Source organism: Ascaphus truei, chromosome 2, assembly GCF_040206685.1.
Source record: "Ascaphus truei isolate aAscTru1 chromosome 2, aAscTru1.hap1, whole genome shotgun sequence".
In the NCBI taxonomy this organism is placed as follows: Eukaryota; Metazoa; Chordata; class Amphibia; order Anura; family Ascaphidae; genus Ascaphus; species Ascaphus truei.
This window is the reverse complement of record NC_134484.1, coordinates 238,967,285-239,255,642: the sequence shown is the minus strand read 5'-3', so window position 1 is coordinate 239,255,642 and position 288,358 is coordinate 238,967,285. Positions and strand designations below refer to the sequence as shown.

The following is a 288,358-nucleotide window of genomic DNA, read 5'->3' as shown; positions in this document are numbered from 1 at the left end:
AAGGTTTGTTATATCCTGAGAAGAGTTTCCTTTTTTCTTTTTGTGGGAATACCAGTTGAAAAGATTTTTTTAGTTTCCTAAAGCAAATCCTCCACTGCACCCCCAATACAGATAGGAAAGCCTTATTGCATTCAAAAACATTTTTTGCTAAGGATAGAACTGTTGCTGTAGAGACCAGTGCACTTTTCTTTGAGGTTTTTGCAGTGCCTGGTTTAACCCCTGCTGATCCTCATATTCCCTTTTCCAAAGATCAGCTTGTATTTCCCTGCAGTACCTGGGGTCACCACTTCAGACTCTCAGAGAGCTATGCACTAAGAAGTGAGCTTTTGCGCCTGATTCGAAAAAATTTGCTCGGCCATTGCAAAGTGAAGCCAAACACGGGATTCATTACCAAGTTCAGTGCATTTTTGTCCGGTTGAGCAAAAATATGCCCGATCGCCCTAGCTTTTTTTTCCCGCCGCTATCGCGCTTGAACTTGTAAAGCGCAATAGCTGAAAGAAAAAAAAGCCGCCTGTAAGAACTGCATAGAGACGCTGCGTCTCCATGCATGGCTCTTACAGGCGATCGTGAAGCATAAATATGCATTTTAACACTAGTGTACATGTGCAGGAGGTCTCCTGAGCTGAAACGTATTGGTTTCAGTCTCGGAGACCCCTACTTCATGAGATACAGGCCCCGTTATGGGGTGTCGGTATTCCTTGTGCTTTTAAAGCTCTCGCGTCACGTGACCAGGGGATTTAAACCCTGCAGGGGGATAACGGCACCACATAACGGGGCCTGTATCTCATGAAGTAGGGGGTCCCCGAGGCTGAAACCAATGCGGTTCAGCTCAGGAGTACCCCTGCTCATCTACGCTAGTATCAAAACACACCTCACAATAAAAAAATATTAATTACCGTAGCGAATATCCGCTATGGTAATGAAGCTGCTTTGAATTACAGGTCCAGATATGGGGTGCCGGTATCCCATAATTTACATGTCACACGACACGTGACGTGGACACATATAAAATGGCGGCGACACTGGCATCCAATGCCCCATACTGGGCCTGTAACTCAGGAAGCAGGGGTCCTGAGCCAGAAATCAAAGCGGTTCAGCTCAGGAGACCTCCTGCTCCCGCACACTATTTTAAAAAAAAGACATTAAAGCAGCTTCATTAGCTTAGCGGCTAGCCGCCTAGGCAATGAAGGAGTTAAGGCACAATAGCATGTTTATTGGGGACAATTGCCCCCAATAAACACTGCAATACACAACAAGTTTAGTATTCAATGGAAAGGAAGCAGAGGGGAGTTGTTAGATGTAGGAGGAGAGCAGATAGCAGGACGTTACCTGTGGTTCAGGTGTAGCCCAGTGAGGGTAATCCATGAATTGCAGGCAGAGTGGCGTATTTGAACAGAGTGCCTATTGCAGGGAGATGCACACTCCCTGATGGTTAGTGTAACGTGCCGGTGAGAGGTGGAGCAGGCGCAACCCGGGGGGTCCCGTTACGCTGCCTGTTGCAGCTGCACGCATCTATGGACTGCTAGCGTGACGCGCAAAGGGGGTGTGGCCCAGGCGTGATACTGACAGTACCCCCCTCTTCAGTGGAGGCCTCAGGACTCCAGGATGGTTTTGAGGGATGCCTGTGATGAAAATCCCGGTTAAGCCTGGTGGCATGTACTTGCTCTTGAGGGATCCGCTCACGCTCCTCGGTTCCGAATCCGCTCCAATGCACCGGGTACTGGAGTTTCCCTCTTGATACCCTAGAGTCAATGATAGCCTGGACCTCGAACTTCTGTTGACCCTCTACTAGAACAGGTTGAGGTGTTATGTCCTGGACAGAAGATTGGGGGTCAGGGAAGAATGGTTTCAAGAGTGACACGTGAAATACAGATGGGATTTTCATCGTCGGAGGTAGCTTCAGTCGGTAGGTGACAGGGTTGACTTTTTCTAGGTTAAAAAACAGTCCGATGAATCTTAGTGTCCGTTTGGGCGAGGATACTTTAAGGCGAATGTTTCTTGTAGAAAGCCAGACCTTTTGTCCAGGAGTGTAAGTAGGGATCTCCCAGCGATGACGATCGGCTTATTTCTTATGTAGGAAAGCGGCATGCCTTAAATTACTTTGAATTTTCTCCCATGATGTCTGAAGGTATCGGAACCTGCTTTCCATGGCTGGAACCCCCGAAGTGGGAACTGAGGAGGGGAGGGTGGAGGGATGAAATCCGTAGTTGATGAATAAGTAGGATTGTTGAGTGGATTCGTTGCGCAAGTTATTGTGTGCGAATTCTGCCCATGGGAGCAGATCCGCCCAATTGTCCTGGGCGTCCGAGATAAAGCAGCGGATAAACTGCTCGAGTGACTGATTGGTCCTTTCAGTCTGCCCATTGGTCTGTGGGATATAGCATGAAGAAGGTAAAGTAGATGTCCCATGAGGTCCAAAAATGGAGCACAGCAATATCAGAGATTGGGGCCACAGACCAGCAAAAACATTAAAAATATATTTATTAAAGAACAAGTGAGGGGTACAGGGTAACTCTGACGCGTTTCGGGAACAAGTCCCTTTGTCAAAGAGTTAATGTGCGTCTGTGTATTCTCCCTGTTAAGTACGTGATCCCCCGCCCCCAACAATGACGTCACGCGGTCGAAATCTCGCGCGAGTAGCGCTGTTAGCATCTCCCATTGGTGAAGACAGATCTCCAATGAGGCGCCTTGCTGAAGCTCGCCTCTCGTGAGGGTTGGGAATATGGGGAGGCACATAAAGGGGAGTGTATCTAATACGTGCAGGACACAAAATGGGCAATTAAAACCGCCGTAAAAGCTGCTGAAAGACAATACAAAACAAGTTAAATAAAACACAGATTATAGCAATATAATAGCATAGGAGGAACAAGCCAACAGTAATACTTTATATATCTATTAAAAAGCATCTATTAAAAGTGGGCTTGGCTGAGTATAGATAGGGTAATGTACATTTATACATGCCATTGTGTTTAGAGTAAGAGATAGTAATATAGTAATGCAGTAATATAAAAGGCAAATAATGCCCTTTCTAAACTTCAAACATTAAGATAAATGATCGTCTAGACACATTAAATTACAGCTATATTAATATAGAGGAATAGCAAATAGATAGCATAAAATGGTCACTGCATAAGTGAAACATCAAAGAATATCAATGAACACCACCAGTGTTCAAAATATTACTGCATTACTATATTACTATCTCTTACTCTAAACATAATGGCATGTATAAATGTACATTACCCTATCTATACTCAGCCAAGCCCACTTTTAATAGATGCTTTTTAATAGATATATAAAGTATTACTGTTTGCTTGTTCCTCCTATGCTATTATATTGCTATAATCTGTGTTTTATTTAACTTGTTTTGTATTGTCTTTCAGCAGCTTTTACGGTGGTTTTAATTGCCCATTTTGTGTCCTGCACGTATTAGATACACTCCCCTTTATGTGCCTCCCCATATTCCCAACCCTCACGAGAGGCGAGCTTCAGCAAGGCGCCTCATTGGAGATCTGTCTTCACCAATGGGAGATGCTAACAGCGCTACTCGCGCGAGATTTCGACCGCGTGACGTCATAGTTGGGGGCGGGGGATCACGTACTTAACAGGGAGAATACACAGGCGCACATTAACTCTTTGACAAAGGGACTTGTTCCCGAAACGCGTCAGAGTTACCCTGTACCCCTCACTTGTTATTTAATAAATATATTTTTAACGTTTTTGCTGGTCTGTGGCCCCAATCTCTGATATTGCTCTGCTCCGTTTTTGGACCTCATGGGACATCTACTTTACCTACTTTGCTGGCGTGATGCACGCACCACCCTGGGATGAGCTGCTATACTGTGAGTACTTACCTGTTTACTCCAAGTGTCTTGTTATATATGCAGATTGTTTATTGAGAGGGTATTCATGACCATTATGGTACTGTATATATATAGGTCTGTCACCATCTCAGAGACATTTTTGCACTACTTTACTGACAGGAGTTCAAGACATACAGGTGTATATCAAGTCTCACATAGCTTTGATTATAGCTCACTCCCTATACGGGTAATTTCTTTTCTTTTTATGAACATCAACACACTCAGGCTATGGTGTGATTGAGCCCTGATTTTGGGACTGGTTCCCTTGAACTTTATAGCATGAAGAAAACTGTAGTTTGATGCCTAATTTTTTGCAGAAAGCCCTCCAGAATTTGGAGACGAACTGTGAGCCTCGGTCTGACACTATTGTTAACGGTGTCCCGTGAAGTCTGAAGACATCCTGTATGAATGTTTCAGACAGTCTGGCGGCACATGGTAGGCCCGGAGTGGGATGAAGTGTGCCTGCTTAGAGAAGCGGTCTACTACCACTAGAATAGTATCCATCCCTTTGGACTTCGGCAATTCCACAATGATGTCATTGACAAATGGGCTCAAGGGCGATCCGGAATAGGAAGGGGTTGTAAGAGACCTGGAGGTCTATTTCGGGGTGTCTTGTTCTGGGCGCAAGTGGCACAAGACGACACGAAGTTCCTGATGTCCTTGCGCATGCCCTCCAAGAGACCGATAGTCCTTCTAGTACTGGGATGACCCACCGTATTGGATGAGTGACCACATTCCATTACTCTTCTGTGGAAACTGGGTGGGGTGAAGAGGCCTCTGGTACCCTAAGGCCCTCTGGGATGTAGCTCTGGGCCCTTTTGATGTCTGGTAGGGCGTTGAAAGTGCTGGCTGAGAGTATGCAGGATGAGGGGATTATGGTCTCTAGGCGATCCTCTGATTTATTCTCCACTAGAAATTGCAGAAAGAGTGTGCCTGCTTTAAAAATTTTGGAACCGGGAAGATAAGATAAAGTTGAACCGAGTGAAGAACAAGGACCATTGTGCCTGTCATGACACGAAGCGCCGCACAATATATATATCTAATAGGTTCTTGTGGTCAGTATAGATGGTGATGGGAGTCTCTGTACCTCTGAGTAGGTGTCTCCTCTACTCCAACGCCACGAGTTCCCGATTCCCCATATTGTAATTCTTTTTGGTGGAGGAAATTTTTTAGGAAAAAAATGCACAGGGGTGAAGCCTGGATTGAAGGGTTTTTCTCTGAGAGATCACTGCTCATGCTCCGACATCCGAGGCGTCCACTTTGAGCGTGAAGGGCAATGCCGGATCTGGATGTACCAGTATGGGTGCGGAGATAAAGGCTTTCTTCAGTTTTTCAAAAGCTCTGATGCCGTCAGGAGACCACTGTGCTGGGTCAGCTCCCTTTTGGGGGTTAGGGCCATAATGGGTGCTACCACCAAAGAGAACCCATGGATAAACCTGCGGTAGTAGTTTGAGAACCCAAGGAATCTCTGCACAGCTTTGTGGGATAATGGCCGTGGCCAATCTATGATAGCTCTAACCTTGGCGGGATCAATAGAAAGACCTGTGTTGGATATGATGTATCCAAAGAAGGTAGTTGAGGTTTGGTGAAACTGGCATTTCTCCAGTTTGGCGAAAAGGTGGTTGGCTCTCAGTCTTTGGAGGACTTGCTTTACATGTTCCGTGTGTTCAGATGCATTTTTAGAAAATATTAAGATGTCATCCAAATATACGACCACGTGTTTGTCAAGTAAGTACCTGAAAATCTCGTTCACAAAATCCTGAAAGACTGCGGGTGCATTGCAGAGGACAAAGGCCATCACAAATATTCATAGTGGCCATCCTGAGTGTTGAAGGCCATCTTCCATTCAACCCCCTGACAGATTCTTATCCAGTTGTATGCCCCCCATAGGTCCAACTTGGTAAAGGTGGTGGCCCCTTGAAGTCTCTCGAAAAACTCAGAAATCAAGGGTAGTGGGTAGCAGTTTTTAACCGTTATTTTGCTGAGCCCCCGTTAGTCAATGCACAGTCTAAGGGACCCATCCTTCTTCTTTACGAAAATGTTTCCTGCACCTGTGGGTGAAGAAGATTTTTGGATGAAGCACGGTTGCAAATTCTCTTGAATGTACTGTCTCATAGCTCGGGTCTCTGGGAGGGAGAGAGGATAAGAACACCCCCTGGGGGGAACAGCGCCAGGCAGATGATCTATAGGACAGTCGTAGGGACGACTACCTGCCTTTTGTTGAAGATGTCCTGGAAGTCTTTGTAGACCTAAGGCAACTGATCCTATGACTCAGGTAGTAGTGTTCCCGCTAGACCTTTGGGAGAAGTCAGACACCTCCCGTGACAGTGAGTACTCCATCGGATCGGCAGGACTCCTGTCCAATCAATTTGAGGGTTGTGTAGCTGGAGCCACGTAGTCCTAGGATAACGTCCACGGAGCGGGTGTGAATGGCATCCAGTTGTATGCTCTCGGAATGGCCTCCATCGACCTGCATGGAAAGAGCTACAGTTTGTAGAAAAATCACGTCAGGTTGGAGTGGATGGCCGTCGATAGCTTTGAGACCCACGGGGCGATCCTTATATATTAGGGATATTTTGTTCCTCTCCACAAAGCATTGGTCTATGAAGTTGACCCCTGACCCAGAATCCAGAAAGATCCGAGTAGCAACTCAGAAGGTATCTCCGCACAGCACGACGGTAATGTAGAATGTAGACCCTGGATGAAAGTTTGGGAGGAGGAGACGTGATGGTTCCCAGTGTGGTCCTCCCGGCACTCACTTGGCAGTGGCATTTCTTGGCTTCATGGGGCAGTTGGCGACTAAATGCTCGCTGTTACCAAAGTATAAACAAAATCCAGAGTGGCATCTACACTGTCGTTCTCCAGTGGACAAACGTGTGGGGCCCAATTGCATGGGTTCGTCTGCGGAGGTAGATGGAAAATCGTCTGGGACACGTGTGTGAGGGGGTACTCCATTGGCGCCTTCCTCTCTCCATCCTTCTCTCTTGAAGACATTGGTCCATACGTATGCAGAGGGCGACCAGGCTTTCCAATCCCGTGGAAAGTTCTAGAGCCGCCAGTTCATCCTTGAGGTTTTTGGACAGTCCCTGCCAGAACGCCGCCATCAAGGCCTTGTCATTCCAGCCAGTCTTGCTGGCGCCGGTGCGAAACTTGAGGACAAAGTGGGCCATAGTACGATTCCCCTGTGAGATGTTAAGAAGAGTGGAGGCTGCGGTTTCCTTCCGTCCCGGCGTGTCAAAGACACTTTGGAAATCCGCGGTGAGTCGGTCGAAATCGGAGGTTGGATCTGGTCGTTGCTCCCAGTTAGATGAGGCCCAGGCCAGAGCATCGTCCGTCAATAGAGAGATTATATACGCCAACTTAGAATGTTGGGAAGTGAAATTGCCCCGGCATCATAGTGGGTAGCCTCCATAACGATTAGGGGTAGGCAAGCGTGACTCTGAAGTTGGGGTCAGGAGAGCGGCGACAGAAGCCGCAACCACGGGTGTGGCAGTGGTCGTGTCGAGGGCCTTGACCCGGTCATCTATTTCCCCTAGAGAACATTGGAACCCCTCCATACACTGATTATTCAGATTAAGACACCCATCTACCTGTCTAAACATGGTTCTGATCTCCTGTATTTGCCGACCCACCCCAGCGGGGTCCAGGTTTGTGTGGCTGAGCATAATGTCACGGATGCTCACTACAATCTGAAGTAGACTGCTGGGCTGAGGTGGGAATGTGTATAACCGCCCCCCTACAACCACGGGGCCAGGCCCGGATAGCAGAGTCAAGGAGGTATAGCCGGGTCAGGGTAGCAGAATGTACATAGGTCGTGGTACTTGTGTGGTCCGGGTTGGAGAGAGAAGAATAGTCGTAGTCCGTTAGCCGAGGCCGTGGAGAGGAGAGAGCGGGAATCCAAATACTTGCCGAAGTCCAGGAGTAGAGAAGAGGCAGGTCGAGGTACACGCAGGGGTCACAATGTCAGGATACAAGCAAGAACTCTGGCTGCAGTAAGCACGGTGCATAAACGATGGTTTATGCTCAGCAACAAGCAGAGGGCTGAATGGGTATAAGTAGGGAGAAGAGCCAATGGAAGGGAAGCAGAGGGGAGTGGTTAGATGTAGGAGGAGAGCTGATAGCAGGACGTTACCTGTGGTTCAGGTATAGCCCAGCTGAGGGTAATCCATAAATTGCCGGCAGAGCAGCGTGTTTGAACGGAGTGCCTGCTGTAGTGAGATGCGCCGTCGGGAGCCTGATGGTTGGCGTGAAACCCTGGTGTGAGGTGGAGCAGGTGAACCCGGGTGGTCCGGTTACACTGCCTGTTGTGGCTGCGCGTGTCTTCGAACTGCTGGCGTGACGCGCCAAGGGGGTGTGGCCCCAGGCGCGACCCTGACAACAAGTCGTCAAGCACCCAAGTTTCAAAATAAACAAGTCCACAGTCATTATATCCCTCAGGTCAGATCAACTTTTCTTTCTACTTTTGCTAAAAAGGATTTTTTTAGGTGCAGTAACTGTTCAGCCTGTAAATACATGCAGCAAACAGACACTTTCTCTAATTCCACAGGTACACGTAGCTTTAAAATATTCCCATGTCTGAACTGCAAATCTAAAGATGTCATTTATTACCTTACCTGCCCTTGTGGTTTGATCTATATAGGAATGACCACGAGGGAGGTTAGGTACAGAATTTTAGAACATACTCACAATATAAAAAATGCACAACATGACCTGGATGCGTTTAAAAGATAAGAAAAGTAGCTAGACAATTTTTGAAATATCATGGGTCAGAACCTGCTGTCTTATCGGCATTCGCGTTTGACAGGGTCTCTCTTGGAATTCGTGGAGAGGACCTCAAGAGATCACTGTTACAGAGGGAGTGCCAGTGGATAGTTCAGTTGGAGACCATGGTACCTCAAGGTCTCAATGATTATTTAGGTTTCACAATGTTTCTTTAAAAATGTAATATTGTTTTAATAAAGTTCATGATATATGTATATATTATTATATATATATTTCCCCCCTTTTTTTAATTGTTTATGTTTGATTCAATATCTCACCCTCTCTTTCCCTTTGTCTTTATTTATATTTCTAATAGTTCTTAAATATATCACCTAGTATCAACTGTCAGAGGTACTCGACAGTCTGGCGATACTGCTAATTGTTGAACTGTGACAACATGGCGACTGTACTACGACTCCAATGCTAGCAGCGAGATGACTGCGTTATGACTGTGGTACCACCTGGATGTCCCTTGACCGTACAGTGAAGCCTCTATAGTTACTACATGTGAGGATTGTCCGTCGGTCCTGCACCCGTGATGCCAGCCATGAAGGGACGGGTGATGCACTCCGCACTACCAGGCTGAGGGACACCGCACGCCCCGCGCTTAGGCTCTGTCCCAGGGATGCGTCCCGTGACGAAGCACCAAACGCATACCGCTCTGCCAGGCTGGGGGACACCGCATGGACCTTGCTCAGGCTTCGCCACCCTCAACGTCACAGGTGAGGTGCACCGCATGCAAACTACGCACAGGCGCTGCGCTACCTTGGGCACACGAGGGGCTAATTGCATCAGCAATTATTCCATACCTGCACTTCTTCTCGCCCCTGTTTACCAGTGGACTGAATATGTCTAGGGGCAGTTCTTGTTCATTACCCTGCAAACTGTGTACTCCCCTACCATTGGCTACCTGTCCTTTAAATGCACAGTCAGCCCTGCTGCAAACTGGCTGAGCATAAACCTCTGTTTGTGTACTAGTGTTTGCCTCAAACACCCTGCTGCCCTGTTGCTGTCTTGTCTTGCTTATCCTGTTCCTGTTTTGACATCGGCTTGTATCTGGACCTCCGCCTCTCTGACCATTGACCTCGGCGTGAATTTAGACTATAGACCTTCTATACACCTGGACCCTGGGACCACATAACAACTATCCGATCTCTCCAATCCTAGACCACGGCAAGTACCTCGACCATTCTGACTTCTCCTACCCTGATCCAGCTACACGACTACCACTCTGAACTCCGGACGTGGCTGCACAGGTAGGTCAATAGTTACCAACATCCCCACCTCAGCCTTGCGGTCCAGTCTTGTTTGTGGCGAGTACTCGTTACACTACACTACTACAATATGATGATCTGTTGTGATGTCTGCCATAATTGGATGTCCTGTGGTTTTGTAGTGAAAGATCTGAATTCTCATTACTTCACTATATTGGCTGCACCCATGGCGTTCCAATACAAATACTACTGTAGGGTTGACCAGGTCCTATCTACACATTAATACCGGGATTCTGGACAGAGCACACAAGTTGAGTAAAATAAATTGAAATTTATTTATTTTCAGACAAACACACAAATCTTCACAATATACACTTAATAAAACACTTACTGGGATGGGGAAACGAAATCAAATGTCCTTGGAACAAAACAAAGTCTATGGGCACCCCTGCATGCATGCAAGTGGGTGCATAAATTGATCAGAGTAACAGTTCCTGGCTAGGGGCACACGTTGCCACCCCTATATCTCCGCCAAAAGGACAAAGTTAATTCAGTCCTTACAGGGTTCGTTCGGGAACCCTTAGCTCTAACGAATTCCAGAAGAGTGTGCAAATCTTCGTTACAATGTTGGTTAACCCCTCACACTCTGGAACCGCTGACGCTAAACCGTGGACGTTTCTTGGTTAGATCTTAGAAGAATCAGGTGAATCTTCTAGGGACTGGCCAGCAGGCATTTTTATAGGGTTGAGGGTCCTATACCTAACATTTCTCCCACCTATCCCCGACTTGCCAGTACTTTGAAACAAGGGCAGAAGTTGCTTCCCGGTTTGCACGGAGCAGGCGATAACCTCACACCTGAACTCTTTAGCATATCGGGTCCAACCCCTTACCTGGCGACACTAAGTCTAGAGTTTGGCCACCAAGTGTGAAGTACCTATACTTTACTCCGGTATCTGGTACTTACACTATCCCGACCATCCTAACAACTAGGATCGCTGAGGCTTTTCAACTCCGAACTTCTCATAGACATTGAGGCACCAACTCTGCAGGGTGCTTCTGAAGTACGGAGATGAAAAATCCCTCAGCTCATTCACCCTTAACTTATTTGCATGCTAAAGGATTTATTCCAAGCCTGACAGAAAAAGTTTCCTGTCTGTACATTTAAAAACACCAGTACAATACAGTTTATTTAGAAAAGTATGTTCTGCTTATGCAACTATTATAAACCTTATATGTGTGTGTATGGTTTCTTTTTTCTTAGCTGCACTCCAAAAATTAGATTGCTAGCTCACTCCTAGCGCGAGTTAGCAACTTAATTGGACGGGCTGTGATGTGGTTTGCGGTTTAACCCAGTTCTCACGCCAATATACTTTCCCTCTTCAAGTTAAGGGGCTAACGAGACCGGTAGATTAATCTTGACAGAAAAGCACTTCAGCTAAACCACAAACCACATCCAATTGACCTTGCGTTTGAGAGGTCTAGGGCTTAGAAAGTGATCCCTATACTTCAAAGTGGCCACCCATACAGAGGCCCCTTCCCCTGTTCTCCTCCCCCGCCCTGCCCCTGATCTCCTCCCCCTCCTGCCCCCCAATTTCCTCCCCCCCCTACCCCCGATCCCCGCTTGAAGCCGGGGCAGGAGGTAGGCTGGGGGGGTCCCTGCTTGCTGCCCAGGGTGGAAGGTAGGCAGTGGCGGTGTCTGCCTCTGAAGGGGATGCGGCATCCGCTTGAGTGGGGGGGGGTGCTGCGGTGCTGTGGCGGTGTCCGCTTGGGGGGGTGTGCTGTGGTGCTGTGGCGGTGTCCGCTTGGGAGGGAGGTGCTGCGGTGCTGCAGAGGCGGTCACCGCTACAGCACCCCCACCCCCCTAGCAAGCGGATGCCGCCGTGTGGAGGGCCCTGCTGCTGTGCGGAGACCCCCGTTGCCATGTGCGACCCCCACGCCTTGCAGAGGCCCTCCTGCCGTGTGGAGGGCCCACTGTCATGCGGAGGCCCCACTGCTGCCATGTGCGACCCCCTGCCTTGTGGGTAAGTGTGTGTGAGTGACAGTGGGTGAGTGTGTGTGTGTTACAGTGTGAGATAGTGACTGTGTGTGTGTGACTGACTGAGTGACTGTGTGTGTGTGTGTCTGTGAGTGTGTGTCTGTGAGTGTCTGTGAGTGTCTGTGAGTGTGTGTCTGTGAGTGTGAGTGTGTGTGAGTGTCTGTGTGAGTGTCTGTTTGAGTGTGTGTGTGAGTGTGTGTGTGTGTGTGTGTCTGTGAGTGTGTGTGCATGTGTGTGTCTGTGAGTGAGTGAGTGTGTGTCTGTGAGTAAGTGTGTGTGTCTGTGAGTGAGTGTATGTGTCTGTGAGTGAGTGTGTGTGTCTGTGAGTGAGTGACTGTGTGTGTCTGTGAGTTTGTTACCCTCTCTCCCTGACACCTTCTCCCTGTCACCCTCTCCCTGTGACAACCTTACCCTCTCCCTGTGTCACCCTCTCCCTGTGTCACCCTCTCCCTGTGTCACCCTCACCCTTTCCCTGTCGCCCTCACCCTCTCCATGTCACCCTCATACTCTCCATGTCACCCTCTCCCTGTGTCAACCTCACCCTCTCCCTGTGTTACCCTCTCCCTGTGTCACCCTCTCCCTGTGTCACCCTCTCCCTGTGTCACCCTCTCCCTGTGTCACCCTCACCTGGTGTCACCCTCTCCCTGTGTCAGCCTCACCCTCTCCCTGTTTCACCCTCACCCTTTCCCTGTCGCCCTCACCCTCTCCCTGTCGCCCTCACCCTCTCCCTGTCACCCTCTCCCTGTGTCAACCTCACCCTCTCCCTGTGTCACCCTCTCCCTGTGTCACACTCTCCCTGTGTCACCCTCTCCCTGTGTCACCCTCACCCTCTCCCTGTGTCACCCTCACCCTTTCCCTGTTGCCCTCACCCTTTCCCTGTCACCCTCACCCTTTCCCTGTTGCCCTCACCCCTTCCCTGTCACCCTCACCCTCTCCCTGTCGCCCTCACCCCCTCCCTGTCGCCCTCACCCTATCCCTGTCGCCCTCACCCTCTCCCTGTCACCCTTTCCCTGTCGCCCTCACCCTTTCCCTGTCGCCCTCACCCTTTCCCTGTTGCCCTCACACTTTCCCTTTCGCCCTCACCCTTTCCCTTTCGCCCTCACCCTTTCCCTTTCATCCTCACCCTTTCCCTGTCACCCTCACCCTTTCCCTGTCGCCCTCACCCTCTCTCTGTCACCCTCACCCTCTCTCTGCCGCCCTCTCCCTGTCACCCTCTCCCTCTCTCTGTCGCCCTCTCTCTCTGTCGCTCTCTCTCTGTCTTTGTCTCTCATTCTCTCTCTCTGTGTGTGTTCTCTCTCTGTGTCTCTCTCATTCTCTCACTTTCTCTGTGTCTCTCTTTCTCTGTGTCTCTCTTTCTCTGTGTCTCTCTTTCTCTGTCTCTCTTTCTCTGTGTGTCTCTCTGTGTGTGTGTGTGTCTCTCTCTCTCTGTCTCTCTCTCTCTCTCTCTCTGTCTTTCTCTCTCTCTCTATGTGTGTGCCGCTATGTGTGTGTTTGTCTCTGTCTCTCTCTGTCTCTCTCTGTCTCTCTGTCTGTCTCTCTGTCTGTCTGTCTCTCTCTCACCCACTCTCTCTCTCTGTCTCTCTCTCTCACCCACACTCTCTCTCACACACTCTGGATCTCTTATTTACCTTATATATCTTAACTGTCCTATACCTACACCGAAATAACCTATACTGCTTTCTTCCAGATCTAACTTTCGAGCTTCACACAGAAGACATCGGAATCCCCCCTAAACCAGAAAAGGAACCCCTCCCCTCCAATGTATAACATTGAGGGAATGAGGGTACCTGGACATTGAGGGACTGCGGATCAGGTAAGATCCAGGTGGGATTGCTGCTTTAGATATTGTGACGCGGGGGCGTCCAGGAACTAGTTATGGGGTTCAGGAAACTAGTCATTCACATCTGGGTTTTTTTTCTAAATCCAACATTTACACACACACACCCACACACACCCACACACGTAACAAGGACTAATTGTAGTATAATGTAATACAATAAATAAACTAATGTCAAAAACAAATGTTGTTCTTACTAGGAATTTATTCATTTTTTTTAAAAAGCGGGTCTGGGGGCGTGACTAGGGGCGGGGCTGGGGGCGGGGCTAGGTGGAGAGTAGATTTTTTGTTTGGCGAGTAGATTTTTGGGTGATTTGTCGACCACTGTATATATATATATATATATATATATATATATATATATATATATATATATATATATATATTAGAAAAGAAAAAGAAGAGAGAAAGCACGCCCCATAGCGTAATACATTACATTTATTTGGGAAAGGCTGAAGGGGAGGAGCCTAAGGAGACGACATCATCACGGTTGTGCTAGAACAACGTGAGGTACACGCGATACCGGAATGGACTACCAGAGACTGTGTGCTGCTGATGTGTGGCCGGGTCGGGCACTTCTAATTTGATTTTAAACTCACGTTGTTTTGTGAGTATAATTCTGTTTTAGTTCTGGAGGCGTCATTAAAGTTTTAATATATTGCGCAATCCTCTGTTTCTCTTTATCCCTTGTTGGAGATTAAAATACAGTAGTTCTGGGACAGATTCAGGAGACATCTTTCCTGAGAAGGAAGTTCTTTTTGCATCCATCGAAATCGGGGACACCATGTGGTGTTCGTGTCACCCTGAAAACGCCTGGATCTAGAAGACCGCATATAGAGTTTCTCTCCACTGCATGCTGCCTACCTACCTATAGTAAGTGGGCATTTGTTTGAGTTTCATATGTGAGGACTTCACTGCTGAAAAACAATACTGCGCAATGTTTTGTCCCCGGTTTATGTCTCAATCTATAGGACAGTAATAGCTGTGAAGAGGAATATCTTCGCTGCGTGCTTTGAGAACTGAGTCCATTCTCTATTCGTTAACCACTCAAGTCTGGAAGAAAGGACTCTACTCACTTCAGTCATCCATATCCTTTTATAGACTACACATATTTATTTTGTTTAATTCACATAACTTATGTACACATGCGCCAGGTTTCATTTCTATATTTGTATTTTATGTTGTTTTTTGGGTACTTTTGAGATAGATCCCATAGTAGAATACCAGGCAGCTTTTTTTGTGCACTGCACTGTTTTAGCACATTGGTCTAGCGCTTGTTTTAGTATCCTTGTATTGCCCTCTATGTTAGTGGACTGAACTATCCGCAGCCATCCGTGAATGGTAGTTTCTATTTAAAGATACCTTAACTGTATTTTATCTACTACTGTTGATTCTGTGGGAAACTTGGTTTACCATTAGAGCTTCATTATAGCACCAGTAATATATTCATGCGCCAGTGTCTTCCCCTTCTTTATTAGCACTTTTTTGGGGGGGTGAGATTCCCCATTTCACCGGGCTGCAGAGTATTTTTATTTAATATAGTATTATATATATTTAGGACTTAGACATTTAGCGCCTTGATAATTTCTTTGTCTCACAACACAAAGTTACTCTGTCATAGCTAGGAATAAGTGCAAGGGAGGAACCAAGCACACCAACAGAAGATGCATAAAAAGGTTACTGCAAAAAGATCATTTATTGACTGTGATAGCCAAACCCATCCTACGTTTGACTATCACAGTCAATAAATTATCTATTTGCGGTAACATTTTTTTGCATCTTCTGTTGGTGTGCTCGGCTCCCCCTTTGCTTATTACGGTGTTTCATGACTAGGTTTTTGCCTGCAGCACCCATAATGTTTTGTACTATCTTTCTTTAGTCCCCACTATCTAGGGGCATCCCAATTTACCCTGTCATGATCCCTCTTTTTTTGCTTGTTATAGCCAGGAAGTAATGAGATACAAAAACATTAACAGAAGTTGTAATTCAATTCCCTATATTTTATATACAATATACAATCATGTTGATTCAAACCAGGTTTAACCACCTCAAAGGCAGTCATCACTTGGTCACTTCCTTTCCATGAAACACCAATGCATTGCAAGTATAGCCCGGTATCCCCTGGGCTACTAATGCCCCTACTTAACACGTAAGACCTGGTACTAGCGCAGGCAGTATTAGGGTTAAATCTATGCTCCTTACTGCTGTAACCAACTCCCTTGAGTGACAGGGGGTGGGCCTAAGGTCTGGGTACTTCCCTATCAGGGTCTCCGACCTAGGACCCTCCCCTGGGTAAAAAAGGGGCCAGCCTAAATTTAGTGGAGTGTTGGAAGTGTGGAGCCAGGGCTCTGGTTTACATTCCTTCCCCTCCCTCAGTGGAGCTGGATCTTCTACCCCATATTCCATCAGGGAGTATGGGAGTCAAGGATAAACCTTTGGGGCCTCAAGCCCTGGGGTTGAGTCGAGGAACCAAGAGAGTGTACATGTTGGTATACTGCTGTGATGTACTGATGGAAGAATAAAGAACTATGACTTGTTTTATACTCCTGCCTAAGGCTGCAGTTTCTTCAGGGAGGGAGTGTTTTCCACAGGGGACTGCACCTATTCCTATAGACCCTGTGGTAATGGAGGCACTGCAACACCAAGCAAAGAGCTGTCAAGATCCCTAAAAGCCTGTCCGGATTATCCCAACACCACCTGTGGATGCTCAGAGCCTCCTGTAACCAGACAGGTAGCACCAACACCAGGTAACTGCAGGAAATCTCCCTTACGGTTGGGAAGCATGGGTTACACAAGTCTGAATGCACTGAATGTCAATGGATAGTTTGCTGTCCTTGCTCACTGCCGCTATAAAGACTTGTATATAAAAAGTAGAAAAGAAAAGGAAAAAACAATACTACAGTATAATAAATGTAACCCAATAATCTTTTCAGATGCTGATCGTGCTTTTGGGGCAAATTTAAACGCCATTCCTTTTTGGCCTAGCTGGGGAAGAGATCAAAATTGTATACAAATGTATACTGTTGTATCATTTTATCAAATGCTAACTTTTTGGAAGCCATCCTTGCTCTCAAAGCTGAACTATTAATCATATAAAAAATTTACTTTCGGCTAAGATAAAATGCTTTTGTAAGGGACTTTTATGCTGTGAATGATGTTCTGTGTCTGAATGTTTATCACATCATGACACAAGATAGCTAAAATGACTGAATGTTTCTCCCGGTGGGGACAAAGAGATTGATGGTAACAGAAAATATATCTTTGATATGTGTTTACTTTGAACATGAATTTGTAATAAATGCTATTATGACTTCCGGATGATTGAATTCGTTCGCTGCAGAAGTGTCACTCACAGTCACATTAAGCAAGTTATTACAATGTGTGCAGCAAGAATCACTGTGACATCAGCATCAATCTGTATTCTAGTCAGAAAAATGACTTGATGTGCAGCATTTGAATGGGACACTAAAGCAACTTCTGTAAGGTATTGCCTTCAAGGTGACATTGAGAAATTCAACAATGCTCTTACAGTTTCCAAGTGACAACTCTTTTGTTTAAAGCCAAATTTCATTCTTTGCATCTGAGTTGATGGCTGTTAGGTTTTGATATTCTTATAGCACCAATACGAAAATCTGTCATGTGTATCTGAAGTACTCTAGGTGCTGTGCACAATGTATACTTTGTAGAATAGTGATGTTTCAAAAGAATGTTTCACAAATCTTAAGGGGTTATTCATTAAACAGTGATATTACCTATAGGGCACAATTGCATAGAAACTCCTATTGAAGTTAATAAGAGTTTATGTGCAATAGTTCCCTGATCGGCACTATCACAGTCTCATGACACATGCCTATTTTTAATACACTGTGTTATTTGCAGGGGTTTCCCATTATTTTTAAACTGGACGTCTCAAACATATTTTGCTTTGTATTTGGTACCCCATTCTTTATTTAGTATACAAAGGTTTTCCAAGATTTGGATATTAACTCCCTAAAAATCCATGTTAAAGCAATAATTACTCTATTAATCAAGTTTTTAATGTAGGTAAATGTTTTCTTTGTCTTGTCCCTATCTATCTATCTATCTATCTATCTATCTATCTATCTATCTATCTATCTATCTATCTATCTATTTATTATAGCACATCCACAGAGTGAACCCTGCTTTGTTTTTGTTTGTTTCTCTCTCTCTCTCATCTCTGTATTTCTGAGTATGTAACAGTGGCATACATTTTTGAGCTAATTTTCGCAAATAAATTTCCAGGGCCTCAAAAATAAAAAAAATACATTATTTCCATCGGGGTCCCTATGTCCTTGGCAGAGGATTTTAACTCTAATTTAAATAAAGAAGATTAGACCTCTCTGAATTTAAGAATTAATTGTGTCATCATATTTTTACAGGGGACCCATTTTAAGGTCCAGAACCCACCAAATACTTTTTTTTAGAAAACAGGGCGTGACCATACTAATCAGGAATGAGGATCCTTTCCAGACTCAAGGGGTTAAACAAGACACACAAGGTAGATTTTTGATTTTTCAATGCCTATTCTCAGGGGATAGGATCACATTGCTCAGTTTGTATGCCCCTAATGAGCAGTAATCAGAATTTATGAAAGAAACCTTGCCCTACAAAGTCATTGATAATTGAGGTTGAATTTAATTTGATGCCTAACCCAGGCTTGGACAAATCGAACATAACAGGTCAATCACATTCAGATTGTTTGAATAAAACAGCCACGAAATGTAGAGGTTTCATTAAAGAATTCTCCCAAATAGATTTGTGAAGATCAAAACACCAAGGCCAAAAAGATTACACACATTTCTCAACTCCACAAAACTCTTACTCTTGGATAGACCATATGTAGGAGGACATGTGCAGAGGTACACAATGGAGACTGTTTTACGGTGAAATTAAAACAAGGCTTTATTGTGCCTGTCGCTTTAAACACAGCAAAAATCAACATAAGAGAATAAGCCAAACAAAAAACCTATCTTTGCTTTGGAGACTATCTACATATGTATCTCAGCCCTCTCTGACTGGGTTGGTTAGCCTAGCTATTTACCTTAGCTAAGCTATTTACCAGCCCCAAATCATGGAGACATTTATCAATACTCATAGACATGGATAATAGTCTTATACGAAAAGTCTTATCTGTTAGCTGGTAGAGAGATGTCGATGTAAAGCACAGCCACGAATTCCAAATCAGCATGGGACCGGAACAAATGATACAGGTGAACACTCCAATCTTGCAACAGGTCAGGTTTATTGCATGGTGGTGCAGCAAAAATAGGACTACACGAACGCACCTACGCGTTTCATGCACAAGGCACTTTATCAAGGTGACAAATACATATAATGCTGCGTGATTTATACTCACCTAGACTCTGTCCCGCGCTGCTGGGTGTGACGTCATCATCCCGTGTCGCAACGGGTCGCGGTGACGTGGCGTCAGATTATCTGTTAGCTGGGCTGCTGTAGGGGAAGCTTCTCTGCTCTCTTAGAACCGCACCCTTGTGTGCACAGGAAATATCAGGCTCCAAGTTTAGAATCTTGTCCCCTTTGTCTTGTGGTCAGCTTGTCGCTCAAGACATCTGTCCTTCCTTGGTTCAGCCCAGTTGTGGACTAAAGAATCTCTGCTCTGTCTCCTAGTTCAGCTCAGGTGTGAGCTAAGGAGTCTCACTTCCTGTCTCAAAGGCAGGCTTTTTCTACCCCCTGCAATCAGCCAGGTGGTGTTAGTTAATTGCCTACCAGCAGTTAACCACCACACTGCTGGATTAGAGGCACATTTGTGAACGGGGATAAGTCCCCTGTTACATACCTCCCCTGTTTGTGGGAAGCTCGGGCTTACCACGGCCAAAGCCCATCCTTCCATTCTCATTCGAGATCTTTCTGTGACTTGAATGAGAGTGGATGGAGGAAGAGAACCCTCTGTCCCACTGGGATTGGAGCCATTTCTCCAGTTTATTTTTGTCTCCTCCCGAAGGTGCTTGAGATCAGCACTTCTCAGTCGCTCGAGGAGGACTTTTTCCAAGTAAAGTCTTTTTACCGAGTGCGCGGTCATGAGATTTCCGTTGCGTCGGGCACTCCTCTTTTTGTAGACAAATTGTATGGCAACAGTTGTAGAGCAGTTAGGACTAGCCCTTAGAGTTTTCCGCTCTTGAAGCGGTCTTTCTGCACCTCCTCCACACAACGGAGTCGCCAGTCCCAGCTTCTTTGGGACTGAGTTGCACCTCCACCTCCCTTTCCAGAGAACGTCCTATCTTTTCAGCTTCCTCAGCTAAGGATTCTTCTGGCTTTGATTCTGCACTCTTACCTCTGTTTGTTGCCTGTTGGGCAGCTGTAGGTTTGGCTAGTGCTTTCTTAGGTGGCTCAAACTTCGTAATCTTGTTTTGAAGGTTTGTGGAGTCCCCAACTCTCACTGTACCCTTGTCCTCACGGGCATTAGTTACTGTGGGATACCGGTGCTTGGGCAGAGCCAATACCTTTTTCCGTATTGGAGGAATCTGTAAGTTACTGGTCTGCAGAGTCTCAATCTGTTTGAGTGCGTCTTGCAAGTCTCTTCTCAGGGAATTTATCTGCGCACTTTGCTTTCTCTGAGTCTGTATCAGTGTCTCCTTCATATTCTGGAGCTCTGTAATTTTTGTCGTCAAGGTTGCCGCTGCGTCTGTTTTCTCCTTGGTGTACTGACTCAAGGGAATGGAACAGTCTCTCTGTCTCTCCAGCTCTTGCTCCAGTTTCTGAGCCTTCTCACGCTCCCTCTCATACAGAGTCACCTGGTATCAAAGCTCTGCTTCCAATGATGCTCTGAAGACATGCAGCGTGGCCTTTAGCTCCTCATACTGCTCTGTGGGGACGTACTAGATATTCAGACGTTCCTGCAGCGCTTGTACCTCTTTAGCAGCCTGCAGCTTTTCTTCCTGCAGCGTTTGCTGCTTCTCCTCAGCATACTGGAGGTGCGTACGCAGACCATGCAGTTGGTTCTCCAGTCGGTGCTCTGCTTCAAACTTTTCATCTTCCAAAAGTTTATTTATTTCTTTAAGCTCATGCAACTTTTCATTCTTTCCCTTGACGTGTTCTGTCAACTCAGAATTTTCTTTTTTTAATCTTAAATTTTCTCTTTTTTCAGTCTCTGTACTATTCAGGGCCTCCTTGCAGTCCACCTTCCATTTTTGCACATCTGCTTGGAGGCGGGCTGTCTCCTGGCATGAGACTTTCATCTCCAGGTTTAGGTTCTGAAGCTCCTTCTGAGAGACTTTGAGATCTAAGTTAAGATGTAGGATAGTTTTCTTTGAAATGTCCAGCTCCTCAGTGAGACTGTGAAGTTCCTTTCTGGAGACTTCCAGTTCTGTGCGGCAGCTCTTGATCTCATGATGTGAGGCATCCAGTGCTCTGCGGAGTGTATGAACCTCCTTCTGAGATACGTCTACCTCTGTCCGGACACTGTTGACCTCCTGTTGTGAGGCATTCAGCTCTATGCGAAGAGTGTGCATCTCTTGCTGGAAGACTGTCATCTGCTTCAGTGCCTCCTCATACTTCCACTTCAGCTTAGCCATCATTTTATCAGATTGGCTCTGCTTTTCATCCATGGCGGTAATTGTAGAGTTTGCAGTATCTAGCTCAGTCTTGAGATCGTCCAATTCTGTCCTGGCCAAAGAGTACATTGTGAGCACATCTTTCTGTAGCTTCACGTTATTTTCCCGTCGCCGATCACAGTCATGCCTGGCAACCTTCAGGGCATCCCCAGGGCTGGTCAAGGGATCGTCACTCACCGGTTCCGGCTCCGCTTCCCTGGGATGGTTGGTTGAGGGTTTGTCACTATTAGCACCGGACAGACACTTCTTTGGGGTACACGACTTCTGCCTCGGGCCCCCTGGAAATTCGGTCATCCGCGGGACGACTTCTCCATTTTCTCTAGGCAGCAGGGCATTTCGGACCCCCTTTTCCTCCGCAAGATCTGCAGATGTGTCTGTTCCTTCCACGGTAAGTGAAGAACCGCTTTTCTTTTTCTTTTTTCGCCTTTTTGTTTTGGATGACACCGTCCCCTCAGGGATACTGGGGTCTCCATCTTCATTTGAAATTTTAGCAGCGTCACTGGATCCACCTGGCTTTTCTTGGAACTGTAACAGCTGACGGAAATATTCGGTGATCCACTGCTCCCGCTCTTTCTCCTGCCGATCATATTTGTCATCATAGGGAGCGGTCTTTTCGGTTCGTACCGAGTTCAGGCACCTCCACCATTCTTGGGGTGTTTTGTGGGCGTGACTAGGTTTGGGTTCCCCATAAGAGATGTCTTCCTCCTCATCGGATTGGAAGGGCCACTCTTCCGTGGGGTAGGGTTCATTACAGGAATGCTGCATCTTGTCCTCCATTTTGGGGCTATCAGGTGTAATTTTCTTCCTGACCTCAGGAGGCGCTATTGCAGCTGTTGCCACTGTATTTGCTAGAACCCAAAATAGTTGTAGTCCTACAGGTGGGCATATTTTGCTTGTAGAGGTCATAGCTCTAACAGGCCTCTCTGTAGACTTTTCCTTCCCTTAGGTAAGTTTTACAACATTAGCATTACTGTGCATGCATTCATTCTCAACATCTGAATAAGGCCTGAAGGGACACAGCTCCGTGTGGTGGAGTTCTTTACACCAGGAACACATTTTCTTCCCTATTTTTACAGAGTCTGTATTTGACTTCTGCTTGGTGGCCATTTTAAATTCCCAGGGTTCTATTTCTTTAAATACCATGCTTGCTAGCTGCCCATTTTCTGACTTCAGCAAAGGCATTTGCTTTACACTATTTACTTGCTATGTCCAATCCCTCCGCTTCAGCAACAGAATTTGGTTTTCTGCTTGAGTTCAGTAATTTTCAGCCTCATCTTTGGGTATTATGGCATTCACTCTTCACACTTTGGTTGCCTGTTTTACTCCCAAGATACATAGGCAGACTTTTTTTTACTTGCAGAAAAAAAACATTCTTTGCAGAGGAATATTTCTTTCACTCCCGGCAGGGTGACTCAACACTCAGCAATTGGCTTTGGAATATCTTTTACACAGTTCAGCAATCCCTTTTTCACTGGTAGGGCAATTTTACACTCAGCATTTGTTTGCTGAAAATTCCCCTGCTTCAGCACAGTCTTGCATCAATTTTCACACTTTTCTGCATATACTCCATTCACAGCTGGTAGTCCTATGCGGTGTGGCAACCTTTATTTGCAGAATCAGTACCTCTCGTGGGTCACCATCTGTATTCACTGCTTCAGCGAAACATTTGAAAACAACAAACACCTATCCCTTTTAAGGGCTAACTCACTTCTTGAACCCTGACTACGGCTGGAAGGCAAAACCCCTATTTCAATGACCATATTACACTTTATTATGATAGGCAAATAAGGTTTACCTGCTTCAGCAGTCTCTCTCTCCTCTTGGGATTGGGAAAAAAAAGTCCATCTGTGGGTTTGTGAGTTTCAGTGCAGTGTAAATTTCCTGCCTGGGTGTGTCGCTTTAACTCTGATCTCTGCTGCATGTGATTGTTTGTAGGCAAAAAGCACAAAAAAAAAAAAAATTCCACAGGAGATCTCCGGAACTTTTAACTTCAAAGGCCACCTCTCATCCCAAACTTCTGACACCATATGTAGGAGGACATGTGCAGAGGTACACAATGGACACTGTTTTACGGTGAAATTAAAACAAGGCTTTATTGTGCCTGTCGCTTTAAACACAGCAAAAATCAACATAAGAGAATAAGCCAAACAAAAAAAACCTATCTCTGCTTTGGAGACTATCTACACATGTAGCTCAGCCCTATCTGACTGGGTTGGTTAGCTAAGCTATTTAACAGCCCCAAATCATGGAGACATTTATCAATACACATAGACATAGATAATAGTCTTATACGAAAAGTCTTATCTGTTAGCTGGGCTGCTGTAAGGGAAGCTTCTCTGCTCTCTTGGAACCGCACCCTTGTGTGCACAGGAATTGTCAGGCTCCAAGTTTAGAATCTTGTCCCCTTTGTCTTGTGGTCAGCTTGTCGCTCAAGACATCTGTCCTTCCTTGGTTCAGACCAGTTGTGGACTAAGGAATCTCTGCTCTGTCTCCTGGTTCAGCTCAGGTGTGAGCTAAGGAGTCTCACTTCCTGTCTCAAAGGCAGGCTTTTTCTACCACCTGCAATCAGCCAGGTGGTGTTAGTTAATTGCCTACCAGCAGTTAACCACCACACTGCTGGATTAGAGGCACATTTGTGAACAGGGATAAGTCCCCTGTTACACCATAACAAGCCTAATCATGTTACCTAAGCTAATGATCGATTTAGTACTCCCATGATCGATCAGCAAAGATCCTGCTTCCCAGGCTTCACTAAATGTCCACATTTCAGCTTCAATCAATATTTCAGTCAGTATATCACAGCAGCTGCAATGTATACTGATATTACTACTGTAACATTGCCTATTGTAATATTTACAACAATGTATCCCACACAGGAAAGTGTTAGAAAGATCTTACACTATTGCAGAGGTGTGCTAAAGCCTGCTATAGAAATTTAAGGATGCTCAGTATATTAAAACGCATTAAAAATGGCATTAAGGCAGGGTGTGGCTAGAGAGACCAAAGTGGCATCTTAGGGGAGAATACAGACTGCATAATAAAGCTTAAACGACCTTACAAAAACAGATACAAAAAAAAGTAAAATCTTTGAAGATGCCTTCTTCAAAAAAAAAGAATTCCGCAATGTCTCACTTTTTCAGAAGATCTAAATCAAAAGTCCCATATGCAAGACAAAAGGGTGCGAACACGCCATCTTCTTCTCCCAGATAATCACCAGAAAAATAGGAAACGAAGAGTGAAACCAAGGAATACGCCACTAAAGCTGACCTCATCACCTGCAACCAAAGAGAATATAAAACATATGCTGGCTGATATAAAGCAGATATTAAGAGCCGAAATAACTGAGATCAAAAGAGACGTCACTGAACTCGAAAAAGGAACGAAGACTACAATAGAGATTATGGGGCTTAACCCAAAAAGTGAATGGGCAGGAGGAGACAATGCACGAAAAGTTATGTCTAATTGAAGACTTCGATAACAGAGAACAACGCTCGACTATATACTGTACCTCAGGAGTCCAAGGGGCCTATTCACAAAGCAGTGATAAAATCAGTGCATTTGCGCCCGACAATGGGGAATATGTAGTAAGCGCTGGAAAAAAAAATCACTGGCTGTTTAAATGGCTAGTTTTGGCACCATTGCTATCACGATATTTATAAAGTCCAGAATACATGTGATAGCAACATTTGCAAAGCGGGAGAGTAGCCGGCGACGTGATGATCATTTCTCTGAAAAGGGCTCACCCGGCGAGTTCTTTCTGCTGCAGAGAGAGAGAGCTGCCTCTCCCTGCGCAATTCTCGCCAGAGATCAAAAATGTTTAATATAAAATGTACTATTAGTGTATTGTAGCAGGGGGTCTCCGGAGCAGAACCTTGTTGATTCGAGGTCCCGGGACCCCGTGCTTCACGAGATACATGCCTTGTTATGGGGTGCTAGTATCTCCTATGCATTTTATTCCCACTGTCACATGACACGGAACATGTAAATGCATAGGAGATACCGGCACCCCATAACGGGGCCTGTATCTCAGGAAGCAGGGGGTCTCCGGACGTCAAATCAACGAGGTTCTGCTCTGGAGACCCCCTGCTACAATACACTAGTATTAAAACCCAAATAAAAAAATGAACTAATTCGCTACCGTAGCAGCTATCTGCTATGGTAAGGAACCTGCTTTAATGTCTATTTTATTAATAGTGTGAGGGAGCAGGGGGTCTCCTGAGAAGAACTGCATTGATTTAAGCCTCGGGGACTCCCTGCTTCCTATAACTGTAACTGAAACTCGGAAAGCACACTATTAATAAAAAATGCATTAAAGCAGCTTCATTACTTTAGTGGATTGCCGCTAAGGCTCTGAAGGGGTTAAGTCACAATAGCAGGTTTATTGAGGGCAGAGGGGGTAAGTGAAGTGGGTACTTGGCCCTTCACTCACCCCATCTGCCCCCAATAAACATTACAATATGTACTAACCACCAATACACAACCCACCAACCCCCTGCGCCCCCACATAAAACCATTTTTTTTATACACAGGATTGATACCAGAGGTCAGCGGGGGTCCCCAGGTGGTCCCTGTGAGTATCCATGGGCCTCCAGGTGGTCCCTGTGGTGTCTGGGGGCCCTCGGGTGGTCCCTTCTGGTGTCTGGAGGTCCTCGGGTGGTCCCCGTGGGTGTATGGGAGCCCTCTGGTGCTCCCCACAGGTGTCTATGGGTCCTCAAGTGGTCCCTGTGGGTCCCTGCTGGCCAGCGGTACCAATCCTGTGCAAAAAAAAATGTGGAATACATTGCAATAAATACACACTGGCACATACTGACATCGGATCCGGACATTCAAGGGGCACTGTGTAGTTACCCATCGATGGTGAGCCGCAGGGCAAGGAACCTACGGGACTCTCTAGTACATAGCCACTATACTGAACCCCAAATTAGCAACTGGCTTACACCCAAACCACTTGGTACCTTCATGTGCCAGAGGTGCAAAGCCTGCAGAAACGTCCAGGTTACCAAGACTTTTTCCAACCATGACGACACTAAATCGTATAGCATATGAAAATGTATCAATTACGTCAGTGTAGGGGTCATCTACCTGGGGGTGTGCGTATGTGGCAAGAAGTACATGGGGAGACCAGAAGGGAATTCAAATTGAGGATTCTTGAACACCTGGGAACCATCAGGAACAAAAGTTATACCCCTGTGTCTAAGCATGTTAACATCTGCCAGAATGGAAACACTGACTCCATCAAGTTCATTGGCATTGACAAGTACTCACCTGGTATCTGGAAGGGTAACTGGGACATGGACCTCCTAAGGAAAGAAGCTAGGTGGATATACACCCAGAGGGCTGAATGAAGGGTTCATGTACTCACCCTTTATTTGACATCCCATGATCGTTTTGCTATGACCATGAACTTCCCCGTGAGCTAGGCTTCGTCCCCTCCTGTTTGCTTTCCAGTTCTGGATGAAGACATGACCCTAGAATCACTGTCTTTTATTTCTATTGTACCTTATTATTCATCAAATCATGTTTGTATATGTGTATATACCACACTACATCATTAAACCATCACTCACCCACACATCATCAGGGACCTGAAGTAGATCCCCAGTGCCAGCAATGTACATTCACAGTATCAGCAATTAGCCTGACGTCATAGCTTACACGCAATGTGTAATGTACATTCACAGCATCAACAATTAGCCTGGTATTCCACTAGCGCCTTTGGCACTTTTTCCACAACCTGTGAGGTACACTGGCGACACACTTTATTCGAGCTCGGCTAGTCCCACGAATTCGGGTATACCCGGGTGTATTGATGTTTGTGACTGTTTTCTGCCCGAGTGCATTGGGTTATTTTCCAGGCAGGGATTGAAGCATTTTATTCCCGCTGGCTGCAATACTGCACAGTATATATATATATACTGCATTACAATTCATGAATTTATGCCATCTGGTAGACACGCGAAGCATTGCAGCCTATTAAATCCTAATCATTATAATTTAACAGATCAGCCGCCCGTCAGCCAGGCATGAACCCAGGCTGGGAAGGCAAACGCAACGGGGCATGTCAGAGGTGAGGAGCGGCGCATTCCAGGTATCTTCCAGGTACATACTGGGTATTTGCTCGAATAAAGTGTGTCGGTGCAGTATACCAGCCCCCGATGCTTGCATCAGCTGTACTGACGTAGTGCACAGGGGGCGGTACAGAGTGTTTGGGACGAGATTTGCATTAAACGCAAGGGGTATAAAGGTACTCACCGAGATGATGGGTAACTCCCCCCTCACTTGCCTTGAGAAAGCGTTGTTACGCGAAATGCGCGTGTCGGCATACGGGTGCACGCGCAGGACTCAGACGCTCACACGCGAGTCAGCTGGCAGCACTGTCTATCAGCATCTGCAACGTGTTTCTTTCAAAGTGGCTCCTACATTGGATTACCCATAGGAGCTTTTTCCAGCAGTCTACTACTCATTCTGTCTACACTATGCAAGTTAGGTGTACATTTGTGCACCCTACTTATGTGATTTAACGATCTATCCTCTCACTAGCACTGACCCTTTATTGACCAGCCCTGATTAACAGAGCAGGTGTCGGGTCAGTGCTGTTTATTCTACTGTTACTACTAACTACTGAAGACTGTACTGTGTGAATCCCTCACACCACACAGATATATTCATTGTGGGGGTCGACAGGCAAATCATACACTGAGTTGTGCCTGTCTTTCTATCAGTGTAGCTAGTGCATGTATCAGTGCCATACATTTGCCTTAATTAATTTGGCTATGGATTAATTAGACCCTTACACACGCAGTTCTACCACACCTCGATCTGTCATATATATATCCAGGTAAACTGGGCTATATCTCTAGACCCTGATTCTCCATTTACACAAAATAGCAACGTGTACCTTCACCACTACTTCATCTACCTAGCCCATAACCAGCGTCACACCCGTCAAAAGTAATTATTTTGACTTTTTGGCAGACCTGACTAGGATCCTCCTCTGTGGTCTTTTGCTTTAGTGTGTTGTCAGGGTCTGTGCACTGTTATATATCACTACAGCTGAGTTTCATAACTCTGGTTAAGTTTACAGGTGGGTCATCCTACCCACCTGTCTTGACTGCGAGACACTCTTTAAGAGTGCCTCTGCTATCTATATTGTTGATCCAGAACATTTATATTACATGTTCATATGCTAGGATCTAAGCGTTTAATACTCGTTTTACTACCCATTATTTTAAGTGGTCTATTAAAGTTTGTTTTAAATTCTTCACATATCACCCTATAGATGTTTTGAGTGTCCAATCTAGGTTTCTTTTCTCTGTTTGCAACAAAATAACTATTATCCAGATATGAATAATAGCTAATTTGCCAGTTATAAAATCAAACACATAGAGAAAAGATGTCCCTAATGAATGCACTCCGTGTAGTGATAAATTGTTATTAAATTAAAACCCTGTTATATAGAATATATTAAAAATAAATTAAATTGGTATAATAGATCTATGGCCAATTTGTAGATAGACAATCAAAGATACATAAAAATAATAAGTAATATATACAGTTCAACTGCAATATATAATTGTTGGTATAGTCATCCCCACTATATTAGATAGGTGAACTTAGTATTAGAAACCAACAGTTTTATTTATAGAAACTCCACATTCACTGTTGAATATGGAGCACAAAAATTCCCATATATATATATGGCCAAGCAAAATGCCAAATGAGGGTACAGTCAAAAAAATAATTAATAAATTACTTTCAATAATGGGCACATACAAGTTTAAAAGCATGAAACCTATACATTGTCTTGATGCTCGAATAAGTGAAAGCCATAGGCTAAAGTATTAACTCGTAAGGGCAACAGTAGTAAGCAATATATTGTGATTTTGATTAATACGCGTGGCAATTTATTAACGCTAAAAATGTTATTACCACATTGTTAAACCACATAAAATAATATTCATAGCTTGCTTAGACCCCTCTATCCAGTGCCTGCTTTGAATTCACATACAAACAGACTGAGGTAAGATGTAAATAGATACAATAAGACACCAATATTAGCTGCTAAGGGTAATAATAATAAGCTGCATATGGTGGTTAATGATTGCAGCAATTAGTGGTGCTACACATGTAATTATCACATTATAATACCACAAAAATGATGTTCCTAGTTTGCTTAAACCTCTATTTCCAGAACCTAATAGGGTTCACATGCAAACAGCCCGGGGGAAGATGTAACTAAAAATGCCCCATACCAACAAAAAGGAACTCTGTGTGGTTCGGCTACTATATATAACCATTTACAACTAATTACAAGAAAATGTGTAACAAATATATAAGGAAAAGGCACACAAAATGTGTTGTTAACCTAGGGGCACGGCTCAAAGGCCGTATCCAGTTATAGCCCCCGTTTATGCTCCTGATACAAATTGTTTCTTTAGTAACGTTTTGGCACTGAAGCATTGTAACATAGCAACATTGTAATGGTTACATAGCACCTTCAACGCAGCAGTTAGTTCAAGCTGCCGCTTCCCTCAGGACACGAGAACGAGCATCATGACATCAGCGCGCACCACCGACGTACGTTTCGCGCCCGCGCTTTTTCATAGGTGGGAACCGCCCAGTCAGCGGTGAAGGTATTTATACACTTTTAAGCTCCAAAGTAACGAGGTGAATATTAACCCCTATAAATGCTGGTTCATAATGTAAAGGGTAGAGGCTGCAAATCTTAGTAAATAGCACACTCTAGTGATTTGTTTATAAGATTACTCTTACTTAGAGTGCTCATAGATATTAAGAAAAAACTTTATGAATTGACAAAGAGAGAGAAAATTCTTAAATGAGTTCTCAAAATCCATTACTGATGTTACAGAAGTCACATACAGATGCAGCGGCCGTTATTCGAACACTTCACGCGTTGTATACCTCGGAATACCCATGTCATGGAGCATGATTTCTTCCAACCTTACCGCCTTAAGACGCGTATTGACGATTGTTTTTCGAGTACAGAAAATGGCATTTTAGTGTTGTCTGCAATACCGTTGAGAAACTCAAGTGGGCGAACGCGAGTTGCTGTCTTAAAAATCTAATAGCAATTACAGTAACCTGTCTTTTATTGCCATACAGTACTTCATGTGTGTGTGTACTGTAATTGTAATTTTAATATTAATGTTACGAGTTCATACTGTATAGTGTACATGGGAGAGAAGTCTTTTCTGAGGCTCCATAGCCATACACAAATCCTCTAACTGTAGAAGATTAAAAATATGAGCACACTTTCCCCTGTGGGATAGGTGCTTCTGCCTGGTCAAAGAGGCGTCTGATCTCCCCCTCGGGTGGACGGAGATGTCTGTGGACAGGGATGCTGACGGGGACCAGGGATCGGAGACCGAGTTCGCCCTGACCCAGCCACAACATGGCTGCCAGCTCCAGCGGAGATAAGTAAGTGCGTCTTTAAGGCAGGAGGGCTCGTCCTGTCTCCAGTCCCCCTCACAGCTGTATCACCTAACCGCAACTCACTCCACCTCATTCAATGCGACACCCAGACAAAATTTTAAAAATATTTTTAAAAAAACGCTGAATGCCTGTTTTCTGCCTGAAGGATTGGTGTGAGTGGACCTGTCTCTTCACGGGCTGACCGATCGCAGAAGAGGAGCACCGGCTAAAAAGGGTCTTGCTCCGGTGTGAGAAACTGTGAGTGCCCATACAGCAGCATTTAAAGGCACAGACTCCCCAGGCTCTGGTGCGGGGGGGGGGGGGGGGGAAGGTCTGTAGGGCGATCTGGGGTCCACCCACCCAATTGGACCTCATCTTGTTCTTGCCCTAGGGGTTACCCTGAAAATACACAATACTGCCACTGTGCAGGGAAGCCCATAACCCCTGCAATCAGAGACATTTAAAGGTACAGTAGCCTTCAACATAACCTATTACTCTTGACATAGGAGAGAGTTGGGTGCATGAGCTACAGAAGTGCTCTGAAACACAAAGACATTAAAAAAATAAACAAAAAGAGCTTGATCCTACCTAAGGTGCTGCTGAAGTGGCCATACATGCTTTCTCCGTTGGGCAATAATCACATAACATCTAGCAATCCACCTGCAGAGAAAAGACACTGTAATCTGCAAGACTGAATAACTTTATATCATTCAAAATGTTCTAATAGGAAACTTCTGGTAATGTCAACGGTGATGGACGGTTAGGGAGGGCGCTTCCGAGACCCTCGTACATAAGCACCCGAAATAGGATTTTCTACCCCTCCAATGAGGACAAAAAACATCCGGCAGAACCATTAAAGACTCCCCAACATGGCTGGAAAAGCCCCTGATGCAAGATGTGTCCCGGTACTTTGGAGGACAACAATGCCCGTCAGGCCACAGCGGCGGATCCCAGGATGGCGCCGGCACAGCACATGGAGCCACTCCCAACAAAGAGCAGGGACGGATGGACACAAGCACCATGAAAGGCGAAGAAATACCGCGATCATATATAGAGGATATGCTTTCTAAGATGTGTGATAAAATGCACCAGTCATTTCAAGATGACTTAAGAGGCGCTTAGTGCTCTAGTGCTCTAGTGCTTAGGCGCTTAGGAGTGACTGAGCTAAAAGCAGAGATTAACTCCCTTGCTTACAGAACATCCGAGTTGGAAACAAAAATGGATGAAGCGCTTCAGCTACAGGGTACCGCGGACGACAAAATCCTAAGATTGGGTCAAGAAATAAGTTACCTTAAAGATAGCCTCGAGGACCAAGAGAAAAGGAACAGGAGGCAGAACCTGCAGATAAGAAATGTCCCAGAGTAAGTCACCACAGAGGCCATAAGGCTTTATCTACACAAGCTTCTAACCACAATTAGCCCTGAACTCAAGGAGAAGGACCTTGAAATTGACAATGCCCACTGGGCTCTGGACCAAGATCTGAAGACCCCAAACGCAGAAGAGACATCATCTTGAGGCTTCACAGTTATAGCACCAAAGAGAAGATTATAAATGCATGCAGAGAAAAGGGTTACATACTATTTGAAAATGAATCTCTGCAAGTATTCAATGATTTATCAAAGGTGACCATAATACTCAGACGAGAACTCAGACCCTTAACCCTCATACTAAAGGAGAATAATATGCAGTACAGATTGGGTTTTCCATTTAAACTCATTGTCACAAGAAATGGCAAGCATCACAGCATCAGATACCCAGTGGAGAGTGAACACTTCCTGAAATCTCTGGGCCTCCCTCCATCCCCCACGGGCCTCAGAGAGATTGGCGGACACTCTCAAAAAAACAGAGATAAGGTCTGATAATCATCCTGATGCAAATGTATTTAATGACCGATGTACCAACTAGAGCGAAACCTGAAGAAAACTAGCAGCATTACCATTTACCTACTCCTCTCCGACCTGGTCTCCCTGCTTGATGACCTATCCGAGCAGCAGACAGCATGGAGAGCTCTACTCATCTGTTGAGGATGAAGCTACAAGGACTCTGAGGATGCCATCACCCGAGGAACGGCCATCTTACCGTGAGACATGTTCAGAGTATACAGGTCCTGGCTCCTCCTCCTTGTCACAGATGACTATTCGATATGAGTAGCTGTGTTTGGTTCGAGCCACGGGTCCGGGGAGGCCTTCTTTTGAGTTGCCGGTAGATCTGAGCCGTCTTCTGTTGTTCCTCTGATTACTCTTTGCCATGTTTGCATCCGCCCCCTTTCCCACCTCCCAGTTAGTTGTCCAGTTGGGACAGCGCTCAGGTATTCCTGGGGTTCATGGGTTGGGGGGTGAGGGAGTTTTTGGAGAAGATCCTCCGATATGGTTTCCTCATGCCACCGATCCAGGACCTAGATGTTGTCAAGCAGCTGATGTCAAGCCGTTACCTTGGGATGGCCCAGGGTCTGTTCACGTTGCTATCCAGTGTATGAATCAAAGAGGAGGAGCTGCACAACATTCGGCTCCATGCTGTTCATGTTGGACAACGTTTAGTTAAAGTCTGGGTCATAGGAGATCAAAAGGGCTAAAGAGACTCCAGGGTTCTGGAGCCTTAAAGCCTGGCTTAACTGTATAATCCTTCTAAATTCGACAGGTTGAGTTGGTTATTTTTCTCATGCCCTTAATTTTGAGTTTATTATACTGAATAATGTTCCCTAACACTGACTGTTACCCACAAGTTGCTAAATATAGTTGTTAAATGAAGGCGATTATTGATAGAGCTCTAGTTCATGTTCTCTAGTTAGATATTTGCCAATAGGGTTATTGTTAAAAAGTGTTAATGCAAGCGGATCTTCCATTTCCCTGCCCCCCTCTGCTCCTCTCCACCTTCTCCTCCCCCCTCCCTCCCTTCCTCCCCCTCCTCCCTCCCTCTCTTCCCTCTCCCCACCTCCTCCTCTGCCCCACACCTTCCTTCTCCTCCCCCCCTCCACCTTCCCCCCTCCTACCCCCGGTTACCCCACGCACAGGCCAAAGGAAATGTTGCTATGCCACTACCCTGTATCTAAAGTTATCTGTAATGTAAAGAACAAGAGGTATTCAATGTACACGATGATATGTATGTCTATAGATTTCAAGGTACTGTTCGCAAAGTCTTATGCCTCAAGCCAGGCTCAAGATGTAACGCAGCGATTGTGCAAAATATGTAATTATGTAGCTAACCTTGACGGATGTCAGTGAGCCCCCACTGTTTTTCTAATCTTTTTACCTTCCTCCTCTTGTTCTTCTCCACCCTCCCGTTCTCTCCCCCCCATCCTCCTCCTCCCATCCTCCTTCCCCACCTCCTCCCCCTCCCTCCCCAATCTCCTCTCCCCGAGACCGCAAAAGCCCACAAGTATAAATGTGGGAAGACCCGAGATAATTTCAGAAAACTTCCCGTAAGATATAAAGACCCCTCCAGTGGGAGTGGAGCAGTCTCAGGCCCTCGATTTACTGAAATCAATTATGGCTAACTCCACCTCTATCAAAATTATCTCGTTAAATGTTAAAGGGCTCCAGACGAACAGGAAAAGAAGATTGGCGCTTCAAGAACTTAAGAGATCAAAAGGAGATATAGTGTTGCTACAAGAGACCCACTTTGGGGTCCGCGACCCCCCTAACACATTAAGGAATGTTTACCCCCCAAGCATTCTATTCTTCTTTCAGTAGCAAAAAAAGAGGGGTACCAATCTTAATCGGACAGGATGTTCCCTTCTGTGTGGAAAAGACAATCACCGACCCAGAGGAGAGATTCCTTGTAATCCATGGTTCTCTTTCAGGGGCGGCAGTTACGTTAATCAATCTCTACTCGCCAAACGAGAATCAGACATATTTTCTGAGATCAGTATTGGAAACGATTGAACCAAAATTTCTGGTCTCTCTCATAGTGGGAGGAGCTCGAAATATGGTCTACAACCCTGAGGTTGATAGATCCTCAGCCCCGGGTCAGTCTCACACGAGTCATATCCAGAAAACAGCAAAACAATTTAGAGATATAATTTAAAAAAATCCCTAACAGACGACTGGAGAGCGGAACATCAGGGCCAGAGGGACTATACCTTTTATTCCCCCCCATCAGACCTACTCAAGAATAGATTACTTATTCGTAACCATCAATATTCTCCAGGCTACCTTGTACGCAAATATCAGGCCCATCACGTGGTCAGACCACACTCCAATTGATCTCACTCTCACCCTCCCCTTTGCAAAAAATTATACATTCTGTTGGAGGCTGAACGACTCACTTCTGAACCACCCAGAAATAGAGAACAGAATAAAGCAGGCTCTAAGAGAATTTTTCAATATTAACAAGGACTCAGTTTCCTCCCCGGCGATGCTTTGGGAAGCCTATAAGGCCACAATCAGGGGTGATTATATTTCCATTGTATCCCATAGGAAAAAGCTAAGACAAAAGTATACAAGGAACTACTGCACCAACACACTTTATTCGAGCAAATACCCAGTATGTACCTGGCAGATACCTGGAATGCGCCGCTCCTCACCTCTGACAAGCCCCGTTGCATTTGCCTTCCCAGCCTGGGTTCATGCCTGGCTGACGGGCGGCTGATCTGTTAAATGATAATGATTAGGATTTAATAGGCTGCAATGCTTCGCGTGTCTACCAGATGGCATAAATTCATGAATTGTAATGCAGTATATATATATATACTGTGCAGTATTGCAGCCAGCGGGAATAAAATGCTTCAATCCCTGCCTGGAAAATAACCCAATATACTCGGGCAGAAAACAGTCACAAACCTCAATACACCCGGGTATACCTGAATTCGTGGGACTAGCCGAGCTCGAATAAAGTGTGTCGCCAGTGTACTGTAACTGGAATTTTTTTTAATCTGGAATAATACATAAAACTAATCCAATAAAGAAACTGTACAAATCCCTGATGGCGGCTAGATCAGAACTAAAGCAAATTAAATTAGAGGACGTTGAGAAGGCCCTGAAATGGACCAATCAACGATTCTATGACAAAGGAAACAAGGCTGGCAAACTATTAGCTAATAAAGGGGGGTGCGGGTGAGATCACAAATAACGGCAATTAAGGATAAAAAGGGCAATATTGTATACGACGAGAAGAGAATCACGCAAGAATTAACTAAATTCTATACAAAATTATATAACCTGAATTTCTCTAGAGGAGTACAAAACTCAGAGGCTATAACTAAGTACTTAGAAGACTGTCGTCACCCCCAAATTAACGAAGATGAATCGAAGGCTTTAAACAGAAAGATTACTCAAATTAGCTGAAGCAGTTAAAGCACTAAAAATATCTAAGTCTCCTGGCCCTGATGGATTCACCAACGTCTATTATAAAATAAATTCTAGCTATATTCTCCCCATTCCTACTGGACATGTATAACTCATTCTTAGAGGGGAAACCAATCCCCTCAACCATGTCAACAGCTAATCTGGCCATTATTCACAAAGAGGGTAAAGACCCTATGCAATGCGGTAGTGTGACGGTTCAGGGGATTCTTTCCCCTCCATATGTCCCTGACGTCCCACGTTTGCCTACCCTCTCTGATTCCTCCCCTGCTAGCCTCCCTTCCTCTACCCGCAGCTGTCCCTCTCCGGCAGCCTCTGATGCTATCCCGGCGCCAGCGCGCGCTCCCCGCAAGGCTCGCGCACCCGCTCGGTCTCCGGCGCCATGCTGTGGCGTTCCCTGATCACGGCCCCCCTGGGTCTCTACTCCTGTCGCCTTACCTCCGGTGGCTCTCCCCTCCGTTCCTCCCTCATCCTCAGTTGGTGTCCCCACGGCGCTTCGCGCGCCTCGTGTCGCAGCCTGTGTGCGCGCACTCTAAACTTACAGAGGCCGCACGCACAAGCGCCTCTTCGAGGGTTTCTCAGCCTTCTGGCTCCTCCTCTCATGCCCTGCAGGCTATTTCTCTCATTGGCTCACCTGTCTCCTCCTCTTCTCCTCCTCACCTATCCCTGCTGTCTCCCACTTCACCCTCTGCTCCTCCTCTCTTTCCTATTGGTGTTCCCTCCTTTATAACCCCTGTCTGTCCTTTCTTTCATTGCTCTGCATAGCTCTTGTTACCTCTGTGTGTTTAGTCCTATGCTTGGCTCTCCTCTGTGTTCCAGCTTTGTTCCTGCTCCTGCATACCTCTGGATTTCCCTGGTTTGACCTCTGCTCGTCCTGGACTACTCTGCTCTCTGTTGCCCTTGAACCCTGCTTACGAACTCTACCTTGCTGACCTCTGTGACCCCTGGACTTTGCTTACGAACTTTATGACTCTGACTTCTGGATCCCTGGACTCTGGCGCATGGACACCACTACTCTTACTCTAAACTAAAAAAGGCGTTGCAAGTATATCTAACCATCTCTCAATAGGCCCGGCAATGCCATACCACACTCCAGGCATGCCCTCACTGCTGTGGGTGCATGGTAATACCCTTCCCACCTCAGTACTGGGGACTGGCCAGGTCTGTGGGCATACAGGCGTGACAGGTAGCTATCGCCCGATCTCTCTTCTAAACAACAATCTGAAATTATACAGCAAAATCCTTGCGAACAGGCTAAATCCTATTTTGCCAAGATTGATCCACATAGACCAGGTGGGATTTGTGTCGGGTAGACAGGCTTCAGATAACACTCGAAAAATAATAAATATAGTGGACCATCTACATCTAATTTGAACCAGAGCTATTCTTCTAAATCTAGATGCAGAGAAGGCGTTTGATAGAATAGACTGGGTTTTTTTAGATACAACATTGCAGAAATTTGGATTTAAAGACGCGTTCCTGGAAGGAGTACGCGCATTATACCAAAACCCTACAGCTTTAGTTAAGCTACCAGGAAATGGGTTGGACCCAATAAAAATTAAGAATGGCACAAGACAGGGATACTTACTGACCCCACTTCTATTCACCATAATGATTGAACACTTAGCCACGAATATACGAACAAATGAAAATATACAGGGTATAGTAATTGGAAAAACAAGTTACAAAGTTTCTCTTTTTGCAGATGATATTATTTTAACACTAACGAACCCCCAGACTTCTCTACCCAATCTCCAAAAAGTCTTGTCGGATTTTGGGAAAATCTCAGGGTATAAAATCAATAATGATAAGTCAGAGGTCCTAAACCTAAATCTCCAAGACCCTGAGGTTAAACTGTTAAAAATTAATTTCAACTACAGATGGAGTTCCTCTCATATTAAGTATTTGGGAGTAAATATGACTAGGTACAACCATTCTTTAAATCAAAGCAACTACCCACCCCTATTCAATAAGATCAAAAAAGATTTGGCAGACTGGGAAGGACTCCAGGTGTCGTGGATCAGGAGAATAATGTCAGTCCAAATGAATATACTCCCAAGATTATTACTCCCAAGATCACTTCCAGACCCTCCTGGTCCGGATACCTGGATCTGAATTTAAAAAACCTACAAAATAAAATATTCCACTCCATTTGGCAGGGCAAAAGGCCCAGGACAGCCAGATCAGTTATGCTCACGTCAAAAATAAGGCTGCGCTTATAGTGCCGGCTACGGCCTCGGCCATCTTAACAACATTGGGGGCCCCCGGGCAAAGCAGTGCACTGGACCCTGCCTACACTGTCGCTCCCAGCCACCCACGCACTCACGAGCAGCAGCAGGCACCGGAAGTGCTGCATTGTGAGCGGTTGTGACGCGAGCCGGGGTGCCGGGTGGGCAGAAAGCGAGCGGAGCCGGGGTGCCAGGTGGGGGGAGAGCGAGCGGAGCCGGGTGGTGGGAGAGCGAGTAGGGTTGCCAGGTGGCTTGTCCAAAAATAGTGGACACAATGGTGAAAGGTTGTCATGCCTGTACGCCCACAGACCAAGCTAGACCCCAGTACTGAGGTGGGAACGGTAAGATACCACACACCCACAGTAGTGGGAGCAAGCCCGGAGTGTGGTATCATTTTGGTTCCGTCTGCCATTTTTTTTGCTATAACCACAATTAACCCCTCTCACTCCTAATGGTTCATGTCACATAACCTATTAATGGTATAAAAGTATATGTATTGTATATGTATATGTATTCATAGGATTTAACTACTCACATCATCAAGGTGTATTTTCGTTTCCATTCAATTTATAATAAATATTTTTTTTTTTTTTTTTTTTTTTTTCCCCTTTGTTTTTTTTTTTTTTTTTTTTATCACACTTGGATTTATTTAATAATCCATTTTACGGTGAGTGGTTTCAGGAACAGATCACCAGGCGCACTAATTTTTCTTTTGTGGTATAGCATTGCTGGGCCTGTTGGAAGAGTTGTTAGTGTATACTTGCAACACTTGGGGAATGTCCGTGAGAATAGTCGTGTCCGTTTGCCAATGTTCAGGGATCCAGAGGGTAGAGTCGTCAGAGGGCAAGCCAGGTCCTAGGAAGCCAGAGGTCAGCGGAGTCGTATGTGTAGCAGGGTTCAGAGGGATACCAGAGAGCAGTGTAGTCCAGGGTAAGCAGGGGTTAAAGCCAGGGATATCCAAAGTAACACAGGAGCACAGAGGGAGCACAGCATAGGTCAGGTACACACAGGGAAACAGGAACTATGCAGAGCGATGAAGAGGTGGACAGACAGGGATTATAAAGGAAGGTGCACCAATGACAGAGAGGGGAGGAGTAGAGAGAGAAGTGGGAGAAGCAGGAAATAGGTCAGGGGAAGAAGAGGAGGAGACAGAAGGGGCAGTCAGGGGAATGGCCTGTACAGCTTGAGAGGCGGAGACAGGGGGAACCTGATAAGAAGAGTCTGTTCGCGCGCCCCCTGTAAGCTGGGGATGCAACACAGGCGCGGCCCACACGGAGCAGGGGAAGACTGCAGGAGGGGGACGGAGCCAAGAGGAGGGAACGCACGCGAGGCCTGTGCCCGCGCGATGGCCAGCAAGGGCAGGGAGGAGCATGCACGTGCGTCCTCCGTAGGCTGAGGAGGTGCACGCACCGGACGCGTCACCAGGCGCATGGATAGCCGTGCCGTGGGCACAACGCGAGGAGGGGCAACGGGACGATGGCACCACAGGGGAAGGTAAAGGAGCTACCACGGGGGAGAGGGAGCGGGGAGGATCAAGGCAGGGATTAAGGGAGCGCCTGGATTTGCGGGACCTGGGGGGAATGCGCTGCGGCAAGGGGAGAGAGGTAGAAGGTGAAGGAGAGGAGAGGGAAGGCATAGAAAGGATGACAGGAGATGGGAGAGAGGGACAAGGAGAGGAAGGAATCTCCTTAGTCATCACAGTATCCCCCCCTTGAGGATCAATCTCCGAGTGATCCAACCACGGCTTAAGGGGGAATTTCTGGAGAAAGCAACCTTGGGGCGTGGACGTGATGTGCCGGTACCCAGGAACGTTCCTCAGGACCGTAGCCCTTCCAGTGCACTAAAAACCTGAAGTCCTTTTTTGGAGACACGAGAGTCGATGAGAGACTGTATTTCATACACCTGTTGACCCAAGGTGGACACAGGACTAGGTCTCCAAGAGGGATCCGGGAAATGAGGGCTGGACACAAATTCTTTAAGGAGGGAAACATGAAAGACAGATGGAATTTTCATTGAGGGGCTCGAGGTGATAGGCTACCGGATTAACCTTTTCAAGGATCTTAAAAGGTCCCAAGAATCTAGGGGACAGTTTGGGTGAAGGATACTTGAGCCTGATATTCTTGGATGACAGCCAGACCAGATCACCAGGCTTGAATGAAGGACCTTTTTGACGTGAGGATCAGCTTTGATCTTTTGCTTGGCCACCGCAGACCGTAAGGACTTGAGAATTTTCTTCCAGGATTCTTGCAAGTTGGTGATATGAGAGTTGGCTGCAGGAACTCCAGAAGGAGAAGGTGAGAGAGGGAGACTACTGGGATGAAACCCACAGTTGATGAAGAAAGGAGACTCCTGAGTGGACTCGTTCTTTAAGGAATTAATGGCAAATTCAGCCCATGGTAGAAGATCCACCCAATTATCTTGTGAGTCGGAAATGAAGCATCTCAGATACTGTTCGAGAGTTTGGTTCATCCTTTCAGTTTGACCGTTGGTTTGTGGATGATATCCTGAGGAGAACAAGAGGGAGATACCCAATATTTGAGAAAAAGCTCGCCAGAATTTCGAGATGAATTGGGACCTCCGGTCTGAGACGATAGAAATAGGAACGCCATGCAGCCTAAAGATCTCTTTGGAGAAGACATCCGCCAAGGTGGCCGAGTTGGGAAGACTCTTGAGGGGAATAAAGTGAGCCTGCTTTGAAAATCTATCCACTACGACCAAAATAGTGTTCATCCCTTTGGACACTGGCAGTTCAACGATAAAGTCCATCGAAATGTGTTTCCAGGGTTGTTCAGGGATGGGAAGGGGTAGCAGAAGTCCAGAAGGCTTATGATGGAGGGTTTTACTCTGGGCACAAACAGGACAGGCGGAAGTAAAATTGAGAATATCTTGATTCATCTTAGGCCACCAAAAAGTCCGTTTAATGAGATCGACTGTCCTCTTGAAGCCTGGATGACCAACTGCTCTGGAGGAATGACCCCAAAGTAGGACTTTATGGCGAAAACGTGGAACCGCGTAGAGACGTCCTTCTGGTACCCTGAACCTGCTGGGAATATGTGATTGTGCCTTGTGGATCTCGTCCAATACATTAAAGTTGTTAGCCGAGACTATGCAGTTGGCCGGGAGAATAGGTTCTGAGATTTCTTTAGCCTCGGTCTCAGAGGCAAACTGACGAGAAAGGGCATTCGCTTTAACATTTTTGGTACCAGGGATATAAGAGATGGTGTAGTTGAAGCAGGAAAAGAAGAGTGACCAGCAAGCCTGGCGGGAGCCCAAGCGACGAGCACCCTCAATATATAACAAATATTTGTGGTCAGTGAGAATGGCGATTGGTTCCTTGGAACCCTCTAAAAGATGTCTCCATTCCTGGAGAGCCAACTTAATGGCCAAAGGTTCACGATTACCGACATCATAATTCTTCTCTGCTGCTGAAAATTTCCGTGAAATAAAACCACAAGGATGGAGTTTCTCTTGGGGAGATGTCCTCTGGGACAGAACTGCGCCAGCAATTACGTCTGAGGCATCAACCTCCAAATTAAAGGGGAGGGAGGTATCCGGATGAAGCAGGATGGGGGCAGAGATGAATGCCTTCTTGAGATTCTCAAAGGCTGTGATGGCCTCTGGTGACCAGGATGAGACGTCGGCGCCCTTTTTGGTCAAGGCGGTGATGGGAAGGGCAATGGAAGAATTTTTTTTGATAAACTTCCTGTAATAATTAGCGAAGCCAAGAAAACGTTGCACAGCTTTGAGTGAATTAGGGAGTGGCCAATCGAGAACCGCCTTCAGCTTCTCTGGGTCCATGGAGAAACCTTGGCTGGAGATGATATAGCCTAGGAAGGCCGTGGAAGCCTGGTGAAATAAACACTTTTCCATCTTGGCGTAATGACGGTTAGAACACAGCCTGGAGAGCACAAGTTTGGTATGTTGAATGTGTTCCTCCAGATCTTTAGAAAAAATAAGGATGTCGTCTAGAAAGACAATGACAAAGGTACCCAAAACGTCACGGAAGATGTCGTTCATAAATTCCTGAAAGACGGCCGGGGCGTTACACAACCCAAAGGGCATAACATTCCCCTCGTCTCCCTCCCTTATGCGAATGAGATTATAGGCACCCCTTAAGTCAAGTTTTGAAAAAATAGAGGCCCCTTGGAGACGATCGAATAGTTCAGAAAGCGGATACCTGTTTTTCACCGTGATCTTATTGAGTCCACGGAAGTCTATGCAAGGCCTTATAGATCCATCCTTCTTCACAAAAAAAAAACCCAGCACGGGCAGGAGAGGTGGAGTTGCGGGTTTGCAGGTTTTCTTGAATATAAGTAGTCATGGCCTCGGTCTCCGGGATGGAGAGTGGGTAAGACTTAGATTTCGGCAGGACAGTCCCAAGGATGAGGTCGACCGGGCAATCATACGGGCGATGAGGAGGGAGGACCTCTGCTTGTACCTTGTTGAACAGGTCCAGGTACTCATGGTACAAGGCAGGCAGGGACGAACGGTCGGCAGGTACGGATTCCAGACCAGCAAGCACAACCACGGGAGGATCAGCTGGCGTAGTATCTGTGGATGAGGGCCACTGGATGGGCAAAGTACCGGACCAATCAATGCGCGGATTGTGGAGTTGAAGCCAAGGCAATACTAATATACTTTGTACTGAAGGAGACTGTAAAATGTCAAAGACAATTACCTCCTTGTGACCATCAGCCAGGGTCAAGGTAAGAGGAATAGACTCCCAGATGATGAAAGCCGGCTAGAGTGGTCGTCCGTCGATGGCCTCAAGGCCAACGGGGCTCTTCCTTCTGACCATGGGGATTTGATTCTCCTCTGCAAACTGCTGGTCCAGGAAATTACCGCCCGATCTGGAATCTATGAACGCTTCGACCTTTACGACAAGGTTGGGACCCTACAGTGTGGCTGGTAGCATCAGCTTCTTTGGGAGAGCTTTGGAAGGAGAGGGGTTAGGAGAGACAGTACCCAGTAGAAGCCCCTATACCTTTACTGGGTGTGCCCGTCCCGGCTTCAAGGGACAATTCTGGAGATAATGTTCCGAGGAAGCACAGTAGAGACACAGCCTGTTCTGGCGCCGCCGCGCTCTCTCGGTTGCCTGGAGTTGTTGACTGCCGACCTGCATAGGTTCCGAGGCCTACAGGGCCAGGAGAGGAGTAGCGACTGACCTGTGAGAAACAACAGAGGGAGAAGAACGGGAACAGTGCCTTTCGCGTCGTCGCTCTTGCGTGCGCAGATCCATGCGTACGCTCAGGGTGATGAGTTCCTCCAGGGATGTAGGTCAGGCGTGAGTAGCCAGATCGTCTTTCAACGTATCTGAGAGTCCGTGCCAAAACGCAGCTGTGAGCGCCTCATCATTCCATTGGACTTCGGCGGCCAGCGTACGGAACACGATGGCGTATTTGGCAGCTGAATTTCGACCCTGAGAGACATGGAAGAGAGAGAAGGCAGCTGTCTCGTGCTGTGCAGGGGTGTCAAACACAAGTTGGAATTCACGTCTGAATAAAGTATAATCTTGCGTTATTTCACTTCCACGCTCCCATAGGGGAGAGGCCCAGGCAAGGGAGTCTCCAGTGAGTAGGGCGTAAATATAAGAAATCTTAGCACGGCCAGTAGGAAACAGGGAGGGAGACATCTCAAACTGCACCTCACCCGCGGCAGTTGAGGGAATTCCCATCATAGCGATTTGGCGAGGGCACCCATGGGCTAGGGTTGGTGTAGGGAGTAGCCACAGGTGGCACTGAAGGCGAAGAGCCTTCTCGAAGGGCCACATTAGTTAATTGCTGGGAGATAGTGGACAGCTGAGTACTAACGAGTTGTAAAGTTTCCAGAGGAATAATTATTTCCACCACTGTACCCACCTCAGGGGTGCGTTTGTTGGGCTCTGCATAATGTCACGCCTGTATGCCCGCAGACCAAACTAGACACCAGTACTGAGGTGGGAACGGTAAGATACCACACACCCACAGCAGTGGGAGCAAGCCTGGAGTGTGGTATAGCGTTGCTGGGCCTGTTGGAAGAGTTGTTAGTGTATACTTGCAACACTTGGGGAATATCCGTGAGAATAGTCGTGTCCGTTTGCCAATATTCAGGGATCCAGAGGGTAGAGTCGTCAGAGGGCAAGCCAGGTCCTAGGAAGCCAAACGTCAGCGGAGTCTTATGTGTAGCAGGGTTCAGAGGGATACCAGAGAGCAGAGTAGTCCAGGGTAAGCAGAGGTCAAAGCCAGGGATATTCAAAGTAACACAGGAGCACAGAGGGAGCACAGCATAGGTCAGGTACACACAGGGAAACAGGAACTATGCAGAGCAAGGAAGAGGTGGACAGACAGGGATTATAAAGGAAGGTGCATCAATGACAGAGAGGGGAGGAGTAAAGAGAGAAGTGGGTCTATTTTGATCTGGTCTAAAACTGATTGGCCGGCAAAGCCGGCCAATTCAGTTGAACAGCAATTCTATTTGTTGCCAAGTAGAACAAAGAAAAACCAGTCAAACAAATATTCAAAAGAAGACCAACAAGTGCACTGTTGAAGTGCACTTAAAGCAGAAGGGTTAACTCTAAAGAACCTTTGATGGGGGATACCGAGCAGAGCACCCCGCCTAACGCCCACTGGGAGGCAAACTCTGAAACCGTCCCAATAGACTCGGCGTAAGAGTACTCTGCCCGAATACGGAGTGCACCAGCGCCCGGAACATGGCCACGATTTTTGTTGGGACCCCCCCCCCTCCAAAACCTGCTTCCTGGTTTTACAAATGGCTACCTTAGCCAATGCCAGGAGCAGGTTGACCAGGAGATCCCTAGGCTTATCGTTCCGGGACACTGGGCACCCAAAAATAAAAAGATGAGGGGAGAAGTGTAGCCAGAACTGCAGGAGAAGGCTCTTCAAGAAGGAAAAGAGGGGCTGCAGTCTGACGCAACTAAAATAAATGTGATATACGGACTCCCGCTCACCACAAAAGGGACAGGCGGCGGGGGAGTCCGTGAATTGTGCCAAGTACTCTCCTGTGCTCAGTGCACCATGGAGGACCCTCCAACTCAAATCCCCGGCAGAACGGGGAACCAAACCTGAATAGAGTTCCTTCCACTGGGGTCTCTCGCCCTCGTTCGCAGGAAATACCCACCTCCAGATAGTATCATGGCGGGTGACAAGGGCGAGGTAGTGCACTATATGGAGCACTAGAGAATACAGGACTTTCCTCGGCATGCTGCGGAAACATGCCGGGGACATATCCCCCAACCTGCTGAGGTTGGGGGAGAGAGGAGCCCGAGGGGATTGCCGTGGCTTTGGTTCCACGCAAAGATCCAGAGAGCTGAAGTTGATAGGTAGACAATGCTCTCCGGTCTGCAATACCCCCTCAATGAAGGTGCGTGAGTCGGGGTGGATGGCATCTTTAATCTCCCGGATCAAACGATGAGGGACGCGGGCAGTACGCAGACCCATACGGGGCGTGAGCACCTCTGCCCTAACCCAGTCTCGCCGCTCAAAGTCCAGGAGATCCCCGACTCTGGTCACCTGCACCAGGATTAGCCGGCGGCAAATAGAGGGTGAATCCAACATCCGAGCCCCCACTGCCAGATTATACAGCAGGGGCTCGGCGAGGAAATCAACCCCCACCGCCTGTTCCTTCCTGGTCACGGAGACCAGATTCCAGGCCTTAAGTAAGTCCCGGTAGTATGCCGGCAGGTCCGAGAGGTCTCTACCTAAACCCTTGGGCCAGATGATAAACAGTTGCCGGTCATACCTCATATTGCGCAGCTGGCGAAAGAAACTGGTTGCCAGCTGGCACCACTGCGGAGACGGTATCTCTGCAGGTATTGGAGGCGGAAAGTGTGTAACTGGGAGCGGACACACACCATTCACTGTCCACCCTACTCCAAAGGAAGGCACGCAACTCCCGCAGAGACCCAATGCTTCCCCATCCAGAGAAAATCCATCAACCTCCTCTGGATCTTGTTGATAAATTCGGGGGTTGGACCCTTGGCTATCAGCCGGTGCCATAGCTGACTGGCCACCAGCTGGTTGATTACCAGGGTTCCTCCCCTGAGGGAAAGCGTTCTCTACAGATACACCCAAGACCCCAGACGAGTAATGACTCGTTCCTCAAGATCACTGAAGTTTTCTGGGGCCGGGTTCTCCACAGCAGACAGGTAGACTCCCAGATATTTGAGAGTATCGCTCCCCCACAAGACATTACGAAACGTGGGGGGCAAAGAGTCCACCTGTAAGGGACCTACCAAAATTCCGGAGCACTTAGACCAGTTGATCCGAGCAGAAGAGGCCGCGATGTAGACCTCTTGGCACGCTTGCGCCCGCTCTAGATCATCTAGGTCCTGGGCCACGAGGAGCACGTCATCGGCATAAGCCGACAGGAATACCCGCATGACGGGCTTCCGCAGCACCAGCCCGGTGAGCCTCCTCCTCAGTAGGCAGAGGAAGGGCTCAATGGCCAGCGCGTACAGTTGCCCAGACAGGGGGCACCCTTGACGTACTCCCCGACCAAACACAAAAGGTGCCGTCAGGGACCAATTGATCTTCACCAGACACTCTGCAGAGGCGTACAGCATCTGGAGAAAGCCCACAAATTGTGGGCCGAAGCCAAACTCCCGCAGGGTCTGCATGAGGTAACGGTGATCCACCCTGTCAAACTCCTTCTCCTGATCTAGGGACAGGAGGGCGAGTGACAGACCAGTCCTCTGCGCGTGATGTAGCAGGTCCCGGACCAGAAAAATGTTGTCATGAATACTCCGGCCCGGGACAGTATAGGACTGGTCGGGGTGAATCACCTCTGCCAGCACTGACTTGAGCCTCAGCGAGAGCGCTTTGGCTACGATCTTATAGTCCGTGCTTAGCAGTGAGACCGGTCACCAGTTAGAGATCTGGCGGAGATCCCCCTTCTTCGGCAGCAAAGACAGTATTGCCCGCCGACACGAAAGGGGCATCTCACCGGTCTCCAGGAAATCGGCCAGGACCTCGGTGAAATCAGGTCCCAGCATCTCCCAGAAAAACCGGAAGACCTCCACAGTCAGCCTGTCTAGCCCCGGCGTTTTTCCGTTGGACATGAGACTGAGGGCTTCAGAGAGCTCGGCCAGTGTCAAAGGTAACTCAAGCCGCTCCCTTCCACCCTCGCCGACCATGGGAAGCCCCTCCCATAAGACCCTGCATGCGTCTGGCTGGATGGACTCCGGAGAGAAAAGGTCTACGTAGAATCTCCGGGTTCTGTCCCGGATGCTCTCCGGGTCAGTCAGAGGGGTACCGTCTTCTGCTAGCAAGCAGGTGATATGTTTACGGTTTCCCCTCTTTTTGTCCAGCGAATAGAAGAGGCGCGACCCGCAACCCATCTCCCGAAGGAAGTGGATGCGGGATCGCACATACGCCCCCCGAGCTCTCCGATCTTCTAAGTCCCGGAGAGCGCACTTCCTCTCCACGTACGCACACTGCAGTTATTGGTCTCCTGCCACAGACTGCCGCTTCTCGAGATCGAGCACCTCTTCCCTAAGGGCCTCGATCTCAGCATCGCGCCGCCTGCTGGCACCTTGGTGTACTCCTGACAAACGAGGCGCAGATGAACCTTGCCCACGTCCCACCACTGCTCTAACGTGGCAAAGTCTGATCTGCAACCTCTCCAGGCCATCCAAAAGTCTCGGACCGACATTGCAAACCCCTTGTCTTCCAACAACGTATTGTTGAAGTGCCAATAGGCGGCCGAGGGCGCTGCTGGTAGTAGCGCCACCGTCATGGACGCACAATCATGGTCTGAAAACGGCGCCAGCCTAATGGTACTGGACTGGGCTCGCGACAGGCTGTGGCTGGATATATACAGCCTGTCGATCCGGGACCAGGACATCCGTTCACCCCTAAACACCCTAACATGGGTGAACTCAGTGGATGCCTCGGGATGTTGTTCTCGCCAGACGTCTACCAAGGAGTAGCGGGTGATGACCTCCCGCAAGGCCGACGCAGAACACGGGTGTGGCTCCGGGCCATTCCGGTCTTTCAGAGCCTCGAGGGTGCAGTTGAAATCACCTCCGAGCACCACGTGTTCGTCCGCGTCCACTGTCTCCAGGTATTCAGACATTCTGATGAAGAACTGCCTTCTCAGGGGTCCGGTGGCAGGAGCATACACGTTCAAGAAATTAAACGTGTAGTCCTCGTGCCGGACCCTGAGATGCAACAGGCGACCTGGAACAACAGTTTTGGCAAGCAGTAGCTCTGGTTGAGAGGACTCAGAGAACAGTGTCACCACCCCACTAGATGACGAAGTGAGGTGGCTGAAGAAGACCTTGCATCGCCACTCCAGATGCCAGCTGGCTTCAGCCTCTGGAGTGGTATGGGTTTCCTGCAAGAAACTCACAGAATACTTTCCCTTCTGTAAAAAGGAGAGTACCTGGAACCTGCGAAACCCGTCCTTACAGCCATTCACGTTAAGTGTACCGATGCTCAAAGCCATTGGTAATCAGGAGTTTTGCTTTCCACAGGCGCTCAGGGAGCTACACCCCGAGAAGCCTTTATGTGGTCTCGCATCAATTTATGAAATTTCAGGACACGAAGATGGATAGGCCCAGAGATTTTGGCCTTGTGGTTAGCCCTGATGTATACTAAGAGAGAGTGGAGAATGACCGAGGCATCCTTCCACCTTCCAAGGGCCACCTGCACCTTTGTGGTTCCGTGTTTGCAGAGGGTATCCTCCAGGAAACCATCTAGCTTCTGGGCAGGGATAATGGGGGTCAAAGAGTCCACCGCCTCCGCGGTGCCAGAGGACTCCTCACTGAGCCCCAACTCCCCGAGCTCCTCTTGACTGAAAAATTGAAGACCCCCGCCCTTCTCTGCGGGGACCTTTCTCAGCCTTAAAGTGGGTCCCCTCCTCGGTGTTTCCACGAGGGGGTCCACTATATCCTCCACATCCAACCCCGGGGTGGGATGTTCAGGGGTAGCTGGTGGCGGTATGGCGGAGGTAGCGGTCTCCCTAGTGTCCTCGGGGGCCAACGAAGCACACAGTGCCCTCCTGGTCTCCTCTACTACCATGCGAACAAACGGGATGCCACGGGCGTTCGCATTAATCGCGGGAGGGCACTTTTCAGCAAGTACCTCATAGGGAGTGTCCAGCCCAGCAGTCGCCTCCAACAAAGTGCCTGACCAAAACTGCTCAGCAGGAGAGCTCACATCTGGCATCTCCCAGATGCAAAATGAAGTGCTCGCTAAAACACCCTCACCCACACCCGCCTCCCCCGCTCCATCCTCCAAACTCCCAACCACGGGGGAAAGCCCTAGCCCATCCCCTTCTTCCAGTGACACAAACCGGGGCTCAGCCTCAGGTGTGCCACCCGAAGGCGGCACAGCCGGAGGGGGATCCTGGCCGACCTCCAAGTTCCCGAAGACAACTGTGTCCGGCGCGGCAGATTCACCGAAACACAAGTCCCCGGGGGATGTTCTCCAACTGGGAGGGGTGTTGGAAGGCTCCCCAACGTCCATTTCTAGGAGCAAAGCATCATGTTGTTGAGCACTTTGATCTTCCACCCCAGGGACGCCGGGTACCTACTCCTGCATTCCCTCCAGATCTTCGAGGGGGGGGGGGGGGAACTGCATATTTATGGGGTCTGGCTTACACTGGCTAATCCTAACCTGTGGGCTGGACAGGGCCACCCTGTGCGGAATTGATGTTGCATTCCGCTTCGGAGACTTCTGAGGGTGAACGTAATACGGTTCACCCTCCTCGCCCTCCTCAATCACCCTCTTGTTCTTAGTTTTTGCTTTCCTCTTCCTGGGGATTGATTCCCCAAAAAAGGGTACCGCCACCTCCTCAGCGGGAGCCTCCCACCGATTCCCCGCACCATGTACGGTGCTTACATTAGGGGTTGGGTGCTCCTGGGGGGAGACAGCGACAACAGAGGGTGACTTCTTCAGGGTAACTCTTTTCTTCTCCCTCTTTTTCCTGGGGAGAAGTGCAGATGTCACCGCTCGAGATGGGGCAGCGACATCTCCTGCGGTCCCAGGGGGGACCTGGGCCACTGAGGGCTCAGCCGCGGTGGGCGCAGTGGTACAGGGTGTCTCCTCCCAGGGGGGGACAGTGACAACAGAGGGTGGTCACTCCAGGGCGACCCCCTCACCCTCTCTCCGCTCCCCGGGAGAGGTGCAGATGTCACTGCTCGAGACGGGGCAGCAACATCTCCTGCGGTCCCAGGGGGGACCTGGGCCCCCGAGGGCCCCGCCCCGGTGGGCGCAGCGGCACAGGGTGTCTCCTCCCGGGGGGGGGACAGCGACAACAGAGGGTGGCCACTCCAGGGCGACCCCCTCCCTCCGCTCCCTGGGGAGAGGTGCAGATGTCACTGCTCGAGATGGGGCAGCGACATCCCCTGCGGTCCCAGCTGTACCTGCCGCATAAATGAGAGCACATGCCTCAGCGCTCTATCCCTGCAGCCCAGCCGAATTTTTGTTATGGGAGATTTAATATCTCCCAGGGCTTGCAGGCGTGGGTGCATGAGGCTATCTGGGATGAAGGGGGGCACATTGGACAGGATCATTTTTGTGCCTAACCCCTCCATGGGCTCTATGCGGATGTAGGTCCCCCCTACATTGATGCCTTTCTGCACCAGGGTGTGGGTGGCAGCCAGCGTACAGAGGAAGAAAATGCCCCTCCCATACATCTTGCTGGCCACCACCACAGCAGAGGGACCCACAACGTCTGCCACATCCCTCACATAGATCTCCATGTTGAGGCCAGGTGACATTGGGCACCTCACCCCAAGCTTCCTGCTCACACCGGGCGTGGCCCCAGCGTTGTTGTTGCTGGGGTCAACGCCTGCAGCTGCCACCTGCGCCCATGTTGGAACTGGGACTGCAGGGGTTAAACTGACAACAGGAGCCGGGGGAGGTGTGGCCAGGGCACTGGATGTACCAGGCCTAGGACTGTGGTTAATGATCCTAGGGGCCCCAGTTTTTGGGGTCCGATGTCCAGGTGTGGCCCCTGTTGCTGCACTAGTCCTATTCCCCCCAGGCATGATAAAATAAGCCTCTAAGTAAGGGGCGGAAATAGTGCTTAGGGAGAGAGATGCAGAGAGGAAACTGTCCCTTTAAGAACCAATTAACTATCTCTGCACAGGGAGGGGAAGAAAAACAGCTTTTTAAAACCTTCTGTAATCTTACCTTTTCCTCCCTTATTATTAACTCTCTCTCTTACAAGAAACCACACTACAATATTGAAGGTCTTAAAGTAAGACACAGAGCTCCCAAAAATGCAAATGACAAAAGGAAATCAGGCTTAAATTAAGGTGAAATTAGAAGAAAAAGAAACAACCAGGGGTGGGTCAGGTGAGAGGGGTTGAGACTACAGTTTCCAGCCAGCCACAGTGTAGCTTTGCTTGGTTGAATCACTGCAGCCTCTGGGTGAAAACCAAAAACGGTTTTTAAACCTGAAAAAGCACCCAAAACTCTCTTAAAAACTCACAGTATACTCACAGTATACTCCCCCACAGATCCACAGCAAAATATAACAAATAAAGAAAGAATAAAGCTGATTCCTTACCAAATGCCTGGGAGCTCTTCACATACGCTTCTGAGTGAGAAGCAGGAGATAGGTCAGGGGGAGAAGAGGAGGAGACAGAAGGGGCAGTAATGGGAATGGCCTGTACAGCTTGGGAGGCGAGACAGGGGGAACCTGATAAGAAGAGTCTGTGCACAGGTTGCAACACAGGCGCGGCCCGCACGGAGCAGGGGAAGACTGCAGGAGGGGGATGGAGCCAAGAGCAGGGGAACGCACGCGAGGCCTGTGCCCGCGCGATGGCCAGCAAGGGCAGGAAGGAGCATGCACGCGCGTCCTCCATAAACTGAGGAGGTGCACGCACCGGACGCGTCACCAGGCGCGCAGAACCCCGCGCCGCGGGCACAACGCGAGGAGGAGGCAATGGGACGGATGGCACCACAGGGGAAGGTAAAGGATTTACCGCGGGGAAGAGGGAGCGGGGAGGATCAAGGCAGGGGTTAAGGGAGCACGTGGGTTTGCGGGACCTGTGGGGAACGCGCTGCAGCAAGGGGAGAGAGGTAGAAGGTGAAGGAGAGGAGTGGGAAGGCGTAGAAAGGATGACAGGAGATGGGAGAGAGGGACAAGGAGAGGAAGGAATCTCCTGAGTCGTCACAAAGGTGCGACGCACGCGAGAATCGTTGCTGGGGAAGAATGTTATATATAAATGACCTGAACAAATAGTGATGCTGCACATCTCAAAAATAGAAAACACATTCAATTACCGGTGCTCCAATGTTTGCACGAAAGCCTGCGATCAGTCCAAGACAGATGAATGAAGGAACAAAGGGCACTGCGGATTTGAGCAAAATAAACTCATTTATTGAGCCAACACGACGTTTCGACCTTAGTGGTCTTTTGCCATTGTCACTTGAAAAAGACCACTAAGGTCGAAACGTCGTGTTGGCTCAATAAATGAGTTTATTTTGCTCAAATCCGCAGTGCCCTTTGTTCCTTCATTCATATATAAATGACCTGACATGTCATTTGTTCTAAATTTCACTCCAAGTTTTCACCAATTTGCACCAATTTATATTCTATTTCATAAAAAATCTGTTGAGGAGTCTTGGGAGGGAGCGCCCTTCCGAGGATTGTTTTAGGAAATAGAATATGAAATAGTGCAAATTGGTGCATGCTTGGAGTGAAATTTAGAACAAATGACGTAATGGTCAGATCATTTATAAATAACTGACCTGCAGTCATACTGTACATGGCGAGCAATACTGATCTTACTGCTCCTCCCACAAATTCCAAGATTGTTGCACCCCTCCTCATCCTCTCTCTCCCCCCCTTGTCCACTCCCTCCCCTTGTCCTCTCACTCCCCCCTTGTCCTCTCAACCCCTCCCTTCATCCTTTCTCATCCCCATCCCCCATCCCTTCATCCTCTCTCACCCCCTCCCTTCTTCCTCTGTTACCCCCCATCCCTTCATCCTCTCACCCCCCCCCCTCTCTGTCATTATCAGTACAGTAGCTTTCAAATTTCGACTTCAAAATCCAGCTTTAAATTGCATATTAAATCATGCCATTGAATAAGTAACCTGCTCTGCCTTCTTGGGGATGATCTGTAAGTAAGAAGGGTGCTGCAGAGATTGCAATGCTGCTGTGATGAGAGATGAGTTATGGAGCCTTTCTGAGAATTTACAATGGTTATTTTTAATAGATCTTGAAAATGGGAAGACTGTTAGTATAGGAAATGAAAAGTAAGGGGTGAGTGAGCAATTAAACAAAATTGCCAGTACTGTATGTAGTGTCTGTCACCACACACACACACACACACACACACACACACACACACACACACACACACACACACACACACACACACACACACACACACACACACACACACACACACACACACACACACACACTGAGACATATACACATACACACACACACTCACTGAGACATATACACATACACACACACACACACACTGAGACATATACACATACACACACACACACACACTGAGACATACACACACACAAACACACACTGAGACATACACACACACACACACACACACACTGAGACATACACACACACACACACTGAGACATACACACACACACACACTGAGACATTCACTCACTCACACACTCACTCAAACACACACACACACTGAGGCACACACATATAGGCAGGACGCAGGACACGGACAGAAAGAAAGACACACACATACACTCACACACAGATGCATACACACACACACAGATATACACACACACAGATAGACAGACACACATATACAGACAGGACACAGATAGACAGACACACACACACAGGCAGGACACACTGAGATACACACACATACACCCACATACACTCACACACATACACCCACATACACTCACACACAGATACTCACACACTCACATATACAGACTGGACACAGATAGACAGACACACACAGACAAGACACAGATAGACAGACACACTGAGACACACAGGCAGGACACTGAGACATACAAACAGGCAGGACACAGATAGACAGACACACACAGGCAGGACACTGAGACACAAAGACACAGATAGACAGACACACACAGATACACAGACACAGCATCACCTCTCTGCTGCATGCTTTTCTCCGCTCTTTGGCCCCACCCCAGGCTCCTGCTACCTCCCGATTGGCTGAATTACCCTGCAGCAACCAATCAGAAGCTGCCCAGCCCCCTAGCAGCAGCAGCCCTGCTCTATCCCATCTCCAGTATTATCTGTCATATACCAGACACCTGGCAACCCAAAGTAAGAGCAAGCAGGGGAGCCGGGCGGGGGGAGAGCATTGGTGGGCACGCATGGGCCCGGCGCGTGGGGCCTCCCTATGCTGTGGGGCCCCCGGGCAACTGACTATCGTGCCCATACGTTAAGACGGCCCTGGCTACGGCTACAGATGACGTCTCCCGTCTCCACAGCCCAAGCAAAAGTTGTAATTTGAGTTTGGGAGACGTCTCTTGCTACAAGGGGAGTGACGGAAGACAGAGGGGGCGGGGACAAGAGCAAGGGGGAAGGCTGAAATGGAGAGAAGTTGTCATTTCTATTTGTATGCTGAATTTACAATACTTTTACTTTAAATTACGGGAGAATTTACTATTTTAAAGTTGTTCATATAGTGTGTTTCACTTGACAGACACACAGACACACACACACACACACACACACACACACAAATCAGGGCCGCCAACAGAAATCATGGGGTCCAGGACAAATGAAAGGAGTGCCTCCCCAACCCATAGCGCACCTACCACGGGAAAACAAATTTTAGCGCACAACTTTTACTCAACCCCCAATACATATAAAAACACCCCCAATAATAAAACGCTGCACCCGGTGCCGGGTCTCTCAGCAGCGCCGGAAGTCAGCTGGGTTAAGCTTCCGGCACGCCGGCGTGAGAGGAAGGCCCGGCGCGCACGAGCAGCCATTATGGGACTGAGAGGTGCCTGCAGCGGGGCGGGGCAGGGCCGGCAGCAACTGCTGTGACCTGCAGCTGGGCCCCTGCCACCGCCAGCCCCCCAACCGCCAGCCACTGCCTCCCCACCTCCACACCGCTCCCCCCCACCACCACATCGCCCCCCCTGCAGCCACCGGCATACCGCCCCCCCCTGCAGCCACCGGCACATCAACCCCCCTCCCCCACCCTGCAGCCACCGGCCCGACCTGAGATAATCCCCAAGGTAAGGCTGATTTTTATATGTACAGTATTGAGGGTGTATTTTATATATGTATTGGGGGGTTAAAAAAAAGTTGCGCACTAAAATGATTTCTATTGGCGACCCTGATCACACACACACACTCTCACACACTCTCACACACTCTCAAACTCTCACACACACTCTCTCTCTCACTCACACATACTCTCACTCACACACAATCACACACACACAATCCCCCCTCCCACACACACAATCACACAATCCCACACACACAATCCCACACACAATCCCACACACACACACAATCCCACACACACACACAATCCCACACACACACACACAATACCCCTGCCCCCCACACACACACACAATCACACATCCCACCTCTCCCTGCACTCACACACAAACACAGTCCCCCTCTCCCTGCATCAGAAGCTATCTGATTGGTTACAGCCTGTCACATGATGAGAAGGTCTCCGTAAAAATCAAATTCTACTGACTACAGAGATTCACGTCGCTCCGTCGCCGTCGGGCCTACTATAAGCGCATGCTACAGATTCAATGCATTTGTTTTGAAGCAACGTAGCGTCACTGTCGCCATCGTCGGCACTATAAGCGCAGCCGAAGAGGGAGTATGGGTGTCCCGAATATCACAAAGTACTACCAGGCAGCTCAAATACAGCAGGTGGTGATCTGGAGTGCTGACCCAACCCAATATTGTTGGTTAGCCATTGAAACTCAGTATGCCAGAATGTCCTCTCTGCCGATGTCAATTGAACGAAAGATGAAGAAACAAAGTCTCTGGGTTACAATCCTTTTGGTTAGGGCGCAACTTGCCTGCCCGATATTTCCACCAAATGTAAAAAGTTTGTTCTGGTTCGTTGGGGTTCGTTCTGAGATCCCCAGCACTAACGAATTCCTGAAGTAGGGGTAAATCCTTGGTTACGATGTTTTAACCCCTTGCATTCCGGAACCACTGCCGCTGTACTTGGATGGAATCTTGAACCACTCTTGGATAAGTCATGAATCACCCAGGGACTGGGGCTGCAGGCATTTTTATAGGGCTAAGGGTCCTATACATAACATCTGCATCCAATCCCTTCCGTAGGAACACTTTTTCCCTCTATCCCAGACTTGCCAGTAGTTCATAGCATGGGCAGAAGTGGCCTCCTGGTTTGCATAGAGCATGTGCTAACCTCACACTTGAGCTCTTTAGCATATCAGGTCTACCCCCTTTACCTGGCGACAGCAAGTCTGGGATCTGGCCACAAGGTGTGAACAGCCCATATGTTGGACCGGTCCCTGGTACTTCACACTTTCCTGGCTGTCTTAACACCTTGGGTCTCTGAGGCTTTTCAACCTCGGAATTCTCATATACATTGAGGCATTCACTTCTCTGGGGGCCCTTTGAAGTGCGGAGATGATTGGCTAGTAAACGCATTTAAGGGATTACATCCAATTTCAGGGAATCACAGACCCCTGACGAAGCTAACCAATGACACACCACTGCGTTGAGTCCGGATTCCTGACAAACTTGGAGAGGAGGTGCCCGAGGACTGATGTCATTGCATGCGGACGTCAACCACGTGTGGCACAGAACGCAGAAGTGCAAGACCAGGTGAACATCACAGGGAGCCGCAAGTGCACCGTCTCTCCTGCAGGAGCTCCACAACCAGCGGTTTATGAACCTCAATCACCGGACACTAATTCACGTTTTTTTGTATAATGCCCTTGCATGCAGCTTCCCTGTTGCCATGGCCTATCTTTGTTTCATTTAGAATATACTTTCATCTACTACATAACTTCTGTCTATGTCTCCTTGTTTTTCGGCTGCAAGATTATTTTACACTCGTGGGCTTCATATTCTAGCTCATTGGCCAAGAGACTACCTGTGGGACTCGATGTATGTGTGCCCTGTTGGTTTGCTAGCGTTCAACCATTAGGAGCTGTGTCTATAGTCCCTACCCATAAGACAGGATTGCACTATTTGTGGGTTTCTTTCTTTTTTTTATTTTCTTATGCTTACACGGTTCTCTGCACTCCCTGATTTTCTACTTCCATAGTGACATGCATGCGCAGAAATATTGTGACACGCATGCTGTATGTGTTTCAACAAGTCTCCATAGCAAGATGCATGCGCAGCACACTACTACTGTATGTGCGATTATCAATAATGAATATTGTCTTTTTCCTTACAGGGTAAGACATCCAAGAGCCAGTCAGTTCAATTAAAAATGGTACATTTGTAAATTTGGAAGAAGAGACTTTGTATTTTTGAATTATTCATTTTTATTTTATTATCGTGTGCAACTAAATAATTTCATTCGCGTAAAATACTTTTTGTTGTGTTTGTAACACGTACCTCACCACAAACGAGGCGTGACCGCGGGGCTGAGGTAGGAATTGGTGTAGAACGCCGACCACAACTGCGAGGGCGCGTCTAGAGTGTAGGATGGTCTGGCAAGCCGGGTCGGGGTTATAGAGGACAGCGTAAACGTGGTACTTGTCGGGCATAGGAGCGGAGAGTAGCGAATCATTGGGGTACATAGCCGGGGTCAGGATTGGAGAGAGTAGAGTCGTCGTAAAGTCAGAGTTAGCGTAGGAGAGTGTGAGCTCTTCCAGCAGCAGCAGGAAAAAATCGTGGAGCACAACCAAGGAATGAAGCAGGGTAGACGTGGTGTGGTGACTTCAGAACATTTTATTCAAACAGACAGGTGTAGCTGGTGGATCATCTGACGCGTTTCAGCCCTAGGGCCTTTGTCAAAGAATGATCCATCAGCTTGAAAAATACATAGATATAGGCAGGATTAACACAGAGCACCTGCACCAGATAGAAATCAGGTGAGGTGGGTAATCAACCTAATGCCCATGTAATGGGAACATAAAAACCGTTTAAAAACAGTGCCAGCAATGTATCATGCAGATCATAATCACATAGGGTTAACCATTTAAAGCCATATCAGTTTTTCAACAATAGACATAAATATGATTCAATGTCAATATCATGTATACATGTGGTAATTGCTTGGTCACAATAAAATACAAAATGGATTAAAACAACAGCCGTCTGTATTGAAACAATGTTATTCAGTATATTATGTATAACATACAGTATAAAGATCTCTGTTCAACGTGATAATAAATGGACAGTAACACGACTATAACAACTTGTTGAGAACTTGTTAATAATGGAGAAGGATATCCGAACAATGTAATGAGGGCAAGTGTAGGGGTAGGATGCCCTCATTACATTGCCCTCATCACACTTGCCCTCATTACACTGCCTGAAACGCGTCAGCTACACCTGTCTGTTTGAATAAAATTTTCTGAAGTCACCACACCACGTCTACCCTGCTTCATTCCTTGGTTGTGCTCCACGATTTTTTCCTGCTGCTGCTGGAAGAGCTCACATACTGTTGTTTGTTGGAGGCACACCGGTAACTGCTGCACACGGAGGGGAGCCCCGCGGGTCACATGACCGCCTCGCACCATACGGCTGACACGCCAGAGGCAGCGGTTCATCATTGAGACCAGAGACCAGCAGCTCAGCTGAGCAACGGAGTTCAATGGTCCCCACCTAACGACACAAGAGAAGCACACCGCCGGTCGCACGACCGCCCCACGTGACGCTGAGTCACGAGAGGGTTGGCGGTGCAACTACACAGTCACGGAGGACCTCAGCAAGGCATAATTTCTCCCCAAACCGTGAGTGCTTGCAACACTTGGTGCCCTGAGCAGGGCCAGTTGCTTTTTCTATGGTCACAGGTTACATACTTATTCATTACTTGCAGCGGTTACTATACTGACTTTGATGCACCTGATAGGATAATTCATTATCCAGCTCCAACAGCGTAGGAGAGAGCAGGATCGTCGTATTCCAAAGCCAGGGTCAGTGCAGGAGAGTATCACAAAGTCCAAGGTCCAAAGCAGGGTCAGGCAGCAAGGTAAGAGGCAGGTACTGGATGCAGTGACATGCATCGTCACAAACCAAGGTTATGTCCGGCAAGGAAGGAAGTGCAGACAGGGTATAATAAGGGCCTCCCTCCAATGGGAGGCAACCAGGAAGTGGTGGCGCCCTCACTGATAGGCTGCTGGATCGCGCAGATGCGTCCAATTGTGCAGCCGATTAGGAGTGGGGGTGGGACCACTAGAGAGCACGCGCGCCCCGTGCATAATACTGGCGACATGATTGCGCGCCACTCGTGCACGCCACGGCACCCGCGTCAGTGCGTGGGTGGAGACCGGAGGCAGGACCCGAGGAGGGACGGGAGGACCGTGCGTGTCCGCTGTGTCACATACCTATGTCGTCAGAGCGGGGGCGGAGTCGGGTGGCGGAGACCACAGGACGCCGGGGAGTGTGTGCACAATGCATGCGTCACGCGTCATTGCCATTGGGAGGGGAACGCATCCTGGGGACAGGAACCACGGAGACAAACGGAGCCTGCGCGCCGAGCATTCGAACCACCACTGAAATGCCCTCTTTAAGTGACTCTAGATCCTGACAGACAGGTGAGAGTTAAGGGGACAGAACCGCCGGAATGGCGAATCCTCACAGTATTCATGTTTTACTCTTTAAATTTCAATTAAATACACTTTAAGTGCATACAGTACTAAACATTTGTGTGATATCGTATCGTCCGCACATGAACAGGAATAAGTGACAAGCTGCATTGCAATTAGATTTTTAAGACACAATAACTCGCGGTCGCCGATTTGCATTTCTGGCAGGTATTGCAGACAACGCTAAATTAAATTTCTGCCCTCTTTCAAACTACGGTCAAATTACGGCTAAATTGTATGAAAATTAAAGAATTTTCATGGCCCGGATAAGTGCGGATGAGGATGCCGCTCGGAAAACATGTGCGGCAAGCGGTCGAGAACCCGTAGTTACACAATTTATCAGGGCACTGTATAGCAATTCTACCACCAAAGTTAAAGTTAATGGGTAACTATCAGATATATTTTACATACAAAATTGTACTAGGTAGAGGTGCCCCTATACCTTATTCGCAATGTTGGTAGAACCACTAGCCTAAACCATAAGCACAAACCCTGATATCTCAGCAGTGGAAATAGGCGGGAGAGAACATAAGATAGCCATGTATGCGGACAACATACTGTTACTAGTCACAAAGCCAGCAATATCATTACCAAATATTATGAAAACACTTGACGAATATGGAATAGTTTTAAATTTCAAAATGAATAAAAGAAAAACAGGTATTAAATGTAAGCCTCAAAGAGCCCTTAGCTTCGCAGATGAGAATGAATTTCCCATTCGAGTGGACAAGTGGATCTATTAAATACTAAGGGATACACATCCCACCAAAAGTGGAAGACCTATTCCAATCTAACTATATCCAGTCTGAGAAGACAGTAAATAAGGAATTAATAGCATGGAACTCACAGATTATATCCTGGATAGTATTGATCATTTGTAGCAAGATGAACATCCTACCCAGAATATTATACATATTCCAGACAGTACCCAAGAGTTTCATAATAGCCCTCCAAATAAAAATGTATGTGGACATATAAAAAACACAGAATAAGGATTAACACACTGCATAGGCGTAGAAAAAAAAGGAAGGATTGGATTTACCTTAACTTCTATAACTATTACCTGGTCACACAAGTTAACTCTATATTGAATTGAAAATACTGTACAGATTCAGGAAACAAATGATGGGTAAATGTAGATGAAACATACTGTGCAAACATAAAGATACCATAGCAGGGGTACCCTGGCTAGATAAAATCCACAGAAGAAGGCATTTATAGAACACCCCATCATAGCCACAACCCTCACAGCATGGGACAAATATCTGCAAAAGAACAAATAACAAACATTTTTCAGATTTTATGTTTTTATACAACCTTAGGACAATTCAATATTTTAAGGAGAGATGTCATCTCCCCAATGCCGCAGAATGGTAGTTTACGCAAATGGCTCATTTACAAACACTTCAAAACATAAAGAAATTGTCTACAGGAAGATGTCAGTTTAAAACATTTTTTTTTTAACTGGGACCAAGAGGTCATAATGTATCATACATATATGGATATCTAATGAAAGGGATAGAGATAAAACCAGCATTTGCAATTGCATGGGAGAAAGAACTAAATATGGATTCCAAAAAATTAAAATATGGATTGATGCCACAACCTCCTCGAAATCAATAAATATCGTGGAACACACATACAGAATAAAATATAATACAGGTGTTTGAATACGCCTACAAGGCTAAACATGTGCTACCCAGCAGTCTCAGCCCTAAGCTGCAGGGAATGCGGAGAAAGGGGAACAATGCTCCATGTATCGTGGCGCTGCGCTGTACTAAAGTCCTAAATACAATTCCCCATGACCCAAGTATAACATTTCTTAACAGGGAAGGAATCCAAGGATTTAGAATGAGGCATTAAATTAGCATTACATTTGTTGATTGCACCATGATGTTCCATAGCAGCTAAATGGAAGCAGACCAGTGCTCCATGGAGTATTGGAAAAATAGAATTTGTGGAGTGGCAGGAATGGAGAGATTTATGCATATAATTAGAGAATCTACTGATACATTTGAGGAGATATGGAACCAATGGTTCACTATAATGGAAGTAGGTACAGTGGCGGCCGCCTTTACTCTAGTTCGGCCGTATCGGCGCAACTTTGAAAACCGTGGGCAGCCGCGGGCAGATGCAGAATTTGTTCCGGTATTTTAGGCGCCGCGAGCGCCTTTTCCTAGTCCATTGTATTAGCGCTGTCTCGCCATTAATGCGGCATGAACGCGGTAGTGCGTGACGTTCGGAAAAAATCCCCAAAAGATTTCGGAGATGTAGGAGAATAAAAGGGGCCGCAACAGTAGTTAGCAACAATAATATAAGATATAAGATTGTTGTCGCAAATAATGTGGGAGAAGGAGCGGCTCAGTGAGTAAAGACACTGATTGGCACCGAGTTTGAACCTGGCTCAATTCCCTGTGACCTTGGGCAAGTCACTTTATCTTCCTGTGCCTCAGGCACCAAAAATATAGATTGTAAGCTCTATGGGGCAGGGACCTGTGACTGCAAAATGTCTCTGTAAAGCGCCACGTAAAACTAGCAGCGCTATACAAGAACAAACTATTATTATTATTAATGTACACAGGCACACAGCAGAGGTCAAAGAAGAATGAGATACAGGGACAAGACTGAGATGACAGATATAAACCCAGAATTATCATTTTGGTTCAATTATTATTTATCATAGATGACATAAATTAACATATTTATTTATTCTTGTTATTAGTCTTGCGTTATAACCCCAAAATGTGCTTTCTGTATGTATATATCATGTTTGAAGATGAGTAAACATGGAAAACGTGTTAAAATGACACAGGAAAAAAAAGAAAATTAAAGTTAATAAATTAAATTAATAAATTAAAAATGATTAACAAATAAGAAAGATTGTAAGCTAAAATAAATGTATGTAATGTATTATGATTACTCGCATACTAATGTGAACTATGTCTTTAAGCTTGTGAATAATAAAGAATGTTCCCATAAAAATGGCATTAAGAGTTGGGGAAAAAATGCAGTAAGTATCATCTAGTACTACTGTACAAAACTGATTTATTAAAAAGAAACATATGTAGGATATTGCTTGGATTGCTCCTTAAAGGAATAGTATGGCTTAGTAAATATGGACCATTGCCAAATAAGCAGCAATCCCGTCAAGCTAACTCCTATTTTGTTATATTAATGGAGGTTCTGTGAAGCTGAACCGCGTTAATTTCTGTTCCGGTGACATCATGTTTCCAAAGACACTCACCAGAGTAGTTACCAGTAACAGGTATATAAAGGCCATCCAATTGAGGCCACAACAAACTCAACTCAAAAAGGCTGCCAATAGGAAACTTCTTTACTGGGACCAAATCCGTTTTCCAGGAGACAGACGTAGGTTATGGAAGTGACATCAGTGCTGGCAAGCGAGGCCGTTGGGCCGCACAAGCGCAGAAGCGGACCTTCCAACATTTACCTCACCAACAGTTTGGTCGTCTGCAGCAACAAACACAAGCGCTGAGGCTGGTGAATGCGCGCAGGAGGAGAATGGTGGTGCCAGTGCATGCACCGAGTAGGTCAATCACAGGGAGAGCCATCCCCCTCAATGCATGTGCAGAAGCTGTAGCTGCAGCCAGTGCATGCGCAGCAGCCGGAACGTGCATGTGCAGTAGCCATCGGCTCGGCGCTCATGCGCAGTAGCTGCCGGCTTTGCGAACATGCGCAGTAGAGCCACTCCCCTCAACACATGGGCAGACGTTGCACATCTGCCGAAGAATACTCCGGCTGGTGCACATGCGCATAGGTCTTGGCGCGCATGCGCAGAGTCCTCTAGAGCTTGGCAGCACGACGCGCATGGGCAGCAGCAGCACCAGAGGAGAAGAGGACACGGAGCCAAGACCACCCACCCCCATTCCCCCTGTGTCATACACAGACACACACTGTCACACACACACATACTGATACATACTGATACACACACATTGTCACACACAAGGAATTCACAGCTAGTGCAAATAGCTAATACAGGGGGAAGTTAAATTTTTTTGCGGTTTATCAATTAAATTGTATTTTGATTTTTAATTAAAAACATCACCAACACAAATACCATTTCTGTGACAAAACAATGCCAAAAGATAAAGAAGTTTCACTTAAAATATGCGTGCTCGGCACACACACAGTTTGTTTCCTCTGGAGGGACAATTAACATGAAAATGAACACATAGTGGGACAATGCCCTCATACCATCACACTTCCGCAATGGAGTTACATAGAAACCACTGCTGTATTATGGATCAGTGGCATGTGACCATTTAACATTTCCAGGGTGACAGTTTTCATATAATTTTCTCCAGATTTTAAAATGTTTTCCATCAATACATCAGATACCAACTACATCATAAAAATAACAAAACAAGTTTTTTTTTCCTACAAGAAAAAAGAATTGCTGCTTTCAAAATTATGATACAGTGAAAACGATATCAAAAGCCTTCCAATTTGCCCTTTTAATTATTATTTTTTATTTCTAATTTTCATTTGAGCAGCATTGTACAACACATTGCTAATCATTTTAATTATATTATATTATTTTAGTTTACATTATTAAATTTACTTTTAGAAAATGTAATGTCATTTTCATAATGCTTTTGTTAATAAGTAGCAAATGTGAAAATTACAACTATGCCACCAATCACTTCTCAAAATTGTAAAATTATGTATTGAACCATTTAGTATGTATATGACTATAATTTAACACACACACACACACACACACACACACACACACACACACACACACACACACACACACACACACACACACACACACACACACACACACACACATATATATGGGACTATGTCATATGGTTTTGAAGCAAAAGGTGGCACTGTGTGTTCATTTGCATGTCATTTCCCAGAATCCCCTGCTGCAGTGGAAGCACTGTGTGCTGGGTGATAATGGTGAAAGGTGGGGTTGCAGACCTGTCTAAGACATGCAAATGAGCACACAGTAATATTTCCATTTGCTATATACTTTACTGTGGAGGGTTTTTGTCACATTTTTTGCCTAACACAACTTTACTAACTATATATACGTATATATATATATATATATATATATATATATATATATATACGTATATTTATATATATATATGTAAGAGTATCCGTAGTCGGTATGGAAGCATAGGTCCGGGTTGGCGGCAGAGGTGCAAAGTCAAGGAGGCAAGGAGAGATCGGGGTCACAGTCTAGGGTCAGCAACAGGAATTCAAAATAAGCAAGAGGATAAGGTGTAACTGCAAATACTGACAGGAGCTGCAAACACACAGAACTATGCCTGGCGACTCACTATGGTAACTGCAGCCTTATAAAGAAGGCAGCCAGTACCCAAAATGGCCACAGAGAGCAGAAAGGGCAGGAGAGACAGAAAACCTGGACCAAAGTGAAAACCCGGCACGGATCAAGCAGAATCCTTACAGTATCATGTTACAGGCTTTAAAAAAAATTAAGGATGTGACGTCATCTCCAAGTGAAGTATGTCACATCCTTAAAGCCACATGGTTGCCATCACATGGAACTAAAGCAATGAGATTGAAGACAATCCCATTGATTCCTGTACCATGTGACATGTTCCATTTTTTTTACAAAGGATGTGACACCACTTTAAGGGTATGAAATAAATTTTGTGATATATTTTTATAATTTATTGTCTCTTTTGTGTCTCATTCGAACTGATGGTTACATTAGTTCCTATTATGGATATTCATTATATTAATTGTGATTTATGCACAGTGTTGTGTAATTCTTTATTAACCCCCGGTGCGCTGTGTGCATTCTCCTTCTTATTATTACTAAGAATAACACAACATATCCCAGTATAATTCAGCATATCACAGAATTTTTATAGGAGTCAGAAGCTACTGTGATATATTCCAAGATATCTCTCAGAAAATAACAATTATGTTGACTACATCTGTATATTGGGGTTTCTCATAAAGCCTCTTGTACTGGGTTTTCATAAACCATAGGAGAAGGGGCATCAGGGCTGAGGAGTTTGACCTTGGTAGTTTTTTTTGTAAATGTTCAAAGAGAAAATAGATGATATTTACTAAGTAGTGCTAGAGATGGGCGGAGCAGTCCAAGTCTGTTCCCCTCACCAAAATCCATCGAGAGGGAGAGGAGAAAGAGAGAATGTCCTGAAAAAGGAGCACACCTGTGGTACCCTGAGAGATATGCTAATGCATATGCAAAGTATATTATAATGAGACCCATCCCACACTTCCTAAAAGGATTTCCATACCATCTATATAGAGTTGATAAGCCAGATGATAAGACACCAACCTAATGATTAGAATAGTGTACAACTCAACAGGTCTAGAACCCATAACCACTGGTTTTCTTGGCCACAGCTCTAGCAGTGTGAGCTAAACTCAGAGCTTGGCAGTGCCATCTGTGAAGTTGCACCAAGCACTGCTGTTACATACTGTAGACCCCGTACTCTGCCCCATAACATTAAAACTGATTACCATGGGAGAGCGTGGGGCCTCTGTAACTCTGTCTTACCTTCTCTCTTACTTCTCTCCTGCATCTTCTGATTATGACAACACATCGCCATGACAACGCGGCATGAAATGACACTGCAGCATCACATGTGGCGTGTTGCCCTGATAACACGATGTCACATGATACCACAATGTCACAACATAGCAGAGATGAGGAACCGGAGGATATGCCAGAAAAGGTAAAATACCCTGCGCCCTCCCCCAGCACTGAGCCCCGCCAAATTCTAAGCCAGTCCTGGTTAAACCAGCTGATGGATAGCTGCCTACTATGTATACTGCCTACTAATAGCATACCTCCAAGGGATATCTATTTAATTTATTGTAACCTTGAAAGGACTTCAAGGACAAAGTAATAATATCTACTGCGAGTTATGAGAAACTGAGACCAGTTGAAATTAAATAAAACACAGGTTTTCTGACACACAAGTAGAATCAAGGTGAAGTACAGCAAATAAATAAATGCAGAGAGCAAGACATATAAGAAAGTGAGCTTATAACTTGAGTTAGTACTTTTAATCTTATAAAGGATAACGACAGTGGGCCATATCTACTAAGCAGTGTTCTGCCATAAGGCACCTTTGGTGCTCGAATACATTACACCCAGTGGTGAAAGTAGATTTTCATTCTTACACGTACTCACCAAGGCATTTAAAACATTAGAGGAGGGGACTGGGGTGTCTCTGGGTGCTCTCCCGGAAAAAGGGAGAGGCTAAACATAAATAATTCCTAAACACTTCCACAATTCTTCATAGTAGACGTGATCTTGTTTCTTTTCGCTGCTCAATAATTAATGACTTCCCACAATACACACACGATAATTACCCTCCCACAATAATACACCCAACCATACACACAAAAATGTCCCCTCTCTATACACACACAAACAATTCACATACAATAATACCACACACACACACACACACACACACACACACACACACACACACACTAGACACACACACTAGACACACACACTAGACACACATTAATACCCACCCACAATAAGGAAACAAAAGTGGAGTTGATCAACCATAATCTATAGTGATTATATACAGTAGTGGGTGCAAAACTGTGAATATGGTTTCAATGTGAAAGGGGTGAAGAGTTGGAGATACTCTTCAAAGAAATTCACTTGTGCACACCACTAAAGATTAAACTTAACATTTAATTTTTTTTTTTTTGCTGAGGGATGCAGCTCAGCTATTCCTGGTAGGTCTAACAGATGATTAGTATACCTTCATATGCGGTTAGCAGCATTAGTATCTCTCCCAGCCAGGTACTTCAGGTGTGCTTCTTTTTCAGCACAGGCATGTCTCTCTAATTTATTTGGGTGGACATTTGAGGGGATATATATACAACTGGAGACACTAATAAATTTGAAAATCTTCTCTCTTGCGCGCCCTCGCCCCAATACCTTTTTCAGACTGACCAATGGAATTGGCGGATTAAAATCTCTATTTAGTACAGTAAATACAGGTCAATTGGTATGCAGGCTAACGACGCTTTGGCCAAAAGGTTTTACTAAAAAAACAAGTAATTACTATTATTATTCAAGTATTTAAACTTTATACTCATTACCATATATGTTTTGTCAATTTGATGTAGCATTGGGCACCTCTGTTGTCTGTTGTATATATTTGCCACGCTCAGTAGTACTCATTTTGGCATAAATATATATTCATGATGTGGTGGATGTAGGAGTTTGAGCTACCTGGGAATATGTGTGTTAAGCACTATATACAGTACATGGATGATGCTATATAAACATAGTTTCGAATTAGAAGGGAACTAAAAAATGTTGTTGCTTTTTTAATCTAGGGTGCCATCTGGTGGATAAAGCAGTAATGTATTTGTCTACATTTGTTTCTATAATGTTTTTAACATGGCCAATAAAAAAATATCTCAATTGCAGTATTAATCTAAAATGGTGGTGTGTATTGGAAATTATGTTAGCATTTCTTATAACTTTGATCATCCAAAATCAAATGTTCTTCATGCTACAGATAACAGCTGTGGAAACCAATTACAAAATTGTTTTCTATAGGTGGTAGCACAATTAGCACCCTTATATATAGGATGTATAGCAACCATGCAGCAATAGCGCCCGTGACGAAGAGGAGAAGCTCTGTTTCTGCAAAGGTTGCCTGTGTCTGGACATTACTGAGAAACACTCTGAGCATACGGAGATCCTGCACGACTGGCCTGGATGGGGGGTGAGTATCTGACGAAGTCCAACCCCCGATTGATGACGCACACGCTGACGTCACGAATCACGAGTCACGTGACGCGGATGCACGCCACTGATAGAGTGGAGGACAACAGAGAAATACAGTGAGCACCATGCAGACAAACGAGTGGACCACGACTGTTCTGGTGGTGATTGTAACCCAGCCTATCACATACTGAAGTGCCTTATAACAATTTACCTATGTAAGTGTTTATAACCGTTATCTTTTTTATATAAACTGACCATACTACACCATGGGTTTTTGCGCTTTTTTCTTTTTGTCTTTTTTAATCTAGGGTGCCATCTGATGGATAAAGCAGTAATGTATTTGTCTACATCTGTTTCTAAAATGTTTTTGACATGGACAATAAAAAAATATCTCAATTGCAGGGTTAATCTGAAATGGTGGTGTGTATTGGAAATTATGTTAGCATTTTGTGTATTGGTGTGTATTGGAAATTATGTTAGCATTTCTTATAACTTTGATAATCCAAAATCAATTTTTCTTCATTATCCTCTAGCAATAAGATTAAGTCAGATAATGCTTCAATTTCATTGGATGATCACTTATTTGTATCATTAGATGATGTGTTAAATAGTTTCTTGAGTAGTAATTTATGAACATATAAATATGTATCATTAATACATTTAAACAGCCCTGTAGGGGCAAAGGTCAAACAACATTTGAGTACCGACCATAAGTAAGTTGATGTGAAAGATAAATTTATCACATTTAGTGCCGATATTGCCTCTGTGTATACGTACATCTGAGGTCTTTTTCCGAGTCTGTAATTGTGGAGATGGTCATCTCTGTTGTAGCTGTCTGTATCCCCAACTTCCTCGATCTTGCATCTACCAACCCCCTACTTGAGTGTGCCTTCTTGTCCTATGTCGGATACGTCTGAAGACGTTTTTTGTAAAAAAAATAATAATTGTTTCGAATGGCATATACAACGTTTTACAATGCAACCCTATGGGCCGTTTTTCGACGCTGGAATGCGTTATCCAATGCCTGAATGCGTTATCCAACGCTCACCGACACTGATTAACATGGGACTCACTTTACAACGGTTTCACTATCCAACGCTACTTCCAGAATGGCTCCTTTGGATAACCGCGAACTGCCTATATCAGATGATTCACCATTTGTAGAAAGATTTGATAGTTATATTGTCTTTCTCTGCTTATCAGTTTATGTAGTGCAGTATCTTTTAATTATCTACGCCCTGAATTATTATACAATTAATTGATGGTTCTCATATGTAAACATGCTTTACAATTCCCACGTGGAAAAGGTTCCTGAATAGGGTAATTTCATCTACGTGTTTTTACATAATGACTTGAAACCATTATTCTCTGACATTTCTGTGTCTTCTAAAGGCCATTTGAACATTAGACCCAATGTATATCTTTAGGTCCTCATCAGTTTGAAGAATATAGCAATTATTCTTAAAAATACGTTTTAACGATTCCCAATTTGGGCTTTATATCTGAAAATATCTCAATTTTGTTATTTTATTTTGTAACTAACGAACTATCTCTATAGACATGTTTGGCTCTGCTGAGTAGAGATGGGCGGACTAGTCCAAATCCATTTCCCGGGCTTTCCATTCAAAATCCATTACGCATTTTAAAATCCACAGACGGATTGTTCCAACTTCAATCCACACGGATTATTTAAAATCCCCCTATGTGGTTTATGTGGGTTGTGTGGTTTAAAAATAACCCCTTGTTGGGTTTAACGGAAAACCATTCTGCAGATTGTGTTTATTTCTAATCCGTCATTGCATTGTAATAAAAAGTATGATGGATGAATTCACCATAGGAAATTTTTCAAAACCGATGACGGATTAATGCGTCATTAAAAATCACAACTTGAGCAAAATTATGCAACGTGACATGGTCACACTCACTTATTTACACAACAATTTGAGAGAGGAGAGGTTAAGAGCCTGCATCGAGAGGGTGAGAGGGACAGAGATACAGACAGAGACACGCAGAACACACAGAAAACACAAAATACACCATTTATTTTTCTTTTTTTCCTATTCTTTTTTATTAATATTCTTTTTTTGTTTTTTTAGTTTGTTCCATTTGTTTTATTTATTTTATGTCTTTTTATTATGTGTGGTAGCAGTGGCAGCCGCTGCTGGAGGGTCATCGCCAACAACTGTTTTACTGTATGCTCAGTTGGAATTGCAGGCGGAAGAGCCTTAGCAGTGGTTGATGTACCAGCGAATAAACAATTGGGGGTGCTCCACCTAGTGACACTTCAATATATTCCTAAACACATCCTGAGGTAGGATAAGGAGTGGGTATAAATGACCTGTGAGTATATGGATATACAGTCCTCCAAAAGCTCAGCAATGACAGTCAATAATAAAGATCTTACCCACTCCTATGACATCCATGGATGGAGATGAGGCATGCCAGCCATGAAGAAAGATCCAGAAGCAGTAGAATAGCAGCAAATGGCGCACAGCCAGGGAAACAGGGAGCCAGGTGTGGAGATAGGCCCTTTATCAAGGAGATACTCCAGGTCCGAAACGCGTAGGAGGTGTTTGTGTCCCCATGGGGGGTTTTATTCTTCCAGTTATGTGCTGAATTAAAGGACGTTTTTATCTCCACACTTGGCTCCCTGTTTCCCTGGCTGTGCGCCATTTGCTGCTATTCTACTGTTGATGTACCAGCAACTGTACCTGCTGGTACCAGGCAACGGAGTAGTCCTAGTACTAGGCCTGCTTTAACCCCAATTGTGAGCTTGCCTGACAACCCGTCTGCTCCTGCACCTGTTCAGCCTGTGTCATAGTTATCCAGTTGTTGTACAAAGTAGCCCTGATTTAGAGGAAGCAGGCATGAACAGTTAGCTGAGGAGCAGATACAGCCAGACATGTTGTGTGCACTTGTATGCCAGGATGGTGTCAGGCTTGCTGAAGCAGGGTCCTGTTCTAATCTGTCGTGGACCACTGCAATAGGGTGGATCCGTTGTTAGGTAGTGAGACAGAGAATGTATGAATGAAGAGACAGTATCCGGTGCCACAGCAAACAGCAAATCTGACGTCAGTTCTGAGGATTGTACAAAAGAAGCTTTATTGAAATAGACACACACTTGTAAAACAGCAGGCTGCAGCACAGCCTCCTTCTCTACGCGTTTCACGCTATACTAGCGCTTCGTCTGGGAGTGAGGAGAGTGACTGCAAGCCCAACCTTTAAAGCACAAAGTCCGCGAACAAGGGCTTATTTAAAACTGTTTCAGCTGTGGACCACCAACATGTATACGTCGGTGATCAAATAATTAACATATGATGACCACCTATAATTTGTATGTGTATGGTTCAAGACCAAATTTAGTATTACACATATTAAATCAAAGAACATGCATGCTATACATAAAGTCTCTAAATGGTGACCTCTGCTGAAAACCATATATAATAAAAAGATAAAATGATGCAACACTAAGGAGCAAATGGGAACATGGAACTTAGTCTTTGACTAAATGTACTCAAATAATTAAATGGTAACATATTGTACAAGACTCATAAAGAATCATGAAACCCTGGAACAAAAGAAAAGAGAAACAGGAGGGATGAAAATGGGAAAAGGGGTGGGGGGGAAGAGGATAGAAGAAGTGATGAAAGCAAGAGAAAACAATGATCATGACCCCCTAGAATTATGTGTAAGTACACAAAATGCAGAGTATGTATAATAGTAGGGTATATGCAGTCATAGGAAACATCTTAAATCCCAATCAATGTTCAGTCCATTGGGTTGCAACGTATTGAGAGTAAAGATCCAGTGTGCTTCTCTTTGGTGGAGGGTTTTAACCCTATCTCCACCCCGTATAGATAAAACAATTTGTTATATTGCAACACACTGGAATGACCCTGCAGAGCCCAAAGGACATGAATTGAAATGTTTGGACACCGGATGTAGGTCCAGGGTAGGAAGGGAGCGATGGTTTCAGGAACACCCCAGAATGTGTCACTATCACTGTTGTTTAGCGCCGCTCCACGTCACTTTGGTTCACGTTTGGACACCGGATGTAAAATATCTTGATTACGGATCAATCTAAGGTGCTCTAAGATCCTAATCTTGAGCATCCGACTAGTTAAACCGACGTACTGTTTAGTACATCGGCAAGTCAATAGATATATCACGAAATCAGATTGACATGAGATATAGGATTGGATCTTAAATCTGCATGTCCCATCTGAATTGAAGAAGTGTGTAGCTTTCAACATATTCGGACAGATTTTACATCGTCCACATCTATATGAACCATTAACTTGGGAAAAAACGACCTGGTAGATTTGATGGGTTTGAGCATACTAGGAGACAATTATTACCCAATGTAGGGGCCTTACGAAACACAAATCGTGGACCTGTACTCACAACCTTAGACATAAGGGGATCTAATATCAAGGTGCCCCAATGTTTGTTAATGATGGATTTAATAGCTGGGGCCTGGACATCTGATTTATCGGCTGGTCTTGGTTATTTTGGGGTCATAGCAATCAGGGAATTTCTTTCCGTATGTAAAGCTATTTCAAAAGCCCTAGTGAGATCTTCCTGTAGATAGCCTCTGGCCAAAAATCGTTCTTTCATGTCTTCCGCACTATGAACAAAGTCCTCCACGGAGGAACAGTTCCGTCGTAATCGCAGGAACTGCCCCCGTGGGATACATCTGACCAGGGGGCGGGAATGACAACTGTCAGCATGTAGTAGGGTATTCCTAGCATTTTCTTTACGGAATATATCCGATTGAATACATTTACAATTATCGACATATAGTTTAAGATCTAAAAAATGTATCTTATTCATATGATAATTGTGTGTGAATTTCAAGTTAAGTTGGTTATCTGACAGATAGTCAAAAAATTTGAGCAACTCGACCTCCCCACCACTCCAAACCATCAACAAGTCATCAATATAGCGTTTGTAAAACGCTATATTGTGTCCAAAGGGATTATTATCTCCAAATATGTGGGACGCCTCCCACAACCCATGATGAGATTGGCGTAGGATGGGACAAAAGATGTCCCCATAGCGGTCCCACGTGTCTGGAGATAAAATTGCTGATTGAATGTGAAATAATTGTGAGTGAGAGAAAAGCGGATACTGTCCAGAATAAATGTGATATGTGCGGGAGATAAAGTGGATTGTGATTGCAGAAAAAACCTGGTGGCTGTGATGCCGTGCTCATGTTGAATGATGTTGTAGAGAGAGGCTACATCTAAGGTAACCCATAGATAAGATGTGTGCCATGTGAAAGGTGCAAGGAGTGATAAAATGTGCTTGGTGTCCATAACATAAGAAGGTAAAATGTGCACAAGTGGTTGAAGAAAGTGATCTATGTATTGTGAAAGATGTTCACACAGGGAACCAATGCTGGAAATAATGGATCTACCTGGGGGTGTGGTGAGTGTCTTGTGAATTTTGGGGAGGTGATAAAAAATGGGTATGATGGGATCTGGAGTGATGAGAAAGTCCCTTTCGGTGGAAGAGAGGACATGTAGCATCTCCCCCTCAACCAAAAGTTCACCAAATTCCCTTTGAAATTGCCAAGATGCTGTATGCTTCTACATCTCCCAGCTGTCTCAGAGCCTCTAAGATATAATAATCTCTATCTCAGACAACTGTAGCACCCCCCTTGTCTGCCTTTTTTTATAACAATCTGACTGTTCAATGACAATGCTTTAATGGTCTCTCTCTGTGAGACCGTAAGATTATCCTGCTTATGCCCATGAAACACAGTATCCCTCACTTTGATGACTCTAGCCAGGAGTAAAAGATCATGTTCCACTGCCTTTTGGAAAGGATCAATAAATTGTCCCTTCATATATGAGGGGTTAAACTTTGATTTACGAGGCTCACTTTGCCAGATGCACGCCAGGGGAAGCACTACCATGGAGCAACAAGACCCAAGACGGAAGAGCTGACAGGGCTAAGATTATCTTTCTATACCCCTGAGCCCCGACTATCATACTGTAGTGGTCTCCCTATGCTCCGTTTGCCTCCCTTTCAGCTACTCGCACAATTAAGTGTTTAATTTACACAGTGGGATGCCTGAGCGCATGACAGTTACATACCCCCAGTGAGACAGAGAAACCTGCTTGCATTTCCTAATACAGCACTGAGGAGGTTAATTGTCAAGCAGTGTGTCTTAATTGATCTCACCTGCCTCATTAGGCCTTCAAAAGCCTGCTTGACAGGAGTCTCAGGGATCTCTGTTCAGGGGAGGTAATCACCCTGGACCGCTCTAGAGATCACACTGCCACCTGCATAGTGGACCTTCTCACCACCTACCCCAGCAAGGAGGAAGCCGGGGACCTTAAGGTAAAGACTTGCATATTACCAAGTTTTATATATTTGTTGTGGGTAAGGCACTTAGCCCCCCAACCTGTAGACAGGAACTATGCTGTCAAGTCAGAGCTTCCCATTGGAAGTAGGTTGTTTTTGTTTTCCTGTAACTGTGTTTTGCTGGTGAAAGCTATTTTATCATTTAAACGTTGTGGCGAAAAAAGGTCTGTTTTTATTTCCCCTTAAAAATGTCTCCTGTGCTGAAAACGTATGTACACATCACCTACATATGGTGCTAGAAGTGGGATGAGAGGTGGATCTTGAATTTCAAAGTGGCCGCCGAAGTCCATCAGGGAATTATTTTTGTGCTTTTGTTTGCAACATTTCATGCAATTGCTTGAGCAACAGGATTAAAGGATTAAAAATCTCTCAGAGATTTAGTGTCTCAGTACAGAGCTGGATGTCTCTCAAAACGAGGTTCACTGTCTCAGTACTGATCTTGAAGTCTCTCAGGGTTTCACACTCTCAGCATAGAGCTAGAAGTCTCGCGCCAAGAGATCCAGAGTGTGTAAATGGAAGGATTACCACAAAAAGATTCTTGGTGTTATAGAGACTGTCAAGAAAGAGAACAGAAACCTAATAGAGAAGGTTTCATATCTGACTGATCAAGTCAGTGAAGGTAAGGAAAAGCTTCACGAAGAAAAAGGTGAAGAAACAAGTTCAACAAGACAAGTTGGAAGTGCAGATACTGATGCAGCTACAAGTATCCGAACACTTGCCTGGGAAAATCTGGGGCAATACCCCAGTCATGCCCCCAGTAATGTTGCAACATTTCTGTGACATTTCTGCAGACAGACTAATGGCCCATCGGATTAACACAGTGGGGGTCCCCGGCAGTCCCGTTCAAACTGAATGGCACTAAACTGTACAGTAGTTTGCCCTCGTATTGCAGCTAACTATATCACCTTAGTTGGTCATATTTTAATGCTGTGATTTAACATTAACCAGGGATACACTCTAGATAATACATATACTTATATACTCGTCAATGAATGGGACTGCCAGGACCCCTGTTGTGTTAATCCGATGGGCCATTAGTCTGTTTGCAGAAATGTCACAGAAATGTTGCAACATTACTGGGAGATTGCCCCAGATTTTCAAAGGCAAGTGTTCGGATACTTGTTCCTACTATCTATCTGTAGCACTAAAAGAAGCAGTGTGCCTGTAAGAGACATATGTACAACCAGTGAGACATTTTTTGTGACATAAACCATGGCTTTTTTTCAGCCGTAGTTTTAAACAATACATCTTTAAGAAAGTAATCAAATAAACAAATATCCTGTCTCTTTGTAAGGGCTCAGTGAAGAGTTGTGCTGTCTTGCGCTTAGGTGTGCACTCACTCAGGTTAGGTAGAGTAGAAGTGGATCAGGGGGAGGAAATGTAGAGGTCAGTCAGGGAGCTATATGGGGTCTTGGAGGATATAATAAAAGTACTAACCTCCTATAAAAGACCCACTAAGTGTAGCTAGAGTCATGTTAAGTTCAGGAAATCGGGTGAAGATCCGTTGGGAGCTACAGATGCAGCGGCCATTATTCGAACACATCACGCGTTGTATACCTCGGAATACCCACGTCATGGCGTGGGATTTCTTCAAACCGTACCGCCCCTTCCCGCCTTAAGACGCGAGTGCAGAAAATGGCATTTTAGTGTTAAACAGTGTTAAACACTAAAATTGACACCGTTGCACAGTGCTGTACACATTACAATTCATTCATTTAATTGCACACAAAGAAAAAGAATCCATGAAAATCAAACAAAGCAACAGCGATAAACACGTGTGCCTGGGGTGATTGGCCGCATTAATGCCGCGTGGAGTACAGCAGCGCACACGAAAACGGCTCCGTGATTTGTTCGAATAACAGCCGCAGCATCTGTATGTGGGGTAATGGAGGTAGGGAAAATCTTCTTACCTCATAATGCAGACCCACTTGTATGGCTTAAGTCCCACTGGCTACGGTTATCCAAACTGCTCTGCGGTAGTGTGGAATCCTCATCCCCCCTCCGTGTGCCGCCGAATCCAGGAAGAAGCAGTGAATCTGCGACAGGAGATCCAGGGCACTCACGGAAAAAAATCAGGGAGACAGGGAACCCAGGTATAGAAACATAGTGAAGGCTTTATTATAACATTAAGAAAGTGACAGTCTCAAAGAGAATGTGTCCTCCCACGCGTTTCACCTAACAGTTGCGCTTTCAAAGCAAACGCAAAAGCATTTCCAAACGCAAACGACCTCTCTGCTGGAAAGGGAGTCATGCACTTGCGGAAAAACCAATGATGGATAAAAAAAACCCTGTAGTCCGTGGTCCCCTGGTACTTAAGGAGCTTCAAAGCGGTGCTACTATAGAAGAGATATCCCACCAAACATTACAGGACTTTCCGACACATTGAACAAGTAGACATGAATGATAAATGAATGCTTCAAGAAATAAAGGCCCATGACTAAAAGTCTACCGACTGCAAAGAAAGATGCCATGAGAGTCAATCAGAGTTACTAAACTCCGTCATGGTTGAGCTGCCGAGATTAATGATGCTGATCTAGATGCAGATGGTCACTGTAGTTTCAGGGAAGATAAGACTGCTCGATGCATGAAAAAAACTCGTTGCCAAACGAGTAAAAGAAGACTTGGTGATTCTAAAAGGAGCTTGAGTGAGAAGTCTTCTACCGTGTTGAGGAAGCTAAGCATATTATGGAAAAGATGTGCTTTGAAAAAGTTATCCATGAGTGATTAAAGCATGCTCAAGTAAAGCGTCTACTGGAAGAGACACTGCTTATGTGCACAGGTGACACGGACTACAATCAGCTTAACTCTCCCAGCCAATTCATCGCGAACTGGGGTTAACGCTCAAGGGAGTTATAAGGTCATAGGCCACTATCAATAAAATGTAGTCAAGGCAAAAAATAAATAAATAAATAAAACATATATATATAAATATATATATATATATATATATATATATATATATATATATATATATATAAACACACAAAAAAGACAGAAATCCCAAATAAAGCACTCTGATCAAGGAAAAGTATGAATTTTAGTACAAAAGGGTTTATTAATCATGGACCAGAAAAACACATGAAACACAGTAAAAAAGACATACATATAAAAACAATACCAGACGGGGAAGACACAGTCAAAACTCCAATCCTAAACAAATGCTAAATGTACAGAACCTCTAAAATGGATGCCCAGATGACAGAGAAAAAGGGGGCAGAGGAGGAGGATCTAAGCAAAGACAGAGGGAATCAGAAGATCCCACTGAATTTGATGACCGGCCGGTCCCCAAATATAACCAAGAAAGGGTAACAGGTATTTCAAACATCAGCTGGAAAACATATGTTATAATATAAATATATATGTGCCAGCAAAGAAAACCTAATATGAAGACATTCTTAAATAAAAATTATTTAGATTTGACCCTGTATATTGATTGTGAGATGAACATCCAGACTCATATTTTTCGCAAAAAGAATTCCAGGAATATGCTTCTCAATGCACGTAGTTGCCATCCCCGTTCATTGATTAGGAATATTCCTGGATCTCAATTCATGAGATTAAAAAGACTTTGTTCAACTAATGATATTTTTCTGTCAAGATCAAAGGAAATGTTTGACAGATTTGTAACCAGGGGCTATTCTATTAAAGACATAGAGGTTGCCTTTGCAAGAGCTGACTCTATGGACAGAGACACCTTGATTCAAAGAACGGGTTTGAAATCTACTGTATCCAATAAGATATCTTCTAATACTACACAAAGTCCATTCTTTGTGACTACCTACAGTTCGCAATCATCATCAATTTCTAAGATTATATCTAAACATTGGCACACTCTTCTCCTTGACGAAGATATTGGTCCTTCACTGTCAAGTGGCCCTAGATTTACCTTCCGCAAGGCTAAAACTTTAGCCTCCCATCTTTCACCTAGTTTATTTGATTCTAGTTTACGTACTCCTACTATTAGTACTATACCTAAAGGTTTTTATTGTTGTGCGAATTGCTCTATGTGTCAATATGCATTGCCTGCAAAATGTATTACTTACTCTAATGGTCAAAAAGTTTCATATTAAGAATTTTCTAAATTGTAACACAACTTTTGTTGTATATGTTCTCTCATGTGCATGCGGCCACAGATATGTGGGACGCACTATTAGACCTCTAAGGGTCCGTATAGCTGAACATACTCGTTTGATTAAGAGGAAAGATTTAGTCCACCCGGTATCCAGACATTTCTCACAGTGCCCTAGGGGGGGTATTGATAACTTCTCCTTTTCAGCCATTGAACATGTACCCCGTCATCCCAGGGTAGGCAATAGGGAGAATCGATTAAATCAGAAAGAAATGTATTGGATATATACTCTCAATACTCTCCATCCCCTTGGAATAAATTCTGACTGGGAGTTGAAACATTTTCTTTAGTCACAAGGGCATGGAGAGCATTGTACAGTTTGATCATTGCATCTTGCATAATTTTAACTTATATTTTATCTTGCATTCATACGACAAGTTTATTGAACAAGTTTCCTATATGGTATATTCTAATAGTTCTTACTATTCTATCTGTCTTTTTTTACCTTCCATTGGTTATTGTCTTCTAGGATTGTTCTCTTCCATGTATTTCTTTATATATATTTTCTATTATTGTGCTTGACATCATGTTCTTTGTTTTTAATTTATATTTTTTATTTTGTTTGTCTATTATATGGTTAATTATATACGTGTTGTTTGTTGTATATCAGACATGATGGTGTTAATATGTTTCAATCCATGTTTTCATTGTTGTCTGCTGTGTCTGATTTAGAGGTGTCCAATCAGATTCTACTTGCATCTATATTAGACATGTCTGCTATCTGAACCATGTACTCTTTGATAAAATCCCATGTAGGGATGAAATGCGTCAGAGTGGTTTTACCATGATGTCCAGCCGCTTTTTGTAAAAAAGAATATTTTTATTTTACAAGCTTGTGTTGGTACTAGGAGTAGTGACCATTCGTTCTTTTTTACTTCTACTCCTTTTTTGTTATGGAGCACACAGCAGTCTCTATTGCCACAGGTGTGTATCATTGATAGAGGCGGTATCTAGCTGATCTGCACGCCGGAAACCCACTGCATGCGGTTTCCCAGGTCACAGCACAGCTGATTGCCTTCTGGAGGTAGCCCCAGGACGATCGATGGGCTTGCGCTCCGCCTTTGGGATCCCAGTACAGCACAGCCGGTCAGTCCTGTGACACGGCCTCTACATCATCTTATTGGTCACAGCACGGCTGGTTGCCTTCTGGATGTAGCCCTGTGACGATCAACGGGCTTGAGCGCTCTGCCTTCGGGACCCCAGTTCAGCACGGCCGGTGATTCCTGTGACGCAGCTCCCACGTCATCTACATCGGCGAGCTGAGGGATTGGCGTGCACGCCAGGCAGCAGAGCAGTTGTGGTTCTACGTCTGCAGCTCCAGCAGGAGCACCCTGTCTTTCCGGTCTTCAATAGCTGGGAACCCCCGTACCATATACAGGTTGGAGGGGTTGTGCTTCACTGCATATCACGGCTGAGAAGGTGGCAGGGTTACCAGTCGGGTCAGGTTAGCATTATTGGGACTATCATTGAGATTCAGTTGGTGGGGCTGTGGTCTCATCATTCTGTACCTCTGGTCCACATTTGCTTTTTAACCCCCGACTGGTGTGTTTATACCTCTACACCACTTCGGATATCATTATATCTTTAACATTTATTATTCTACACCTGCATCGAGACATTTCCTAGTTACTCCTGGACAGTGATTACATTTAACTACATATATGATTTGCAGCATTGGAACATTGGAGTTCACTCTCCACTTTTTCTAGCATTTTTTATTGTGGCTGCAGTGTGTGTGTGTGTTGTGCTGTTGTATGTGTAGCAGCAGTTTGTGTGTAGAGCTGATGTGTTTGTGTGTGTCTGTGTGTGTGTGTATAGAGCGCCAGTGTGTGTGTGTCAGTGTCAGCAGCAGTGTTTATGGGTGTAGCATGTGTGTAGCAGCAGAGTTTGTGTGTGTAGAGCTGCTGTGTTGTGTGTGTAGAGGTGCTGTGTTGTGTGTGTAGAGGTGCTGTGTTGTGAGTGTAGAGGAGGTACTGTGTTGTGTGTCTGTGTGGTGTGCTTGTGTGTGTAGAGCTGCTGTGTGTGTGTGGTGTGCTGTTGTGTGTAGCAGCAGTTTGTGTGTATGTATGTACACAGAGGGGGCGGCAGTGTGTGGATATAGATGGCTGCAGTGTAAGCGTATATAGAGGTAGTTTCATGTATTTACCATTTTATTTTAATAAAAAAATCTATTTAACTATACATAAGTGTCTATTATTTATGAAATAAGCCTAGATTTAGCCTATAATAGTAATAATCCCCTCAGAACAGGGCATTACTGGCCAATAATGCCCTGGCTGGGTTAAAGTCCCTCGGCTTCGCCTCGGGCCTTCAACTCTTCCAGCCAGGGCATTATTGGTCAGTATTGCCCTGTTCTGAGGGGATTATTACTTAATTAAAATACACAATCGTACCACAAATTATATTTCCCATAACATTATATCAATTTTATGGCCTAAACATTTTGAATGGAGGATTACATTGTATCTAAGTTTGATTTAATACTAAACACAAGGGGACAGGATTATGAGTTGGAGGCTTATAACTTCATTTCTGAAGTTTTGTCACGTTTGAAGGAAACCTGTTATATCCCTGTAATATAGTTATATGTACTTATAACTGTGTTTAATTCAGTTCCAGAAGGGCTGGTTAGACATTATGCTTTGCAGGTACTGCTGGCACTGAGTAATATTACATGTGACACTGCAGTACAGGCAGGTAACATAATGAGAAATACTTTTGTCTTGAGTGATTAGATTTGGAAAGACATAGTGATGTATATTGTGGATACAGTCATTGAGAAATGAATTGAAAATCCACTGACAAAAGAAACATTTTCCTTATGCACAGCAATTGTCTAGAGATTCATATCTTCCAAGATTACCAAAATTATATTGTGCCCGACATCAAATTGTAATAAATACATGCTTGTAAATAATGTCTGTAGTCAGACATGCATATTAATGTGATTCTTTGCTTACACAAATAAAATATTGATTTGAAGTGGAAAATGATGTTGCCTGTACACGATCAAATAATATTCAATTATCTAGTTCTTACTTTCGTACAAAAACACAGCTACATTTGAATTACTGTATATCTCTGTGCCACTGCTAGGGGGTAGTTCAATGCATGTTTATTCACATTTATATAATATATTTAAAACACTGAATACCATACTATCAAATCACCCATTTAATATAAATGTAGCATGAAAAAAACTAAACGTATTAATATCTACACGTACTATACCTTTACCCTGCCATAACTGCCGCCCCCCCACACCATAGCTCATATATTATCTAAGAATTTTGTAAGAACACTAAACATTGCCACAAAATAAGACACCATCTTAATATCTGAGACCTCTTCATTTCAGAACAAATAAATCTATGCCTTTATATGAAATGAAAAAAAGTATTAGATTAGATAGTGATTAGAAAACTGGAGTTAGAATTAAGGACATACTTTTTATTTACATCTACTGCACCCAACAAAACCACTAAAGGATCCAACTGGAGGCTAAAACTAGTAATTTCCTAAAACTTGTATTGTCTTTTATTTTGCAGTTGTTTTTTTTTAGGTTGGCCATTCATTGCCTTTGTGGCAATTCATGCACATATTGTGGGCATAGTTTACCACAGTGACAATCAATGGATTTATTGGCTGCTGTGTAATGTACTGTTATGTAAATGTTATTTTATTGTGTATTTTCAAAGCAAATGGGCAAATGTGCTATTAGCCATTTTTTGCCACTTCTAGTGCTTTTACCCATTTGTATGTGTGGTGATGGGGGCAGAAGGGGTGGGGGTAGTTGCCCTGGGGAGGGTAGTTAGACCTCCCGGGTCGGTAGCGGGTGGGGTTAACCCTGAGGCTACTAACTACTAAGGTAATTAAGGGGTTAGTGTCCAGTAGTTCGTTTTATTTTATTTTCATTTAGAATTTTACCTAACAAATCATCTTATAATATTCAATCACACAGTTAATATAAATAGCATATTTTACAACAAAATTAAGTGGGTATTAATTTCTGGTTGACCAGCACCCAAAATCCAAGGTAACCACACATTCTGAAAATTTACGCAGGTGTCGTTATTAAGACAAACCAATTTTTCCATGCAGCAAATCTGCCAGACTTTATTTTTAACTTTAGGGATTGAGGGAATAGTTGTTTGTTTCCATACTGCCGCTAGTTCACATCTTGCGGCTGAAGAAATGTGGCACAGTAATTTATTCTCATGTCTCGTGAGGAGGTAATATGGTTTGTTTAATAGAAATAACCAGGGATCCATTGGTAGGTCCAATCCGAAAAACCTTTGTGACCACATTTTGATTTCCAGCCAATAAGCTGATATAAATGGGCAACCACAGCACATATGTATAAATGTGGCTTGTACTCCACATCCCTTCGGACATATTGTTGGGTACTCTGGGATGAATTTAGCTAGTCTCGTGGGGGTTAAGTACCACCTCATTATGACTTTATAGGCATTTTCTCTGATTGTGATACACATTGAGGATGTAGCAACCATCTGAAAAATATCATTCCAGTCTTCCATGTCTAGTTCCTCCCCCAGATCATCCTCCCATTGTAGCATATATTTCAGTTTTTGATTCATATGAGGAGGAGGGCTAACAAAGTACCCATACAGGTTAGATATCAGTCCAGATGTGTTACTATCTGCTAGACAAAGTGACTCAAATCTAGTTAGCAAATCGAGGGGTCGGATTTTGTTATAAAAGGCCTTCAATTGAAGGTATAGCCTTCTTTCTAGATACATAATATCCCAAAGGAATATCCCAGATATTTTTCCTAGATACATTATATCCCAAAGGAATTAATATAGATTGGAATTGAAACATTTTCTTGTTTGAGTTCTCAATCTCCTCTGGTGTTTGGATTTTTGAATATGTTTGTTCAAGGTATCAGATACTTTTTTCATGCACCAAGATGGGTTCTACATTCATACAAAGTTTATTTACATTATATTTGGTTTTGACAGATTATATATATATATATATATATATATATATACTTTATTTATCAAGACACAATGTTTCTTAACTACAACAGGTTGATGGTTATATACAAGTGACTATATCAATATGTTATAGTGATTTACAGATTTTATGCAATGTTTACTTATGTTCTAGAATCCATGATATACCAATTATGATGTAAGTTAATTACATATGAATGAATATATCAACTACGGTACATTATATATTGATTGATAATCATGTTTAAATATTATTATTATTATTATTGTGTTCCATCATGTATTTTTTATTATTAATAGATGAGACATATAGAGAAGTTACAATTGAATATACATTGTGATATTAGGTAATATAAATGCATTTATATACAATACTGATTAAGTTTAGGTATTTTTGGCTGAAATATAGAAACATTTTGTATGACTTTAATAGATTCATACAGATTTAAAATATGATTCATGGCAGTCTATGCAGATAGACTGAGTTTTTTGATTGTTTTGATCATTTTTATTATTTTTTCACTGTTTGTGTAAATATTTGTCTATAGGGAGATATTATCTCTTTATATTTTCACTTAAATGTTTTGCCTGTGTTTGTTGACTGATCACTTTCCTGTAGACTACTCCCCTTCATTTACATACCAACATCTGATAGAGATTGCAATCACTGTTGTGATTGGAAGATATCTGAATGAATGATTAGGGAGATGCTACAAGAAGGTCATTCAATACATACCTGTTACTCTTTGATAAAGCACCCTGCGTGTGAAACGCGTTAGAGTGACTGAATCAGTTTTTTCTGTCCATGTTTTTATATGAATAAATCCTTCTGAATTACTCATCTCACGACTGACGCTGTGCACCGGTTTTTGTTCCCCCTTGGGGAGTTACTGCATCCTTACAGGATTCATTCGGGAATCCTTAGCTCAAACGAATTCTGGAAGAGGGGCACGATCCTTGGTTACAATGTTATTAACCCCTCACACTTCAGAACCGCCAACGCTGTAACTTGGGGTCTTGGTGAAATCTCAGATGAATCTAACTAGGACTGGGCTGCAGGCATTTTTATAGGGTTAAGGGTCCTATCTCTAACATACCCAGCCAATCCTCCCGTGGGAACAACTTTCCCCACCTATCCCAGACTTGCCAGAAGCTCACAAAAAGGGCAGAAGTTGCTTCCCGGTTTGCTTAGAGCATGTGCTAACTTGACCCCTAAGATGCTTAGCATACCGGGTCCAACCCCTTACCTGGTGACAATAAGTCTGGGTTTTGGCTACCAAATGTTGATAACCCATACTTCGCACCGATATCTGGTACTTTGCAATAATCCGGCCGCCCTAACACCTAGGGTCTCTGAGGCTTTTCAACTCCGGACTTCTCTAGACACTGGGGCACATCTCAGCAGGGTGCCCATTGAAGTATGGAAATGAAAAATTCCTCAGCTCATTCATCCTTAACATGTTAATGGATTCATTGCCGGGCTGACAGGAAAGGGTTCCTGCCTTTACATTTTAAAACATAACTAAAACACATTTATTTTTATATCTACTTTCTGTATGTGTAGCAGACATAAAAACAACATGTAGGTGAATGTTACATTCTCAACTATCTGTATTCCAAAAATTAGAGTACTAGCTCCTTACTAACAAAAGTTAGCTACTTAATTGAATAGTCTCTGTGATGTTGTTTGCGGCTTGAGCTATGGCATACAATGTATCACTGCTTGCCGGAATCGGTAACTGCAGAAGCACTCCACCACTTGACCTTAATTGATTAACGAGACCGCAGGATACATTGTTGTATTCTGCCACTTCAACTAGACCGCAAACCACTTATCCACTTGAGTTTGTGGTTGAGACTTCTCCGGAGGGTTTTGCGGTTTAGGAAGTGATACAGAGCTTCAATGGAGCCACTTACCACAGACGCACATATTCAATTAACGCTTGGCACAGCGCTAGAAGCTCCCCCTTGTGTTGCGAATACAGTTTGCACATTCAACATACATTCATAGGTCTGCAGCTATTTTTTGAACTGCATAACAGGGACATTACAGATTATAGTGGTGACCAACAATTAACCCCTTCATCCCCAACAAGGTTTAGGGGTAACCAGCCGGGCATAAGACCTTTATTATTGGCCTGGTTTACCCTTTCACCACCACAAACATTTTTACCAAAAAATGATTACACATCATCAGTACACATCTGAACAGATTTACCAAAGAAAATTATTGTAATGAAAGGCAATAGGATTTTTTGCATTTATTAATCTGGTGCAGTTTTTTTAACCCCTGTATCCTTTTTATTAGAATGTATAAGATATATAATTTATACTGTATCTAAAATTAGCAGCTGAAACATTCAGGGCCTGAATGCGTCAGCATTTTGTTCTAAACAACAAGATCCAGACTTCAAAAACAATTCACGAACATAGACATTTTTATCCTCCACGAAACATGGACCAAATCGGAGGGAATGTCTCTCATACCTATGGGTTATAGGCAGCTCCTAGTACAAGCCCCCAAACACAAAAGTTTGAAATGAGGCCGCCATTCAGGAGGAATCATAATATGGTACAAGGAGCTTAAAAGCCAAATAAACCCAATAAAAAGAGGAGATACCCACATGTGGCTACAAATAAAAGGTTCCATGTTCACCCATCAATATGACACATACCTATGTGCAGCATACATCCCCCTCCCCAATCCCAGACTCCCCATACTACAAACCAGACATCTTTGAGATCCTCCAGACAGAGGCAATCCACTTTCAGACCCTTGGTAAAGTGCTGTTATGCAGGGGCGCCATCAGGGGGGGATAGAAGGTACTGGCGTCCCGGGCCCCGTGACTCGGGGGCCTGGCCACCCGGGCCCCCTGCACGGCAATGCCCGTCTTAAAAAAAAAAAAGTGTAAAAAAAAATAAACTCCCCGTGCGCAGTGCTGACAAATCCGGCTTTCCAGTCGCCCCTGGCAACCAGATTGTACCCGCTGATGATCCCTACAATTTCCCTGCTGGAAACCCCCTCCCACCCCCCTACCTGATTGGCTGGCGCGTTGCCAGGACTTTTTTTTTTGCCTCGCAGCCAGGCTCTGAACTGTGAAGCCGCCATTTCTTCAATCCAGCACAGAGCAGGTAAGCAATGTCCCATGCCTCTCCCCTGGCCCCTCCACTGGTCTCCTCTGGCCCCCCACGTCCTCCCCTAGACCCCCCACTTGTCCCTTCCACTGCCCCCCACGCCCTTCTCTGGCCCCTCCACGGCCTCCCCATGTCTCCTCTGGTCCCCCCACGGCCTCCCCTGGACCTCTTCTGGCCCCCACGGCCTCCCCTTGTTCTCCTCTGGCCCCCCATGCACTCCATCACCCACCCTGTCTTCCTCTCTCTGTCACCCTGTGTCTCTCTCTGTCACACACTCTCTGTGTCTCGCTCTCTCTGTATCTCACACACACTCTCCGTCACACACACACACTGTCTGTACCACTCTCTGGATATCTCATTTACCCTATATATCTTAACTGTCCTATACCTACACCGAAATAACCTATACCGCTTTCTTCCAGATCTAACTCTCAAGCTTCACACGGGAGACATCAGATTACCCCCTAACCCAGAAGACAGGTAGGGAGTACATCCCCTCCAATGTATAACATTGCGGGAATGAGGGACATTGAGGGACTGCGGATCAGGCGGGATTGCTGCCTTAGAAAATTGTGCATCGGGGGCATCTAGACACTGGTTAAGGGTTTCAGGAAATTTATCATTCACATCTGTTTTTTATTCTAGATTAGTGAGTTCATCCAACATACACACACACATCAAGCACTGTCCGTGTGCATGCGCAGGTCTCGGCGCGCATGCGCAGGGTGTCTGGCCTGCAGGGGTGAGATGAGTGGCGTCCAACGTGTGACGGAGGGGAAGCGCCGTGGCAAGCACGCGCCCGCCAACCCAGCTCCCCCTGCGCCAGCCTCCTGCCTGGCCCCAGTCGTTAAGGTAAGCTGTTATCTTCTTGTAGTGAAGTGTTTACCAAATGTTATTCATTATCTTATTGATGTGTGGGGTTGGACCTATATATGTATTGGGGTGGTGGGGGTGTATTTTTATATGTATTGTGGGGGTGTAATAAACAGATTGCATTGTAATGTTTTTTTTCCGTATTACAATAAGAACAGTTAAGTAAAAGTTGCGCGCTTAAAAATGTTTTTTCATGGTAGGTGCGCTATGGGTTGTTCATTAGTCCTGGGCCCCATGATTTCTGTTGGTGGCCCTGCTGTTATGTGGAGGCTAGAACAGGCAGAGAACAGGACTACATATCTACAGATGGAAATAACTACATCTTTGGAAATGACACTTGCTGTCATAGCTCTGACACACAACAAAGAACCAGCTACGACAGTGCAATAAACAAGAATGGTAAAGAGCTCCTAAACCTGTGTCGCGGTATGGGACTGTACATTATCAATGGACGGACAAGGGGAGACTTTTTGGGCAGATACACATACAGCTCTGTGCTGGGCAGCAGCGTAGTGGATTACACATTCACTGACATTGACCCACAAGCCCTCAGTGCTTTCATAGTCACACAAGCATAACGCCTATCAGACCACAATCAAACCCTGCTCTTTATTAAGAGACCAGACAAACTAAGCACAACACCAAAAAAACCTTTCCAACCTTCATAGCCTGAAAGCCACCTACAAATGGACAAAACAGAGCCTTGCGACATACACAGAAACAATCACAGAAGTCAGAAACCTACTCCAAAGCTTCCAGAACACAAACTACGAGCACAACAAACACGGAGTAAACTTAGCAGTAAAAAATCTCAACAAAATATTCCATCTAATAGCAAGAAAATCAAACCTGAAAAAAAACTTGCCCTAACAGACCACCAACAAACGAGAAAATCAAAGAAAAATGGTTTGATAAGGAATGCCAAGTGAAATAGGAAGGAAGAGCCTGGGCACTACGGATTTCTGCTTGTGAAAAAAAGAATTTATTAAGCCAGTATATCATACTGGCTTAATAAATTCTTTTTTTCACAAGCAGAAATCCGTAGTGCCCAGGCTCTTCCTTCCTATTTCACTTGGAATACCACCCAGAGATTCCTGAACCAGGAGCACCGGTATTTATCATTATTTTCTTTGTTGGGGAGTGCAGCATTCATCTTCCCTTTTGATAAGGAATAATTAAACCCTTTGAAAAGGCCTACACACAAAGCAAAATATAACTTTCGCTAGCGGCGGCGGGTGACGTCACCCGTCCCGGGCACTATATGTGCGGCCTTATATTGTAAGCTTTTTGGGGCAGGGTATCCCTTTGCCTTATGTTGTAATTTTCATACAGTAAGTGGCAGGACCCAACCATGAAATGGTCCATATATCCACATAAGATGGCTATGTGGTAGGCGTTCCTACAGCTACAGTTGCATGCCCTCTTCTATTATCCAATAATAATTGTGGTGCAAATGGTTGATTTGAGGTTTGTTATGAATGATGCTGCATTTGTGGTTCTGTTTTCAGTCGTCTCTATGTATAACAGAGGTGGGTACCTTTACTGATCTTTTGGTTCTTGAAAGGGTTTTGGTTTTGCCAGAACTCAATCTTAAAAAAAACCACAACCTCTCTTTGGTTTTGACTTGAATTTCACTCGGATTCAAAGATATATTCTGGACTTATGAATAAAACTCTGGATGGGCATAGTCCCATTTTGTTATTTCAAGCCTCTTGGTGAATCTTGTTCAGATGAGAACCAAAAACAAATAAAATAATTACGAACATGTATATAATTAAAAAGTAATTATTAAACTCTAGAATTGTTGACAACATATAAACACATACAAATATTTATTAATAACGACGTACCTTGGGTGCTCATTCCTAAAGGCTTATTGATTAGGCGTCAATAAAGTAACAGTTTAAAAGCAGCAGCAACAACATTCTGCTTAAATATGCAGACAAGGGTTGGGTGAGAAGTTGAGAGCAGGAAACTAGCGAAAATGTAGGATAGCGCGAATGGCCTAATACATTCTCTTCATTTTAGGAAAGTAGGATTTTCGTACACAACTTTTGGAAACGTTTCTGCCACATATAAGATTTACAAAACACAAAACCCCAGCAACCTCTTTTTGGGAACCCCTGAGCCCCCACAAATATATATATATATTTATATATATATATATAAGTGTCAAAAAGGAGTGCTATTGAGCATGGCATATGTATACAACAGACATCTGTTGTGTACATATAAGATTTAGGAATAACGGGAGGGTGCTAATTCGATAGAACACCAATTCCTTTAAAAACAAAAAGTGGAAGTTTGATTTCTAAATGTAAAAGAAGTAGTACTCACGTTACATTTAAAACATTGCTTGAGAGCATATAGTAAGGGTTAATTGAACCATGGCCAATTCATAAAAGCAGTGGTAATAGATGGTTGGGAGTTTTAAAGCTCAACATAGTAATAATTTTGCTGCATTAGACTAAGATGACAACAGAGCAATGTACAGTACTTGTGTACACTTATCAACACCTTGACCACTCCAAAGAGCTTACAATTACCCTAGAGTCTAATTTACACTATGAAATGTTGTCTTGACAAGTTATTTATTAAGGCTTTAATAAGACTAACTTCTAAACAGTCACATACACGCACCATTTGGATAATCTTTGAATAGATGTATTTTTATTTGGTTCACAAATTAAAGCATATTTTCATTTTGGTGCTCTGGTTCATATCATTACAAAGGCAGATATAATACCTAATGCTGGACATAACCAATTAGACCAGGGGTGCTCAACTCCAGTCCTCAAGCCCTCCCTCCAACAGGTCAGGTTTTCAGGATATCCCTGCTTCAGCACAGGTGGCTCAATTAGTCCCTGCTTCACCACAGGTGGTGCAGTCTCCAACTGAGCTTCTGATTGAGCCACCTGTGCTGAAGCAGGGATATCCTGAAATTTTTACCTGCTGGGGGGCTTGAGGATTGGAGTTGAGCCCCCCTGAGTTAGACATTGCTTGGCTGCTGGGCATGTCAGTTAATACTGAGGCAACAGTTTTATCTTCAATACTGGAGGGGAATACCCTATATATCACTGACACACCATACAAATTTGCCTGTAACAACAAATACAATTAATACAATAAAGTTGTACAAAACTGAGTGACAGACATATTAAAAAATATATATACTGTATATCAAATAAGGGATTTGCATTTCAAAAATGCTTAAAGTGCTATTGAGTTTACCATGGAAAGTTAAGCTTTTTTTGTTGTTTGCAAAAAGTAGTAAATGCATTTGTTTTAATTTTATGTTATGATCTGGTTTTAGTCTTTTTTTTTTTTAAGTGTCTATTGAAATGTATATTGTTAGTAGGTACAAATGCTGTTGTCATTCACCAGATGAACACATAGAAAACATTAGCTGAAAAAGGATAAATCTTCGTGTGTCAGTGGTGTAAAACAAAGAAAGGCAAAAAAGCATTAAGTAGTCAGTCTGCCCCACTTATTACAGTCTTCACCCCAGTGTAAAGATTTGTTCCTTCAATATATTTTTGGCCTTCATAACAATAACGTTGATAAATAAAACAGCAAGCAGCTGTGAAAAGCACTGTGCATGTTTTTCTCTTCGGTGTAAGGCTTGCAGATGTTCTGCTTAGTTTTGCTTTCAAGTTTGCATAAAAAGTATTTCTCGCTGTAGAAGGCCTGAGGGCACAGTCACTGCAGTACAGGCCATGAAGGTATCTAAAGGCCACCACGCGTACTAAGGTCAATGCAGGTGAAACAAAGAGTTCTATGTCATGTAAACTCTGTGTCTTTGTCCTGGTCACTCGGCTGTAGACTTCATCTCTTGAAGATTCTCCCCAAAGGGCCTGTAAAATAATATGTTTAATTAGATGGAGAGTGTTACCTTGTTCACCAATCTGCTTTGTTGTTCAAGGTGCTTAAATGTGCCATTCTATCAAGGACCAGAGTCAACTAATTGAAGCAATAATAAATTAAATCTTAGTGATTTATTGATTTTTTTATCAGATGAGTAGAACTGTTGAAACTGATCTTTTGAAAAGTTTAAAAAGTTTTTCTCACAGTTGGGATTCAAACAAAAAGAGAACATCATGTTTCTCCCATCCACATGATAATGTAATAAGACACTTTCCAGCATTCAGTGGAATGTCTTACAGCAATGGAAGGTGTCTTTTGGCTTATCACTTAGTAAATCAGGCTCCATACTGTACTGATGCAGCGGCCATTATTCGAACACATCTCGGCGCCGATTTTGAGTTCTCTGCTGTTCCCCATGCAGCAAGAACGTGGCCAATCGCCCCAGGCACCCGCGCTTATCGCGGATGTTTTGTTTGAATTTCATGGATTCTGTTTCTTCGTTTGCAATAAAATGGATGAATTGTAATGTGTACAGTACTGTGCTACTATACTACTGTGTCACTGTGCCACTGTGCTACTGTGTCACTATACTACTGTGTCACTGTGCTACTGTGTCACTGTGCTACTGTGTCACTGTGCTACTGTGTCACTGTGCTACTGTGTCACTGTGCTAATGTGATACTGTGTCACTGTGTCACTATACTACTGTGTCACTATACTACTGTGTCACTGTGCTACTGTGTCACTGTGCTACTGTGTCACTGTGCTACTGTGTCACTGTGCTAATGTGATACTGTGTCAATTTCATGTTTTTAATAGCCAGAACACTAAAATTTGTTTTTCTGCTCTCGCCGCGCTCGCATCTTAGTGCGGGAAGGCTGGAATTCATCCCGCGGTTTCAAATCGGGATTCCGATGTACATGACGCGTGAAGTGTTCGAATAACGGCCGCTGCATCAGTATCTCCAATTGTTCAGGATGTCATACACATCTCCAACACAGTTATGTGTTGTGTTGGGTTATACTGTAGATAGCAGGGAAGGCATAGTTTCTATGTTACAGCAGAAAAGTTAAACATGGAAAAAAAATCAACATATTGCATGGCAATGGCGCCTTTCTCTGAAAATACAGACTACTGTAAAGGAATTTTTAAGTGGCAATCCAGTTTGCAGCTCTCTTGTTTTGATAGATGCAGCAGTTGGTTAGCTTTAAGGGAATGTAATTACCTAAGCTGTCGATTGATCGGCAAAGATCCTGCTTCCCAGGGTTCACTCTAGGATTGCCTATTTCAAAAGAAGATGTGCTGTGTCTTCGTAAATAGTTGCTACAGCAACTTAAGGAAGCTTAATACATTAAAACTCATTAAAAAGGGCATAAAGAGAGTGGAATAAAAAAAATGCAGAAAGTATTATTTAATACTACACAACTGATTTATTTAAAAATATATATACATAGAGTTGTAAATGTTCAGTATTGCTGCGTTAAATGTTAGGCGATTATATTAAAAGAAAAATGAGCACGCTTATAGCACTAAAAAAAATATTTCTAATCCCATTAAGGTCTAAATTAGAAATGATTAGTTAGAAAAACGGTTTTTAGATTTATTTCTGTGCATTACTTTCGAAAACTGATAAAGTAAAAAGAACATAGCTGAAAAGTAAAGGGACCATTAGCTTACTGATGTGTCTGTAATGGCCACGGTGTCGTTGAAGGAGTGGGTAGTGCAGAAGTCGGACTCGCCAACATTGCGCTGAAGATGTTGGAGGCAACTACAAGTATGCAGAGAAGAATGGGTCCTATGATGGCTCCTTCTAGTCCTAGGTAATATGCTCCTCCAGCTACTGCAAGACCTGTGAGATATGGGTGACCACCTCTATAATGAAATCAGAGAGAGATTTTGATTAAGAAGATCACTAGCTCAGTGGCATTGTTTTTCACCTTCCCTGCCTCAGGGGCATTGCAACAACTTTTTTCCAGAAATATTCACATTTCTCCCCAGACTTTAAATAACAAATAGATGTAGCGCTCGACATGTACTATAAGATATATATATACACATACATACATACATACACACAGCTAAAGCTTACAACGCGGTTTGAGCGTGGCTCCCATTTTTATAGCCAAGGAGTAGTAGAAGCTGAAGATCTCCTACGTCTCCATTTTGCTTGATTATGGGATCATGCTGCCGGCCCTCCTCCTCCTTTCGCCTTCCTCCCTCCCCCTGCTGGAGACGGCTTTGAGAACCTTTCCATATTGTTTCTCATAGACAGCCATGCTCACATGTTAAAGCATTTTATACACTTATGATTTTATATCTTATCAGCGATGAAGATTAAAATGTGTTTGGAAGTATGACATAACTTCTCTTCAGATTGCTTGAAAATTGTGTAGTACTTATTTAAAGCCAGTTAACATCATGCATGGATATTTAAACGTGTTGTAAGTTCCAGAGAGGATTAGAGGAGGATCAAGCTGTGCAAAGGTAGTGATAGCATCTGAACTTTCCAAGTGGCCGCTAAGCCTGGCTTCCTCCATACTGGGGTTTGGGGCCCCAGTTATACACTGAAGGATGTGGGAGAGGCTGCTAGATACCGAAAGGAAGAGAGTGGGGGAGTCAATCAGCTCTCAGGAAAGGCTACTTTGAAAACTTTACCTATGAGGGCCAACAGAGAGTAAGTATTTTCTCAAGTGACACACACACACTAGTGTCAGCAGCTGGGACTCCAGCCATGTGTCAGTGACCACAGCAGCTCCCGGTTCCCTTTTCTCTCTATTCAGCTCCCAGTCCCTCCTTTGCTTTTCTCCTGTCCTCTTACCTGGGTGTGCAGACCGGGCAGGCTCTCCGGCGTCCCTGAAAAGTTTGTCAGTGAGAGGGAGTTGAGGAGAAGCTGCTGTGTGGGGTGATCAGTGGCCAGGGAAATGTGAGTAAAATAGACCTGAAGAGGGGAGGCTGCAGCCCTGAGCCGCGCACACTACCCTTACTACTAGCACAGCCTGCAGATCTCTGACTGCTGGGGATACTGGGGGATGGTGGAGAGACAGACAGGGACAGCAGGAGAGAGGCAGCACAGAGCTATCCCAGCTCTTCCCCACCGGCAGACGCCGAACCCCTGATCACAGCGGCCATTTTTTTCGCGATCCTCGTTATAACGCGGTCGCATTATGTGGACCCAGAACACCGCGTTATAACGGGGTTCAGTTGTATATTTTTATTGGATGTAGCATTGGCAGCTTCTCTGTGTTTTGTTTTGTGTGTGTGTGTGTGTGTGTGTGGGTGTGTGTATATATATATATATATATATATATATACAGTGCTCGACAAACCCGGTCGCCCACTCGCCAGGTGCGAACGGAAATTGGCCCGTGGCCAGCTACTTTTTCCCCCTGCTCTGCGCAAATTTTAAAAAAATTAAAAAAAAAAAATAACAAAAAAAATATCCTCCTGGCTGATTGGCCAATTGGTCGTGACGCGGAATGGAGCCCTTCTCTGCAGGGGTAATGGCTTCTCCTCGCGCGCGCGGTCCGTCTCTGTCTCCTGCCCGCGCTTCCCTCCTCATCCCCTCCAGTCTCCGCTCCTGTCGGGCAAGAGATGACAGCAGGGGATTTCTCCCCCCATCTCCCCCCCCCCCCCTCTGCCCCGCTTGCCCTCCGGTTCTGCTCCTGTCCCTGTGGCTGCTCGCGCGGGGAAGGAGATGACAGCGGGCGATGTTCCCCCGTCCCGGTTGCCCTACGGTCCCCGCTTTCCCCCAGTGCCAGTGGCTGCTCCCGATGCCAGCAGGGGTGTTCCCCTCGGTCCCCGTGGCTGTCGCCGCTTCCCCACCCCCCCACAAATTTAAAAAAATAAATAAATAACAAAACAAAATATTTTCCTGGCTGATTGGCCGTGACGCGGTCGTGACGCGGAATGGAGCCCTTCTCTGCAGGGGTAAGTAATGGCTGCTCCTCGCGTGCGCGGTCCCTGTCTCCTGCTCGCGCTTCCCTTCTCATCCCCTCAGTCTCCGCTCCTGTCCCTGTGGCTGCTCGCGCGGGGCAGGAGATGACGGCAGGGGATTTCCCCCCCACCCACTCCCCCGTCCCGCTTGCCCTCCGGTTCCGCTCCTGTCCCCGTGGCTGCTCGCGTGGGGCAGGAGATGACAGCGGGGAATGTCCCCCCCCCCCCCTCCCCCCACCAAACCTGCTTCCCCTTTGGTCTCCGCTCCTGTCCCCGTGGCTGCTCGCGCGGGGCAGGGGATTTCCCCCCCCTGTCCCGCTTGCCCTCCGGTTCCACAGAGTGTGTGTGTATGAGAGTGTGTGTGTGTGTGTGTGTGTATGTATGAGAGAGAGTGGTGTATGTGTGTATGTATGAGAGAGAGTGGTGTGTGTGTGTGTGTGTGTGTGTGTGTGTGTGTGTGTGTGTGTGTGTGTGTGTGTGTAAGAGAGAGAGAGAGAACGTGTAGGACACCAAAGGTACCCCCCACCCCACCCAGTCAGTCATCCCCCCACCCCACCCAGTCAGTCATCCCCCCACCCCACCCAGTCAGTCATCCCCCCATCCCACCCAGTCAGTCATCCCCCCATCCCACCCAGTCAGTCATCCCCCCACCCCACCCAGTCAGTCATACTCCCCCCCACCCAGTCAGTCATACCCCCCCAGTCAGTCATACCCCCCCACCCAGTAAGTCATACCCCCCCACCCAGTAAGTCATACCCCCCCCCACCCAGTCAGTCATACCCCCTCAGTCAGTCATACCCCCCACCCAGTCAGTCATACCCCCCACCCCACCCAGTCAGTCATACTCCCCCCCACCCAGTCAGTCATACCCCCCCCACCCAGTCAGTCATACTCCCCCCCACCCAGTCAGTCATACTCCCCCCCACCCAGTCAGTCATACCCCCCCACCCAGTAAGTCATACCCCCCCCCACCCAGTCAGTCATACCCCCTCAGTCAGTCATACCCCCCACCCAGTCAGTCATACCCCCCACCCCACCCAGTCAGTCATACTCCCCCCCACCCAGTCAGTCATACCCCCCCCACCCAGTCAGTCATACTCCCCCCCACCCAGTCAGTCATACTCCCCCCACCCAGTCAGTCATACCCCCCCACCCAGTAAGTCATACCCCCCCCCACCCAGTCAGTCATACCCCCCCCCACCCAGTCAGTCATACCCCCTCAGTCAGTCATACCCCCTCAGTCAGTCATACCCCCCACCCAGTCAGTCATACCCCCCCACCCAGTCAGTCATAACCCCCCCACCCAGTCAGTCATAACCCCCCCACCCAGTCAGTCATAACCCCCCCACCCAGTCAGTCATACCCCGCCCACCCAGTCAATCATACCCCCCCCACCAAGTCAAACATACCCCCCCACCCAGTCAGTCATACCCCCCCAGTCAGTCATACCCCCCCACCCAGTAAGTCATACCCCCCCCCACCCAGTCAGTCATATCCCCTCAGTCAGTCATACCCCAAACCCAGTCAGTCATACCCCCCACCCAGTCATACCCCCCCCCACCCAGTCATACCCCCTCCACCCAGTCAGTCATACACCCCCACCCAGTCAGTCAGTCATACCCCCCCCACCCAGTCAGTCACCCCCCACCCAGTCAGTCATCCCACCCCCCTGCCCAGTCACCCCACCCCCCTGCCCAGTCACCCCACCCCCCTGCCCAGTCACCCCACCCAGTCAGACAGTCAGTAATCCCCACCCAGTCAGTCAGTAATCCCCACCCAATCACCCACCCAGTCACCCCACTCAATCACCCACCCAGTCACCCCACCCAATCACCCACCCAGTCACCCCACCCAGTCACCCCATCACCCTACCCAGTCACCCCATCACCCCACCCAGTCTCCCATCACCCCACCCAGTCACCCCATCCCCCCACAGTCACCCTCTCTCCGTCTCTCACCCTCTCTCTCTCCCTCTGTCTCTCCCTCTCACCCTCTCTCTCACCCTCTCTCGGTCTCTCTCTCACCCTCTCTCGGTCTCTCTCTCACCCTCTCTCCGTCCTCTCTCACCCTCTCTCCATCTCTCTCTCACCCTCTCTCCGTCTCTCTCTCACCCTCTCACCCTCTCTCTCACCCTCTCTCCGTCTCTCACTCACCCTCTCTCCGTCTCTCTCTCACCCTCTCTCTCTCTCTCTGTCTCACCCTCTCTCTGTCTCACCCTCTCTCTGTCTCAAAATCTGGATCTGGATATTTTATTTACCCTGTATATCTTAACTGCCCTATACTACACCGAAATAACCTATACTGCTTTCTTCCAGATCTGACTCAAGCTTCACACAGAAGACATTGGAATCCCCCGTAACCCAGAAGACAGGTAGGGAACACATCCCCTCCAATGTATAACATTGTGGGAATGAGGTACCTGGACATTGAGGGTCTGCGGATCAGGTAAGATCCCAGGTGGGATTGCTGCTTTAAACATTCTGAAGCGGGGGCATCCAGGCACTAGTTAAGGGGTGCAGGAAACTAGTCATTCACATCTGGCTTATTTTTCTAGATTCGACATTTATACACACACATACACACACACAAAACAAGGACTAATTGTAGTATAATGTAATACAATAAATAAACTTATGTCAAAAACGAATGTTCTTACTAGAAATTTATTAAATTTATTTAATTTATGGGTTTTTTTAAATGCGGGGCTGGGGGCGGGATTAGAGGCGGGGTTGGGGGCGGGACTAGAGGCGGGACTAGGTGGCGAGTAGATTTTTTGGTTCGGCGAGTAGATTTTTGGGTGATTTGTCAAGCACTGTATATATATATATATATATATATATATATATATAATAGCAGCAGGCACTTTTAAGGCTTCAGAAAGGCAGGTGCTTGTTCAATAGAGATCAATAGTGAACCAGATGTCCCACTAGGAGACAAGAACAGCACTCAAGGTATGATGCAAAAATTGTATTGAAACAACAAAACAGGCACCTGTTTTGTTGTTTCAATACAATTTTTGCATCATACCTTGAGTGCTGTTCTTGTCTCCTAGTGGGACATCTGGTTAACTATATATATATATATATATATATATATATATATATATATATATATATATATATATATATATATATATAGTGACACTGTGTGCTCATTTCCATGTCATTTCCCAGAATCCCTTGCTGCAGTGGAAGTGCTGTATGCTGGGTGATAATGGGGAAAGGCGGGGTTGCAGACCTGCCTAAGACATGCAGATGAGCATACAGTTGTATTTGTATATATATATTTTATTTATTTTTTTTCTTTACAAATTTATCATGGGATTCAAGTGTTGGTACTGAATTTTCCAAAATCACACCAGAGAGAACAATGAAGTCCACTGTATCTAAATAAGATGACATAGTGTCACTGTGACGGTAGAGGGTAGCTGGCTGCCCCTAAAACCGTGCCAGGTCTTGGGTCTAGTAATGCACTCTGATATGTTTCCCTATATTTCTGTTCCCATGTTACTGTCCCTATAAGCCTCATAGCTAGGGATGCCATGTGTGGTTAGGTCCCCTGGTAGGAGATAGCTGCAGAACCAGGACTTTGGGAACAGGAGTTTAAGGGTGGATATTGGGGGGGCAACTAGACTTAAAAAGTGTATTAAATGTTTCTGACCGGAGTAGCCGGTAGTACTGGTATTTTACCCGCAAATTGCATATGATTTGCGGGGACCCATCTGTAGATGAAGAGAGGGTATGTGTATGGAAGTCCCATGCAAAGTATAGAAAAAAAACCTGACCTGTTTGGGCTTTACCTGTTCTTCCTTGCCCCAGAAACATAAAACTTCAGGAATGCAAGTTTTAGGTGGGATATTTGGGTCAAAATGTATTTATCTTGTTTGCAGGAGTTTGGGGGACAAAGTTACCGGTAGTCCCATAATTCTCCCTGACGTGCAGGCATGATTTGCGGGTACGCAAGGTGAAATAAGCCGGGGCTACAGTGTCCCCCAGAATCCTGGTTTTCGATCCCAAGTATCCCAGTCCCATTTCCCTCACAGTTATAAGGTTCCCCAAGACATATACTTTATTAAAACATGGTTTATGTTTGTGCATACTGTATAAATGTCTATACAGTCAGCCCTGGCATCTACGTAGGTGCCGGGATGTCTACATCGGAGAAAGGATGTCCAGAGGTGACAAACCTGTGTGGTGAGAGGGGTAGGGCGATTTCCCAGGTCCGGAGTACAATGGGCACCCTGTGGAGACACATTTTGATACTGCCAGACCTGGTGGAGCCTGCCCAGCGGGTGGCAAAGGGTTAACTGGGGGAAGACGCCGCTCGGAGGCGCATTTCCCATTGACTAATTGATATTTCCCGCTCACCTGGCTTTTCTAGCCGGCTTGGCACGCCTCCGCCTCTGACGTCAGCCAAGAGACGAGCCCCTGTTTCTATTGGCTAGTGGGAGGGAATTCCCACGCTCTGATTGGTCGCTCCTCCTACTTCCATGGTTAAGATAGAACAGCGGAGGGTATGTAAGGAGATGGCCGAGACAGAGAAAGACCATCTTGAGGCTTGAGTCGGTGAAGCGCGGGCGGGATTTTTAAAGTTGCTCTGTAACGAATATCAGAACAGCCAGCATCATTTCTGAAGCTAGGAAAGACTAAGGCTGCGCTTATAGTCCTGGCAACAGCGACAGCCGCAAACCAAGTACTAGCAGTCTGTCGCGGGTGCCCAGAGTTAGCGCGACCGCAACGGCGCTGGGCAGTGACGTTACGGTCACGATCCCTGAAGTCAAACAAATTAGTTTTTTCAGCGATCGCAGCGTGATGTCAGCGGCACATGAGCAGTTCAGCCAATGAGGGCGAACCACTCACAGTCATGCCTCCACCATGCCCCCGTCACCCTCTGTACAGACGCTTGCATTATAGCTATAGCTGACGTCATGCGGTCGCGTTGCCAGGACTATAAGTGAAGCCTGCATCAGACGCCAAGTCCAAGTTCTGAAAATAGAACGTAGCGGTCGCGGCAAAGGTTTTTAGCCGAAGAGAGGACCAGGAAGCAGGGAGGGATTTCCCGGCCAGTGTAAGACTTCCGAAGCAGGCGCCCTGCACCTATTTGAGGCTAGTTTTCTACACCAGACCACCAGTAAGTGTGTATTCTGTCGGTATTTTGTATATTCATTGTGTGTACGCGGGTTTACCCGAATAAACTACATTTTATTCCACGACCTTGTTTTGCCTACTGAATGATCCAGGTTAAAAGGTGTTAAAAGCGCGGGTCTCCTCTGACAGTCACTAAGATGTCACTATTTAAAATTATCCCACCATTACAGTAGTAATTTCTCTTTTGGTCGGTGCAGGTGTTTTCTCTATACATTATCTAAATCTGATTTCTCATACAAGCTCAAGAGGAAATAAAAAAAACTGCTGGCTATGGTTTGAGATGTTCCCTTTTTACGGATTGACTGCAAGGGGCAAATACTATTTTTCAACCGGACTTCCCTGGTGAATTTCACTTGAATTGGGTGGTACAGTAACTAGCGATATGGAAGCAGTGATTGTGTGTAAGTGGAGATATGACATAGGAGCAGTTAGATAAAGCGGTCAGGCACTGCCATTCACTACACTTACTCCTTCCTCTACGGTCTCTTATGCTTCCCAACATCCCACTTAGACTGTAAACTCTCCGGGGACATTAAAATTCTATGTATTTGAATGTGTATATTTTAAAAGCACTGCACAAATTGTTGCCGCTATATAAATATACAGACACACTGTATATACATACAAACAAACAAGAGCAGGCTGCAATAGAAAAACACACAATGGAAACTTTGTTGGGACATTTGTGAACAAATTTTTCCCCTCAAAAAAGTTTAATGTTTTGCTTAATCTGTGAGATTAGAGCATCAGCAGACATGTATTAAATATGACAGGTTAAGATGATATAGACTGTAGGAAATCCTGTTTCATTGTATTCAGTAATTGTGTGTTTTCCCCCCAGGAATTATATTTTTTAGGTGGCCTTGAACAGAACTGCATTGAATGTTTGCGAAGTACTGTACACCAACATATTTTTTTTATAAACTATGTCAAAATGGTAGAGCAGATTTTGGGTATTAAGCTAGTCTCTGAGCTAGTCATCGGAAACACAAGAAAGAACACACTAATAACAATACAAATAATAGAAAAACCGAAATATCATTAGGAAATGTGTAGAAGAATATTGTAGTACACTGTATTTTATTCCTGAAGAGAATGTTCCAGAATATTGTAATACATTGTATTTTATTTCTGAAGAGAATGCTCAGGTGCCGACACTGTCAGACTGGTTTTGTGTACTCTGACTCATTAAGCTCTATATGGACTGGATGATAAGTATTTTATTCTGATATTCTAGCAGGCTGTAATGTATACCTGGACCATATCTTCTGAATGCTGAAGGCTCAGATTCACAGTAAGCACAGAAAATCAGAATACTATGAATTATGTGAGATTATGACAGTAAAAGGCATTACACAAAACAATAACTTGTATACATACTGTACAATTATATATACAATAACATTCTATCAAAATTTCTATGGCCAACCTATTTCAATATACAAGATTCTACTTCACAGCTGGATTTTCAAGTCTCGATTTCCCACTGGCTATTGTGAACCAGAAAACATTGTAGTTAGAGGGGACTGAAACTGGACTGAAGTATCAATGACAGAGTTAGGTTGGCAATACTGTTTATTTTCTTTTATCTTTAAATGGTTTGGTTCCTTAAACTGAATAAAACAATCAAATATTTTAGTCTGAAATTAGGATACATGGTAAATTAGCTACGGTATTTCCAATAAACTAATTCATATAAAAAGGGCATAGTTAAAATAAACGTTATCAGCACGTTGGTCATACCAACAGCTCCCACTTCTTGTTCAAAAAATAAATACCACTATGTTGTTTTTGCCCATCAACAAAGAAGAAATGAAATTGAGGGAAAAGGGCAAGAAAAGGGGATTATTTGAAAGCATTCAATAGCATCATGCAATAACTTAAGTAAGCCTCAAATTTACTTTAATACATAATCATAACAATTTTAAACGAAAAGGATGGATTCTGCAGTTATGAACATAATAATAAAGGATAATATGCCTCTGCCTCACATTTGGTCAAAAGAGTAAATTTACCATTATGCTTAACTAAACTAATCTAAATTCATTGGGGTCTATGTATTAAGGCAATTGGGGAGCAAAATTGGATCACTGTGTCATTTTCGTTTTTTCACATCTTTCTGTCAAATGTATTATACAGTAGGTCTTTATTTTCGCCCCATGTGCCTTATTTTTTGGACGTAGATTATAGGAGAAAAACTATGCCAGGTACAAGGGATGTCAACTTTCTGCAGCAGGTGTGAGAAAGTGTCTCTACACCGAAAAATGGAGAAGTTTGTTAAAAAAATAACCCCAAAGACTAAGCACACTGAAGAATCCTTGTGATCCTAGTCTAATTTCTCAGTGTAGTTAGGCAACTCACCCGGATATATCAGAGTAGATTGCTGTATCCACAAAGTACGTTGGCAATAAATGACACATAAGGAGCAACACAGCTTTACAGCTTTCCCCTTGGGCAAACCACAGGTCCAGCACTGCAGGTAAGGCTGCCCAGTATGTCCCCAGGAACGGCACTGCTCCAAGAGTCGCTGCCAATGCTAAGAAGAAATAGGAAATAGTAGAAAACATAACAAGAATCCTAATTAGAAATGTTTTCTTGATGCATTACAAAAACAGTTGTATTGCATCATCTAAATATACACACAAACGTACATACATGTATTTATTAAAACGCCTACATACAGTAGATAAAAAAAACATACACACACATCTTACCAGAAGGTATAAAGACAATGTTTATCCCAAAGATTGTATGAGTGAGCCAAGTATATAGTCCATAGAAGCCAGCCATTTTTAGGGAAGCATCAAAAACACCCCTAAAATAATGAAGAACAGGTATCTAAATAATTTGGATGCCACCTGCAAAAGCCAGTACAGAACATTTTCATTTAAGCAGAGGTTGTCTAAGAAAGCTTGTGAAAATATAGAGTTCACCAATGCACAATGGAAGCACAAAACATATCCGGGTTGTAAACTGGTTGTCACGGTAGACCAGGTCATTTAACTCATGTATATTTAAGGGATTAGTCACAAGGCAAAACAAGGCAGAAAAATAAAATTAGGTTTATTTGGATAAAGACCTCGGAACACAGATAAATACAAAATACAGAGAATATACAAACTTACTTTGGGTCTGGGGGTGAAATCTAGTCTTTCCTAGTTCCAGGGCGCCTGCTTCATAAAAAGGCGTTACCCTGTCCGCTCCAGTTGGTTCCACATGCTGGCTGGGCTTCTCCATGCTTCTCTGGGGGGGGGGGGGGTGTATAACTCTTTCACCCAGAAGCACCTTTGAGAAGCCCACCAGCAGCTCCTTGTCTCTTCAAATCTCCAACAAAAAAAGAGAACCATCTGCTACATTGGACTCCTTTATATAGGGCTTGCTGCTTAACTAACATTGAAAGGGCTGGGAGCCAATTAGAGCATGGATTGTGGTTGTGAATTCAATGAGAGAAGGGGAAAATCAAAAACTTGCCAATGAAAATCGCGCCTATGAGTTTGAAACCCAGAAACCATTTTCTTGGCTAGCTCCATACCCACTGTGGTCCCGACATCTCTTGGTCTAGATGAAACAAAGGCTTTCTCTGAAGATAGCAAGTCCATAGCCCTCCACCCTCACCATGTGCCACACACCTGCATGTCTTTTGCAATTAACACAGGGAAACCTTGCCACACGGTACTCCAATTTGGCAGGAACCAATATTTCACGTGCCTTATTGCTATAGCACCTTTAAAACTGAGTTTCTGGCCTCCCGATCTTTGAGAGCTCCCCCCCCCCCCCCGGATAATTCACACAGGTGAAAAGTTCCGATAGCGCATACTGTGATTCCCTGTGCTGGGGACCGCTATAGTATTGCGGCAGCTTATCAAACGGAGGTCCTGGTTTCTTGAAGGTCAAGAGCTCCTCCTTGGACACTACCTGCACATACTGTACTTATTTTGGACATTAATGCACCCCTGGACCGTACATCAGGGCGTAGCTTAATCTGCTTGGGTGGAGGGGTCCATGTCATAGCTCCATTAGCAGGGGAGTCCGGCCTTTTAGGTCCCATAAAGCCCCCTTTGGACACTACACCCATGGGCTCTCTGATCATAGCATAATAGGAGAGCACCTCCTTCTCTCACTGCAAAAGCCTGTCCTGATAGCTGATCACAGCAGCGCCTCCAAATGTAACCCATGTTCCCCCATCCTAAGGGAGAATCACCGCTGTTACCTGGTGTTGGTGCTACCTGTATAGCTCACAGGAGGCTCTGAGCATCCACCGGTGTTGTTTGGGGATAATCAGGACATGCTTTAGGTATCCTGACAGCTCTTTGCTCAGTGTTGCAGCAACTCCATTTCCACAGGGCCTATAGGAATAGGTGCAGTCCCCTGTGGAAAACACTCCCTCCCTGAGGAAACTGCAGCTTCAGGCAGGAGTATAAAAACAGGAACAGTTCTTTATTGCAGCAAGTACAGCAGTACATAGCATACCTCACATGCACTCTCTTTACTTTGGTCCCTAGACCCAACCCAGGGCTTGAGGCCCCAAAGGTCTATCCCTGACTCCCACACTCCCTGGTGGACTATGGGGTAGTTGATCCCACTCCCCTGAGGGACGGGAAGGAAGGTGAACCAGAGCCCTGGCTTTACACTTCCAACCCTGCACATAAAAGCTACATTTAGACTGCCTTTTTGTTACCAGTGGAAGGTAACAGGTCTGAGCCCCTGATAGGGCAGTACTCAGGCCTTAGGCCCACCCCCTGTCACTCAAGGGAGTTGTTTACTACAGCAAGGGCAGATTTAACCCTAACACTGCCTTCGCTGGTACCATGACTTATGTGCTAGGCAGAGGAATTCAGTAGCCAGAGGTTACATGGCTACATGTACATTAAATATCCCAAAACAGTTTGCAACTCATTATGCTTATTTTTTGTTTGTTTGTTTTCAGTGACTTCTACTCGTGATTTGTAAACAAGAAGTTGCTACTTGTCCAATTACATCATATATATTAAAGAGCCACAAACATGTACCATTCTAGTAAGAGTGGGCTTCTCCCTAATTGCGCTCTGCTTTATGGGAAAGCAAATATTTAGCTTCAATAAATCAACATTTTTGATCTGTGCAATAAAAAGCTACTAGCCACAGCTGATCAGCAACTAATTAGGAAAAAAATTATCCAGTGGTAAAATAACATATCATCAATTAAAAACAGGGTGTTATTTTTCTACAGTCCCTTACAGAAACTCTGATAGCAGCACCCTCTCCGGTAGTCTAGTCTATACTATTTAAAAGTGTATGCCCCAATTCCTTCACACATACATACAGACAGTACATACATACATATATATATATATATATATATATATATATATATATATATATATATATATACATACACATATACATACATACATATAAAAATATATATATATATACATACATAGAAAAGAGACATGTATACACACACATACACACACAACTGTATATATTTTTTTCCCCCCATTCATTGTAAATTAAATGCAAAAACATTTCTTAGTAAGTGCTATGATCTTGCTTATTTTTTGAATTTTGTGTGACCTTTTTGGATGTGAAGATGAAAAGTAATTATCTGCGAACGAGTGCTTCAAACACTATTTTTGGACAAAGATCTGAAGGTATCAAAGGCTTGTAGCATTTTTGGGCTTGGTGTTTGCTGGTATTTGGTGGTATTAACATTGCCTCTCTGTTTACACACAAGAAGTAACTTAATTAAATAAATTATTTCAACAATATATATATGATCTGATCTACTGGCCAAAGTTAAGCTTTTCGAAAGTGTAAATTCTAAAATATATCTGTTGTTTTCTTTTTCTTATCGTTAAACAGGCAGTTCCACTTGGCACACAAAAATGCAAAATGTCATTGTTAAAAAATGTAATCGCTCTGAAAGTGAAAACATCCCTTTCTTTTGTTAAATACATATTTCATTTTTTTTTATTATCAGAAATAAGCCATATCTTATCAGACACTACTGGGCCTATGTACAAAGCGTCGCAAATGGATTTTTTGGCGTAAAATGTAGGACATTTTAAATGTAATTGGGCTTGTGCGTGCCTATGTACTAACCTTATTTTTGTCAATGAGTGTCAACATTTTTTTTTTAAGTTAAATATTTTGGCGCACAGAAATAGATTGATTGTACTCTGGCCACAGATGTTGCACAGATGTTAATGGTATATATCATTGTAAAATTGTGTGCGCAACATAAAAAAATGTAGAGCGTCAATATCGCACGTTCAACATATCTTATTAGTGCAGAACAAAGTTGCTATGTATTAACCAAAACGTATTTGATGCAGCGCAGGTTTCATTTTATTGGTAAGCAAAATGTATTATTTTCACAGTATGCCGATTATAGATAACATTACACTAATAAGTTATATTTAAAGGTAATGGAAAGGGAGGATACCTGGCGCTGAAAAAGACACTTAGTCCATGCAGTATACAGTTCTTATAATGTCCAATTCCTTGATGCGGGATGATGACAATTATCTTGACCAGTCTGCTTCTCAATGATCCCCCTATTGTGGGTTAGAAAAATCCCAACATAGCGCAGTATGCCTGGACTGGAAGGTCTGAACTGAACTTGACACCGAATGTCTACTTACAAGATGTTTCTTGTGAACTGTGATTGAGAGAATCTGTGATTTAACCTCTTCTTCTCTTCGGCTGTCACAAATCCCACGAGCAGTTGTTCAATCTCCTTCACCTTAGATTTTCTCAGATGACCGGTGACATATGACCCAGAAGAGGAGAGAGTACAGCAGAGATAGTGCAGATGGTACAACAATTTTATTAAAAAATGACTTCCGGCGCTGGTCCTGCTGACGTCACACATTTGTGCGTCGCCTTCGTGACTGGAGACTCCTCTGTCGGCGGATCCTATAACTCCTCCCCCCTAACGCGTTTCGTGACGCGGGGACGTCACTTTCTCAAAGGAACCCGCCACGAGCAGCAGCAGGAGCTAGCACGGGAGCTTACACCCCGGAGCCCACTGCAGAGGGTCGGTACTAATGCTCAGGTGGTTGTGGCACTAAGGGGACTCAATTTCAAGTAGCATTCACATGTGAGTGTTATTTTGGCTATTGTAGCCATTTTTTAATAAGATTGTAAGTAGACATTCTGTGTCAAGTTCAGTTCAGACCTTCCAGTCCAGGCATACTGCGCTATGTTGTGCTTTTTCTAACCCACAATAGGGAGATCATTGAGAAGCAGAGTGGTCAAGATAATTGTCATCATCCCGCATCAAGGAATTGGACATTATAAGAACTGTATACTGCATGGACTAAGTGTCTTTTTCAGCGCCAGGTATCCTCCCTTTCCATTACCTTTAGCCGTACACAAGTTGTGGAGATAACTTGTATTGTGGGAAACCTTGGTAGCTCCAATTCACAATATTATCACTAATTGTTTAATTGTATGTATTAACACTGTATTAGTTTAACACACTTATAGGTTAAGCGCTGACAGGTTCAGGGTGTTTTAGTTAGCTTTTTCACTTATAATAAGTTATATTTACTAAAACTAGCCATTAATACAAAAATACATTCTATTCTGTTTCATTTAAATTGTATCAATCATGTAAACATCACGTAATGTGTAAAAACTCATTTCATGCAATGAACTATGTGTCAGCACATTTTATGAAGCTTTATACTACTCTTTAGCACTAAAATTTAGACGCACTGTAAAAAAATGGAATGTGATCGTAGTACGTTCCACCTAAGGCTGCGCTTATAATCCCGGCGACGCTGACGTCACGCTACGGTCACTGAAAAAAATCTAAGTGAATTGACTTCCAGCGATTGCGACCAATCCATTGCGCCACTCCTACTATAAGCGCACGCAACGGTTGCATTAAATTTGTTTTGACGTGACGTCGTCATGACTAAGCGCAGCCTAAGGCCGAGCTCATGGTGGCGGCGCTAGCGTGCGCGACAACACGAGTGCTCATGCAGCCCCAGCGATGTGTGCAGTAGGCTGCAGGAGATTGGGGAGGCGATCCAGGGCATGGCGAACGCATCACGGAGCTGGTTCGTCCTCATTGGCTGAATCAGCTCATGTGACGCCGACGTCATGCGACTGCAGCCCGAAATCACAGATTTACTTGTCGAGCCAAAATATAGCAGCGTCGACGTGCTACAGCGCTGCGGGCACTTGAGGAACTACAATAGGAAATCAGGTAAGAGTCCCAGAAGTGCAAGTGCGCACACGTAGCGACGCCGCCACCATGAGCGCGGCCTTCGGCCAGATCAACAAGGCTCTATTATCTCAGTGCTCATAAGATAGGCCCACTGTTAACTAAAGCATTAACGGATATTATTTTCCCTAAGGTTAGCACATAGCCACAAAGCTAATTATATGCAAAAAATGACAGTCACTTAGGGGCCCCCACAAATTCAGGGGGCATCATTTCTCTCCCATTCCAGCTTCAGGCCCGCAAAACAAACCAGCCTGCCAATGGATAATTGTTGCCGTCTGGTCAAACCACATTCTGTGACCTGACCGCAGAGAACAGAATTTTGAACTCTCTCTCTCCTGCTAGCTGAATTTATTTTAAAACATACAATCAATAAAAGGTATGTTTTAAGTATATCAAAAGCTGAAATGATATACTGTTGTGATAATGGTATTACACCATGAACAGCACTCTAAAGGAGTGTACTGAAGTAAAAAGGGCTTGCTTTTTCTTTCAGCTCTATTTTTCTTTGTGAGCTTTGAAGATACCGGTTAGCACTTAACAAGGCTTTAACTTAGGTTAATGTATCATTAAGTCAATAACAGAGCTCTGTGGATCTGAGCCTTAGTGTCCTCTATTCTAAACTGTTTTGTTAATGATGGCATCGTGATTCCTTTTTAACGAGACAATAAGCAAGAACCGGTGTAGAACCATCTGACCTCCAGGTAAAGATTAGAACTTTAAAAAATATATAAAACAAATATCATTGCCATGAGTACACTTTGCTTCTAGGTTGGCCTGTACCGTTAATACTTACAAAAGTTTGAAACAACTAATTAGGTGCTGCAAAGAAATTAAAGTTCTAAGTCACAGCAAGGCCCATGTGCATGCACTCATGTGAAAATATCGCACACACTAAATTGCACTGTGACAACATGCAACTTAGTAATGTGCAATATCCCCACCCGAGCAAGCGGAATGGGAATGTCAGGATACAGGCATGGAGCATTCAGGAAGAAAACAACATGCTATAAGGGAAAGGAAAAGATGGTTTGTGCAAAGATGCGCATGCTTGTAGGCTTAGAGATTTGGATATTCAGCAATAGATTCTGCACGTTTTCAGAAAACAGGACTGACATGCAAGTCCTTGTAGCGAATTCAAAAAGATAAAAGTATTGCTGCTGCTCAGATTTAAGAGAACCAAGAATCGTTAAATATCATTACATCTGCGTGACATAAATATTTTCAACTTGCTTATACTCTTGATTTGCCCGTCTGGAGGCCGTCAGGTACAATTATAATGTATGACCGCATTTGTTTTCATGAGTAGTTATTCTTTAGGCATACCCCATAAAATATTTTCATGTTAATTGCTGGGACTTTGAAGGTTAAAGCAGAAATCCTTCCTACTTGTTTCTTTCTTTTTATACCCCTTTCTTTACAAGATGGAGCTGAACCTTTCAGTTCTTACTGGTATCTCTGCCTAATCGAGGGGACACACAATGGGCATTAAATCTTCAGCGTCATGTGGGCCAATAGGAAGGCGCAATGTCATTCATGGCTGCTTCCTATTGGACAGCCATTTAAAACCCCCTTAGAAGCCAAGAGGGTTGCTGCTTTAAAATGGCATTTGCAGTCGAAAGCAATAGGTGCATCTGAGGACATCATCATCCTAAAATGATGAGTTTTAAAGCACGACCCACATACTATTTAAATTATGTTATGTTTGGACCTATACGCTTCCATGACATGAAAACAGACACTAGGGACCAACGATCAACGATCTGGATAGAGTTTGATCCCAAAAAATTCCTGAAACACATCTACCCCAAGCTTTGTTTAGGGAAAGACACAGTTCTGGAAATATGCTGATGTTACTGCATCTCAGAGAACTGTAGAAGGCAGCTAATAAAACATGAAAGCAACAGTATTATACTCCCAGATATTGAAACCCAATATGCTTTCATCGGTGTGTCTTAAAGCAGGAGTTCAAGCAATATCCTACAAGTGTTTTTTCCCCCCCCAATAAATCAGTTCTGTACTATGAGAAAATACTTGTAGCAATTAAAAAAAAAAAAAAAAATGTTGTAAAGACATTTTTAATGTTTCGTACCCCTTCTGATAGGCTCTGGCTCTTGAGCCCCGCCCTCTCTCTAGCAGTGAACCAATTGTATCTAGTAACTGCCCAGTCAATCATATTCTAGGAACTAAATTGCCCAAAATGCTGTGTAAGAACTGAATTAAATAACCCTGAGCAAGCGATCTATTACAGTCGATTACAGGAGAATGGATCGATCTGCAGCTTAGCTAATCACTTGTCCGTGTGCAGATTGTATTGATGCACATATTGAATGGGAAAAATATATATATTTTTTCTTTAAACGGCAGCTTGAACTGCAGCTATCATAGGGCTCACAGGTCAACAAACATCTAAACAAAATAAATGTTAAAGGCAAAACAATTAAATGTTTGCGGAAAAGGGCAGGTACTGAAGAAACAAGCCAGGGTAGGTAGTCCATTGGATTTTTTCCCATTACTATTGCAATAAGTTCTAAAGAAAATATCAGCAACTTGTACCTCTTGGCAGGTTTTTATTTTCAGTCATCTGACAATTTAGGCAACGTATATACTTTGGGGTTTTATTAAATAGGGATGACTTCTATCAGCACTTCCTACTGTACATAACATGCTAATGTTTGCAGAGCAAAACAGAGACAAGAAATCCTTTTACATTGCTGAGGAAACACACATTTATAATGTCTCGACCTAGCTTCAATTTAGCATTCAAAACATCGTTTTTGAGATTGATAAAGATGTGCATATCCTATGCACAAATCCTTTTATCATAAGACTATGCAAGAGTTAAAACTAAAATAGTGTAAGCATTGTAGAGTGAATATTAATTAGTATTTCCCCTCATCAAAAACCTCTCACAGCAACACTAAATATAAGCAAACATACCTTATTGCTTCCTCTACTGACTGACCAATTATATTGGAGGAAGGACCTGGCTGAGAGAGTGGGGTCAGGCTTAATACCCATTTTACTGGCTTGTAGTGTTCACCACTAGAGCTTAGCAGATAAAACAACGTGGTCAGGAAAATCACCTGTAAAACAAACCACAATATATTTGTCACTGAATAAAAAGAAAACAATTGTGCTCAGTATTCAAGAAATGTGAACAACTACAAATAAATTCTATAATAGGAGTTTTGGATTTGCTGAAAGTGATCAAACACGCAGCAAAAAACCTAGTTAGGTTAAGCAATACAGTACTAATTATATATTTTACATAAGGTTGAAATTAATTGGAAAAAATTCTATGCACTCGTGAGATTAGGTGAACAATGTTGCATTTCTTGAAGAAACAGGAATACGATGTTAAGGCAATGAACCCTGGGCAGAAATGTTGGACTCTTGATGAATAAAGATATGAAATCTTATTCATGTAATCCCACTGGAGTGCCAGGGTCTTCTCAATTAATTTAAACTATTGTGAGGAATCGGGGAGTGCGTCCCTTGCGGCGCGTTCCCTCCTCGCCTATCTATAGTGCGGCAGCTGCCAAAGATTCGCCCCCCGCTGATGTGCGCATCACCGTTCCTGTTACAGAGCGTGCGCGCACCTGCTCTTTCTATGCACGGTCACTGAGCATGGCTTCGCCCCCTCGGGACGCGCCACGCCTCCGCTGTTGCGCGGTGCACGCGCATGGCGGAGTGCAATGAGCCCCAGCTATGTGTCAAGCTTTGCTATGAGCCTTGTCTCCTGCAGCCTATTCTGGCATCTGCGGAGGTCCCGCCTCCGCTCCCTCCCCTACTGGTTCCTGTCTCCTATATAAGACTGCCTCTTCCTGGCATACCTTGCTGAACATAGACTTTGTGTGGCCTTGTGTGTGCCTGGCTTGTCCAGCCCTGTCTTGCTTTGTTTTCTACAGTTACCTCCCGTGTACCGACCTGGCTTTGGATTTGGATTCTCTCTGGCTCGTGACCCCTGGCTTATGGAATAACCTCTCGTGCACCGACCTGGCTTTGCATTTGGATTCTCTCTGGTTCTTTACCCCTGGCTTACGGATAACGACTACGTGTACCTCTCCTACCCTTGGAACCTGGCGAGTATTGGATTTACCCTTTTTCTTCATACCCAGACCCAGCAACGCTACAAACCACCTACTGGGCCCGCCTTCGCTACTGTGGGTGTGTGGCACTGTCCTTCCCACCACAGTGCCGGGGTCAGGTCTTGTCTGTGGGCTCGCACAAGCGTGACAACTATCTTGTTAGCATCCTCCATGCCAGTCTGTGAAAGGTACCCACTTTCACTCAACTTTTCCAAAGTTAATGCCTCATCTTTCTATTTTTTATATGTACATTATACAGTATATATAGTACAATGTACTGCATAAATAAAACACTACAATACATAGAAGAGAATGCAAACTTCCTCACTAAAAATACTTTACAGCAATTCCATCGTAAACCTTAATTCACAAAATTGTTTTTTTATAGTCATTGTGAACGACTTGTACAGGGAACATAGGAGACTATAAGTGAAAGGGTTAATCCCCTTTCACTTTAAGAGACTAAGGAAACTACACCCAAGTCTCAGGTTCTGGCCAAAATGCAGGGATTGTTCCCAATTAACTCATGATTAGGACTTAGGGTTAAAAAGGGAGCCAGCAGACCAGTAGGCAGAGAGATTTACAACCTGCTAGAGAGCAGGTTCCCAGATGGTTTATCTGGTGAAAAGCTGAAACTTCACCCTGCACCAGAGCTGAAGACATTTCATATGTTTGGCAGTTATGCTATTTTTGTTTGGTTGTATTGCAACCTACTATTCTGACCGTCTGAGAAATAAATTATTTTCTTACACAGAAGTGGATAGCGCCTCCAGTTGTTAGCATAAGTAACACCTTTGAAAGATCACCAGCATGGAAATTATTATTTTTTTTTTTTGTAAGAGGCTCGCTGAAAACAGCAACAGCAGCAGCAGCAGCAGCAGCAGCAGCGACAAGAACCATTTTTTCCTGCAGCTAGCTGCACAGCAACAAGGAATGATACAGCAGATGGGAGCTGCATTAACACACCGGGTTCAGATTCCAGCACCCCACAACTGTAACGTCAGTGACTCGGGATTTGTTGTTAAGTGGACCAAGACTGGACCCGACGATGATCTGGAGGCATTCCTTGTCATTTTTGAGCATGTGGCTACCGACACCCGGTGGCCTCAGGAGGAATGGACAGTGAACGAGTGAAGCACCAGCAGCTTAACCGGGCCCTTGACAATATTGCAGCTTTAGACTATACCAGAGTAAAGGCTGTGTAGGATCGACAGGGGGTTAACAAAGAAACGTACCGACTCCAGTTCCGAGGTTAGAGGGTTCTAAACGGTACATGACCCTACACACTAGTCCAACATCTGCCTGACCTTTGTTGGCAGTGGCTAATATAGAGGGTCTAATAGTGGCATATAGCAAGGAGTCAATGGGTGGGCTTTCCAGGGCATCCAAGTTGAAATCTCAGCTAGCGTCAAAGCGGAAGAGCAAAGGAAATCCCAATGTTTTTCGGGTAATGTGCTCGGTCAGATGGCTCGATGGTGTTGTGAAATGCACCCAGCCAGAACAAATTTCCTAGTACCCCTAAACATAGAAGGAACTGAGGTAAAGAGTTTGGTGGATTTGGGGTGTAGTCAAACATTAGAGTGGGAAGAATTAGTTACTGCAGAAAAACTTAAAAGGCAAAGGCCTGATATACAGTTTGGTCCAGAAATAAATGGACACTGATACAAATTTTGTTATTTCGGCTGTGCACCAAAATAAATTCAAGTTACAGTTAAATAATGAATACGGGCTTAAAGTGCAGTCTATTAGCTTTATTTTGAGGGTAGTCACATCCAAATTGGAGGAAGGATTTAAGAATTACATCTCTTTAATATGTAGCTCCCTCTTTTTCAAGGGACAAAAAGTAATTGGACAATTGACTCAAAAGCTGTTTCATGGACAGGTGTGGGCTATTCCTTCGTTATTTCATCATCAACTAAGCAGGTAAAGGTCCGGAGTTGATTCCAGGTGTGGCATTTGCATTTGGAAGCTGTTGCTGTGAACCCACAACATGCGGTCAAAGGAGCTCTCAATGCAAGTGAAACAGAGCATCCTTAGCCTGCAAAAAGAAAATCAATCAGAGCGATAGCAGGAACATTAGGAGTGGCAAAATCAACAGTTTGGTACATTCTGAGAAGAAAATAACGCATTGGTGAGCTCTGCAACACAAAAAGGCCTGGACGTCCTCGGAAGACAACAGTGGATGATCGTAGAATCCTTTCTATGGTAAAGAAAAACCCCTTCACAACATCCAGCCAAGTGAAGAACACTCTCCAGGAGGTAGGCATATCATTATCCAAGTCTACCATAAAGAGAAGACTTCACGAGAGCAAATACAGAGCATTCACCACAAGGTGCAAACCATCCATAAGCCTCAAGAATAGAAAGGCCAGAATAGATTTTGTCAAACAATATCTTAAAAAACCCAGCCCAGTTCTGGAACAGCATTCCTTGGACAGATGAAACCAAGATCAACCTGTACCAGAATGATGGGAGGAAAAAAGTATGGAGAAGGCTTGGAACGGCTCATGATCCAAAGCATACAGTACCACATCATCTGTAAAACACGGTGGAGGCAGTGTGATGGCATGGGCATGCATGGCTTCCAATGGCACTGGGTCACTAGTGTTTATTGATGATGTGACAGAAGACAGAAGCAGCCGGATGAATTCTGAAGTGTATAGAATATATTGTCTGCTCAGATGCAGCCAAATTCAGTGAAGTTGATTGGACGGTGCTTCACTTTACAGATGGACAATGACAAAAAACATACTGCGAAAGCAACCCAGGAGTTTTTTTAAGGCAAAGAAGTGGAATATTCTGCAATGGCCGAGTCAATCACCTGATCTCAACCCGATCGAGCATGCATTTCACTTGCTGAAGACAAAACTTAAGGCAGAAAGACACACGAACAAACAACAACTGAAGACAGCTGCAGTAAAGGCCTGGCAAAGCATCACAAATGAGGAAACCCAGCGTTTGGTGATGTCCATGCATTCCAGACTTCAAGCAGTCATTGCCTGCAAAGGATTCTCGACAAAGTATTACAAATGAACATTTTATTTATGATTGTGTTAATTTGTCCAATTACATTTGAGCCCCTGAAATAAGGGGACTGTGTATGAAAATGGTTGCAATTCCTAAACGTTTCATACGATATTTTTGTTCAACCCCTTGAATTAAAGCTGAAAGTATGCACTTCTATTGCATCTCGGTTGTTTCATTTGAAATCCATTGTGGTGGTGTACAGAGCCAAAATTATGAAAACTGTGTCAGTGTCCAATTATTTTCGGACACAACTGTATAAAGAATATATACACAGCGATATTAAATGGTACCCAAGTGCTTACAGTAACACTGACTGGGGGCCAGCGTTCGCGGTCTATGCTGATGGGTGTCGGCAGAGAACTTCCATATCCATTGAGTTGTGATTCGGAATTTTTTAATGAGTTGTTAACAAAAGTTTGCAGGTTATCAGTATATACATAGTAGATTATGCTACCAGTTACCCAGAAGCTATTCCTTTGAGAACGACCTTTGCTAAGGTTATAGCAACAGAACCGATTAACTTATTTTTCAGGGTTGAGTTTGTTGAAATGTTAATAGATCAATGGACAAATGTTATGTCCAGATTCATGAAGGAGGTCTGTAGCCTATTAAAGTTGAAGTTGGTACAAACCTCTGTTTATCATCCCCAAACATATGGGCTCATTGAGCAGTTCAATAAAACCTGTAAATATGTTAAAGAAGTTTATCTTCACTGATACACGCATTGGGATAAACTGCATCCACCACTGCTCTGTACTATGGGGGAAGTTCCCAAGTCTTCCACAGGGTTTTAACCTTTTGAATTACTCTATGAAAGACAACAAAGAGGATTCTTGGATTTAGTAAAGGAAATGTGGGAAGAGCAAATCCAAGTGGCAGATAATATAGTACAAAATGTGTTTAACCTAAAGAAAAATAGTTAAATCGTTTACAGAAGAAAACCCACAGGAAGCACAGGAGCTGAATTATAATAAATAGAATTTCAGCGAGGAGACTGGGATATTGCTCCTTCTTACAAATCAAAATTATTGGCAAAATGGCAAGGTCCCTTTTGAAATAACCCAGAAAGAAGGGCCTTTATACTATGAAATATTTCAGCCAATGGAGAAAAAATAAATTAAAAAAAATTAAATAAAAAAACAAACAGATTTACACTATCATGTAAATCTTTTGAAGTTCTGGAACGCCCAAGAAAACATGTTTATTTCAGTAGGAAATAAGATAGATTTGGGGCCACAGGCAGAAATTATACAACAAATGGAGAGTGTCCACCTAAGGAGAATCTCTACTTAGACCAGAAAATACAGGCACAAAATATAGTTAAATGATTTTCTGATTAATTCTGTCCATTGCCAGACAAAACACATCTTATTGCACACCATGTTGAAACTGAACCAGGTAAGAAAGTGAAACAAAGATCTTATCTAAAATTGGGTGTTATAGAAAGGTCACAGACCTGATGGGTCTACAAGATTTTGTATCGATTTTAGAAAAGTAAATACAATTTCTAAATTCTATGCATATCCCATGTCTAGGGTAGATTAATTATTGGAGAGGTTAGCGAAGGCAAAATATATCACAACATTGGATTTAACTAAGGGATATTGGCAGATTCCTTTAACAAAAAGTCACAGGAAAAACTGCATTTGCCACTTCCTTTGATTTGTTTCACTTTCGGACCATGCCTTTTGGATTACACGGTGCTCCTCATATCTTCTAGAGGCTTATGGATCAGATGTTATTAACCCATAACAAGAACGCTGCAGCCTACCTGTCATATATATATATATATATTGCAAAGAGTCAACATGGTTGCACCCTCATCGGATTTATGCAGTTCTGTGCACGGTAAAGGGGTAAATGAAGTATCTGATCATAAACGTAATCACAGTGCCGGCTGTGACGGCAGGGGTAGCTGGCTGACCGAATAAAGAGAAACCCCAGCTAGTTGCCCCTAAAAACCGTATAAATTGGCTGGCTAAGTAATGTAGATTTCAGCACAATGTATGTAATGTCTGGGGAAGTACAGGGAAGGTGGGCTAGCTGTGTGTAATTCTAAGTCATTTCTTTTACATAAATACCTTATGTCTGTATTTATTCCTGTGTTCGCAATTCCCCATAGCTTAGATACTTAGTATTGTGTGGTGATGAAATTAACATGTCAGCCCTGCAAATGCAAATTATGTTATGTGCTTGTTCTTATCATTTCTATGGAGGGAGTTTCTGTAATCCATTCAGCTGAGCGGTTCCAAAGGTAGGGGACTAGTTAATAGAATCAGTAACCAGGCACTATTTCTCTAGGCTGGCTGCACTTACTCAATGTTAAAGGATAGCCACCAAGGGATATATAAGGGACACTGCTGATCAGAGCACTGAAACCAACTCAACTGTGGCAAGTAACACAGATCAAGAAGCTTCCTAAAGAGTGCGACAATACACTCAACAAGAGAACTTGGAGTAATGAGGCTCAAGCCTCGGTATCCAATATCACCACTGACAGATTTAATCTGTCAGTCAGAACAGAACGGTCAGAGCACTAGTCCATCTGAGAGACACTCTGGGAAGGAGTGTGGGGTTTGACTGTGACCAGCTGGAGATGCATGTCAGAGTAGCTGCTGTGTGTTTAGCACTCCAATATCCTGAAGCAGAGAAGCAGACAGGTAAACCCATTTGAAGCGGGTCCCTGCACCTAGTGAGACTAGATACTTCCCCTCATGTCCCCAGTTTGGTAAGTGTATGTTATATTGTGTATTTTTTGGTTTACCCAGAATAAACTCTGTTTGTTAAATGACGTTGTCCTGTACTTAGTGATAGTGAACCCAGAAGGTTTCACAGGAAACGCCAACACAGCTGTCAGGGTCATGAAGCTACGTCCCTGACTACCAAGCAAACATCATAACAACAGACCATCTCACCGTGGATATCTTATAAGTTCTATGTGGTCTATTGAAATTAAATGTAAAGTGAAAAAAATTAATGATATATTCAGCACTCTACAGTACAAAATCTTGATCAAACTTTTTATTCACCACATATGGCAATCACAGATAAAGCACATAGTTCAACCCTCTTGGGAACGAATCCCCCGTCGCTGCGATTATGAAAACCGCTGAGCCGACAGCATTCCTAGCGACGGCCGTAGATAAGCGTCAAACCGTGCATGCCCTGAGGAGAAGTACCTGATAGGTTACACCTCCGTAATGTGTGATGACATCACGCATTAAGCACGTCCTAGACTGAAAGCAGCCCATCTGCTCTTAGTTAGATCGCGCATGCGGTCACCATAGTGATTAATGGTATACTCTATTCAGCGGAAAGTGCATCGCTGAACAGTGTTCCCACAGATTAAACCCCATGCAAACTCTAATATAGCCACAAATATCATTAATGCCCCAGTATAGGTGATCCCAGTCAATTGAGGATAAGGTAAATAAATAAATATATATATACTATATTATAAAAACAAACACCATTTACCTAAAAATAATAAAAGAAATATGAAATATATCCCACTTAAAATAAGGGGACAGAGGAGAATAGAAGGTACCAAACCCATCAATGCAATAAACCAACTTATCAATACATACATTTAGAAATTAGCATGGCCCAAAATACATATATGCATATACCATACTACTTAATTCCCAGAGAAAGCATACCTCCAAAAACAGTTTAAAATATAATGTCATTGTGAAGTCAGCAGAAAAATAACCAACATGTGCAGGGCGGGACCCTACGTCCCATTATCAATCACCAGGGGGGCAAACCCACCCATTGGCGGTATGTAAAGAGGGGCGAAGCATAATTTTAGCTATTCTGAAAATTCATAATCTAGGGGCAAAACATACTTTTCCATATGGATCACTACTATCTAGAAGTAATAGACCCTACAAACTGGTTAAATCATAATCCCAGTTGAGCCCCTGGGTGTGCATAGTCTCAAGCTCATGAATCCAGTAAGCTTCTTTCTTTTTAAGAATCCGACTCGTTTTCCCACTCGTCGTAATTTTGGGACATGATCAATCGCCTGAACACGCAAGTGGCTGATGACATGCCCAGCAAGTAGAAAGTGTACAGAGACCAGTTGGTCCTGTACCCTACACCTGATGGTTGATTTATGCTGACTCACTCTCAGTTTACGCATGGTTTCCTCCACATATGCCAGTCCACATGGTCTTTTAATGAGGTAAACCACATACTCCATATTGCATGTTGAATAGTGCTTCATCTGGTACTTGCGCTCAGTCTGTGGATGGGTAAACGTAGGGCCCTTCTGTATGTTCCCGCACTGAGCGCAGTATAAGCACGGGAAAGTACCTTTAGTGGGTGTACCTAGAAATCTTGTGATTGAGGGTTTGTTTGAACCCAAATCAGCCATTACTATGGAGTCCCTAATAATGCACGCTCTTCTGTATGACAGAAGTAGTGGAGCCTGTAACACTCATCCGTCTCTTTAAGATACAAATGTTTTTTAATAAGACGACTAATATCAACACTTGAAGTGCTGACAAACAGAATCCTTCCTTTGATGGTATCAGTAGTCCTGGGTTGGAGGAGTAATTTCCTATCCATAGTCAATACTGACTTTCTTTCTCCAACTCAAGACGTCGGATACCCCATGTGACAAATTTATTCACCATCTGTTGTAGAAGTCCTTCCACGTTCTTAAACTCACTTACGATACACTTTACTCTATAGAGTTGGCTCCTCGGTATGGAGCGTATGCTATGAGGAAAATGGAAGATCTCATGTCGAAGCAGTGTATTTTGATCCTTACTTTTAGAATACAGGTCGGTCTGCAGTTTGTCTCTGTAACGCTTGCGCTCACCACGAACAAGGCGGGACCCCGGTACTGAGGTGGGAGAGTATAGAACATGCTACCCACAGCAATGGAGGCAAGTCTGGAGAGTGGATAGCCAAGGTTTGCCGGGTCAGGGTTGGAGAGAGTAGAATAGTCTTGATACTTGCAGAGGTCAGAGGTTGGAGCCAGGAGTGTAGTCGGTAGCCGTGGTCAAGGAGTTGGAGCCAGTAAGAGTGTCGTCGTTCGTGTGCCGTGGTCAGGGATGGAGAGATGCGGAAGGTAAGAGGCAAGCCGGGGTCGATATCCAGAGAAGGGTCCAAAGTCTAGCCTGGTCGGTACACAGGAGATCAAACACAGAGACAGGCAAGGCAAAACAGCAGGAACAGGGACGTGGGAACAGCAAGGCTACAATGAACTATGCTCAGCCAAGGAAAGAGTGAGAGAGCTGAGCATATATGAGAATAGGTGGCCAATGGCACAGGGGGGTGGAGCGGAGGAGCGGCTACTGTGGAGACGGGATAGGCTGTGAGGTGCAGGAGACAGGTGGGAGAGATCAGGAGTGTTGACACGCAGCTGGAGAGCAGTGCATGCACGACACGTGTGTGCACCGCGCAGGGCGGCCACGCGTTGCAAGCGGGGGGCGGAGCCAATCTCTGTGGAAGAATTGAAAGCTCTCCATGGGCACACACGCTCTGTAAGCTGCACTGGAGTATGCAAAGCATCAGGTAAGGAGGAAGACCGCCGCAAGGAACGTGCTCCCCGATTCCTTACAGTACCCCCCCTTTGAGGAGCAGCCTCAGGATGACTCCAATATGGTTTGAGGGTTTTTTTAAGCATGAAACCGCCTTAGAAGACTGGGAGCGTGTACTTCATGGTAGTGTATACAGGACCTCTCTTCTGGTCCCTTCCAATGGACCAAATATTGAATAGCCCCTCTAGATCGTCTTGAGTCGATGATGGATTGTATCTCATACTCCTCTTGTCCTTGTACGATTACAGGCGGTGGTTTGGATGAAGAATCTGGAAATTGAGAACTTTGAAAAACAGGCTTCAATAGAGACACATGAAAAACTGAAGGTATCCTCATGGAAGGAGGAAGGTTAAGACCGTACGCTACCGGATTGACTCGCTCCAGGATCGGAAATGGACCCAAGAATCTTGGGGCCAATTTGAGTGTCGGTGTCTTAGGCCTGATATTTTTTAAAGAAAGCCACATTCTGTCTCCTGGTTTGAAGTTGGGTGCCTTGCGGCGATGACTATCAGCCTGTGATTTCTGTCCACGAGTTGCCTCCTCAAGAGTCTTTTGAATCCTCCTCCGTGATTCCTGTAAGGAATTTATTCTGTTGTCCGCTACTGGAACCCCTGAAGAAGAGGAAATGATGGGGAGCCGTGCCGGGTGAAAACCGCAATTGATAAAGAACGGGGATTCCCATGTAGATTCGTTCCTAAGGGAATTGTGGGCGAATTCTGCCCATGGAAGAAGATCTACCTAGTAATCTTGGGCGTCAGAAACGAAGCATCATAAGTACTGCTCCAAGGTCTGCTTAGTCCTTCGGTCTGTCCATTCGTCTGGAGATGATACCGAGGAAAAATGAAGAGAAATAGCCATTCTTTGGGCAAATGCACACTAGAATTTCGAGATAAATTGAGATCCACGATCGGACACTATGGGCAATGGTACCCCATGAATGCGAAAGATCTCCTTAATGAAGATATTCGCCAAGGTAGTGGAGTTGGGTAAGCCAATACTTTGTCGAGAATCCTTTGCAGGCAATGACTGCTTGAAGTATGGAACGCATGGACATCACCAACCACTGCATTTCCTCCTTTGTGATGCTTTGCCAGGCCTTTACTGCAGCTGTCTTCCGTTTTTGTTTGTTCGTGGGTCTTTTCTGCCTTAAGTTTTGTCTTCAGCAAGTGAAATGCATGCTCGATCGGGTTGAGATCAGGTGATTAACTCGGCCATTGCAGAATATTCCACTTCTTTGCCTTAAAAAACTCCTGGGTTGCTTTTGGGTCATTGTCCACCTGTAAAGTGAAGCGCCGTCCAATTATTTGCTCTCGTGAAGTCTTCTCTTTATGGTAGACTTGGAGAATAATATGCCTACCTCCTGGAGAGTGTTCTTCACTTGGCTGGATGTTGTGAAGGGGTTTTTCTTTACCATAGAAAGGATCCTACGATCATCCACCACTGTTGTCTTCCGAGGACGTCCAGGCCTTTTTGTGTTGCAGAGCTCACCAGTGCGTTCTTTTCTTCTCAGAATGTACAAAACTGTTGATTTGGCCACTCCTAATGTTCCTGCTATCTCTCTGATTGATTTTCTTCTTTTTTTTTGCAGCCTAAGGATGCCGTTTCACTTGCATTGAGAGCTCCTTTGACCGCATGTTGTGGGTTCACAGCAACAGCTTCCAAATGCGAATGTCACACCTGGAATCAACTCCAGACCTTTTACCTGCTTAATTGATGATGAAATAACGAAGGAATAGCCCACACCTGTCCATGAAACAGCTTTTGAGTCAATTGTCCAATTACTTTTTGTCCCTTAAAAAAGAGGGGACTACATATTAAAGAGATGTAATTCCTAAACCTTTCCTCCAATTTGGATGTGAATACTCTCAAATTAAACTGAACGTTAAGCCCATATTCATTATTTAACTGTAACTTGAATTTATTTTGGTACACAGCCAAAATAACAAAACTTGTATCAGTGTCCAATTATTTCCGGACCTAACTGTATGTATATATATGTATGTGTATATATATATATATATATTTATATATATATATATATATATATATATACACACACATACACACACACTATACACACACACACACACACACACACACACACACACACAGTATAACACTCTCCATCAGTAACAATTAAGTAAATGTTTAGGTCAGGAGAGGTTTTACCAAGCTTTGCCGAGGTCACAAAACCAGGGTACTCTGCTTTGGACAATCAGTAATCCACATCACTCCAAGCATCCGTTTGTACCCTTCTCTATATACTGTCCTTATAAATAGTACAAGAGTACCTCCATCTATAACGAGGCTATGTTTCCAATCTATTTATCATGGGATCTTAGGCCCATTATCATACTGTAAGTAGCAGTTTAGAAATAAATTATTAGTTAGGCTGGACAAAGCACAAGGAAATATATCTCTCTCACTGCAGAATTAGCTGCACTGAAAACATACCTGCACCATAAAGTACTGTGGTGTTGTTCCTATTTTATAGAATTTGGTCTGACAAAAGTAACTGAGCGGATATCTTGTAGAAGAGCTCTAGGATGCAGTGCTCCATTGTTTTTGTAATCAGCACTTCATTTAAAAAAATGAGCATGTTAAAGTACAAATGTAGCAGTTATTGCACCCGCTGGCGGAGAAATAGCGCAGTGGCCCAACCCCCTTCTCACAGACGACTGATTCAACACAATGGCCACTTCTCATGCTGCGGTGTTGTGTGTGTACTGCTGAAGAAGTGCCAGGGGTTGCCATAACTTTGGCTACATTTGTATGAAGAGCTTAAAATTATGACTAACATTGCCCAAATGTCTAAAGATTAATGTGCTTAGACTAGAAAACTGCGAGTCAAAAATACACTGCTGGAGCATTCCAATATTTACAGTGGCTTTCCTTTAAACCACTCCAAACCATAAATAACCTAACTATGGGGAAAGGATATATTACTTATGTTAGAAGACTGAAGGGGAAAAAAACAACATTGGAAAGCCTGGCAAGTATATGATTTGGAACTGCTTTTGGTACTCCAAAACCCACCTTGCAGAGAAAGGGTTAATACAAATATTCTGAAGCCAGGGTCACATGTGATGTGTGAATGGCCCCCTATAGCATTAACTCAGCCCCCATTCCGAACCACTCCAAGTCCTATAATATTTCCTTCACTTTATTGGAAAAGCAGCAGTAAATACAGGCTCTTATGGATGGTGTGTAGTAGTGATTTGTAGTTAGAAACAGGTAGAAAGAGATGGCCTTGCCATAGGAGAGTAACAGAGATGGGTGCTGTTCTCACTGTCTGCAGGGTGGAAAAGGAAGTGAGGAGCAATGTGAGTAAAGGAATAGTCTAGGGACAGACTATCTGTGAACAAAACAGGGGGGAGGGCAGACTAGCCCATTCTGGTAAGGATCTCAGAGGCTGCAGTAGCAACTCACTGATTACATGCCCGGAGGCAAGAAATGCAACATTGTTACATATCACACAGGCAGTGTGTGTGTGTGTGTGTGTGTGTGTGTGTGTGTGTGTGTGTGTGTGTGTGTGTGTGTGTGTGTGTGTGTGTGTGTGTGTGTGTGTGTGTGTGTGTGTGTGTGTGTGTGTGTGTGTGTGTGTGTGTGTGTGTGTGTGTGTGTGTGTGTGTGTGTGTGTGTGTGTGTGTGTAAACTCCATGCAGCTGAAAATAAGAACTGACAGGCAGAAGCTGCAAAGGAAAGAGGGGGGTGAAACAGGGATGTGATTCTTGTTCCATGACAACAAAACACGATTGCTTTGAAGAGTAATGCTACTTTGTGATGGGATTCAAATTGCTATTTGTAATACTAACTAACCTGTATTTGTTTAAATCAGTAATCCCCTCCGTTTTGCAGAATCACAACCTGAACCATGCTATTCCTAGCTCCCGGGTTATTGAGATATTTACCTTTTTATTTGCCAGTAAAATGAAAGTAAAATTACGCGGGAGTGAGGTTTCGAGGGCAGTCATAGTGATTTCCCACAAAGAACAAGAAATACCAGCACACAAAAGGGTAAAACATAGATCAGAAACTGGGAGAGATAAAATGTACACCACTGTACCATGTGACATGTATACAACGATTGAAATGTTCTCAATTAAAGACAAGCCGCACTCTACACAGAAAGCAGCCATTTTTTATTTGTGATGTCATTTATCATATGTCAAAGTCAGCTGCCTCGTAAAGAGTGTGGCGGGTCTTTAATGTGTGCAAATGAAGTGCTGCAGCTCCATGTTCCAGTTTTTCTGTTCAGGATTGAAAGTCTAGAAAATTATTTTTCCAAAAAAGGAGATGTTGAATTTAAATAAAACATAACATTCTAAGGAAAATAACAAAACAAATTAGAAATATTATAACTACTCTAAATAACAACTAATTATTACATTGCTATTAATTATCACTTTTTTTGCAGATTAAACTTTTTTTAAATGTCAATAATTTAAGAATTATTTAGATATGCTTTCTATTTGTTATCCACCTTCCTGCAGGATTACTAACACTACACAAATATTGTAGCTGTTTATCTGTGGTCTGATATAAAAGGTTTCTAGCACTAGAAATCTGATCATGCAGAAAAGGTTGCAGACAGGATGGAAAGAAAACAGGTCCATACATACCTGACCGAAATGAATTAAATCTAAACCTGCATGTAGCAGGTGGGCAAATAAGAATATTATGGGTTTTAGATTACACCATTTCCAAAGGGCCTTCTCTGCGGTTTACAAATGTGGCTCTCAGCCACTTTTGGACTAGAAGCTTTCTGTAATTACCTTCTAATAACTCAGAGTATGCGTAATTCTATTAGGAGACTTTCATCTCTGCACATTTTTCTCTCCTTACCACCTGCTGAATAAATACTGCCCATATGCCTCCATTTTCCACCGATTATTAGTATTTGTTTAACATTAAAACAGCAGAAGCTGCAGCGGGACTTGGGCAACATTTTTACAGTTTATGCATGTTGGGTTGAAAATATATATTCCGGGAAGAAACCACGGCACAGCACTGCTCTCCAAAAGAGATTTTGTGTAACTGCAGACTGAGTTCCTGCCATTTAAAAGTTTGTTTTAAAAAGTAGCAGCTGTCAACACAGAACTGAAATGGAAAACAAATGGAGGAAAGTGAAAAAAATAACTTCAATATGATTGTGACTGTAATTTATAATCAAACGCTAAAAAAAAATCCTGTGGTTTAGCCACCGAATGTTCTTTTTGGCTGGGAAGGCAGTGTGGAGAAAAATGTAGGCAGGAAAGGTAACAGCTCATAAATTCCACAGCTACAGGGACCAATGCTCACACAAGGATGGAGACGTTGTTCGTGTTCAGGGGAAATAGTTTCACCCCATTTCTGAAAAAATTATTCTAAGCCACAGTAATAACTAACAGAAAACTTCTTCTAATGTTCCTGGGATGGGCAAACTAGCCTCTTGACAGCAAACCAATGATGAACCGAAAAGAAAAAAAAATCTGTCAGCTGTAAAACCAATGTAAACAAACAGCACCAGGCTTATTACAGCAGAAATATCCAGTCGCTTTCAATTATATGTTTTTTTCTGTGATAAAACCGGTTGTATTTTTTAACCACTTCGTGCACCTGTTCTGCAAGTGAGATTTGGGCTGAACGAGTAATCTGAAAACTGCCATTGCAATGGGTGAACCCAGTTCAAATCCCAGTGTCAGCTTACCTTGTGACATTCGGCAAGTCACTTCTTTTCCATGTGCTTCCAGCATCAAGAGTTACATTGTAAGCTCTTTAGGACAGGAGGTAATTGTGCCTGGAAAAATTCTACGTGCGCTGCTTATATTGCCAGGGTTACATAGGAAAAGCGATTTCTGGCCTATGGAGTTACAGATGAGGCCCTTCAGTGCTCTTCTCGACGAGTCCAATGTGACCTTTTGCCCTTACACAGAAAAAGTCCTTAGGCGCTGAGACAGCATCACTGCTCCCCAGCGATCACTGTACACACTACATGAAAATGATTGTCACATACATAATCATCACAGCAATGACAATTTAAATATGGCTTGAGGTGATCTGCCACAACAATCCCTGCCCTTTGACAGCTGTTTGCAACTCATGGATACCAGATGTTTTTGTGTCTGATAAAGGAACTGCTTTTATCTCAGAAGCATTCTCAAATTTGTCAAAAAGAACTAATCATCATTTCAGCTGTCACCATTGCTCCTCACTGTCCTCAAGCAAATCGACAGTCTGAACAGATGTACAGAAAATCACAAAAGCTTTAAGTAGTAACAGTGAGGGCGCTTGGCCGACAAAGCTTGCCTCATGTCACTAGCACAGGGAACCAGATTGGTTACCACTACTGATTAAACTATTTCGGGAGTGTGCAAAGGTACATTCCTTTGCTATTTCAACATGTTACTCCATGTCCGACTATTGGAGTCAGTACAGCTGAGATGCTTATGGGACATCTTCTCAAGATCTGCGTTGGCTGTCTCAAACCAGATCGATCTGAAGACAAAACCAGAAATAGGCTCTAGATTTTTGCTCATCATCCTCATCCCTGTATTCCTTTGCTCCACAAGATCTTCTATTTCTGATAAGCTGTGGAGATGGATCAAATTTGTTTTCTCCCACAGACCCGTCTCCTATAAGGTGTAAGGTGTAAACCATAGCTGATCAAGACTTTCATTGCCATGTTAGCCAGTTACAAAGACGTTCTTCGACAAGTGTTACCACTTTTTAGAAGAGCCTCTGGGTAAGCCTCTTCTGAAGCCAACGGTTTATGCTTCGGTTTTGCTCACAGTTGCTGAAGCCCAAAATTCTCCAGAACCCCTTTCTGCATAGGAGGACAATCCTGTCTCAACAGAGGTTCCCTCCTCACAAAGAAATATATAGAGGGACCACAGCACAGTAGAAAGATCCACAAGTGAATGAACAATTATGTCAGCTAAACAGGCAGGGGTGTTGTCTACGCACGAAGAGTGAATGTGTACACACAAACACACACACTTTCAACCTTTTTTGGGTTAGGGAATCACAGAATTATATTTAGAAATTTAGGGGAATCCCAACCCTCGTCCCCACTCACACACTCTCCCACTTACACACACACACCTCTGCGCGAGTGCCCAATCCTCTCTCTGCCGCTCATTAGCCAGATGTTGCGTGACTTCCGGCGCAGGCAGGGAGAGGAAGTATACAGGGACCGGGCTGCTGAGCTCGGGAGCCACGGGTCACTGCAATGTGGAGATGCCGCTGGGCCTGGGACAACATGGGAGAGTGGTCCTGGCTGTGGTCCCACCTCGGTCGCAGAACCCCTGTTGAAAACAACTGTTTTAGAAACTTTCAAGCTCTGTCTTCCTTAACGTTTTGTCTAAATATATTTGTTGGTTCCTGCTAGTCAGTTAAGTTTGTATCAAGGTACTGCAGCTGAATAAAGTGTTCTGAGTTGCCACTCGAGATGGGTGAAATTGTCGCAGAAATTCGAATCCGCCACAAGTTGAAAGTTTCTTTCATCCTCAGACTTCCACGGGTTAGTTTCAAAAAGATACAGTAGATCCTGTTTTTTTTTCTATCCCTGAAAATTAATTTGTAAAAATCTGAATCCGTTTGCGGATTCCGAACCATGAAATATTGGTTTTGTTGGAAAGGAGAGACGTATTTCAGTTGAGACACAAGCACTCTATATTTACCATCCAACCTCACTCCAATTTAACGTATGGAGAGACACGTGTGTACAAAAAGGAGCACGCCTGATATACCTGGGAGATATGCTAATAGCTAGATTCAGCTACAGGTGTGAGCAGTGACTGTAGTGCTACCAAGCAGAGAAAGGCGGTTTTCTGAAAATCCGGCCAGAACATATCTGATGGTATCTGGTAACAGTATCTACTCAAATTTTGGGGGTTTAATGTGAACACCTACTTACACACATTAAGTATATAAAGATGTTGTGTGTGACAATGTTTCCCAAGATAACACTATATAAGCATTATAACTCAGAATATCATAGAGTTTCTGTAGGACTGAATGAGAGGGGGGTGCAAAATACCCCCACATACTCCCTCCAATCCCCCAGGGCGCATAATAAAGCCTGCTACAGCAGAACACAAGCATCACTTCCCAATGAACACAAAACTAACAGAAAATACATACCAATGATAACACAAAATTCAGAAGAGCGGTGCCACTGTAGAAGATAACTGTAAATAATGTAGTTACAGTGGTAAAAAGTAGGCTTAAATTACGACTCATCACGTTCCAAAGAGACTCGAGTATCTGGGAAAATGAAAAACAAAAATTGTCTTAGTTTGGCAAAATGTTTTTTTTTTTTTATATACAGTATGCGAGTAGATTTAACCCTTCATATTGGCATTTTATTGTAAAATCATGCAAAAATTTCAGGCATAAGCTGAAAGGGCTCCATGTTAAAGTGGATAATAAGCAAAAAAAGTGACACATTATGATTGCTCATTTGCATGCCACTACCTAGACGCCGCTGGCTGCACTGGAAGCACTGCAAGGTGTATGGGGTAAGGCAGGTTTGGGGACCTACCTGAGACATGACTGTGCTCATTTCATTAATGTACGCTGCACGTGGAGGATTTTTGATACTTTTTATATTTTTTTACTCACCATAACTTATTTACAAGCATTTAAACAATATTTGTCACTGATTTTTTATATGGGTGTATCCAGTTCGAGACCTAATGAAAGCCCCTTGTAAAAATCATCTCTCTGTTTTAGGCATCAAGGTAAAGAGCCAGTAAATTCTATGTTCGGAGCTGCATTAAGCATAAGTGTTATGTTAATAATTGAAAGTTTTAACTTTTTTGGTGCTGGAGAGGTTTGTGCTGTACAACAATACAATAAAAGGCATGCATGCAATATGGAATAAAAAACACTACAGGCATACCCCGCATTAACGTACGCAATGGGACCGGAGCATGTATGTAAAGCGAAAAGGTACTTAAAGTGAAGCACTACCTTTTCCCCACTAATTGATGCATGTGCTGTACTGCAATCGTCATAACTGATGTAAATAACGCATTTGTAACAGGCTCTATAGTCTCCCCACTTGCGCACAGCTTCGGTACAGGTAGGGAGCCGGTATTGCTGTTCAGGACGTGCTGACAGGCGCATGCGTGAGCTGCCGTTTGCCTATTGGGCGGTATGTACTTACTCGCGAGTGTACTTAAAGTGAGTGTACTTAAAGCGGGGTATGCCTGTATTACACAAACTACCATGTTAGAAGTAACACATTATTAACAGACTTACATTAATGGAGTAACATAATACAACTTTGGTAGAAGTCTACCACTTGTGAAAAATGAACAGACAATAAGAAATCTTCCACAACATTTACAACATACAGGCATTCTGACTAAGGGAGTTGTGTTTACTAATCTGCAGCAACCAGTTCACCATACAGTATATTTATCTCAAGAAACATGGGAGCCATACTGTCTTACCTAGCTATAAACATGTGATGCAAGTTCTAATATTGCACATCATTCCATACAAAAATGTGAGTTATATATTCTTTTCATTTAGTCATGTGAATATTATTCACATTTAAATAAAGGTCAGTATGGACAAGGAAAAATTCTATTATATATATATATATATATATATAGACATATATACACATATATATATATATATATATATATATATATATTTATATATATATATTATATATATATATATATATATATATATATATATATATATATATATATATATATATATATACACATACACACACAGACATTATATATATAGAAGCAATACGATACCGTTTGGAAACGAAATCAGCAGGCAGCACTCCAGAATTGAACAAACAAGTGTAACTAATCTAACCTTACTAAAAGTAAAGATTTGGCTGCTTTTTTATTTTTCTGGAAATTTATTTTCGAATTTGAAAAAAGAAACACAAAACCAACGTTTCGGTCCACGAATGGGACCACCTTGACAAAGGTCCCATTCGTGGACCGAAACGTTGGTTTAAGCCAGGGTTAAGCCTGTCATTGTGTGTGCGTCAGTCAGTCAGTGTGTGTGTGTGCGCGTGCGTCAGTGAGTCTGACGCAGAAACACAAACACACACACACAGACTGAGTGACGCACACACACACACACACACACTGTCAGTGTGTGCCTCAGTCAGTGTGTGTGTGCGCCAGTCAGTGTGTGTGTGTGTGTGCGCCAGTCAGTGTGTGTGTGTGCGGCAGTCAGTGTGTATGTGTGCGGCAGTCAGTGTGTGTGTGTGCGGCAGTCAGTGTGTATGTGTGCGGCAGTCAGTGTGTATGTGTGCGGCAGTCAGTGTGTGTGTGTGTGCGCCAGTCAGTGTGTGTGTGTGCGCCAGTCAGTGTGTCTGTGCGTGCGTCAGTCAGTGTGTGTGTGCGTGCGTCAGTCAGTGTGTGTGTGCGTGCGTCAGTCAGGGTGTGTGTGTGCGTGCGTCAGTCAGGGTGTGTGTGCGTCAGTCAGGGTGTGTGTGTGCGTCAGTCAGGGTGTGTGTGCGTGCGTCAGTCAGGGTGTGCGCGCGTGCGTCAGTCAGGGTGTGTGCGCGTGCGTCAGTCAGGGTTTGTGCGCGTGCGTCAGTCAGGGTTTGTGCGCGTGCGTCAGTCAGGGTGTGTGCGCGTGCGTCAGTCAGGGTGTGTGTGCGCGTGTGTCAGTCAGGGTGTGTGTACGCGTGCGTCAGTCAGGGTGTGTGTGCGCGTGCGTCAGTCAGGGTGTGTGTGTGCGTGTGTCAGTCAGGGTGTGTGTGCGTGAGTCAGTCAGGGTGTGTGTGCGTGCGTCAGTCAGGGTGTGTGCGTGCGTCAGTCAGGGTGTGTGCGTGCGTCAGTCAGGGTGTGTGTGCGTGTGTGTGCGTCAGTCAGTATGTGTGTCTCAGGTGTGTGCGTTAGTCAGGGTGTGTGTACGCGCGTCAGTCAATGTGTGTGCGCGGGCGCCATTCAGTGTGTGTCAGGCAGTCAGTGTGTGTGTGTGCCTCAGTCAGTGTGCGTCAGTCAGTGTTTGCGTGCGGCGGTGAGTGGGTGAGTGGGCGAGTGTCTGTGTGTGACTGTGTGTCAGTCAGTGTGTGACTGTGTGTCAGTCAGTGTGTGACTGTGTGTCAGTCAGTGTGTGTCAGTGTGTGACTGTGTGTCAGTCAGTGTGTGTCAGTCAGTGTCAGTCAGTGTGTCAGTCAGAGTGTGACTGTGTGTCACTCAGTGTGTGTCACTCAGTGTGTGACTGTGTGTGTGTGTGTGTGTCAGTGTGTGTGTGTACCTTCTTGCGCCAGCGGGGGGGGGGTTGTGTGTGTGTGTGGGGGGGGTTGTGTGTGTGTGGGGTTGCGTGGGGGGGGTGTGTGTGGAATGGGGGGGTTGTGTGGAGGGGGGGGGGTTGTGTGGCGGAGGGGAGGTTACCTCCTTGCGCCACCCGGTGCTCCCGGCCGCGGGAGGGGTTGTGTGTGGTGGGGGGGGGAAGGTTACCTCCTTGCGCCCCTGGTGCTCCCGGTTCGGCCGCGGGGGGGGGGGGGGGGTTGTGTGTGGTGGGGGGGGGGGGAGGTTACCTCCTTGCGCCCCTCGTGCTCCCGGCTCGGCCGCGGGGGGGTTGTGTGTGTGGGGGGGGAGGTTACCTCCTTGCGCCCCCGGTGCTCCCGGCTCGGCCGCGGGGGGGTTGTGTGTGTGGGGGGGGGGAGGTTACCTCCTTGCGCCCCCGGCCGCGGGGGGGTTAACTGCTTGCTGGCGCTCCCGGCGGTAAGACGGGGCCGCGATGAGAAGAGCTGAGTGAGGCGGCGTGTGAGAGGCGGCGGGAGTTTTGCTGGCGGTGTGTGAGAGGTGAGGTGGAGGAGGCTTGGCGCCGGGGAGGCTGAGGTTTGCGGTGAGGGGGGGCGGGGAGTTTGCGGTGAGGGGGGGCGGGGGGTTTGCGGTGAGGGGGGGCGGGGGGTTTGCGGTGCGGGGGGGATTTGCAGTGAGGGGGGGCGGGGAGTTTGTGGTGAGGGGGGGCGGGGCGTTTGCGGTGAGGGGGGGCGGGGGGTTTGCGGTGCGGGGGGTTTGCGGTGAGGGGGGCACACACACACGACGGGAGTGAGAGGGGGTGGAGAGTGGGACTGGCGCAGATCCGAGGAGAGTGAGTGAGTGAGTGTGTGTGTCTCTCCTTTGGCCCGTCACTCCGCCTCAGGCCAATGAGAGGTGTGCGCGGGCGGGCGGGCCAAGGGAGCAATCTCATTGGCCTGGCCCAAGGTCCAATGGGATTGCCGCTAGGGACACAGGGAGGGACACAGGGAGACACATACAGACATAGAAACATATGACTGTTTGAGAAATATATAGTAGATATATATATATATATATATATATATATATATACAGTGGTCGACAAATCACCAAAAAATCTACTCGCCACACAAAAAAATCTACTCGCCACCTAGTACCAAACGTGTGCTGCTTGGGCCAATAGGCGCTCGCCACGATGTTAAATCCACTCGCCCGGGGCGAGCAAATGTATAGGTTTGTCGAACACTGTATATATATATATATATATATATATATATACATATATATATATATATATATATATATATATAGCTTAACCCCGTTATAGCGCGGTCCGTGTAGGCCACCCACGACCACCGCGTTATAAACATTTTTTATGTGGTGGTACCGTGTTCGCTGGAGGGGGAAAGCTGAGAACTCTCCCAGCGTTCCCAGACCCGGTGGGGCAGCGGCAACAGCACAGCACTTACCCGGTATCTGGCAGCTCTTCTTCCTGTCTCTGCTTCCGTCTTGCGAGAGCAAGCTACCTTAAAGAGACAGTGTGTCTCTGTGTGTGTGTGTGTATTTGACTGTGTGAGACTATGTGTGTCAGTGTGTGTGTGTGTGCAGTGTGCTGTGTGTGCAGTGTGCAATGAGTGTGTGCAGTGTGTTGTGTGTGCAGTGTGCTGTGAGTGTATGCAGTGTGCTGTGAGTGTGTGCAGTGTGCTGTGAGTGTATGCAGTATGCTGTGAGTGTGTGCTATGAGTGTATGCAGTGTGCTGTGTGTGTGTGTCAGTGTGTGTGTGTGCAGTGTGCTGTGAGCGTGTGTGCAGCGTGCTGTGAGTGTGTGTGTGCAGTGTGCTATGCAGTGTGCTGTGAGTGTGTGCAGTGTGCTGTGAGTGTATGCAGTGTGCTATGAGTGTATGCAGTGTGCTGTGTGTGTGTGTCAGTGTGTGTGTGTGCAGTGTGCTGTGAGCGTGCTGCGAGTGTGTGTGTGCAGTGTGCTATGCAGTGTGCTGTGAGTGTGTGCAGTGTGCTGTGAGTGTGTGCAGTGTGCAGTGAGTGTGTGCAGTGTGCAGTGTGCAGTGAGTGTGTGCAGTGTGCTGTGAATGTATGCAGTGTGCAGTGAGTATGTGCAGTGTGCAGTGAGTATGTGCAGTGTGCTGTGAGTGTGTGCAGTGTGCTGTGAGTGTGTGCAGTGTTCTGTGAGTGTATGCAGTGTGCTGTGAGTGTATGCAGTGTGCTGTGAATGTATGCAGTGTGCAGTGAGTGTGTGCAGTGTGTAAATTCGGGGTCCACGCTCAAACCGCGTTATAAGCAGATCCGCGTTATAGCGGATCGCGCTATAACGGGGTTGAGCTGTATATATATATATATATATATATATATATATATATATATATATATATAATCAAAAAATAAATAGATGATACCGTTCTGTGGCTAACGAAATGCTTTTATTAAAAATAAAAGCATTTCGTTAGCCACAGAACGGTATCATCTATTTATTTTTTGATTATTGAAGCTCGGCTAACACGGTACTGATACCTCTACATGTATATATATATATATATAGTTAAGTTATGGTGAGTAAAAAAAGTGACAAAACCCTCCACAGCAAAGCATATAGCAAATGGAAATATAACTGTATGCTCATTTGCATGTCTTAGGCAGGTCTGCAACCCCACCTTTCACCATTATCACCCAGCACACAGCACTTCCACTGCAGCAAGGGATTCTGGGAAATGACATGCAAATGAGCACACAGTGCCACTAATGCATCTTAACCCTGGCTGTGCTTAAAGCTGTGACCATGCAGCTAGCTTAAGCCTATAGGGAACCATGTTTAAAATGGTTTTGAAGCAAAAAGTGGCACAGAATCCCTTGCTGCAGTGGAATACTGGCAATCAGCTGCAGACGGAGCCGTCACAGAATCTCTGCGTTCCACGTGGAGAGGAGCAAATCAGTATACCGAACAGCAGGAAGAAGAGGAACATGTGTCCTACATGCCTAAACTATTGGCTACATTAATTCAACCTACAGTTTCAAATTCATGCTCTCTATATATTTTATTATATTATAGTTAGTGCCTGTGTTTATTTTTCCTTTTTCCATATATTACTACTGTGTATAGTGCAAACACTGTGGCTGCAATCATCGTTACATTTTATTGCGTTTATGTGCGCACTTAGTTGATTTATAGTTTCTATATATATATATATATATATATATATATATCTATATAGATATATAGATATATATATATCTATATATAAATATATATATATATTTTTTTACGTGGAATGAAATATTTTGTAACATAAACAACACCTCAAAAAATGTTACAGGAATGAGCTATGGTAATATATGATCATTTTCAGGAAGAATTGGGTAAAATCTTGCACACCAAACCGCTAACGATAGCAAAGATACAAACAAAAGCCCAAACATATGTTTGTGAGCCTTTTCAGTGTTGGAATTGTATTTTTGGATTATGTGCATGTTTATGCCTGTAGCCTTACATTGCAAAATGAGGACATATTTGAGACGGAGATGCACATCTTAAAGAATCTGAGCTTGTAAACTAGTTGCACTAACAAACATATATAAATAAATGTAAACAAATTCATTTTAAAACGAATGTACAGTGTGCTCTGGTTATTTACAACTACAGTACTAATACAGAGTTAACTGTTTTTCATTTCTCTGGAGCGCAGATTTCATATGGGAAATTGGAGCCTGGCACTCACACAATGAATAAATAAAGCACCGGGACATGGAATGATGCCCCGAGATGACATGAAGCCAGAAATCACAGCTTCCCGCCAGCCACAGCAAGTCATCAAGCGTCATGAAAGACAGAAGTGAGCAAGGAAGGAGGCAGGTGTTTCCCATGGCTCAGGATAAACACTGATCTCATGGTTACAGGCAGGAAGGGAATTTGTAAGTTATCTGTACTCTGGACAAGGGAAAGGGAAGACAAATATATATATATATATATATATGTTTTGTGCTGGGGAAGCACAATTACAAAACATTCCATATTTGAAAACATTATGTACACATAAACTGTATGAACATGTGAGGGTGCTAAAAATAATACCAAAGAAAAACAAGATGGGAGAGCAACACCAGACTGAAGCAAGTGAAAAGCTATATTTACATTGCTCTCATCTTATGTACTGAAAAGTCAATTATTTTATCCCAAAAATAAAAGACCACAACACCCGGCATGAAAGGTGATTTTTGAAGTCTTTAACTACTATCCAATGCTTTAATCTTAAAGCGGCAATCCAAGCGGGCGTTTATTTTCCCATTTTTTCTCCATTGGATTGAAGCAGGGGGTCCTTGGAGCTGAACCCCATTAATTTCAGCTCCGGCTACCCCTGCTTCCGGAGATACTTGCCTCCGTAGTGTGTGCTGGTAGCCACTCTGCTTGGCTAGCAGGGATCATATAATGGCTGCTTTTCAAAGCTCCCATATCCTGCAGGCCAATAGGAAGGTGTGATGTCATCGGTGCGGCTTCCTATTGGACCACGTGTCGCAGGAGCTTTAAACTTTGCTGAGATGCCGGCATTCCCTTCAGAGGTATCTCGGGGTCCCCAGAGCGGAAATTTATGGGGATCTGCTCCAGAGACCCCCTGCTTAAATCCTATGTAAAAAATATGAAAAGAAAAAAAGTCTGCCTGGATTGCCCCTTTAAATGGCACAAATTCATATCTGCAGAGGCATTTTTAACCCTTTCAATTAAATATACTGGAAGTCATAGACTGTCTAAATTTTGAAGGTGTAATCTCTCTGATTATATTCAATAAAGACAGAAGGAAGCACAAGTTTCATAGCATAACTCTGTGTAAAATGGAATTTAATGTTAAAAAAAGGAGAGAAACACGGTCTGCACTCACAAGAAGGTGAAAAATAAAAGCATATCAGAGAAAATCTCTGTGCGGATGATGTCACCAGATTAGAGTCGGAGTCCAGAGCCATAGAGCTGGGCACTTGGGGACCGAATTGTGTAGTCCATCGGTTCCTGCCTCAGATGGCTCCACTTTACAATATGGAATCGTGGCTGTGCAGACGGCTCCCTTGGTCCTGCACCATGCAGTATGTATAGAACAGCTGAGCGTCCGTGATCAGCTGCTGGCATGCAGGGAAAAGCTCAGCTGTTCTTTTGAGTGCAGGTCCAATAGACCATGTTTCTCGCCTTTTTTTAACATTAAATTCAATTTTACACAGATTTATGCTATGGAGCTTGCGCTTCCTTCTGTCTTTCTGTAGATATCCTTGTGGTTGGCTATACCACTAAAGAAGCTGCTCCAAGAGACCTGCTTGTCTGAGACTGGATTTCTTTTTCCACTTACGACTTTCTGAAATTGGTTCGGACTATTACGGGGCACATTTATAATTGTTTCTTGTCTCTGGTATCTCAGTCATTCACAATTATTTGTATTTTATATAATCACTTAATGTATTCCATTCCACATTCTTGGTCACATACTGTATTATATTCACAGATATAATGTCACATACATTTAGTAACTACTTAGCGCTACTATTTGTGTTTTTTGTTCTCCATAGTCGTAAGTTCAAAAGTGAACCCTAAACCGAGAGATGTCCAGCGGACATCATTTTTTAAAATTTTATTTTAAGAATCAACAATTCTTTAAAATGAGACGCTTGGGACACTCTTATGCACCCAGCATATAGGATTTACCCAGAAGGCCCTTGTTTTGTAGTTAGGCTGTCTACGTTGTAATAGAGAATTACATTTTACTCAAGTATGAGATCATAGATCAATAAATGTTTTTTTTCCCCAAGAACATTAGGTTGTTGATCCCTTATTGTTTAAGCTTAGTTTTATATATCGAAAAAGTGACATTTGACACCGCTCAGAAAAGGTTGCACGGACTGCTGTTTTTTTTGCTGTTTTCTTTAAACGCATATGTTGCTGGTTGGAAGATGGTAATTTCGTCAATCTCCTCTTTTTTTGTGAAAAAAGGAGAACGAAAAAGTTTCACAGTCCACTTTGGCAATGTAGTGGTTAAGTATATCGCCAAGAATATCCTTGCATTAATGTATGTCCATTATTAATTTATTATATAGTTTTTGCATTTCCTTTAAAAAATGTTTTTATCTAAATAAATGTCACAAAGAAGCATGTTTTTAGTCTAGTTTGTAATTTTCCCAATACAATTCCATACAAAGTAAGCCAATATTGCATTAAAATATATACAGAGCCAACTTTTCTCATCCAATTATAGGTTATGTGCTCAATCCACAGAGACACCATAATGGCTTCAAAACAAGGTTACTCTTTTATTGAGCGTGTAATCTCTTTATTGAGCCAGGCTCTTTGAAGGATATATTTTATGGTGAGGGACCCTTTGATTGATCCCTGATCTATGCACAATTCTAATACACCTACTGCGTGTTTCCTTGACTATTAAGGCTATTTGAGGCATCTTTTGATTTGGTTTTGGGCATCGAAATTAGACTGCAAAGTTACCAAGAAAACACGGCAATATAAACTTTGCTATAAAAGTATTTGATTTATTTCATGCAAAGCAATGCACTGATAAAATATGCTAACCTTTTCACTGACCGAGATACCTTCCATGCATTTTCTTGCAATATGTTGCCCCCCTATACAGTAAAGGGTTAAACCACACTATTGGTCTTTCTTTGTTTCTCCTGACCATTTCCATACCATTGTAGGCTACATATATATTCTAACTTTAAAATGAGGTCAGGGATTTTATTTTTATTGTACTGCTACAGTACCTTTACAATGCTGTAGGTCGGGACATAAATGATCAGACAAATGGAATCAGTGTTGTAGAAAATTAACCTCTTCAGTGCTTGAAATACCATTTTCCTTTGTCGCTAAAGGTATTAAGCTTCAACCTCACAGTGCACACGATGTCATGCTGCTTCCTAGTAGTATTAAATTGTCGCTGGGGAACCTGTCGCAGCCATTAGATAAAGACGTGCCAATAAATGGTATGAGACTTGGCCATCTGTTCCTTGGAATAGTCATTGAATCTCCCAATTTTTTTACAAGTTGTCCCATGTAATATGTAAATGTCTCTATGAATTAAGGCAAATATAGTGCATTTCTGCATAAAACTTGCACCCGATGTATCAAAGAAATAAATAATCAATAACAATGTTTTTTATATACATCTTGACCAATGTTTTTGCCCCAGAATTGCATCACTTTTGCCTTGTTAAATATACCACAAGTATAGAGTATTTTAGCCATCTATAACCAACTATATAACAATTAATGTTACATTAAGGGTAAATTCTGTAAAACAGGCCTTCTAAAAACAAATATATAACTGTTTTTTTTTTTTTTAAATGTCAGATTACCTTATGTGATTGTGATCATTAAATAACAAAGTTTAAATAATACAGCTAGAAGATTACACATCTTCACAATGGTTAAAGACATAATTTGCCACGTGACAAATAGTGGTTTGTTCAACCATATGTATGTATCTTTATTTATATAGCACCATTAATGCACATAGTGCTTCACAGCAGTAATATAGTACATGTGACAATCATATAAATAATAAAATGTTACAAAGCACACATAATGGGAAGAAGCGCTTCAGAAATAAAAGTAACATTTAGGAAAAGGAGCCCCTGCTCCAAAGAGCTTACAAATCTGTGGTAAGTAGGAAGAACGTACAGAGACAGGAGGAAGATGTTCTGGAGTGTAAAAAAAAAAAAAGTTCCAAAATGTACTAGGTGAAACCAACTCTCAGAGCCTTCTCACTCGGCGTAGGTAAAGTGGGATATTAATGAAACCCAAACAAACAGTCTAAGGATGATGCTTTTTAATGTAGCCTCCTGATCAATAAGTGAACCCAATGTGGGGTAATGTGTTAATGATGTTTGTGTGAAAGCACAAAAGGCAGATAGGTCTCCACGGCTTCTAACCTGAATAACTGCAGGATGTTTGACATGAACCACTGAGCAAGAGGAATCCCTTACTGTTTAGCAAATGGAATGAGAAACTATCTGCTAAACCACACGGGACACAACTGATAACATGTGTGGTGCACAAGCATAAGTAGAATGCTTATTCAAGGTGATAAAAGTCCCGCTGGTAAAAGAAAAAAAAAGTCTGATGGTGCAGCCCCACAATACAGGATAACCACTCCTCCAATGACAGTACTTCAAAAGAAAGAAGAGGGGCGCAACATGGCATAAAATCTTTTATATATTCAGCAAAAAGAAACAAAATAAGAAATGCACTCACATGATGTAAAAAAGGTATGATGTTTAAAACTGCTGTTGGGCTAATCCGATTGGGGGGGATCCGTTTCCACTTGGCTGATGTTGGTTCCGCATGCAGGGCAGTGTGGGAGCTGATGTGTCTTGCCTGGTGTGACCAGTTCCGCAGAATTATTCGTCCCCTGGGGTTCCCCTCAGTGTCGCTGGGCAGTCTGGATGGTCTGCACAATGGCGTCCGCTCTATGCACCGGAAATGGCGTCCTCTATGTTGCGCACGATATGCGCGTAAGTGTGACATAAGCGTAGAATCCGATGGGCTGCAGCAGTGTAGACAAAGCTTATACTGTAGTCTGTGTTTGGCCGCACAAGTGTCTCCCGTGTCACAGGGATGGGTGTGCTAATGAGCACAATCCTTTGCGTTTCACCACGTTCCGTGCGTAGAGAGGACGTCATTTCCGGTGCGTAGAGAGGACGCCATTGTGCAGACCATCTTGACTGCACAGCGACACTGAGGGGAACCCCAGGGGATGAATACGTCTGCGGAACTGGGCACACCAGGCAAGACACATCAGCTCCCACACTGCCCTGCATGCGGAACCAACATCAGTCAAGTGGAAACGGATCCCCCCCAATCGGATTAATCGAACAGCAGTTTTAAACATCATACCTTTTTTTACATCATGTGAGTGCAATTCCTATTTTGTTTTTATTTGCCGTATAATAAAAGATTTTATGCAATGTTGCGCCCCTCTTCTTTCTTTTGAGGTAGTTCAACTATATGCATGATTAAGAGAAATTCAATGCATAGTAATAATCTACAGAGAAAATTAGTGTTAAGTATGATTAATCATCAAGTGAAATTCACTGCAAGAGTTTAAAAGGTGACACTCATTTGCATGTAATTTCCCAGAATCCCTAGCTGCAGTGGAAGCATGGTGATAAGTAGGGTAGCAGACATGTGAATGTGCTCACACGTGATATTTTTAGCTGCTGTATACTGGAAGAGTACACATCTAAAATCTACCGAAAAAAGGAGTGGTAGTGAATCGGTGACTCACCGAAAGAAATGTTTCAATGTTCTCGTGAACAAAGGAAGCAATATCTTGCCAATCCAAAATGTCTCCCGGCCAACTGTTCTGACGTTGTATGTTCATCTTCTGGCCCTTTTGCCTACCGGAATTAGTGACATTCTGTTAAAAAAACAAACAAAACAAAAAACACACTTGTTAATCATCTAAGCCAGAGAATGAGAACACAAGGTCCTACACAAGGTAGTGCATCACAATTGTATAGCTTCGAAGTAGAAGGTTGTTGAGGGATAGGGGAGCACAGAATGAAGAAAAGTATTCATATAGTAGACATTTTTAGGAGTCAAATGTATTCATTAACATTGAAGGGACCAAAATAGATATTACATCATGCTTTGATATAAATGTAAAAAGTTGGTAGTGTAAAAATTCCTAAATCAAGAAAATGACGTTTGTAACCTCTGGTCTTAGCACTGAAATACTGTTTTTTGAAAAATGCCGTTTGAGACAGGATCAAAGGGACGTAGAGGTAGTTACACATCCATTGGGTTACATTTTGCCGGATGATGCCAAAATCATTTTTAAAGTAGTTTGAATAATCTTGAGCGCTGCCTTGAAAATGTGTGTGGAGAATTGTAATTGTAACTTTTTCTGTTAATTTCCTAGTTGATTCCCTTACAGGGAGATTGATTATAAATCAGATTACTTTATCACGGGGGGCGGGGGGAACAGGGACAGAAACAACAATATAATCAATATTCCCCCTCCTAATATTCTAAAAACCTATTTGAAATACTTATCAGATTTCAATTGCTGTCTCTTGAGTGAGTCAATACTTTGCCACTGCAAGATCCTCGGACTGTTTAAAGGGTTTGTAAAAATAAATACATCAAATAAACATGCACAGAAACATGCATTACATGCACACTTTCTACCCTTTTGGTCCTCACACAACATAATGTTCCAGTACTTCTCACGTCTCCACACAACATGAGCAGTTCTGCATAGAACTATTTGTTTTATGGCCGAGTTACCTTGTTAACCCAGGAATGGTACAGTCTATCCCAGAGCTCCAGAACTTGCTTCTCAATAAGGGCTGTGTTGTTGACTTTCTCCCCTAAAATCTTATGCAGCTACAAAGAAAAAGTAGGAAGAGATGTCCGTTTAACTCCAGTGTGTGTACTTTTAAAGAGGCACCCCAGACAACACTTTTTTGTGTTTATTAATTGCAGGTGGAAATATTTTTCTGAAGCGAGTCTTTTTTTTCCTTTTTCTTTAAAAGGGGCACTCCTTGGGACATATTATGTTCTTTAAATAGGTTTGAAGCAGGGGTCTCTGCAACTGATTAAGTTAATTTCAGCTACGAGGACTCCCTGCCTTCCGGGAGACTTACCTCGGAAGAGGGTGCCAGTAGCAACCCAGACCTGCTAGTTGGGGCTATCAAAATGGTCGCTTTAAATGTCCCGCGTCATCCCTTTTGCGGCTTCGTATTGGCCTACGTTACATTTAAACTGCGCAGATATACCGACATCCCCTTCCAAGGGGAGTATCTCAGGAAGCAGGGAGTCCCCAGAGTTGAAATCAAAGCGGTTCACCTCTGGAGTCCTCATGCTTCCAACCTATTAAAAAGAAGGAAAGACATGTGTCTCCTACTTCAAACAAAAATTTCCACCCGCAATTAAAACAGTTCTCATACATGCTTTGTAACTTTTTGATTTGTGGAGAAATACTTTACAGTAGGTGGTGCAACCGCCACTGCAGTCTGTCTCCTGAGATTCCCCAGTAGCAGGAAATAAATACGCTTCAACTTTCCACATTCAAGGGATATTGACCCATATTTATTTTTATAGCTATTCCATAAGACACCTTCCAGCACCAGAAGATGTTGTATAATAGAGCACGTAAATACAGTCGGGAGCATGGTAAGAAAACCAACACCTGCTCTGATTGGTAACCAGAGAAAGGGTCTCAAAATGCTCAAGACTTCAAGGGTCTTTACATTTAACCAGTGCTAAGTAGCTATAGTGATGTAGTTTGGGTACTCTACTTAATGCAATCAGGCTGAGTAGATTAGACACATTACGTATTTGCCCTTATTTAATTGAGTTACTTTTTATCTTTTCTAACATTTTTGAAAAAAATGCACTCTACTGCTGAAGCCGGTGCTTTGGTGTCTCCTATACAGGCATCTTTTCCACATTGAGAGATGCATCTTCGATAACAGATAGCTTTTGTGACTGCAGTATTCAATAATTTGATAACACTTCACTAATTAAGCAATAATCTTTTTTTGTTTTTGATGTAATTAAAAAAACCACATTGTTTTCTAGGTTGCAATACGTTTTAAAGAGGCAGTTCAAGCAGCACTAAAAATGTAGTTAGTATTATTATATAATACTACAGAATTGATTAAAAAAAATAAAATAAAAAAAACCCACTGATGTAGCATATTGCATGGTTTGCTCCTTTAATAGAACATGAGGGTTTAATATAGATGTAGATACTAAGTGAGCTTTCAAGCCATCAAAAGTCTTTTCTTCAGATGCACAGTTAAAGTGCCAATGAAAGAAGAAATATTGTGGTCAAAGCAACAGACTCAGATTCCATACACAGTATTAGGCTGTGTCCATGGTGACTGCAGCCGTGCGGAGGCGCGTCAGGGGTCGGGCCAGTGACGTCATGGAGCTGGTTTGCCCTCATTGGGCGAACCGCTCACGTGACCGGCCCTGCGCTCCCGTGAGTGCTCAAACTAAAAATTTGATAAGACCTACGCTTCCGCACGCTTGCGGAAGTGTACGCGAGCCCCTGCTAAAGCCGCTCTCATTGCGGCTGCAGGGGCTCACTGCCGAGCGTAAGCGCGCCTAAGCACGGCTCAGCGCCTAAGCGCTGACCATGCCGAGGCCTTAGGGGTTATGGATCAAAGTGTCACAACTGCAAACAGAGGTCAAAACGGGAGAAATGGAACTGCAGCAAATTTATCATAGGATAAGTTACTATAGAAAGCTATTGGATGTATTGCTTTGAAACATTTGGTCTAGTTTTGCATCTGCAAGACTTTAATATATACAGGTGCGCCGACGGAGTATTCTAACACTTGCCTTAAACTTGCCTTGGAAAATCTGGGGCTATAACCAACAAGATCCAGGTACATGCTGCATACATGCTGCAAACATTTCAGTGACATTTCTGCAGAGACTAATGTCCGATCGGATTAACACAGCAGGGGTCCCTGGCAGTCCCATTCAGTTTGAATGGGTCTGCCAGGGACCCCCGCTGCTAATCCGATTGGCCATTAGTCTGTCTGCAGAAATGTTGCAGCATGTACCCAGCATGTACCTGGGTCTTGTTGGTGATTGCCCAATTGTTGGTTTTAGAATACTCGTCGGCACTACAGTAACCTCGTAGAGTGCACAGTGAGTCGCAGCACTTTTTTTCATCACTACATTTTATTATCTGTGAATAAAACAAGTAAAAGCAGCACAAAAAAAAAAGAAACCTATGTTCCAGTTTTACCTTGTTGGTAATCCATTCTCTGCCATATTGATATACATTGCTAGCAGCAGAGTTGAGGGCCTTTTGAACAACTTGAGCCTCAGGAAGCCAACTGCGTGAAGACGAAAATCACAACTTACAGTTTCACTAAATACCTTCTCTTTTCTCACAAGCAACATTTTTAGCATTTTAAGCACAAATAACATGACCGTGTGTACACCTACAAAAAAAAACAGGAAATATGTAAAGCGGTCAACCATTATATTATGCCCATGTAGATTTGTTTAAGATAGTTTGATTGTCAAGCAGGTACAATCTATTGAGCAGGGAGTATTAAAGTTACAATAAAAGCTGAACTACTTAGACGTCTCTACCATTTCTAATTGCTGTTTTAGTATTTTATGCTGTTAATTATGTACAGTAGCACCGACAGCCTATTGAAAGCACATGACGGAGAGTACTTGAGTGCTTGAGGCAGTGCAATAGACAGCTAACATACTGTACCAGCAGAATGAAAGTAGCACAGGTGACAGAAATGGAAGGCTAAAATGTCATGCTATGAAGCATTACAGTACATACACTGTGGAACATCTGCAATAGTCCTGTTCACCCATATAGGCCATAGCAACTGTGGCTCTCTGGATGGCAATTCCACAGGCAACCTATGTAAGCTTCATCTGCCCATTTTAGCAGAAACAGTGTCCGTTGTAGGAGGATCAGGTGCGTTTACTACAGAAATTGGCTTTGCCGCTGGCTTAGAATGGTGTCTGTTTCATATTCAACTTTGGAACTGTTGACAGCACTATAACTGCAGCTATAATTCCCATTAGTAGAACTAGTCTGATAGAACATATACAGTTATGCTGCGGAGGTCAGGATTGTAAACCGTTAAATAGGTAAAATCTCTACGTGATGGATGGCTATTAACAAATATATGGTATATAGGATGTATATGGAAATATTTGCCTGGAGAAGGCGTCTCCTAGTATCGTTATAACTTATACTGAAGACGTTTAGGATTCTTACTTTGCCCATTCTGGGTGCTTGGAAACGGTCTCATTAATCAGGTTGCTTGTGACTTCAATGATGTGTACACTCTCTTCGTGTACCTGTGTGAAAATTAGTGGAAAAATATCTTTACAGCTTGCAATACCACTACACCACAATAACAACCATTCTAGAGAGTATAAATGACTATCACAGTTATAAAATACTCCCTTACTGTGTTTTTAGTTTATGCAGCAGGGTATGGGGAAAAGTTGTGTACAGTATATGCCCTACCATTTTTCTTTACATCAAGATTTTTTTTTAAATTTATTGTAGAAACTATTTGAAGGTTTTTGTTAAACTTATTGAACTTCAGCAGTTTCTAGAAATTAAGCTGCTTGCGGACATGACAAAGACGTGATTAGGCTAAAAAGGCAATTTCTAAAAGAAAATCACATTTCAATCACCTAAATGTGACCGACGCTTTATAAAATCATATGTTTCCAGGGTTCTAGTTGATGTTATGTTTGTGAACTTCCATTAGTACAGAAAAATACAGGAACCCAAAGACTATAGTTGACACATTTGGAGCCTTCTTTATTTTAACCCACTATTTTGCCATGTTTTACTGTACCTTTGCTGTAAGGAGCAGGGCGAGCAGAAGTGTTCCAATGACTAGCAAACATATGATGAATATGCTGATTATTTTATCAAGCATTTTCTCCAGCCAAATGATCATCTGTGCCATTGAAAAAACAAACAAAAAAAACACAAAATATTAAAAAAAAAAAATTCAGTAGTTCAAATTAGGATTTCAAATGATTAATGATCTAGACAGCACATGATTAATAATCCAACAAGGAAACAAAGCAAAAACAAAACAAATGTTAAAATGTAGTATAAAGGCTCTTAATGCAAGTGTGTTAGCCCATTTACGTTTTTTCTTCATATGTTTGAGGGATATGTATTTATATAATTCAATGTTACCTATGTATCTGATTTATTACTTATTATGAATAATAATTACTTTTAGCATTTCTTTATGCAATTGGTGTCCTCCTCATTTCTTACATTTTTTTTTTTTTTTTTTTTAGTGATCAGGGATTTTATCATTTGCTCACTTGTATATATTCTGCATTATAACCTATATCTAATAAGCACTTGAAAGGACTGAAAGGTGTCTTCCTGAGCCAGGAGGTGCGTTATAGAATAGCACTGCTTAGTAAATATGGGCGTATTTGTTAGGTACCTCAAATAGTAAAGAAAGCCAAGGCTCACATGGGCTCTGAGGCTTTAGAGCAGGCAGGAAAATGGGCAGACTAGATGGGCCTAGTGGTTCATATCTGCCTTCGAAGTCTGTGCTTCTTATTCTAATGGGTCACTTTTTTTGTTGTGTAAATGGCAAAATAAGGCAAAAAGCATTTAAAAAAAAAAACTATTGTATTTAATTGTTTTAACCAATGGACACTGCACTAATTCATTTTCCAGCCAATGATATAGGCTGGGTAACTATCTGGCCAGTGTGTTTCAGCTTCTGGTAGACAAAGGTTAGAACAGCCTATAGCAAGTAAACATAAATAAAGTACATGTCACACAATAAATCATTAAAACATTAGCATGATGCTTCCCAAAATTCTGCTCATGGGATTCATCCACAGGATGGTTATTTACATTTCAACATAAACAGATCGTAAAGTAAGATTACTAAATAAAACTTCATTTTTTTTATATACTGATACATATCTATTGTCTGAGGAACTTTTATTATGATGACTAAAAAAATTAGGTCTAAACAGTATAAGGTTATTTTGTTGGGGGGGAAAAAAATACATAAAATCACTACCAAACAAATAACAAATGAAACATACTGTAGAATTAATTCATCAACGTATCTAGCACAGGTCCCAAAAGCCTCTGCAGACCGTTTTCTAGCATGTAGTATATCCAAAGCAGATTAGTTAGCCAAAAAGATATAAAATAACTATTTTTAAAATGTGTATATGTCACATTTGTATCAGATAGTTGATATGGGCTCTGGTATTTTTTTTGTATTGTTATATTGATCATTTGTGGGCCTGAACAAATTGTTTAATGGTCTTTATAAGGAAAAAGCAAGAGAATATTGAAATTATAGGGTGTCGACTGTCTGTCTAAGTACTGTACATTGTATTTAACCAGCAGATCAGGTACAGAAAAGCTGTAAATGAATAGATGGTGAAATACTGCCACCTGGTGACCAGTTCTATGAAAACAGTTTGATGCTCCAAATACTTTATACCCGTATACTGTACCAACCTTACCAGTATTAATTTGCTAATCTAAGACGTAGATGCACTAAGCTCCGTTAAATCAGGGAACATACTGTGACGTTACCTAAAACTGTGACGTTACCTAAAACTGTAACAGACATCACATTTCCGGAGTTAACGCCAAATCCACAAAGCCATTATAATTTAAAAAAAACAAACAATATAATGTCACGTTATTTAAGTAATAATCCCCTCAGAACTGTCCTGTTCTGAGGGGATTAGTACTATTATAAGCTAAATGTAGACTTTTATTAAAATAAAATGGTAAATACATTAAACCACCTATATATACACTTACACTGCAGCTATCTATATCCACATACTGCCGCTCCCTCTGTGTACACACACACACACACACACACACACACACACACACACAATACAGCAGCTACACACACACACACATACACACACACACACAAACTCTGCTGCTACACCCATAAACGCTGCTGACACACACACACACTGCTGCTGACATACTGACATTCATTCAGTCACACTTATCTGATTCAGACTCTCACATGAGACAGAGTGACAGTTAGTAGCCACATATTTGTATCGTCACATACACAGAGTCAATAGATGCAGTAAGACACTGTTTTCATGTATCCAATGAAGGCATATTTTGTGACTAGGTTCATTTATTCTGATTATGTGTCTATATACAAATAGACATCATATATTACTCTCAGCATATCTGAACCTAGTCACAAAATATGCCATCATTGGATACATGAAAACCGTGTCTTACTGCATCTACTGACTTTGTATGTGACGATACAATTATACAATTAAGCCACCGGGAGCAGAGACCCGCCCAACCCTGAAGAAGTTCCCAGCAGGAACGAAACGTACGTCGGATATGACGTCAGTGTGATGTCAGTAGCGCAACCGACAAGGTGTCCGGTCTATCTTAGCTAAGCACTAGAATACTTACAGCCAATAGCCAACTATGATGTGGGCCATACGTGGATCCCACTAGCAAGAGATAGGGGATATTTAGCAGTGTGCCTCCAGCTGTAGTGGTTTGCAATCCAGCAGACCATCGGTGTGTAAAATATCCAGCATCTCCTTCACCCGGGGGCTCATGAGGTAATATACAGCAGCCCTAGACACTTTGGTATTTAACACTACAAACAGCAGCATACCCCACATGTTGTCACAGAGCTCTGTGACAATTAAACCTTCACCATACTATTAGAGCCAAAGCAACAGCCTGATATGTGCGTGAATTACTTTGGTGAATCTATTTCAGCAGATGATTATAGACTGTCTGCATGATGTCTGTGGTTATTTACCCTGCATTGGGATAGCTGACCAAAATATGTGAACTAGTTTTGGTCTATCTATTGTAGCAGGTGACTATACTGTCTGCACGGTTAGAGTTCACTGGTATCTCTAATCTACCTGCTCAGATCATCTGGTCATTAGGTTTATTATATACCTAGTCGGTCAATATTACTTAATTGTCAAGTCATATTTCTGAGCACTCCGACGCTACCCATTGTCAGTAACTTACACTCACTTAACACCTACATATGGTGTAATGTAAGAGCAACCTTACCACAGTACTACATTTGGTGTAGGACTATTTAGGAGGCACAATTAGAAGAACTCATGCTACTATCTCCTTATCATTGATACTATATTCTTTGGCTGTCAAAGATTGGCGCTACCTTTGAGGTTTTAAGCAGTTTATGTTTTCTACCATCAATAACATTTTATTATTTTGATTTCTTAATATAAGCGAGTGCATCAATAGGGATTCCTCCACTGTTTCTCATATTTCTCCTATCCATCCCTGATAGCACCACTCTTAGTTTCTATCACTTATGTAAGCAGCTAAGCAGAGCCTTCCCAATATCTCTCCCCGCTACCCTCCCATATCAGACCTGGTCTAACGGTTACCATGGTAACCTCAGATACAAGATAAAAATAATGTTTTTTTGACACTATAATTTTTTTTTAAAAGTAGAGCAGCACATGCTCAGGGGGGAAGGGGGCGACTTGCTGCTTTAAATACACCAGTGTCGTTAATTCACTTTGGTCGTAGGTGGGTCTAGCCTTTAATACTTTTTATTAGTGACTGAGTAAATTGCACTCAAACCCGAACAGTTGTGGTTTTACGGTAAGTACACTGCCGTTCTGGGTCAGAAATTATTATACAATGCCTCCTAATTGAGATTAGATTGACATTGATGGGGGTCTTATTATGAAAGTTGAGAAGTTACACATGTGAGCTGACTTCCAGCAGTGCAAATAAAAAGACACCCTTCTACTGAAGCAGAGAGAGAAATGATCAACTTGGTGTTAAACAAAAAAAGGACAGAAACACTAAGACAGAAGATGCACAGTTCAATAAGCTGTTGCTTTACCTGCTCATTAAGCCAATGCCACATCTTTATGTAGGGAGGGAGGTGCAAAGGGAGAGAGGAGAAAAGAAAAAAAGGGGAGATAAGACAGTGGTGCATTAGTCAAGAATGCATTTACAGAATGGCAAGAACAAAGAGAGAGCAGACACAGAACTACTTCCAAAATAAAAAGAAGACAAACCACAGAAGAAAATATATAGCAAAAATCAACTATATATTATTTTTCTGTTTAGAATAGATTAGATGATTACAATTTTCTTTATAGTACAGCTGTAGCAAGATGTACTGTCCCCAGAGGCGTGGACGAAAAAGCAAAAAAACAGTGTCTGTTGCAATCGTGCTGCGGGGGTCCATGCTTCTGAATGGTACACCCCCCCACCCCACCGTTTTAATCCTTTGGTGCCGTGACCGGAAATGGCCACGGCAACGAAAACGGTACAATTTGCTCCATCTGTATATTTACACAATATGTATAACAATTGGTACCTGGCTCTTTGCAAAGCATTGTGGGGTTGTATAGATATAACTGGAGGCTATTTTAATCCATCAATGAGGTCATGTTCCGCAAGGCTTTGCAGCACAGAAATGTAAAATGGCACAAAGATACCAAAAACAGGGAGTGCAAAGTAGCAGTTTGAAAATGATACAGAACAAAGAAAACATTTATTTTCTTGGCGTCACATGTGCGTATTGTAAATTTAAAGAATACTAGTACTAGTAATAATAATAATAATATGTAGTCTAGAGGTAATTTCACTGATTTTCAAATAGGAGGACCTGCTTCAGCTACTAGTCACTTCATTCACCTGGATCTCACCTTCAAAGATAAGCATGTAAGCCGTACATGGCAGTGACTGGTGCCAGGATTCTTTGTAAGGTATTTATTATAAAGTATTGTTTATAAGGTATTCTTATAAATCATTTAATTTGTTTTACAGTATATTGGAATACAGACATTTTAGAAGTGACTTTGGTGAACAGAATTTAGGATTAAAAATACATTACCGTCTTTCCCTTTCATTAAGTTGCAATTTTTCCCATTTAAAAATAATATGTTTATTGAGAGAAAACAAAAACAAACGTACCTTTTAAAAAATTATTTTATTATTTTCCTTATACACTATATAATTAAGATTTTAAAAAAACGCTGCAAGCAGGCAAAGAAGTAAAGGAGCGAACGATCCCAATATTTGTGAAAAGCCAGGGGCTACTTAGTTTCTGCCACCAAATCATGAGACTTTGTCTTCTTCAGCAACCTAAATAACTATGACGCCATATGCTGTATATTGTTTGGCATGTATTAATTCACTGCATTTCATTTTAAAAACAAGGACAGTGATGTATCAAAGTCTCCCAACTGCAAAACATTACATCAGATTTAACAAAGAAATAAAAATCCCATTGGAGGTCTGTCTCTTGGATAAAATCTGTAGCAGATTATTCGCCAGAGTTTTTCAGATGGGAGGCTTTGATACATCACGCCAATTTTTTCTGAAACACTAAAGTTCAGCTACTGTAGACAATTATTTGCCACAACACAGACTGAAGCTAAATTGTGTTTTTGCCAAAAAGCTCTCTTATCGCCGACTTATCGGTGCTTACTGAATAGCAGTAGGCTTTTTTGGCGATAAGCTAGCGATAAGTGGCTTGTCGCTGCTTACTGCATGAGGCCCTCAGTGTTTATCTAAAAACTAAGATTGTACACTCCAGCAAGCAGGTTAGACCAGGATGCACAAAGTTTCTGAGCTGCGCCCGCCCACACCCCCTGCCTGGCAGCCTCAGCGCTCGCACACCCTCTCTCCTAGGACCCGTCGTCAAATGACACAGCGGGCCACGTGACGTCATCCCGCAGCGCCATTTGACGTGCGTTGCCATGGCGACGTTTCGCTGAAGAGCCGGCAGATAGCAGGTAAGAGAAGTTACAGAGGCCTCACCCCTCCCCCGGCATTTAATTTAAATGCCTTGGGGGAAAGCCCGGGGTCTCTGTAACCCCCGCACATCCCTTAGAAAATCTTGCGTCCCCCCAGTTTGTGCACCGCTGGGTTAGACTATACTTACTGTGGGGTAGGAAAATAAATAAATAATAATCAAAGAAAAGTATAAAGTTTTTAAAGTGTCAGCAGCTTTTACCAGTGTATTAAGAAAATTGTGATTCATGTAAGCAGTCAACCCATGAACCAGTTACCAATAGGATGATTCAGGTTTTCTACACAATAATCGGTCTACAAAGGCATTTAGAATTATAAAGATGTGAGCTGTTCTACTGGTCGTGCCAATATCAATCCACAATGCTATATGTGTAAGTGCATGTCATAAAAAGTTCACCAAATTCATTATTAATAATAATAATAATAATACATAAGTATGTCTCAATACAGAGTTTATATAATAGATAATGACACTGATGTTTGCCTTCCTCTGGATCAATATACTGTAAAATATAAATATAGGATAAGTAAATCTGTCGTCTAAATTTAGCGTAGGTTGAACTTCAACCTCATCTACTATGCAACTATGAAACTATATATTGCCTTGCATAAAGTTATTCTGTGTACACAAGTTGAAGATCCGAAAAGAATGGTTAACCCCTTTACTGAAAGTTGAGTAGCAGTCCAACAATGATTACCGTCAGCTAGGTGAGACAATGGAAATGGTTACATACCTTACTGTCCACTTTGAGAATGAACCTTCCCAGCCCTTTAATGGGTCTGGGAGCCAGGGCCTCCTGACGTTCTTTGACAAAGTCTTCCACGACTTTCCACCATGGGCCAAAACGATTCACCAAGAAGTCCACCACTCCAAAGTGGACCACAAGCTTTTTGATAGCAAAAACTGTAATGATTGGGAGAGGTAAATTACCACGACATATAGGTTCTCATAAATGATTAATATTTACAGAAATCAGTAGTATCAACATTTTTTCTTTTGCACAGCCAGAATAACCAACCCCACCCACACTGATGAGACCCATTATGCTCGAAACGGCTGGGTTTACTGGCTAGGCATCTTAACCCAGGCTGTGCTCAAAAGCTGTGAAATGCAGCAAGCATAAGCTTATAGGGGACCATGTTATATGGTTTAGAAGCAAAAGGTTGGCTCTGTGTGCTCATTTGCATGTCATTTCCCAGAGTCCCTTGCGGCAGTGGAAGCACTGTGTGCTGGATGATAATGGTGAAAGGCAGGGTTGCAGTCCTGTCTAAGACATGCAAATGCGCACACTAATATTTTCATTTGCTATATGCTTTACTGTGGAGGATATTTGTCACGTTTTTTACCCACCATAACGTGTGTGTGTGTGTGTGTGTGTGTGTGTGTGTGTGTGTGTGTGTGTGTGTGGTGTGTGTGTGTGGTGTGTGTGTGGTGTGTGTGTGGTGTGTATATATATATATATATATATATATAGCGAAGAATGACCTAGGCGCACATATGCAGGGGAAGAGAAGAAAAACAAGAGAGGGAAAATCATAGGGCAGTATATCAAAATAATCAGATATAAATTGGTGAGATATGCACTTACACTAGTATGATCATTTAAAGCCTTTAATCCACTTAGGGACTCTCGAACTCAGCTCCTGTAGTTCGTTTGTTTTCTTGGCTCCTGGGTCTTTGGAAGAGTTTGTCCTTATGGATCCCTGCAGCAATCGCGTTGTTTCTGTTTTAGCAGACTGTACCTTATTTTGGATCTCGTACAAGAGGATAGGTAGGGAATAAAAGGAGAAACATATGTGTAAAACCTTTTAATAAAACAACTAAAGATAAAAAAGAGGTTTTTAACTCACATTCTACGAGTTAAAAACGAGCCGTAGAGAGTGTTTAGCGAGTCTCTCACACTCGTGGTATAGAACGCCGACTTCCAGACCTCCTCACACCGGCGGGTGCTTCCGCATCAGGTGATCCGGCCCTGCACGGCTCTCGCGAGATTTCCCTCTGTGATGTTCAGTATTACACTGCCGATGCTCCGTTCAGCTCTCGCTTAGAACAGTCTCTCGGCGTCACTCACTGGCCAGAGTGATTGGAGCAGGGAGAGTGACGCCGAGAGACTGTTCTAAGCGAGAGCTGAACGGAGCATCGGCAGTGTAATACTGAACATCACAGAGGGAAATCTCGCGAGAGCCGTGCAGGGCCGGATCACCTGATGCGGAAGCACCCGCCGGTGTGAGGAGGTCTGGAAGTTGGCGTTCTATACCACGAGTGTGAGAGACTCGCTAAACACTCTCTACTGCCCGTTTTTAACTCGTAGAATGTGAGTTAAAAACCTCTTTTTTATCTTTAGTTGTTTTATTAAAAGGTTTTACACATATGTTTCTCCTTTTATTCCCTACCTATCCTCTTGTACGAGATCCAAAATAAGGTACAGTCTGCTAAAACAGAAACAACGCGATTGCTGCAGGGATCCATAAGGACAAACTCTTCCAAAGACCCAGGAGCCAAGAAAACAGACGAACTACAGGAGCTGAGTTCGAGAGTCCCTAAGTGGATTAAAGGCTTTAATTGATCATACTAGTGTAAGTGCATATCTCACCAATTTATATCTGATTATTTTGATATACTGCCCTATGATTTTCCCTCTCTTGTTTTTCTTCTCTTCCCCTGCATATGTGTGCCTAGGTCATTCTTCGCTATACATTCCCAGCGGCGTTGTGGAGCCGCAGACCTAATCTGGCTGCAAGTCTGTAGGGTTAGTAGATTGTAAGGGTATATATCTTTTTATTGACTGATTGGCTAGGAGTGTGGTTTTTTAATATATTTTAACCATACTTAACATATTGTTATATATTTGCGCTGTTGTCTCGTCTGTATATATATATATATATATATATATATATATATATATATATATATATATATATATATAAAAACACAGCTACAAGAATGAAATCCCTTACAGATAAACATGGAAGAAGAAATACTGTATATATGGCAAAAAGTTTCCTTTTCCTAGCTGCATATAGTGGAAAACGGATTAATTAAAGTTGCTTATGATGACCTGCAATAGGCACTGGCAGCAGTTGTATTATCCAGAGATTGAGCCAAATCTGCACAATAACGATAGCCCACACAAGGACCACAAAGTATATGTCACTGGTCTTCTTCTTTCCTAGGAACGCTCCAATGTCACTCCTTTGCCTAAGTGACATGGAAATGGGTGAGGAAAGAGGTGTAATGGTGGGATCATTGCCATCTTCCTCTTCTAAAGAAAAGAGAAGAAAACAACAAAGGGTTGGCTCATTTGTAATGATGAATAATTGTATAGTAAAATGGACATATTATTACAGAAATAGACCTAATAAAAGTCCAGTTTGGAGACTGAAACATTGCTTATTTTTTAGTTATGTAACCGTTGAAAGTACTGTAGTACTGTTGGGTGACAAACATTTTCACCACAATAACATATTAAGAAATTTATTGTGATAATTATATAATGGAGAAAGAAAGTTGGTGGTGATAGGGAGTGATCAACTAGAAAACATACTAATAAGTGTGTAATGGGGTATTCCCCCCCACCCAATCGCATATAGTGTGTGTGTGTGTGTGTGGGGAACCTAATGCTACCTGGTGTGGTGCGTTATACCTGTCAGGCTCACAGGAGGCCTGAGCCTCCGCTAGTGAGAGCCTGGGGTGAATCTCTGGAACGTTCTCGTCGGTCAGCGCCTCCAAATGTGTAGGATTCTATAGGAATGTAGAATGGGCCTAGCATAGGAACCCACCCAGAAACCACATACACCAGGGTTATGACTAAAAGGTTTACTGAACGAGCAAATAACACAATAACATCACATCATATTGTATAGCAACACAACACAGATTATCATACTTTCACAGTGCAACATCATCAGTATGCACAACGATATATATGCCACCCTCTGCCACTAGCTGGCAGCTATAACCTTGCCCCTAACTGGGCTATAACCTCCTTACATAGTATCCCCAAAGTCCTTGTACCCAAAGTCCCAAGAGTCCCACAAACCCACCCACGTGTGGAACAGCGCTGCCCACTAAGATGAAGTGTATAGGTAGTGCACTTGGTGACTTGGATAATACCTGCCCGGTGCTCCTGCTACCGGGTGCGCAGATGACCTTTGCTTGGAATGATCCAAGATGCCTCCGCCTCAACGGTGGGTGGCTCCCGCATGGAGTGATCCACCTTTATAATGTCTCTTATCTCTGCTAACGCAGAGGATGTTATACCTTCACAGCAATTTCCAGGATAGTCACGGTTCCTGGCTGGACCCTCACTTGTCTAGGTTCTACAGGACCCTGTCCCTAGTCTAAGTGCAGTCCCTGTAGTAACCACAAGCTGAGGTGAGTAGGGCCTAGCTGGGGGCTAAGGGGAGACTTCTGGCCTAGTGCAGGAGGCTACTTTCCTCCCTGCACAAAAACACCCTCCCCTCTCTGTGTCCCAGCTCCTAACTGACAATCCCTGTCTTCACACAACATTGTTGCAACTTTGCAGCATGAGAATCTGTCAGCCTTATTGGCTGTCTGGCTGCTTGTGACCAGGGTGAAAGTGCAGTCCCCAGAGGCTGCTGGGAACTGTAGTCCTTGGTGGCTCTCTTTAACATTGGGGCCTCGTGCGCGCTGTGTAATGGCCGCCGCCGCTAACTGCGCATGTGCGAACTGGGGGATGTCCCTGACTATGGAGCGCCTCTTCTCACTCCCTGTAATGGCTGCCATATCGCATCTGAGGCTATACTGCACGTGCGCGAACTTCCGCGTATGCGCAAACGCACACAAGATGGCGGCGCCCTGTAGCTGATGTCGCCGGGAGCCCCCGGTGACGCGATCACCCCTGCAACTGCCCTCACGCTGTCGCAGGTAGGAGAGAGAGAACCGAATGTCTGGGGAGCCAGAGGGGACCTGGCTACAAGTGAAATGTTCAATTTACATAGTAATAGGTGGGTGCAACTGTGAACTGAAAGTGAATCAGTAAATGGTTGAGCACACGGGGCAGAGAGAAATTCACTTGAATGCACACCACTAACAATTGAAGATATAACCTTTAATAGTAAAATTGCCCAGACGAAGCTCCATAACTGGAGGGAAACGTGCGTAGGGCACATAATGATGTCATCAGCTTCTGATATGGAGCTGTTTTACCCTTAGTGTTACAAGTGTTCAGTAGCCTGGAGCAGTATTAATCATTACATTTACCACATTAAATGATTTAGATGATTAATACAGGTGATTTCTAAGTTCATCAGAGCTATTTATGGGGAGGTATATGGGGCTGCATAAAGCATTTTGACTATATATATTTGCTTGTGGCAGAGGAGTCAGTTTTGACTTTTAGTCTGGACTTCATATTATATGGCACCACCCTTCAAAGCTCTGGTTCATTTCAGCCTTATAGAGTTGTGAGCCTAGGTTTACATTAGTTGTAATATTACATCTACCTATAGTTGGTTCACACTTTGTATATATGCACTTAGGCAGAAGATTTCTCTTGTCATTTTTTCCTGTAATTATCAAGGGGGGATAAGGTTTAATGTAATTTACTACCCAGCAACACCTATCTATATATATATTTCTCAAACCATTGTATGCGTGTCTGTTTGTCCTGTGTCTCCCTGTCCCTAAGGGCAATCGCATTGGACCTTTGGCCTGTCACTCCGCCTCAGGCCAATGAGATGGCTCCCTTGGCCCGCCCGCCCGCCCCCGCACACCTCTCATTGGCTGGTGTGGGCTCATTGGCCGGTGTGGGCTAACAGGTGTCTCACACACACCCCTGTGCCCCCCTCACCGCAACCCCCCCCTCACCGCAAACCCCCCATCCCCCCTCACCGCAAATCCCAGCCTCCCCGGCGCCAAGCCTCTCCACCTCACCTCTCTACACGCTGCCAGCAAAACTCACGCCGCCTCTCACACGCCGCCGCCTGCCCACTCGGCTCTTCTCCTCGGGGCTCCGTATTACCGCCGGGAGCGCCAGCAAGCAGGTTACATCCCCCCCGCGGCTGAGCCGGGAGCACCGTGTGGCGCAAGGAGGTAACCTCCTCCCCCCACAACTCCCCCCGCGGCCGGGAGCACCGGGTGGCGCAAGCAGGTACCACCACCATTCCCCCCTGCAGCAGGGCAGAGGAAAAAGCAGAGGGGGGGGGGGGGCACACAACAACAACAAACTGACTGACACACAAACTGCCTGTCTGAAACACACACAGACTGACTGACTGATACACACACACTGACTGACACACACACCACACACTGACTGAAACACCCACACCGACTGACACACCCACACCGACTGACACACCCACACACACTGACTGACACACCCACACCACACACTGACTGACGCGCGCACACTGACTGACGCGCGCACACACTGACTGACGCGCGCACACACTGACTGACGCGCGCACACACTGACTGACGCGCGCACACACACACTGACTGACGCGCGCACACACACTGACTGACGCGCGCACACAGAGTGCCTGAGACACACATACTGACTGACGCGCGCACACAGAGTGCCTGAGACACACATACTGACTGACGCACACTGACAGCCTGACACGGGCACACACACACACACACACACTGACTGACGCACACATACACTGCCTGCCACGCGCACACACTCACACACTGACTGGCGCGCGCACACACACTGACTAACGCACACACCTGAGACACACATACTGACTGACACACACACACACACACACAACCCCTTACTGACGCGCACACACACAGAGACTGCCTGCCACGCGCACGCACACACCCCATGACTGACGCACGCACACACACCCTGACTGACGCACGTACACACACTGAATAACGCACGCACACACACTGACTGACGTACGCACACACGGACTGATGCACGCACGAACACCCTGACAGCCGCACGCACACAACCCCTGACCGCCGCACGCACACACACCCTGACTGACGCACGCACACACACACACCCTGACTGACGCATACACACACACTGACTGACTGACTGACTGCCGTACGCACGCACACACCGACTGACTGACGCACACACAATGACTGACGTACACACTGCATGAAGCTGTAAAGGGGGGGGAGGGAGCTGTAAGGGAGGGAGGGGGACTGGATTGATGTGAACGGGGGACAAACAGAGAGGGGGGAGACAGGGGAAGAGAGAGAGGAGCGCAAACATTACATCCCGGGCAACGCCGGGTCTCTCAGCTAGTTGTAACTAAAGCAAGCACTGACTTTAGCACTTTGGTTTACTTTCTATCATTTAAATGACTAGGTATGTTACTGGAATCTGCTCTGGCTCTCTGATGGGTTCCCCATCATCATTACTGCATCATGCCATTTATTCCTTATCTCAGTAAAGTATAATTATTTCTGAGAGTATTAAAAGGAATTTCTCTTTTTGGTGTATTGTTTCACTTTCGGCGGTTTGATATTTTAATCACTGTTACATTCACAATTAGTAATATATGTTTTAAGTAAAATACTATTAAAGGTTATATCTTAAATTGTTAGTGGTGTGCATTCAAGTGAATTTCTCTCTGAGCACACTGCCTTGTGTGCTCATCCATTTACTGATAATTATATATATATATTGCGATAAATTTGTTAAATGTCTGAAAAAGTTCTAGTAAATCTAAATAAAAGGTGTTCACAAAAATAATACATTTTGTTTAAATGTACTACAAGAAAGGGCCTTTCATTCCCAAAACCTTTCCATGTCTCCACTTCACCTTTCCTTACCTACACTGCTTCCATCATCCTAAAATCCCCCTCATCCCATCACTCTCACCACGAGGTACTCCGTCCAAAAATATATTAAACAGATTTTTCGACAATTAAGAATCGCTCAAAAACCTGTTTTAATTATTTTTTTACATTTTCAAAAAGGGAGAGAGTTATGGGACGAGGGGAATGTTAAGGTGATGGAAGGAGTGTAGGTAAGAAATGATGAAGTGCAGGTATGAAAGGGGGGGTAAAGTGCCCCAGGTGTGAGAGAGGAAGGGGTTAAGGGTTGCATGGGGAGGGAGGGGAAAGGGTTAAGTGCCGTAGGGGGGAGAGCGGGGTGGGTGTTAAGGGTCCCAGGTGGATGGTGAGGGGATGGAGGGTTTAACAGGAAAGTGAGAAAAAGAGTTCCTTCCTTTCCCTGCTGCAGCCCACTGCTCTCGCCCCATGCTACCTGAAGCTCCTCCCCCTCCCGAGTCTGCATTCAGAAGCAGGAAGGGAAGGGGACCCGGGGAGAGAGGCAGAGAAAGAAAGCACACGGCAGCTTCAAAGCTGCTCTCACTGCACCGGCATCTCAAAATATCGCGATAACAGGTAAGCTCCCATATCGGCACTCAGTGAGATTATGCTATCGTGATATTACTGAATATCGGTATAGCGCATAACCCTACTGTGAAGTATTTTAAAGAAGCATTTCATTTTACACATATATATACACACACGTGTGTGTGTGTGTGTGTGTGTGTGTGTGTGTGTGTGTGTGTGTGTGTGTGTGTGTGTGTGTGTGTGTGTGTGTGGAGAGAGAGAAGAGAGAGAGAAGAGAGAGAGAAGAGAGAGAGAGGACAGAGAGAGAGAGGAGAGATAGGGGAGAGGAGAGAGAGAGGAGAGATAGGGGAGAGGAGAGAGAGGGGAGAGAGAATGGGAAGCAGGGGAAATGCACGTCGGAAAGTGCTGCCGGTGCTTCCTTGTATTTAAATCCCCAAATTCACACAGCCAATAGGAAGCTGCTTTGAATGATGATGTGCTTTATTATTGGTCGTTACGCTAGGAAGATTTAAACCTCCATTTTATCTCAGGAGTAAGACAAAAAAAATTATAGGAACTGGGGGGAGGCGGTGTTATTTTCAACTCTGGGATCCCGAGATATTTACTGGTGGCTCTGTTCCTCCAGGGAAATACAGAAAAGCCATTTACATTTCATGGGTCCCGCAACCAATAGGAAGCTGCAATGTTATCCGTTGTGGCTTCCTATTGGGCGGTTTTATGAATCCCCTGGAGAAACCAGGAAGTAGTGCCAGTAACTTCACCAGGAAGAATTGGGAAAAACCCAGAGCTGAAAATAACGTGGGGCACCTCATAGGGATAGGGCCCATCCTCCGATTCCCATCCTGATAAAATAAGGGGGGGACAAAATGGCTACTTTCATTTTTGTTTTGAACTAATGTTCTAGGAATAAATCACGCACATAAAAAATAATAATCAGTAAGCAGTGAAAAACTATTATATGTTAAAGAAACCTTTAAAAAGCCTGGGGACCTATACCTTTAACTTCCATTGCAGTTATTTCACCAATAAGGAGAGAAAGAGTGGCTCAGTATGTAAAGGTATAGACTCTGTAAACAGTGGAACCTGGTTCAAATTCCGGTGTCAGCTCCTTGTGAACTTGGGCAAGTAATTTTATCTCCCCGTGATTCAGGCACCAAAAACATAGATTGTAAGCTCATTTGGGCAAGGACTGTGTCTGTAAAAACCCCATCTACAGATGCAGCGCCCGATATTGAAACACTTCACGCGGTGTATACCTCGGAATACCCATGTCATGGCGCGAGTGCAGGCGAGTGCAGAAAATGGCATTTTAGTGTTCTGGCTTTTAAACACCTGAAATTGACACAGTAGCACAGTACTGTACACAATACAATTTATTAATTTCATTGCATTTAATTGCACACAATCCATGAAATTAAAACAAAGCAACCGCGATAAACCCGTGTGCCTGGGGCGATTGGCGGCGTTAATGTCGCATAGAGTACAGCAGCGCACAAGAAAACTGTGCCGTGATTTTGTTCGAATAACGGCTGCTGCATCTGTATAGTACAATGCTGCTTACTGCACACTATACCGTAATAGTGAAGCGCTTTGAATCCCATTGGGAAATAGTTCTTATTAAAATGATACAAGAAGAATTCTCTTCCCGAGAACTTTAGACATTATCATTCTGTGGTGTAAAAAGCAAGATATCCCGACGTTTTTGCATAGCAGATATCACTTTCAACAGCATGCATTACATGCTACTGATACAGTACATTCAGGTGTGTTCTCACAGAGTGTTTAGTCACCTGAAGCTCGTGCTGTGGGAGGCTCCTCCTTGTGTCCCTCAAACCCTGTGATGGATATCGCCATGGCTATAGTTGAAGCTGCTATAGTCATCATTTGTCCAGGTAGCACAGTGCCTGGAAAGCAGACATCACAGTTACCATCATTTACAGAAATACAGAAACTCAGGATTAAAAAGGTACCGTTGAGAAAAAGACATTGAGGAGATAAACACATACAATCAAAGTACTCTTAAATACTCTCTGCATTAGTTTTTAATTTTCTCTTTAAATCTCACATAAAATGCCATTATTCGGCCTGCAGAACCCGCACCCTTGATTCATATTTTTTCCCCTCATGTGTCTGTGAAAGCCAAGGGAATTAATATTCAAAAAAGAAAAGCAGTTTCTATGGAAAAAAGCATGAAATGAAATGTTAGGATTCCTCCAATTATCCCCATATAGTTTTCAAACTATTTGTGTTAAAGACAGAATAACTGTGATTTCAACCACTTTGGATCCAAAAACGAGTTGATTTCTATTGCTACTTCAGATGTACTATATATATAGCGAAATCTCTATTCTCGGTGCCGCCACGCAACCCCAGCACCGAAGGATTAACACTGGGAAACATCCCATCGACGGGGATATCCCATAAAAGACCAAAATCATATGAGATTGCACTCACAAAACAGACATAAAAGAATCGTTTGTCAGAAATTAGGGCTCTCAGTGAGGTGATTCGTTGTGTGTCCATGGGATCCCTCGCTTCCCTTGTGTGGTCACGTCCGTCTAATATCATCCATTACGCATCCGTTGCGTGGCAGACATTTATTTCTGCCTTCAGTTAACTCCGTCCTCGGCCCTCGGATGCTCCCTATCAGCACGTCATCAAGAACCATTAAGCAAACCTTTGCTTGTTCGCCTATGTCTCAGAAGACAGCAAGTCTTACTACATCTGTATCTAACTTCTACATCCATTCAAGGGGCGACACAAGAAAGAGGTTGTCTATTGGTGTTCTTTTATTACTGAGGTCAACGTGATGCTTCCTAAGCTGAAGAACCTTACCTGCTGATTCATTTCCATTCTCTTTTTCATGCAGTGTACCCACAGTCATCAGCAAAACAATAATCAGGAACACAGGAATCCTCCAGGAGCCAGCAACTGATGCTGAAAAGGTAACAAGTGGCAAACTAAAGCATTTTCCAACTGTATTCACCTTCTTTTCTTTTTTACAGCAGTTTTATTTTTGTAAGGTGGGAATTCCAAAAATCCCATTCGTCTGTCTTTGTACCATAGTATCTACTCGCCATACAAATAAATGTTTCCTTTCTTCTAACCAAGTCATTTTGCTGCTGTCGCAATCACACCCTTTTTTAATTCTGTAGTTAAATTGGAAGAAGATTACTCCTCCTCTTCCTGGGTTAAAGGATGCGCAATCACGTCATCACTCTGTGATCGGTGCGGCCCCTCTGGCAACTAAAGGGTTAAAACAAAATAGGTTGCTATGGTTACAGGTGAAAACTCTTGTTTTTTTTTTAAGAAACTAAATCAGCACGATATAAGCTAACAATTAATCTTATGGCTTCAATTATGTTATATGGGGCGTTTGCTACTTTACGCCCCAATGCTAACAACGCCTTACCACCTACAGGGGGATCTGCAACCCGAGAGATTCAATAGGACCCTATTGAATATGATGGGAACATTTAACTCTCAAGGGAAGGAACGATGGAGTCAGCGTGTGCACCAACCTGGTACATGCGTATAACCTGCATTGACCTGTGTTTTGGAGTGGCGGCAGATGGCACATTCCCGACAACATACATGAAGTATGTGCAGAAGCTCAAGAAACAGTTGCAAGAAGCATACAAGTTGGCCACTACTGCTGCTGATATGAACAAATTAGGGAAATAAAACCGATTATGACGAGAGTACATGGGTGAGAGATACACGTGCATGACAGTCCCCATCTGAAATCTGGGGATACATGATAAATTAACATACACATTCCCAGTAAGCTCTAACTTCAACACCCACATACATACATACATACATATACATATATATACACACACACATACACACACACACACACACAAGCTGATATACCCGGCGTTGCCCGGGATGTAAATCCGTAATAGGTAGTATTATTTATAAATAGGGGAACAATAGGTTGACTATTTGGTGGAAAGGTTGTATAAAAATGTTCAATAGAAAGATGGAAGAAAATGTAATACGATGTTGTTGTTTAAATATGGTTTATTGTAAAGACACCATCGTACAATGGGGGTTGGAGGGAGTGGGGGGGTGGAGGGAGTGGGGGGGTGGAGGGAGCGGGAGGTGGAGGGAGCGGGAGGTGGAGGGAGCGGGGGGTGGAGGGAGCGGGGGGGTGGAGGGAGCAGGGGGGTGGATGGAGCGGGGGGCGGTGGATGGAGCGGTGGGGGTGGATGGATGGAGCGGGGGGTGGAGGGAGAGGGGGGTGGAGGGAGTAGGGAGTGTGGGAGTGGGGAGTGGGGGGGGTGGATGGAGTGGGGGGGTGGAGGGAGTGGATGGAGTGGGGGGGTGGATGGAGTGGGGAGTGGAGCAGGGTGGAGGGTGTGGAGCAGGGTGGAGGGTGTGGAGCAGGGTGGAGGGAGTGGAGCAGGGTGGAGGGAGTGGAGCAGGGTGGAGGGAGTGGAGCAGGGTGGAGTGAGTGGAGCAGGGTGGCGGGAGTGGAGCAGGGTGGCGGCAGTGGAGCAGGGTGGCGGGAGTGGAGCAGGGTGGCGGGAGTGGAGCAGGGTGGCGGGAGTGGAGCAGGGTGGCGGGAGTGGAGCAGGGTGGCGGGAGTGGAGCAGGGTGGAGGGAGTGGAGCAGGGTGGCGGCAGTGGAGCAGGGTGGCGGGAGTGGAGCAGGGTGGCGGGAGTGGAGCAGGGTGGCGGGAGTGGAGCAGGGTGGCGGGAGTGGAGCAAGGGGGCATATGTCTTGTGACAATGTATGTAGGTGCCGCCCGTCCGGCCGCTTGATCCCCCGATGGCTCTGCCGCCCCCCACCCCCCACCGCTTGGTCCCCTGATGGCTCAGCGCCGCTCCGCCCCCCACGCTTCGTCCCCCGATGGCTCGGCTGCCCACTTCACGGCCCTCCCCCCCTTGCGGAACATTCCGTCTGCTCGGGATGTTCAGCAGACGGAGGCGCTTGCACGCAGCGGCAGGAAGCGCCATTTGTGGTCCTGGCCTAGGCGGGAGGTGAGTCGGGATGGCTGAAATTGGCGGTGTACGGGTGACGGGGATTATTATTTTATTTCCTCCGTCCACCCGCTCCCTCCCCGGTTTGTCCGCTCCTTCCCCCGTCCGCCCGCTCCACCACGGATCAATCCATGTGTTCCGAGGCGGCAGGTGAGGCGGGAGGCAGCGTGTCTGAATTTGGTGTGGTACGGGTGAGGGGGTTGTGAGTTGGCCATTATGTTATGGATTTCTTTCCGCTCCCCCGCTTACTCTCCCGTCTTGGTCCCGGCTGGCCGCTTCCCCGCTTACTTTACCGGCCAGTGGGAGGCGGCAGAGGTGTGAGCTGGGAGGCGAGGTGGGAAGGGAGGCGAGGCTGGAGGCGCAGGGGCTTGAGGCGGCGGGCCGGCGGCAGGGGTATGAGCTGGAAAGGGAGGCCGGAGGCGCAGGGGTGTGAGCTGGGAGGGGAGGCCGGAGGCGCAGGGGTGTGAGGGGGCGGTTTAGTAACTTACCTGTAAGAGGCGGGGGCTGGTGGTGCACGTGTGGTAGGCAGTCTTGGAGAGGCGCACGCGGTGTGAGGGTGGTGTGTGTGTAAGAGTGGGTTAGACTGTTAGAGCACACCGGCCAATGAGAGCCATGGGGGCGCAGGTGGGCAAACCGACCAAACTGATTGGCCAGAGGCTGAGTGACAGACTGACGGACCAATCAGATTGCCCATAAGAACAGCAAACATACAATGTTTTCAATTATATAGATATATCAAAAAAAAAGAGGGAGGATACCACTCGTGAAGGACGTGTTGCGGCAGAGCTCTGTCCCAAAGAACCAGATAAGAGGGACTAATAGCTGAAAATATAAACAAATATCCACACAATTATTATATCTGCTGGGGGAAGACCCTACCGATCAACAAAGTCCACACAAAAAAAAAAGACTGCAACCCGCAAACGGGGATCCAAAAAAAATCAGGGACCCTAGGCCTCCCCTCCCCGAGACTCTAAAATGGTCACCAAGCGAGAGTAAAAAGGCCCGGCACGGCAGCAGACAACTCAGGACGCCGGCTGGCAGCGGAGGTAAGAGCCGCAGCGGGAGAGAACAGTGTGCAGAGTTTTCGTTCCTGTGTGGTGCGGGCGGTAACCGGCTGGTGAAGTCACAGCGGGGGGGGGGGGGGGGGGGTGAGGAGCGCGGAGGAGCGGCCATTTTCAACTAGCTGCCCGCTAAAGAGCCGCCGACATACGCGGGTTCGCCCCCCTCCGCATACTAACCGGCGTCGCGTCTCTGTCGGTGAAGAGGTGCGTGTAGGTGACCTCCCCGGCTGGCATAAACGGCCGTCGGCGGCTGAAAGGGGGGTAAGGAGCGCGGAGGAGCGGCCATTTTGACTCGGCGCCCCGCCAGAGAGCCGTCGGTTCTCTCCGTCCCCCGTTCCCCCCCCCCCCCACATACTAACAGACATTACGCTGCTCCTGTCGGACGAGGGGGTGCCCCCTCCCCCCCAGTTGGCACACGCAGCCGCCGGCAACTAGCGCAACCAAAGCGCAGGAGTGTGTCAGCTGGTTTGCCCCTGTGGCTGCTACTAGAAATAAATAACAATAAATACTGTACAAAATATATGCATTATCCCACAATAAAAAGACCAGCATGAGACTTCCGGTGGCGCTGTTCCGGATGGCAGCTTAGGGGGTTAGCTCCTGGGCCCTCCCGTGATTGATGCACTAAAACTAGCTATTTACCACGCCAAAAAGAGAATTCCAAACACGACCCGCTACCGCAGACGCCGAGGATGTCCAACCGGCAAAAACAAAAACAAAAGAGGGTTCTAGCATTTTGCTGAATGGACAGGACTCACTGTGGTTGTTTCCCCTCATACAGAGGTAAAAGGAAAGGTTCACAGTTTAGTGTAAGGACCTGCATTAATTTGGTTATACCTTGACGTTGGTATGCAGGCTTATGACGCTTCGGCCAAAGGGTTTAACTAAATAACCAAGTAAATATTATTATTGAAGTATTTAAACTTTATACTTATTAGTTATATGTTTTGGCAATAGGATGTAGCATTGGGCACCCCTGTCTTTTGTTTGGATACCTGGTAAACACAAAATAGCGAATCACTTGAAACCAGAGCTTTATGTGGTAGTATGGTAGTAGAGAAACTGTAAGGACTTCAAGTATATTGAGTAAGGCCCGAACAAGGAGGTGGGCCAGCGAAGAACCTGAATAGAATCATCTTCTGCAAATAGGTCAGTTAGTGCGATGCCCTGAGAAAGAAAGTATTCCAGGAGTAGCACATCAACCTAGGAGAAGTGATCGACTAAACAGAGGAGAGGGTCCTGGGGATAGCTCACCACGCTGCTGTAAGCAGGATAGTGATGAGGAGTCGGATCAGGATGAGGAATATCAAGGAGGGAGAATGTTAGGGCACCTATCGAGTATCTGGGATCAGGAAGAGCGAAACGGAAGATGCTTGCGAGCCCCTCCCTCCTCACACCCCACCTCCCAAGTGTAGGGCCCGCAGAACACGATTCGCCGTAGTACAACCAGTGTTCTCGACACATCCAAGAATGGGGACTAGACCCCCCCCCCCCCACGAGACGGAGTTATGATTCTCCAGGGGTGTATACAGGGGTTCCTGTGGTTAGTACAATTAGATGGGTAGTAGCTATGACTCTAGAGATAGGTAACCCTGGGGGCTGTGGTGGCGTGTGGTGTAACAGTGTATATGTGTAAATATGTGTGTAGGTTTCACTGTACCCATGATTCTATGTAACTAGGGAGGAAGACATGTTAGACAGTTATGTCATTTGCCACAAGGACTCTAACCCGGTTGATGGGAACATCAACAGTTTTAGCAGGGGTAGGATCGAACCATCTGTGTGATGAGCTCACACACACTCCCACTGCGTCCTGGCAGGTTTCTCTGCAATGTGCTCTAGACATGTGATTATGGTGGACATGAGATCAGCCAATAATGACTGTGGAAGAGGAGGGACTATGAGGGAGAGGAGCCTTAGGAACGGGGGCAGCCATGTTGGATCAGATCGACACGGACACGAGTGCTAGGAGAACAAGCCTGCAACAGGTTCAGTACACAACAAGCTCCAATGGTGTGTCAGCACCTTCACAAGTCAACATTGTGTTACTGGGGATTAATTAGTAACCTGTGTACTGCGTGTAGTCTTCCTCGCCAAAGAATCACAAAAGGTACCCGAGTCAGTAAGATATAAGTAAACTAGTTGTATTACCCATACAGTGCATGTATTCTTCCTGTCGTCTGACAGTCCTACATGGGACTGTACAAGTTGTGCAGCAAAGATAAAAGAAAGTCAACATTTTAAGGGAAAAGAAAACACATCCACAACCCGTGAATAACAATGTGAGATGATATTAAACTTGTGACAGTGTTAAAAAGAATTTGCTGGCACTGCCTCTGATATGCTAAATAGCAGCCACTACAGACAGCTGCTGTACATAACCAGAAACTAAACAGTGTGAGTTACAGTACTTACCTAAATGGAAGAGTAGGATAAGCCACACAGGGACTGAAATTGCACTGAGATAGCGCTGGGTACTTGCGTTCCATTTAAAGGAGACTGCCAAGGCATAACCAACCACCAATGTCCAAATCTAAAGGAAATATAACATAAAACCATCAAAAAACACACCATGCAATAGTACACAGCGGCTCTACTGGCACAAAGAAAACCTGATCGCCATTTGTGAGGAAATGCTGATCATCTGTCGTCTATGCATATGTTGGAAGTGCTAAAATACCAACAGTGCAAAGCTGCAGAGTCGGAAAGTACAACTCTGTGTTTGTATTTCACTGAATAAAGGAAGAGTTCTTCCATCTTGCTACTCTTCTTTCATAACTAAAGAATAAAATAGGATTTTTTTTTAAGTAAAAACAAAAACACTGTACAGGCAGTCCTCGTTTTACAACGCTTCACTTTACAACGAATGGCTTATCCAACGCTATGCAATGCATACCTATATTCATTTTTACAACGCCAAAATGGCTTATCCAACGCTCTTACGACGCTTTGCAACGTTGTGTATGTGTGTATATATATACACATTCACATAAACAACGTTGCAAAGCGTCGTAAGAGCGTATATATATAATATTATACTATATAATATTATATTATACTATATAATATATTATTTATTATATTATATATATAATACAGTATATACATTATATAATTTATGTGTGTGCTGCATATCTTATTGCCTGCATAAAATATTTGGTGTATTTTAGTGTTAAAAATGCCTTCAGGAACGGAACCTTTCATTTAAACAGTGTTCCTATGGGAAAACGTATTTCGCTTTACAACGTTTCGCTTTACAACGCCATTTTGAGTAACGCATTGTGTCGGATAACCGAGGACTGCCTGTACATTGCACAAAAAGGCAATTAAAAGTTCTACTGCTATATCTTTAGTATGAATAACCGATTGCAGCTACTGACAAATTTCCACTAATGCAAATCAGAGCATGCCAGCAAGCCATTTGTTGGGCAATTTCCAGACACCAAAAGATTATTCTTGGGTTGCATGGCAAATGTCAGACATGATGGTTCTTACTTGAGAGCTTTGAAATAGACACAGCCTTCGTTTACATAACAATGTGCACCAAGTGCCTAGCAAAGTGTTCTTTCATTAGTTTTTCAGAAGGTCTGGATGAGAAAAGCTACACAATTGTAATGTAATGTTATTTAAGTAATAATCCCCAAAGAACAGGGCATTACTGGCCAATAATGCCCTGTCATTATTGGCCAGTAATGCCCTGTTCTGAGGGGATTATTACTATTATAGGCTAAATGTAGGCTTATTTTTAATTGTCATAAAAAAGATACACTTTTGTAGTCATATTGATTTTTCTCAGCAGGATTGTCTACATTCTTATGCTTTTACTGCGTTAATTAAAAGGAAATTGTACATACACACAGACACACACACAGACACAGACACACAGACACACACACACACACACACACACACACACACACACACACACACACACACACACACTGCAGCCCCCTCTATATAAACAAACACTCTGCAGCCCCCCCTACACATTGTGCAAGCCTCTCCTCTACACCCACAAAATACACACCAACAGAAGACACACACATCAATAAAACACTCTGCTGGCCCCTTTACACCCACAAAACACACACTGACACACAGACCTTTCCCCTCACTCTCCTGTGTGGAGCTCTCTGCAGGCAGGGGGGGGGGGGGGTGGGAGGAGTAAGTGCCTTGCTGCAGGCAGGGTGGGGGAGGAGTCAGTGCCTTGCTGCTGCCTCCTGTCCAATCACCTCCCCTATCTGAGAGCTGATCTTACACTTTGTGAATGAGAACTGAAAGCTAATTGGCTGAAAACCTTGGCAAGTTGCCAACAATTCCAGGTCATTACTGATTGGTTAAATTTCCAGGTTTTATCCAATCAGAGCGGGGATTTCAATAATACCTGGAATTTTACAGCTTTAGCCTATAATTTGAATTAATTTAAAGTGATATTATACTTCAACATCTTGCAAGCATTTACAACATATATTGCCATCACCTTAACTTACAAGTGAGTTTCAGTGTAAAAAATGTAGCTGCCTGATCAATTGCCATCAAATTACCAGTTCAGGCCCCATCAAGGACCTTTACCAGTTTGGATTGAGGAAGAGCCCTGGCCTACCATATACACATCTAGCATAAATTACTCAACCTGGGATCAAGGTGTTGAAAAGGCTATGGAACGATGTGTGCAGCGGGTTGAGGATGTTTTGGGGTTCAGTCGTTGTCTCAGGAATGGCTCACATATGGCATATTCAGGAAACCTGCTTTGTCTGATGATGTTGACAACATTCAAGTGTTGAAAACTAGGGAAGGCTGAAGCTACCCACACACTTCTTCTCGACTCCATGTAAAATGCTTACATTGGTATGGGGCTCAAAAGAGGAAACATATAAGCAATCACTTTATCTCCCTGTGGCTCCGGTACCAAAAACAGACTGTAAGCTAATCGGGGCAGCGACTGTCTGTAAAAATCATACGTACAGTGCTGCGTACTGCGCACAATATTGTAATTGTGAAGCGATTTAAGTCCCATTGGGAGAAAAGCGCCATATGAAATAAAATTATTATACTTACTGTTCCCATTAACGCCACATGAGCTATGCAACACGTCGCTCCACTACGCTAATGTGACATGTATGTTAGGCCTCGGCTATAGTGGAACACGCTAGCTTCCACGCTCCTCGGCGCAGCGAACGCTCACCTGCAGCAGGAGATATTTCCTGTCCTGCAGGCAGAGGCGACAGGGAGGAGTGTCGGGGGGCGCGGCTGTGACCGAGCTGGTTCGTCCTCATTGGGTGAACAATTCACGTGAACCAGCCGTTGCACGGTTAATACAAACATGTTTGTAGTGCAAAGCGCTAGTCGCCCGTAGCGCATGCGTAGAATACATTGTTGTCCTAGTGTTTGATTCGGTGCCAGCTACTGTACATAGCGCGCGCCGTCTCCTGCACTATGGACGTAGCCTAAAGGAAAATGGAAATTTCTTCAACAATACTATACCTCTTCCACATAGCTTTCACATTCAGTGTGGAGGATTTTGACAGCTTGCAGTAATAGGTGTATTAAAGTCATTTATGCAAATTGATACTTAAGTCCCCAAAAAACTATAATAACCATATAACAAAAACAAGACTGATTATACACTGTACATATAAATAATACTATAGTTTCTGCTAACCTGTTTACCTATTACAGAAAGTGTATCTAAATAGGTAGAAATACAACTCTTGCAGACTTTTAAAGAAGCGAAACAAACGTGAATTTCTGTGACACCTAAAAAAAAAACCTTTCAATGAGGACTATAAACAAATCTGAATATTTTTAAACATCGTTTTCACCAGTACATGGTAAAAGCTAAAATGTTGATAAATACCAAATGATGAAAGAAATTATTGTATTCTCAGTTGCAGTGACACAGTAAAAGTTTGTTGAAACCTAAAAATAAAACCAAAGCTAAACTTGTGATGTTTTGTTTTCCTACAGTCCCACCTACTTCATTCATTCTCAAATTCTCGCCTTATTTTTTGCTACTGTAGGTCTCCAGAAAAAATCCTGCTTTGTATTTGGAAGCATACACTTGCATTTCCACAGTTGTTACGTAGTTATATGAAAGTAGCCAACAGTGTCTCGTATTGATAGGACAAAATTACAGAAATGTTATTGTCTGCTTAAACCCTTTGGGTACTTGTGACGGAGCGGCCTATAGGCGAGGTCAGTAAGAGGCTTAGACAGAGGGTTAAGCTTAATCAGATTGGTTTATTAACCAGAAGGCAACTAAACAATAGGGACCCTGTCCCTTTAAGGCCAAAAGAAATCATAAAATAAACACATATTCACTATAGGGAAACAAACTAAACTTTGTTGTGGCCCTTTCTAACAGAGCTGGCCAGATAAACAGGTTCCCAGTCCAAAACACATACTATCTTATGCAAACAAAGAGTCTTTTAACATTACAGAGTTCTATTTGTTGCTTATCTGTATTTGCAGGGGATTCCTATCACAAGGTCTCCGTGTCGCTCCTTCAGGAACGCCGGTTCCGGGGACAGGCTATCCAGTCCGTAGTGACCTTTATCCTGGATGTGATTCCCAGCTGGACCCCGCAGGCCTGCTTCCTTTAGTCCTAGGTTCTATAACAACCAAGCTCACTCCTGGCTGGGAGAAGTTTCACTTCCTCTCTCTCTGGGGGAAAGCAGTCTCTCTGTCTTTGGCAACTTCCTGCCTTTTATCCCTGTTCAATCAGGAGTTCATTGTACACACCTTCATTGTGTACACCTCCCAGTTCAGGTATGAAATCTGACACCCGTGTAGTTTCCTGCCCTGTAAAGGGAGTTTAACCTCTTGACTCCCTTACATTACTCCAGGAGCAAAAAAATCAAGGGATGGGAAAGAGGGAAGGGGGCAGGGGGGAGCTCCCGCATCAGCTAAAGTAATAATGAATAGTGGGCAAGTAGGTAAGACCATAAACTGGTGCAAAAGAGGATGAGGGTAAATGTAAACAAACAAACAAAAGATTCCCCCTTGAATGCACTCAGATAGATCAGTAGATGTGATATGATTGATGCATTAAAAAGCCTTTTAATCACATATATACTTTAAAATAATGTTGTAAAGAGGGGCATGGTATAAACAGTCCAGGACCAGTCCCTAATGGCAAACCAAAGAATCTTCCTACACAAAAGTAAACGGAAGACGATGCAAATAGCAGTACATCAATTCGCTGTGGGCCAGATGGCTAAGAGATTTACCTGTAAATATCTACAGAAAAAGGTACTAATCCTAACTATGGATGCCCTTTGATCTAAAAAATCAACAGACCTAGTCAAATGCAGGCTGCTGATATTGAATCTGAAGGGGTGAATAACTTAGAGCAAACCGGTCAAATAGTAAAGACCCATATAGTATCAATGGCCCACACCGAGTATAGATGTAATACAACACAGAAACGGTGTGAAATTCACAAAATCAATAAAAACTAAATAGTGCACACAATAAACACATAGCCACACGTAGAACAATAAATCTATAAACGTAGCTCTACAGATGAGGATAAGATTCCTTGCGTGATAGTGTAGATGTCTGTAAAGGGCAAGCACAAAGTGTGCTATATTAGTGCCCTGAGGCACGGTTCAAGGACCGTATCCAGTTAAAGCCTCTACAACACAATAGTAAGTTGCACAGAAATCACACATAATAACCTTACATAGGACAGCTTAAAAGAGTCTCATGGTAAATAGTGCTAATAGTACTGCATATTGAGATGACAAGTAAGTCAAACAGGCATGAAGATCAGTACATAGGGTATACTTAACAGTTTACAATATTATGTCGCCGTACATACATGCATACATATATCACTAAATAGTGATGTAGATAAAGGTAAGTATATAATACCCAGGCTAGGTGATAAGTAATAGCCCCTTGCTAATGGGGACTATAAAAATAGCACTATACTACCACATTCAGGTGTAATTAAACCATAGTGGTATCCAATTAAGCAGTGGAGCTGTAACAGGTACAGCAGTGTGGAGAGGACATAGTGCCTCTACCTAGCAATGTGACGTACATTGTCCGTGGAGAGTCAACACGGACAGGCTAGTAGGGTGTTACACTTGGCTTATGATGCTGTGCACATCCATAATCACTCCACTGGATCCAAAAGTAAGGGGAAGTAAAGGCAGGATGCCGTGGTGCAGTTGCCGAGATGCAGAGATAATCTCTGATTCAAACTCGGCAGCTGAAATCACAGACGCTGTCACGCTTGTGTATGGCGTCCATTCAGCATGGTGACGTCACTCCGTTCCGGTCACCTGACGCACGTTTCGCGCTTTCTCAAAGGTCCTGCCTTTACTTCCCCTTACTTTTGGACCCAGTGGAGTGATTATGGATGTGCACAGCATCATAAGCTAAGTGTAACACCCTATTAGCCTGTCCGTGTTGACTCTCCAAGGACAATGTACGTCACATTGCTAGGTAGAGGCACTATGTCCTCTCCACACTGCTGTACCTGTTACAGCTCCACTGCTTAATTGGATACCACTATGGTTTAATTACACCTGAATGTGGTAGTATAGTGCTATTTTTATAGTCCCCATTAGCAAGGGGCTATTACTTATCACCTAGCCTGGGTATTATATACTTACCTTTATCTACATCACTATTTAGTGATATATGTATGCATGTACTGCTGCGGCACAGTTTATTCGAGCATTTGCCCGTTCTGTGCCGCAGCAGTAGCCTGGCGCGCGCCCGAGTGTGACGGGCGCACGCCGAAGCAGCGGAAGAGCGCCCTCCGATCGGGGCGCTCTCCCTACCGCTGCCGGGTCCGCCGGGTCCCCCGGAACCCCCTGCCGCTGTCCCGCGATCGCGGGACACCAGGGCTCCCTCGGGGAGCCCCTGGACACGCGTGCAGCGGGCGCACGCTCCCGATGACGCGTGACCGCGCGTCATGGGGGCGGCCACTAGCAAGCCGGGAGATTTCCCGGCTTGCGGTACCGACCACACTTCAATAAAGTGTGTCGGTAGTGTATGTACGGCGACATAATATTGTAAACTGTTAAGTATACCCTATGTACTGATCTTCATGCCTGTTTGACTTACTTGTCATCTCAATATGCAGTACTATTAGCACTATTTACCATGAGACTCTTTTAAGCTGTCCTATGTAAGGTTATTATGTGTGATTTCTGTGCAACTTACTATTGTGTTGTAGAGGCTTTAACTGGATACGGTCCTTGAACCGTGCCTCAGGGCACTAATATAGCACACTTTGTGCTTGCCCTTTACAGACATCTACACTATCACGCAAGGAATCTTATCCTCATCTGTAGAGCTACGTTTATAGATTTATTGTTCTACGTGTGGCTATGTGTTTATTATGTGCACTATTTAGTTTTTATTGATTTTGTGAATTTCACACCGTTTCTGTGCTGTATTACATCTATACTCGGTGTGGGCCATTGATACTATATGGGTCTTTACTATTTGACCGGTTTGCTCTAAGTTATTCACCCCTTCAGATTCAGTATCAGCAGCCTGCATTTGACTAGGTCTGTTGATTTTTTAGATCAAAGGGCATCCATAGTTAGGATTAGCACCCTTTTCTGTAGGTATTTACAGGTGAATCTCTTAGCCATCTGGCCCACAGCGAATTGATGTACTGCTATTTGCATCATCTTCCGTTTACTTTTGTGTAGGAAGATTCTTTGGTTTGCCATTAGGGACTGGTCCTGGACTGTTTATACCATGCCCCTCTTTACAACATTATTTTAAAGTATATATGTGATTAAAAGGTTTTTTAATGCATCAATCATATCACATCTACTGATCTATCTGAGTGCATTCAAGGGGGAATCTTTTGTTTGTTTGTTTACATTACTCCAGGAGCCCTATGACTAAGTGGCCTTTCAGCAAAAAAATTTACCGGAGACCCCGTGCTGCGCTCCTTTGGTGAACTGAACGCGATCTGGGTGGAAGGGGAGGATCCTTCCTTTTTGCCTCATCAGTGACGTTGAGACCTCGCTCCAAGGAGTGGTCACATAATTGCAATGTGCTGGAGGGGCTGTAGCACGCTGGTAAAGCTGCCCCCTACGGCACGCAAAGGGTTACACAAAATAGGGATCCTAGCTGTCGGGTGATTTTTAATTGCATAGAAAACTTGTACTGACTTATTCTCAGGAAGCATTGACAATGAAGGTACATCATATTTTAATTTCCCAGAGTAGACAATTCTATTAATGATTTAATTGCCAAAAGAATAAATAGGTCTACTCCATAAAAGGTGATAGTAATTAATCAACCATAATTGTTATCAGTGTCTTTCCCATGAATAGCCCTAAAGCAAACCCCCGTTACCAAACCCCTATATTTAAAAAAAAATTTAACCAGGAACAATGGGGTCCTCCAGAGCTGAACTGTTATAATTTTAACTCAGAAGATCTCTCCTCCCCCCTCCCTCCCAGTTCCTGAAATTCTAGTGAAGTTATCAGTAACAATTCCTGGTTTATTAAAAGGAAGCAAAGGAGCACAGCCAGTATAGAGATCCACAGAAAAAATCCTATAGAAAAAAATGAAGGGCACAACTCCAAGCTAAAACTGAGGGTTGTTTAATGAATAAGTGCACAGGGACAGAAACATAGCCCACACACCAACGCGTTTCGTCCCAGGGGACTTTATCAAGGTGTATCACACAAACATACCTCCTTACCTTTTATTATCCCCGTTTCGCGCCAAAATCGCCCGTTTGAGCATACTGCGCATGCGCGCCAGTGACGCGTCGCATCCCTGTGACATCGCCTCATCACTGACCAATCTCCTCCAAAACTGAGACGACGTCACTTCAATGCATCCGCTTCAACCCTGGAACGCACACCAGTAATACTCCTATCGGGTAGAGGCGGAGGGGGGTTAAAAAAATACATTTTTTATACAACAACTTTATTAGTATTTAAAAAAAACGAACAAACTGACATATATCAAAACGGAACCATAAAAATACACAAAAATTGCTCATATTAAGGTGAAAACATGAAAACAAACAAAATACAGAAAATAACCATTGATAAATAAAGAAAAAAGGATATTATAGCAATCACAAACTTATAGATAGACATAGCTATCACTAGGTCAAATTAAGAAATAAATTATAATTAGTATATATATTTATAATCAGTGGTTGACAAATCACCAAAAAATCTACTCGCCACACAAAAAAATCTACTCGCCACCTAGTACCAAACGTGTGCTGCTTGGGCCAATATTTACACGCCCGGGGGTTAAATTCCACTCGCCCGGGGCGAGCAAATGTATAGGTTTGTCGAACACTGTTTATAATAATAATACTATAATTAGTTGCTATGGATAAATAAAATAATAATTAACCGTAAACTAAAATCATAAATAAGAAATCAGAATATAGACTGAATGTATGTGATTGTCTGGGTCATAGTATTTTATATGGATAGAATAATATATAAACATTAATTATTCCAAAATAACTTTTATCAGAATTAGAGTCCATATATGGATGAAACAGAAGGACACCAATAGATTAATATGCTATCATAAACAATTACATCATATACAAAGAAAGCATAAAGTATCAATGTAAAACAGAACCCTTCTCCACAATAAAAAGTGGGAAAGGTCCCAATCGATGTTCATACCGTGAGGCATTCTGGTTCTTAATGTAAAGATCCAAAATGCCTCACATTGATCGAGCTTCCTGACCCTATCACCCCCTCTGGGTAATGGCAAGATGGACTCTATACCTTGAAAGCTAAAAAAATTTAATCCACCTTTATTGCAGTTGGTAAAATGTTTGGAGACGGGATGGTCCAAATTCCCTTTACAGATTAATCGTACATGCTCCATAATGTGCACTTTGAGGTTCCTAATGGTTCTTCCAACATATTGGCTACCGCATCCACAAGTGATGAGGTAGACAATATATGTGGATTTGCAGTTAATAAATGATCTAGTAGCATGAGATTTTCCAGTTTGACTGGATACACACCTATTCGACTTATTCATATAAACGCAAATTTTGCAATTACCACAAGGGAAAGAACCATTAGGAACTGTATTACAATGTATATCTTGTGAGGAGAAAAGACTCGGGGTTAAAGAGTTCGCAACCGTTTTGGCTTTCTTATAAACAATATTTGGACCTGAAGTTATGTATTGCTTCAATATGGGGTCCAAGGAAAGTACCGACCAATGTTTCTTTAGAATATATTTGACTTGTTCAGCTTGGGAACTAAATGAGGTAATAAACAGGGGTGTGTCATTAAACCTTAAACCCCTCCTTGAGCAGTGGAATAAATCTGATCTATCGATAGCTGAGACCTCCTGAATAACCTTACTCAAATCATCTGGTTTATAGCCCCGTTGTACAAAACGATTAAACAATTCTTTTGCACGTTCATTATAGTCTTCTTCATTTGAACAATTACGCCGTAAGCGAATAAACTGGCATTTTGGAATTCCTCTGGAATTCCTTTAATCTCATGCTACTAGATCATTTATTAACTGCAAATCCACATATATTGTCTACATCATAACTTGTGGGTGCGGTAGCCAATATGTTGGAAGAACCATTAGGAACCTCAAAGTGCGCATTATGGAGCATGTACGATTAATCTCTAAAGGGAATTTGGACCATCCCGTCCCCAAACATTTTACCAACTGCAATAAAGGTGGATTAAATTTTTTTAGCTTTCAAGGTATAGAGTCCATCTTGCAATTACCCGGAGGGGGTGATAGGGTCAGGAAGCTCGATCAACGTGAGGCATTCTGGATCTTTACATTAAGAACCAGAATGCCTCACGGTATGAACATCGATTGGGACCTTTCCCACTTTTTATAGTGGAGAAGGGTTCTGTTTTACATTGATACTTTATGCTTTCTTTGTATATGATGTAATTGTTTATGATAGCATATTAATCTATTGGTGTCCTTCTGTTTCATCCATATATGGACTCTAATTCTGATAAAATTTATTTTGGAATAATTAATGTTTATATATTATTCTATCCATATAAAATACTATGACCCAGACAATCAAATACATTCAGTCTATATTCTGATTTCTTATTTATGATTTTAGTTTACGGTTAATTATTATTTTATTTATCCATAACAACTAATTATATTATTATTATTATAAATATATATACTAATTATAATTTATTTCTTAATTTGACCTAGTGATAGCTATGTCTATCTATAAGTTTGTGATTGCTATAATATCCTTTTTTCTTTATTTATCAATGGTTATTTTCTGTATTTTGTTTGTTTTCATGTTTTCACCTTAATATGAGCAATTTTTGTGTATTTTTATGGTTCCGTTTTGTTATATGTCAGTTTGTTCGTTTTTTTTAAATACTAATAAAGTTGTTGTATAAAAAATGTATTTTTTTAACCTCCTTTGCCTCTACCCGATAGGAGTATTACTGGTTCCAGGGTGGAAGCGGACGCATTGAAGTGACGTCGTCTCAGTTTTGGAGGAGATTGGTCAGTGATGAGGCGATGTCACAGGGATGCGACGCGTCACTGGCGCGCATGCGCAGTATGCTCAAACGGGCGATTTTTGGCGTGAAACGGGGATAATAAAAGGTAAGGAGGTATGTTTGTGTGATACACCTTGATAAAGTCCCCTGGGACGAAACGCGTTGGTGTGTGGGCTATGTTTCTGTCCCTGTGCACTTATTCATTAAACAACCCTCAGTTTTAGCTTGGAGTTGTGCCCTTCATTTTTTTCTATAGGATTTTTTCTGTGGATCTCTATATTGGCTGTGCTCCTTTGCTTCCTTTCAATATTGCTGTTTACTCTATCAGGACTGCACGCAGTGGAACTTTTCTATGGATGGATTCTGGATTCCTAGGCACCCCATGGACAGGTAATGGGCATTAGCCCTCATTTGGTTACCTTGGTCCCTATGTGTGGAAGTGCATATGTTAAGTGGGGTGAGCGGGGGAACCATATTTGCGGTAGTCATGCTGACTGACTGCTAGGTCCCATGTGTATGCCCCCCCTTGACTTCTTATTGCACAAATGTTGGAATGTTTTATGAAAGTTCCCATCTATTTTCATGCCAAAAAATACAGTTTGTGAGTCCAAACACGTATATGAGCGTCGATCTCTACATCTATACATAACAATTCCTGGTTTAAATGGCCATTATGTTATAGTTCCATTCTCCAAAATAATACATATGTACACATCATTCACACATTACAGGCTTCCAAAAATGTATATTTCTGACACTATTTATATAGCAAATACTTGTAGTATCTGCTATATTCAGATTGTGTGGTATATGTACTAACTGTTCACTAGTTTTCTATGAATATCTGGGAGACTACTTACTGAGGAATGGTTTACCCATTAATGCTCAGAGGGGAGGGAGTACAAGGCCCCAATGTATTTTGAAATCACATTTCTTACATACTTGACTAGAGGATGATAGATACCGTGTTAGCAAGCAGAATAGAGAAAGAGAAATAAGGTAGAAGTGATACCTTTAATAGACAACTTCGTTAAAAAGAATGCAAGCTTTCAGGGCCTCAAAGATAAATACCTGAGGAAGGTACTTTTGTGGTTCTGAAAAGTTGCATTTTTTTTAACCACGAGCCAGTTATTCAAGTTATCACTTCTAGCTTTCTCCTTACAGAAGAAGCTTTAATGTTGTAGATGCAAAACCCTACTTAATAATAAAAGAATGTTCGATTTAAAGAATCTGGGGAAAGTCAGAACGTGCAATGTATCTTTTCAACTACGGTATGTGTAGATGGCAAAGGCCTCATTAAAACATGTTCAGATAAAGAAAACAATTACTTTACATTTTGTTATGCAAATAAGGCAGAGAATCTGCCACGGTACATGTCAATAACACTACATAGACGTGTCTATGCTCTAGGCAAATTGTACTACAATACAAAAAGGGTGTGTATATGTAAACATCTGCAAAATATGTTGTCTTTATCTATATTTGCAGTTCTTACATTTCTACAAGAGAGGACATACTCTTAAGAGATAGCATCTACCCACAACGGACATTTCACTAATTTTAATACGTCACACACATCTTTGAAGCACAGTTGGGGCTTGCCGTATTTTTGTTGTTTACTTTATATATTTGAACATGATGTGAATTAGCAATATGTCATTATCACTGTGTCTTGCATGACACCTCTATAGAAATCCTTGTTAACCAAAGTATTCAACATGAGGAGGCTAGAGGGGGCATTTACCCAATTATATAGTTCACCTAGATTTTTTTAATGTTTTATTATATGGCCCCAACATATTACACAGTGCAGTAGAATATGAAAATAAGAACAAGAACCAAACATAAAATACATACACCTTAACACATAATGAAACAATAAGTACTGAGATCCTTGCTCCAAGAAGCTTACAATGTAAAATGAGAGAGTGATGACACAAGGATAGGTAGGAGGATCAAGCCACTCAGCATGGTGCTGTACGGCCTTCTTCCTGCATCAGCGGATAGGAGGAGTCGGCACCCCAGCAAGGGAAGAGGAAGCAGAGCGCGCTAGCGGGGGAAGAGGAAGCAGAGCGCGCCAGCGGGGGAAGAGGAAGCAGAGCGCACCAGCGGGGGAAGAGGAAGCAGAGCGCGCCAGCGGGGGAAGAGGAAGCAGAGCGCACCAGCGGGGGAAGAGGAAGCAGAGCGCACCAGCGGGGGAAGAGGAAGCAGAGCGCGCCAGCGGGGGAAGAGGAAGCAGAGCGCGCCAGCGGGGGAAGAGGAAGTAGAGCGCACCAGCGGGGGAAGAGGAAGCAGAGCGCACCAGCGGGGGGAGGGGGCCCGATAGCACAGGACTCCTGTCTCAGCTTTCCCCCCTATTGGCTTGCGGGTGCAGACAGCATGGCGACACTTTGTGGGTTGCGGGCTGCGTGTTTAAAAGCCCTGATCTGGATGATTGATGCCTCTTTTTTCTTTAACCAAAATGTGACAATCTGAGTTTACACAACTAGAACAGAGTGGGTGAAGGGTGCATAAAACACTTGATTAACAAACACTCTCCCATTCATAGACTCCTAAAAATACATCATAATTATCAAAGAAAGAAAAGAAGCCAAATCTTTGCTATTAGTATTCTCCGATGCATAAAAAAAGCAAGCCAATTAGACGGTTTCATTCTTCACAAAAGGTCGTGTTTTTTGGCTGGCCATGTGGGAACACATCTTTAAATGCAAGAAGAGTACATATTGCACAAAAGGGAAATGTGCTGTGCTGTGCTATAAAATACAATGCATTACCTTTGTGTGTTCATAAAGCAGCACAGATTGATTTCCTTACCATTGATCTTTTTAAAGCCACGCTCAAACTGCAGCTTAGAAACGACATGACAAAGTTGTGAAAATTAACTACCAACAAGTTTTCTTTTGTTTTTTTACACGTCAGATGTTCAGATTATAATTTGTGTAGTTACAAAGCACAGCAAATCAGCATGATTACAAGAGAAATGGGAACGGAAAGTGGAGGAGCGCTCCTCATTCATTCCATAGAACGCCATCTCCCATAGAAAATTAGCAGAAAGCCTGTGACATGAAAACGCATCATGGGGCCCTTGGAAGTGCCGGACCTCATGATGTGGTTGCTACTAGAGATGGGCACATTTTCTTTTAAGCCGCAAATTTGAATGCCATTACCATTAAGCTGCGGATTTTCATAGATCTGACTAAAAAAGGCAGATTCAGGGTTTTTTCCCCGTTACTGAAAATCCGTCCGATGGATTCAGAATCCGAACCTGCAAACGGAATCCGAAAAACAGCACCTGAAAAACCAATGTTGGATTCCATATAAACACGTTCCGTGGACCGGATTTACCCGATATCGGTTTATTTACAATCCGAGCCCCGTGAACGGATATCAAAAATGCAAAAAAATAAAAAAAGTCAACTTTCGATTTCAGCGTGTGATCTGATTCAGACAGGCTCGCCCATCTCTAGTGGCTACCTCATGTGACCTCCAAAGGGTTAATCACCAAAATTGTAAAATCTCTGCAGCATCTTTTCCGCAGGTAAAGGGGCAGTCTTCCCAAGATAAAAGTGAACTAAGGACAGTGGCATGTTCAACAAGTTACCTTTAGCCGAATAGCACTTTTAAAATCGGACAAGTATAAGAATCTTTAAATATTTGTTTAAACTAGTAATATTTTCAGGCAAAAAAATGCTTTGGAGGTTTTTTTTACAATCTTGAGCTAATGTCGTTTCGCGATAAGAATATTTCAGATCTACAGGTGCCTGTAGATTGCTTTCTGTTTTATTTGTTTCTGTCATTATAATGCCGTTATTAGTCAAAAAGAATAAACATAAGTGGGCCTAATTGATATGAATAATTTCAGCAGACTAAAACAGAAACATTTATTGGGATACAAATAAGTAAAATTTGTTAAAGAATGATTGAATCTTTTCTAGTAAGTCAGTTATATTGATAATTATTTGTTAACCCCCTATTTGGGACTGTGATTTTAAGTACGAGGCCTAAAAAAAGCAATATGGCCTAGATTCACTAAGTTATGTAATTGAGTTCATAAGAGAAGAAGGTGAAAGGGAGCAGAATAGAATAGGGGGGTGGGAGGTGGAAGAGTTAGAGGGGGAGGAAGGAGGTTTACAATATCCAGTCAAAAGAAAGCTGTAAAACCAACTAATCAGACTTAATATTATTATTTAGTGATATGTTGTACTGCTTCTATTGTAAGCACTGAATTAGGGTACCTTAAACTGACTGACTGTTGCGTACAACAAGGGTGCACAAACTGGGGTGCGCAGTGCTTATCGAGGCCCCGCGCTCTTCCCTACATCATTTAAATAAAATCCAGGGGGAGCGCACAAGGCCTTTGTATGCGTCTTAACTGCTCTCCGGTGGCTTCTGGCGACGTGTCATCATGGCAACGTGGCGTCACATGACATCGTGACTCAAATGACACCACCGTGCTGAAGGTTGGGGGGAGGAGGGGGCACGAGCAGAGGGGAGGGGGGATAGCGCAAACAAAAGTTTGTGCACCCAATACGTACTTCATCTGCACAAAGACAACCTTAGTGGTGTGTCTTTTTATAAGTTAAGTCTTTGTCAATATAAATACAGTACTATTTATACAATCAACTTTTATTTGAACCATCAACTGAGAAAGAAGTTGGTCAGCTAGTGAGCTGTCCAGCTCCTGGAGAGATCACTGGCTAATCCAGTTTGCAGATCGAGGCTGAAGGTTCAAATCCTTGGAGCCCAACACACAAACTGCAAAACAGAAGAGACATTAATGGGGTCTTGGAATAAGCACCGTGCTTTCATCATTACACTGATGCACATTTATCGCCTTCGCGACTCAGGGGGATGCTGCTACTCTAGTATGCACAGACCAGCCGCACCTGCTTAGGCTATAGAGGAGGTGGTAGGTCTTCATGTAGTTTAAACTTTATGCGCGGAAAAGACAAAAATTCCCAATGCTACATCCAACATGACAAAAAAAAAATAATCTATATATCTATAGATTTTATATTTATACAGGCATACCCAGTTTTAAGTACACACTTGAGTACGTACATTTATTTTTAATTGCACCATACCCGTGTACGTACGCGTGCTTCGCGAGTACGGACACTAGCGCGCGCCTCTCAACAATACCTCAACCTCCTTTATTTTTGTTCCTAACGGAGCAGGAGTGCAGGGGGGGAGGGGTAACAGGGACCTATGGGAGGGGGAGGGCAGATCGGGCGCCGCCATCAATCAGCGGCTATACAGAACTGTACATAACATCCTCCGGTTTATTGGGGGGGGGGGGGGGGAGTAATGGAGCAATCGATTTCAATGGGCAAATGGGGGGGGGGGGCAGCGGTATAAACGGGGAGGGAGAGGCCAGTTTGTCTCACATGCTATTCGCAAGTACCTGTACTGGAAAGGAGTAAAAATAAGGAAAACTACATAACACATGCCCCCGGTCCCGTGGCACAAGGCTTCCCTTGGTAAAGTACAGTACTGTCCCACGTGCGCGCCTCTCCCCTCCTTGCTTGCTCTCATTCTTTGCGCTGAGGCTGCCCTACAGCCCGCCATAGTTGTGACGCGATGATTCATCTCAGCCAATAGGGAAACGGCAGTTCGCGCATGCACCTTTCAGCACCTCCTAAACCGGCTCCCTACCTGTACTGGAGCTCTGATCAAGCGGAGATACTACATGTACAGCACATAGAGGCTGTGAATGTCATCACTGTAAGCCAAGCTGATCAAGGACCCGAGTAAGGAAGCACAGAATTGTAAAACATTGTACTGTACAGAATTGTTTTCACCATAGTCACAAATCAAAGTTCCAAAAATATATCAAAGTCAGTCAAATAAATGCACCTCATCTTCATGCCGTTTCTTCTATTTTTGTAAGCACAATCAGGATTTACAACCCCTCATAACTTTACCTGAGCTGCAAGCTTGCCAAGTGGTAATCAGTTTTTTTTTCCTGTGCAGTATATTTCATTATAGGTAATGGCAGATAAAAAGAAAACTCGTAAATCGATTACTTTAGATATGAAGCTTAAAATGTATGATGAAGGTGTTTCTCAAGGTCAGACTGGCCGAAGGCTAGGCTTCCCTAGACAAAATTATTACAGAAATTAAGAGTGCTACGCCAATTAACACAACAATTAGAAAAAGGGATAGCGTTGTTGCAGACTTGGAAAGACTTAATAATTTGGATAGAAAATCAGACTACACGCAATGTTCCTATAAACCAGGCAATTATTCAAAGTAAAGCCTTAAGCCTATTCAATGAACTGAAGGCTAAGAAAGGTGAGGCAGCAAAGGATGCAGAATTTGTTGCAAGCCGTGGATGGTTCAATAGGTTCAAGAAGAGGTCTAACATACGTAACATCAAAGTGCAAGGAGAGGCAGCGGCTGCAGATACTGAGGCTGCAGAAAGCTATTCACGTGACCTTACCAAAATAATTGATGACAAAGGCTACCTAAAAGGGTCAAATTTTTAATGTGAATGAGACTGGTCTGTTCTGGAAAAAGATGCCTCCAAGAACCTTCATCGCAATTGAGGAGAAAACAATGCCTGGCTTCAAGCCAGCTAAAGTTAGAATAACCCTTCTGTTAGGTGGCAATGCTTCTGGTACCTTAAAGCTTAAGCCTAAGCTAATTTATCGTTGGCAAAACCCTAGAGCTTTAAAGAACTACGTTAAAAGTAGACTTCCAGTGCATGGAGGTCTAATAGAAAAGCATGGGTGACTGTAGCCCTTTTCGAAGACTGGTTTGACACCTGCTTTGTACCTGAGGTGAAAGCCTATTACAGGGAGAACAATATCCCTTTCAGAATTTTGCTCCTTGTATACAATGCTCCTGGCCACCCTTGATGGTTAAATGAGCTGAACCCTAACATTCGAGTGGAATTCCTACCACCGAATACCACCTCACTACCTGCAGCCCATGGATCAATGTGTAATAGCCACCTTCAAGTTGAACTACTTAAAAAGAACAATCAGTAAGTGTATTGCTGCAATACACAGTGAAGAGGGAACAGGGCAAGATGTCCTAGAAGAAGAAATCCTGGAGAAGCTACAATATTTGGAATTGCATCAAAACTGTAAGAGATGCATGGAAAGACAAGGAAACAACAATGAAAGGGGTCTGGAAAAAAATATGCCCACACTTAGTTGATGATTTCGAAGGCTTTGAAGATTCTGATGATACTGTTACAGAAAATATTGAGATGGCAAGGCAGTTAGAGCTGGAAGTGGAGGCAGAAGATGTTGCTGAACTTCTGGCGTCCCATTCTGAGCCCCTCAGCAATGAAGATCTTCTGGAACTTGAAGAGGAGAGAGAAGAAGATGATGTGCAGGATGAGGTTGAGACCATCGAACAGGCTGAAGGCCTAACTTCAAAAATTCTCTTTGAAGCTTTCCGTCATCTTGATAGCGCCATGACATGAAAAGCATGACAGGGACTTTGAAAGAAGTTCCAAAGTCAATGCAATAATTTCAGGGGGTTATGCCTGTTACAAAGAAATCTACAAAGAAAAGAAAAGAGCTACACTTCAAACCTCCTTAGACACCTACGTTCCTAAAAGGTAAACAGACAATGCTCCGCGCTGGTGCTGTCCTAAAAGTAGTGTTGCACTGACGGGGTTAAAACTCTTGCAGCCGTCTGCCGGGGGAACTCCACACCCCCTAAAAGTGAGCTCCTTTACAGGAAGCTCACAAAACAAAGACAGAAAAGGCAGAAAGCGCACTGAGCAAACACAAATAGTCTTTATTTAAAGCAACGTCAAACTCAGAGGTTGCACACAAACACATAATGTGAAACATATAGGACACAACTTAAAATGTCCAAGGGACACAGAACTCCAGTGCTATTAACAAACAAATATGACAATAAATTAAAAGTTTAACTTACAATTGCCCAAAAAATTAGAGACAGCCTCAGGAAGCCTTGGTTCACACAGCCAGGGATAGTAGATGTAGGTGGTCCGGACCAACACTATACACCCACGCCGCAAGGAACCTCTACCTCCCAAGATGTGTCTCTTTCTCCAACAGATCCAAAACGCAGCCTCATGTGACCTCTACTAGTTTCGCACGTAGTGCTTCATCAGGGGGTCATGTGATAAGACTGCTCGTGGAGTTTAAATTCCCTATCTGTTGCACAAGACCTTAGCACTCAGTGGTGAATCTAATCCTGCTTAATCAGCCTGTCAGCAGCTGCAAAGATGACTAATCTAACCTGCAGGATAATGCTGCTTTAAACAGGGTACATATAAACAACTACACCAAAAAACATATGACAAATAATGTAACATCCTAAAACATAACAGTGTATGCTTAGTAAAAGTTAATAAACAACATGCTGCCATACATATATACTGAATGAAACTCACTCGAGGTTCATGATTTAGACAAACCTTTTAAACATTAAAACAAAATACTTTATAAAATGTAAAACTTGATAATCTTAAAATAAAATATCCTAACTATTCAATGTATAAAATAGGATAACAATATATTAAGACATTAAAAAAACTTTTTTTTAAAAAAGACTTAAAAAACCATGGCTGTTATCGCATGTAAACATTTGCACTCACTTCAGTCTCTAAGGAAAGGGATCAGTTCAATATAATCATTTAAGCCTTGGGGATGTCTGGATTGCATGGTATAGATCCAGAATTGCTCTCTTCTGCTTAACCGTAACACCCTATTCCCCAATCTCTTGGTGGCTGGAATGACTTCTATTCCCATAAATTTTAACCCACTTGGGTCACAATTGTGAGAGATCATAAAATGCTTCAACAAGTGTGTCAGAGGTGAAACTCTCTCAATCATTTTCTGAACATTCTTGATATTTCTTAAATGTTCAAGAATCCGTATTTTCAGATTTCTCTTGGTCTTGCCAATATACTGAAAACCACATTTACACTGAACCAGATATAATATGTGGGTGGTGCAACAGTTAATGAAAAATGTAATCCCGTAGCTGTTTTGTGGCAGTGGAAATGACCTGTTTACTGTTAACCATGTGTTTACAAACTTTACATTTGTTGCACCTATAATTACCCTTTAAGCCCAAATGAGATCTCAAGGTGCCATCTTTACTTCCTTCTACCCTGAGTTGGCTGGGTGCCAAAGTCGCCTTAAGATTTTTTGTTTTTTTATATATAATTTTAGGCTTAGGGTTCATCAACGATCCTAAAATAGGGTCCAAAGAAAGGACTGTCCAGTGCTTATTCATAGCATACTGAATAATTCTATACTTATCATTGTATTTCGTAATAAACACTGGAAAGTCTACTTTCTTTTTTACTGATGGAACCACATTGGTCACCACTGCATTAACAGTACATTGTTGAGCAACAGTTTCGTTACTCACATTGTTTCTAACTTCAGTCTTACTCTGTTTTTTGTATTTTAACAGAATCTTTCTTTTAATTGAATTGACTTTGCCCATAGATGACTCAATTAGGCCTGAATCATATTCCTTATGTAGGAAGTGGTCTCTTAAAAAGGAGGCCTGTGTTTGAAAGTGCTCCTCGTGGGTGCAATTCCTCTTAAGCCATAGAAATTGATTGAACAGGATATTGCCCACCCATGGTTTATAATGGCAGCTAGATGGGTTAAATGTAGGAATTCACATTGGTGTCCCTGAAGGTTTTTGTACATAATTGACCCTCGTCCACAAAAATCTCTAAATCGAGGTAGTGAATAGATATGTCACTGTTCTCCCCACTGAATCTTAAATTATAAGTACTGTATTGTCGTTGAGTATAGCAATATACTCTAGGAGAGAACGTTCATCCCCGTCCCAGATGATCAATATGTCATCTATGTACCTCCTCCACACTACAAGCTGTGGAGGAGGTACATTATCCACAGCCCTCAACTCCCACCACCCCATGTACAAATTCGCAAATGATGGTGCAAATTTCGTACCCATTGCAGTCCCTAAAATTTGTAAATAATATTCAGTCCCAAACAAAAAATAACGAGTAAGTATAAACTCAATGGACTCAAGTAAAAAATTCTATTTGCTGTGAAGATAGCAATCTGCTTGAGTCCAGAAAACGCTTGACTGCAATGCAGCCCTCAACATGGGGGATACATGTATATAGGGACTGAACGTCCAAAGTCGCCAGTCTATAGCCGCTTTTCCACGTAGTGCGTTGTAGTAATTGTAGCACTGCTGTGGTAGCCTTAAGATGGGAAGGAAGTTCAGCGACCAAAGGCTGCAAATAGAAGTCTAGATATTGAGACAAATTGGACGTAAGGGAGTTGATTTCCGAAATAATGGGGCGGCCAGGTGGATTAAGAAGGGACTTATGTATTTTCGGGATATGGTAATAAAATCGGGACAGTAGGTGTGGCTATATACAAAAAATCAAATTCACTCTTCAAAATTCCACAATGTAATGCCTTATCCAACACGTTTTTGATGGAGAGGAGGAAACTGGCAATTGGATCCTTTTTTAGTTTTTTTATATGAAGTAACGTCTGATAACAGACGGTTAGCTTCCGCACAGTAATCCTCTCTGTCCTGCAGGACTATACCTCCACCCTTGTCAGCAGCCCGTACAATGACATTTGTATTTGACTCTAACTCTTAAATCGCTTTAGTCTCACCGAATGTCATATTATTATGACAATGTCTATTTAAAGACCTATGGGAGCATATTTGCTTAAATTCTTGTTCTAGCAATTTCCCATATAATTCGACATATTGGCCTTCAGAGTAATGTGGATAGAAAACGGACTTGGGTTTATACTCAGAATGCATAATGCTATTACTCTACTCACACCTATGGTATCAGTTTGGTTTTCCTGCAAAAGGCTATTTAAGTCCCTAAAAGACTTGTTGGTCTAAGGGATCTTGAAACACATCGACTTAAGAAATACAGTAAAATTACTGTACAGTAGAATATATGCCCTCTTCTTCACCCTTCCTACATAATTTTCTGCTCATCCATTTCGCATCTGCCAGCAGTATTAAGAAAAATCAGCTGACATTAAAGATTTTCTTTCAATAAAGCCTACTGTATTTATTTTGGTTACAAATGCGTTATTTACATCAGTTATGCATGTATATGTTTGCAGTACAGTACATGCATCGTAAAGTGGAAAATAAGTAGTACTTCACTTTAAGTACATTTTCGCTTTACATACAGTACATGCTCCAGTCCCATTGCGTAAGTTAATGCGGGGTATGCCTGTGTTAGATATATATAGTTAAAAACGTAACTTTGTCTTCTCATAAGTAGTTCTTCACAAAATCCAGGGGGAGCAAAGAAAAAAACAAGAAAAAATATATAAGTGCAAAGGTATGGGTTACAGTCTGGAATGATTTGAGAGTCTTAGCTCATATAACAGCTGGTAGCTTCCTTGCTGGTATCGGTCCCAGACTTCGCTATGCCACTTCTAGTTTTGCTGTGTCACTTCCGGTTTCGGACCCCCTGGATTTTGTGAAGAATTGCTTGCTTTTGGGACCTTTGGAGACAGTCCCTACCAGTGGGTCTGAGCAGGAAGTTGCAACTTTATTATATTTTCACTATTGATATATATATATATATATATATATAGTGGTCGAGAAATCACCAAAAAAATCTACTCGCCACCTAGTACCACACGTGTGCTGCTTGGGCCAATAGGAGCTCGCCACGATGTTAAATCCACTCGCCCGGGGCGTGCAAATGTATAGGTTTGTCGAACACACACACACACACACATAGATATAGATATATATATATATATATATATATATCTGCTGCTTTAAATTTATAATAAAGCATTCATGGGCGTTGGTCATCCAAACTGTGTGCTTTATTTGGGTTTGGTGGGATGGACGGGGATAACGCTGCGGCCACGCTGCCGCTGAGTTCGCTCATGCTTGAGAGCGGTGACGTCACAAACTCTCCAAGCATGAGTGATCGGGTGTCCTGCAATAATTTAGAGAAGGGGGCGTGGCTATTACGGGAGGGGTCATGTCCTTGCCTGGATGGGGCTATGTGTGTGTCTTGGCTGGATGGGTCTGTGTGTGTGAGTGTGTGTCTCTGTGTCTTTTTCTCCCCCCCTCTGCTCCTCAATCCCCCCTCCTCCTCTCTCCCCTCTTGTCTTCCCTTCTGCACCCCTCTCTCCCCCTTCTCTCCTTCCATCCTTCTCTCCCCCCTTCTGCCCCTCTATTCCCCCCCCAACTCTGTCCGCTCAGCCCACCCCCCTTCCACCTCTCTCCGCTCTGCCTATACTGCCTCTCTGTCTCCTTCCCATTGGTCAGAGCAGGGTCATGTGACCCTACTCTGAGCTCCAAAGTCAAATTCCCTAGTCTCCCCAAGCACCAAGCTTAGGAGAGTGTACATGCCGCCGTGGACAGGAAGATACAGATCTAAAGAGGTAAGCGCGCCAAGCACGCTCAGCGCCAGCGGGGACTCAGCCTAAGGCTGGGGCCATAGAGGGGGTAGCTGAGGCTCGCCTGCTGAAATCTGCGCGATTTCATGCCCATGCAGGCGAGCCAGCGGGCGCGATCGGGAGGTGGGGGGAGACTGAGGGAGGCGGGGCAGTGACGTCGCTGGGCCAATCGCCCGCGACGCACCGACGTCAACATCACTGCGCCTACGTCACCGTGACGTTGACGCTGCTCCGCGCTAATTGGATGTTTTCAGCCGACAGCGCTCTGAAAAACAGTTTGGCTGTCGGCTGAAAAATCCAGCGCCTCAGCACACCTGTGGACGCTCGCGTGAGCCCCCTCTAAAGACATCCTCATGGAGGATGCAGGGGCTCAGCGCGGAGCGTCCGCACGGCTCAGCGCGGAGCGTCCGCACGGCTCAGCACGGACGTGCCTTCTATGGACTCAGCCTAAGAGTTACAGATGAATCTTTCTCTCACTATCTTGAATGAGTGAAACTGCACTGAAGCCTAGTAAGGAAGGTGATGCTGAAAATGCTAAATTATTATGGATTGTTCTGGCCCAAGCACACCCTGATAGATGAGTAGGGACAGGCAGGTTAATTTAATCTCATATATCAAGCAAGGGAACCTTCTTAATTGCTGAAGCGTTTATTTGGGGCAACATACAAAGTACTGAGGAAACTCTGGGACATGAGAGCAATGGAGGGGAAGGGGAGCAATGAGGGAAGTGGGATAAATGCAGGATATAGGGATAGGTAAAAATCAGTAACTTTACCCAGGATAGGAAAGATGACTGCTCAAGATGGCTGCATGTACTAAAAAGGAAGCATGCTGGTCTGGGCTGATGGGAAATGAACTGGGAAAATACCACCTGGCAAGGGGAGGGGGGGGTAGTCCATCCTGGTAAAAGGCAGGGGGGTTACCAAGGCAACTGGCTGAAACCAAAAACCCCACAAGGGATCGCAACATTGTTGCAAAAGCTAGGCTGAGGGTGCTGGCAGCCTGAAGACAGAAGGAAAAAAACACAATCCTGTTCCAGGACAATGATAGATATGTTAATGTTGTAATATTGATGTAATGCTTACTGTATGTTTTTATAATGGAAGTGTCTATTTACCCGGCAGTCAACTCCCTCATTTAAACTCACAATGCTTTTCTCCCAGATTATTAGGACTTGAGGTGATGGCAGCGAGGCACACTGTTATTTCTGTAAAGATGGGGGATCCAAGGGCTGTGCTAGCAGAGATAAGTGTTAGGGTGGCATGCCAAGGTAAGGGTTAAAATGGCATGTTAGGGTCAGGATTAGGCTGAACAAGTGATTTATTTATTTAATCAGCTAAATAAGATCAATTCTTCCCTTATTTACCTGGTTTGCTGGGAAAATAGCCCCTACTTTTATTATTATTGTCTTTAACAAACACTCCTGTTGTCCTGTCATGTAGAATATGTTGCTACTTTGTAAATTAATAATAATAGATATAGGCAGACAGACACTATAAATACAGAGTGGTAGCCTGCAGCATCCATCTGATCACTGCCTCTAATGTAATAATATTATTATTATTATTACTGTCATTAAAATTCTCATTGTCCTGCGGTGCAGAATATGTTGCTACTTTGAAAATAACAGATATAGACAGATACTAAAAACAGAGAATAGCAGCTTCCACCCTCTCCCAAACACCCCCTAATATTGTAATTATACAATGCTTACCGCAAAGTATTACTTCCTTTCACACTACAGTGCAGATGTAGCAGACGGTGTTACCCTTGTTAACGCACAATATGACAGGTGTGTATATATCATTTCATTTAAAAAGCACCGACAATGCATGCACTGCTTTACAACATTACAATAGGCGGTAAACACAATACACACAATGGGGAGTAAGGGCAACCCAGTAACTGATATGGCTTAAAGGAGCCCCTGTCCCAAAGAGCTTACAATCTACGAATGATCTCCTTATCCGTTGTTTGCAATAGCACTACTGTGAAATAACCTACAATGAAGTCTGCCACACCTGCACCATGTAAATAAATAACAACTGCCACCCAGACAGACTGCATATACAGACACACACACACACACACACACACACACACACACACACACACACACACACACACACACACACACACACACACACACACTCTTCCTCCTCCTCCTGCCCTCACTCACCCACAGTGTATTGAAGTACTCCAGGGCCCCGCAGATCAGGCCGCACACCTGCCCCAGCAGCTCCCGCACCCCCAGGTAACTCCCTGCCCAGTATAGCGCGTAGAGCAGCGGCCCCCCGGCCAGGAGCGGCCACAGCACCCGCAGCCTGCGCGCCGCCGCCTCCCCCAGCGCCTCCACGCTGTGATTGGCGAAGCTGACGGGCAGCAGCAGGGCGGCCAGCACGATGGGAGGGGAGCCCTGGCGCTGGAGGCGGCCCAGCCAGCGGCGGCACAGGCCGGTCAGGGAGCTCTTGAAGGGGTGCAGGAAAGTGCCGCACAGCGCGGCCCACAGCAGCGGCCGCAGGAAAGCCTCCAGGATGAAGTAGACCAGCACGGCCGCCCCGCAGCACGCCGCGGCGAACAGCAGCGCCCCGGTGTTGTAAAAAGCCTGCTTGATGTTGCGATCAAAGCGGAGGGGCAGCCCCGGGGGTAAGGGTAGTAACCCCGGGGGGGTGCGGAAGAGCCGGGGGGCGGCGGGGGTAGGAGGGGGGTTATGCAGCCGGTCGCCGGTATCAGCCATGGCTGTGTGTGAGAGGAGGCTGGCTGCCCTGTCACTGTGTGTATAACGGTGTGTGCCACTCCTACTGTGTGTGTATCACTCCTACTGTATGTGCTGGTGAGACACACCCACCGTGTGGACACACACACACCCATTATTCTTGGACATGTGGAATAATACACACATTTATCCACATTTCAAAACCGTTTACAATCTGTTATCATTTTTTGTAAAGAATAATTATTATGAATGGTTTTATAAAACATTAAAGTTAGATTTTTTTCCCCTTTAGATCACAATGATGCTATAAAATTGACTACGTGATCTATGAAAAAAAGGTACAGGAACTGCGTTCCACCGCAAACCCCCGAAAAAATAAAAGTACATATGTCTGTGTGCCACTCCCACTGGGCATGTTTATGTTACTCCCACTTTGGATTAACCAGGGAGACTGCAAGAGAGCTCCCCTCCCCCCACATAAACACAAACAAATAACGACAGAAACCAGGTCTGGAGGTACAGGGCCGCGCCTTTTTATTTAAACATTAAATAATTGGGTAAATACCACCCCCTGCTATAGTGCTCGCGCAACGGTCAATGGTCCTTGAACCGATGACCCCGTGACCCTCAAGCCGGGCCCACGTGACCCGGCCTTTAACACGAGTGGGCTTCCGGAAGTTACGTTTAAATGAACCCCACCCACTCGCCACTCAGACCCACCGGGCTTTACCCAGCACGGCGCCCCACTTGGCAAGGACAACCACTTGCCCCCCAACTTCTGCCACGACAGAGGTAACACTGACAAACTCGACCCTATAGGGGTAACAGAAAATGGAGATTCATCTCCTCTCCATCAAGGAACTTCAGTCATTATTCTCATCTCAATTCCAAGTGACAAAGACGCTTCAGCACTGAATCCCTTCAATATGTATGCATAAAACAGGACTGGATAAGGATATGGATCAACTGCTTATAAGTAGTAAAGTCCCCAGGTGGGCCAATATTCCCTGAAGGGTAAGGTGTAAGGCTAAAAAAAAATATCAAACCCTCATTGGGATGGTCCCTGGACTCACATTGAGCAATCATGAATTCCTAGTACTCCTTGATAAAGTGTTTTTGTAACACGAAACGCATAGGAGGGTGAGTGTCTCCACTTTTTTAGATGGATCAATAAAGGAATATTTTTAATACTACTTGTTTGGGACCCACTTTTGGCTGTTGCGCCAGAATCACCTTGTTTCTCTTATTCTCATCTCTCTTGTAAAAGCATATCTCAAACTTCAAAATGTAACAGAAAACAATGTTAACAATATCCATAAATAATGGACAGGTGAGTGGGAAATTGCTGACATGGAGCGGATTGAGTTTGTGCCCTTCCAGCCAGACTCTTAAACCTTCCCTGACCGCATCACCTTCCCGCCAGTGGGAGCAAGGGAGAGAGGAAAGGAGTGGGGCTCCAGTAGGTGAGAGGGGAGCCTGCTATGTTGTTAATTACAGCGTGTGTGTGTGTTACTTCCACTACTGGTACACAAGTGTGTGTGTGCTCCCCTTCAGCTGTGTCCATCTATTTAGCGCATCTTGGAGTGTGATAGCCAGTGTGCATCCCTTTGAAAATCAAGTGACTTTAGAAAGAAAAGAAAAAAAAGTTCTGCCATAAAGACTGTGAACCGTTTTTTCCACTTCAGCGAGTGGGGTCTACTTATTAGTCTCCCGGCTGGAAAACTGGGGCAAAAAATATCAACAAATTTACCAAGAAAAAAATGCCACAGCAACCAAAGGGATTTTGTTCCTTTGATAAATCAGGTGCCATATTTTTGCATCAGTTTTGCAGCCGTGCTACTTTTATAAATTATCCCCCATGAACGATGGCACAAGATGAATCCTCTAATGTAATAAGGATTCGAATATTTATCATTAGCGGCTGGCTCATGTGTTTTCTGTCTATTTAATGCCTGTTATATGATTTCTAATTAGAGAAAAAAAAGAATAAAATACTAAATATTTAGTATTTTGGTAGTGTTTGCATTTCCCAATGAAAAAAAAAAAAAAAAAAGACAATTCAAAATAGTTAAGTACGTTTGTGAATGTACCCACTGAAGTGTGATAATTAAATATCTCATTAAATGAAAATATACAAATACACTAATGCATTGTAAAATCCACGTATTTTTATTAGTAGATTTTTAAAACATTGTACAAAACGGAGATTGATACATTCCTTATGGTTCACGTAGACCATACATTCTTATGGTTCACATAGATCGTACAATACGTAGCACACTTTATTTTTCATCACATTTTCGTTCACATACATCACAACGCAAATGGTGAATAAAATAATACAAATTAATGTGAAACAAATTAGCTTGCCGGCTGTGGTGGTGGGAGGCTAATACAGTTTAGGAAGAAATAATTATGATTTTTTTTTTAAATTATGTACAAGTGTCCCCTTTATTTTATGTTGGTCCAAGGACCTATTAAAGTATTTTAAAGTATCCATCTCACATCACAGCGTCAGGGACTTTTCTCTATACATTTATCCTGCCTTCTTTATTTGTATTATCCTCATCACTATATATCATACAGTAGCCCCTATGTGGTTGGCGAGTGCATGCTAACAGGTGCCTTTTTTCTCTGCCCACTCGGGTCAGGGCTCGAACGCGTTTCCCCTCCCACGCTAGAAATAAGTATCGTAAATATGAAAAATACAGGTACAATGGTGTGTGGGGATTCACAACAAATACATTGCAGAGTAGGTTGGCACAACAGGTCTTTACAGTATGTGAAGAAAATTTAAGTTTTGCAAGATCACATTTTCTGAGCGACAAGAAACCATCTTTTGAGGAAGGGCACATCGAACCAAGTGTGATAAGTCACCTTTTTAATTATTTAACGAACAACGTTTGTACACCTGCACAGTAATCACAGAGTGGGGGAGAAGGAGTGGCACAGAAGGAGTGGCACAGTGAGTAAAGACACTGACTGGCACTGACCTGAAACATGTGAACCTGGTTCAATTCCCAGTGTCAGCTCCCTGTGACCTTGGGCAAGTATTGTATTGTATGTCTTTATTTATATAGCACCATTAATGTATATAGCACTTCACAAAGTCACTCTATCTCCCTGTGCCTCAGGCACCAAAAACATAGATTGTAAGCTCCACGGGGCAGGGACCTGTGCCTGCAAAATGTCTCTGTAAAGCGCTACGGAAAACTAGCAGCGCTATAGCTACATGCTATTGATAATTATAATAATATCAAAGGCTTAATCAAGATAATGTATTAGTTTGGCCGAAGACAACATCCAGGCAAATCTTTCTACATTATCATTTAAAAAATATATATTGGGGTTGAATCTTTTTCTGCACAATACAGTCATTTTTCTATGATGCAGCATTCCAGAGACATCTGCTCAGATTTGTGGGACACAACAAAAAATGGCTGCCATATGCTTAAAAGGAAATAGTTGTGTTTTGGCTAATGATTAATCCTTCTATACGGGGAAAAAAATTATACAGAGCAGAATAGTTTCCATTTTTTTTTTTTTGCATTTCTGTATTTTACTCCTGGGCACAGTAAATAAAAATACCACTTGTGGTGCATTTGCAGGTCTGCAACACTGTCTTTACCCATTATTGCTTATTAAACAGTGCTTCTACTGCAGCCAGGGATTCTGGGTAATGACATCCAAATGAGCACAGCGAGTCATTCTTTACTTCATTCTCTGAAACACTGTGGAAGGGATAGCATCTATAAAGGAGTTCGGGCAGAGCGTGAAATGGAATCAGCGCAATGTCCCTAAAACCGCTGGCCATGTGAGAATTACAAGTCAAAACTTGTTTATAGCAGAACTAAATATTTTTTTGCAGAGCTGTAGATGTAGTAAGACTTACAGTCTACGGATCCGCGACTAAAAAAGCAAAAAGCCACAGCTCCTGAGACTGTCTCCCGCGGTTGTGCAGTTGGGAGGTCCGTGCTTCCAGATTGGACCCTCCACGGCATTAGGGCGCCGGGGCAGCCATGGTTGCGAGACCCCCAACCTGCCCTGGTGCCGGAGACAGTATTTTGCTACATCTGTACAGAGCTTTAAAAAATTGTTTACCAAACAATATATCTCAGTTTTAACTTTTATACTGTATGTTTCTTTATCTGGGAATTCAGCTGACCAAAAGTTTTCAATGTTTTAATTAATACTAAATATTAACAACCTCAACTGTATCTTAAACTTCATCTTGTATCGTTGTATGTAAAAATATATATTTAGTTTTTATACATTTACTTAAAGTGAGCTCTATTACAGAGATACATATTTTAGGTATGTGGTATAGATATAATGTGGTTCTATGGAGTCATGTTACATTCTTAAAGGCTTCCGCACTAAGGGGTAAATTCTCTATACTCCCAAGTGGTCATTCGGGTGGAAATTCCCATTGAAGTCTATGGGGATTTTCGTCCGAAAACATCCTGAACAGCCACATAGGAGTATAATGAATTTACCCCTATGGGGGTTATTCTATAGCCACCGAAATAGCAAATCGGGCTGTTCTTTATATAGAATAAGCCACGGGTGCTCAAAATTCTGTAGCTGTGCCCCCCTGCCTGGCAGCCACAGCGTTCGCACGCCCCCTCTCCAAGGAACCAGCGAAAATGACACCGCGGGTCATGTGATGTCATGTGACCCCGCCGCGTCATTTGACGCGTGTTGCCATGGCGACATGTCACATGACCCCGAGGCGTCATTTGATGCCGCATTGCCATGGTGACGCGTCGCTGAAGAGCCAGCAGAGAGCTGGTAAGGGAGTTACAGAGGCCTCACGCCTCCCCCGGCATTTAATTTTGCACACCCCTGGAATAAGCTTCTAAGTGGAAAATTATATATCGTGCGAAGAAGCCGTTTGGGCCATTTTTGGACTGAAAGAAAACGATCGATAAGACGTATATAGAATTACCCCTAAAAATCATGGCGTTAAGGGATTGGAAAGCACAAAATAATTATTGTGCCGGTTATCAAATGGTTATCATTTCTTGTTATAGTTTGGTAAGGTATATCAAAGATGCCTCTGGGTTTTTCTCTCGCCAAAAACTCCATATTTAGAACAGAAAATTCCTGGTGAATTTGTCAATAGATGCAAACCGTTGATGTGCAACCAAATCTTCCTGTGCTGCAGATTTGGCCCCTTTCTGTGACTTACAGTAGCAGGTTGATGCGTACTGAAGAGTTTACTGTGTTTATTACTAGTTCATGTCAATGGAAATTAGAATAGCATCTGGCTTTGATTATTTGAAATAGAATTTTGTATTCTAAAGACACTACATTTTTATTATGCAACTTTTTCTCAACTAATTCGTTCCTTAACTCTGTTTCCCAACACGAGTGAAAAATACACACACAGTAAGTGTGAATAGAGAACAAAATCACATTTACTGTGCAAAGTGGTTTTCAACCCACACAATAAGTGTGTTATGTTTTGGGGATGTAACCCTTGGTGTGCCAGGATGCTTCACTCTACATAGATTAAGAATATTATGTATATATTGTACTCTAATATCCAATCCATCGGATACCCATTGTTATTACTGTAGGAACGTTAAAGACTATGGTATGTACTGTATAACCCTGTATGTGTCACTATAAATCATAGGTAAATTCTGCTACAAACACAATATTCAGGTGTTGCGCATTCATGGACTGCCTAGAAAATGGCCAGCATTCATCGCCACTGGAAGATGATGGGCTATGGGTTAATTACTGCAAGTAAATCGTAATATAACAATGTTAAAAATAGATGAGCCACTACAAATGTCCAAAATAAAACAAGGCAATCTTACATTGTTTAATAAAGTTCTTCAAATAATGACGGATGTTAAGTAAGGATAAATCGTTTCATGATTATTTTGCAATGAACCACCATAGCTTCCATACATTGTTACTTTTAATTATTCACCGTGTCTATGTATCAGGGCTACGAACAGAGGGTGGGGGGGGGGTGTCTACATTGCCACCAGGTAGAGTCCAGACCCCACCAAGACCCTCAGGTCAGATAGGGCCCGGACCTCCCCCTCCACCGCTTAACTTGTCGGCACCCCTTCCTCTCTTCCCCATTCTACAACCCGGGGTCCAGGTGGAGACTTTAGTCCTGGGCATGCTGTCAGCAGCTCTGCTATATATCAAGACATTTTGGCACAAAACCAGGGCATTTTCAATCTTCACTCCAAGTTTGCCCCATGTTTTCCAGCTTGTGACTTGGAGAGTGTCAGTAGGAGGAGTTGGGAAGGAGTTACATGGTGCCCATATTATATTGAGAGGTATCATATTTTGTGTGTACGGTTTCCCCTTTTATTTTCCCCAAAAAATAATCTGCCATGTTATGTGGCGTAACGTTTAAAATTCCAAAAGCCCTTCTCTCTGTGTTGTTACATCGATCCCCAAGTGAATACAACTGCAACTCTATACTACATAGGATGGCATAGCTGGGAACAGCATTAAGTAGTTTTTGGCTTCATTAAATCTGTTAGCCCAAATCTTGTGTCCAAGTTGTTCCCATACTGTATCCTATGTCTGTATGTAATACATTTGAATCAAACTTTTAACATGTATATGGAGTAACACCAATTAAACTGCATGCTTCTGGAAAGCTGGAGAAAAACTAGGCAGTAAAAAATATGCCCTATAAAAAAAACAGCTATTAATGAATAAATGTAGTACACGTTTTTTTTTTCTTCAAACCACTAACACATTTATATAGCGTTATGACAGTGAAAACATGGGTAACATTTGTATTGGTAACACACACTTATCCAATATTTTAGTATAATGCTATAACTTTCCTGGTTACTGAAATCAGGGGTTCTCAACTCCAGTCCTCAAGACCACCCAACAGGTAAGGTTTTAAAGATATCCCAGCTTCAGCCACCTGTGCTGAAACAGGGATATCCTGAAAACCTTACCTGTCGGGGAGTCTTTAGGACTGGAGTTGAGAACCCCTGACTAAAATGATGAAAATGTAAACATTTTGTGTACCAAATCAATTCAGAAACTATTTGAGAAACCAGCATAACACTGTACTAGATTTTAACGAACAATGCTCATCTTATGATGGCAACTTGCCTATGACTATTTCATGTAAACATTACCAATTCAATAAATATCTGTTACATTTAATAATTGTTATATCTAACATACAAAATACTTCACTTATGACATTAATTTGCTTCATGGCAAAATATATGGTGTTTATCCCATTTCCAAATCACTTAAATGGCATTATTTTATTGCAAGCAGGATAGTACTGATGTCGCAATACTTTGGGGGAATAAAAATACATCGCTGGCCACATTATTGCTGAATAAATAAATGAATAGGAGAAAGGTCTATAAAATATTTTGTGCAAAACACTTCTCAGGAGTGAATTTCACTTTCAAAAACATGTTCAATGTGTAATGATCTCTAGTACATCTAGAGCAAAAATGCAGCATTTTTAAGTTAGCCCGTTGAATACATCAGAAATGTTACAAATACTGTGTATTAGATGCAAGTCCGGATATCAGTGGAATGTTTTTAAATGAGTGCAGGAGTGTATGAAATGCCAATGATATATTTCATATTAACAATAATAGGATGAGACTTTTGTAAATCAATGATGTTAACCAACCATAATGCTTAGTACAGCTAAACACATTATTTCACATGAAACTGCCACAAGCACAAACTAATCTCATTTGGCACAGCTAAACTGAATCAAATCCAGCGCTCAGCTCCAGCAGCTAAAACAGCTCTTTTAATGCTAAATTTACCTATCGTTTAAACTGGAGTTCAAATTACTGCACAATTTTATTCACATTAGCTTTATTTCTTAAAGGAGACACTAGTTTATAGCAAGTCAATAGGGTTGGAAATATTGACCTGTAATGTGGTAGCAGTGTTTGCCAATAATCAGAATGACTGAACATCTGAAAAGTTTAGCTTCACTGCACCCTACTCACTCCGTTTGTGGGATTTATGGTTGTAAGAGATGGGTTACATAACCCAACTACCTTAGAACAGAAGTCACTGGGAAAGTCCCATTTGTCAGAAAAACTAGAAAACGGCCATTTGGAAATACATGGACATAATATGGGTTATACAGGCATACAAACTCTGCTCTTTTAGAGACCAGTTTCTAAAAACGAATTTCGTTACTACTGGGAAGTCAAATAGTGTAAGCGACACGGTTGCCTTAAAGTACAAATTTGAGACCTGGGTATGATCACCATTTTATAACGGTATTGACTTTTATTTATGACCTTGGCCCACCTTTACACATTGCATAACTCATTTGTTCAAAGTAAATAACAGATGCATATTATCCAGTAGAAAAGATGTTGATATTTACCACTTTAATCCTAGCAACACCTTCTGGGTCTGCAAAAGCATTGTTTGTTAGACCTTGTAGTAATAACTCCTTCACTGCTGGAGAGACTTGCAATATGTAGCAGTTCTCTCCAATACAAAATGGCATAAAGTGTCCAGTACAAAATGACATAGAACGTCAGCAGGTTTTCTTGCAAATCCAAAGGTTTTGTACGCTTACGGAGTTCCCATCAACAAGTAGAAGGTCAGTGCAACAATCAGCAGAAGGCAGAAAGGGGAGGAGAAGGTTTGGTAAGCTGCTGAAGGCATGAAAATATCTTCATATCTGTAAATGCTGACCACATTCTCAGAGACCGGAGGTGAGTCAATATCATGCCGTGTTATTGAGCCTGAAGAAGGCAAAGAAGAAGGGAAAAGAAAATCAGCAACTAAATTTAACAACTAACACCACACCGTCTTGAAAGATCATCAGATGTAATGGTAGTTATACTGGTCTATATAGTATAACAGACAATAGAGGGCAATATACATATGTAGCAGAGGTTAATAGTACTTTATGGTGGGATATTCTACATTGAACACTATTAAAACGGTGATATTTTGTATTATAAAGTGATATGTTGTGTCAATGGAAGCAACAAAGTCTGCTACACCTGTCTAGGCAAGAAACAGACACATTTGAACATTTGGTAATTACTGATCAATTAACACAACTTCTATGTTTGTATGCATGTCTTTATTTATATAGCGCCATTAATGTACATAGCGCTTGACAGCAGTAATAAACGTGACCATCATATAAAAACCAAATAATACAAATAACACATAATGGGATGAAGCGCTTCAGACATAAAAACAACATTAAGGAAGAGGAGTCCTGCTCCAAAGAGCTTACAATCTGATTGGTTGGTAGGAAGAACGTACAGAGACAGTAGGAGGGTGTTCTGGTAAGTGCGACTGCAAGGAGTCAAGATTTATGTATGGGTTGTAAATTCTCAGCCATGGAGCTACTCGTATGCTTCGTTAAGCAGGTGTGTTTTAAGGTGGCAATGTGAAAAGAAGAGTGTACCGCGCACCAAATTGTGATCTTAGAAAATTCACAATAAGTGAATCAAATAATTATGACACTAAATAGTGTTAGAAACACATTAAATAATGTTCAATAAAATAAACGGTGAATGTTAATAGGGGTAGAGAGAAGACATCCTTGAGCAGAATACAAGACTCGGGATGGTGCATAGCGAGAAATTAAGGCTGAGATGTAAGGAGGGGCAGAAAAGTGAAATGCTTTAAAAGTGAGGATAATTAAATGTGTGATACAGGATTTGATCGGAAGCCAGGAGAGGGATTTCAGCAGGAGAGGCGCTGAGACAGATTTAGGAAAGAGTAGAGTGTTTCCTCAGAAGCATTTAGGATAGATTGTAGGGGAGACAGGTGAGAGGCAGGAAGGCCGGACAGCAGGAGGTTACAGTAATCAAGACGGGAGAGAATGACGGTCTGTGTCAGAGTTTTACCAATTGAGCAACAGAGGAAAGGGCGTATCTTTGTAATATTGCGGAGGAAAAAAACAACAGGTTTTAGCTACCTTTTCAATGTGAGAGAAGTCAAGTGTGACACCTACAGATGCAGCGGCCGTTATTCGAACATATCGCGCGTTGTGTACCTCGGATACCCATGTCTTGGCGTGTCATTACCGCGTGTTGACTTGTGTTTTATCGAGTGCAGAAAATGGCATTTTAGTGTTCTGGTTTTTACACACCTGCAAATTGACACAGTACTGTACTGTACACACTACAATTCATTCATTTCTGCCACGGAAACGCAAAGAATTGCACCCAAAGAAATCGGGAACCATAAAATTCAAACAAATCCACTGCGTGATTGGCCGCGTGGAGTACAGCAGCGCACACGAAAACGGCTCCGTGATATGTTCGAATAACGGCCGCTACATCTGTAGGCAGCGTGTGCTTCCAACAGTAATGTAACCTGATTCTTGTCTATATATTTCCAAAGCTCTTTGGATCCAACATTTAAAGTTCAGGCTCCAGTATGAGGTTAAAAAGAAACCCTGCTGGCAGTGAATGGAATAAAAAGGGACCCTTTGGCAGTGAAAAGTTAAAAAAGGAAGGTAAGCTAAAAAATGGTGGTACTCTTCACCACTGAACATAGCTACACTTCAACTACTGACATCCACTAAAATTATTACCTTTGGGATATTAAAAGCATGAAGAACAATATTAACCCAATAAATAGCATTACATTTATATGCATGTTATGATAAAACAGCTATATTTGTTAAAAGCCATATTAATATATTATTTTACATTAAGATTTCTTCTGAATCTAAAGCTAGTGGAGGATATAACAATAAAATATTAGTATAAAACTAATAAAAACATAAATGTATTTATATTTGTATATAGCAAGTGTCTTGTGTTATCCAAGTGAGACACAGTCCCTCTTACCTTGAATTGCTGGGCCCCAGGCAAATAAGTAGTACCAGCTCAAGTGCAAATCTACTATAGTTTCATCTCTGGGGACATACACAGGACGCTTGAACCGGCAGGTCACTCGATTATTGTCAAATACTCCCTCCTCGTCCCTCGCAGGATTCCTCTGAATCTCTTTAGCCCACTGACCAACATTATAGAAGTGCTGTATTCGAACCCTACCATTGTCATCGTGGACACAGGCCATGACATCATCCCCTCCCTAAGAGTCACAACAATGAGACAGTTACCTCTGTGACAAAATGAACACACAGTTTAAAGTGACGATGAGTATCATAACCAAAAACCTGCCCCCTCCTCCTAGCCTGACCATCCCCCATAAAATTTCAGCATAATTAATGCATCAAACCATGTAATTAATACTGGGGACAACTGCACAATGCAGTAATTACCTGTCCTACTCATATGAATAACATAGGTTGCAAGCTCAACCACAGGATATGTACAGTAGTATATTTCCATATATCAAAGCTGCAACTCCTCGCCCCCCAGAAATATATATACATATATATATATCTAAAAACAGAAAAAGAGAGAGAGCGCACGCCCCATAGCATAATACTGCATAAAATTTATTAAAAAAAGGGGGTGGGGGGTGGGGTGGGTAGGAATCGCACTCACAAGATGCAAATAGTTAAAAGGCAGTTTGTGAATATATCACCACCATGATAAAGGAATTAAATTCACTTATTTCCACAGATACAAGAAAAAGATGAACCTATAATAGTCACACTCATATCCATGTACTAATACATTGTGTTGAGAGAGAAAAGAAGAGAGGAAGAGCAAGAAGCCCATACCAAGCGCGGGAATACAATCGGCGGCCATTAGAAGTGAGAGCTGGAATCTGGACAATATACAGATAGCGAACGGAGCCCTGTACATCTGGTTCCTGGTGATCGTGTCTGGCAGTCCTGAAGGAGTCCACGGAGACGTGTTCCAGTATCCAGAACCGGATGGTGGTGATATATTCACAAACTGCCTTTTAACTATTTGCATCTTGTGAGTGCGATTCCTACCCCCCCCCCCACCCCCCACCCCCCACCCCCTTCCCCCTTTTTTTAATAAATTTTATGCAGTATTATGCTATGGGGCGTGCGCTCTCTCTCTTTTTCTGTTATTAGATATCTGTGGAGTTGGTTTACCCTGTGTGAGAGCAGCCCAAAGACCCCTTTATCAACATCTGAATAGCCATCATTATGGACTAATTATTGAAGGACTGGTTGGATTTTTTTTTATTGATTTTTTCTGTTTTTTCTTTTTTCAGCACGTTTATGCACTGTTAATACATTTATTATTGGTTGTGGTTAAATAGAATTTATAAGGTTACACTATTTAAAGATATATACACAATTTATAATTTATACACTTTACACAATAATTTATTGATCAATTATAGTCCTATTAATTCATCTATATCACAGTACTATTTTTTGGCGCTACACTTTTTTGTTTTTACATATATATATATATATATATATATATATATATATATATATACTGTATATATATATATATATATTTTTTTTTACTTTGCCCTCAGAGGTGATTTGTGGTGCCCTGAACTTCGTGGCTCACTTGGTTCCCGGTAAAACAGACGTTTAACTTTTTATTGTAGGATCTTTGAACAAACTACAAATATGGCCTTAGGGCCACGGATAGAAGTGACCACATTCCCTTGGCCATAGGAGCAAGTCTGACTAACGGCCATTTTTTGTATACTTGCCCGGTGCTGGCATCTCAGAAACCATGGGTCATCTGGAGGGCCACTGTTCAGCTCTGGGGGACCCCTGATTCAGGCAAGTAAACACAATCTAAACTCCCCTCCCACCCCAAAAAAAACTAGCAAGTGGAACTACTGCTTCACAGTCTACTTATCGCTTACCATTTTCTTATCAGACGAAAAGCCAACAGCCACCCAGCCATCCGTGTCAGCACTCAGCTCAAACTCAACGTCAGCGCCTATACGGCGATAACTCAAAAAATAGTCACAGGTCTCCGCGTTACATCCAGGTTTGCCATATCTGTAAAACAAAGAAAGCATTTCCACTGGACTGATTAAGCTTTCCATATCAGATGGGCAACACATTGCAAAGCAAAGGCAATAAGTAACTACACCAATTAAATATTATTATTATTACCGTTTATTTGTAAAGCACTAACATATTCCACAAGGTGGTACAGTGGGGGTACAGAGTGACTTCAATTACATACACAGAATGACATATGAGTAAGGACAGACAAGCGCAAAAAGATACAGAAGGTAATGGGGGCCCTGCTCCAGAGAGCTTACAATCTAGATGGTATGCTCATTGGGTTAATTTGGAACTTCTCTGTACTTTATTGCAGTGGCCTGCAACAGCGAAGGCATTAAAGTTTGTGCTTTTGTATAGCTTGCCCTGTACTTTAGGGAATAAAGCAGCTACTTTCTTTGTCCTTTACAATGTAACAATGTTCGGGGGAGATTTACAAATTAAACACAATAGAAAGAAACTAATAAAATTAATATATAGCCAATTATGAAAAAAACGATGAACGTACGTGTTAATATTAGGTAAAACAGCTGTAGCAGAATATGGTGTGACATATAATTGTTAACTGATGAACTAATTCATTAAAATATGTTAGTACTGAAAATAATTATTATGCATATTTTTTTCTGAGTCTATATAATTGAAATAGAGATTTTAACATTTACAAAAGGACACTAGAGTCATTTGAAAGGTGAGATAGTCGGTCCCTTGTAGCAATCTTTGAGAACGACAAAGGAAACATTTGTTGACTACCATTTACAGTACTTGCAGCATTAGGACCCATTTGATATGCATGTTAATAAGCAACTATACAATAAAATCCACTGGCTTTGTTTGCTTGCTCTTCTTTTCTGAAGGTCTTTGTGTAACTGATATTTGATGTCCCTGGTGTCTGATATACAGCAGGGCCCTGGGCATACGGCGGGTTCCGTTCTAGGGGCCCGCCGTATAGTGAAAATCGCCGGAAAGCGGAACCGGCAATTTTCAGCTGTGCGCATGCACAGCCCGGCAATTTCCCCCCTGGTGCGCATGCGCGACCTCCGTTCTGCGCGCGCAACCTACGTTCTGCGCATGCACGACCACTGAGCAGACATGGTGGCCCCCTTTTTGGTGCAGCCGTATCAGCTGATCGCCGAAAAGCGGGGCGCCGAGAAGAGGGGCCTTGCTGTACCTGATGGTGACTTGAATAGATAAAGCTGATCAACCTAACTTTATCAACAGATCTAATGTAATGGTGAAAGCCAGTGCAAATAGGGTTTCACCACCCGCTTGCTGTTTAATGACTGTACTGTAATGTGCATAAATATATATTTCATATAATCATTATATTTCACATATAAATCAGCTATTAGTTAATCTATGAAACGATTACAATTGCTTTTATATACATTTTATCATGTACTGTAGTTTGAGGTGAGAAACCGCAAGATGTCTAGAATATCAAGTTCTGAAGGCAGGCAGGAAACATAGCTTATTACAAAAAATGTGGTTAAGGCGCTCCTTTATGAGGCAATAGATATATAAATAGTGATATGTGATTAAATACTTAATTCAAACAATATATAGTGCTCATTTACTATACATTAATCGTGCAAATGTGTTTAAACAATATAAAATAGGGAAAACGCAGCTCAACCCTTTTGAGAAGGTCCAGATCTCTTTCGCAGATTTCTAAAGTCAGGTGTGGTGCCCTGCACTGTCGGCACCCGTGGCTCCAAACAACGGAGGGATCCGTGACCGGAAGTGCTGCGGATTGTTGCCGGAAGTGACGCGACACGGTCGCAGAGTCCAGAGGATCTGTGCCACCTGTAATTTTTATGTGAACATGCCACACTAATAGAATGTAAGTTATCATTTTAACACAATGCAGTATTGAAAAACAAAGTTGCACTAAGTGTGTACTTTCTCTGCCTTGCATCGAGAGTTACCCTGTGGGATCATCCTGAGTTGAGATTGCTATTAACATCTACTGCTGATCATACACTGGGAAAATCTACCCCTTGGGATCATCCTGAGCTGAGATACTATAGATATCCACTGCTGTTTAATCACTGGGAAAGCGTGAGTCCCCATTTCTGCTGTTATCAAGATGTCTCTTTTTTTTAAAAATAGATTGCACTATATTATTTTTGTTTAGGAAACATAGCTGCAAGGAAGCATAGAAGTTGTGACCACGCGAGAGAAAACTTGGCACCTTAGACATTATTTAGTTTGCTAAAGGTCACACCTTCTTATACCGAGAGATAGAAAAATATAGTCGAAAATATGCAAAGATATATATATGAGTTTTTGGAAAATAGGCAAGATATTGCTAGATTTCAGGAAATAAGCAAAATATTGCTAGATTTCAAAAGCAAAATATTGCCAGTTTTCAAACAACAAAAAAAGCAAACTATGATGTGTACAATAATTATAATAATTGTTTATTCTTGTTCTTTACAGAGACATTTTACAGACAGTCCCTGCCCTTTGGAGCTTACAATCTATTGTTTTTTGGCACTTGAGGCATAGGGAGATAAAGTGACTTGCCCAAGGTCACTGAGCCACTCCTCCCCACAGACAGTATATAAGTCAGGCTGAGAGAAGGGAAATTAGAAACAGACCAGAGACAATGCTGAGACTGATTGGTATGTATTATTGCAAGCATATAACTAATTACTATACTCTGCTTTATGATGGATTTTTATTATCATTATGGTTATATTACAATAAATATCATATATTGATTTATATTATTCTACTCTCAAATCCCTTCATATTATACTCACTATATTCTTATACAGAATGTGGGGCCATTCTACATATGCAACATCATAATAAGGTGAACTGCTACTCAGAGTATAGACCTCTTTATGAGACATCATTATGGGAAGAAAGGTATGAACCATTACAATTGGCGCCCAACGTGGGTCTCGAAAGTTTTATATTAACAAAATATATATTACCCATTCATAAGATACCCATGTAGAAAATACCTCTTGTGTACAGTATATATACAGAAGGTACCTTTTCATGTATCATGGCTAACATGAATTTTGAAAACACTCTTTGATAAAATGCTATTTTGAGCGCGAAACCATTCAGAGGTTGCACTGTATACTACCATGATGTCTGCCAAGCAATAAAAGTTATTTTTTAACTGCATATCTTGACTAAGCCCCTGATTTTTTTTTAAATTGCTGTGCCCCGTTTTCTTCCTGCTTCTGGATCTCCCTTTATGAATTGTGAAAACTAAAATTGTGCTTGATAAAAACAAGCAAAGTTGATAGAAAATGTATTACAAAATGTACATTAATAAATACTCTTCCTACTGTATATAGAGTACTTACATTGCATATTCCTCCTGGATAAAAAAAAATGATATCTTAAAATAAGGTGCTTAATAGTATTGGCTTTCTGTTAGATTATCATGGTCACTAATTAAACCATGTAACTCTTAGAGCACTCTAAAAATACCATGCAAAACAAACTTACCTGTAACCTAGACCAACATCATAAGTAATGATTAGTTAAATTAGGGCAAATATGTAGCTGGCATTATTACTCCAGTTAACTTGTGTGTTAGGAATAAATAACCCCAAAATAACGCATGTGTTAAGGAAATAACACACACGTTACCATTTGTTTCAATGGCGCTGCACTAACATGTACATTAAATAATGCAAAAGTTGTAACGTATGCTATTCTGTAACTGCCCTCCAGCTATATGTAGCACAATTATCAAATATTTTGGGGAGGCTAGCACATTAAAATAATAAATATGTGATATTTGTGCTATAATAGGAGTGTAGCTTTCTTTTTTTAATTAAATGTCATGCCTCTTTTAAAAGGAAATTATAAGGTCCCCACTGTCACATGCCTTTTTGTAAATTATGTATAATTGCCCTGCAATATAACTGCCTGGTTCAACTACAGTGGTTCTGTTCTGCCTGTCTGTTCCAGCACTTCATGGTTTTTGCTATTACCCTGACAATAAACTTATAAACAATAAACAGAAACTTCTTTCTGAGTTGGGCTGCTCCTCCTCCCCTTGCTTTTTGGTGCAGTCCAACTCCTATTTCCCCTCTGACTGTGTCATGTCCTGTCTTTTCAGTGTGTGCCTCCCAGCAGCAAAGTTCTCCCACTGTTTTCCTGTGAGAAACCTTTGTTTTTGTTACCTATCCCTATCTGTATTTCTATTCCTATTCCAATTCCCATTACATGCTCCCAACCCTTAGTGTGTATGTGACGGAGAGGCCTTGTAGGTATGGTCAGGAAGAAACAGAAAAAAATCTCCCAAGGGGGAGGTACTGGCGGTGCACTGCGTGCCAGCAAGTGCTTGAGATGCATTCCAAATGGACGAAATGAGGACGCATGCCAGATCGCTGTATCAAAATGTTATTTAATGAACGTTTGGCAACATGTGAACTACAACAAGAGTCTTGAGAGGAACCTCAGGCGCGTTTCGTGCAATCCGTGCACTTTATCAAAGACCTGTTGTAATTGCAGTAATCAAGTAATCGGGTTGCAGTAATCATGTAACAAAAACAGAATAGAGTCTTTAAAGTAAACAGGATAAGTCTGCAAAATAACTGGACAGTCCTTGATCGCCGGTATCTCCAAGGGAGTTCAGGCTTTCCCCCTGACAGGCTCTCTTCAACCTGTTCCCTCACAGATTGAGAGCCAAAATGAGAGACAGCAGAATGTCTAGTGCCTGCATTTTAAACCTCCCCTTTCCCATCAGTTCACAGACCTACAAGCTAGGGTGTGGGTTTTCCTGGTCTGCTCAGGTGAGAGAGTTTTAACCTTTTATACACTCCCTCGCAGTGTATTTTCCCAGTACTTTATCCCCCTTTTATTTCTGTTTTGTTTCCTCCAATAAACAATTCAGAATAAAGAAGCCTCTCCTTGAATGGAATAGGGATTGAGTTGAGCTGTATGCCTCTACTCACTAACCACAGTGTGCATGAGTCAGAACAGGTTCTCTTGTTGATGATGTTCATAACTTATTTTTTTCTTAACACTAATAGGTGCTGAGTATTGTTTAACAATTCCTGGGCGTTCCAATATTGTAAATCTTGTAGAAAAATCAAAGAATTGTACATTATTCACACCAACCTAAAGCAGCCCTTAGTTTTTCCACAATCATCTGCGCGTATTCTTGCAAATGGATCAACAGGAGGAGCCGTGGGGAATGGATAGCCTGCAAAAGACAAAAGAGAACATCCACTTTTACTTTTCCCCCCGAGCTTCACAGAAACAGAATGGTGCACCCTCAGAGAACCATCGCCTAGGTAACCCAAATTCAAATAAGACAATGTACAGAAGAAGGAATACAGATCTAGTCCACGAAAGAAATAGTTATATTTTATTCCAGACCCTGAAGAACATTATACAGAGGGATTGATGAAGTGGCCAGGAGTAATAAACCCTGTATGGGTAATCAGTAGGGTTATCTCTTTGTAAAGACTCTTTTAATAAACCGGAAACATTTTTATCCTGGACTAGATCTGTGTTCCTTCTTCTGTTTGTTGTCACACTTTTACTTGTATACATTCCATGTTTACTTGACTTGTTTTTACACACGTTACCATGAAAGTCGTTACTCAATTTAAAAGAAAATATTTACAGTTGGATATTCTGTGATATTCTGAATCATCACTGCCAATGAATCCTATGGAAAATCTGTGATATTTTGCATTATGACTGAGTTCAGTGATTAGAGATCGACGGACTGGTCCAAAACTGTTTCCGGATTTTCCTGGATTTTTTTTTAGTTAAAATTCGATCCCCACACCAAAATCCATCTGCAGATTGAGTACTAAAAATATTCAAGTTTAACAGTGGGTCTGACTTTGAGACTGATTTGAGGAATTCCGCACTTAAAGGAACTCGCCAACCCACCTCGGACTCAAATTCGAAGACATTTTTTTTTACCCATCTCCAGCAATAATCTTTGCTATATCTGCATGAGCATCTTCACAGCACACGTCCTGTGATGAACAAGACCTGGGATAGTCAATGGATTATATTAATGTTACATACTGTAGATGCTTAGTAGATGAGGTTGAACCTATGCTAAATTTAGACGGCAGATACTTATCCTATATTTGTATTTACAGTATATTGATCCAGAGTGAACGCAAACAAAAACCCCAGTGAAATATCATCTAATGATATATCATAAGTGGAAAAATATATTCCTTCTTGACTCCAAATATACTCCCCATACAGTATTTACTTATTTGGTATACCCTATATACAGTACCTTTCCATTCTAAAAAAAAGTCAAACCTTTTTTTGAAGATATCTATTGTACCTGCCATCATAGTTGTTGACGCCTCTTTTCTAATGTAAACAACTCTAATTTAGCTAGCCTCTCCTCATAAATTAGATTTTCCGTCCCCTTTATTCATTTGGTGGCACTTATCTGCACTTTTTCTATTTTCATCATGTCTTTTCTATGGAGTAGTGCCCAAAACTGTACTCCATAATCAAGGTGTGGTCTTACTAATGCTTTATAGAGAATTAATTATGTTTACTTCCCTTCCACCCATTCCCCTTTTAATGCAAGATAAGATCTAGTTTGCCTCTGCAGCATGACATTGGGCACTATCGCCAAGCCTGCAGTCTAAAAGCACACCTAAATCTTTCTCCATCAAGGATTCACCTCATTTTTTCCCGTTTAATTTGTAAGTTGCCTGTTTATTCTTATTTCCCAAATGCACAACCTTCCATTTATCTGTATTTAACCTCATCTGCCATTTACCTGTCACCAGAGCCGCAGACAGCTTTCCCGGGGCCCAGGACTAAAGTTTCCACTGGGACCCCCAACCACGTGCCAGCGGCCTTGCGAGAACCAACCTCCCTGTTTTTGTTTCTCTTACCCTCCCCTCTTCATGCCCATCCTCGCTCTCTCACCCCCCTCCATCACCCTTTCCTCCCCCCCTGCACTCATTCTCCTCTTCCCTCTCTAACATCCCCTTCTCCCCTCCCTCTTAAAGCCCTCTCTCAAACTCCCCGTCCCCATGTATTTCTCTCCCACTGCCCACTCAATGAACCCCCTCCCCAAATACACACACACACACACACACATCTTTTAAGGCAAAGGGCCTGGGAAGGTGGTATAAGGGGATCATGGCACGTGGGCTTACCTGGGGCCCTTGGATTGGCCTTCTGGAATCACCTGGCCAGTTCACTGGAAAGCCCTGCAGGCCCGTGGAGCTTAAGGAAGGGAGGGACAGAGGGGTGGTGCCGAGGGAAGGGGAGGGTCCTGCTGGAGGGGAGAGAGGGGAGGAACAGATGGGGACGGCAGCCCCAGAAAAGGAGAGGGCCCGGCTTGCCTGCAGGAGAGGAGAGCGGGGAGGGCCCTGCAGGAGAGGAGAAAAGGAATGGATAGAAGGGAGGGGCCCAGGAAAAGGGGAGGACTCTGATTGCCTGCACATTGGAAACTGTAGTGTTGCTGGCAGGGAGACCGGGCCCCTTGACTGGTTGGGCCCGGGACAGCAGTCCTGGCTGTGTCCCCCCCCCCCCTGTTAGCGGCCCTGCCTGTCACCATCTCCTTCTGGAGAGAAATTACATAATGCTCTGATTTTACTACCTTACATAATTTAGTGTCAACAGCAAAGATAGAGACTTTGGCATAGAGAGCAAAACTAGGAGTCTCAGTACCTATCCTTGAGGGACTCCACTTACAACTTTAGCCCAACCTGAACATTTTCTATTTGTTGTCTATCCTTCAATCTGTTTACAAGCCAGGTGCAAATATTTTGTACAATAACCTCGTGTGGCATCATATCAAAAGCCTGTGCAAAATTTAAGCATACCACATTAACTGCACTACCCTGGTTTAAATTCCTACTTAACTCCTCAAAGAAACAAATAAGGTTAGTTTGGCATGATCTATCCTTCATAAATCCATGCTGACTATTACTAATATTTTTGTTATCCATTAGGTATTCCTGAATTTTATCCCGTACTAAACCTTCAAGTACCTCCCCCACTATTGATGTTAGGCTTACAGGTCTGTAATTCCCCGGTTGTGATCTAGCTCCCTTTTGAAGTGAAACTTCTTTAGTGGCACCTCATTCGAACTGGGGTAAAAATGGATTGTGGAGACAGAAACGTCAGTGCTGGCAGATGAGGCCGGGCTGTGTTCTGGCTCAGCCCGACCCCAACACTGACATGATCCCAACCGCTCAAAAAATCAGACGCTCCCCCCACATGCCGCCGGCGCCGCTCCAAACGGCCGCAATTCCCCCCACGTGCATTGCTAGTGTACAGCGGCTCCCCGGGCTCTCTGTCCCAGCCGCAACATATGCGGCTCCTAACGGCCGCAATTTCCCCCAGGTGGAGATGGGCACGGGCGGCATCTGGGGCAGCGGGGACCCGCTGACCGGCTCCTGGGACCAGGCCCGCTCTCTGTCCCAGCCGCGCGCTCTGCCGGGCTGGAGACTCTGCCGGGCTGGAGTGGAGACTCAGACAGAGCCCCCCTGCGCATGCGCATGCGCTGCTGGGCTCACTCACGTACAGGCAGCAAGGGGAGCTGTTCAGCTACCACCAAGCTCTGCGCTGCCCGCGCATGCGCAGTAGTCATGGCGACGCTGCCGGACGCCGCACATGCGCAGAAGCGGCTGGCAGTGGCGCCGTTCCCCCCACACGCTCCTAACGCCCATTGACACCGGCGCCATTCCGCCCTCCACTGATGCGGGCGTTCGCGGGGCCCCTGTGTATGCGTGTGTGTCAGTCAGTGCGTGCATGTGTGTCAGTCAGTGTGTGTATGTGTGTCAGTGTGTCAGTGTATGTGTGTCAGTGTGTGTGTGTCAGTCAGTGTGTGTGTGTTTCAGTCAATGTGTGAATGTGTGTGTCAGTCAGTGTGTATGTGTGTGTCAGTCAGTGTGTGCATGTGTGTCAGTCAGTGTGTGCATGTGTGTCAGTCAGTGTGTGTATGTGTGTCAGTCAGTGTGTGTATGTGTGTCAGTCAGTGTGTGTATGTGTGTCAGTCAGTGTGTGTGTGTATGTGTGTCACTCAGTTTGTGTATGTGTGTCAGTCAGTGTATGTGTGTATGTGTGTGTCAGTCAGTGTGTGTGTATGTGTGTCAGTCAGTGTGTGTGTGTATGTGTGTCAGTCAGTGTGTGTGTGTGAGTGTGTATGTGTGTCAGTCAGTGTGTGTGTATGTGTGTCAGTCAGTGTTTGTGTGTGTGTGTATGTGTAGCAGTCAGTGTGTGTGTGTATGTGTGTCAGTCAGTGTGTGTGTATGTGTGTCAGTCAGTGTGTGTCAGTCAGTGTGTGTGTGTGTGTGTGTCAGTCAGTGTGTGTGTGTGTGTGTGTGTGTGTGTGTGTGTGTGTGTGTATGTGTGTCAGTCAGTGTGTGTGTGTGTGTGTATGTGTGTCAGTCAGTGTGTGTATGTGTGTCAGTTAGTGTGTGTCAGTCAGTGTGTGTGTGTGTGTGTGTGTGTGTATGTGTGGCAGTCAGTGTGTGTGTGTGTGTGTGTGTGTATGTGTGTCAGTCAGTGTGTGGGTGTATGTGTGTCAGTCAGTGTGTGTGTATGTGTGTCAGTCAGTGTGTGTATGTGTGTCAGTCAGTGTGTGTGTATGTGTGTCAGTCAGTGTGTGTGTGTGTATGTGTCAGTCAGTGTGTGGGTGTATGTGTGTCAGTCAATGTGTGTGTATGTGTGTCAGTCAGTGTGTGTGTATGTGTGTCAGTCAGTGTGTGTGTATGTGTGTCAGTCAGTGTGTGTGTATGCGTGTCAGTCAGTGTGTGTGTATGTGTGTCAGTCAGTGTGTGTGTCCTGCTGCAGCCAGGGGCGGGGTGTAACATTGCGCACCACCTCCCCCCCCCCTTCCAAAATTCTGTGCACCCCTCCCCCCCCCGGGGGGGGGGGAGACATGCGCCCGGCACGGGCATGAGTGACCGCGGGCGAGGTTACCCGTCCATTGTAAACTGACTGACACGCATACACACACTGACTGACACACACACACACACACACACACACACACACACACACACACACACACACACACACACACACACACACACACACACACACACACACTGACTGACACACACACATACACACACTGGCTGACACACATACACACGAGGAATTCACACTTAGTGCAAATTGCTAATACAGGGGATGTGTGCCGAGCACGCGCATTATAAGTCAAATTTATTTGCGTTTTGTCAATGAAATTGTATTTTGATTTTTAAGTAAAAGATCACCTACACAAATACAATTTCTGTGACAAAAGTCAAAGAAGTTTCACTTACTATGCGCGTGCACAGCACACACAGCTTTTTTTTTTTAAATATAGGCACCACGTCTGCTTGACGGCAATCTTGTCTGTGGAAATGGAGTCCTTGAATATTAAATGTAATGGTTTGGCTATTACTGAACTTAGCTCCTTTAAAAACTCTTGGTGCATGCCATTGGGGCAGCTTCTTTATTTACTTTAATTTTATCAATTTATGCACTTCTTACCCAGTCATGCAATTGTTCATTAATATAGAGGTTGTGGCTTCCTCCTGTTGCACTATTTTTGCAATTGATTCCTCCCTGGTAAATACAGAGGCAAAGAATTTGTTTAATACCTCTGCTTTTTTCTTATCAGTAATAATTTTCCTGCCTATCTCACACTGTGGAAAATAGCTGAAGCGCTCAAATGCAGGTATATCTCAAAATGATAATAAGCCAGACCACTGTACCAGGGTACTAACAATTGATATAGTACCTATTGTGTCATATAATGGGTACTATCCTCCTGAAGACAGGTGGTGTGTGGTGCAACCCACTCACCATTTGTCTCATCGGCAGGTTCCCCTGAAAAATATGCAAATACTCACATCCTGGTAGGGCAGGCAGGCAGGCTGTGCAGCTATCTCACACTGAAATGGTTCTATATTCTTGTTTCTAATCTTTTTTGTTATTAAGGTACTTAAATAACTTTTTAGGGTTGATCTTACTTTCTATTGCAATCCTTTTTATTTCCAATTTTGATAATTTGATTGCCCTTTTGCAACTTTTGTTACATTCCTTATAATTGTGATATGATGCCTCCATCCCTTCCGACTTTTTAAGAATCTAAATGCGCACCTCTTCTTTTCCATTCCCTCCTCTGTTTATTTAACCACATTGATTTAGACTTGTTTCATATATATATATATATATATATGTATATATATATATATATATGTATATGTATATGTATATGTATATGTGTTAAATAAACTTAAATAAACAGTAAATGGGCAGTCTTTAAGACATTGTTAGAAAAGCACACTCATCAGTGTATAGCCATGGGTTATATCTTAATATATAAATTTGAAATTTGTATGGTTGGTGCTAGATGCGGTGAATCTGATTGGTCCTCAGCCTCTGGCCAATCAGATTGGTGGCTCTATGACGTCACCCAACTGCCACTCTCTTCCCCCTCGGCCTCACCCGACTGACTGACACACTCTCTCTCTCTCTCATCTCACATCTCACATCATCTCATCTCCCCGCCGGCTCCCCCCCCCATCACACTCACCCTCACGTGTGCCGCCCTGCACCAGCTCCCGGACGGAGGGGAAGCCCGGCCCTCCTGCCCCAGCCGCCAACTTCAGGCTCCTCCCTCCTCGATCCCAACCGGACGGAGGGGAAGTGCGGCGCGGCCCTCCTGCCCCAGCCGCCAACTTTAGGCTCCTCTCCCCTCGCTCCCAAACGGCTCCCGGATGGAGGGGAAGCATGGCGCGGCCCTCCTGCCCCAGCCGCCAACTTCAGGCTCCTCCCCCCTCACTCCCAAAGAGGAACAGAGGGGAAGCGCGGCGTGGCCCTCCTGCCCCAGCCTGCCACTCTTGCCCCCCCTGCCAACTTCCCGACCCCACCTCCTGCCCCAGGCAGATGCCACAGAGATATCAGGGCCAGGAGGGGAACCGTCTGCCACCAGGAAACACCAACCACCCGGTCAAGGTAAGTCTCCCACCCAGTCAGTCACCCACCTACTCAGTCACCCACTCACCCACCTAGTCAAAGTCCCCCACTCAGTCAAAGTCCTGACTCACACACTTCCCCCCTCAGTCAGGTCAGCTGACAAATACACAGGGGGAATCACAACTGGCAACAGGGGGGGGGGGAATCCGAGATGTGAACTGGGGGGGGGGGGGGGACCAGAGCTGTGAACAGGGGGGTAACGGAGCTTTGAAGGGGGGGGGGCATATTGCTGTGAACGGGGGAGAAAGAGAGGGGGGAGACAGTGGAAGGGAGAGAGAGGGGGAGCCACAACATTAAATCCCGGGCAGCGCCGGGTATATCAGCTATATATATATATATATATCTATCTATATATATATATATATATAGATAGATATATATATATATATAACCCACGGCTATACGCTGATGAGTGTGCTTTTCTAACAATGTCTTAAAGACTGCCCATTTACTGTATCTTCTACATCTTTCCCAATAAAAGCATAATTCCAATTTATTCCTTTAAGATTATTCCTCAGTTTATTAAAATCTGCCTTTCTAAAATGTAAAGTCTTTTTGGAACCCATATACAGTAATATGGTTTTTAATACTTTATTTAAAATGAGACTATGTTATGATCACTGTTTCCCAAATGTTCCCGGACTTGAATATTTGTTATTAATTCTACTTTACATTGTTTGGAATAACCAAATCCAGTATTGCCCTTCTCCCGATTCGTTACTCAATAATTTGGGTCATGTAATTGTCTTTAAGCACCCCCAAAAAAACTGTTTCCTTTTGTTGTAATGCTAATCTCATTGCCCCAGTCTATGTCTGGATAATTAAAATCGCCCATTTTGCAAACATGACCTAGTTTTGATGCCTTCTCCATCTGCAAAAGTATTTTGACTTCCTCTATCTCACAGATATTTGGTGGTTTATAGCATATCCCTACAAACATTTTCTGTATACTTTTACCTCCACTGCTAATTTCTATCCACAAGGTCTCTACATTTTCATAATTCCCTTCATAAACATCTTCCCTTATAATAGGTTTTAGATCCGGTTTAACATATAGACATACTCCACCTCATCTTCTATTTGCTCGATCCTTCCGAAAAGGAAATAACCTTCTAAATTAACTGCCCAGTCATGAGTTTCATCCCACCATGTTTCAGTAATGCCTATAATATCATACGGCTCCCTTGTAGCTATTAATTCAAGCTCACCCACTAGTAGGTGGGGGCATTTTTTGTGGTTAATGAGGATGACCATGTGGGAGATGAAGATAATTCCTGACCTTCTTCTGAGAGGTATTTCAAGTCATAAAACTCAGAAGCAAATGTGCCATAAGTGTCCTGGTGCTTCTCATCCAGAGCTGGATCCCCATGGTCTGTGCGGCTGCCACGAGCAGTGCTTTCATCAGTAGGGCTGGCACTGGTGGCACCTAAAAAGAATAGCCAAGTTCCCAAACGCAGGCACTGCAGAATCATGGCACTGAGCTAAAAGACAAAAAAAAGATAGATATAGGGAGTGGATATAGCAAGAAGGTGTGTGAGAGGGATATAAGGAAAAGAGAATATTGTGGTCTTTCACTGGGAATTTGAGTGGTTAAGGCTTTTCGGAATCTGCTATCGGTTGATTCCCAAAACCTTGCTCAATCCCTCACAAAAAGACACAAGATCCTAGATTCACAAAGTTTTGTTACATCAGGACACTTAACATGACATTACCTAAAACAGAAAGGGACGTTATTGTCCCTGAGTTAATGCCTTATTCACAATGCTAATTTTATGTAAAAACAACATCCGTAACCAAGTTTATTAGCATAGGGTTAACATCACGTTATTTTAGGATAACTACATTATTTCAATCATTTGCACATATTTTACATATTTCAATTAGCATATTTTCCAGGTGTCTCAGACGTGTTCACAGGAATGTAAATTAATACCTGTAAATTAATCTATTAAAAAAAAGTGTATGCCAATGGTCTCTCTCTTGAGTTGGGAAACACATACTTATAAGGGGAGTGGAGGCAACAAGCCTGGGGTTTCCCATGTTAGCCAATTATTTTCTCATATACTAACTCTCTGCTGATCTCCTGGTTTGTACTCAATGGTACAATGAGATGGGTAGATCTTGAGTGAGCAGGTTCGACAAGCTGCCCTAGACTCCAAAATTTGGTTACTCTAAAATCCCATTAACTCTACACTTACTCAACTATTGCTCATTCTCACCAGGTTTGGGACAAGGCCAAACTGAATAGGAACCCAACAACTTTCCGCTCTCCACTTTATTCCAATCCACCTTTCCCTTCATGCATGAGATTCTTCATATTCCCTTCGTAGGAAGAGCTAAGTATTAACTTCCTCAAAAAGTTACTTTAACAGGCTCTGTATTTAAGCATCCACCAAATTAGCCAACGGTCCCTGTCAGTCTAGGGAGTTCCTCCGCTATCTCCAGCTTAGACACTACACACTATCACTTCCACTGAACCTCACAACTTGCAAAACTAATAATATTGAGAAAACTTCCTTACAAAAATCTATGTAAAAGTGCTATATATTTTCTTTATAAACAGGTCTTCCCTACCTCTAACACTAAAGATAAGCATACAGTATGTGATATTGGCAGTGACCTTTAACTTGATTTGGATTCAGGGGATTGGCAGGAGCTATGATCAAGGGAATCTAAAAAGCTTCTATCTGTACAGAGCTTAAATAAAATGTTTATAGTAACAGGGACTTATCACTGCTTAAGTAAAACTGCCTCTAAATACTCTGAGGAATCCAGCAGGGATTTGGTTAATTGCAGCCAGTCAATTAACCAGGTTCCACATGGCTAATCAGAACACTGAAAGGCCTCTTGTGGGAAACTGCCAAGAGGTACTCCTTTACACACAAGGTGTTGACCCAAGAGAGCAGAGAAGCCTGCACAAAGACTCCTTAGCACACAACTGTGCTGACAAATGAGAACAAAGACAGAGGATTGCCACAAGCAGAGACAGTCTACAAGGAACCAGCCTTCCAACCCTGCAGAGGAATTAAAGCTGCTGTTGCAGTATCCAGAAGGGATTGCTTGGGCTCTTTTGGGGCGGTATTCCCCAACCACAAATAAGAACTTTTATATTTTCATGCCCGATGTTTGCATAATATTAGGCCTCCTGGGTGGGTAGTGGGAGGCGTTAATTCCTTAATTACCATAGTGGTTACTACTGCTAAGGTAATAAAGGTGTTAACACCCTGGGGCAACTACACCCTTCACCCACCCCCTCTACCACCAACAACCCCCGACCCCACCATAACCAGAAATGGGCAAAAGTCCTATTAGCCAAATATTGCTAATAGTGCTTTAGCCTATTCAAATATACAATACTGCACATTACAATAAAAAAAATACAAATTACAATACATTTAAAACAAAACACTAGTCATTTTATCCATTGATTGTTACTGTGGTTATCTATGCCCTCAATGTGGGGGGGGACAACAACAACATATAGGGTGCCCATTGATTGCCAATGTGGCTATTAACCTCCCACTCTATCCCCAACAGATCTGGTTAAAAGCACATTTTCCCATTCAAAAACAACCAATAGCCAGCCACACTATAGTAAATAAAAGTAGTACTTACTCCTGCCAGGATGAAGGCCATCTTCATCCTCCTTTTCAGTGGCACCAACATTAAACACACTAGTTACTGGCAAGTAACCCCTTAATTACCTTAACGGGTTGTAACTGCTATAGTCATTATGGAGTTAACCCCTTCCACTACCCACCCAAGAGGCCCAACCACTCTCCCCGTGGCAACTACCCCTATCCCCCACCCCCTCAACTCACATCACCACACATACACAAATAGGCAATAGCCCTATTAGCCAAATATGACTAATAGAACTTTTACTCATTTGTTCTGCCAACCCCCCCCCCCCCAAAAAAAATAATCCACAATTAAATAAAATACACATTGCAATACAATAAACCCATTGATTGGCCGTCTGTGCCCCCATTGAGGGTGTTACATGGTGTTATTTTGTCAGTATGTTACTTGGGTTAGCATTAGCAACTATCCTTGCCTCTATGATACTATATACCATTTTTGCTACCCCTATTTGATAGATAGTAGCTCTTTTTATGTTTAGTGTACAATGTATTTAGGATTTATGTTTGTTCGACCGTTTACTTCTCCGATAGGGACACATCCTATACCTATCCTATTATTTTATTAGGTATTTTTTAGTAAAGGTTTTAATTTGTATCCATTATCCCTATTACTCTCCAAAGAGTGCTAGTTTAAAAAGGGTCCCTTCCCTCTACAGTAAATATCTACAGTACTCCTACATTATCCCTTTATGCACCCTTACCTATGCTGAAAAGGCAAAGTGCATTGATCCCCCCTATCACTGCATCGTCACCTTCTAATTTCTTCACAAGTTGGATGCCCAGGCCTGTATTATTTCATGTAATTTCCAAATCTTCTAAGCAGTGCTAGTCCATAAAACACATTCTGTGCCAGGAGACATGTTACAGTATGTTCCACTCAGTGATTCATGGAATAGTACCTCTTAGTTAATATGCATACAGTACAACTTCTAAATCTTTGCATCAGTCGCAACTGCAGATCTCACAGGTAAGTTGTGCTTCTTACAATACAAATGAAAGAGAACTACCTTTTTGGTAATGTTGTTTAAATAACTATTACATAATAAGAATATCAGTTAGATCCAATAATTGTTGGGGCTCTATTGACAAACTATGCAGTTTTTCTATTTGAGCAAGAGCATTTATATCTTTGTGGTTAAGCTGTTAAATGTGTTTTCTACATATACATTAATTACAAGCTATATTAGAAACAATAGAAAGCACACTGGCCCCAGCACATAAACAAAAAAGAATCCAAATTATTTTGCGCAGCAACTACAGTTGATTTTATACCTTATACTACAATATAATCTAGGAATATTATTCACAAAGCCATACACAATTAGATGAATGCAGAAAGATCTACAGTAAATAACGGGTTCTTGCTCGGGTCCCTTTTATAATTTGCCTTACTATGGCCCTAAATGATTGGCCTCTTGTTACAATGCATCCCTTGCACTCCCACCTGTTCTCCATGGTTTCACTCTGTGATGATGGTGCTGAAACAGCTCCTCTGCTGCAGCACATCCCCCACCATGAAGGGATATCAAGCAGCAGCAGTCAGCTCTGAACAAGCGTCTCTTTGCACCAAAGTCGCCCTTCTTACCTTCCTCTAAAGGTGATCACACTGAATCCCCTCAGTTATTGTGATGCTGCCTGTGATTACATAAAGAATCCAGTCTCCTTATGCAGGCCTCTGTATGGATCAACACGCCCACAGTGCTCAGCCTGAGCTAGATGCATGGTCTTAAAGGGGCATTGTCAATTTCTCCATTAAAGGGGCAATGCATATCTCAGCTCCACTGTATGCTGAGACGTCATAATTATAGTACCACTATCACTTAAAATTTATTTATATAGAGCTTTTCTCCCATGGGGCCTGAACGCGCTTCACAATGTAAAGAGGAAAACAAAACAACTCCATGGATAGTAAACACAGATTAAAGTGTTTTATTCTCTTTAAGAGCTTTATCGTTGCGCAACTTTACTGCTTTTATACAGATTTCTATGGATGGCATGGTAATATAAATAGACTTGGTATATGCGTAGTGCTATAGACTTCACAGCCGTATTGTAAATGAATAAATAAATGTAACGGGTGTTCCCTATGAATACCGCCGCTACTACTTGCTGTGCAACCTGTGTGGCTCTCAGGAGCCTAAGCCTCCGCTTGGGGAACCTGGGGTACATACATATCATACATCTCTAGGTGCAACGCCTCCACCTGGGAGGGATCCCAACGGAGTGGGAGGAGGCCCTCACAGGAAACAACCACACAACGCTACCGAATATAAAACAGGACTGGCTTTACTGCATGGAAACACACATATCACGTAACATCATAACATCATAACAGCATAACAGCATAACCTCATCATGCGCCACGGCGGGCGCTAACCACAATGGGTGTCACGGCGGACACTAACCACACTAGGCGTCACGGCGGACGCTACCACCTTTAGGCGTCACAGCGGATGCTATCACCTCTAGGCGTCACGGCGGACGCTAACCACCCACAATGTGACCCCACCCTGTGTCCAGTAACCCCCACCCAAATGTCTCGTGCTCCCAAAGTCAAATATCACTGTACATGTGTATGTGTGACTGCGCAGCCACTATGTTGGGTGATAGGCCTGGTTGGTGCACGTGAGTTGCAGGTTACCTGCTCGGGCTCCAGCCACGGGTACCGCGATATAAATCCGTACGATCCGACGTGGTCCTCCACACCGCGTGGGTTGAATGTCCAGCGCGAACAATGTCACTCCTGGTCGCAGGGTCTTTGGTGGTGTCCTGAGCCCAGAACCCACCTCACAGGGCCGCACGGCTTCAACACTGTGTCCCTGTCTATTCAACCAATAAATGGGGCAGTGTCCCTATCTAGGGCCTGTCCCTAAGCTCCACAAGCTACTAGATGACTCAGGACCTAACTGGGACCTTGGGGGCTGCTGGCCTAATGCAGAGGGTCACTGACCCCTGCATCCACCTCTTACCCCTATCTGGTCCGGATCCTGACTGCCTGCGTGGCTGCAAAACCCTGCGAAATGTAGCAATCTCTCCCCAGGCAAATCCCTCAGCCCTATTGGTTCCCTGGCGTCAGGTGTCTCTGCCCCTATGCACCCTGGGGGCTGGCATGCTCATCTCGCGCATGCGCGAGCTATCTGGTCCTCCCGCGCTGGGTTCGGGCACTGCGCATGCGCAACAGCCCTAACATGGCGGCGCCCTGCTTCCCGAGCCTCCGGGCTGGTAGCAACGCGATCGCGGCCTTAGCGACGGCCCGATCGCGTCCCCGGCAACCGGCCTGCTCGCCGCTCGCGTCCCTAGCTACCAGGGATCGCTCCTTCGCGCGCCGGCCCCCCCTCACTCCCTCGCACACAGCGTCTGCCGAAAGGGAGGAGGGGGTCAGCCATGACAGGGGGGAACCTGGCTACATCCTCCCCCTGGTAAGAACTCCAACGTCCTCGCTTGAACCACATAACCTTCCAACAGTGTACAAAAATTATATAATAAAAAATGCAGTGTTAAAGTACAACTTAACGATTACTCTAAACGAGATTGTACAGTTCAACAAACATATTTATAACTGAGGCTAGCTTGGCTTTAGCTTGCTGCTGAGACTCATAGTGAGGTGCCCCTAATGAATCATAAGCCACTCTAGTGGGAGGGCGTCTCACTCGCTGACTCCTGCGAGTCTCAGTCTCCATTTCTTCCTCTTGAGACAGACCATCGTAGGCTTGAGGCCTAGACTCTCTGGCAGAGGGTGAACCAGTTTGGGGAAAGTCTCTTTGCAACTGAACATTGTCTCTTTGAGGCACAAAACTCGGAGTGGTAGGATCTAATGATTGATTACTTGGTGAAAATTCTGATGAAGGTACTTTGTCAGCCGGCCCCTTACTTGTTGCACCTTCGGGAGGTGCCCACCAGTCTCTGTTGGATGTTCCCTCCAAAGGATCCTGAATTGTCTCATCTGTGGGCCCTGGATTCTCAATAGACTCTTCAGGCTCACTGTCGTTCATTACTGTTTCTGTTTCGGGTTCACTTTCTCCAAGTTGGGAGATAGGTAACAAGTGGTTTCGGTGCCAGACTTTTACTCTGCCATTCACGTCACGTATGCGATAAACAGGGAGGCCCGGCATTTGGGACTCTACTTGAAAAGGCCCCTCTCTCCAGCGATCAGCTAACTTGTGCTTGCCTGGAATCCCTAAGTTGCGTAGGAGAACTGCGTCTCCCGGTTGGAGCGCTCTATAGCGTACTTTGTGGTCGTACCGTCTTTTATTATTGGCATTCAGTCGAGCGGTGGCTCTTTCAGCTAACTGATAGGCACGGTGCAGACTGTCCTGGAGTCTCTGCACATATCGATAATGAGCCATGTTGGGTATCCCGTCGGTAGATACCCGTAGGCGGATGTCGATTGGCAGTCTGGCTTCTCTCCCGAACATCATGAAGTATGGGGTGTATCCGGTGGACTCGTGCCTAGTGCAATTGTAGGCATGCACCAAGGCCTCAACATGTTTACTCCATTCTCCTTTTTGGGAATTTTTCAGAGTGCCTTGCATGTCCAGCAATGTCCGATTAAATCTTTCAGGGATCGCATCTCCCTCTGGGTGGTAGGGAGTAGTCCTGGACTTTTGAATGTTCAACAGTGTTAGCAACTCTTTGATCAGCTTGCTTTCAAAATCCCGTCCCTGGTCAGAGTGCATCCTGCTGGGCAGACCATAATGCACAAAATACTTCTCCCACAGCACTTTAGCCACTGTGGTAGCCTTCTGGTCCTTCGTGGGGAAGGCTTGAGCGTATCGAGTGTAGTGATCTGTCACTACTAGCTCATTTCCTATACCCTTTGAATCTGGCTCTATGCACAAAAAGTCCATACAAACTAAATCCATAGGCCCAGCACTTTTGAGATGGCCCATTGGAGCAGCACGGGTGGGAAGGGTCTTCCTATGAATGCACCGTAGACATTTTCTGCAGTGTTGTTCAATTGACTACCGCATTCTAGGCCAGAAGAACCGGTATCGCACTAAACCCAAGGTCTTATCCACCCCCAAATGTCCATGATCATCATGTAGTGATCTTAAAACGAGGCCTTGCATACGCCGAGGTAGAAATAGTTGTCGACGGTCAGGATGATTGTGGAATTGAACAACCCTATAGAGTAGGCCGTTATTCATCTCAAACTTATCCCATTCTCTCATGAGAAGACTCACATCCTCGCGAGGAGCCCGTTTCACCAGTGAAGAGTCATTTTTGTGTAGGGCCTCTCGGACAGCCTTAGCCGCAGGATCATGTGTCTGTGCTAGTACCAGTTCCTTCACCGTGAAGATAACGTCTTGTGTTAGACCCATGCCATCGGGGTGGCAGTAAGCTTCTGGAAGGGCTTGAGGTCGACACCCTAAAGAATCCACTACTCGTAGCTCGGAGAATGCCACTCGGTCGTTTACAATAGCAGCAGTGGAACACATAGCTCTCATTCCTGGTCCTGGAATTTCTTCCCACGGGCCATCGTCGGCGGTCTCGCCCAGTCCCGATCTCCTAGATAGAGCATCGGCTCCTATATTGAGAGGTCCAGGCTTATATTTCATAGAAAACTGGTAATTGGCAAGGGTGGCCAACCATCTGTGACCGGTCGCATCTAACTTGGCCATGGTTTGTACATAGGTCAGTGGATTGTTGTCTGTTCGGACCTCGAAGGTGACCCCATATAGGTAATCATGTAGTTTGTCAGATATGGCCCATTTGAGGGCGAGGAACTCCAATTTGTGAACTGGATAATTCTTTTCACTGGGAGTCAAACTTCTACTTGCATATGCCACAGGACGAAGCCCAGTGGGGTACTTCTGGTGTAGCACAGCTCCCAATCCGTTGAGGCTGGCATCCACGTGCAGAATGTAAGGCTTCTCCGGGTCAGCATATGCTAGAACGGGAGCCTCTGTTAAACTATTCTTCAGCCTCTTAAATGCTTCTTCACAAGCGGGCGTCCACCGATCCCCGAAGGGGGTCCTTGGAGGGGTCCTCTTCTGCTTGGGTTCCTCTGGATAGACCTTCAGCAGATCGTTCAGCACAGCTGCCTTCTTGGAGTATCCATCCACGAATCGTCTATAATATCCACAGAACCCGAGAAATGACCTCAGCTCCATCACATTCTCGGGTCTTGGCCAATTCACCACCGCCTCCACCTTGGCCGGGTCGGTGGCCACTCCGTCTGCGGACACGATATGACCCACATAAGTGACCGATGTTCGACAGAAGTGGCACTTATCCAAGGAGAGCTTCAGGCCTTCTTTCCCTAAGCGATCCAACACTTTCATCAGCCTAGTCTCGTGTTCTTCAAGGGTGGCTCCGAACACAATTATGTCGTCTAGGTAGACCAAACACTCACGCGGACACATATCTCCAATCGTCTTTTCCATAAGCCGTTGGAAAGTGGCTGGAGCGCCACAGATACCTTGGGGCATCCGAGTGAACTGATAAAATCCCAGAGGACAGACGAACGCCGTCTTCTCTTGATCAGTGGGGCTCATCGGAACCTGGTAATACCCAGATCGAAGGTCCAACACGCTAAACCACTGGCTTCCGGACAGTGCGCTGAGGATCTCCTCTATTCGGGGTAGCGTGTATTGGTCAGGCACAGTACGTCTGTTCAATGTTCTGTAGTCCACGCACAATCGAACAGACCCATTCTTCTTTCGTACCACCACAATCGGTGAGGCATAGGGACTCCGAGATCCGGTCACTATGCCGGCCGTTTCCATCTCATTCAGGACACCCCGCACATCCTCCACATCTCAGGGAGCTAAGCGGCGCGACCTTTCCCTAAATGGCGTGTCATCATTCAGACGAATCGTGTGCTGAGCGCTTCTGCTGCATCCCACGTCCATCTCACTAGTAGAGAACACATCTCGTCTCTCTCTCAACTGAGCACGTAGCTTCTCTTTCCATGCTTCCTCCAGGGGAGACTCTCCAAAGTCGAATTGTAGTGCCTCGGCCTCTTCTCCCACACGGGCAGTGTGAACGGTCACTGGGTCGTCTACAGGATCCACAGGATAAATTCTACCCAACCTTTGTCCTACTTCCAGCGGCACGGTATGGAGAGACATGTTCTGGATAGACACGGTAATCTTCCTGGGGACAGTAGATGGCCAATCCCGTACTTCAGGTATCATTCGGTATCCCCACTGATTCTCAGACTCGGGGAGGGTCTCCAGCGAGAAGTATCGGTCGTGTTCGTGCCGACTGGGGTACTTGATCAGCGCTGTCACGTGCCTCACTCCCCCTGGTGGAATCTGCAATAACCCTCGCTCTTGATTAAAGATTTCACCATACTCTTCCTCATACGCCACCCTATAGCATTCTTCCCGCAGGCCAGGGGCTATATTCAGGGATGACAACGGTAGCTCGCCGGCTTCTTGTAGGAATGAGCGAATCACCGACCTCACAATATCTGCATTCGTGCCTAGTATGATGGGGGCACTGGGATGTTCTCGAGCCTCCGGACAGACCAAAGCTTCCACCAGCATGGGATGCGACTTGTTAGTGTTCAACTGCAAGATATCCAGCTTGACCGCCACTATTCCGTCTATGGGATAATCATCTTTACTCAGTCCCCATAACTTCATCTTTTCGGCTGACTGCAAGGGAAGATGGCTGAGGTGCTGGTCGTAGAATGGACGGTAGATGATGGTCACTTGTGATCCAGTGTCCAGAAGTGCTAAAGAGTATATCCCCTCCACGACGACTCTTATTACAGCGGTGGGCCCTACTCGGCAGTAAGCATCGGCCGGGGGCGTCTCCTCCGTGGAAGGCCTCCCCGACTCCTCGGCAACATCCTCGGGTACGGTTGATAGGGACGAGATTGCCTTTCGCACGGTCACGGTGTAGGTCTGGGCCTTAGTGGGGTTCGAACAGTTCCTTGCAACATGGCCCTGCTCGCCACAGTTGAAGCAACGGAAGTCTGGGCGGGGACCCGGACCGTCAAGTGACCTGGGAGCGGACCTAGGCACCTCCGGGGTGGCCGTATCCTTACCGCTCTTGCTTCCCTTTGCTTTGGGCACTGTTGCTTCCTTGGTCTCATCCTTGCGAGGGTCTTTGGCCTTCTTGGGCGTATGCAGCCTAGTATAGGCCTCATGACCCTTCACCTCATCCAGTAGGTCTTCTAGAGTAGGGGGGTCCCCCTTCTGTAGCGTGCATCTAATCATTACCACGATATGGTGCGTGGGTATGGCTCCCCGCAGGAATTGAGTGCGCCTATACTCATTTACTTCTGAGGCCTTGATGACTTGGCGGGAACGTAGCTCCCACAAGAGCAATTGGATCCGTTGTATGAACTCGGATAGGTCTTCCCCCTCTTTCTGGCGGAGATTGTAATACTTAGTCCATAACTCACTCACATCATCTTCCTTACCATATGCCCGGGTAAGCGACTCCATCATCTGATGTGCGGTAACCTCAGTATGCTGATCTTTATACATCTTGATGGTAGTGGACGCAGGCGGGCGCAGGCACTCCATGATTCGTTGTCTTTTCACCTCATCAGGACAGGTCCACTCTTCCAGTACCTGTGAAGCATATTCCTTCCAAACATCAAAAGCCTCTTCACCAGTGGGAGTAGGGTTTACCCCTGAAAAGAGCTTTAACTTGCGGTATGGCTGAGGGGAAGGGGATTCGTGCTTGGGCCTACCCAGTTGTTGGATGGCCTGGGCTAGTAATTGGATTTCTCCCATTCTACTGGGGCTGGAGCTCCGTCTGCTTGAGCGACAATTAGCACAGGATAATACACTGGCCTCATCCCCGCATACACTTTCTGGTGGGGACAGGGACATGCGCATACTAGTCTCTAGCAGGTCTGTACTGGGGCTACAGGGTTCGGGTTTTATCGGCATTTCAGGATATATAACAGGACACCCTGAGCTGAGGGCCCCGTGGAAACGCAAGTTGGATGGGCCTTGCTGTGGCGACAATTCACATCCCCCAGTGATTAATACGGTGCACCATGACCCGTCGGGGTCGGAGCGGCGACCCAAGATTCTGGCATCTTCTAAGCCTGTGTACTGCATTAGGATTAAACATAGTTCATAGGATGAGGCATTGGCGGGAACTTGTCCTACAGCAAGGGTTTGTGAGGGCGGGACTTGCCTTTTTACCGCCCACGTGTACACCTCTTGGCGGGAAGGTAACGTGTAACCTAACGACATTTTTACTGAGTTCGGGCACCCCAGGTCTGAATCTCAGCAGCGCCTCCAAATGTAACGGGTGTTCCCTATGAATACCGCCGCTACTACTTGCTGTGCAACCTGTGTGGCTCTCAGGAGCCTAAGCCTCCGCTTGGGGAACCTGGGGTACATACATATCATACATCTCTAGGTGCAACGCCTCCACCTGGGAGGGATCCCAACGGAGTGGGAGGAGGCCCTCACAGGAAACAACCACACAACGCTACCGAATATTAAACAGGACTGGCTTTACTGCATGGAAACACACATATCACGTAACATCATAACATCATAACAGCATAACAGCATAACCTCATCATGCGCCACGGCGGGCGCTAACCACACTGGGTGTCACGGCGGACACTAACCACACTAGGCGTCACGGCGGACGCTACCACCTTTAGGCGTCACAGCGGACGCTTTCACCTCTAGGCGTCACGGCGGACGCTAACCACCCACAATGTGACCCCACCCTGTGTCCAGTAACCCCCACCCAAATGTCTCGTGCTCCCGAAGTCAAATATCACTGTACATGTGTATGTGTGACTGCGCAGCCACTATGTTGGGTGATAGGCCTGGTTGGTGCACGTGAGTTGCAGGTTACCTGCCCGGGCTCCAGCCACGGGTACCGCGATATAAATCCGCACGATCCGACGTGGTCCTCCACACCGCGTGGGTTGAATGTCCAGCGCGAACAATGTCACTCCTGGTCGCAGGGTCTTTGGTGGTGTCCTGAGCCCAGAACCCACCTCACAGGGCCGCATGGCTTCAACACTGTGTCCCTGTCTATTAAACCAATAAATGGGGCAGTGTCCCTATCTAGGGCCTGTCCCTAAGCTCCACAAGCTACTAGATGACTCAGGACCTAACTGGGACCTTGGGGGCTGCTGGCCTAATGCAGAGGGTCACTGACCCCTGCATCCACCTCTTACCCCTATCTGGTCCGGATCCTGACTGCCTGCGTGGCTGCAAAACCCCGCGAAATGTAGCAATCTCTCCCCAGGCAAATCCCTCAGCCCTATTGGTTCCCTGGCGTCAGGTGTCTCTGCCCCTATGCACCCTGGGGGCTGGCATGCTCATCTCGCGCATGCGCGAGCTCTCTGGTCCTCCCGTGCTGGGTTCGGGCACTGCGCATGCGCAACAGCCCTAACATGGCGGCGCCCTGCTTCCCGAGCCGCCGGGCCGGTAGCAACGCGATCGCGGCCTTAGCGACGGCCCGATCGCGTCCCTGGCAACCGGCCTGCTCGCCGCTCGCGTCCCTAGCTACCAGGGATCGCTCCTTCGCGCGCCGGCCCCCCCTCACTCCCTCGCACACAGCGTCTGCCGAAAGGGAGGAGGGGGTCAGCCATGACAGGGGGGAACCTGGCTACATAAATAACCAGATACTTGTGAGGGGGGACCCCTAAACATAAGCTTGATAGAAGGCAGGTACTGGGCTGCAATCCTAGATAGTAAGCTCACTGATGAGTGACGCTATGGTAAACAATGATACCAGGACAATTGAGTATAATGACACCCTATAATGTACCAAAGTGTCTAAACAAATGAAGTCCTGAACAGGAAAACATGTAGCAAGCTAATAACTCACTTTGAGTGCTGCATAGTCCATGTGATCCACAGGTGAGGGGTCCCCAGGTGTGCTTCCGTCCACGGGGTAGACAAGTAGAAGAAAGGAAATTGGAGGAGCACTACTATAAGTATCAAAAAGTAGGAAAAAGAAGGTGCGTGTCCTATAAAAAATTATTTATTGGTCATGGATAAAAAAGAGCACAGGAATCGTATTGTTCTCGTATTAAAGGTGGATTCTTTTCCATGATTGTGACATTTTATGGAACAAAATAAGAAGAAAAAAAGGAAACTTTAATGTTTTACTTTGAGACTTAAACACCACGTAGTTCTGGGGAATGTAGTTTTGTTGTCTCATTAACAAGAACATGATGGGCCTCATGCTATAAGCAGTGTTTAGCTCCTTATCGCCAAAAAAGCCTACAGTGATTCAGTTAGCCCAGATAAGTTGCCGATAAAAGCGAAATCGGCATTTTTTCTTGCCGAAAAAAAATCGCCAAATGCGCGGTGATAAGCCACTTTTTGGCACTGATTGGCAGTTTTTCAAACATGCTCAATTCTATAAGCCCCAATCAGCTTATCGCGGCTGATCGCCACTTTAGAATTGAGATTTCTTCTCCAAATTGTCCAGCCACAAAAAGTTGGCAAGAAGGTGGGGAGAAACTGGTGATGAGCTGCGAGACGGCACTTAGAAAATAAAATGCATGTTTCCTGCATCGGATTGATGCCGGGAGACTCCGGATCTGATATCCATTAATATCAGCACCGGAGACCCCCGGCATGAATCCGATGCATGAAAACTGCATTACCTTAGTGGCTAACCACTAAGGCAATAAAGGGATTAACCACCAGTGCCATGCTTGTTGTGGGTAGCGGGGGTGGGTAAAGGTGGTATTTGGCCCTTGGTGGGTGTTTAGGCCTTGCAGGGGGTTGCGGGTGGACTTAGCGGTATTAACTGCTAAGGTAATGAAGGGGTTAACCCCTCAAGCTACCCACCTGGTAGGTCTAAACACCCAACCTTGGGGCTACTACCCCCTTGTCCCACCACCGCTACCCACAATAAGAAAAATACACACAACAGCCCTACCACTCACCTCCTAGGCCACCAATAAACCATTACAATATCTAATAAGCACCAATACACAACCCACCCCCTGTGCCCCACATACTGTGAAACCAATATTTATTTTTGCCACAGGTGGTCCCGACCCCAGGGGGGGGCACGGGTGTCTAGTGGCCCTTAGGTTGTCCTCGCTAGGCTCCGTGGGCCCCAAAGGGGCCACAGTGGTCCTGCAGGTGTCTGGGGGTCCGAGGTCATCCCCACGGGTGTCTGGCGACATTCCTACGGAAGTCTGTGGGCCCTCTGGTGGTCCTCGTGGGTTCCCGGGGCCCTCACAGCTGTGGGGCCCCCGGTTCCTCCCCATAGGTGTCCGTGGGTCTCAGTGGTCCCCGTGGTGTTGTAGACCACGTGACAGAGTTTTTTGTTGATAGGATGTGACGTCATCCAAAGGGAGTCACATGGTCTACAACAACCAATCAGATTGAGGATATAGTTCCCACTTTCTGATTGGCTGAAGTACCATGTGACGCCAGCCATGTTGCTTTTGGTGATGTCATGTTAAAGGGAAAGGAAGCACAGCCATTCTGATTGGTTGGCTTCATTTCCTTTACATAACATCTGTAACAGGGGAGTTATCCCTGTTCAGGAAATATGCCTCTAATCTAGCAGTGTGGTGGTTAACTGCTGGTAGTCAATTAACAAACACCACCTGCCTGATTAGGTTGCTTAGAAAAGCCTGCCCTTGAGACAGGAAGTGAGATTGTCCCTGACTCTCACAACTTGTGAGACTGCCATGGGGACAGCCGTCTTGAGTCCACCAGAAGAGGCTGCTTGCAAGACACAGGGGAAACTTCTAAACCTGAATGCTGACAAAACCCTGAGGAAAAGGTAGCAACCAGGAACAGAGAAGATTTCCCCTCCAAACCACCAGGAACAGATACAACTTTCATTTATAATACTTTTTATATCTGCTCATTTCATGATATATGTTTGGGGCTGGGAGACATGCTTATCTAAAGGGAGTTGTGGACTGCATAGTAGTTCCCTAGAAATACTCCCAAGTGAATAGAAGCTTTGCTTACCCCTTGTTTGGATGGTTTCCTGATGTTAAGGAAACAGGCGCAATAAAAGCCTTATTTAATTTCACCATAACCAATCTCCCTTGCATACCTCTGTGAGCGTCCACCTACAACGTCACAAAAAACAAAAAAAAGGTACATGGTTTTCACTGGCCAATCAGATGGTGTGTGAACCATTTGCCTCAAATGTGACGTCATAGGCCTATAAAAGCCTTTGCTGTCTCATTTGACGGCAAGAAGCCGAGGAGAGAGGACCTCCTCCATCAATAGGAGGAGAAGGGCATTCCTCCAGAAGATACAGATGAGTACCCCAGAAAACCCAGAAAATGACAAAAATGGATTACAATTGACAGAAGAAAATGAATTTGGATTATTTTACCTGTGGGCCGTTGCTGTTCCGGTGACCATGGGAATCGGAGGGTGAAGAAATCTAAAGGTAATGAAAAATATTGAATGTACAGTATGTTATTTTTGTTTTACAGTTTATTTTTATTTTTTATTGTGATTGAATTTTTTTTATGCCCATTCATTGCCACATTATTTATGTATGTCTCTTTATGGAAATGATATTACCAGATTGGAGTCCAGCAAATTGGAGACAGCACACCAGGAGTATATTTCAAAGCGTAGTTTGTATTGAAAAAATACAGGCACCTCAACCAACGTTTCGGTCTACGGAGAGCGACCTTCCTCAGGACCTTGCAATAGTCTAATGACCGTGACTTCTACTTATACCCCCACTAAGTGCAGCATAACACCCAATAAACCAATCAAAACCATAAAGAGAAAGCACATGTTATTATGCAGCAGCTGTCAAGTGTAATCTTTACCTGCAATGATTGCAAACAGGTATCATGCCTCGGTTCCTGCCTCTGTAACTTGACCGGATGACCGATTCAGCTGAGTGACGTCAGCGCATGGGACGGAGTCCTCCCAGTCTATCTCCTGGCGTCTCAGTGGCTAATGCGCATGTGCAAGCCGTAACGTCGTCCCCCACGCTGCTCTACGCTCGTCACTGTCCTGCGTCTGTGGATGAGAGAACGTGGCACCCTGCTGTATAAATTGACAATTAATACAGCCGTGGCAGCGGTATGCACCGGGTTTATTGTGACAAGATAAAGATTGTGAACTCATAAAAGTCTCTAAATAATAAGCATTGGAGAACGGTAGCAAGGACCAAGGATGTATGATTCAGCCACACTCACGACCAGAACCTGGGCCTCGTGGACAAACAGATGATGGAGTTCCGCTTCCGGGTGCGCCTCTGTAGCAAGGGAGAAATTTTGTTGTGACGTCTAACTGAGGTGCACCGGGAAGCAGAATGCCATCATCTGTTTGTCCGCAAGGCCCAGGTCCTGGTCGTGAGTGTAGTATCCTGTCTAGAAACAGGACTATCTGTGTCACGATCTGGTGAAGGATTCCTGAGTTATTTCACGCAGCGCTTCAGGTACTCTGCCAGTGATGTGTTCCGGGGTATGAGAGGTTCTTTGACTAACTGCCTCTCCTTAACTGTGGCCTCTCATGGTCAGCGTTATCTCCCACAAGGGAACTGATGTTTAGTGGGGCTTTCCCTTGACCCTATCAGTACCTGCATGCAGCAGACGCCTATACTGCCAGCAGGTAATAGATAACAGCAACACTACGGCTGTAGTGTCAGTTAACCCATTCAATACCTGTCTCTCACTTGAACAGAGGGGTCTTTAGGGCCAACTACATTGACCCTCCTCTTCCCTGAGGGGGAAGTGGTACATCAGCACTCAGTTTGGTTTTGTGCACCTGCCCCATTCTTTGATTTAGTGTGAACACCTTCATGACTACCTCTGAAGGTATATATCATACTTACCTGAGCAGATACCATCCTATACCTCCATTACCACCAGGTTACCACTATTAGCCTTTGCCTGGATCACTAATACAGTGTTTATATCCAGGAACAGGCTTTTAGTTAGCACTCCATACTTCGCTGTGACAAACATGCACCCTTTCTGTTAGGTTTTAATTAGGATTTTTTGTTCTTGATATCATTAAAATTTATTTATTTTGAGTTCCAATTCCAGTGAGTGCATCCTTTGGGATTCTTTCCCTTGTTTTCCAGTGCTATATTTTATTCAGACACAGGTGTTTGATAATTATATGTACTCTTGTAGCTACACAATATGTAATAAAAGTCTTCTGAAAAGCTGTTACCCTAAAGTACAGAGTGGGGTTTTCTTTCTTTCACACCTATCTCTCTTCTCTTTCCCCTGTCTCTCTTCTCTCTCCCATCGCTTTTCCATCTCCTGCCTCTTTTCTTTCTCTCCTCTGTCTCTCTGATCTCTCTCCTGTCTCTCTTATCTCTCCTTCCATATTTTCTCTCCTCTCACTCCCCTGTCTCGCTTCCCTCTGAACTGTCTCATCGCTTTCCCATCTCTCATCGCATTCCCATCTCTCATCTCTTTCCCATCTCTCTTCTCTCTATCGTTTCTCTCTTCTCTCTGCCCTTTCTCTGTTCTGTCACCCCTGTCTCTCTTATCTCACCTGTCTCTTCACTCTCTCCCCCTTTTCTGTTCTCTCCCCTTCTCCTGTCTCTCTTTTTCCCCCGTCTCTCTTCTCTCTCCCCTGTCTGTCTTCTCCTTCCCCTGTCTCTCCTCTCTCTTCCCTTTCTCTCTACTCTCTCTTCTTTTCCCCATTCCACTTCTCTCTCCCCTGTCTCTCTTCAACCTCCCCTTTCTCTCTTCTGTCTCCCCTGACTGTCTTCTCTCTCCTCAGTCTCTCTTCTCTCTCTGCTGTCTCCCTTCTCTCTCCCCTCTTTCCTCTTATTCCATCTCTCTTCTCTTTCCTCCTGAGTCTCTCCCCTTTCCCCTGTCACTCTTCTCTTTCCACTGTCTCTCTTCTATTTCCCTGTATCTCTTCTATTTCCCTGTCTCTCTTCTCTTTCACCTCTCACTTCTCGCTCCCATGTCTCACTTCTTGCTCCTATGTCTCACTTCTCGCTTCCCTACCTCACTTCTTTCTCCCTTATAAAGATGGATGAATCCAACCAAATTGGTTTCCTGGTGGACTTCCCCCCCAAAATCTGTTTAGTTGTGTAAAATTCGCAAATGGATTTGGTCGGTTTTAAATAGCACGAATTCATCAAAAACCGCCATTGGGTACAATCCGTTAACAGATTTCTAGAATCCAATCCTCGGATTCAGCAATTTATTGGCAGATTCTTAAAAATCCAGCAATGGATTTCTGAATATGCGGAGTATATTGGCAATAATAATTTAAAAAAATAGCAAAACGCAAAACGCCCTTTTTGAAATTGATCCACTGAAATCAGCGGATTCACGAACTCGCTGATTCGCTGCGGATCCAAGTCCGCCCAAAAAAATCATCCATTTCTACTCTCCCGTCCCTCTTCTCTCTCTACTGTCTCTATTCTCTTTCCCCCAGTTTCTTCTTTTCCCCTGACCCTCCTCTCTTTCCTTTCCCCTGTCTCTCTTCTCTTTCCCCCTGTGTCTATTTTCTCTCCCGTCTTTCCTCTGTCCCTTTCTCTCTTCTCTTCCCCCTTTATCTCTTCTCTCTCCTCTGTCTTTCTTCTTTTCCAGCTCTCTTCTCTCTCTCTCCTGTCTCTATTTTCTCTCTTCCCTCTCTTCTTTTTATCTCTTCTCTCTTTTCTGTCCAATCTCTCTTCTTTTCCCCATGTTTCTCTTCTCTCTCCCCTGTTTATCTTCTTTATCCATTCTCCCTGTCACTCTCTTTTCTCTCCTGTCTCTCTTTTCTCTCCCTGTCTCTTTTCTCTCCCCTGTCTCTTATCTCTCCCCTGTCTCATCTCTCTCCCCTGTCTCTCTTCGTTTTCCTCTCTCCCTCCTCTCTCACCTCTGCCCCTCTTCTTTTCATCTGTCCCTCATTTTCCCCTATCTTTCTTCTCTATCCCGTCTCTCTTCTCTTTCCTTTGTTTTCCTTCTCTTCCCTTTGTCTCCTCCCCGTCTCTCTTCTCCCCGTCTCTCTTATGTCTCCCCTGTCTCTCTTCTCTCTCTCCCTTACTCTCTTCATTTCCCAGTTTTTAACTGAAAAGTGCAAAATGGTCAGTTGGTGGTGTTTTTTCTGATAAAACACAAAACTGTAATAACAAATTATATGATAGAACTCGGTTTCCCTTCTTTACCATGTGCAGTGCGAGTTGAATAAGCACTGTTGCAAGATATTTGACATTACAGACAGTAAATGTCTGTAAAAATGTTACCAAAGAGAATTTTCTAATAGATGACTGTATTTCATGCAAGACTACACACGTAGTATATCTTTTAGAGTGCCCTCTTGGGCTTAGATACATTGGCCGCACAAAACAATTCCTGAAAACTAGGATTCTCGAACATACAAGGAATATTAAAATTGGCTATGACAAACATAGCGTATGTCGTCATTACAAAATTCACCACCATAACAATCCAACCTTATTGAGGTACAAAGGAATCCAAATTGTCCCCCCTAGTAGAACAGTTGGGGACAGAATACAAGCTCTCTCTAACCAGGAAAGCTTTTGGATCTATTAAATGAAAACGTTGGTCCCTATGGGAATAAATTAAGAAATAGAAATTTGGTCACTATATTAGACTCTATTTAATATGAGCTTAATAATATTCAGCGTTACCATAGGCCGAATGCCAATATTTATATATATATATATATTTTCTATGTAACTAGTTTTGTAATATATATATCCAGTATACTTTACTTTATTTTATTAAATAATATTATAACAAAAGACAGAGGTGCCCAATGCTACATCAAATTGACAAAACATATATGGTAATAAGTATAAAGTTTAAATACTTCAATAATAATAGTAGTTACTTGGTTATTTAGTTAAACCCTTTGGCCAAAGCATCGTAAGCCTGCATACCATGTCAAGGTAAACCAAATTAATGCAGGTCCTAACACTAAAACTGTAAACCATTCCTTTTACCTCTGTATGAGGGGAAGCAACTGCAATAAGTCTTGTCCATTCAGCAAAATGCCAGAACCTCCCAAGTTAAAAAGGTGAGGAGGGGTGAGCTCTGGGGGGAGGTGCCACCTACCTCCATTTAACTGTTACCAGTCAGAAATTGATTAACAAACACATATTCCCAGATAGCTCAAACTCCCACACCCACCACATCATGAATATATATTTATGCCAAAATGAGTGCTACTGAGCGTGGCAAATGTATACAACAAAGTGCACTTTGCATGCACTTTGATAAAGCCTGTTTGGGTGAAACATGTCATTGTAACTCTTTTCTATTTTTGGCATAATAAATAGTTTTTATTATCACCCTCCTCGCTCTGTCATTCCGGTGGTGCAGCGTTTTAGGCATGATGCCAAATTTCTTCTATTGCTTACCTCACACACTTTGCCCACTAAAAGGATCTTTACCCTGCAAGTGAAGAAACTCCTATTGCTGTGGATACCACTAAGGAGTACAAGGACTATCATTCATTTGTGAGTATCATTCCATTAATCAATGGACTTTCTTGTTACATAGGAGGTGAATTTCTATGCGCTGGGACATATATGGTCCGCGGACCACAGTTCAATGCTAAACCATCTACCAGAATACTCTATCATCATCACTAAAGGCTTGCTTAAAGGTTTTTCCCCCCCCCCCCCCCAATACTGTAAATATATTGCATATTAGAGAGACTACTGGATTATTATTCATACCGGTTTTTCTCTCTTTTTCAAAGTGTATCCCTTATTTTTAGAGCCCCAGTTCTCCCTTTCCTAGGGAACTCTATTGTTCATGGAGTGGGAGCCGGCGGTATGCTGTAGTGGTAACATGTACCCTAAACATGCCATGTTTTAAAGATATAATTTTTGTATGTGTAGTACTTTCCATTATCACCCTATCACAATATATCAACCTTACTATAACATGAGAGTTGTATGCTGTCTCTTTTTCTTCTTTTGTTAGTCCCTGAGATGATGAGCCATCTTTATTGACGAGTAGCAGACTTTCAGTTCATGTGTATGAGGTTATTCAATGTAGAAGGCTTCCCTCTGGCCCCCCTTACCTCCGCAGGAGAACGGGGACCCCCGTGGTATGTCGGGGAGAACGCGTCACTGGGGGCCCCCGGTGGCATACACAACAGAGTGCCGCCATCTTGGATGCATTCCTGCATGTGCGGAGGTTCGCATGTGCGGAGGTTCGCGTGTGCGCAGAAGAGTTGCGGCGGCCATTATAGTGAGTGCGAAGGGGCAGAGATGGCGCTCCATAGCGCAGGGACTCCCCAAGGTCGCACAGGCGCAGAAGAAAGCAGTGGCGGTCATTACAGCATTGCGCACACGCAGCCGACATAGCGCAAGCGGCCCCAATAATAGAAAGGCTCTCCAGGGATTACAGTTCCCAGCAGCCCCAGGGGCTAGAGCCCAGGTGACACCAGGGAGCCAATATAAGAGTGAGATTCTCCTGAGCAGAGAAATATACATTGTTGCGAGCAGTGAGAGTGTCAGTTGGATCCAGGAAGAGATTGGGGAAGGTAGTGTACAGAGAGCAGTGCTCTGCTGTACTAGGCCAGAGAAACCTCAGGCCCCAGGTAGGCCCCAGTCCCCACTAGGTTTAGTGGGTAGGTTTATAGGGACGGCCCCTTAGATAGGGACCCTGCCCTTAGCTGAGTGTGAGTTTATTCAGTGACACAGCTGCAGTGCTGTGTGCTCTGACAAGAAGGGTCAGTGTTGCTGTGAATCATTCTCTGCAGGACAGAGACTGTCTGAGTGATGAGCTTGCTCAGAAGGAGACCCCCATCGCTGAGGCTTCGGTGCTGGACACAGAAGGGGCCTCTTCCACAGTTCTGCGGTACCCGGTTGCAGGAGAGCCGGGCAGGCATTATCCAAGTCACCACCTATACACTTCATCTTAGTGGGCAGCGCTGTCCCACACGTGGGTGGGGTTGTGGGATTCTTGGGACATATGGGTACAAGGACTTTGGGAATTCAGTGTGGGGTTAAGGCCCTGCGAGGCGGATGATTGTTGTGCTTAGTAGTGTTACAGGGTGACACTGATGTTATGCACTGTTGATGTCATATGGTTGATGCATGTGTATTATGTGATGTTATTATCTGTATATTGTAAATTGTTATACTTATTCTCCTGTGTATGTGGTTACTATATGTAGGTCCTGTGTAGGGAACATTCTACACTTCTAGAATCCTACACAGGTGGAGGCGCTGTAAGTAAGATCGTTCCAGAGGATTCACCCCAGACTCTCACAGGTGAAGGCTCAGGCCTCCTGTGAGCCTAACTGGTATATTGCACCACACCTGGTAACATATAGGTTTCCCCTCACATGCACTCTATCTGCGATTGGGGGTGGGGGAATACCCGTTACATCAATTTAAAATAAAATTGTCACAATATGTACAGTACCACAAATAGACACTTGTTATACTATTTTCTGAGTAATTATACTACCTCACCATGGATAGTCTTTATGAGTTTTCTAAGCACTTAACGTAATACTTATTTTATCACTTCAACACAATCTGGTGCACATTGTTTTTTCTTTTTTTCAGTAAACGTGTTTGTATGCATTTCTGCTACACCATAGAATTTGCATCACTAGCTCACATCTATTGCTGACATTGAATGAATTGATAATTACTCTTCCATGGGAATAACCTGTAGAGTGACTCCCTCAGAGTTCTCCCTCTGCTTTTTTCTTTTCTCTGTCTCACTCTATTTATCTTTTCTCCTAACTCCCTTTCTGTCTTTTCTTCTCTTCTCTCTCTCCCTCTCTCTCCCTCTCTCTCCTTCTCCCTCCCTCTCTCTCCCTTTCTCTCCCTCTCTCTCCCTCTCTCATCCTCCCTCTCTCTCCCTCTCTCTCCCTCTCTCTCCCTCTCTCTCCCTCTCTCTTCCCCTCTTCCCCTCTTTCCCTCTCCCCCTCTCTCCCTCTCTCCCTCTCTTCCATTTCTCTTTCTCTCTATATTTGTCCTTTCTTTTCTGCTCTCACCATCCTGTCCATCATCACTTGCACTGCCTGTCTTGAAGGGGCCTCCTCACGCTGATGATCTCATTCTTGAGCATTCCAGTTGCCAGGCAACACTTTTTCTCTCCTCATTTTTTCTCCTCCAATGTGCGTCTATTGCACTGTCATGTCTGCGGTTGTGTCCTGGTGCTTTGGCTACCCTTCACCCTTTAACTCTTGGAGATGAACCCCAAAGACACCAAAATGGTAGATGCCTACACCAACTTTATACTGTATATATCAGTGATTCCCAACGTTTTTTGTTTGGAGGAACCCTTGAAGTATTTCGTAAAATTTCGGGGAACCTCTATCTGGATGACACACATTAGATTCGTCAGGGGTAAATCACAAAATATGTAATACGTGAAAAAGGTGGATGATGCTCAAGTGCTTGGTCTATGTATGATCCTTATGAAATATAAACTGAAGATAATTCGTGGTGTCCATAAATAATCATCCTTTTTTTTTCTTCTTTTGCTGGGGGCACAAGAACCCTGAAGGCAAAGGGGTAGGATATGGATAACCCTCCTCCTCTCCTCATTGGGATAGCCTCTCCATAGAAGCAATAATAAAGCAGTAGGTACTCACAACAACTTCACCATGAGGCTCTTGCAGCGTGCAGCCACATCAATGTCCAGAGAATTCCAAAAGAAGAAAGGATAAGCGCATAGCACTAGAGAGACAGGTCTTGGGTAATAAAAAATGTTTATTCAGCTACATAAAAAACGGAGGGTTTAACCACTCCTACGAGTTTCGTCCTTGACAAAGTGCGTTGCACGAAACGCGTAGGAGTGGTTACACCCTCTGTTTTTATGTAGCTGAATAAACTTTTTTTATTACCCAATACCTGTCTCTCTAGTGCTGTCCGCTTATCCCTTCTTCTTTTGTAAATCACAAAATAGACATGTAAAGCAGTAGGGTTAATAAATAATAATTAACTCATACTTTTGAATAAACAATCCTCATATATCTCCCTCAGCATCCCTCATCATCATAATCCTTATATACCCACCCCCCTGCATCTCACATCACCCCCCCCCTGCATCTCACATCACCCCCTGCATCTCCCCCCGTAGCTCACAAGCCAAGCCACCACGGATCTCCCTCCCCCCGTAGCTCACAAGCCAAGCCACCACGGATCTCCCTCCCCCCGTAGCTCACAAGCCAAGCCACCACGGATCTCCCTCTCCCCCGTAGCCAAGCCACCATAAATCTCCCCCCCAACCCCATCCCATATGCCTACCTCAGGCGGAGGCAGGCAGAAGGTGGCGGCGAAGGCAGCAGTGTGAAGCTGCGGGCAGGAGGCGTGAGGCTGCGGGCAGAATATGGCGGCGAACACTGCACATGCTCTAGGTGTTGCGCACTACTAGAGCACGCTCCTATGTCCTGAGAGGGGGAACAGGAGGCGGGGGAGGAGGGGGAGAGTCAAGGGGGGAGCCAGGAAAGCCGTCGCGGGCCACAGTGAGTGTGGGCAGCTAGGTGGAACACCTGGGACTGCTCCACAGAACCCTGGTTGGGAATCACTGGTGTATATATATATATATATATATATATAAATATATATATATATATATATATATTTACACACACCAGTATATATAGTGTAATTTTTAAACAATGTTCTTAGTTGGCACCCCTGATATATTTTTTATGTATGTCTTTTTAAAATAGTACAAGTACGTTTATTGCCTGAAAAAGAACTTGGAAAGGTTCAGAAACATTGCATAATAATGAACAGATATGAACTCATGACGCTGTATTTTTAACTTTTTTGTATTGAGAAGAGATAATAATTATTTAATGGACAAAAACAAAGAGTGTCGAGTATTGTCTAATTTGTATATACATACATTGATGAGACCGCCAGGGTCGAATGTGATACCTTGTTTGTCAGGTTATTCAACCTACTTTTAACACCACTGGCTAAGTGTACTTTAAGTCAACTAAGGTGTAAAGGAAGTCACCCAAAGTACAGTACATAGTGTGTTCTAGGTTGACTATATACATATGAAATCTAATTTAGGTTATTGAATCACCAATACTTTGTGTGTGTGTGTGTGTGTGTGTGTGTGTGTGTGTGTGCGTGCAAAACTGTCCCACTGCAGAAGGCCACGACTCCTAGGACTGTGGCCCACCCGCCAACACCAGTTCCCAAAAATATTTTGAATGCTAATACTATTATTTATATCCAATGTATATAACAGTCAATATACAGCCACACTAGGATGATTGAGGCCCAGTAATTAAAAGCATTAGCTAGCAGCCTTCTGTGTGCCACCCGTATCCCTCCCATCCAATTCCAAAAGGCAAATGGTGCACTATTTCTATGCATAAAGATTTGCCAGTGCTTGTTGAAAATGTACTAATGTTGATGATTTTTCTTTTTCAATTCAGGAAGGGCAAATTGTTAATATTCACCAGTTTTGCAAACTTATGCAAAGTGAGGTGTACTGTACATAACAGATATGACTAGTGTCAATGTTAAACCTATAAAAAAAAAATAAAGGACAGCTTTTATTTAAACACTATGAAACAATCAATATTGTACTATTTGAAGAAACCTTTTTTTTGTCACTTCCTTACTTTCTTCCTTCATCCACTAGATGTCCCTCTTTGTCTGTTGAATGCAACTAAATGAAAAAGAAAACATAAAAGCTGTAAAATATGAACTACGGTACTTTTACTTTTTGATGCCAATAAGGGGGTAATTTATATACTGTGAAGCGGCTGTTCGGTCCATTTCAGCTGTAAATTCCCATTGACTTTAATGGAGATTTTCATCTGAAAATGGCCCGACATGACCTATTCTGAAAGTGAGCTCCATGTGACCAAACTCCCCAGACCTACAGTATATTAATTTAACATATATATATATATATATATATATATATATATATATATATATATATATATCACAGAACAAAACAAAAATATTAAGGAGCGCCTATTATGACAACCTGCCTAACTGTGAGTGAGTATGCTACTGTGTTGATACAACCAATGGGGTGGCTAAGGGGGGGGTGATAATAAAAAGTGGATCCTATGTTGCTAAGTATAATGCGTATAATATAAAGTCTTTTATTGAAAAATTGCTGTAAAAAATATTTTAAAAAATATATTTAAAAAATATATAAAAATAATATTAAAATTCTAAGATAGATACCAAAACAAAAACCTTAAAAAACATAGAGTCCCGTTCCAATAAATTGCATCCAGGTACAGGCAGCCCGTTTGAAAGGGATCACAACTCCCTTGGAAATACCTATGAGAGAAAAAGAGAAAAAAACAGGCACACACCTAGTGCATTAAAGTAAAACAATGATTTTATGGAACATTAAAAAACAGACAAATGCCCACTCACAAATCAAACGGAAATAACAAGCAGTTATGAGATAGGCCCTCATAAGCCTCCGGTAGCGTCTGGAACAACAATCGAATCTTCTCCTACACACGTGTTGCGCAGTCTCCTTCACCGGAAATGACGTCCTCCCGGCGTGTGCCCCGCAACAGGAAATCCCTCCGGGAGCCTCAGACTTCGCCTACTTCGTTCTGGCTGCTGCACCACCAGGAATAGTGGAGATCTGCCCGCTCCTTCTGGTCTGGCTTGCCGCTCTCAATACTGCATCCGCAGTGCACTGAGTTCAGTGGGAAAGTGCCTCCTCCGTCTCAGCCACGCCCTACGCGTTTCGTCATCAGGATGACTTCATCAGGGGATACCCATTGGCTGTAACCCCACAGTACTTATAGACAAGTTAATTTGCATACATGATTGAAAGATACCTATTAAAACGTTGATTACATGATTTTGAACCTTTCCAAGATGTGGTGTTTCCTTATTACATAAATTATTATGGAAAGGTTATGAGGACACCACTATTTTTGCAAAAGATGAAACATAGCTCATTTATATGGAATTCTTAGTTTTACTATATTGCAATAGATAGTCAAAAAATGAAAAAATGATAAAAAGAGGGGGATGGGATATGTTGCAATATTTAAATTAGTACTTAAATTAGGATAGCACATAATATATCCAAAGGGGGTTAATCATTATTTCAGATAGTTCATTATTATTAAAACTCTACAAAATTCAGTATTGTTTATGATTTTAGATTTTAAATTCAAAATTCTCAAGAGTTGGAGAATATAGGCAAAAGTGAATACAAAACTACCCAATTGTCCCACTTAATAGTTAATATATTGTATATGTACAAATATATACCTGTTGTTATCTTTAATAGAAGAGAAGAATATCAATGAATATTACTGGAGTCAGAAGAACAGCAAAGGTTGTTATTAGCAAGGACTGATGAAATAACAAAACGATATGTAGTGAAAGTGATGTGTATTATGATATGAGTGTGGATTGTGTAGGCTATTAAATGGATGTGAATAATGATATGTAAATTTGTGATAGTATAATTGTATTGTATATTGAGTGATATAAGTAAATTGAGTGAATGACATAGATGGTGGAATGATTCCCTGGACAATAACTAAAAGGAATGTATGTGAATATAAAAAGAAAAAAGAAAAAAAGAAAAAACTAATATTTAAATTTATTTATATGTGAATAAATGCAAAAAATATTTTATATAAATAAATGAAAGGGCAGGACCGGCCCGCGGACCCGAACAGATACATCTTCATTGAATACCAAAGGAAATGCATTTACAGACCTGACATGTCACTATAGTTCAGAGGGAGTGCTGCCTGAGCACTCAAACCAGACCTCCGAAGGATCAACCACTTTGAGTGATCACATTATAGTGCTAATGTCAATATGGTCATTGTGTCCCTTTGCCGGGAGGACGTCATTTCCGGTGAAGGAGACTGCGCAACACGTGTGTAGGAGAAGATTCGATTGTTGTTCCAGACGCTACCGGAGGCTTATGAGGGCCTATCTCATAACTGCTTGTTATTTCCGTTTGATTTGTGAGTGGGCATTTGTCTGTTTTTTAATGTTCCATAAAATCATTGTTTTACTTTAATGCACTAGGTGTGCGCCTGTTTTTTTCTCTTTTTCTCTCATATATATATATATATATATATATATATATATATATATGTACAGCCCTGAGGAAGGTCTCTCTCTGCAGACCGAAACGTTGGCTGAGGTGCCTGTATGTTTCTACAATACATACTACTTTGAATATACCCCTGGTGTGCTGTCTCTTTGTTGCTGGACCTCCATCTGGTAATATCTCATATATATATATATATATATATATATATATATATATATATATATATATATATAGTGGGTTCTCCCCACAGTGCTTTACTCAATCGATCACTTTGATATACGTTAATAATAATAGTAATTTTGTTATTTTTTCTAGCTCCCCCCTTTACCCCCGGGTGGCTAACTTCCTTCCCCAGGACAACTACCCTCATAACCCACAACAATTCCATCCCGCCAACAAACCTAGCCCCCCCTTTACAATACTGGCCATTAGCCGTACATGCCAAAGGTGGATTCCAGGGCTAATGGATAATATAAACAACAGAAACAATTACACAATAAACAATCCAATAAAACAATAAAACAAAATTACTATTACATATATATATATATATATATATATATATATGGATAAACACTGCTGCGCTAGCCGGAATGATATACTACAAAGAGGGTGAATGCATAAAGCAGTAAATGTCCACACAAATACCTCCAAACGACACTATATGCTATGTATATAAATAACTGCTAAAAAATAAAAAAATATATATATAACATGACATACATGAACATACAGCAAACACAACTGGGGGGACAGGATGGGGGGGAGGGGGAGAGGGAGGAAGGGACAGAGTGGGGGGTAAAGCGGGGAAAAGAAAGCCCCAAGAGTTCGGTGAATGAGTCAATGTAAATAAAAAATAAAATAAAAAATGTCCTTTAGCTGCTACTGGGTGTCGCTGCCAGTCTCCTGGAAAAAAACACCTTCCTCTTGACCTGTATTAACGAAAAGAAGACAGCGCGGCTCCCATAGCATAATATTGTAATTTAATGGTTAAAATAAACATAGATTATCATCTATATTCAGGTGTTTTTAATGTGCTCAGTTATTTAGTGGGTATATATACCCATGGTATCATCGTTAGTATAGCTTTATCCCCTGAGGAAGTTGCTTTATGCGACGAATCGCGTAGGGAAATAGCTGGCACTGTCCTTTACTTATATTTACTTTCATTTGTGCAAATTGTGAGGAGTCTTGTCCTGCCCTGTTGCCGAGCCGTTTCTGTGTCTCATTTATTTTGGACTGCATCAAGGGAATCTGACCGCTGTGTCCATACTTTGTCACGTTGGAGGATACATACTCTCGCGGGACTCCTATTCAGGGTGAGAACGGGTGCGCGCGCATCCTTCAGGCATCCACGAGGGGAGAGTGTTGGACTCCCCATACAGCAGAGATTCACGGAGGCTCGACCGGGTGATTGTCAAGACTTTATTCAATGCCTTTTATTTTAGTGCACATTGTAAGTGTTCTTGATTCACTTGCATGTTTATTTTAACCATTAAATTACAATATTATGCTATGGGAGCCGCGCTGTCTTCTTTTCGTTAATATATATATATATATATATATATATATATATATATATACAGCTAAACCCCGTTATAACGCGCCTCGCTATACCGCGATTCGGTTATAACGCGGTTTTCCCATGGCTCCCGTTTTTTTGCACACTGCACACACTGCACACACTCACTGCACACACACTGCTCATTGCTCACACTGCACACACACTGCACACTGCACACATACTGCTCATTGCACACACTGACACACTGCACACACACTGCACACACACTGCACACACACTGCACACTGCACACACACTGCTCATTGCTCACACTGCACACACTGACACACTACACACTGCACACACACTGCTCATTGCTCACACTGCACACACACTGCTCACACTGACACACACTGCACACTGCACACACACTGCTCATTGCTCACACTGCACACACCTCACACTGCACACACACTGCTCACACTGACACACACTGCACTGCACACACACTGCTCATTGCTCACACTGCACACACTGACACACTGCTCATTGCTCACACTGCACACACACTGCTCACACTGACACACACTGCTCATTGCTCACACTGCACACACTGACACACTGCTCATTGCTCACACTGCACACACACTGCTCACACTGACACACACTGCTCATTGCTCACACTGCACACACACTGCTCACACTGACACACACTGCACACTGCACACACACTGCTCATTGCTCACACTGCACACACTGACACACTGCTCATTGCTCACACTGCACACACACTGCTCACACTGACACACACTGCTCATTGCTCACACTGCACACACTGACACACTGCTCATTGCTCACACTGCACACACACTGCTCACACTGACACACACTGCTCATTGCTCACACTGCACACACTGACACACTGCACACACACTGACACACACTGCACACTGCACACACACTGCTCATTGCTCACACTGCACACACTGCACACACTGACCATTGCTCACACTGCTCACACTGACACACACACACACACACACACACACACACACACACACACACACACACTACACTTATACATAAATCAGCCTTACCTTACCTTGGGGATGATTTTTGAGGCATGTGGCTGCAGGGTGGGGGTGGTGCTGCGGTGGAGGGGGATGATGGCTGCTGCGGGGGCCCCCGATGCTGCGGGGGCTGGTGGGATGGCCCGGTGCAGCGCGGGGGGGCATGGGGGGGGGGAGGGCAGGACGACCCTGCGCTACGGCAGGGCCAGGGGGCCCTGTATTGCGGCGCGAGGGCCCTGTGCTGCGGCGGGGGGAGCCGGACCGGAGGGGAATCCCCCCTCCCATCTCCTGTCACGCGGTGGCAGGGGGAGCCGGAACCGGAGGGGAATCCCCCCTCCCATCTCCTGTACCGCGGTGGCAGGGGGAGCCGGAACCGGAGGGGAATCCCCCCTCCCATCTCCTGTACCGCGGTGGCAGGGGGAGCCGGACCAGAGGGGAATCCCCCCTCCCATCTCCTGTACCGCGGTGGCAGGGGGAGCCGGAACCGGAGGGGAATCCCCCCTCCCATCTCCTGTCACGCGGTGGCAGGGGGAGCCGGACCGGAGGGGAATCCCCCCTCCCATCTCCTGTCACGCGGTGGCAGGGGGAGCCGGACCGGAGGGGAATCCCCCCTCCCATCTCCTGTCACGCGGTGGCAGGGGGAGCCGGACCGGAGGGGAATACCCCCTCCCATCTCCTGTCACGCGGTGGCAGGGGGAGCCGGACCGGAGGGGAATCCCCCCTCCCATCTCCTGTCACGCGGTGGCAGGGGGAGCCGGACCGGAGGGGAATCCCCCCTCCCATCTCCTGTCACGCGGTGGCAGGGGGAGCCGGAACCGGAGGGGAATCCCCCCTCCCATCTCCTGTCACGCGGTGGCAGGGGGAGCCGGACCGGAGGGGAATCCCCCCTCCCATCTCCTGTCACGCGGTGGCAGGGGAAGCGGAAGCCGGAGGGGCATCCCCCCTCCCATCTCCTGTCACGCAGTGACAGGGGGAAGCCGGGACCGCGGGGTAAATACTATATGCACTGATGCGGCGGCCATTTTTTTTTTTTAAATTAGCGCGACCCCGTTAGTAACGCGGTGGTCTCGGGGTGGACCCCGAGGACCGCGTTATAACGGGGTTTAGCTGTATATATATATATATATATATATATATATATATATATATATATACACATGTGTGTAACATAGCCTCCCGGCAGTTACTTCTGTTTCTGGGCCTTTCCTCTTTCAGTCCTGTTAGTGCAGGCAGTGGAAAGGTTAAATCCTTTATTAGGCCTGTGTGTGTATTCCAGCCTTGAATAATATGTCAGTATTCAAGGGCAGGCCTGGCAACTCTGAGGATGTCAATCTAAGGGGTGGATATTGGTTGAACACACCCTGATGTGTGTGGGCCAATCTGTATCCGGCTCTGGCTTGCATGAGTCAGAGTCAGAGACACTCCCCAAGGATGTTCAAATTGGGACATCCTCCCAAAGTCAGTTAGTTCAGTTAGTTAGTTCGGAGTCTAGTTAGTTCGGATTATAGAGAGAAGCAGATGAGGATAAAAACCATGTGAACTGTCTATTCTCTGTCCTGGAGCTGACTGCTGAATAAATAATGAAAAGACATGCTGAGTGTGAGTTACAGTCTCTGGCTGAAAAAGTGTCAGTGGGGGTCCATCCCCTGAAGATCCACAGGGGATCCTCGCTGGCTGAAAGCACTGCACCATCAAATGAGAGATCAAGGTAATCTGTTCCCTGTCCTGGCTCTCCCCACACCACCGCGGAGCCCTCAGCCCTCCTGTTGCCAGCAGGTCACAGCACCAAGACCACCTGAAAGTAGCCAAGAAGGAGTGTACCCCCCATCTCACTTAGGGGGGGTATGATAAAAGGGTTACATATATATATATATATATATATATATATATATATATAACCATAATACTGAGTTAAGTTATGGTGAGTAAAAAAAGTGACAAAAACCCTCCACAGGAAAGCAAATATGCAAATATGCAAATACAGTTATATTTAATATATATATATATATATAAAGAAAAAAGTATATGGTGCGCAAAACTGATTTAAAATAGTGTTGCAATGATGTCTATGAGTGCTGCCACAATGTAATGGGTGTACACTATGCCAAAGAAAATACAAAGTACAAAAAAACACAAAAGGCGCAATTCAGAGACACAGGTGCATGGATATGCAACACCTGAAGGATAAATACGTGAACACGTCCTATATTCGAATTCCACAACGAGATGTACCTATAGATGAAAAAGATACCAATATGGTGAAGTACGTTTATGAATAAAATTATTGCGCAAGCAACAGAGGCTACTTACAATGTAGCAGAAATAACAGCCACATCAGTAAAATAGTGAATAAGGTGAAAAAATAAGTGCGCAACTACAATCAATACAATAGTGAAGTGATGATGTGAGATAAATAAAAAACGTGACCTTAAATAAAATTGGTAATATGGAGCGTCTGCAGCTGTGGCACCAAGGATGGCTCAGGTACCCCCTAATTAGACAGACAAAAAATACAAAAAACACAGCGCACAACGCTCATAGTGCATTAAAATTATATTGATAGCCAAACAAGTAGGTAAGTATTAGGCGTACATTAAAACAATTTAAACAGGCATTTCAGGGTTATTGTTACCCAAGCACCAAACAGGACGCCAGTGAGGATGTCATCGGTTTAGGCATGTATCTCTCCCCGTCACGATCGCTCAGTCTCAGGATGGAACCTGGAAGGTCTCCGGTAGGGTAACAAACGGTTCAGCCAACTCGCAGTGCAGATAAGTGATGTCTGCAGGTATAGAAATCTCTGCGGCAGCGGGACACACGCTGTTCAGCTCTCTGATCCGGCGCTTCCGGGTTTGTGACGTGTATTAACGCTTTCTCTCTTTATTTTAGAGCCATCACTTGATGTTTGTATTTTTGTGCGCTATTGTATGTTCAATAAAGTTTATTTTGTTGCTTTAGGTTGCCAAGGGCAACGTGTTTGCATTTGAGATCCATGGAGCTATTTGACTCCTCCCCGCTTCCCTGGTATTGGCCGCAACTCCTAATTGAGGGGCCTATCAGTGATAAGCGTGGGGTATTTAGATGCTATATCGATTCAGATTCAATACTCCCTGATGAAGAGACCCCTGTGGTTTCAAAACGCGTTGGAATAGAACTTTTTGTGAACCCTGGACTTTGCACCACTCCTTGAGAACCAGCTCGGTGCTCCGAAAAATCGCAACGTGCTGTCGCCGCCGTGTGACGTCACGAACCCGGAAGCACCGGATCAGAGAGCTGAACAGCGTGTGTCCCGCTGCCGCAGAGATTTCTATACCTGCAGACATCACTTATCTGCACTGCGAGTTGGCTGAACCGTTTGTTACCCTACCGGAGACCTTCAAGGTTCCATCCTGAGACTGAGCGATCGTGACGGGGAGAGCTACGTGCCTAAACCGATGACATCCTCACTGGCGTCCTGTTTGGTGCTTGGGTAACAATAACCCTGAAATGCCTGTTTAAATTGTTTTAATCGACGCCTAATACTTACCTACTTGTTTGGCTATCAATATAATTTTAATGCACTATGAGCGTTGTGCGCTGTGTTTTTTGTATTTTTTGTACATCAGTAAAATGCTTTCAGATCGCTGCATCCAAGGGGCTGATAATCTCAGGAACCGCTCACTCCGTCTGTGTGCTTGGACGCGGAAGCGTCACTGCTCAGTTGTAATCAGCAGTTGCGCGGGTCCTCCGATGGTGATGTCACTCCCCTAAACGGGGATAACGCTGGCTCCGTTCACTCGGTGAGATTAGCCACACGGCTTTATTCTGAGATTGATATAACAGTCCCAATAGCCTTTAAGTAAGGCTTTGCAGCAAATAGAAAGACAGTTAAAAGTACTGAATACAACAGAAAATATGGAGATCTACAAAGAGATCCTCACCCTACTAATTTCGTCTGAGTTTAGACTTCTTCTGGGGCATGACTCAGACATCACCTGAACATCATAAATAGTAGATTGCAAAGTCCTGATAGGCTATGCAAATTAGAACTAGTCTCTCTACTAAAATAATCAGGCGCTAAGCCAATTAAAATAGAAAATAAAACAGTTAAGAATCTGGTATTTATATAAAATATACAAATATTATATAAAAATGATCTAATACAATGGACATATATATATACATTCAAAAAACAAGAAATGGAACTGAAAGACTCAATTTTATACATCAAATATAATAAAAAATCGTCAGAATTAAATGTAAGTGGAAAAACCAAACCTTGCTAGTAGCTGGGAATTTCTAAATTATATTAAATAAGGAAGGCACCTAAATCAACATCCACATTGAGACCTAGTGGAACAAAAGTTTTCAATGTATGTATCCACCTGGTCTCAAGTTTAGATATTGAGTTGATGGTATTGCCTCCTCTCCAGTTATATAGCAGTTTGTCTATTCCAGTACAAATAATTCCTGCAGGATCTTTGTTATGATATTCAGCAAAATGCTTGGACAAATTATGTTGCATAAATCCTTTTTGTATATTAGTAATATGCTCGGCAAAACGTAATTTTAATTTTCTTGTGGTTCTACCCACATACTGTTTTTTGCACGGGCATTGAATTAGATAAACAGTATTAATGGAATCGCAACTGATGTGAAATCTCAACTGATGAGGTGCTCAATCTTATAGCTACTTCCCGAATGTGTAGAAATGACATTTTTAGTCTGTTTGGAACCATGAGGTTCCAATTTACACATCTTGCATTTCAGACACTTATAGAAACCTTTAGTGTCTAAAAATGTGTTATTATACACTTCTTTATTGCAAGATGGTTTTTAACAACTGGGACAAAACTTCTTTTTTAAAGTATCAGACTTTTTAAATACTATTTGCAGTTTTATTGGAAGATAAGGTTGTAATATGGGGTCCTTTTGGACTAGGTGCCAATATTTGCAAACTATTTAATTTCTGCAGCTAAAGGATTATAAATGGTGTTAAATGGCGTATTAATGATATCGCTAGAACTTTGTGAATTTAGATTAATATTAGAATTATATTTTAACAGATCTTTCCTATCTACCTTATTGATATTAGTATAGGCTTTTTTGAGAGTAGAGTCCTGATATTTTTTAGATTTAAATTTGGACAACATTACTTGTGCTTGTTGTTCATAGATATGATTCTCTGAACAATTATGCTTAACTCTCCTCAATTCCCCTTGGGGGATATTGGTTAGCCATGGTTTATGATGATTACTGTCAGTGTCAAGGATTGGACTTCGGCTGGAGTGGATCCCTGTGCCAGAAACAGCAGGAGCGTAGTAGGGGTCACAAGCAGAGGTCCAAGGCAGGCGGCAGATAGCGTAGTCAGGTAACAAGCAGAGGTCGGCAACGAGGAGACTGGAACAGGATGATAGAAATAGCTAGCACAGCAGTAAACACAGGAACCTTTCAGGAGCTAAGGAACCAGTATAAACAGGCAAGGGAGGAACAGGAAAGGGAGGTTTATATATGCAGGCTGAGAGGTGGAGCACAGGTGCAGAGGTGTCAGGTATCAGGGTCTGGAATGTTCCTTAGTTTAGCAGCAGCAATCCCGGTGGACAAGTATAGGTATTGCAGGCTAGAACAAGACATTGAGAGTGGCAGCAGTCCCGGTGGCCAAGCATGGGAACAGCAGGCTAGAGAATATGACAGTCAGCTTCTATATAATTCAGACAACTGACAGGTTTATGATAAGTTTTTTTTGTGGATTTGACCTTCTTTTATGTAGATTAACAGGTCAAGAAACTCCAGACTCACTTGACTAAAATTATGTGTGAAAGTGAGGTTATATGAGTTATGATTTAAATGATCAAAAAACCCCAATAAACTATCGTGATCACCGTGCCAAATAAAGAAAATATCATCCACAAACCTAATCCAAAGCACTAGGTTTGCACCAAAGCCATGCTGAGACCAGATATTTTGGTCTTCCCACATCCCCATCAATAGATTAGCATAGCTAGGGGCAAACCTAGTGCCCATTGCCATGCCCTTAATCTGTAAAAATAATTATTCGTTAAACCAAAAAAAATTGTGCGTTAATGTCAATATAATTAACGTGATAATAAAATCAATCTGTGCATCCGTGTATGTGTCTTCTAAATATAAAAAATGATGTGCTGCTAAACAACCGTGCTCATGATCAATAACTGTGTATAATGAAGTGACATCACACGTGACCAAATAATATTGTTCCTGCCAAATAATATCTTTTAATATTTTTAATACGTGTGTGGTGTCACTTATGTGAGACCGGAGTTTCTTGACCAGTTTCTGGAGGAAATGATCTATATAAGCTGAAAGGTTTGATGTGATAGAGTTAACACCTGAAATGATAGGTCTCCCAGGAGAATTTATGGGATATTTATGTAACTTTGGTAAATAATAAAAAATTGGTAGTGTTGGTTTTTTTATGACTATAAATTCAAATTCTTCCCTACTGATAAGTATTTTATTGATTCCCAGTGTTAAAATATTTTCTAATTCACATTGAAAAGTTTCTGTAGGATTTAAGGACTGTCTCGAGTAAGTTGTTATATCATTCAGCTGTCTAAGGGATTCAGCGATGTAACACTCCTTATCTAGGATCACAATGCCTCCTCCCTTATCAGCAGATTTGATTACAATCGAGCTGTCCTTTCTTAACTCATTAATTGCCTCATACTGTTTTTTATTTAAATTCTTTTTAATATGTTTATTTTGCTTGACTAATTTGAACTGTGTATATATATATATATATATATATATATATATATATATATATATATATATACTGTATATACAGTTGTGTGAAAAAGAAAGTACACCCTCTTTGAATTCCATGGTTTTACATATCGGGACATAATAATAATCATCTGTTCTGTAGCAGGTCTTAAAATTAGATAAATTCAACCTCAGATGAACAACAACACATGACATATTACACCGTGTCATGATTTATTTAACAAAAATAAAGCCAAAATGGAGAAGCTATGTGTGAAAAACTAAGTACACCCTTACTGCTTCCATAGGAATTAAGATGCTAAGTAGCAGATAGGTGCTGCTAATCAAATGCCCTTGATTAATTGATCATCAGCAAGTGTGACCACCTCTATAAAAGCCGAAGTTTTAGCAGTTTGCTATTCTTGAGTATTCAGGTGTGTGTTAACACAATGCCAAGGAGGAAAGACATCAGCAATGATCTTAGAGAAGCAATTGTTGCTGCCCATCAATCTGTGAAGGGTTATAAGGCCATTTCCAAATAATTTAAAGTCCATCATTCTACAGTGAGAAAGATTATTCAAAAGTGGAAAACATTCAAGACAGTTGCCAATCTTCCCAATAGTGGACGTCCCAGCAAACTCACACCAAGGTCAGACCATCCAATGCTCAGAGAAATTGCAAAAAAAACCAAGAGTTACATCTCAGACTCTAGAGGCCTCAGTTAGCATGTTAAATGTTAAAGTTCATGACAGTACAATTAGAAAAAGACTGAACAAGTATGGTTTGTTTGGAAGGGTTGCCAGGAGAAAGCCTCTTCTCTCTAAAAAGAACATGGCAGCATGACTTAGGTTTGCAAAGTTGCATCTGAACAAACCACAAGACTTCTGGAACAATGTCCTTTGGACAGACGAGGCCAAAGTGGAGATGTTTGGCCATAATGCAAACGCCACGTTTGGCGAAAACCAAACACAGCATATCAGCACAAACACCTCATACCAACCGTCAAGACCGGTGGTGGAGGGGTGATGATTTGGGCTTGTTTTGCAGCCACAGGACCTGGGAACCTTGCAGTCATTGAGTCGACCATGAACTCCTCTGTATACCAAAGTAGTCTAGAGTCAAATGTGAGGCCATCTGTCCTACAGCTAAAGCATTGCCGAAATTGGGCCATGCAAAAGGGCAATGATCCCAAGCACATTAGCAAATCTACAACAGAATGGCTGAAAAAGAAAAGAATCAAGGTGTTGCAATGGCCCAGTCAAAGTCCAGACCTCAACCCAATTGTTATGCTGTGGCAGGACCTTAAGAGAGCTGTGCATAAACAAATGCCCACAAACCTCAATGAACGGAAGCAACGTTGTAAAGAAGAGTGGGCCAAAATTCCTCAACAACGCTGTGAGAGACTGAAAAAGTCATACAGAAAACGATTACTTCAAGTTATTGCTGCTAAAGGTGGTTCTACAAGCTATTGAATCATAAGGTATACTTAGTTTTTCACATATGGCTTCTCCATTTTGGCTTTATTTTTGTTAAATAAATCATGACACGGTGTAATATGTCATGTGTGGTTGTTCATCTGAGGTTGTATTTATCTAATTTTAAGACTTGCTAAGGAACAGATCCGTCAGGGCGATGATAGGAAAATGGCATTTAACAATCGAGATGGACATTATGAGTACATGGTCATGCCGTTCGGGCTGTGTAATGCTCCGGCCATATTCCAGAACTTTGTGAACAATGATCTTACGGGACCTGTTAGATAAATTTGTCATCGTTTACCTTGATGACATCCTTATTTTCTCTAAATAAGCGCAGGCACACCCGGAACATGTGAAGCAGGTCCTGAGATGTCTAAGGGAAAATTGCCTGTATGCAAAATTAGAGAAAAGCCAGTTTCAACAGTCCAGTACTTCCTTCGTGGGTTATATCATTTTGGGTACAGGCTAGGCAATGGATCCGGTGAAGGTGAAGGCCATTCTGGAATGGCCACATCCCATCGCCTTGAAGGCTATCCAGCGCTTTCTGGGATTTGCTAACTATTACCGCTGGTTCATCCAGAATTTCTCCTCAGTCTTGGCTCCCATCACTGCTCTGACCTGTAAGAGTGCGAATTCTTCACAATGGCTTGTTGAGGCTTTAGAGTTCTTCGAGAGACTCAAAAAGGCATTCACGTCTGCTCAGGTCCTGGTACACCCGAATCCTGATTTTCTTATATTTTATTCATATTATTAGTATTTTTTTTAGGAGTTTCTTATTTTATTGTCTAAGTAACATTATAACACTGTAATTTTGATCATTTGGTGTGTAATTGTTTGTTTACTTTAGATCGTTTTCTATTATGCTTGCCTTATATCCTAATATTTAGATAGGGTATAAATAGTGATAGAGTGAACAGCTTCAACAAAAGCCTCTAATGAAGCTTGAGGTGAAACTAGTAGGGTGGAGGACGATTTACTGAGCCGTAGAGGACTTCCAACACTGCACTGACTGTCTCCTATCCAAATCTCGCTAGACATGAGTACCATCCTCACGTGATGTGTAAGTACTCAGTGTACACGGAGGTACCGGTAGGGAAAGGACGTTTCCCTGACCGGAGAAGGACAGAGGCAGGACTTTGTGAAATGTTCCCTTTGCGGACATATCTTTTGATAGTTTATGGTTTGTAATAAATATTTTGCATGATTGCATTGCTTTTTCCTTATCCAACCCTTGTGATGGGCTCAGCTCTCTTAGTAGACAGCCAATCTGAGCCCAGCTGAGCCCAGGAGCTGTGATTCACTCTCCTTCAAAGCTGAGCCCAGCAGTTTGGTTCCTCAAAGAGCAAAGTGGACAAATATCTTCTCCTGCCAGATTGGGTTATCAACTCTGCCTGCATTGAATATCAACCATGCAAGGGCAAATTATTACAGCAGGACTTTTCTCTTTCAATTTATAAAATACACTATGTTTTGTTGTCATCTTTCCCGTGAACATTAGGTTTTTTCATGTCTATAAAATTGAAGGCGCCCACTGCAAAGCTGTTACCGAGATTTATCGGCCCTTTCCCTGTCATCAAGATGATCAACCAGGTCGCTTTCTATCTACGCCCCCGCCCACCATGAAAATTCCTTTGGTCTTCCATTTGTCACTACTTAAATCATTCGTACAGGACCCATCTGGCCCCACTCACGTTTTTCAACCTCAGCTTCTTTTAGTGAACTGTCAGGAGAAGTTTGAGGTACAATCCATCCTCGACTCTAGGAGGTCCAGAGGAGGCCTGCTCGACCTCATGCACTGGAATGGTTTCAGCCCTGAGGAGCACTCCTTGAATCCCCGGAACCAACTCCACACTCCTTGTTTCGTCTAGGCATTCCACCAGCGGTACCCGGCAAAACCTTCCTTCAAGGGTCTGAATGTCACTCCTAGGAGAGAGGAGGGGGGGTACTGTGATGATCAGATGCAGGCTCTCCCCCTTCAAGCTCCAGTCGCCTGATTGCTTCTAGCTTCTCTCCTGACTGCAGGACTAATCCTACGTCTGATTAGCCGATCCTGCTATTTAGACTAAGTCTTTTGCACTAGGAAGTTGGCTGAGCATAATCCTTTTGTGACTTGTGCTGGTCACAAGCACTCTGCCTTGCCTTGCCTAGCCTTGTCTTGCCTCACTTTACCACTACTTCCCTGCTCTCTCAAATCCTCAACCTCAGCTTGGCCTTGACAATCCTGCCTTCTCCAACCCTGACCCGGGTACCCCATGACTATGAGTCCTGCATCTTCATGTGGCTTCTCGGCTACAGGTCAGTGTCTAAATATCTCCACATAGGCCTTGCAGTCCAGTCCTGTTTGTGGCGAGCATCCGCTACACCAGGGAAGCTTGGTTTATAAAATCTGAGATGTCATAACTTGTTACAGAAAGCAATCTGATTGGTTGCTGTAATACGTGAAACAAATACAAACCAGCACCTCAATAAAGTCCAATAAATGCACTTAGAAGGTAATATAAAACCTTATATTAGAAATCCAATCTGGTATATATATTCACATGTATTTTATTTAAAATTGTGTGGATAATTTATTATGGATTATTTTAGTCCTTGAGAGTTATAGAAATGTATATATACATGTATTCCTGTATGCCCTGGAAGATACATTGGGGCCTATGCAGAGAGCAGCGAATTTATTAAAAAGTAGCTTTTTTGGAGAGTTTTATTCTCCATATGCAGAAAAGTGCGAATTCTGCTATGTTTAACATGGATGCGTGTGGCGAGTTTAAATTGGCGAGATGCGCGCTTCAGAAACGTGTAAAAACAAATTCGCGCCTTTTTTATCCCTTTGCAATGGCCGCGAGCGGCAGCTTCTTGCCAGTTTTTTCTGGCGAGGCAAAAAGGAGACAATCGCGCCATTTTATTGGCGCGAACAGCCGCTAGATGCCGTTCGCACCTCTCTGCATACGGATATTTTTAAAACTGGCGAGATTGAGGTTCTCGCCAGCCGCGAGGCGAGTTTTACAAATAGAAAAGAAAAATTGGCGCGTTTTTCGGAACTCGCCATTTTCTGCTGCTTTCTGCGCGATTTTCTCCAAAAAATGGCGAATTTCGAAATAGCGCTGCTCTCTGCATAGGCCCCATTATCTTTCTTCTCTTCTCTCTTTTTCGGTTAGAATTATGGTCTATACAAATATTAAGAATTAATGATTGATCATATGGTCCATTTTCGTCCTAAAGAATAGTCTTAATGGCATCAATGTCTATTTTTTCTGGTGTAATATTAATATTATGGTTTACAATTATATCATATTATGGGCATTATTAGGATTCCTGATTTTTGTATCATTAAGAGGAGTGTGTTTTTCACATTCAAGTAGAGTACATAGGTTATATATTTTTTCTTTTAATATATATTCCTTTTTTCTCTTTTTTAATCTTTTTAATTTAGTTTAATCATTTATAAGTTTTAATATGTGTTATTCAGCTACTGCTGGGTTTTCCTGTTAGAAGTATTCTGGGCTCTTGCTGCTTCGGGGGTGCATGCGCTATTTAGCCCCTCTTTTCAGACCACTGCATTCTGTATGGGGTCCTGAATGAGGATGCGCATGCACTGACCAGTAGGGGAGGTTCTTAGTTGCGTTTCATATCCCTGGTGCATGCGCATTATGACGTGGGGGAGGGAGGTCTCCTCAAGAGAATGGTCGTGACGCCTGTCAGCATTGTGTAAGTATTGGATCTTCAGATGCTGCGGGGTCTTTTGATTACTAAGGCGGGGACTCTCTCTTCCCCCTGGGTACTATTGCGCATGTGTGCCAAACCAGCAGTCAGCTATATTTAAACAGAGTATTGTACTACGGTGTGGAACTTCTTGATAAAGTGCATAACCTGCACGAAACGTGTAGAAGGGCTGCTAGCCTCGATTTTTATGGCTTCCCAATAAAGTTATTATTTTTGCCAGACCTGCTTCTCTCTCTTGCTGTGCGCTGCACACACTTGCTTTGGTACCTTTGGATTTTGGACACAGCTGCACGCTTAAGGAAGACTGCTGGGGGACTATGTGAGTACTCATACCTAAGGGATAACCTAATGAGGAGTGGAGGGGTAATTGCATGCCCACCCTCTACATTCAGGGTGCTATAGATCCTTTTTTATTAGGTTTAGAGTGTGACTGAAATCATTGTTTATTGGTTAATACCCCGCCTGTTTTTTCCTTTTTTATGAATGGACTGTATTATGGAAGGATAGGACCAGGCATTTTTTTTGATCGGCGAGTAGATTTTTTGGTGATTTGTCGACCACTGGTAATGATATATTTCCTATTATCAAAGTCCCAACTCTCTTCCTCTGATAAACAATCTCCTATCATGGAAAATATTGAAAAATGGAGGAAAGAGAAAACATTTCTTTGTTAGCCAAAAAGTACCAATAACTACTCCCCTTTTATCTTTCAGACAGGATGAAGAAGAGAGAAAAAAACACACTTCGTGGTCTGGGTAGTTAAGTCTCAAGAAACACTCCCAGATCGAAGTCAAGTTAAGCCCCCTAGGAAACAGACATTTTAATTCATAGATCCAGTAGGCCTGACAGACCAGACCAGCTGGATCTTGGTTATGGTGCGTCAAGAAATGAAGGACCTTTTCTAGATTTATATATATGTAAATGAGATATTTATATATATTTAAATAACATTAGTACTTTATGTACAGTACTAATGTAAGTGTATTTAATTTAAATGTAATGAGTAAAAAACATGAACACACCAAAAAGTATTTTTAAAGAATGAAATGTTTTATTTGCAAATGCTAGTAAAGTTAACATCAATAATGCGCAAATACAAAGTCGTCTCGTCTTCCAAATTTACAATCTTCTTTTATTTTTCTTCTTCAAACTGGCTGGCTCTTAGACGTCTTGGTCTGTAAAGATGGACGCACATGCAATAGTATACCGGCCGCTCTCCCAATAATCTAAATCATGTAGATTGCCAGGTGCATAAGGGAAATGTGATAACTATGTATACAAAGTTGGATGACAATGTGTAACAGGGGACTTATCCCTGTTCACAAATGTGCCTCTAATCCAGCAGTGTGGTGGTTAAACTGCTGGTAGCAAATTAACTAACACCACCTGCCTGATTAGAGGTGGTAGAAAAAGCCTGCCTTTGAGACAGGAAGGGACTCCTTAGCTCTGAATAAGAGCTGACCTTTGGAGACACCACATGTCTTGAGCTCTGTCAAGAAGAAACAGCAGAGCTGATTGCAAGACACCAAATAAGACTTATAAACCTGGATGCTGATTTTCTGTGCACGCACGGGTGCGGTTCCAGGAGAGCAGAGAAGCTTACTCTACAGCAGCTAACAGATAAGACTTTCATTCTAAGGAGACTTCTTATATCTGCTTATGTCATGCTATGTGTTTTGGGCTGGGAGACCTGCTTAACTAGGAGTTGTGAATTGCATGGGATTTCACTAGAAATACTCCCAAGTGAATTAAGCTTTGTTCCCCCCCTGTGTTTGGATGATTTCCTGATAAAAAGGAAAAGGCACAATAAAGCCTTATTATAATTTCACCTTATAAAAGCCTCCAATTTTGTACCTCTGTGAACGTCCGTCTACATTTGGTGTCCGAGGTGGGACAAGAGGTGTCTTTGAAGTTAAAAAGGACCGGAGATTTTTATGTGAAATTTTTTTATGCTTTTTGCCTACAAACAGTCTGAGAAAAAAAAAAACCTCATGCAGCTGAGATCAGAGTTAAAGGGATACAAACTGCACTGAAACTTACAAAAACCCAGAAGAGACTACTGAAGTAGCTAAACCTTATTTTGCCTATCACAAAGTGTAATATGGTCATTGAAATAGGGGTTTTGCCTTCCAGCCATAGTCAGGGTTCAAGAAGTGAGTCAGCCCTTAAAAAGGGATAGGTGTTTGTTGTTTCCAAAAGTTTCGCTGAAGCAGTGAATACAGATGGTGACCCACGAGTGGTACTGATTTTGCAAATAAAGGTTGCCACACCGCATTGGGCTACCAGCTGTGAATGGAGTATATGCAGAAAAGTGTGAAAATTGATACAAGAATGTGCTGAAGCAAGGGAATTTTTAGCAAACAAATGCTAAGTGTAAAATTGCCCTATAGGGGAAAAAGTGATTTCTGAACTGTGTAAAAGGTTTTTCAAAACCAATTGCTGAATGTTGAGTCACCCTGCCGGGAATGAAAGGAATAGTCCATTGCAAAGAATGTTTTTTTCTGCAAGTAAAAAAAAAAATGTCTGCCTATATCTATCTTGATCGAAGTCAAGTTAAGCCCCCTAGGAAACAGACATTTTAATTCATAGATCCAGTAGGCCTGACAGACCAGACCAGCTGGATCTTGGTTATGGTGCGTCAAGAAATGAAGGACCTTTTCTAGATTTATATATATGTAAATGAGATATTTATATATATTTAAATAACATTAGTACTTTATGTACAGTACTAATGTAAGTGTATTTAATTTAAATGTAATGAGTAAAAAACATGAACACACCAAAAAGTATTTTTAAAGAATGAAATGTTTTATTTGCAAATGCTAGTAAAGTTAACATCAATAATGCGCAAATACAAAGTCGTCTCGTCTTCCAAATTTACAATCTTCTTTTATTTTTCTTCTTCAAACTGGCTGGCTCTTAGACGTCTTGGTCTGTAAAGATGGACGCACATGCAATAGTATACCGGCCGCTCTCCCAATAATCTAAATCATGTAGATTGCCAGGTGCATAAGGGAAATGTGATAACTATGTATACAAAGTTGGATGACAATGTGTAACAGGGGACTTATCCCTGTTCACAAATGTGCCTCTAATCCAGCAGTGTGGTGGTTAAACTGCTGGTAGCAAATTAACTAACACCACCTGCCTGATTAGAGGTGGTAGAAAAAGCCTGCCTTTGAGACAGGAAGGGACTCCTTAGCTCTGAATAAGAGCTGACCTTTGGAGACACCACATGTCTTGAGCTCTGTCAAGAAGAAACAGCAGAGCTGATTGCAAGACACCAAATAAGACTTATAAACCTGGATGCTGATTTTCTGTGCACGCACGGGTGCGGTTCCAGGAGAGCAGAGAAGCTTACTCTACAGCAGCTAACAGATAAGACTTTCATTCTAAGGAGACTTCTTATATCTGCTTATGTCATGCTATGTGTTTTGGGCTGGGAGACCTGCTTAACTAGGAGTTGTGAATTGCATGGGATTTCACTAGAAATACTCCCAAGTGAATTAAGCTTTGTTCCCCCCCTGTGTTTGGATGATTTCCTGATAAAAAGGAAAAGGCACAATAAAGCCTTATTATAATTTCACCTTATAAAAGCCTCCAATTTTGTACCTCTGTGAACGTCCGTCTACATTTGGTGTCCGAGGTGGGACAAGAGGTGTCTTTGAAGTTAAAAAGGACCGGAGATTTTTATGTGAAATTTTTTTATGCTTTTTGCCTACAAACAGTCTGAGAAAAAAAAAAACCTCATGCAGCTGAGATCAGAGTTAAAGGGATACAAACTGCACTGAAACTTACAAAAACCCAGAAGAGACTACTGAAGTAGCTAAACCTTATTTTGCCTATCACAAAGTGTAATATGGTCATTGAAATAGGGGTTTTGCCTTCCAGCCATAGTCAGGGTTCAAGAAGTGAGTCAGCCCTTAAAAAGGGATAGGTGTTTGTTGTTTCCAAAAGTTTCGCTGAAGCAGTGAATACAGATGGTGACCCACGAGTGGTACTGATTTTGCAAATAAAGGTTGCCACACCGCATTGGGCTACCAGCTGTGAATGGAGTATATGCAGAAAAGTGTGAAAATTGATACAAGAATGTGCTGAAGCAAGGGAATTTTTAGCAAACAAATGCTAAGTGTAAAATTGCCCTATAGGGGAAAAAGTGATTTCTGAACTGTGTAAAAGGTTTTTCAAAACCAATTGCTGAATGTTGAGTCACCCTGCCGGGAATGAAAGGAATAGTCCATTGCAAAGAATGTTTTTTTCTGCAAGTAAAAAAAAAAATGTCTGCCTATATCTATCTTGGGAGCAAAAAACAGACACCCAAAGTGTGAAGTGTGAATGCCATAATACCCAAAGATGAGACTGAAAATTACTGAACTCAGGCAGAAAACCAAAATTCTGTTGCTGAAGCGGAGAGTTTACACCTAGCAAGTAAATTTTATAGAGCAAATAGACTTTTTTTTACCTAGCAACTGCACATCTTGTATACCTGATAAGAGAAAATGCATGCACAGTACTGCTGATATTGAAAAAAAAAAATTCCCAAGAAAGAAAAGTCTACAGAGATGCCTGTGAGAGCTACGACCTCTACAAGCAAAATATGCCCATTTGTAGGACTACCACAATTGAGTGCCTCCTGAGGTCAGGAAGAAAATTACACCTGATAGCCTAAAAATGGAGGACAAGATGCAGCGTTCCTGTAATGAACCCTACCTCACGGAAGAATGGCCCTTCCAGTCCAATAAAGAGGAAGACATCTCTTACGGGGAACCCGAACCGAGTCACACCCACAAAATACCCCAAGAATGGTGGGGGTGCCTCAACTCGGCACGAACAGAAAAGACCGCTCCCTTTGACGAATATGATCAGCAGGAGACAGAGCGGGAGCAGCAGATCACCCAATATTTCTGTCAGCTAAAGCAACTGCAAGAAAAGCCTGGCGTATATAATGAAGCCGCTAAAATTTCAAATGAAGATGGAGACCCCAATATCCCTGACGGGACGGTGTCATCCAAATCAAAAAGGCGGGGAAAAAAAGCAGTTCTTCACTTACCGTGGAAGGAACAGACACGTCCGCAGATCCTGTGGAGGGAAAGGGGGACCGAGTTGCCCTGCGGCCTAGAGAAAATGGAGAATTCGTCCCACGGTTAACCGAATATCCAGAGGGCCCAAGGCAGAAGTCGTGTACCCCAAAGAAGTGTCTGTCCAGTGCCAACAGTGATCCCTCAACCAGTCATCCCAGGGAAGCGGAGCCAGAACCAGTGAGTGACGATCCCTTGACCAGCCCCGAAGACGCCCTAAAAATTGCCAGGCGTGACTGTGATCTGCTCTGTGAAGAATTGGAAAGGGAGAGAGAAAATAATGCTGAGCTACAGAAGACTGTGCTCGCAATTTACTCTGCGGCCAAGACCGAATTGGAGGATCTCAAGACTGAGCTAGATACTGCAAAGGCTACTATTTCCGCCATGGATAAAAAGCAGAGCCAATCTGATAAAATGGTGGCTACGCTAAAGCGGAAGTATGAGGAGGCACTGAAGCAGATGACAGTCTTCCAGCAAGAGGTTCACACTCTTCGTATAGAGCTGAATGCCTCACAACAGGAGGTCAACAGTGTCCGGATAGAAGTGGACGTATCTCAGAAAGAGGTTCAGACACTCCGCAGAGCACTTGATGCCTCACATCATGAGACCAACAGCTGCCGCACAGACCTGGAAGTTTCCAGAAAGGAACTACACAGTCTCACTGAGGAGCTGGACATTGCTAAAGAAACTATTGGTAATCTTGATACAGATCTCAAAGTCTCTCAGAAGGAGCTTCAGACCCTCAACCTAGAGAAGGAAGTCTCACGCCAGGAGAGTGTCCTTCTCAAAGCAGATGTGCGTAAATGGAAGGAGGACTGCAAAGAAGCCCTGAAGAATACTGAGACTGGAAAAAGAGAAAATTCAAGATTAAAAAAAGAAAACTTAAAACTGAAAGAAGAAAATTTTCAGTTGACAGAAGAAGTCAAGGAAAAGTTTGAAGCAGAGCACCGACTGCAGAACCAACTGCAAGGTCTGCGTACACACCTCCAGTATGCTGAGGAGAAGCAGCAAAGGCTACAGGAAGAAAAACTGCAGGCTGCTAAAGAGGTACAAGCGCTGCAGGAACGTCTGAATACCCAGTACGTCCCCACAGAGCAGTATGAGGAGCTAAAGGCCACGCTGCATGTCTTCTGAGCATCATTGGAAGCAGAGCTTCGGTACCAGGTGACTCTGTATGAGAGGGAGCGTGAGAAGGCTCAGAAACTGGAGCAAGAGCTGGAGAGACAGAGAGACTGTTCCATTCCCTTGAGTCAGTACACCAAGGAGAAAACAGACGCAGCTGCAACCTTGACGACAAAAATTACAGAGCTCCAGAATATGAAGGAGACTCTGATACAGACTCAGAGGAAGCAAAGTGCGCAGATAGATTCCCTGAGAAGAGACTTGCAAGACGCACTCAAACAGGTTGAGACTCTGCAGGTCAGTAACTTACAGATTCCTCCAATACGGAAAAAGGTATTGGCTCTGCCCAAGCACCAGTATCCCACAGTAACTAATGCCCGTGAGGACAAGGGTACAGTGAGAGTTGGGGACTCCACGCAACTTCAAAACAAAATTATGAAGTTTGAGCCACCTAAGAAAGCACTTGCCAAACCTACAGCTGCCCATCAGGCAACAAACAGAGGTAGGAGTGCAGAATCAAAGCCAGAAGAATCCTTAGCTGAGGAAGCTGAAAAAATAGGACGTTCTCTGGAAAAGGAGGTGGAGGTGCAACTCAGTCCCAAAGAAGCTGAACTGGCGACTCCGTGGTGTGGAGAAACTGCAGAAAGACCGCTTCAAGAGCAGAAAACTCTAAGGGCTAGTCCTAACTGCTCTACAACTGTTGCCATACACTTTGTCTACAAAAAGAGGAGTGCCCGACGCAACAGAAATCTCATGACCGCGCATGCGATAAAAAGACTTTACGTGGAAAAAGTCCTCCTCGAGCAACTGAGGAGTGCTGATCTCAAACACCTTCGGGAGGAGATAAAAATAAACTGGAGAAAGGGCTCCAATCCCAGCGGGACAGAGGGTTCTCTTCCTCCATCCACTCTCATTCATGTCACAGAAAGATCTCAAATGAGAGTGGAAGGATGGGCTTTGGCCGTGGTAAGCCCGAGCTTCACACAAACAGGGGAGGTATGTAACAGGGGACTTATCCCTGTTCACAAATGTGCCTCTAATCCAGCAGTGTGGTGGTTAAACTGCTGGTAGCAAATTAACTAACACCACCTGCCTGATTAGAGGTGGTAGGAAAAGCCTGCCTTTGAGACAGGAAGGGCCTCCTTAGCTCTGAATGAGAGCTGACCTTTGGAGACACCACATGTCTTGAGCTCTGTCAAGAAGAAACAGCAGAGCTGATTGCAAGACACCAAATAAGACTTCTAAACCTGGATGTTGATTTTCTGTGCACGCACGGGTGCGGTTCCAGGAGATCAGAGAAGCTTACTCTACAGCAGCTAACAGATAAGACTTTCATTCTAAAGAGACTTCTTATATCTGCTTATGTCATGCTATGTGTTTTGGGCTGGGAGACCTGCTTAACTAGGAGTTGTGAATTGCATGGGATTTCACTAGAAATACTCCCAAGTGAATTAAGCTTTGTCCCCCCCCCTGTGTTTGGATGATTTCCTGATAAAAAGGAAAAGGCACAATAAAGCCTTATTATAATTTCACCTTATAAAAGCCTCCAATTGTGTACATCTGTGAACGTCCGTCTACACAATGAAAGAAGGATTTTACATCCAAAAGAATCCCTTTATAATTGTACTCTTGGAAAGTATGTAAGTATGGGGATAATGTTATCCAGGGTACAAATACTCCCTCAAGGCCATTCAATTGAATTGTGGGAAATAATAAATGTTTATTTACATCAATAATAGGAAACAGGATGTGAGTATAGACAGACAGACAGACAGACAGACAGACAGACAGACAGACAGACAGACAGACAGACAGACAGACAGACAGACAGACAGACAGACAGACAGACAGACAGACAGATAGATAGATAGATAGATAGATAGATAGATAGATAGATAGATAGATAGATAGATAGATAGATATAGAAGGTGAGTTAAAATACTGATGGTGGTGCGGTAATAGGAGTGGGAGATTCTCTGTAAATGTACAAACAGAAGTCACCCCACAAGGAGTTAATACTCCCAGAATAAGGGTATCACTCCACAGGTTCAATCAATTCTAAGAATCAGTATATTCAACCACATAAACCTCACATCTAGTATAGCTTAGAAAATGTATCCAAATACCAATGATACAAATAGCACTATGGTAATTGATAAAAAGAGACTTACTGGCAACAGTGTCTGCAAATCAAAGGCAGGATATTGACAGACTCCAATGCCCTCATATCAACTGCAGTGTGGTGGGTTGAAAAATGTATCAAAATATATAATGGACTCAGTTGCTTGATCCATAGAAAGTGTAGCTGCTATTTAGCTAGCAGTAGGTCTAAATAAAATCAGTTGGTGAAATACTTGGTGTAGCATATAATACGGTTACAGACATAAACCCAAAGTTAGTATAGGGTATCTATAATTAAAACCTACAGTATGTACTCCAAACTATCTTCACATATAACAAGCTTAATTAGTCTGAATGGATGAAGTCTATATGCCGTCCTATACACTTCAAATACCACATAATGCCTAGACAGGTACTTGAGCTATCCGTTATTAACCGGAAATCCTGGTATCAGTCATACAGAGTTAGGTACAGTATATCCGGACATAGACTGGGTTGTTAAAGAACCTGTTCGCATGGTGTACAAATAGAAGACAAAGTTGCTCAGTGATAGGTAATAAACAACGCTATACAACCAGGTATTCACGTCCTGTTAGTCAGCTTGCACCGCTACCGCTCTACCACCGAGGTCAGTGATGAAATCACTCAAATCCGATTGGCCATTTCACTCTTCATCAGGGGAGGAGGAGTCAGTCATTGCTCCGGCACTCAGGTAATATGTACCCTGTAATTGTAGGTACAAGGTACTCTTGGCCAAACAAGAGAGATTCCTTGGTAGCTGTCTGATGGCTCTATTTCTGAGCACAAATACTGCTGTCAACTGTTTCATCAGTTATCAATCAGATCAAAAAAGTTCAAAATGGGCTTCATGGAGTAACCCATTTTAAATAATGTTTAGAGGAATCTATTCACACTGACCTGAGTACTTTACATATTTGCTCATACTTAGCTGAATTGAACTTGTTACATACTGAATTTAGTGCGTTTGGCTGCCTGGAGTTGTTATAAGTATTCATCTTAAAGATGTTATGTACAGCTGCAGCAGCCGTTATTCAAACAAATCACGGTGCCAATTTTGTGTGCTCTGCTGTTCCCCACGCAGCATGAACGCGTCCAATTGCCCCTGGCACCCGCACTTATCGCGATTGCTTTGTTGAATTTCATGGATTTTGTTTATTTGGGTGCAATGAAATGAATGAATTGCAATGTGTACAGTACTGTGCTACTGTGCTACTGTGTCAATTTAAGGTGTTTAAAAAACAGAACTTTAAAATGCCATTTTCTGGACTCGCCGCACTTGTGTCTTAAGGTGGTATGGTTGGAAGACATCCCGCGTCATGACATCGGTACACAACGCGTGAAGTGTTTGAATAAAGGCCGCTGCAGCTGTACTTGATTATGAGTACTGGAGTTGCTTTACTTAGGTGTATATAGATATACTCTCTATGTTTATGTATAGGGATATGAGGTCCCAGACTAGTGCTTCACAGTACAAAACAGATTCATCATGAGTTGAGTAATCAGAATTTAATTCCATATGACAATTGTAGCAAGGAACTCATGGCGGTATGATAGTTCAGGTGCTGTTTAAGAGTATTTTAGAAGCAAGTCTCTAACACAGTACCCCTCAATGATGGAATATCTCAATCCATGTTAATAAGGTTAAGCCGCAATGGTATGAGAGGTAAGGATGTGGGGAGCAATGGGTTAATGAATTTATACAGTCCCGAATGACATGCTTCCCGACAATTTTCTTATCTTTAATGCAAACATTTAGAAAGCCCTTCTTATATCAGACTTCACTGCAACATGACTTGAACAATATATGAGAATTACTCAATCACTCCAAGAGAATGGTTTACTCACTGCTCCAGTGTATCGATCAACAGCAGGGTTACTTCAGCATGCGTGCCTCTTTTGTGTTTGTTGAATTAGTCTATTATTTAGTTATAACTAATCAATATTTAAGATTATTCAACTAATATGCATATATAGCAATATAACAATTTGTGATATATACGGTTTATTCTTTGATATATTTTTTCTTATGACTCATGCAGCAATCTTTTGTTTTGTATTCATTTGTGTTTAGTACATTTTATGTGTTTATTTTCAAATAATTATCTTTAGTATACTTTTCTCATGTATTTCTAGTGGTTAAATAGTTTTTTACTTAATGCCATTTTGTTGTTAGGACTCCAGTGCGGGCTGGGGGACTGTCCATTTTCCTTTCCTTTTTCTGACTCATTGTTCTCACCTGAGCAGGGGTGGTGGGTCTTTCCCATTGGCCTGTGAGTTTAGTGGAGGTAGGACGGGTAGTTCCACAACTCATAATTATCGTAAGTCTCTTCTCAAGGTAAATCACTCTTTGATAAAGCGCTTGGTGCGCAAAACGCGTTGGAGGATTTTTTTGTACCAAACAGTCATGTTGTGAAGAACTCCTGTACAAATAAAACCTACCTTTTTTGCTGTCATCTCACTCTGATTCTCGTTTTCTTCATGGACTTTGCAGTGCTTTCCGGAGCTTGTTTACTCGGTGTAAGGCCGCTACCCACGGCGCCCACTGCGGCTCTTACCTCCGCTGCTGGGGCGCACGGCACCCGGTCACGTGGTCCTCCTCACCTCCCTTCACTTCCTGCAGCCCCTGCTGCCCATGTGCGCCGCCGTGGGAAGCCCGTGCGCGCGCCTACTGTTCCTGGTTTTCATCCCGGCGAACTCAACCCGCCCCTTCCGTCGCGCGCGTTGCGCGCGCGCGCTACCATGTCCATCTCTACTGCCGCCAATGTACTTGTTCCGTTCCCACCTGTCCTGCATCCTGCCTCAGCCTATCAGCGCTCTACCTTCATCTGACATCACCGCTGGAGGTACTCATTGGTTCCTGTCAGTTTATAGTGCCTCCAGCCCTGAGCTAATTGCTGAGCATAGTCAGTCTCTAGTTGTGCTTGCTACAAGCTACTTCGCAGTCTGCTCTTGTCTTCCGTCACAGACCCTAGCCTGAACCCGGACTCCCGATCTCTGGCATCCTCGAACCACGGCTCGCCCAACGGACTTCTACCTTCTCCTCTCCTCGACTTTGGCTTTGGACACGACTACTCTTGATCTCTCCTACCCCGGATCTGGCAAGTACCTCTAACACTCTACTCTCTCCCGTCCCGAACCAGGCTATCTACACGACTCTGCTAACCGGACCCGCTCACGCGGCTGTAGGGCGGTGGTTTTCCTGTATCCCCACCTCGGCCTCGCGGTCCAGTCCGGTTTGTGGTGAGCACTCCTATATTCCCGTGACATTATGCTCAGCCCAACAGACCTGGACTCCGCCGAGGTGGGTCGACGCCTGAGCGAACACGATGGCCTGTTCAAGGAAGTAGAGAATTGTCTCTCCCAAAATAACCAGCGTATGGAACTGCTCCAAAACTCCCTGGGTACCATTTCAGAGCAACTCAAATCCCTTCTGTCCTCTCCCGAGGCTGCTGCCGCTCCTCCTGCTCCTATTTTTTCCCCGCCGGTACCTCCGACTCATTCCTCTGAACCTCGTCTACCTCCTCCCAATCGCTATTCGGAAGAGCCTTCAGCATGCCGTGGCTTCCTGGCGCAGTGTTCCGTCCAATTTGAACTGCTACCCTCTCACTTCCCTACTCCTTGTTCCAAGATCGCGTACATTTACTCTCTGCTGACCGATGACGCCCTGGCCTGGGCTACACCCATATGGGAGCATCGCCCGGATCTGACCTCCAGCCTGGACCGGTTCTGTACTGAATTCCGGAAGGTGTTCGATACACCAGGGAGGAGGGTAACTGCCGCTTCTTCTCTCCTCAATGTTTTGCAGGGAAATCGCTCGGTGGCACGCTACGCACTGGAGTTTCGTTCTATTTCGGCTGAAACAAGGTGGAATGATGAAGCACTCGCCGCAGTGTTTTGGGAGGGTTTGAATGACTCCCTCAAGGACGAGCTGGCCGCACTGGAGCGCCCTACATCATTGGAGGAACTCATCGCGCTCAGTATCTGTATGGACCAGCGGCTTCAGGAGCGAAGAGCAGAGAAGGGAAAGCGCCTAAAAGGTACCCAACCCACTTTCTCTTCACATACAGCTCCAGGGGAGCCCGTTGCCGTATCCTCCAAAGAACCCATGCAGCTGGGTGGAACTCGCCTTTCGTTAACGGAAAGACTACGTCGCCGTCGGGCGGGCCTCTGCCTCTACTGCGGAAATGGTGGACACCTGGTGAGTACCTGTCCTTCCAAGTCGGGAAACGCCAGTCCCCAGTGAGTACTGGGAGAACTACACTAGGCATGGTAACCTCTCCTTTCTCTCCCAAACTACCATCCAAGATACTTCTTCCTATAACTCAGGAGACTTTGGGGACATCACTACGAGGGCCTTCCTAGACTCCGGTTCTGGTGGGAATTTTGTTGATCAATCTTTTGCGGAAAGACACCAGATCCCTCTGGTAGCCAAGGATTGGCCCGTAGGCCTAGAAGCCATTGACGGTAGGCCTTTGCAACCCGCATTTATCTCTCATCAGACCATTCCCCTCCGTCTTAAGATGACAGGACACCATTCCGAACAAATTCAGTTGGATGCCATCCACACGCCGGCAGTAGACGTGATATTAGGTCTTCCCTTGCTCCAGCACCATAATCCCCAGATCGACTGGCTCCAGTCACAACCCCTCACCTGGAGAGATCGGTGTCAAGACACTTGTCTGGTTTCATCTAATGCCCTAGTAGCTGCCACACATTCGGAATCCAAGAATCCCCTCCTTCCGGACACCTACTGGGAGTTCAGAGATGTCTTCGACAAGATTCAGGCGGAGGAATTACCACCCCATCGCGCCTGCGATTGCCCGATCGACCTTCTTCCTGGCGCGATTCCCCCCAGAGGTTGTACCTACCCACTTTCCCCCCCCGAGACCAAGGCGATGAAACTTTACATACAGGAGAACCTCCAGAGAGGCTTCATTCGTAAGTCTTCTTCTCCGGCAGGAGCAGGTTTCTTTTTTGTAAAGAAAAAGGACGGCACACTTCGTCCTTGCATCGATTATCGTGGGCTCAACAAGGTGACTGTCAAGAATCGTTATCCTCTTCCCTTGATTGCCGAACTTTTCGACAGGTTACAAGGCGCCACTATCTTTTCCAAGCTGGATCTCCGTGGAGCCTACAATCTGGTCCGGATTCGTAAGGGAGATGAGTGGAAGACGGCCTTCAACACGCGTGATGGGCACTATGAGTACCTCGTGATGCCCTTTGGTCTCTGTAACGCGCCAGCTGTCTTCCAGGATTTCGTTAATGACGTCTTCAGAGATCTGCTGGATCAACACGTGGTGGTCTACCTAGATGACATCCTGATATTCTCGCAGAATCCCCTGGAACATACTCGGCACGTCAAACAAGTACTTCAGAGGTTACGGGAGAACCGACTGTTCGCTAAACTTGAAAAATGCCAGTTCCATCAGTCATCCACGTCATTTTTGGGGTACATAATCTCCGACACTGGACTCGCGATGGATCCTACCAAGGTGGAAGCCGTCTTGAATTGGCCCCGCCCCCTCTCTTTGAAAGCGGTACAGAGGTTTTTAGGTTTTGCCAACTATTACCGCAGGTTCATAAAAAATTTTTCCTCGCTGGTCGCACCCATCACGGCCCTCACTCAGAAGAACGCCAATCCCGCACTATGGTCCCCCGAGGCCATCATGGCTTTTCAGGTTGCCTTTGTCACAGCACCTATCTTGGTGCATCCTGATCCAGCACAACCCTTCACTCTCGAGGTGGATGCTTCGGACATAGGGGCAGGGGCGATCTTATCCCAAAGGAAGAACCCACAGGCCAGACTGCATCCCTGTGCATTATTTTCTAAAAAATTCTCCGCAGCAGAACGGAATTATGACGTGGGTAACCGTGAGATCCTCGCGATCAAGATGGCTTTGGAAGAGTGGCGACATCTATTGGAAGGCGCTGAATACCCCGTCACCATCCTTACGGACCATAAAAACCTTTTATATATTGAAACCGCCCGCCGTCTGAGCGCTCGGCAGGCACGTTGGTCCCTCTTCTTCACCCGGTTCAACTTCCTTATCTCATACCTCCCGGGTTCTAAAAACACCAAAGCTGATGCACTGTCTCGTCAATTCTCGGTAGAGGACAAGACCGAGGATCCTCAAGAGACTATCCTTCCTCCTAAATGTGTCCTGTCCGCCAATACCTTTGACGCGCTATCAGAGATCACCAAGGTTCAAGCTCAAATCCCTCAGGGTCTGAGGGTGCCAGTTGGACGACTTTTCACACCCCCTACCTTCCGCCAGAAGGTAATGCAATGGGGGCACGCCGCCAAAATGGCAGGTCATCCGGGAATCAAAAGGACCATTGATCTTTTGCAACGAACCTTTTGGTGGCCAGGCATGCGCAAGGACATTCAACATTTCGTCTCGGCATGTTCCACCTGCGTACAGAACAAGACTCCACGGAGTAAACCTCCAGGACTCCTGCAAACCCTCCCCATCCCCGATCGGCCATGGGAACATCTCTCGATGGACTTTATTGTCGACCTTCCCAAATCCAAGGGTATGGACACTATACTAGTAGTGGTCGACCGCTTTTCCAAACAAGCGCATTTTATTCCACTCAAAGGTCTACCCAGTGCTCCTAAACTTGCCAAGGTATTTATCAAGGAGATCTTCAGGCTACATGGATCTCCTCAGACCATAGTTTCTGATCGGGGGTCGCAATTTGTGTCGAGATTCTGGAGGGCCTTCTGTAAAAGACTTAACGTGGCGCTTCACTTCTCCTCTGGATACCACCCACAGACCAATGGTCAAACTGAGCGAACCAATCAGTCACTGGAGCAGTTCCTTCGTTGTTTCATACCGGACTCTCAGGACAATTGGCTCGATCTACTCCCTTGGGCAGAATTTGCTCACAATAATCTCAGGAATGAGTCCACATTACAGTCTCCATTCTTTTCTAATTTCGGCTTTCATCCCTCCACCCTCCCTCAGTCTGGGCCAAGTACTGGAGTTCCAGCCGCAGAAGAAAGGATTCGGGATCTTCAAGCTTCCTGGTCTAGGATTCAGGATAATCTCAAGCGGGCCACAGCCATGCAGAAAAGGCTGGTGGATAGGCATCGTCAGAGACCACCCGATTTTGCCCCAGGTCAGAAAGTATGGTTATCTACTAGGAACATACGCTTGAAAGTCACATCCCCAAAGCTGGCACCCTGATTTATCGGTCCATTCCCTATATTGGAGAGGATCAATCCGGTTACCTACCGACTCAAACTACCTGCTACTATGAAGATTCCCTCTGCCTTTCATTGTTCTCTGCTAAAACCATTTGTACCCAATCCTCAGATCCAACACATCACACCTTCCCCCAGACTTGTCAATGGACAAGAAGAGTTTGAGGTACAATCCATCCTAGATTCTCGTATCTCAAGAGGAGGTCTCCAGTATTTGGTGCATTGGAGGGGTTTGGACCCGAAGAAAGGGCATGGATTCCTCAAGTCCAGGTACACGCCCCCAGGCTGGTCCGGGCATTTCATTCCAAATTTCCGCTTAAACCTGGTAAGGATCGTCCGGAGTCCGACCCTGAAGGGGGGGGTACTGTAAGGCCACTACCCACGGCGCCCGCTGCGGCTCTTACCTCCGCTGCCGGGGCGCGCGGCACCCGGTCACGTGATCCTCCTCATCTCCCTTCACTTCCTGCAGCCCCTGCTGCCCATGCTTGCCGCCGTTCCTGGTTTTCATCCCGGCGAACTCAACCCGCCCCTTCCGTCGCGCCCGTCGCGCCCGTCTCGCGCGTCGCGCGCGCGCGCTACCATGTCCATCTCTACTGCCGCCAATGTACTTGTTCCGTTCCCACCTGTCCTGCATCCTGCCTCAGCCTATCAGCGCTCTACCTTCATCTGACATCACCGCTGGAGGTTCTCATTGGTTCCTGTCAGTTTATAGTGCCTCCAGCCCTGAGCTGATTGCTGAGCATAGTCAGTCTCTAGTTGTGCTTGCTACAAGCTACTTCGCAGTCTGCTCTTGTCTTCCGTCACAGACCCTAGCCTGAACCTGGACTCCCGATCTCTGGCACCCTCGAACCCCGGCTCGCCCAACGGACTTCTACCTTCTCCTCTCCTCGACTTTGGCTTTGGACACCGACTACTCTTGATTTCTCCTACCCCGGATCTGGCAAGTACCTCTACCACGCTACTCTCTCCCGTCCCGAACCAGGCTATCTACATGACTCTGCTTTCCGGACCCCCTCAGGGGGCGGTGGTTTTCCTGTATCCCCACCTCGGCCTCGCGGTCCAGTCCGGTTTGTGGTGAGCACTCCTATATTCCCATGACACTCGGGCTCTTCACTCATCTTACCGTAATCTCTATGTTGTTTAACTAGATTTTCTATAACCATCCTTGAGTGGTAGTTTCTATTTTAAGATTCTTGTGTTGTATGTATGTTCTATCTATGAGTACTTGTGCTGGTAACATAGGTGTATACAGTCTTACTCATGGACTCCAGTTATTGTATTAAAATTCACAGTCACTGCTCACCCCCTCGTTTGGGCTTGGAATCTGTTCACTGCATGTACAGATGGCTCTTACCGCAGTGCCCGTCTGGTGCTGTTTTTGGTACCTCTTCTGGCACTGTATTTTCCTCACAATCCGTGACAACTTTGTATAGTGATCTTTGTTGAAACTTTGTTCCTACTCCAGTTCCAATCCAATGTGGTGCCCACAGCAGGCTCAGCTCTGATACGCTGCGGCATTTGCACCAGGCACAGCAAACACGCAGGATGCTTCCTCTTCACAGGTCTGGTTTGGTGCCGAAAACAGGTAAGGGGTGTGTGTAGGTGTTACACTATGGGTGCTCACAAGTCATAGGTGTCTCACCCTACGCGTTTCACCAGATTTTGGCTTCCTCAGGGTATGATTTACTGCTCCAGATAGCACCCTTATATAGTGGTCACATATACAGATTTTGTTCATTCCTCATTAACATGTGTTATTTTACAGCTTCTTTTGACCTTTACAGTTCTTTTTTGAATATCCTCCTATATCCTTTTTTTCTCATACTCAGTCCGATTTTTGTGTGCATTATAGAAAGAGGTTGGATTATGTGCTTGGATATTAGTTGTTACCTATCCAATTTGAAACATTCCACAATGTTATATATTTCCAAATATTTGCATAAGAATGTGTACTTATTATCCATTTAATCTATACAGCAGAGACTGCGACTATTCTAACACAAACCAGTGGCAATCGCCAAAAAGACCCAGGTACACCCAGGTACATTCTGAATACATGCCTTAAACTTGCCTTAAACTAGCTCCAGCATTTCTGCATTGATTAATAGCCCATAAGATTAACAGCGTTATCCGGTCATTAGTCAATGCAGAAATGCCTTAAATTTGCCTTAAACTAGCCCAGCACATACCCAGAATGTAACCGGGCTAGTTTAAGACAAGCTTTAGAATAGTCGTGGTCTCGTATGTACATGTACATATATAAATGACACATTAATAATCTATGCACCAGCAGAATGGAAAACCATATCCAACAAGTTTGCCCAGATTGTAAGTGTGATAGTCTTTTAACAGGTATACCGTAAAATAATTATATATATGATTAAGTACATACTTCTTATTTGGACTTGCACTTTATTTACACTTTCTTTCTAAAGGTATCCATTCTGCTTATTCAATTTATATGCAATTCCTTGCTGGAAGAATAGATTTGGTTACTCAATATCTATAGTTAGATTTTCCTACAGAAAAATCATCGGTAAATGATTTTTCATTTGCCAGTATGAGATATGTTTCACCATATAGAGTTATGGGACATATTTTGTTCAGAATTTTTAGGGAGACAATTTAAGATGAATCTAAACTATCCAATTCCCAATAATTGAGTCGTTACAGAGTACTAAAATCAGAGATTCTCGTTAGGTTGCTAAAGACTTCACAGAATAGTTATAAGCAAACAAAGTTGTGAATTGCAAATATCATTCAAGTCAACTGTCACGTAGTAAAGAGTAATATGCAGATTACAGCGTTAGCTGTGAAACATAAACAGACAGTTTTATAGTGGTATCCTACGAATGGTGTCATGAAAATACACATTATCTAATTTCAAAGAAAAGAAACCAGATCAAAATCAATATTGTGGCCCAAGGGGGTCAAGGTTTTTAAAGTATAAATCAAGTAGGATTCCGCTGGGAAATCTTCTTAATGAACCTCCCTCCCCCCCCCCTCCAATTAGGTGTCACCAGCTCTACTGTATGGCACAAAATATTTCATCATTTTGATTACATTGATGTGTCTTTCTGTATTGATTGGAGACATGTGTCTCCAATCCTTTCGCTATATTCCGTATGTGTTCGCTCATTCACACTTTTAAAGTTCTTTCTGTTCGTCCTACATATTGGGATCCACATCCACATGCCAATAGATACACAACCCCCTTACTGTTACAAGATATTGTTTCCTTTATGACAAACCTCTCTCCAGTGACATTTGACATGCATTCATTGGTTTGACATGGCTGTGTTTGATTACACAATGGCAAGCCCTGCAATTCATACATTTGTAAAAGCCTTTGGAACCTTTTTCTAACCATGTTTTTCTCTTTTCTTTTAGGAAACTTGGTACCAATTGTTGCTTGAGGTTCCTCGTCCAGGAGTGTATCACCTTTGGTCTCTCTGTCAGAATCTGTTTAAGGAGATTATCCCCCTGCAATATATACAAGAGTTGTCCCAGAATCTTTTCAATTTGTCTCGACTCACCACTTGTAAGGATCGGGGATTCACGCCGCCCTTGGCGCACTGCCCACTCATCTCCGCTCCCTGCTCCCGTCTTCCCCGCTCCCGCCACTGGTGGGGACGCAGCTCCCTCGGGGACCGCTCCGCAGGCAGCTCGTGTGCACTCTGCTCCAGGCTTAATTTCTCTTCTTCCGGCTTGCGTCCTAGCGCCGACGTCGGGGGCGCATGCACGCAGCGCTCGTTCGGCACACACAGGTCCCGCCTCCTCAGAACTTGTCAGGAATCCTCATTCCACCTGATTCCTGCTCTGGATCCACCAACCACAGTCCTCACTGCTAATGCACCTCCACGCTGCAGGTTACTCATTGGTTACTCTCTCCTACTTATGCCCTGCTGGCAAATTGGCTGAACATAATTCAATGTTCCATTGTGTTAATTGCTTCCTAGCCTTGCAGTCTTGTCTTGTCCTCTTGTTCGAAGCTCTCTGTTATTGACCTGGCTTGTTTTGGACTCCTTTCTTCTGTACTCCTGACCCCGGCTATCTACGAAAATCCGCACCTGTCCAACCCTGACCTCGGCATCTATTCTCCTCTTTCATACCCAGATCCCGGCTAATATTACCTGAGATGATCCATACCTCTCCAACCCAGACCCCGGCAATTATATTGACTATCCGTACCTCTCCAACCTAGGCCCAACCTACCTTGACCAACCTACACTCCAGATGGGCCCACGCGGCTGTGGGTGGTGTTTACATCCATCACCACCTTTGCCCAACGGTCATGCCTTGTTTGTGGTGAGCACATCATGACACCACATATTGAGTAATAAACAGAATAAATGTGCCTAATTTTTCAACTGACTCTTTATCACCAGAAATGGATGAGGAAAATCTCTTTCTGCATTTCCAAAACTTAGAAAAACTGATGAAAAGTCAAACGATGGTGGGATTTTAAAACATTACAAAAATATATTGAAGCAAAAAGGCTTCCGAGAGGATTATGGATTTTTAAAGCACCTACAATAGATTATAATGATGATTTTATTAATAATTGCCACAATATTCTTGATCACTGTTCATTCAAATTAATGGTATTATTAATAAAACATAGAGGAAAAAAGCATCAAGAAATAGATACAGAAATTAAAGAGATTCAGGCAAAACTAGAACCCTACACAGAGTTTGAGGGATATCAATTCTGTGAAACTGAAATCAAAGAGAAAATTGATAAATTAGAAACTGGTATTATGCAGGTGAAAAAGAAAAAGTATTTGCCAGAGATAAACAAGATGATGACAATAAATGCTACCGCAGCTGGAAAAATATAGAGAAGAATAAGGATATTAATATAGATAAGTCCACTAATCAGGATAACAAAAAAATTGAACATGGGCCATATATTCAAAGAGAGAGGAGTATCTATATTCCGTATGTGTTCGCTCATTCGCATTTTTAAAGTTCTTTTAGTTCGACCTACATATTGGGTTCCATATCCACATGTCAATGGATACACAGCCCCCTTACTGTTACAAGATATTGTTTCCTTTAGGACAAACTTCTCTCCAGTGACATTTGACATGAATTCCTTGGTTTGACATGGCTGTGTTTGATTACACAATGGCAAGCCCTGCAATTCATACATTTGTAAAGCCTTTGGAACCTTTTTCTAACCATGTTTTTCTTTTTTTCTTTTAGGAAACTTGGTACCAATTGTTGCTTGAGGTTCCTCGTCCTGGAGTGTATCACCTTTGGTCTCTCTGTCAGAATCTGTTTAAGGAGATTATCCCCCTGCAATATATACAAGAGTTGTCCCAGAATCTTTTCAATTTGTCTCGACTCACCACTTGTAAGGATCGGGGATTCACGCCGCCCTTGGCGCACTGCCCACTCATCTCCGCTCCCTGCTCCCGTCTTCCCCGCTCCCGCCAGCCACTGGTGGGGACGCAGCTCCCTCGGGGACTGCTTTGCAGGCAGCTCGTGTGCACTCTGCTCCAGGCTTAACTCCTCTTCTTCCGGCTTGCGTCCTAGCACCGACGTCGGGGGCGCATGCACGCAGCGCTCGTTCGGCACACACAGGTCCCGCCTCCTCAGAACTTGTCAGGAATCCTCATTCCACCTGATTCCTGCTCTGGATCCACCAACCACAGTCCTCACTGCTAATGCACCTCCACGCTGCAGGTTACTCATTGGTTACTCTCTCCTACTTATGCTCAGCTGGCAAATTGGCTGAACATAATTCAATGTTCCGTTGTGTTAATTGCTTCCTAGCCTTGCAGTCTTGTCTTGTCCTCTTGTTCGAAGCTCTCTGTTATTGACCTGGCTTGTTTTGGACTCCTTTCTTCTGTACTCCTGACCCCGGCTATCTACGAAAATCCGCACCTGTCCAACCCTGACCTCGGCATCTATTCTCCTCTTTCATACCCAGATCCCGGCTAATATTACCTGAGATGATCCATACCTCTCCAACCCAGACCCCGGCAATTATATTGACTATCCGTACCTCTCCAACCTAGGCCCAACCTACCTTGACCAACCTACACTCCAGATGGGCCCACGCGGCTGTGGGTGGTGTTTACATCCATCACCACCTTTGCCCAACGGTCATGCCTTGTTTGTGGTGAGCACATCATGACACCACATATTGAGTAATAAACAGAATAAATGTGCCTAATTTTTCAACTGACTCTTTATCACCAGAAATGGATGAGGAAAATATCTTTCTGCATTTCCAAAACTTAGAAAAACTGATGAAAAGTCAAACGATGGTGGTATTTTAAAACATTACAAAAATATATTGAAGCAAAAAGGCTTCCGAGAGGATTATGGATTTTTAAAGCACCTACAATAGATTATAATGATGATTTTATTAATAATTGCCACAATATTCTTGATCAATGTTCATTCAAATTAATGGTATTATTAATAAAACATAGAGGAAAAAAGCATCAAGAAATAGATACAGAAATTAAAGAGATTCAGGCAAAACTAGAACCCTACACAGAGTTTGAGGGATATAAATTCTGTGAAACTGAAATCAAAGAGAAAATTGATAAAGTAGAAGCTGGTATTATGCAGGTGAAAAAGAAAAAGTATTTGCCAGAGATAAACAAGATGATGACAATAAATGCTACCGCAGCTGGAAAAATATAGAGAAGAATAAGGATATTAATATAGATAAGTCCACTAATCAGGATAACAAAAAAATTGAACATGGGCCATATATTCAAAGAGAGAGGAGTATCTATATTCCGTATGTGTTCGCTCATTCGCATTTTTAAAGTTCTTTTAGTTCGACCTACATATTGGGTTCCATATCCACATGTCAATGGATACACAGCCCCCTTACTGTTACAAGATAATGTTTCCTTTAGGACAAACTTCTCTCCAGTGACATTTGACATGAATTCCTTGGTTTGACTTGGCTGTGTTTGATTGTTAAACAACATAGAGATTCTATCTACCGTATATACACCCATGTGAAGCAACTCCAGTACTCATAATCAAGTACATAACATCTTTAAGAAGAATACTTATAAAAACTCTAGGCTGCCAAATACACTCAATTCAGTGTGTAACTATATTCCACACAGTTTTTCAACAAAACTTCCTTTAAGAAGAGGGGATTATATGCCGAAACATTTTAAAATTGGGCAATAGTGCCAAGTACCAATTGAATCTATCTGGACATTTGCAGAAATAACCACTTTTGTATAATATAGTGGGGGGTGGGGGATTCACCTTTTTTCCCCCTGACTGGATATATTTGTTGTAAATGTTATGTTATTAATTGTGTATGTTTAATGTTGGTTGATTAAGCTTAATCAAGACATAGGATTAATTGTGTAT

General features: G+C 43.9%; 2 protein-coding genes across 10 annotated transcripts; both read right to left on the bottom strand.

Annotated features, from left to right (window-relative positions):
* Nucleotides 1-90,876: 90,876 nt before the first annotated feature.
* On the bottom strand, nucleotides 90,877-196,652 carry TMEM245 (transmembrane protein 245). Of its 8 annotated transcripts, XM_075585993.1 has the most exons (19): nucleotides 196,034-196,650; nucleotides 170,391-170,508; nucleotides 164,756-164,857; nucleotides 163,711-163,824; nucleotides 156,684-156,887; nucleotides 154,359-154,528; nucleotides 151,700-151,723; nucleotides 147,650-147,754; nucleotides 147,055-147,137; nucleotides 146,050-146,140; nucleotides 143,571-143,669; nucleotides 142,567-142,698; nucleotides 130,185-130,307; nucleotides 112,331-112,476; nucleotides 103,887-103,987; nucleotides 103,534-103,708; nucleotides 93,770-93,964; nucleotides 93,318-93,374; nucleotides 90,877-92,082 (listed from the first exon to the last, which is right to left on the bottom strand). In XM_075585993.1, exons 1-18 carry the CDS (start codon nucleotides 196,589-196,591, stop codon nucleotides 93,365-93,367), a joined length of 2,550 nt encoding a protein of 849 aa, XP_075442108.1. In that variant the 5' UTR covers nucleotides 196,592-196,650; the 3' UTR covers nucleotides 90,877-92,082; nucleotides 93,318-93,364. The 8 variants fall into 8 exon arrangements, 5 of the variants coding, with proteins under 5 accessions (XP_075442108.1, XP_075442106.1, XP_075442107.1 ...); XM_075585991.1 differs by lacking the exon at nucleotides 93,318-93,374 and having other exon boundaries at nucleotides 196,034-196,649; XR_012799157.1 differs by lacking the exons at nucleotides 90,877-92,082; nucleotides 93,318-93,374 and adding an exon at nucleotides 100,393-100,621 and having other exon boundaries at nucleotides 93,832-93,964; nucleotides 196,034-196,651.
* Nucleotides 196,653-203,516: 6,864 nt separating this feature from the next.
* On the bottom strand, nucleotides 203,517-226,784 carry FRRS1L (ferric chelate reductase 1 like). Of its 2 annotated transcripts, none has more exons than XM_075585989.1 (6): nucleotides 226,650-226,784; nucleotides 222,700-222,901; nucleotides 214,560-214,644; nucleotides 209,315-209,453; nucleotides 207,385-207,631; nucleotides 203,517-205,308 (listed from the first exon to the last, which is right to left on the bottom strand). In XM_075585989.1, exons 2-6 carry the CDS (start codon nucleotides 222,890-222,892, stop codon nucleotides 205,136-205,138), a joined length of 837 nt encoding a protein of 278 aa, XP_075442104.1. In that variant the 5' UTR covers nucleotides 222,893-222,901; nucleotides 226,650-226,784; the 3' UTR covers nucleotides 203,517-205,135. The 2 variants fall into 2 exon arrangements, with proteins under 2 accessions (XP_075442104.1, XP_075442105.1); XM_075585990.1 differs by lacking the exon at nucleotides 226,650-226,784 and adding an exon at nucleotides 226,509-226,642.
* Nucleotides 226,785-288,358: the final 61,574 nt, after the last annotated feature.

Bases quoted from the DNA above. Each gene is read 5' to 3' on its own strand.
- FRRS1L (XM_075585989.1), bottom strand. From the start codon at position 222,892: ATGATTCTGCAGTGCCTGCGTTTGGGAACTTGGCTATTCTTTTTAGGT. The intron at 207,632-209,314 runs GTAAGCGATAAG...TGTGACTCTTAG, and splicing joins TTTCGTCTGATAAGAAAATG to GGAGGGGATGATGTCATGGC. The intron at 205,309-207,384 runs GTAAGAGGGACT...TGCCTTCTTCAG, and splicing joins CTGGGGCCCAGCAATTCAAG to GCTCAATAACACGGCATGAT.
- TMEM245 (XM_075585991.1), bottom strand. From the start codon at position 196,591: ATGGCTGATACCGGCGACCGGCTGCATAACCCCCCTCCTACCCCCGCC. The intron at 156,888-163,710 runs GTGACTAAACAC...TCTTTTCTTTAG, and splicing joins TCCCACAGCACGAGCTTCAG to AAGAGGAAGATGGCAATGAT. The intron at 147,755-151,699 runs GTAAAGCAACAG...TCAATGGCACAG, and splicing joins GGCATTGGCTTAATGAGCAG to ATGATCATTTGGCTGGAGAA.